This window comes from Nyctibius grandis, chromosome 1 (genome assembly GCF_013368605.1).
Source record: "Nyctibius grandis isolate bNycGra1 chromosome 1, bNycGra1.pri, whole genome shotgun sequence".
Taxonomy (NCBI): Eukaryota; Metazoa; Chordata; class Aves; order Nyctibiiformes; family Nyctibiidae; genus Nyctibius; species Nyctibius grandis.
Genome location: NC_090658.1, coordinates 62591785 through 62880142, shown reverse-complemented (window position 1 = coordinate 62880142; position 288358 = coordinate 62591785). Strand labels below are relative to the sequence as shown.

The window sequence follows — 288358 nt, the reverse complement described above, 5'->3', positions numbered from 1 at the left end:
AATGTGTGAATGACTGGAGAGTCTAAACTTGCGACCAGGATCAAAAATGTGCTAAGTGATAAACCTGGAGTTTCCTGGGCACACAACTGAAAAATCTGGTGGGTTTCCAACTCTTAATTTTAATGACTGTGAACTTGGTGTGCATTTGTGGGAAACAACAACAACAAAAATAGAACAAACCCCAGACAGTTCTTGTTGCAAGCAGCTATGGTAAAAACCCTTTTGGTGAATGGATTGAGTTCCATCTTAAAACATTTGAAGATTTTGTTCCTCTGTACCAAAATGAAGGTCGACTCCTTTGGCAGCTAGAAACCTTCTGCTGTTTTACAACATAAACTCATTGATTTAGGCATACAAATCATCTGTTGTCTTCAGTGACATGTAGATTGGTGGTTTTGCATCCCACAATATCCAGTTACCATATTTTTCAGCAATATTTTGGTCTATTCTAATTTAGTGTCTTGTTTTATAAAGCAAGTTTAGAAGCATTGCAGCTGTGTTTTATTGATCATTATTCTTTTTTTAATCCCCATGGAAAAAGTCACGTACTAACTTTTATTCAATTTTCTATTACTCTCATGGAGGTTTGCACTTCTTCTGATTTGTTTTCCTGATGTTTGTTACTCTTTCGTGCATTAGTGTTTCTTGTATACCTGATTTTCCTCTTCTCAGGTATCAACATAAGTTCCCAACTTCTTGCTTTAATAGAACTCCCCTATAATCATGTGAGATCTAAAAGGCTCTTGTTCCAGCACTCATACAGTGTTCATCTGCCTAGGGTAGTTCCCACTGTGAACATACTCCAGTGTTAAAACACCAAAACCTCCCTCATACTCCTGATACTTAAACCATCTGATCATCCTTTAACACTTTCATTGTCCTAGACAAACTAGCTGCCCGGAGCTTGGATGGGTGGACTCTTCGATGGGTTAAAAACTGGCTGGATGGCCGAGCCCAGAGAGTGGTGGTGAATGGGGCAAAGTCCAACTGGCGGCTGGTCACTAGTGGTGTTCCCCAGGGCTCAGTTCTGGGGCCGATTCTGTGCAACATCTTTATAGATGATCTAGAAGTAGGGATCGAGTGCACCCTCAGTAAATTTGCAGATGACACCAAGCTGGGTGGGAGTGTCAATCTGCTGGAGGGTAGGAAGGCCCTACAGAGGGATCTGGACAGGTTAGATAGATCGGCTGAGGCCAACAGCATGAGGTTCAACAAGAACAAGTGCCAGGTCTTACACTTCGGCCACAACAACCCCATGCAGTGCTACAGGCTGGGGGAAGAGTGGTTAGAAAGCAGCCCAGTGGAAAGAGACCTGGGGATGCTGATCGACAGCCAGCTAAACATGAGCCAGCAGTGTGCCCAAGTGGCCAAGAAGGCCAATGGCATCCTAGCCACTATTAAGAATAGTGTAGCCAGCCGGTCTAGGGAAGTGATCGTCCCTCTCTACTCAGCACTGGTGAGGCTGCACCTTGAGTACTGTGTCCAGTTCTGGGCCCCGCGCTTAAAGAAAGATGTTGAGGTGTTGGAGCGAGTCCAGAGGAGGGCGACCAAGCTGGTGAAGGGTCTGGAGGGTCTGACCTATGAGGAATGGCTGAGGGAGCTGGGGTTGTTTAGCCTGGAGAAGAGGAGGCTCCGAGGTGACCTTATTGCAGTCTACAACTACCTGAAGGGAGGTTATAGTGGAGTGGGAGTCGGCCTCTTCTCCCAGGCAACTAGCAATAGGACAAGAGGACATAGCCTCAAGCTTCACCAAGGGAGGTTCAGGTTGGACATTAGGAAACATTTCTTCACAGAAAGGGTCATTAGACATTGGAACGGGCTGCCCAGGGAGGTGGTGGAGTCACCATCTGTGGATGTGTTTAAGAAAAGACTGGACATGGCCCTTAGTGCCATGATCTAGTTGACATGGTGGTGTCAGAGCAATGGTTGGACTCGATGATCCCAGAGGTCTCTTCCAACCTGGTTGATTCTGTGATTCTGTGATTCTGTCTGTCTTTAGCAACAAGAGAATATCACGGAAGATTACCTGAATCTCTGTCTGGGAATAGTCAGCCTGTATTTAATTGAATAGGAACCTTGAAACAAAATTTCTTGTAAGACTGATAGGAAAAAAATGTGATAGTAAGGTAAAAAAGAAAATACTAGTTAGCCCCCTGCCCTCTCCCCACCCCTGCCCCCTGCAAAAAAAAAAAAAGTCAGTGAAGCAGGCAGAGACCAGAATCCAAGAATACCATATGGAAAGTATGAAATAAAAGTAAACATTTTTTTAAACTCATACAGGAGGAAGAACGGAAAGAGCAGGACTGAAGGTTAATACCAACGTCAGGAACAGGCAGATTTATGTGAAGAACCATAGGTCTATTACCAGAGGAGGTCCAGGAAGGAAGTATTTCAGCCAGGGGCAAGAACACCTATTTCTCAAAACGAATGAAGAATTCACTCCTTATAATAAATTTCAAGACAAATTCTCTTCCAAGGCTCTTATTTAACTAGAACAAGGCTGACAATTCCCAGACAGCGATTCAGATGCTCTTCAATGATATTGTTGCATTAACCCCTCAAGGAAGTCCTGAGAGAAGTAAGAATCGGGCTTTTTGTGCCTGACTGACAATGCTAACTGGAAGCCACTTGCAATTGCCAAAATACTTTATGCAGGGAACATCTGTACCATCATTTCCTATGCAAATGTTACTATGAGAGATGATAGCTGCAGGAATCCAAATGATATATTTTTCATACTCCTCTGATATACCTTCTGTGTCGTCTTTATACTTAATAAAGCTGATGAAAATGAACGAGTTTTCTATTGGTTTTGAATTTGCACTGTGAAAAATACAAACTCATTTTCTCTCCTTTACATCAGTCACTCAAACACAATGTAACATCCCTTTCTTCTTCAGACAGAATTATCTCCAAAAATTAAATTACATTCATTTTTTACTAATTATATTTTTAGGCTTGGCACCCTAATATGACCATTATGCATCCTATTCTATTTACTCTTAACTCTGCTAATAGCAACAAGTATCAGTTCCTGTAATGTGCGACATGAACTGTTAATTAGGCTCAGATGTTCAGCTTTAGTTTTCCATTTTGAAGTTATTAGGAACATGTTAATTGTAACACAGCAGGTAAATAATAATCTGAAACTCTATTTCATAGCAACTACAAGGAAGCCAAGATAAATGTGCAAGTTACAAACAGTTTTAGAAAGCACAGTGGGTTTAATGACTGCTTATACATATTACAAAACTTGACTGTTCCTAATAGTCAAATACTTATTAATCTTAGTACAAGTTGCACAACAAAAGAGTGTGTTTAGATGAGAAGACAGAGATATCTGTAATGTTACTGCATCTTTCAGCTCCACACATACAGGACAGGGTAAGAAATTTTCTTCCTTAGTATAAGAAGGTAGAAATATCTCACTCCTGATACTCGCAGTTCTCTGGTGCCATGCAAGCACAGGTGTAACAAGAGTTGATGAGGGACCCACTGGAAGAAAGCAATCATATGCATAGGTTTGATCAGTCTGATGACAGTTCTGGACATGTGTTAGGAAATATCAAGATGACTCAATATTTGCACCTGTTGGAGTACTGACTGTTGTTGTGGCAAAGTGCTGTGGTAAGAGTGTGACGTTGATGTGGAGTACCGTTGCTTGCTACTGGCTCTAGCAAATACAGTGACCAGTTCATTCAGAAATAGCTCTGTCCTTCTTAAGACTGAGCATTGAAGTTGGTTTTTCATTAGTTGTAAACTGAAACTTACTGACTTTTTTTTCACTTTGCCATCTGACTTCTTCCCAAGCCCCCAGTTTTTTCCCAAGAGATTGTTTTAAGGGAAAGAGACACAGCTGTGACGGTTTGGGTAACTGCAATAATTCGAACTATCTTTTATTACAAACCAGCCTTGACCCTGAACCTACATCCTTACAAGATAAACTGTTATCACTACAGATGAGGATATTTATATCTCACCATACCTGAACAATATGTCCTGCAGAAAAAAAAAAAAAAGGCGAATCTGTAGCATGCAGACATTCCCTCAGGTCCATTACAAACAGAGGATGGTAAATCAGAGGAAATATTAAAAACAAACAAAGAAACAAACACACTCCCCCAAACTAAGATATGTTTTATAAGAGACATTACGTGAACTAAACACCAGCTTTTCCCGAAGGATTCATTTTTGGCTAGCTTGGACCCTTTGTGCTATCTTCTGATAGTTTATGATACATTTCTGACTATTTCCTGTAGCTACCAATTTTTCATCATTCCCACTAAATTTTATGATGTCTTTGGTGAATATAAATGTCATTGGCCAGATAGTCCAGGCATGATAAGAAAAAATCTCAGTACTGGACCATCTTTAAATATATAGTGGGTTGGCTGAGGTCTGGCAGGGCCAGGAGGTAAATATTCAGAAACATGTGACCAAGGGGTATAAAGTCCTTCGTAGAGGTGGATCTCAATATACCAAAATTAAGAGCCACATCTCTGACATTACACACATCCCAGAGTGAAATATCACTCAACACATCAAGAAAATTTACAGGAATTACTTTTCATTTGTAATTTCTGACCTCTGAAAGTAGAGCTGGAACAGGTTTTGAGTTTTTTTTATTTCCTGAATATTTTAGAGTGTAACATTTGCAAATGCTACTTATTTATTCCTTATTTACTTCTCTATATGAGGTCAGTGTTAACACACTTTCTCTGATTGTCTATATTTAAATGTGCTTTTGAATTTCTCTGAAACTACAGTTGATTCTCAGTTTTCCTTGGGATGTGGATCTTTCAGAGACAGCTCCTTTGAGTCAGTATCCCTAATGTGCCTCTTGCCTTGCAATACCCAGCAAAGCAAAACTTCTCATGTGCACTCAGAATTTTTTCTCTGCTAACAGATACAAAGTGAAACATTTTCCTTATCAGTCAAATTCAGTAAAGATAATTTCTTTCTGGTTCTTGAAAAGATTTCTTGATAAATAGAGAGTTGTAGTTCACATAACTGCAATGTAGAGCAACACACAAACTACTCACAGTTACATATGCTTGTCAATATTATCAAATGCTGTTGACATGGTTGAATCGAAACCAGATACTCTGACCTCATCCTTGATGACTTGACACATTTTCCCATGTGTAAGCATTTAAAATGCAACCGGAGGCCTGGTACAAGCCCTTTCCGTGTCTGCTCGGTGTCACCCAGTGCTGTGCACATCAGTACCTCCAGTGAGGATTCTTGACTTAATTTAACCCCTATTCCCATCACTTTTCTGAAGATCAGCTCCAGGGCACCTCTGTAGCAGAAACTGGGAATGGGTAAGTAGAAATACATTAAACTATCCCTCCCCTTCCCATTCATTTGCAATAGTATCGGTAGTGAGATGCAAGTGCAGGTGAACATTACGGTTTTCCCTAGAGGATGTTGCCCTCAGTCTAATCCTTTCATTAGAAAATATGTTTGAAGATTAGATCCTGTTTATTAAATCTGTTACTTCACTAGTAAAATAAACTTGTTTTAAGAAAAAAATATTGAAAAGACACTCTTAAAATTCATATCAATGAAATTCTGAGAAAAAATAGCATGAAACAGGTGAGACAGGAGTTGCACAAATGTAACAGGGCAGAGATAATGGAAGAGAAGTATATAATAAAAAGAGGCAGCTTTTTTCCCCTCTCCCCTGCAAATGGTACAGCAACTAAAAGGAAGCAACAGAGCCTGAAAATCACAGACCAAGCATATGAAAAATGGAAACAGAGGAAATTATTAATTTCCTGTACAACCAGAACAGCGTTTTCAAGATACACCATAGGTTTACAAATGAAAACAACAAAGGGAGAAAAAGTTTCTAGAGACCATTCTTCTTCTTGAAATATCAAACAGCACAAAATCTCTGTATGTTCTGAAAGAAAACAATTTGAGAAAAAGCTTTGTGATAGGGCTAAATTTAGCAAATATATTTCCTTCTTCTTTTTTTGTACAGTTAAGTGGCTCTGAAATGTATAACAACATTTAACCCAGACAATATACCATAGTAACAGCTTTTCATGTGGATACTAAGAATAGACAGCTATAATGCTCTGCATAAAATTATGTGTGCTTCTTTATGATAGTTATGTTATTTGCATTAAATAGCAAGTTAAGGATGGATACATTATATTAAATTATCTGGGACATTATTAATACATGAATAAAACATTCTTTCAGTAATGTAGTGTATAGCAACACTTTTGCGGGGTGAGAGTCCCTAAAATTTAATGTAGAGAAAAATACACTCTGAGGAGCAGAACACAGCATGGGCCAGCATACACTGCTACAGCTCTACTCACATAAGCAACACCGATTTACATCAAGTGAGGGTTTGGAATGAAACACTCGCTTTTCGCATTAATAGCCACCAAGTAAAGCAGATGTAGTTATGATTTAGGGCAACTAAGTGATATGGTGCAAGACTGCTGATCTGTGGCCCTTTAATTTCCTGCAGCTTGTGAGCAGCTCCAGAGCAGTTCCCACTCCAGGGCACAGTCACACAATTAGCAATGAAATTTTGGAGTCTAAAGATTGCCAAGCAGTACAAATTCTCAGCTTTGGGAGCAGCTGAGCCAAGCACATGCTAACGTGTCTGATACCAGTGACTGCCTTGATGCCCAAAGGGACCTCTAGGCATGCTCTGAAGAACCCATGAAAAACATGTCTTGCAGTTCTTGGCTTTGATTTTAGGGTCACAGTAAATAGCCAGCACAGTGTAATAGACAGAACTCAAGTCAGTCGACAGAGACTCGAGGCAATTTGTTCAGGTTTCAGATTTTGATTCTCTAGCACCACTGGAAAACTGACAAAAGATTCTCCAAGCTTGATATTCAAGAATTGAGCACTCAGTATCAGCTAAAACCAGTATTTCTCCTTGCTAGGACTGCATCAGAGATAAGACTGCAACTAGTGCGTAAGAGGATAGGAAATGTAGGGTGTTCTTTCTATTTCATTGCACTTCAGTATTTCTGAATGTTAAGTTATTTTGATGAACAGTAAAAATTTTAAGAGTAGTTGAAAATTAATTTCCTGGCCAGAGCAAAATGGTGAATAATTCATATATACTATAGTACCTCCTTCTAGTCATGCTTGACAAACAAGACATGATGAGTTTCTTTTGCTTCATTTCCCCTACTATTTTGACATGAAAATGAGGGAAGGATGTGATGTGATTGCAATGTGTAAGCAAGAAAAGAAGGGAAGGGGTTGGAATTTTTCTACTTAATTACAAACCATAGACTGACATAATACTGAATTTTTGTCTATTGTCGATTTTCTTTTTAAAAATAAATTGAAAGTAATTTCTGTTTAAAGGGAATAAAGAACATAGAAATAAAGAACATATAGATGACAATTTTCTGTTTCCTTAGGATATAAGGGATATCATCTACCCCTTATGCTGATTACACTGTAATTACACTGAATCCTCATCTCCAAAGTATGTGTTGGCCCTAAACTCACCCTTTCTGGAGTACTTTAGTCTTAACATGCATGTAATACTACAATAAGTTTATAATAGGGCCAATCTGTCCCAAAGAATATTGTGGATTTTAAGCTAGAACACCACTCAGTCCCAGCAGCTGCCTGAGTTTACTTCGTAAAGATAACAAGATATGAAGTTCAAGTATTAGTGTTTTTCTGTGGAATACCTTAGCTACTAAAGGTTTTTACTGATGCAACTGCAAAAAGTTTCTAGGTTTTTGCGTTATTTATTTAACTACAATCTCTGAGTCTTTGAACATCATCAGTGGTGAAAGCCATTGGAAGTCGATGAGATACTTCAGGGGTTCATTAAACTGATAATTCTATTTAGCACAGTTATGTAATGGAAAGATGACACGAATACTTCGCTCAAACAGAACAATGTGTAGGAATTACAATTATTTGGCTTCCTAATTAAACTTCCCATTTGACCTCTTTCCTACAGGTTTAATTTTATAAACTCATCATGCATGTCATTCCATGAGTCATGTAGTAGTTAAACTGGTACACTGAATATAAATTTCATCTCCTAATGGAGAACCTTACTGGGATTTTCCTGTATGTTTGGTGGTTTGGTTTTGGTTGCTGAAAATGCTCTGAAACAGTGGTAGTTAATCAAATTCAAAGCCAGTAGAACTCTGGGGGTTTGATTCAACGGTCATTAAAATCAGTAGAAAGTTTTGATGGGTGTCATTGTTTAAGACCAAGTGACAGTATGAAGGTTAAATGGATTTGGATACCAAACCACCAAATATATGCATTTATTTGAATTCTCCAACTTCCCTGTTTGATGGGAGAGTCAGTGCCATCCAGGAAGGAAGTCAAGGGGAGTTAGTGTCGTGGACCCCACCATGCCACGGGCTGAAAGAGACTAGAGCTAGCCTTTGATCCAAATGTGTTCAGGTTTAGGGACATAAAACACATTAATAGAAATATGAGTGTTAAAAATCTGATCTCTCTGATGGGTTCAATCAAATATTTTCCTAGGATTGAAAACTTTAATCACAGTGTTCAACCCCATTCCTGCTGTTAGTTTTAAATGCATAACTTTTAGATCTTCCATTCTTAAATTTGAAAAAGTATATTTTGGAAATAATCAAATTAGTTTTCAGTCCTGTGCAGACACGAATATCTGTTGCACAAGTGATTTTTTTAGAAACCTTCCTTTTCTCCCTCTTTTCATGCTAAGTATATTTGTAAAGGCTGTAAAAAACAATATCTTGGCAAGTGTGTCTGAACTCAGTACTACATTTTGATTAAGGTTCATGTCTTTTTTAATAGACAGAGACTCACTAAAGATTAAATTCTATCTGTTCATGCTCCATTATGATCTATTCATGATGAACTTACTTTGGCTGTGTAGTTAAGCTGTGCTCATGATGTCTGGAATTGCTGAAGAATTGTGATCAATCCAAGAATTGCTTTTTAAAAATTCTGTTATTAATACTTTTAGCTGAATATCAGACATGAAACTTCAGATGTGCACCTGAATGTGCTATGCCTGATGACATTTCATAAAAAGCTTTAACTGTTACTTATTAAATATTGTTCTCTATAAAAAAAATAGACCTCTGACATCATCTAAGTAAGCAGATTAAATCTGAAGATATATACAACTGCTTTACGAGTTTTAAAAACTGTATATTAAGTCTGGACTTGACATCTGCTTCTTGATATTGAATATATGCTTACTGTAAACAGAAAGGTGACACCATTTTTCACATACAGAAAAGCTATTCACATGAGAAAGATAAGTATAATTTACAAGACTTGACTTTAAAGTTTGTGATGTAAAAAAGATTCTTCTTATGACCAGTAAGGAATAGATAAAAGTATTGTGTCTTACAAATTTGAAAAATGATTCTTATAAATCTGTTTTATGTGGTTAAAGTTGTATAATATCTTACCCATGTAATAAAATGGAAAATAAAAAATAAATTACCAATATATGTCCTCACAGTATTATCTACATTGATCTTGTAGAAAATTTCTAACTACTGAATCATAACTTGAAAGCATTAATTTACACACAGGTGTTTTACATTTAAAAAGCAAAATTGAACCTCTTGTTACTTGGATCACAGAGACTGTCTGAAACCACAGAATTTAAATCTTTAACACACAATTTGTTCAGCAGCATTAACACTCAATAAGAGCCCGGTGGTACTTTCCTGAAAGAGAGTACTCTTTGGTCTACACAGTGGTTTAAATCACAACTCTCCCTTAGGTGCAATGCTACAGTTAGAGAATAAAAGTGAGAGATGTCAGAATAAAATTAAATAAAGTAAGATTTGATAACTTGATGAAGTAATTTTTGTTGTGGGAAAAAGCTTAATAAAACTGTATTTATTGTTCTAAATGATAACTCCTAATATTCCTTGAGTATGAAAAAACTGAAAACTCTCTCTTTTTTCTCTTTGCAGAACTTCAATAAGATGAAGACTTCAAGAAAAAGTAGAGCTCATATTGTTTCTCCTCCAGAAAATAAATATACACCACTCTGATAGAAACCCGATAAAAACAGAGGATGCCACAAGGGGGGCTCATGTTTAACGTCTATATTATACAGTTGCTGTTAACAACTGCCAAGGATGAATTACTCTTTTCACACACCAAATGCAAAATTCTTTTCATTTTGTTTTTATTTTCAGTCATAGCATCTCCATACTTTTTGGTTAGGCATTACTGGAATAAGTGCTATGAATCCACAAAAAAAAATGAAATTCCCTGGAGTGAGGAAGTTGTAGGACACTTTATATCACAATACAAAGAAAGATATGAGTCATTACAGGGTTTCCCTTAAAAAAGTGCTTACAGGAAAATTAGCACCATGAAAGTTGTCCTTTAATTTACCAAACAAAGTGTGAAAGTAGAACCAGGAGAAGACTAAGGTAAATAGAACACAAATATTTTTTCAAAGTCTGTATTTGCATTCCCACAATCAACATCTTTTTTGAAATGCACAAGTATCTGAAGAGGTCATATAGTGGCAGTAATGAGAATAAAATAGATTTTCATTAGATTTGGCAGAAAAAGTAGCTTCATAGGTGATTCTGAATAAAGGTAGGAAACAATAGAAGAAAGAAGAAAGCAGTCAATAAACTTAGGAAATCTTAAAAATATTCATGGCCTAGTGCTTTGTTCATAATATTATAGATGGGTATATTTATATTTTTATATATTATACATATTATGTTTTTATACACAAAGTGTACACATAACATACACAAACATGCAAATGTTTATACACACATATGCATATAATTTTATTATATTACATGATGTATAACAAACCACAAATAAATAATATTCTATAATGTAATATGGGGGCGGAGATGGGGGGAAGAGACTCATATATGTATGTCCTGCATTTGTAACATCTGACATCTTGGCCTTCATTTTGGTTTGAGTGTCTATGAAATTTTGATCAAAGGCTTTTCTTTGGAAAAGACTTGCCGCTGTATAGAATCCCTATTTCTGGGGATTTTATAACATTGGGAGAGACCTTTTTATTTTCATAACATGTATGCACATTCTCTTTGTCAAATGAGGCATATTTTTGGCATAGTTTTAAAGAATAATTTTAATTAACATTATCACTGGTGATAATCTATAGTTACCACACACAAGCAAGGATTAAACTGTTGTGCACTTTGAAAGTGCCAAGACCAAAGTGAGAGGCACCAGGCGATTATTGGCATCAAAAGGTTTCCAAATTAAGAGCACTTACAGTAATTTTAACTGTTTCCAAGAGACTAAAATTATAGTAGCTGAATCCAGAATAACGAGCTTCCGCTGAGCCTTAATGCTTTGGCATCAGAGTCCTTTGATTTATTAAAATGCACGTAAAGTGAGGGGGAAAAAAGGAAGTTTTAAAAATATTGCAATAATTCAAAAGCTTTCTGTGTGTTCAGATAGATGCATATATACTTCACTCCCAAGTCTCTGTGCCAAATTTCTACCAGTAGCAGCCTGTTGCCATAGAGAGAACACAACACACGAGAAGTTGGTGAACCAGGTGACAGAGTAAACTATGCACATCTGTTCATCTCTGGAGACTGGATTGCCTGTATCAACTGGGGACAAATGAAGCTGAATATAGTCATCCAATGTTAGTGTCTGCCAAAACCCAACACAATTTGGCTAATTCTTTCCTCCTGATATAATTATCTGTTTAGCTCAAGAGTTACCATATTCATTATAATTCTGAACATCTCCTCAATCTATATTAATTATATGGATAATGTTATTTAAAACACAGAGCTCACAGAGTCACATCGCCAGTCAGGGAAGCACATTAGCCTCAGGCTAATTGCTCAAGCAAATTGTTGTGCTTCTGTATATCATTTAGATCCTAATTCTGTTCAAAATATAAATAATCACTAACTTGGCCTAAACTATCCTTTCAGTAGAAGTTCCTATGCATGCTTAAAAGAGGGAAGTTTCTCCTGTCTGGATAAAGAAAAAGGTTTTATTTATCTCCAGTTACCTGTAATTGCAATGGTCATTCCCCCAGCAGGGTCTGTGCCTTTTTATCATGAGATGGAGGCATGATAAGAATGAAAGAGGAAACCAGTATGCACACAGATTTAATGGGACCTTGCTTCATAAACCACTTGCAAATCTAAGCAGCAAATATGTTCTACTGCATAAGACGGGATAAATGGCAAGTGCTGAGGCAGTTACAATGCAAAAAGTGTAAAGCTAATTATATCAGTCATAATCGATAGGACAATAAGCACAGAAATATATGGATATGTTTAGTTGGTTTTGTTGACAATCAACCAAAGACACTAAGTTCATTAATTTTAGCCTTGCAGGGAGGGTTAATCTAGACATGTTTTGCAGAGCAGACTGATAGAGCATTTTCCCTTGCACAAGAAGAAAACAGCTGATATATCTGGATACTCTAGCAAAACATAAAGCAAACAGGCATAAGTAGCCATCACTCCTGGTACGGTAAATTAAAAAAAAAACAAAACTAAACCTGGTTTGGCAGTGATTCCTTCCATTCCAGATGCGGCAATCAGAACCTCTGCTTAGTAAAAGTTTCACGTTGTTTAAGACATCATGACCTTTAAGACATCATGACCAAGTTGAGCTGGCTTATAAAATAGGTCAGTGGTAAAGAGAAATGTATTATGTCTGCTTTAAAATTGATCAGGCCATATGGGGGAAGTGTGGGACTCCGGAATAGGCAAATTAACACTAGCAGATTTGCTGAAATCAAATCAAACCAGATTTAGTTCAGGATACATTTTCAGTGCAAAGATGTGTTAGGAACAAGATGTATAGCCATTTCCACCAGCCAATTTTTAATTCTATAAACTGTTCTTGCCTTGTCACCAGTCACAAATGAAAACGGTTTCTGTCTTCTTAGACTACTCAATACCATCCTAAACATACCTCCCCAAACATGACAGGTAACCTGCACAAATGAGCTGCTCTGCTTGGAAGAACTATCCTTTTCTATGGAGTAGGACAGAGCCTGGTACTGTGTCTGCTTACACTTCACATCCCCTCAGTTAAATGATCCTTCAGCACAGAAGGCTTATTCTAAATATTCTTAAAAAAAAACATTCCAGTTCCCTTGAAGTCTGTAGTAGTCTTTCTGCTGACTTCAAACAGCTTGGGATTGGCTCTCTTATGGATAAACAGGGAGGAAAAATAAGGTGAGAAAGGAAAATTAGCTTACAAAAATAATGTTGTTACTGATCTAAAAAGAAAAAAACATATATATTACACAGCATGTGATAAAGACAAGGCGTTCTCATGTAAAAGCTGCATCATAAACAATCCATTTATGTGCACAGGCATTTAAGAGGGAAATTTCAGCATAATTATCAAGATTGTACGTTGTGTATTACTGAAGCTAATGCTTCAATATGGTACACTCCTGAGGTAAAATTTTCTGGAAGACTTTCATGCCAACAGACCCCTCAAACTACTGCTACCATTGCTCAATCCACCAAAGCTAATCCTGGAAGCTGTGTTCACCTAAGACTGCCTCCAAGCTAACACACCCTGCCTAGAGACAGCACCTCCTGACCATGCCTGGATCTGACCTGCTACACCTGCAAGCCATTTCTGCCGCACTGTGTGAACTTGTGTTCAATGTTAAATTAGGGAGACTCTGCCTTGGTCTCTATTTTTACTACGAGCATGCTCTCAGGCATCCCAAGCATTAATATTCCATGGTATCTGCTGCTTCTGAAGATGTTAAATTAGTCAAGAGGTTTCGTCACAACCACACAAACATGCCAGGTGTCCCTGACTGCTCCCAGTCTGCTGAGACTTGCCCATTGCAAAATGACTGCCCTCCTCCTTGTACAAAACCTTTAGTAACTAAAGGAATTATGTAACCTTCTGCATGAAGCAATATTTGATTGACTAGGATTGTTTTCTAATCCTAGGCTGTTGATTTGAAAATCAGCACCTTAGAATGCTGCAATTTTTCTTTAAAAAAAAAAAAATTAAAAAAAAGAATTGCCAAGGCTGATCCAAAAGCATTATCTGAGGCAATAAAGGCTAACTCTGCATTGCAAATATTTTGATTAGCAAGCCATGACCATAGAATTCCAGTGTTATAAGCAAGGTCCTGATGTCAGCTACAGTGTTGTTCTGACTGTCCATCTGCTCAGTTTTTGGTTCTAAAAATTACATTTTAATGCATTTTGGAGCAGAAATTAGGAACAGCGGGGTTTATTACCACTCTCCAGATTATATTAGATATCACAGCTGGTTTTGAATGGATATGTGAAACAGCTTCACCCCATCTCCTCAAATACATTTTATGAATTTATCAGTTGAAGTGCTATTTGTAGTTCAGACATAAAAGCATTTTGCTAAGTATTATCTCCATAGAGCTTTCTTATCCTTCTAAGATGAATCCTTCTCTATGCAAGTTTACTGTTAGGAAACTGCCCTGAGAGTTTCCGAGAAAGAGAGGAAAGGAGAGAGAAAAGTATTTCACACATACAGAAGTAGATTTCCCCTTTCCACCACTGCTCCTTTCCACACACACATCCCTTATGTCTGTTTCATATATTGCTACTATACACACAGTATATTGTTTTAAAAGATAGGCCTGGAAATGCTGATACAAAACCTGAAAGCTGGGAAGAACTAGCAATTTCTTTGACTTCTAATGTATCTCGAATTTCTTTCAGTTATTCTCATGTTAACCTCAGTAATTTGAATTTGGCCAACATGTTTTCATAGAAATAATTCAAACTTCATTTGAAGACCTTAACCAATAACAACTGTGATAATAAAAATACTGTTCCTGTTAATATTTACTCCTTATCTTGGTAGTTTGTATAATTGAGTAATTATGGCTTTTGTAAAAATGTACTTAATTTCTCATGTAAAGTATTCAGCTTTGATTCCAGGTCATCGAGTTTCACCACATTTTATTTTTTAGTGAGCTGAAAACAATTTTGATAAACCTAGTCTTTTCTCCTCTTGAAGATACTTTTACAACTGTATCACATCGCCTCTCACTCTTCCTTTCAACATAGTAAACAAAGTGAACCCTTCTATTCTTTAAAAGAAAGCCATGTGTTACAGACCTTTCATCATTTCTATACTTTGCACCTCCCTATGTGCAATTTTTCATCATCCTTCTAAAAATGTGGATAGTGATGGGATTCAGTATGGTACTTCTGCAGGAAAAAAAAAAGCCATTTACAGAGGTAAAGCCATGTTTCTATTTGCTAATTCCCTCCCTCTGTAAAGAAGGGTAACACTAGACTTTTTGCTCCAATGTAACATTGTGATTTTATTCTTAGTTACTTACCTTTTTGGAAAACGCATTTTGCCATTACAGGAGTGTAGCAGAAACTTCTGTATTTGGGTCTGGTAACATTTATGCATCTTTTTCTTTGGAAATTATTTAACAAAACTTGTAAGTGTGACTATCTGGCCTTCATTATTTGCCACTCAGTGGCATCTTTGTGTAATGTGTACATTGGTATTAATATTTTTTTTTAATCTGGTTCTTGATTACTAATGAAAATACTGAGTCATGCTACACTGAGAATGGGTCCTTGAAAACTCCAGAACTAGAAACTCCATTCATCTGTTATTTCCTCTTAATGACAAGGTTTGAGAGCTCCAGGTCAGCTCTCATCTCATTATCATGTACATAAATGCCAGTTTTCAATCTGAAGGTCATAAAGTACAAATCAAACTACTAATCAAAGGCTTTATGTTTTACAGAGCCTTTACCAGCCAAACTCATCATCTCAATTTAAAATGATGACATATATTGTAAAACAGCTGTGCTCAGTGTTGGGTGTTTTTTTTTTTTTTCAATTGCTGAGGGGTGTGGTTTGTTTTTGTTTTTTTTTTTTCCTTCACAGGAAGCTACTATGGCTGTCATTAATAATATTCTATTACTTTATGGATTTAATCCAGTCTGATTTTTTCTGTTATTACTCCCAAGCAGACTGTGACTCTCCAAGCAAAATGATGTCTGGTCTGCAGGAGGAGTAAAACAGCATTTGATGCTGATGTCATGACAGGCTGTCTATAGAAAAAGATCAGGATTATTGATCTGTGTAATGTAAGCAATAATAACTAGCATGGCAGATTATCTTTCCGATTCATTGAACCTCCAGGAACTGGGAAAGTTACCACCAGACATCCTACATACCGTACAGAGCTTTGCGTTTCTCAGGGCAGCCTTCTAGTTACTAGTTTGTTATATTAGTAGAAACACAACCTACAGATTTCAAATCTACTTATGTGATCTTTATCCCTGAATTTGTACAAACTCTAAATCCAAACACAAAACTTGAAGTATCATCACATCGTTGCTTGCAAACTTTGAACACTAGTGATTTTGCTGTTTAATTTCTCTCAACCCTATCAGTCAATTACAGCATTTGAATGCATATGCTTACTTACGTTGCTATGGTTTCTTTTGTTACGCTGAGCAAAATTCCATGAAAGAATTTGCATTTTGCTGAGAGAAATCTGTCTTTTATTTCTTCTCACCAGGAGATTATTCTTTGTGATATTTCAGTCTCTTGCTGAGAGCTCTGTCTTAAAATCTCAGAGAATTATGGCCTTATATGAAATGGCAATAAGAAAAAAATACATTTGATTATTCTTAAAACAGACACTATTTGTTATCAAAATGTGTTGAAATTTAGCAAAGATTTCATCAAGTTAACATAAACAAGAAGAATCAAATAGAACTCAGGACATTGTACTTAACAACAGTTTATTATAAAGGTGCATGTCTTCATTTAGCCCACACCTGGGGCTAAACAATAGCAGTTTTTCTATCACCCAATATCCCTTCCCCAACCAAGGAAGGAAATTGAGAAAAAGAGAGAGACTCATGGGTTAAAATTAAACAGATTTAATAAAATAAAAAAAAAAAAAAACACACAATACAAATGCTAACACAAAAGTATACTTAGCTACAGGGTTGCAGCAGGTTGTCCAGAAATACCAATCATCAGCAATAAGGAAAGAGAAGCTTTAAAAAAAAAAAAAAAAAGCCCCACCTATTCCCAGCAAGCCCTCCCTTTTATAGTGAACTTGATGTTAATGACATAGAATACACCTGTGGGCCAGCCTGGGTCAGCTGCCCTGGATTTAGCTGTTAATGGCCCTGATCGCCATGGCTGGCCACAAACTAAAACCAAATCCCGATGAAACCAGGACAGTGCATTAAAAAAACACCTCAAACTTAGTTTTGTCCTTTTTTTTTCCTTTACAGATAGAAACAAGAAAAAAAGAACTAAGGTATTGGAATATGTGCAATGAAATACAGAAACTTTTAAATTGCTTTTATTTTCATATTTCACTATTAGAAAATAATCAGTCAGATGTCAAAGAAAACCTTCAAATATTTTAGGTTTTTACCCCAAAATTGCACAAAAAGCAAAAATAGGCTATAGTTTTTATACAAATTTTGTAAACCAACATTTTGTGTTACTGTTTGATGTACTTAATACTGATAGATAAAGCACTTAATTCATGGATTAGGTAATAACACTTGCAAAATGTCTATATCTCCTGAACTGATTGCATTTATAGAGAAAAACAGAACTGATATTGTAATTGCAAAAAGACTTGGTGCTTTGTGGCACTATTGAAAATACAGGGACACAGTTTTGCTACAGAACACTGCATCAGCCTGGAATGAAAAGGCTGCACCCCAGGAGTCTAAATTATGCTCACTGCCAGGTGAGGATGCAAAGGCATCTATATATGTTGAGGATATACCACTTGTTCCTCCTCTCAGCAGGCAGACAGATGACCAAATTTAGAACTGGAGTCCACAGGACACTGGGTTTTCTGTTCATACAGCCACACATATTGGAGTGCTTGTTGCTAGCTTAACTTAAAGCAATTTACAGGCAAAAAGACATGGCAAATATCAGCTTGACACGCTAATAATTCCAGTAATGGTAGAGATGCAAATACGACTAAACCTCTGTCTTTGAGCTGGACCAAGGCTGAGCTTCACATTGTTAAGGCTTCACAGAATCACAGAATGTTAGGGATTGGAAGGGACCTCGAAAGATCATCTAGTCCAATCCCCCTGCCAGAGCAGGATTACCTAGACCATATCACACAGGAACGCGTCCAGGCGGGTTTTGAATGTCTCCAGAGAAGGAGACTCCACAACCTCTCTGGGCAGCCTGTTCCAGTGTTTGGTCACCCTCACCGTAAAGAAGTTTTTCCTCATATTTATGTGGAACCTTGTTGCCGCTTGTCTGCAGCAAGCTCCGTTCGGTTGCTGGCTGGCCTGAGGCTATCCGCACCCCAGGGCCATTGAGCACTGACACCAATGTGAGGATGCAACAAATGGCGTTTATTTAACTGCGCAACAGCCTTATATAGTCGTCTTGTCCCGTACGAACTCGCACGATAATGACACATCCTGCTCCTTTCGTCACGCCTACCTTCCGTTACAGCCCGAGATTTTCCGGTCGCCGTACCCTAATCTACCTACATTTCCCCCTCCCCATGCTTCAAGTCATGCAAAGTAAAGCGTATCGCTGATTCTGGAGCCTTGCATCAAAGCGTAAGCGTAGCTGGCGGATACAACATCCCGAGCCCAGGTTCTCCAGTAAGATTCCCCTGCAACTCCTGAGATGCAAAGCAAAAGCAAGCTAATCATAAGCGCATTGTTTAAAGCTTTTGTTTCACTCAGCAACGGCCGCCGTTCCTCATCTTTCTTGGCACCCCGCCGCTTTACCAGACTCTCTGTACTGTCATGACTCCTCACGTCTGAAGGTCGAGGCTGGTGCTGTTTCGGCTTCCCCCACAGGTACTCCTGCAAAACATAAAGCTCGGACAGCGTACATATTACTTCGGGTTAGGATTTTGTTTTAAATCAGGGCGCAAACAGCGTGTAGGGACCAACTGTATAACATCATCCCGTTTGATGGCGGCATACCCCCTCCCGTGATGTAGCAGCTCCCAACCTGTTTCCCACTCCGCTGTCCCAGGGAACCGAACCTTGACTGGGGGGCCCACTTCTGGCACCCCTGGACCCCAATGTCGCTCAACTGGGGCACGCTCTTGGTCTCCCCGGGCAAAATGATTTAAAGAATAAAGAGGGCGATGTAAAATGTGAGATTGGTAGTTGACAGGAATTACGTCTGGGAATCCTTCCCCCTCCCCAAGAATCTTAATTCTGTGGTTTTGTTTCTTACTTAAACCTGGTTCCCTGTGTCTCGCAGAGCCCAGTCAGAGAATCCCAGCCTTGGTTACCCATAAATCCTGCTCTCTGTTGTTGAGCCACAAAGGTTGTGTTGACCATTCGTTGCACAGTTTTCTGCAAACATGCAAACAAACAGGGTAACACAAGTAGGATAATGCCTATTATAAACATTCCCATAAGCAGACTCTATCTACAAAACATGCAGTTTACTTCAGAACATACTGTTATTCTCTGTTATTCTAGCTGAAAGGAAAACTACTGACAGGAAAGCTGATTCTGTTTAAAGGTAACACAGATCAGGCCTTTTAGAGCCTACTCTGAGGCCTACTCTTGCTAAACCGTTGCTAAACTATCCGGTATCAATTTCCCCCTTTGGAAGTAGTTAGATTTATTATCTCACTACTTCCATATACTATTCTCAATGATTGCCTCAACACAACCCACGCAGATCCCTATGATAATTATAATCACAACTATATAAACTATTCCCTCTAATAATGTGGCTAACCATCCTTTTAGAAACAATCCACCGTACTCCTGCGCCTGTAGAGACAGAAACATAACCTCGACCCATTAGTAATAGTTCCCCTGGTCCCAACCACTCATTAGTACCTGGTTCCCTATACCACACTTTGCCTTTGTTTTGCACATAGCTTGCTCCCTGTCGAACTGCCTCCCAATGTATTACAATTGGGGGCCGCTCCTTATCTCCTGCTAAAGTTAAATGGTTAAGTACATAAACAGCTTTTGCAAGTCTCTCAGAAGGTTCAGTTTCCTCTCCCCCTTTTTGTTTTTGCAGAAGCTGTTTCAATGTACTATGAGCACGTTCCACAATCGCCTGACCCGTAGGCGAATGAGGAATCCCGGTGACATGGGTAATACCCCATAGTTGACAAAATTGACGAAAAATTTATGAACAGTATGCTGGTCCATTATCAGTCTTAAGTTGTTGTGGAACCCCAAGACTTGTAAAGCAAGCAAGTAAATGTCATTTGACATGACGACCTGTTTCCCCAGTTTGTGCTGTTGCCCATATTATATGTGAAAACGTATCAACAGATACATGAACATATTTGAGCCTTCCAAATTCTGCAATGTGAGTAACGTCCATTTGCCACAGTTGCAACGCACTCAACTCTTGAGGATTTACCCCTATTCCAATTCCCATGCCAATTTTCTGACAACTAGGACAAACACTAACTAATTCACGTGCTTGTGCCATGGTGAGTTGAAATTGTTTCGCTAGCATTTTCGCTGATTGATGAAAGAATTGATGGGATAGGTGTATTTGTTCAAATAAATTTGGTGATATTTGCGTATAGGATACAAGTGTGTCTGCTTTATTATTTCCAATGCTCAAATTTTGATCAAATTGATGACTACGAATGTGGGTGACAAAATAAGGTATCTCTCTGAGGTTTATTGCTTGATGCAACTGTAGCAAAATAGTGTAAAGTCGCATATTTCTTATTGGTCCATTTTACAAAAACCTGATATATCGCAAAAAATTCAAGTGTCTGCAATGAGTCCTCAGTTTGTCCTGAGAATTTACAATGTTTCTATTGTCCATCCTCTTGCCAGGTAATAACTGCTGAATGTGATCGCTTTCCTGCATCAGTAAAAACAGTTAGTCCAGTCATAGGTATCTCTGATCTGATAGGTTTTTCTTCCCAGTCCTGTTTGCAAATAAACTGTAGCTTTTTATCTTTTGGCAAATGTGTTAACAATTGTCCAGTAAAGTCCTGTAAGGCCATTTGAAAAAGAGTTGACTGATTTGTTAACCACTGTAGATATTCCTTTCTGATAGGTAAATAGATAGCATCTGAGTCTAGTCCGGTAATGTCTGTAATCCTTTTATGCACTTTGACAAGCAATTGTGCTATTGCTTCCACTCTGGTACAAATTGTTGTTTTAGGATGAAAAACCAAAGAGTCCACTTGAGCATTGCCTTCTGCAATAAACCCAGGCAAATTAGTATGATTTCTTACATGTAAAACATAAAACAATGCAGTTCGGATTTGAATTTCTTGCCACAGAGCTCGCAGCAATTCAAAAACACACTGATTACATATATGCTCTATAACAGATCTATCCAATTGCTTTATAATGCCAGCTACATATGCTGAATCAGCAATCAAATTAAAGGGAATGGGAAAATTCTGAAATATTTTTAATACAGCTCGTAATTCTACCACCTGAGGTGAACCCTTTTGTTGTATTACCATAGATTCCCACTTGCCATCTGAATACCAGACAAGGCCCGCCTTGCCTCTGTTCCCAGATCCATCCGTAAAAATGGTAGTTCCATCCACAGGAGTGTCTGCGCACCACACTCCTGTGGCAATTGGAAGTTCCGCACTCAATTTTATAACAGGATGGGAGGGCAAGTGGTAAACAACCTGTCCCGAGAAATTCTCCATAGCTGTTTGCAAAGCAAAGCTATTAGCCATACACCACTCAAAATATTGAGCTGCAAAATAGGAACGGTTAGTGATGCAGGGATCTCTGGCCACAAGCTCCCGACATCGCATCCGTCCTTTGATGAATAATCTGTGCCAATAGCTCTGTAACGAATCTGATCATTCTGAATTCCATTGACCAATTATTGCATACGGAATTTGCCTATCAAACAAAGTGATAATTTGTATTTCCTGATTCAAATCAATACGATGTACAAATTTGGAATGTAGCCTGCTTTCTATTTCTGTAATCAGTTGCTGTATCTCTGAAGTAGTGTGTCGTGGCGCTGTTAAAGTTGTGTCCCCTGCTAACAATTGGAATAGAGACTGCAATTGTGACCACGTAAGCCCCAAGTACGGCCGCAGCCATAACTTGAGCCTTATGTTCCACAGTACCCACTTTTGCACATGCCTTTATCATAGCATTCAAATCTGTTTTTCCAGGTAAAGCTTCAATGATCTTTTGACAATCAGCATTAGCATTATCCCTGTTTGCCACAGGTCCAAGGCTTGGCAGCCGCACAGGTTAACCCCGTGTGGAAACACCAGTCCTGCGCTCCCTGCGGTTTGGGCTGCGAGTTAACTGCATAGGCCTGGAACTGGTTGGGAAGATTCATTTGTGTCAGCATACGGTTGCCCCCCCGCGTTTTTTCTCCATTTTCCCTGTACTCTGCAGCTGGTTGTTATCAGCTGACCTTGAGCATTATACTGAGACCTGCACAGCTTCACAAAATGCCCTAGCTTCCCACAGCAATGACACATCAAAACAGAGTTATGTCTCCCACTCAGCTTCAACTTCTTAAGGCAGTTTTTCTTAAAGTGACCTTCCTGTTCGCATGTATAACAACGATGAACTACCTTAATTGCCGCCGCAAAAGTTTTTGCTAAATGCTCCATCTGAAATGTGGTGGTTCCTACTTTCTCACAAGCATCCATTAGCTCAGTTAAGGTGGCATTACTATTTGCCATCCCTGCAACAACTTTTCTGCAGTCCTCACCTGTGTTGTCTTTCGCTAACTATAGTGGTAATGCTTCTTTTACAATTTTCCAATCTAACAGTTGCCAAATATTTCTTCCCTCAGGACCCGCACCCACAATCACCGGATATGCCCGTGGAATCACAACTCCTTCTAATAACACATCTCGAATGACCCCTTTCCATTTCACTCCTCCCTCACCTCCCCCCCCTTCCCCTGTATACACGGGCGGGAGCTGACCCTCTCCCTCACCTCCCACATTACCAGATGGATGCAAACCTCCCCCCCCGCCCTGATCTAAAGGTGGAGTAGGGAGTTGTAAACGAGGTTGAGGTGGCCCTAATACTTGTCTCGAACACAGAGGGGGGTTTTTGGGGGAGACATAGTCACGTGTCCCGAGGCGTTGGCTGAACAATGCTGCTGCAATTCCGTCTTTAATTCTTCCAGTCGTCTACCAAGCTCTGTCATGTCAAGATCGTGTCCATTTCATGATGGTAACAGTCCTTTAAGTCCTTGTGACTCTGGTACTGCTGACTCTGTAAATGGCGAATCCGGTAAAGGTGGGTACAAAGCATGTTTACCCTCCTTCTTGTCCTCCTGCTCAGCCTCATCCGTAGAGAGATCAGTGAGAGGGAGGGGGTTTCGGAGGGGGTTTCTGCCAAGTCTCCTGTTCAGCGTCTGAATCAATTAGTTCAAATCGAGTTCGTGTTTTAGGGCGCACTACCGGTTCTGATGGATCTGTATCTATTTTTCTCACTCCCCGCTCCTCAGCTTTTTTCGGAGCCGTCCGTACCCACGGTGATAAAGGAGCTGCCACCGGTACAGCCACCGGGGCCATGGGAGGTGTTGGTCCCGCAAACAGTGAGGGGGTAGTAGGCGCCTGTGGTCCTAAAGCCATAAAAGCTGTATGTGTGACTTCTCTCTCTGTTTTTATTCCTTTTAACGCTTCACTAACCAGCCTCCATGTAGCAGACAATTTAAAGGCTTCCTTATCACCACTTGACACCGCATTCCAGAGAGAGTCACCAATCTTCTCCCATAAAGGCACTTCAAAGACATCATTAAAGATTGTAAAATGTCCTTTATCTTTTGCCCAAAACAGTAACTGCTTTAACGCAGCTTCGTCATATTTAATTCCTCTCTCAGAGAGTATATGTTGGAGGAGTTTCACCACTGTCACTTCTGTCTTGGTCAGGGTAGACCCCATGTAAACACGTCCGAGCCGCATCCCATGTCGCCCAGTCCTCCCGCGCAGTCCGTAGCAGCCACAAGATAACTCCCCATGTTTTTAATTCTTTGGCAGAACCCGCTGCCATAGTTCGCTTAGCGAGCTGCATCGAGAACCGCTCCCAGGTATTCGGCTGTAAACAATCAGCCGGTCCTGCCACCGCCCCCCCCTTTAACGAGACGGTCCACACACTGGGCTACGTCTTTCGATTTCACAGAAATCTTAAATTCCCCGCCCAGAAACGAAATCACCTTTATCAAGGTTTCCATGGTTCGCGAACCCACTCCGACCGCCTGCGGTCCGCCAGCCCAGCAATCACGTCGGGGTCACCACTTGTTGCCGCTTGTCTGCAGCAACCTCCGTTCAGTTGCTGGCTGGCCTGAGGCTATCCGCGCCCCAGGGCCATTGAGCACTGACACCAATGTGAGGATGCAACAAATGGCGTTTATTTAACTGCGCAACAGCCTTATATAGTCGTCTTGTCCCGTACGAACTCGCACGATAATGACACATCCTGCTCCTTTCGCCACGCCTACCTTCCGTTACAGCCCGAGATTTTCCGGTCGCCGTACCCTAATCTACCTACAGAACCTCCTGTGTTCCAGCTTGCACCCATTGCCCCTTGTCCTGTCAAGGGATGTCACTGAGAAGAGCCTGGCTCCATCCTCATGACACTTGCCCTTTACATATTTAGAAACATTAATGAGGTCACCCCTCAGTCTCCTCTTCTCTAAGCTAAAGAGGCCCAGCTCCCTCAGCCTCTCCTCATAAGGGAGATGTTCCACCCCCTTAATCATCTTCGTGGCTCTGCGCTGGACTCTCTCTAGCAGTTCCCTGTCCTTCTTGAACTGAGGGGCCCAGAACTGGACACAATATTCCAGATGCGGCCTCACCAGGGCAGAGGAGAGGGGGAGGAGAACCTCTCTTGACCTGCTAACCACACCCCTTCTAATACACCCCAGGATGCCATTGGCCTTCTTGGCTACAAGGGCACACTGCTGGCTCATGGTCATCCTGTTGTCCACTAGGACCCCCAGGTCCCTTTCCCCTATGCTGCTCTCCAACAGGGCTGCCCCCAACTTGTACTCATACATGGGGTTGTTCTTGCCCAGATGCAGGACTCTACACTTGCCCTTGTTATGTTTCATTAAATTTCTCCCTGCCCAACTCTCCAGCCTGTCTAGGTCTCTCTGAATGGCTGCGCAGCCTTCCGGCATCTCAGCCACTCCTCCCAGTTTTGTGTCATCAGCGAACTTGCTGACAGTGCACTCTATTCCCTCATCCAAGTCATTAATGAATATATTGAATAGAACTGGTCCCAGTACCGACCCTTGAGGGACTCCGCTAGACACAGACCTCCAACTGGACTCTGTCCCATTGACCACCACTCTCTGGCTTCTTTCCTTCAGCCAGTTCACAATCCACCTCACTACCTGATCATCCAGACCACACTTCCTCAGTTTAGCTGCGAGGATGCTGTGGGAGACCGTGTCAGACGTTTTACTGAAATCGAGATAGACCACATCCACAGCTTTACCATCATCTATCCACCGGGTTACTTCCTCATAAAAGGCTATCAAGTTGGTTAAGCATGACTTCCCCTTGGTGAAGCCATGCTGAGTGCCCCTAATGATCCCCCTATCCTTGATGTGCCTAGAGACAGCACCAAGGACAAATTGTTCCATCACCTTTCCGGGGATAGAGGTGAGGCTGACCGGTCTATAGTTACCTGGGTCCTCCTTCTTGCCCTTTTTGAAGACTGGAGTGACATTCGCTTTCCTCCAGTCCTCAGGCACCTCTCCCATTGCCCACGACTTAGCAAAGATGATGGAGAGTGGCCTAGCAATGACTTCCGCCAGCTCCCTCAGCACCCGCGGGTGCATCCCATCAGGGCCCATGGATTTATGGACGTCCAGATTGCTTAATTGGTCCCTGACCCAGCCCTCATCTACCAAGACAGATTCCTCCTCTATCCTGACTTCTTCTGGGGCCTCAGGTGTCTGGGGCTCCTCAGGACAGCCTCCAGCAGTATAGACAGAGGCAAAGAAGGCATTCAGTAACCCCGCCTTCTTTTTATCCTCTGTCTTCAGGGCCCCCACCTCATTCATCAGTGGGCCTACATTGCCTCTAGTGTTGGTTTTACCTGCAATGTATTTGAAGAAGCCCTTTCTGTTGTCCTTGACCTCTCTTGCAAGGTTTAATTCCAAGGAGGCCTTAGCTTTCCTAGTTGCCTCCCTACATCCTCTGACAACAGACTTATATTCCTCCCAAGTGGCCAGCCCCTCCTTCCACGATCTGTACACCCTCTTCTTCCACTTGAGTTTGCCCAGCAGTTCCCTGTTTAACCATGCAGGTCTCCTGGTACCCTTCCTTGACTTCCTACCTGCTGGGATGCTCTGATCTTGAGCTCGGAAGAAGCAGTCCTTGAATGCTAACCAACTATCTTGAGCCCCCTTACCTTCTAGTACCCTGTCCCATGGGATTTCCCCTAGCAATTGCTTGAAAAGGCCAAAGTTGGCCCTACTGAAGTCCAGTTAATCAATGGATGTACCATTATTTACTTGCAGTAATGATTGCGTCGTTCTTTTTTCACTTCAAGGGCTTTTATTATTTATTGTTTTACAGTGTATGGGAACTTAGTCATAAATAGGAAATAACTGTGGCTATGTGCATATGTTGAACAAAAGGACGGCTTCTCCTTTTTATGCCATCTAAGACAGAAGGCAGCTATAGACATATAGATATTCAGACATGGAAGTAAAAGAATTGACTGACACACTCTAAGGAGTTGCATTCACTTTTTAATGTTTAATCTTATTTTGACTGTGTGAATTAATATGCCTGCCCTCCAGCAAATATTAGGTTTAGTTTGTAATAAGATACTTTCAGAAAAGGAATTATATTTGTCAGAAACAATACTGTAGGGAAAATTTTGCTAGTATGTTTCATATATATAGAGCTCCACTACTGTATTAGCCCAGAATACTGCCCCACAAATGAGGCACTTTTTTACAACTAGAGATTTCAAGCCATGTGTAGCCACACCTTTACCATTCACACTTTAATCCCTTAAATGCTCTAGCACATACTGCAGTTGCACCTAAAAGTGGTGAGAGTAAGAGTAGGTGGAAGAAAACATGAGATAACCATTCTCTTTTGCTCTTCAAAGCAGAAAGGAAGAGTTCAAACTCCCTGCTTTAATGAAACATGGACTTTGGACTGACAGGAGCCCAATTCCACTGCACTCCCTTTCATTCATCCTTCCTCCTCTGGGGTGAGTGAGGCAAGGATCAGGTAGTCACAAGGTAAAATTGGCGCTGGTCCTGGTGTTAAGAGGTCCTAATGTTAGCATGTGGAGCTGTAACTTTTGTCAGAAGGGGAGAGAAAAGTTATTTCCTAAGGCCGTCATTCAGAAGAAAGTGGACAGGAAGCCACAGGGATCTCCAGAAAGGAAGGGCTGTATTACTAAATGGTACTTTTTAACAGTAGGGAGAAAAGAACCAAATCTAAACATAATTTGGGAGATATTAGTGCATTCAAAAATGTTTACAATGTTTAAAACTATTCTTTATAGTATCTGCCTAGTAGCTTGTGAAGCTGTTTATTATTCCAGGCCTAGCTATCAGAAGATAGTGCTGTCTTCAGATCAAAATGAGAAAATTTGGTAACTAAATCAGCCATGTGAGGTATTGAAATTAATTTCCAATGCTAGACTTAGACTCATAACATCTGCAAGCCCTATAGCATTAGAAAGCATTGCTAGAGTAGTTGTGCCTAAGACCAATTCTCTGCTCAGAAAGCAAATCAGAGGGCACATGTTCATGAGCTGATCTTTACACAAGCATCAATAAGAGCAAATATCCACTTTAGCTTCATGTAAAAGGGCATTCTTCTTCAAAAGCTCAGTCAGCTGCCTGATCACAGCCAGCAATTATTCAAGCAGATAAGTCAAGATTTTGTCGTTAGTAGAGAAAGTAATAGAACTGCACTGATTAATGTAATTAAGTGTAATCCAGCATTCAGACTTGCAATCTGAGTTGGCATTAGGTATTATTCACAGTTTTGTTTGTAAGAAGCTCCACACAAACATATTCTCTAAAAAAGTTTAGAAGGTGTTTTGCTGCTGGAGGTACTGACTGCTAGTGAGATAAAAAATATAGTTGTTTTCATTATAGAGACAAACACAAATGCTGAATGTATTGGTGTAAGGAAAGTTAGAGATAACTCTATTTTCTTTGGTGTCCCTGCCATATTCTAGCATAAGTGTCTTAGAAAGTCACGGCTTTTAAGAGCAGAGCAGGAAGAGTATCCAAATAATTTGTTCTGTCTTCATATTTAACATAGTGATATGAGCAAAGCCTGCTTTTTAAAAGACAACAAAACTTGAGAACCAAAGAAGATAAGCCATACGCCTTAAAAAATCATGGCAAACTATTTTCCCTCTTTCCTACGGTAAGCGGAAAGGAATCTTTATATTTTATTTGAATATAATCTAAGTACGAGTACAGAGACCTTCATTTCCCATGTCAGTTAGGTGGCATTAGATGTGTGCCATTATGAAACCAACTGGAAACTGCCTGGTCTGGGTCATGAACACCACAGGATGCAGTGTTTCCCTGTGCAGTTACCATTTGGATCCTCAAAAATGTTGTTTAGGTTTAATGTGAGATGACAAATGTATGTTAAATCCATGATGACTTCCCTTTTACTGTCCAAGAGACAGAAAATAATGATTAATTTAGGTAACTTCCTGTGCCTTAATATTCTTTTCTCCTGAACATGTAGCTCCTCAGAATCCCATTTTGATGATCTTGTATTCATTGTGCAAATAGCCAGCAGCAGTTTTGTACAAGGGGATATAAGGTTTTACAGGATATAAGTGTACCTGAACTACAGTGAAAGAAGCCCTGGGACATGGAAGGACATTTAACAGTCCACTCCTCTGTCAGCATAGTGAGGTGTTTCCAGTTTAAAGCTTTTTTTCTTTGTAAAGGTATATCTCTTCTGGGAGACCTGGATGAGGCGACGGCACAGGGTGACACATTTTACATGGCATATAAAAATGTTTAATGGCTTAGACTGTGCTTCTAGAAGCACTTCAGCTACTCATAAGAGTGACTTCTAAGAAATCAAAATGAAAACCACTTTGGGATCTTCCAGTGTGAAAACCAAACTATATCATGATAAGATTATTTTTTTAATTTCCTCTGAACTGCCTTCTTTTTTTTCCGTTAAATTCAAGAAGATAGGAGTCTAAGCCAACATTTTAATGAATATCATTCAGAAGGCTAAAAATAATTTCCTAGGGAGTGACAAAGGGATCAGAGGGCTTTTTTAGTGATACTTCTCTGACTTAATGCTTTATTAGAGAAAAAAGGAATGGGAGACAATTCTGACAAAGGTAATGTAAATCAGTGCTTTAGAACAGGAACCAGCTACTCTACTTACTTCAGAGGAGAAAAGAAGTTACTGTCCTCTTAATATACAAAAGAAATAGTCAGGTTAAATATCAGAAGGAAAGCTCAATAACGCCAGTCTATCAAACATCAAGTCAATTGTACTCATTGGTAAAGCAGATTATGGAATCACAATGACTGGAATTATCCTTTTATTTTAAGCTAGACTTCATACCTCTTTATCCAAGACAAAATACCAGTGGTTAAACTTGCTGTTATAGAGAACTGACTGAGAAGGCCTTCAAAGTTCTTTTCAATTCATGTTATTTTAGGCTTCTCCTGTACATCTCTCCTTTCACCCTGAGAGAGAAACAGTATTTTTTCAGCCTAGAAAAAACCTGCGTTTGAGTTTTCCTGACAATAGAAAACATTTTGGAAGTTAGGAAAGTTCCTTAAATGTATTTAAGCAAATCATTCTTCCTTGTGATTTAACCTTATGCCTGAATTCCCATAGAACGATATAAGTCCATTACCTGTGAAGGAGCTATGATGAATAGATAAAACAGATAAAACTGATTTTTAAAACTGATTTTATTTTCCTTTCACTATGATGATTCTCTATTTTATTCTCTATCCTTTTCCTGCTATTCTTCCCCTTTCTTTCTTCTTTTTCTCTTCACTCTTGGCTACAACAATTTTAGTAATAGTAACTCACGTTCTTTCAAAAACCTCATGGTGTCCATGTGATGAATAAGATGATTAAGAAAGTGGTTGCAGCAACTGTTTTTGAGCATTTGTAGAATAAAATAACGTACCTTCTAGAAGACTGTGTTGTGTTAGCAATGCATATAAATGACTAGACCTGCAGAAATGTTGTTGTACTAATATGTGGGAGATTAAACAGAGAAAGGGATTAGACCAGTATTTACAGTGCCTGTGATTAGGATTGGCTTTCTTCCCAGTCAAAGAAATCAAATGTCTTTAATATTATTAAGAACTAATATTGTGCTGAAAAGGCAATACATTTTGTTAACTCATCAAAGCAGATCTACATATTCAGATCTAAATGAGAGATATTTCATTCATAATCATCCCCTCTTTTCTCTAATTGCATATCCATTAATTTAGCTCTTTCTTATCACATTACTGAAAATGAGTTTGCCCATCTTTGTATCATCATTTGCAAGTAATTTGGTGAGGAATGAACACCTAAACTCTCTTGTTTAACTTACTGGTCCATTGGGCCTTGTTTTCATCAGGCAAAAAAGGCATTTTTGCAGTGTGGCAGCTGAAATACAGCAACTAACCCTAGTGAAGGAAAAGCAGTCTTGTAGCTGTCATATGAGTTAGCAGGCTGTAGAAAAGAATGATAGGAAACCAAGCATATACCCTGAGCTGATATCCTGGTAAGAACTACTCACATTACATCTATGTTATTACATGTTTTTCAGTGGCCATCATTAACAATTGGAGGTTTTGCATTAGGTCACAACTAAGTGTCCACCATAGTAAATAAATAAAATAGCTAGAGTGAAATATAAAGCAAGAAAATATATTTTCTCTGTAACTAGAAGATGAAGTCCATCTCTCATGAAGACAAAAAGACTTCCTTGCAAAATCATTAATACACCTCTGGGATAAGTAAATAAGTGGCCTTAGTTCTGTCAACCAGCTACCTATCTTCTCTCCAGATTGGTTCTCTAAAGTTTGATACTGTGATTTTTTTTTCATTTGAACCTTTGTATGAAGTGTTAAAATTTCAAAACAAATTATGAAGTCTGAGATATCAGCATCAATGCATTGACAATTAAAGTAACTTGTTATATCATTTTGCACACACGTATTAACTTTATGAGACTGTCATGGTCACAGATGACACCACCCATCAGCTTTGGACTGAATGATTTCAACACAGTGGATGCACAGAAAACAATCTCCTATCAACACTTAGGAACTTGGTAGCTAGAAATTTTCATTGTCACAGTATTTATACCATCATTTGTATAATCTGTAATTTAATTAGTCAACTGAATTTTACTGAACCTTAAAAATAGTTCTGTCTGTATCGTAGTCAGCTTAAGCAATAGGAGACAACAGTTGCTGGGTTGTTGCTAGTACATGCTACATATTTTAGTAATAATCATTTCCTGACACTTATGTTTAGCACAATTTTTTCCTCTTGCACAGAAATGTGTTTTTTCAGGGAAGGATGACTAGAAACTATAAGGTATCATTTATGGCTTCCTGCTGCTGTGAGCTGATTTCAGTTGGCCTTAGGGCTACACCAGGTAAGAACTGGAAGGACACAACTACACTGCCTTTCTGTGCCACTCTTCCTTCACTGCAACTGGCAGTGACAGGGATGCTACCTAGAATAGTTTTAACTAGTTTTTCATTTGAAGCAGCTTTCTGCTAATTTGTACTGCCTCAAAAAATGAGCTGAAATAGAAAAGAGTCCCTGCAACACACTGTCCAAGGATTATTACATAGCAATTAGGTAGCTGCCTGGCAGGTGTTTTTAAGGCAGACACATGTACAAGGCCAACAAATTTGTTCTATCTAAACAACTAGTGACTTTGCAACTTGCAGTGATAGTGAGCAGCTGCCAGTGAGCCAGGATCTGGAGCTTTCAGCAAAGGCACACAAGGCTTCTGTCCAATTCATTATTTGAATTTGCCTCTCCAAGGAGTATTCTCAGCATACTTTCCTCTGCGCCATGGAAGCTGTTGCGGAAAATACCTGGATGTTCCCTGGAGCATGGATCCTGGAGGATTTGGGCTGGCTAGTTTTCATTGGCCATGTACTGACAGAAGCCCATATCCCGAATGCTAGAATCAACATTCTTAATAACCTTAATGTAATTAAGGAATCATGTGATTTGGGCTCAATCTGCAAATTTCCTCCCTTCTCTCTGGTTCCTTAACGAACAAGACCTTTTCTCCAGCAAATTCCATCATTTCCCTCTGATCCATTGAATTTCTTTCTCTTTGACACTTAGGTGTCTGCTTTCTACCATAAGAGCTCCCCTCACTCCTTCCAGGAGTTTCTTTTTAACTGCAGGCTGCTTGCTTAACCCATCCTGCCATGCAGAAGATTTTATTTTCTGGCCTCACCCAGTTGCTTTCAGGAGAGGAAGCCTCCAGAGAGTGCCGCAGGAGCCAGGCAGCATCACCCAGAAACAAGCAACCTTATTCCTTGCTTCCCAGCTAGACCTTTTTCACAGAAAACAATATACAGTAAATCGAAAACAAATCAAGACGTTACAGCAGCTGCCAGAAGTCCCACAGGTGCTGCACAGTTTTATCACTGAGCCATCATCTCTTAATGCAGCTGTCTTCCTTGAAGCTACGAGAGCTTCTGCATGGCCAGAAGGCATGTGTGACAGCAGCCTACTGACACAAACACCGAGTATCTTCAGCTTCTCCTAACCCAGCTCCCTGCTTCCCAATTCCCTGCTGTCTTTTCCCCCTGCGGTGCCTTATCTCCAACCTGACCAATCCCAAGTAACTGCTTGGTCTTGTCTGCCTACCCCAGCATTTCCTGTGTGTCTTCTCACATCCCCATTACCATATGGCAGCTTCTTGGCATCTCCCTACTCTCCACACCTACTCTGTCTTCTAACACCTACTCCACTCCACTCTAGATAATACTGGCAAGCAAATTATTCACTTTCTCCCTCTCCTTCCCCTCCCATTTGGTCTCATCATTTATTCAAAGGCAAAGATGGTCATGAGCAGATTGTCACCTTTATTCTAGTGGATAAGTCATTTCAGATTCAGGATTCACCACTCAGTACAGTATGTGGAAACTGCTGGTGGTCCACTCTCTGCTAGGATTACTGGCTTCCCTGGCAGGCTTAGTGGAACACACGCCTTAGAAAAGGGACTCAGATGGAAGATAGGATGGGAGCGTATCCTGTGCATGTTAATCAGAAACCTAACTGGAGAATTAACTGGAGACTTAAACTCATTGTGAATCCCCAGAGAAAATGGTGGGTCAGTAGGGTATGCCAGTGAATAAGATTTAGATGTTGAAACTCACCTCACAGGTTTCAACTCCTTGTCTACTTACCTCATCAGTACCTATTCTGATGCTTTCCTGACTTTTAAAACCCCAAACATGGCACACATGGAATATTTCTTCTCAAGTAAGACCATAATTTTGTGTATGGCTTGCAGAGTTGCAGCCACTTCATGAGTGGTGGACCCAGCCATTGCTACTTACAGTCAGTCAAATTGCTGTAGACACACCAAAAGAGTACCCCTTTGCCCAAGGAAAAGAATTTTTCTCTTTTTACAAGGTTGACTCTTCAACTTCATTTTTGCTTCCCAAGAAGCTTAAGACTTCTCTCTGTTTATACTGATGAAACATCACCAGCATAACAAAATAGTTGGCTTTAAGCAAACAGCTAGAGGATTAATTATTTGACAGAGAAATATGTATTTGGATACTTATTTAGTCAGTTCTGAGTACACGAATCCTTTGGAAATCCTGCATCAAAACAGATTATCTATTCTGCAGAGACAGAATATTTGCCAAGAACTAGTACAAAGTAACAACTCTGCTTAAAAGTACTACGTTGAAAACTTCTGAAAAAAATGAGATTTGAGGTTGCATATTATGAAATTCTATTCTGGGGAAGCGAACTGGCAAAAGTTTGAGGGGCCAGTTGTTAGGGGATTAAGTAACCTCAAATTCCATTCAGCTGTGTCAACAAAGTGTCTAATCCATTGTGGCTTACTACCAAAATGTGAAATTCACAACCTTTGAGAGAAAAACCTTAATTAGAAAAGCTACCACAGTATGTACTAATCAACCCTCTTCTTGGCAGTCATTACAGATATGCCAGCAGCTGAATGAACATGAAGTCTGGGAAACACACAGCTGCCGACAGTTTTTGGAAACAGGAGGTCCACCTGAGAAAAATTATTTATTATATGTTCCAGTTATTGAATATTGTCATTAGGGGAGAGGTATAGTATTGGACTAAGATTAGTGATTAAGCTTCTGATTTTTCCCTTTCTTTTTCACATAATAATCATCACCTTTGTGCATATTGTTCTTACTTTTTTTTAACAGCTGGATGAAACAGTTTTAGAGAGAGGGAATGAGGAATCAAGCAACACACTTTTTGTCAGCTTTATCAAAAATACTTCCAAATGAGAGCTAAGATGCATAGTTCAGACCAACATTGTACGTTCTAAGTGAGATTGTATTTATCATGCCGAGATAGGGAAAAGAAAAAAAAGGAAAATATTTCACACTAGAAAAGTAAACTAATGTCTATATAATATAATGATACATCTACTTGTCTGCTGAGTACAGGAGACAGTAAGTCTGAGTTTATAAATAGTTCTTTTAGAAATAAACCATAAGACCCGTAAAATTCAGGCTTTCTAACCTCATAGTATTTTTGTCCTGAATGGTAAAACACTGAGTGTCTCAGAGTATACAAAATGCAAGCATTTTATACATCAGCATTTACAGACAAGAATAAGAGTTATGAAGTACATATTTTGAGTAAGAATGTAATGAAAACATTTGTTTCACATTACACCCGGACTATCAGAAATAGATAACATGACATTATTTTTATCAGCATTGGTTTCATTGTGCTAATGCTTAAAACACCAATAAAGAGTGGGCACCTTAAAAGGTACTGCATATACATATATTTACGTAATAAATAGATAAGCCAGTGAAAGAAGAGGAAATGAAATGGAAGACCACTTATCTTAAAACACATTGTGGCCAGGAAAAGACTGCACCACTGTGATTGCCATGTCTGTGTTCATCATGCTGGACCAGTGGAACATCTTAGCAACGACCTGCACTGTAACACACCTAAACCTGCCTGAGACTGGATACACGACTAGGAGAGTGTAGTTACACAAGCACATAGAGCCAAAGCATAAATATTTTAAATTAACATCTCTTATTAGATTTACTGCCGATCATAATTTTCACCAGGACAATCCGTTTAGTATTAATTCTTATCAGTACTTGTGTGTGTTTGTGTTAACGGCATGTTTGGACTCTTGTCATGGGCCATGATTCTGTTTTCCTGCACTGTACCCAGAGATAGGAAAGGAAGCCCATTACTGTCAGGCGTACATACATGAGGGTGTTAAGGGAGGTGTAGGATATCCATCAGCAGTTTCCAATCTGTGCATAAGACAAGATATAGAAGATGATTGTAGGGAGTGCAAAGTCTACTGAGCCTGCCCACACAGCCCCAGGAGGGCCCAGAGAACCAGCACATTGCTGCCTTCATATCTTGTGTGCCTGAGTGCCCTGGGCACAAACTGCCCCTCATGCCAGAGTGCTCAGCGGGTGTCCACGATGGGGCATGTACTGTGGTCACCAGTGCTCCCAAGGCTGGTTTTTTTGGAGCAAGGTCAGGCTAGCTTGGTCAGCACAAAAGGCACATTCACACAGCAGGAGCGTGATGCTTCTCAGTCTTTTGTGGGGCCTCAGTACCAGGCAGTTTTTGAATGTAAAGACTGGAAAGAAGATATTGAGATAGCTTTTGCTCTCCACAACAGTTTGAGAATTATTCCAGATGTGATCTGCTCTTGAAATTTCCTTTATCTGCTCAGGGTGAGGTAGCAGTGTCCTATTTCAGTAAGGCTTTTAAAACAAATATAAGATCTCTTCTGTCGATACAGGATGCTGGGATTTACTTTTAAAAGTAAATAATAGTCATTTTACCTACCTTCTCAGCTACTTTTCTCTCTCTCTGCCATACTTCTAATAAAGTGCTCATCCAAATCACAGTAAGGATCCTACCACAAAGACCTACCATTCTTCTTTAAGATAATCACAAAGAAAAGTTTCGCTTTTAATAAAACCTCATATATGTGGTAGTTGTTACAGAGACGAGCCTCAATGATGCTGTATTTTTTCTTCCTGAAAGGCATACTGGTGCTGTCAGGATATGTCTGTATTACTAGACACTTTCAAACTTTCAGGTCTGGGTGAGTGCCCTACCTATATCCCAGCTTCATATCAGCACAAGACCCTGGCACATGCTACATTCTCCAGTGTATCACAGAGAGTAGTCTGTAGACAGCTTAAATAATTTGCCTTCCTAAGCACTGTAAACTTTCTGTAGGTAAAGTTAGTACTGCATAGTCTGTGAAGTCTCATATATTGCCTCTTAAGATTTAAAGGCTGGTCTCAGATGTCTCCTTTCCACACTCCATAAAACTACAATCTTATGAGGACTATTGATTTTTCAAGTCAGTGTTCTATCTTCAACTCCCACCACGGAGAAAGTGGTTTTATCTTGTTATTTGCACCATGGAGTTTTTCCAGCAGGAAGAGCACTAATACTGCCACAGGAATAGGGAAGGAAAAAAAAGCAAAATGTTATTTATCACCATAGCCTGAGGGTGTAAAAACAGACTGAGAATATCATATTCCTCCTTTTTTCTTTTAAGGCATTTCTATCATGATATTACTATATGAAAGATTAATTTCTGGCTTTGGGGTTTTTTTCTTTCTCTTGTGGAGCTGAAAAACTCAGTGAATTTAAATATGAAGAGAAAAAATACCTCTCCTAACTGCTGTAGCACAAACTGCAGCATGTGAAATTGTCCAGATGTTTCTCATGGTGCAAACTATCAGAATACCTGATAGAATGGAAAATCCTTCTGTATGCACAACATTTGTCCTGGTTTCATTGGGATTTGGTTTCGGTTTGTGGCCAGCCATGGTGATCAGGGCCATTAGCAGCTAAATCCAGGGCAGCTGACCCAGGCTGGCCCACAGGTGTATCCTATACCATTAACAATCAAGTTCACTATAAAAGGGAGGGCTTGGGAGAAGAGAGGTGGGCTTGGTTTTGTTCTCCTCTTTTTTGGCTTTTTTTTTTTTCTTCTTCTTCTTTCTTCTCTCTTTCTTTCCTTTCCCCCCTGATTGATGATGGTTGGTATTTATGGACAACCTGCTGCAACTCTGTAGCTAAGTACACTTTTGCGTGTTTTGTGTTAGCATTTATAATGGGTTTTTTATTTTATTAAATCTGTCTAATTTTAACCCATGAGTCTCCCTCTTTTTCCCAGTTTCCTTCCTCAGTTGGGGAAGGGACATTAGGTGGGAGAAAAACGCTGTTGTTTAGCCCCAGGTGCGGGATAAATGAAGACAACATTGTAATACACAATTAGAAGTGCCCACTGAAAGGGAGCATGAGAAGCTCCATCTCTGGCCAAAATCCCTGATGAGGGTTGAATTGCCAGATTCCTCCTCTTTGTTCATGCCATACTGTACCCATGCATCTTCCTATAGAAAGCATTCCCCTAACAGGAAGATGTAAGAATACCTATATGGCATTGACCTGTTCTAGTTCCCCATACCTTGAGAAAATGTAATGTGGTCCTTGAAGTACATGTCCACTTCCTCCTCGACTGTAAGTCCCAGAATGAAACCAAGTCACGTTTCCAGAGTAACGTCTCCTGTTTTGGGAAACCTTAGGAGTTTTCTCTTTAGTACCTCCCTGTTGTCTTCTTGCCTGTTATTTCCCTGTCTCATGTCAGAGGAACTCCTCCTTCAGGGTGAACATGCCACTGTAGCGCCCAGGTAAGAGCATGTGTAATGCCCAACTTGTGCATGCTGAGTAGGTATTGTATTGTGCAATTGTCCTATTGCATTTATCTAAAGACTGATGCTGGTCTGGTTTTGTGGGGTTTTGTCAAGTCCATTTTCATGATAAGTCCTGTGCTGTTAGCTGTCCCCACTTCTGACCAATGCCATAAGGCAACATGCTCTCTGAAGGGTACAGAAGCCGTCAGCAAGCCTACGTGACTGTATACTCACCAGTATCAGCTATGTGAACTATTCTGCTTCTCTGCTATGTGTTTATGGTCCGTGAGGGTTTTGTATCTTTCTAAACCTATTTGCCTCTTAGCAAAGAAAGCACAAAACAGATGCACTGCAAAATCAGCGTTCTCCCATTGTTTATACCACCCATAGTATTTTCTGCTCCCTTGTCAATTTTATTTGCCATATTTTTGAAAACACAGAATTAAAGTCACAGACTTGACAGACTTTTCTCTTGTTCTTTATGAGGATTGTGCAGTCATTAATCCAACAAGATTTCATGAAAGTTTACAAAAAAGGAAAGATTTTAATTTATTTGACATGACTCAAGGGTGTACCCAAGGGCTATATCTGCTGTGTACATTTTTGCTTCAGTAAGAAGAGTAACTGCTTTTGTATTAAAACTTTCTCTTGGTTCTGCCATTGTGCAAGCTCTGGGAATGTGCTGAAGTGCTCTGATGTGCCATGGCTTCACTTGTGCAGTGTCTGATACAAGATTTTGTCAGGAAATATCTTTATTTTCACCTGACAGACTGATGGAATAAGCATTTTTACTTTCTGCCTTTCAGTCAAATTACTGTATTCTGCTTGTTCATATCAATCTCTTTCACATTAAATAAAAGTCTTATGTAATTTAGTTAAATATAAAGGGGGTTCTCTAGTAAAAATTCTCTGTACACAGGACAGATCCTTTAAAACTTGACCTTTTGTGCATATCACTGTTGCAAGGGGACTGTGAAACAGTTCCCTAGATTTAAAACTAATGCCAGAAAGTTTGAATTGGGCATTTTGGGTTCTTTTGTGCCTCAAAACGAGAAAATCTCTGGCATTAAGTATAAAATCTGATTTTTCTCTGCTTTTCGCTTAGATTCAAACAGGACTATCATTTTTCTTAATAGATTCAAAATTACTTTTTCACATAAAATGTGACATTCTGAAGAAAAAATTTTTTGAGATTTTTTGTATAACTTATTTTCTTGGAAAGAATATCCATTTTTCAGAGAATCCTAGTGAAAACCATCACTCAGGACACCTGAGTTTTGTTTTCAGTTGTTCTTTGTTCATTTTGTGCATCCATGGGAATTATAGAGGCTAAATGAGACAAAAAAATGATTTTTAACAGGCTTATTACAATGAACACTTGCCAATATGTTCTCAGATAGAAAAATAAAACTTTAATATTTAATTTTTAGCAGCCTTTCTCCAAAAGTAAAATTTAATTAGAACCCAATTATACTGAAATTGAAGTAATTGCACTACCTCAGCAGTGAATACTCAGTCCCTTATGGTCTGATTTATAATCCACAAGCACTTTGAAGAACTATCTTAGTGTCCTCTCTATACTCACATGCATTTCCTATTAATAAGAATTGTACAGCTGCTTTGCATATATTTGAGAAAAAATTTAAATAAAGTCATATAAGAATCTCTATTTCACTATATATTTACTATGGCTTTACACTGCCAAGAATAAACATGCATAAATTCACGTTAAATTTCAGAACCTTAAAGTTTCTATTGGAAAGGTAAAGAGGAAAGTAAGTGCATCTTTTAGAAACAATCAGTATCACCTTAATTCTTTAGTACTGAAGACCCTTCCTAGAAAACAGAGTAAGGTTTCCTATCTTGTACTTTTTCCCACTTACACCAATGTGAGCCCAAAATAATCATAGAATACCAGGTTGGAAGGGACCTCAAGGATCATTTGGTCCAATCTTTCTTGGCAAAAGCACAGTCTAGACAAGACAGCCCAGCACCCTGTCCAGCTGAATCTTAGAAGTGTCCAATGTTGGGAAATCCACCCTGGGGAGGTTATTCCAATGGCTAATTTTTCTCATTGTGCAAAATTTTCCCCTTGTGTCCAATCTTGTTCCAGTCAGAATATCCCTAGCTACTCATTGCCCCTCATTTTTTCCATGTGACTCCTTGTAAAAATGGAGTCTCCATCTTCTTTGTAGCCACCCTTTAAATACTGGAAGATGGTGATGAGGTCTCCCCTAAGCCTTCTTTTCTCAAGGCTGAACAAACCCAATTCTCTCAGCCTTTCCTCATGTGACAGGCTTCCCAGTCCTTTAATCATATTTGTGGCCCTTCTCTGGACCCTCTCCAGCCTGTCCACATCTTTTTTTATAGTGGAGACCAGAACTGAACACAGTATTCCAGGTGTGGCCTGACAAGTGCTGAGTAGAGTGGGCTGATGACTTCCTTATCTCTGCTGGTGATGCCCTCATTGATGCAACCCAGCATCCTGTTGGCTTTCTTTGCCACAGCAGCACACTGTTCATTTATATGGAGCTTGTTGTCCACTAGGACCTCCAGGTCCCTTTCCAGAGCTGCTCCCCAGCCAGCTAGATCCCAGCCTGTGCTGCACTCCTGGATTATGTTTTCCCAGGTGCAAGACCTTACACTTGTCCTCATTGAACTTCATAAAGTTCTTGTTAGCCCACTCTTCCAGCCTATACAGGTCTTCTTGCAGCATGACTCTCCTTTCCGAAGTGTCCGCTTACCCACGCAGTTTGGTATCATCAGCAAACTTCATCAGCGTACACTTGATCCCATCATCCAGATCACTTATGAAGATACTAAACAGCTTTTAATAATGTTTCTGAACTCATGATTTCTAGTTATTCCAGACTTAAAACGAGGTCTAACAAACATCTCTAAGCTATATGGCAAGCCATAAAACAAAAACTTAAAAAAAAAAAGACCCACACAGAGATATTTTGCCAGAATATTTTCTTACGCTCCATCATTTTTCTCCTAGGGAATTCCTCACACTTTTAAAGTGCGTATGTCTGAGATTACTAGTTAATTACATGACCAGAACTTAGAGCAGAAAGCACCTTCATGCTCTCTCTATATAAGGAACAACATAAGGTACAAGACAATGGAGAATCAGCAGGGTAAAAAACAGTGAAGGAACAGCTGGGCTGCAGAAATGGCCATTCTTGACTCATGCTCTAAATAATTTTTGGTCAAATTTCAAGTCAGAAATAGCTGCAATTGCTTATCTTTTAATGTCTAACGGGAAATGTTAATGATTAAATGGCAATTGGTTACTTACACAATTAGCACTTCCCACAAAATAATTTTTATGTGGACTTAGGCTAGCTTCCTAAGATGAAGCTATTTTCTCCAGAGATCATTTTGTATTTTCAAAATGGTTTCTGTAAGATATCAACCTACATTTTAAAAAACAATTTTCTCTATGAGCAGCACTATGATCAGGTTTTGTAGGCTAGCCAAATGGTAGTAAGATGCCAAGTTAGTGCACTAAATAAGTGTTTTGTTAAGACCTAAAAAACCTTTTCATTTTTGTAACAGAAAGCTTCTCTTACTTCCTCCCATTTTCTTACGTACAAGAGGCTTAAAAACACTTTTATTGTACCCGCTTTCTCCAGTTACACAGTCTGATTGCAGATCTGACAATACCATGAGAATTGCCAACAGTTCTGCTTGTTGGCAGCTAAATGCCATTGAATGCAACGTAACTTCTCAGATCACACTTGCACCCGCAATCCAAGCACTGCCACAGAAAGCTAATGGCTGTTCCTATGAGGAGGCAGGACTCTACTACGTCACACACTACCTCCACTATTACCTCCCAGGTCATTGATCTGCATCATTCAGTGCGTGATTGCACACTGTTGAAAGGTAGAAAAATCTATAGCAATGTGCTCTTTTTTTTTTTAACCCAATTCAGGCTGCTACTGTCATTATAAAATCATCATAAAACATCTTTACATCTTTAAAAAGGAGTTGAGAAGTTGGTTAACTTCCAAGCACGTACTTGCTCATTTGGGAATCTCACAGGGTGTGATCATCAGCAGACTGGCCCTCCTGTACATACCGTGTAAAAGGACCATTTCCTCTCCTCCGCACGTAGCCTCTGTTCTCTATTGCATTTGTGGGCAAAAGGGCCAAATCATGAATTTGTATCTGCTCAGGCTTTAATAATATTATTTAGAAATATGTCTTTATTAGTTGCTTTTCTGGTCAGGCACTGCTAAATTCTGTCCAGGTATAAGCTGATTTGAAGCTTTGATGTTTAATTGAAATGTGTTCTTGAGCCTGTTGTTGCTATTGGCCAGTATGCTGGAAAATGCAGCCTGACTTCTTGTGATACAAGCTGCCAGGGTGACCCAGCCACTTTGTTTCTGTAAGCATCACACAGAATATTCAAGAAAATCATAGTAAAAGTTCATTATTTAGGTAGTAAAGCTCTCCAAAATCAGGAAATGCTGTATTTACAGTGACCCTTGCTATCTTTAGCTCCTGCCCTGTGCAATGAATAAAGGGAAGTCCTGAGGGAGTGGAAGTTTGTGGTCCTAGAAGTAACAACAACATCAATGATGTCTCACTCAAAAGACAAGTGAGAGGCACCAGTGATTTTAGCTTTTCCTTCTTTGTCAGTGTTCAGGTCCAGCAGCTGAGCCAGGCTATTAGAGCCACCACAGATATAATGCTAACTGAGACACAGGAGCCCATAAGGCTCCTGGGGGTACAAAGGTGGTTTAGAACAGTGTCCTGGTTTGGCACAAACCAGGCCAATTAGTCTTAGAGAAACCAAGGTCACTGCTAAATTCCTCACTGCTTATGAGTGAAGAGCCGAAGGGGGGTCGCACCTGCAGGGAGGAGCAGACAGGGCAGGTGACCCAAGATTGACCAACGAGGTATTCCATCCCATACACGTCATTCTCACTTTCCTATTTATCACTAACCCACTGCCTCCTGGAGGTGGGGCCCAGGAGGGAGGGGCCCTCCTGTCTCCCACTGATTGGTACCAGCTTTGCCAATTCTCCAGTTAAAAGCCTGCAGGTGTGATGGCAGGGGGAGCTACTGCATTTTCCCCTCTGCCTGTGCTGGGGGAGCAACTCTGCCTGAGGAGGATTTCCAAGCTCTTGATCTTGGTTTTGTATATATTTGTATATATTTGTTTATTTCTATTATTCTTATTATACTCTTTTTCATTACTATAGTTTATTAAAACTGTTTTAACTTTCCAGCCCATAAGTCTCTCTCCCTTTTCCCTTTCCCTTAGGGTGGGGGGGGAGGATTAACAGAGAGCGTCTGCCACAGGTTTAATAGCCGGCCCAGCTTTAAACCGTGACAGTGTCGTTCCTTCCTTGAGTGGAGCACTGCTACAGTCCCTGGGTTTTCATCACTGAATCTGTAGGAAAGTGGTAATGATGAAAAATGGCGAATACATCTGTCTTTGCCTAGAGACGAAACGAAAGCAAACAGTGTCTAAACATGGAAGAAGCATTTAACTGAGGCTGCAGCACAGTAAAAGCTGTAATATTTGCCACTGCTGTCATTCTCTCCTGTGGATTCTTCCTCTGCTGCTGACAGCTCCATTCTCTGCAGCTAAAGGATCAGACCACAGAAGCTGCTGTAGACTCACAAGCCCACCCAAAGATGTGTTGTGCTTTTCTGAAATGGCTGTGCTGTTACAGAAATTAGGTAACTCTGCTCTCAGACCAGCAAAGCTGATGGGGGCTTGGCAGCATTTAGTTTCAGGCATTGGGATGCTTGAAGGTAAGGGTACTTTGTCATTTTAGAACTGACAGCGCTTTTAGATTATATTGATTTTATTTCTTTGTCTTGAGATCATCTACCCTTAGCTCTCCATATAACTCCAGACTCTCACAACCCTTGAAATATATACAGTCGCAGACTATGCGTAACAAGGCTGGAATGCACTTCCCAGCTCAGCCCAGGCAAAAGGCTGTGCAGAGCTCTGCAAAAAGGCTGCGAGAACTATGTGCTGCTGGGAATAGGGGTGCCCTGACAGCAACAGTCATGGCACTCAGGCATGGGCTAGTTGTCCAGGCCAGGTGCTGCAAAGAGTTACAGCAACAGGAGACAAATCTTGGGATGTGCTTATAGGTTTCATGTAAGTCTGGGGTTTGCAGTGAGAGGAGTGACAGTCGCAATGCATGGAGAGAAGCCACAAGAGCAATCAGGCACTCGCCTTTTATACCTAAAATATATACGACATTTTTGTTAGTAGTTCAGATGGACCACAGTCAGCTACATCAAGCACAGCTAGCTTTCCAAAGGTGTTCACCTGTGGTGGAGCTGATTTCCCATTATGCATATGGGGAGGGGATAAACATGTATAGGATACATCTGAAACACCTCCTTCTCATCCTTTTCCTTTTCTCCCTTTCCAATCCCTAGCTTCTGTGAGAAGCTGACTGCTCCATGCCTTGGGCATGAAATGAGAAGATGCTGAAAGGACTGAAATGAGAAGGACCTTATGTGACAGGCAGGTAAGTACATTGTACAAATGCTGGAGGGGCTGACTGCTATAGAGCAAGGTGTTGCAAAATTGCTAATGTCAACAAGGATATCTTGTCTCAGATGCCATGTAGAAGGGACCCCCCAGCTTTACAGGAGCTAAGGCAGAAAGTTGTAGCCCACCCCCAAACAGTGGGTCTGCTGGAGGTAGACTGCTGGAGAGACATGGGAAACACAGTCTGTAGGCACTGGGCAGCAATAACACAGCCTGGTTCTTGGAGCAGCTCAGAATTGGGAAGGGTTAAAAACAGCTATGCTACGGTACCATCCCTCTTGGGAGAGAGAGAGTTCACTTGACAGAAGTGTCTTTTCTGAATCAAACATGCACTACAAGGTGAATCCATAGTTCACCGAGCCAGTAATGACACAGAGCTTCTGACTCACAAATTACTCCCCTTGTTTAAAGAATGAAGTAACAAAATCCCGCTCCTGATAGATTCGAAACAGTTCACCAGATTAATTAAGTATGGCCACATCTTGTAACTTTTCTGTTCAAAATCAATGCTATAGGAATTTACTAACTGTATCATGTTGTAATACAAAATCTGAACTTTTTTAATTTACCTTGTATACTGACAATACTCAACTAAAAGAAAAATTAACATATTCATCTCCAGTATATTGCCATTTTTCTGTTGACTTGGGTCATAAAAGACATTAATGGATGCTTGTTGAAAGCAAATGCAATTCTTTTACATTGTTGCTAGTCACTAAGATAGCAGTAGCACTGGGAGTCAGAAATAAGTCAGAAACAATCAGAAATTAAGGCAACTTTTCAAAACTGAATCAGACAATTGCCTAAATTAAATGAGAATCCAAAAGCAGAAGTTCTTCAGTCACTTACCCTTTCCCTCCGCTGGGCCAGGACCAACCCCAGAAGTGTCTGAATGTACTTGGTTCTACCTTTGTTGTGTATTTCTATTGCTCGAAATATAAAACTTCTTCGGGAAGTTACACCTCTAGAGCAATAGCATGCACATTTTCAGATGTCTTTCTCTCTCATCCAGATCCCAAGGGACCTCTAGCCTATTAGAACATTTATGTTTTCAGACTGTGTTTGCCAAAATGCAGTCATGCTGGCAACCTCTGAGCCAGCAAAGACAGTTTGAAGACATATCTTTTTGGTCTATCCTTGTTCATATTCTTCCTTTGCCCATACCCCCTTCTGGCACAGTGGATGGGGCCCCTCTAGCCTTACGCAGGCAGGGGAACGAGAAGACTCATTGTGGTACCAGAAAGAAGGAAAAAGCCAGTAGCAGTTAACACCAAGCATCTGTGTAGAGCTCTGTGATTGTTACAAGTACTACAAATATGCAGTTGGATTTTCAAAGGCATCCAGTGATTTTGTAAGGCTGAGTTGTGATTCCATTGCAAGGCTGACTATCGTGCAACAGACTCATTTTAGAAATAAGTGATGAAAGAAATGATACTGGAAAACAATGCTGCAAATCTTCAACTTAATATGAATCTGTTTAAATTATGAGAAGGCATTTTTATCTCCTACTCCCAAATTGACTCTTCCTGTGCTTTTATTTCTGTGAATCTGTTTTGACTGAGTTAAGAAAAACATCCATGGGGCAGGTGTGTTGTGAAAAGTAAAGACATCATTGTTCTGTATTGTAACCAAAGTGGCTTTGTTGAAGACAACTATCACTTCACAGTGTAACACTAAACGAGGTACCTCAAGTCTGTTGAGAATTCAACCATACTGACAATTCAGGATTCAGCATTGTAATGTTTCTATTATGTGCAGAGTGAGGTGACAAGATGCTGTCAGACTTATTTTGTGCTAGTTCTAGTCTAGAAAAAAATGAGTCTTACACAGAGGAAGCAGTAATTATTTTTATTCCCTCATTTTTCAGAAACTGTGAGGAGGAATGGTAGTTTTCTCAATCATTGCAAAAATATTACTGAAAGAAACAAACTCAAAATGCAGGAGAGAAAGATAGAAAAGAACTGATGTTTCTGAAAAAAAATGTTTTCACAGCAGAAAAAACAGAATCAAATTGTATTTTAACAACTGTTTTGGCATAGATCTCAATGGTACATGAAAAGTTGACATGATCTCATTTACAGATTCCCTTTGTTTCGTTGACTACAGAGTTAGAAGAAAATATTTCATATAATGCATTCTACAATCATTTTTTTAATTGTTAGCAAGCAGTCTTGTCTGTAAATAGCATCACACATACAGCTGTACTTGTATACAATGTGTACAAAAGCACAGTAAAAGACACTTCCAAAATGTGCACATAGGGTTAGCAATACACCTAGTAAAGCTCCAGACAGATTACTAGTTCCCCCATACCACGCTACAAGAATTTGAGAGGAGGCATACACAATTTAGGTTACTTACTCAAAACAGGCTTTGAGTATTAGACCTGGAAAATAATGAACCAAAATTGTGCTGATTTCCTGACAAGAAGGAGTTATAGTTTAACTGGGAATACCTTCCCTGCACAACAAAAAAGAGCAGGCTGTAGTTTGCAGTTCTGCCAGAATGCAGACTCATGCTGTCCATACCACACATAGCAATTTAAGACTCTGAGTGAAGAGTGTAAATCAAACACAAGCATCAAATCTACTATAAATTAGATTATTATTTTTCTGGTAGGGTACCTGTATCATCTGGTAATGTCCACATCAGACAAATGCCTTCATGAAACAAAAAACACAATGGATTTAGAAGACCTATGAAATGTTATGCTGTGTAGAGAGATTGTCAAACGAAATGAGAAGCAAGGAACCAGAAAAAAAAAATGCAGAAATAAAAGGGAAACTTGATCACAGTCAATGATCACCACTGAGAATTGAGAAAGGGAGACTTTAAGCTTTTGTGTTTTGTGTGTGTAAAATATCCAGGAGTAAAAATTATTCAAGACTGATCAGAGCAGAGGAATACAAAACTCTGGCTGACATCCAGGAAGAATTACTGGCTTAAAATTAAAGAGGAGTTCTGAGAACATATGGGCTTACACAGAATTAAAGCATGAAGAGAGAGAAGAAGAGGCAAAATGGAGAAAAATGAGGATGAGGCAGTGTTAGGCAGTTATGGATGACAACTTCTTAGACTGTTACAGACAGCAAGATCATGTCAATCTGCTCCTTCATGTAAAGTCTTCCAAGAAGCCACTGAAGCCACAGGGCCACTGCAGTCAGCTAAGGCAGGCAGTACAGAACTGGTCCACATTGAACTTCATAAATATTGTCATTTGAATGCTGCACATACCTTTAACTACATTACATACTATAGGTCTCCCCAGCTGGACCACACTGGTTGACATTCAGACCTCCAATCTATTACTTTCTCTGTTGAGTGCTAACAACTGGGGATTTTTTTCAAGTAATTAGCTAAAATCATGTACAGATTACATCAATGTAACTTCTTGTTGCTTTAAAAATTGTGGTAGGGGGATAAGTAGCCTTGAAGGTGCGGGAACTGGGAAAGAAATTTTGAACTTCAGCTGGTTCCACAGAGTTACAAATAGAAATAAATTAACAGCAAGTGCATTCATAAGGACAAAAGAAACTATAAGCTGCTACACTGTATTAGCATTTCAGCTTTTGAAATTATAAGACTAGCAACTAATTCTGAAATCCAGACTAAATTTCCAGTGTACTTTCTATTGTTCATCTTAGAGAAGTCACTGCAGAAGTACAGGCTACAGTGTTGTGACAGAGACAAATCTGTGCTGGAATAGTTCCACCCAATTTGAAAGAAAGAGCTATTTAAAACTACATTTGGCTCACGAACTGGCCGCAAAAAACTACTTCCACAAGATGACATTGTCTGCCACTACTGCCCCTTCTCCTAAGAAGGACATTGGAGAAGTATTTCTTCTCTGGAGCTCGGACCCAGAACAGACCCTGACCCAGCTAACCTCTCACCTGGTTTGGGGAATTAGCCTGATGGTGTGCAGCTGTGTAAGGGAAGAATCAGCTCTGACCCCATCAGCTCTTCAGTAAAAACTGGTGCAGCCCTGGGACAGATTAGAAACTTTTATATGGGTGGCCTGACATGAGTTTTTGCAGCAACAAGCTTCAGTCATTGTGTCTATTTGACTACCTGTGTTGACATGTGAACTGATTTTTTAAAAGATTAAAAAAAAAGAACAGAAAAAAGACAAAAAAAGGCATTTTAAAGCTGAACTGCTTCCTTTCTTGCTGTCTGAAGGGCAGCTTTGCAAGCCTTGTGTAAGGTATCCCCAGCAGAAAGGTGTGAATGAAAAGAGAGAGCAGTAAGCCCACCTAGTAAATTTATTCTGGACAAGAAAAAGCCACTCAGAACTTCACCTCTTTGAATGTTCAGCCATTCTATTACACTTAGTGTCCTTCTTAGCTGTGTACTGATATCAGCAAGATCAGTTAGCAGCAGCAAATATAAACCATGTAGACACTCTAAACCAATGATGTCGCAGACTTAACAAAACAGAGAAATGAGCTTTCAGACACTAAGTTCTAGAAAATCTACATGTTGTACACAACATCTGTCTTTTGAGATGTTAATCACAAAAAAGATGTAACTTCAGCAGATAAACTTCCGACCTCAACAGCAAACAGAACGCCCAAAAAAGTAAATTCTCATCTGTATGTCTGCCAAAGTGAAAAAAACAGGCAGATTTAAATGAGGGAAAGATTTCGTGCTCGATACTTGAATACCTTTTTTATCTGAAACTAGAATATACGCATTGCAATGGCCCCTTAACTGGTTTGAAAAATGCCTACCAGTCTTAATGAACAATGCTTGTACACACAGCACAGCTAAAATCATGCAAAGTCTATGACAGTAAGACATAAGCCTGGATCAATATTCAGTTAGAAATACATATTTTTCAGATCAGAAAATCTATACTTTTAAAAGCAATGTTAGATCAGCTGCACTAATATTCACACCATTATTTTGCTTTCTTATATGTTAAACACATATTAACATCTCCTTTAAAGTACAATATGAAGTCAGTCAATTTTGTTTTCTCAACAAAATGTACTCTTCACTTCTATCTAAAAGTAAGACTAGACGTGAAAGACCCTCAGATTGGCCAGACTTTAACAGATCCTCTGTTCTGAGGACTCAGATGGTCTAAGTATATGAGAGCCAAAAAGTAAGTTAAAAACTGCAAAGAAAAAGTTCAAATTTGTTCCACAGTCAAAAATCACACCTATTAAATCATAACGACATTTCTTGTTTCAAGTTGTGCCCATTCAGTTGTGTCATGCTAGTCACTGTGTTCCTGGTATTGCTTTTCAGGGAAGTCATTTGAATGGCAGAAGAGTTGCGCAAGTAGCTGGCAGATCTCTCTTGCTGATCTTTCCTCCTGCAGCAAAGCTGGTTGTTGAAATGTCTTCTAAAACTCTCACTGAGAAAATACAGTGCAAATGGGTTGACACAAGAGTTGCAGAAGCTTAGCACTCGGGCCACTAAGGTAACAACCATATGTCCTGTCGATGGATCAATCTTATTGTAATTAAACGATCGGTACATGTATAGCACATGGTTAGGAAACCAGCAGATAGCAAAGAAGCCAACAAAAACTAGAACAATTTTTGCCAGACGTTTCCGAGTTTCCATCTAAAAAGATTAAGAGAATCCAAATGAACAACAACGAATAGAACAAGTCCACATAACAGAATTAAAACATGTAGCATTTTGCTTTGTATAATCATAGAATTGTGTTGGTAGGAAAGGACCTTTAAGATCATCGAGTCACATCAGCTTTAACAACTGTCATAAGTAAGGCCAGTAAAAATGTTTCCTTCAGGGGATGAATTACTTTTTCTATCTCATTTCCTTTCCCACTTTCAGTTTACTTTCAGTGAAAGATCCTAGCTGTTTGCAGTTTCAGAAGGTTGCTCCTTCTGTATGATATACACAGGAAGAGTGATTCATGACCCAAGTAAACATTGGCTTTTAGCCTGACAGCACGCACCAAAGGATGCCATGAAACATAACCTTTTCTGGTGAAATCTCAGTGCGTGGCTTGAAAGTTAGCTTTAGTTAGAAAGCTATTTAGAAACAACTGGCTTTGAAATGTAGACACATTGTGAATGACACGTAGAGGCATTGCTAGGGTGTTAGCTATACAATGGTACTTACATCCCATTAGTTTGCCTGATATGCCTCAGCTTGCACCTCCTAGACAAACCACCAAAACTGCATTGCATAGTCTGAAGCACCTTAATTCCAGCGTAAGGTGAAAGGTTCAGTTAATCATCTTCAACAATGGCATTAAAGAAATGTACCTTAATTGCAGTGCTAAAGTATAATTGGATTACAATGTAGATACTGAGAGTGGATGAAAAGTTGACAGGAAGTGAGCCTACACAGTGATTCCAAACTGAGAAAGGGAGAGAAACGAGAAAGCACCAAAAAGGAGGCAGAAACTTTCCACATATTCCTCCCAAAAGATTTATTATGTATGTCAAGTACTGAAGTTTTGCAGAGGCAGGAAATTTTTCTGGCTTTGCTCAATTTTCTATCAATATTAACCTGAAAAATTCAAGCGGATTTATTCTAACAGGGTTTCAAAATTTGTGAAATAAATCTGGAAGTAGTTTTCTTGGCTCTGTCTAAACCAAAACCAGTGGAGAATTCACAAAAGATGGGAAAATTCTACCATTCCAGTTTGGTAGGATTTGCACTCAGATTGCAAAGGCAGACTAAAAGGTACAGAGGTATAGGATGAATATTACACTTCTGTGCTATGGCCTAAAGAAACACGAGTTGATAGCAATAGTCTGAATTTACTTCATCTTGCTGGGAGATATGTAAGTACACTAGAATTTTCTATTCTTCTGAGCCTAATAGATTAACAAAAATAAAAAAACTAAGTAGAATGAAAAAATATGTTCTTACTTTCAAAATACATGTGGGTTCAGAAACATGATATAAATTAAATATTGTTTCCATCCTGAGAGTTCAGCCAAAAGGCGCTCTCTATATTTCACAGGAAAATAAAATAATACATGAAGTGCTAATATGCATACATTTTTGACAAGAAACAGGCTAGAGTAGAAATGAAATGCTGAGCAAAAAGCACATGAGGGAATGTGGTCTTTCTTTTTAAAAGAATATGTACATGCTATATATGCAAAGAGATTTCAGTAAGTATAAAGGTATTTTCTAAAATATTGGCAGAGGAAACCATTCCATTTTGTTTTAATGGGCATAAGTATTTTTCTCTATTGATACTAATGCTTTTGTAAAGCAGTTGAGGCACTTTCACTGAAAAAGCTGTTGTTTGTATATATAAATGTTCCTGCTAATGAACAGCCTGTTGTTATCTTATTGCTTCCTGTGCCTTACAGGGAAGCTGGCTTTTTCCAGTGTTGTAAAATGCTTTGTCTCTAAGGTATATGGAACCTATACCGAAGGTTTTATAGCATCTGTAATAGAAAGGATATTAGAAAAGTGCGAGTTCATGATTGTATCCAAGAAAGATCTAGTGAGAAAGCCAAAAAAGAATCGGTTCATGATCCGTGTTCTTATTTTCAGCACTCGTTGGTCTGAGAACCTTAGATCCCCTAAGAAAAAATTTCCCTGCCTATGTCAGCTTTTTCCTTTCCAAGCACAAATAAAACAGGGAGAATTCTCAAAAAGTTAATGTAAGATTTCTTCCCAAAATGGCTGCCTACAGAGACAGGTGAAGCCACTAGCATTAACTACAAAAACATTGATCCTCAATAAGAACACAAGTAATGGTTACACTAACAACACATATAAATGCATATACCAATCCTATTTCTTGTAGGAATATGCATGGATGGCATTGAGTTTACATTTTTCCTTGCTCATATTAATTTACATACTGGGCTTAATACTGAGTAACTGAAAAATAAAGGAAATTTTTCAGATAATCCTCAGCTTAGTTCATGCATGTGGAAACTGAACTAATCCTCTGCGAAATCCAACAATGTGGATGTTACAGTTCCTGTGCTTTCATTTATAAGTGTACATAGCACACATCTTTCATTGGGATGTAAAAAGCAAATTGCTTACCTGTCTTTTGGAATGCTCATTGTATTCTCCAGGGATGTTGTGAGCACTTTTTATTAAACTCTTTGCAATATGATAGTAGTAGATACTAATAATGGCAAGAGGGATAAGGAAATACACAAGGAAAATCAGCACAGAATGGATCTTTGGGTGCATATCATCCGTCATGGGGTATGGTATGCATGCTGTGAAAGAGGCATTATTAGTTTCGTTGATATGGGCCAGTTCAGAGAACACCACTTCAGGAACTGCTAGGAGCATGGAGATTACCCAGATGGCAATGGCTTTAACACAGGTCCATAGCACTGCACTGGAGGTCTGGATGTCCATGGGATTTACAATTGCTTTGTACCTGAAATTGATCAAAATGCAGGTGCAAATTAAAAGGTATCATTTCAAATTCTACATGTGATTCATAAGGCCACTTCATACCTTTGATGAAAATAACGTGGTATTTTATTCTTATTTGAAATGTCAACGAGTTTGTAATCTTTCTTAAATTTGCATTCTCTAAATCTTAGAATAATCTTAGTTGGAAAGGACCTTTAAGATCATCAAGTCCAACCATTAACATAGCACTGCCAAATCCACCACTAAATCTCTATCTTCATCTGTGTACCCACCAGAGGTGGCAAAAGGAGCCCTGGATACAACCTGCAGCTGCAGGTGTCTATTCTGTGCCAGCCTGGTGAAAGCACAGAAGGAGCCATGCCTCCACTCTTTCTTTCCCCAAACCCTCCCAGCAAATCCACAAATGCACGTCCTACCTCTGTACTTCCACCTCACTCTCATACCGGCACATGCACACTAGAGTTTGTTTCCTTCCTCGGCTCCCACAGCCCAGGACTCCCTCCTGCCCACCACCACGGATTTCCCACTGTCAGGCTCCACCAGCTCCCTGGGAGCGCAGGGCATTAATCAGCTTTAACCACCTCTTTCCAGATCAGCAACAACCACTGCTGTGGAGGCTCTTGCCTTTCCACCCCAGCGCCTTTCTGCACACAGATATACTGCCCTGTAATGCCTGGAATATAATCACCTTCATAAAGTCAGGCAGGAATGACTCCCAATGGCCTGTGCAGAAGTATTAAACTCTTACAGAAAGTAAACATTTCCGCATAAACAATTGGAGGCTGGTGCTCTATACTGCATTTTGGGAAACTGCCTCATAATATATGTTTACACGTAAACCTTTGCAGAATTGAAAATTTCGTAACCACTACAATGAAAACAGGAAGTATTGCAGCAAATGGAAATATCACACTACAGCAAAGCAAAATAAATGAATAGAAGTAGGCTCTGGCCAGGAATTCTTTTACTAAAAAAAAATTGTTTCAGAAGATGACACAAAGTGGAACTTATCACAAGAAAAGGTGGTTTAGAAGGCCAAATATACTTTGAGAAAAATGTTTCAAGGATACCTTAATGTTTTGCTTAGATTTTTAATTTATTTTGAAAATGTTTATTTTCAAAATGTAAGTAAATTATAGAATCATAGAGGCATTCAGGTTGGAAAAGACCTTTAAGATCACCAAGTCCAACCATTAACCTAATACTGACAGGTCCACCACTAAACCATGTCCCTAAGCACCACATTTAAATGTTTTTATTAAAAACTGAACATTGAACAAAACATTTCAGTTTGTCAAAGCTGTGGTAATTTGGAAGGTTGCTTTATCTGATATTCTTTTTTTTTTACTTCAATTTTTTGTTTCTAGTTTTGATATGATTTGGGATGGGGGGGGTTGAAATTGCAGAAGTTTTGACAAATGGCAAAATTATTTTTCTTTAACATCTAAAGAAAAGTTTAACAAGAAGAGGAGAGTCAGGAGAAATTCATATTCCAGGTACATAACTTTATTCATGTTAAGGTCTTTCTGGTCAGTGGAGATGTACTTTCAAAGGATGAATCAGGTTTTAGGTGTATTAAATCACCCTCTGAGGTGCTTATTTTTCTCTGTTAGCTATACAATGAGCTTAGAGTGAGAACTGTAACTTAAATGTCTCTACTTGGTGATAAAACTCCTTCCTAGTGCATATAGATACATATACATGCATATACATATATAAACATGTATGGGTATGAAAAGGTGTCTAAATACTTACCCAGGCTTAGGTTATGGCTAAATATAACATAGTTGCTGAAGGGAATGCTGAGATATTGAGTTGTGATCCCAAATACTCTTTATGGCTGATTTGCAGGTTCTGACAGGTATGTCATAACCCCTCAAAACCTTGAACAGATGTTTGAGGAACTGCAGATAAAAGCTTTATCCCCATACAGCAAGTTGTGAGTTAGCTGGAAACCAACAGTGGAAATGGCCATGCCATGAAAATGTCTGGAGCGGAGCACTGTCTTTGTGCCCTAGCAAACCTTTTCTGCAGAGAACATTTCAGTTAAAATGTGCCTTGGAGACCTCTTTCTCAAATTGTCTTATCACTAAATAGTTAAAAATAATAGCTATTTCTGTTCGTATCCCCTCTGAATTCCAAGAGAGGATTTTTATTGTGTCTTCACCCTTACTACAGAGTAGAAAACTAAACTCAGTAAACTGTCTCTCTTAATTTATGTTTACCATTTCTTCTAACACACAACGAGAAACTCCCTGGACACCAAGGTGTAAAGAAATCCTTTATACTGCCATGGGAAGGATAGAAGCTTCTGCACAAAGCATGAATGCTCCCCAGCACAAACTGTGACCTTATTATTCAATAATTTGCTTCCTATTGCTGTCTGTCTCGATTTCATTACACAAAGACAGACCTTTTATTTCATTTCATTCAACTGAGGTGACGTCAAGTCCTTACATCTGCTCATTTCTTTAAAACTTTATATTGCTGGGGAAGAGCTGGTTTGAGGACTTTGTGGGGCAGGGGAGAGGGCATTGGGTAAAAATTACATTTTGTACTACAGACTTTTTTTCCTCTCTTTTCCTGTTGCAGTGCTTCAAAATATTTTGACCACAGCCCTATCACCCAAGACAGCAATTGTGTCACAATTCATTGTTTTAGCAGCACTTGGTCTGGTTAATATCTAAATGGGAGAACTTTTCAGAAGCTTTTATATCAGCAGAAAATGTGGCATATATTTGTGCCTTGGCATGTATTGCTCTTTCAGCAAATAGCATGCTTTCCCCTGAACTACAGCTGACTCCAAGTTGGAAGACATTGGAGCAGAGTGCCCTTTTCCACAAAAAGAGCTGGGTTCAGCCCAAAAAACTTCTTTAATCCTATCAAAATTTTACTTGCTATTTCAGCTGACTACAAGATTGCACTCGTCCTCCTAGGACTCAGCTTTGCACAGTACTCAGTGTCAATGGAAAGGAAAAGGCACTAAAAGTGCTTTACAAAATCTGTCATCTTGTTTATATCTCTGAAAAGATACAGAGAAAGAGACAGGTAAGCTGAGTGAAATTAGAAGTGTTCCCAAAATGAACACCCAGTCTCTTCCTTTGTATAAAACCAGTGTAAGGCTAAAACATACCACTAACCATTCAAATTACAAAGTGCATATTTTCTATCAACAAAACAACAATGGTAAATCAAAGTAAAGGGGCAAATTATTTAGTCAAATTAGTAAGCAAAATTCATCTTTTCCTTCACTGATGACAAAGAAAATTATAGGTTGCCATGAAGATCAGGAAATAATTATAAATATGCATTTGGTTTTAATTAAAAGCCTTCATGTGAATTCTGTCTTCCTACATCCTCTATGATTATCACTGCTGACAAAGGCGCCCCAGCTGAGGAAATACTTTTATAATAAGTTTCCTTTCTTTGGAGCTGTGGCTTCTCCCAACAGACGCAAGCACAAACTTGTCCATTCTGCAGATACTGGTTTTATTTGTATAGTGTATTTTCATTATAAAGCGATCTCCTCCCTTCCATACAACCCAAAAATCTGATGAAAGAAAGATTATCCTCTTCCTCCAGAGTTATTTTACTACCTTATAAACTGCAGTATAGTTTATCTAGTCCTCCCCATCTTTGTTTTCAAAAAAAAACAAAGGTATTTCTCAGCTCCTCATTAGTATGGGAAGCTTTACTCTTGTCTCTGCTGAGTCCACAATGCTATTCTCCTCCCACACACTTGATCTCAAAAGCAGCTGCTTCACAATTAGTCCTAAGCTGTCCCTCCATTGCAGTGCTACCTCTTTTTCTAGAGTACTTTGTTGTAATGCCCTTCAAAAACAAATTAAAAAGAAAAAACAAAACAACTAGACAAGACTTAGGCAGCCAGTGGACTATGATTACAGCCTACCATTCCAAGTAGAATTGCCTCAATATTTCCTTGCCCTTTTGTTTCTGTATCTTGTATTGTCCATACTTAGAAACCCTTCAGCTCAGGGACTTCCTTCTTGTTCCTTTTCATATAGCACCTACCACAAACAGGACCCTAATTTATCATCCAGTTTCCTACATGCCATCACAATTTAAATAAATAAATATAACAATGAAGTGTCATAAAACAAGCAGAGACCTAATTCAGGCAGGGTAGATCCATACTACTTGATTTAATTTGCATTTTATTCCTGAAGTTGGAGGTGTTGGTATCATTGGCTTTATTACAAAGCTTCTGTTTTAAGTGATGTTGCTGTGTCATAGTACTGCATTTCCTGCAAACTGAAGTTGTTTATCAAAACCATTTATATGTTATCATTGTATCATGTCATTGCATGAGGATTTCAAACACAAAAAGACAGCATTTAGCCTCACAATATAAAAGGATCAAAATATATCTGAATAGGAAACATGGCTGTATGGTCAACATTTGTTAAAAACATTAATATCATGTCCAGTTGTAGTCCACTCCACTAAAGTAGAATGAAATTTTGGGTGGGGCCAAATCCCTTTTCCTTTATGGGCAGTTCTGTTGACTCCGCACCAGTTGTATCATTAAGAGGAGAACAATTTATCTAGCTGAGAACAATGTGGAATCATTTGATGTCCAGTGTTGTGGGAACTTCTTTCACAACACACAGTCTGAGATTTGTATTTATTCTATTTCATTCTTTTAAATTCTTGCCATTTAAAGTAGATTTCTTCTTTTTTTTTTAGTGACAACATTTTTGTTTTGTGCTTATGTCTTAACTGCAGAAAACTGCTTTCACCAGGAATGAGCATTTCAGAGGTCTGATAGCTGAATATAATGAACAGTATTTGAAATGAAGACTAGCAGACCATGTGTAAACACAACTAAACTGAATGTCAATGGCATGTGTTCTGTGTTTTTCAGGGGGAAAATCCTAAGATTTTCCTAAGTAGAAAAAGTTTTCTACTCTATAGAAATATGCTCTGTTGAGCCAAAAACAATCAATAAACCTTCAACAACAAAGTCTGATTTAGTCTTCTGGATGATGATTTCTCCACCCTAAAAAGAGTCAAACCAAAATTTTCCCAGGATGGGGTTTTTTTTGCATTAAATATATTACTTGTCCTGTCTACCCAGCATTTCAGAGGAGAAATATTCTTTTTCCTTTTCATTTTTTCTTCTCTTGCTACTTCTTTCTCTTGCTATTCACCTCACATTAGCTAACTGTATTTCTTACAAGCTAGTAGAAATCTTGCAATGCTAGCTCACTGCCTGCAATCTGGCTTTTTAGTTCTGCTTACCTAAGCCCATTTATTTGTAACTGCACTAGTTTGAAGTACCATCATTAATTTGTTCAGTTCTCCTCTTGAGACCAATAATAGCAAATTGTTTCACTGACTATAATTGAGAAGCACTCGTATATGTCAGTATTCCCAGTAGATTTATATTTAAGTTGGATAATGCCAAGAGTTGCTGATAAACATATTTTTCCATATTTTAAGATAGACAAATCCATCTGTACTGTTGCAGTTTCTATAAGTTTCTACTGTGAAAATGAAGAGAAGATAAAAGAGAAAAGGGAAGAGGAAGGGGGAAGGGGAAAAGGGAAAGGGACCAGGAGCTAAATTTAACAAAAAACTTATGCTACATCTATATTAGCAAACTAAGCAGTGCCAGGGTCTATTCTTCAACGTGGAGGCCAGGTGGCATTGGCTGGACACACATGACCATCTCACTAAACACTTTAATCTCCCAGTACTAGACCATCATATCAAAACAAAATAGGCAGTTTACACTTCTGTTGGTACTGGCCCCTGGGCTTGTGTTTAATCCTGAATCATGCATAGAAATTGTTTAGGAGAATATTGATTGACCCAGGTCAAAACCACACCACGGGCTGCTCTAGTAACAGTTTGACAAGTGGTTGACTTCCAGTGATCAGGCCTATGTTATGCACTATTGAATATGTTTTTGTGCATATATATATTTCCAACCCAAACCATTCTATGATTCTATGATATATAAAAATATATACACACATATACATGTGCATATGAACATATGTGCATACCAAAAAACACACACTTCCAGGTGCCTGGTCCCAAGAACACCACCCAGAAGCCTCATGCAATGACTGACCTACCCCAGCTCGCTGTGCCTCTTCTCTCTTGACTTTTAAATTATGCAAGTAACTGTATTTCCCCTGTTGTGCATGCCTGGAGCTCCCCTGACCAGACCTACTCAGTTTGCATCTAAGCTTCATTAGGATCCTGAAACTAAGCACAGCAAAGATGAGGAGCCTGATCTCAAAGTTGTGTTTAAGTAACGGTTGGAGCACATTGAAGTCATTAGCCTTCACAAAACAGCTGTGGCAAAGGCAGCTCTGGTATCTGCCTCTCCAAGAACAAAATGGAGCATTTGTTCAGAGAGGTTGTCCAGGCATCATTGCCCAGGCCTGCTAGACAGTGGCTCAAAATTAACGTTTCATCAATGAGGAGAGAACATTGTTCTTACCCAGCTGCGTCATACAAACCCCTGGATACAGCGTTTTCCACTGGGAAGTACAAGGCAGCTCAGCATGTGTATTCTCTTTGCTTTTATTGCCTTTCTGGAACATTTACCTCATTCCAGCACTAATTTGGAATTCTGGATTTTGGATTCTGCTCAGGAGGGGTGAACAGGAGGAGGGAAAAGTGAACACCTAGGTTAGAGGGCAGGCATTGCAATATGCAGCCTGGATAAGCTTGCGTACTGTTTGGCTTTGTCCCCTAGTGCTCTACTCTACATTTAGTCATATTACTTCTCCCTCACTATAATCCTTGTTAACCTTGTCTTATTCTTTCAGAGTTTATACTTTGAATCCTGAAGGGCCAAAGGAGTTTGAGGAAAGAGAAACATTGCCCCAAACGGGCTTGATCCAAATCCTGTTGATACCTCTGCCTTTAGACTGATGACACAGAAATGCATGCTTATCTGCATATCCACCATATATTTACTGCACATCTGCCAGCAATGATATCCATACCTACCTGAATGAAGAAGATCTCACAAAATCATCACTGCTGGAGTAGAAGGTCAACAAAAATATCAGTTACAGAAACTAAAGTGCCTGGAAACAGAAATCCCAAGTGTAAAATGCTCAGTGCCAGTTTACCTTTATAAAATTGTTCCTGTTACAAAATCATTCCTCTCATTTCCTTTATGAATTCAGCAATAGTCCATGCCATGGCGGACAACATTGAGGAGAACAGTACATGGTCAGATGATTTTCGGAAATGTTACAAGCCAGGAAGAATCAAATAACCAAACCTCTATTAATGTATCTGGCACAGACTTAGATTTTACCATTTGAAAATCTAGACCCAAAATCTCTAATTTCTAAATTCAAAACTTCTTTTATTTTCTCCAGAAGGCTTCACTCTGTCACTTTTAAACTTGTTTCCAGTTCAATTTCAATTGCAACTTCTGCTGTAATTTTGCATTTAAATCAATGTAGATGGAAAAAAACAAGTACACGTTATGGCAAAAAAAGGAATATTAAAAAATCACAGAGAAAAAATTTAATATAGAAATCCTTAAAATACAAACAATCAAATAAACTTGTAGCCAAAGCACAAACATGACACTGTTAAAAAAAATACTGTGAAAATTAGTTGGAAAAAAAATGAAGCAATATTTGGGATAGTCAGGTGAAGGACAAAAGAGAATCATGCGAGATAGAATGAGACCATATCAGAATAATCCATTTCTCTCATATTCATACACACACCACAATTTTATTTGTGCATAAGCTCACACAAAGCTGGAAATACACAATTAAATCTACATGCAGCAGAACTAATTACACCAAGGTTCGTGTGGATTGTTTGTCTCTTGATTATTTTCTCTGACATCTGACAAGTTATGTTAAGTTAATTACAAAACACACTTCACTTCAATGGACAACAAAGTAGGTTTCCTCTTACCTTCCACAAACTTCATGGACTTGTAAGAACTTATTTGCGACTTGTAATCACACTGTCAAATTGGGCTGAATCTTGGCATGGATTTAGAAGTTACTAGTGGAAGTACAGAGGGATTGTGACTGCATATGCCTTGTTTCATTAGTAGGTACAAAAAAACACAAAAATAATTTAGAACTAGGAATATATAATCTGGAAGAATGGTCTTGCAGCAAAACTAGTATGAGAAATACACCAGTTCTTCTATAATTAAACTATTTAAAATCAGGATTCAATGAAACCGTCATTGAATTTTATCATCACAGAAAACTTGTGAAATCTCTTCCCTGGAGAGAGCATTGGTAGAACAGATTTGGTCTTTGACATTATTTCTGAGCACCTGCTGAATGCAGACTTGAGGATTCCAACAGTCCAATTTGGATAAACCAAACACAAGGTAGTATATAAGCGAATTGTGTACCACGTTATGGGGAGAGACAAACAAAATAAACGTATGAAGATTTATGTTCAGGCCTGCTTGGTAAGAATTCAGCTGGATCTGCTGTTTAGCAGCTATTTTGTCTGCCACAGGCACAGGCCTTTACTGAACTGATCAAAGAAACAGGAGGAATGGTTTCGTAACAGTTTCTCAGGGTTTAGGTTGCAACGTACAACAGGCTGTCGGACACCGGCATTTGCATTAATCAAAGCAAAGTTGGCTGCTGCCAGCACGACACTGGCATTGCATTGATTGCACCGATCACTGGCTAGGATAAGCACCACAGCCGTTTCTCACTTTGCCATCCTCAGGATTAAGCTTTTTCCATACGAGTTCAAGAGCACACACAGGACACAGGCACAAAGGCAGGAGTTTAACAGATGCATATGTCTGTGTGAAGCTTGAGAAAAAATTGCCTAACTCGGGAGGCAAACATTATTTGCTGAGAGATCATATTAAGCTGTGTAAAGATGGCCACAAGAGGAATTTCTTCAACAGCTGATTTGACTTGCCTGACTTGGGCAAACTTATCCTAAAAGAGGTAATTCCTTAATCTGCTCCAGACATAAAATTCCTCCTGCATTGTTGTGTGGGGGTATTTTCCCATCCTTTTTTTTTTTTTTTCTGTCATATTTTCCATCATATTCCTTTTAGCTGTATGGAATGGTTACAAACAAACTAGAACATTTTGGGGTGGGGAGAAGTGAGGACAGGATTCACTGGTTAATTTGACGACAAGGATTGCTCCTGACAAAATATGTTAGAGTTTCATCAAAGGTGTTCTGGCAAGCTTTATTTTGTGAGTCAAGTTTGCACATATAAACTAAAGGGCAAGCTGAAAAAAATGTGAGAGACAAAACTTGCCCAATCTGTCTTAAACTTCTTTTACTTTGCCTGTTATCGCATAATTATAACCACACTGCTACAGCTTAGAGTGAGAGAAACATCTGGACCATTATTTTTTTAATGTACTTCACTAAGTCATTCATTCAATGCACTTACCTCAACTGTTAGGGTTTCTAACATATATACTTACAGATTTCTTAGTTCTATTGGTTCCATATAATTTTATTTTCCAATCTACTATATACAGTCAAGGCATTGTTTTTCTCTTATACAGACAGTCTTCCATTTTACATTTGATTACTTTTTCTTTATTCTTTGGTTAATTATAAGTAATATTCAGGATGTCATTTATTACCACTTTCCTTGTCACAGCTTTTAACTGCCTGAATGTCAGCTATTAGAGCTCAAAAGGAAATCATACCTACTTTCCTGCTTCACCTGCTCCACTACATGTAATAAGAAATGAGGATTTTAGAGGTCTCCAATCACTGTATTTCAGCCTGAATCAGCACCTGACACACCAAAAGAAAAAGCTTTATATAAATTCTGAAGAAGAGTAAAAAGAAATTTTTATTAAGGGTGATTTTACTAATGAAAAATCCTAAAGTAGTTACTAGGGCACCTTTTCACACTTCTGAATGTCTTCAAAATATTTCCTGAGTTGCCCAAAAAGTAGGAGACAGTAGACATGCAAACTGAGCCAGAATGGTTTTTGTTATCAGTTGTAGTCAGAAGTCAGCACATAGATATTACACTTGCACAAAACATTTTTGAGACTTTTTGCACTTTTAAAAATACAGATTGCAATCTTCCAAAATTAAAGCATATAAATAAAGAAATAAACAAACAAAAAGAGGATCAAATAGTTAGCTATGCAAATCTATAGAATACATTTTAAGCATCTCAGGCACTGTATTTAGTTATTTAAGTAATAATTTAAATTTTCAAACTCCTTTGTTATTAAGATCTAGGAAAGGAGTCATGGCACTAATGAAAATACCTTTGCTACCTGGTTAATCAAGTATTTGTCTCATCAATGGTGTCTTTCTGTCATGTTTTTTAGGAAAAATACAAAGAGGATGCTATTTCAATTGCAGCAGGGCTGGTTGCTCCACTGCTCATCTTCACTATCTTCATTAGAGTGCAGCAGAACTGTATGTAAGCTAACACATTTAAACCCTTCATTAGAAAGAAAATTCAATCTCAAAACAGTAGCAGAATTAAATTTAATCCTATTTCTACAGATCACATAAAAAATGAGGCATGAATGTCAGCCAAAGAGAAAAGGAGAGACTATGTGGGACATAGGACTCCAGCTGTTTTAAGGGGCTGCCATTTATTCCTTCAAAGTCTACTCACCCCAGGTCTCTTGGCATTTTGCGGGTACAATTGCTTTTCATCAGCATACACAATAATGCAGTGCTGGCCAGAGGTGAACACTGTAGCACTCATTCTTAACCCACTGCCCACTGAGTTGCTCCAGCCACCTCTCCACACCATAGTTTATTCATCCCTCTAGCTCTGAAAGGCATCTTGGAAACATGTTTCTGTACTTGTGCTTCACTTCCTTACCCTAGAGTCCTTCCCAGGCACAAGACGGCAAGAACTTTCACCCTGAGAAGAGGGTGAGGAGCCCCATGGGCCCAGTTTTCACTCTGGGCAAACTGCGTGGCCCACTGTGGATGTAAATTGGGAGAACACTCCCTGGAGCAGTGAACAAGTTCATGGGATGGCTCGTCAGGCATAGTTCAAGTCAGGTTCATCCCTGGCTTCTGTCCTTTTTGCAGTGAGGAGATGCTGGCACACCTTTTCTTCATGTGTGCCATGTTGCAATTTCTCTCACTACACTTCTCCTCTCACCTCTTTATTTTTACCCTCCTTATCCAAGACCACACCAAGTCCTGGGACTTTCTCATCAACATCCATTAGCCCTGGCCAAAACTGCAGTCCACAGCCAGTGGAGGAGCAAGCTTGACAGGGGACCCATTTTTAATTCCTTGTCCCGCCACACCTTTAGGAAGTGCACCCCTGGCCATCACACACCAGCTCTGTGGGCACTTTCAGGGTGTGCTGAGTGCTGTTGGGGGTGTTCTTCCCTATGTTCCCCTTGGTTCCCTATATTATTTTGGTTTGCACATTTTTGTCTCTCAGTCCCCTTCCTTTTTTCCATTTGTCATCCACTGTAATTATTAGGTTTTCTCCTTCTGTAATCCACCCTCTGTTTTTTTCTTGTTTTTTTTTTTTTAAACCAGAGAAATATTAAGGTTTCTAGAGGTCGTCTGGTTTCTCCATAACAGAGGAAAATCAATAGGAGCAGTGGCCATGAGGGGCAGGGGTGCTGTCCCTGCACGTCTCCTGTGTGGCAGTAAGAGGGGACAGGTGGCTCAGCAGCACTGCTCCTGTGCTGCCTTCTGCACCCCAGAGGAGAAGGAGATCACATCCTCCTCTGATGCCAACACACTGCACCACCAGTGCCACCACTTCATCATCTCTGCTGCCACCATCCCCATCACTGTCGCTGACTTCCCACTCCCCTCTGCCCCAAAATGCATGGGGCTGCAGCAGGGCACCACTGCCCACCCTTGGCAGTGAGACCCTCAGGAGCTCAAGGGCGGGAAGGGCTGTTTGATGGGACCAGCTGCTATTCCTGGTATGGGGATGGGCAACCTTTGGCAGATCTGCTGTGTGGTGCCAATTTCAATCTGCAAGTGTGTTCTAGGGAAGTCTGGGAAGCACTGTTACCAATTACGTATCATGTTTGCACACAAAAAAAAATCTCCCACCAAAACCCAGATAATCTCAGTACTAGATAATGAAGCTTCCAGACAGAAGGTGGACATTTGTCACACTGAAAGCACTAGTGATGCTGAGAGAGATTTCTGTGACAAAAAGCCATATGAAATCAAGCACCTTTAGAAAAGATATATATGCAATGAATACTACTTTTTCTTCCTTATAGCTTCAGTTTGTAAGTAATAATCATTCAGAGTTTATTGCTTCTGTAGCCGTTGTTGTTAAATGTATCATATACATGTAATTTGCCATGCAGAATTCCACATAAACAATAAATGCTAATTACACTGTGGAAACCAACACAACCTCCCTTATCCTAATTCACAAAGGCACACTGTAAAGAACTCTAAATATTTATAAATCTGTTCCTTAGTGTAATCAATGTCTAGAGTTCTATACAGTCCTGTGGTAACAGGGAGTAAAAAGCAGGAAAGGCTTTAATGATCGTATATTAAAACGTACTTCGAGCATTACCTGTGAAAGAAGGGGTCACTGAGAAGACATTGTATGCCAGGCCAAATATGTACTGGATTGAGCCTTTTTAGCAATATTACTGCTTCCAAACTGCTAACATCCCATGTTAGATTTGCTTATCTGGAGATAACCCTGCCCCCAGCCAGACCTTGTCTCCTTATCACCTCTTAGGTGCAGGATGCTTCCACCAATTCTGATCTGCCAACATAATTACCCATACAGTTTCCCCATAACCAAATGTAGTCAAGACGACAGACATTAGGATCTAGCTACAAATGATTGACAAAAACCCCTCCACACCAGGGCCTCCCCTTTAGTTCAACACAAGTGTCTGTCGTACAAAAAAGTAGACCTGAGTTCAACCCAAACTCCACTGAGTCCAGCCAGTTTCACTCAGAGATGATTAGGAGACAAGACACAGGTCTATGAAGTCAGTGGCTGCTCTTCTGACTGAAAAAAAAATGGTTTTTATTCTCAGTAACTGAAAATGTAACTGCAGAGGTTAAAGAAATAGAGTTGTTAAATTCTTAGTATAACCATTTCTGATATTTTTATATACTGTGGACTCCAAAATGCTGGAGGAACATATTTATTATGAGCTTATATGGTCACAGCACACCATCTGTAGCTGTTTTCTAGGATGTGTAATTCTAAATGCATTCAGTGTAAACAGATTCAGCATTATTACTTCTTGAATATTTACTGATATTAAAAGAAGGATATAAAATTATATGGAAAAAGCAAACAATGAATGCTCCAAAGCTATATAAAAAGTAAATGAATGAATCCTTAAGCATTAATCCACTAGCATTCCCTCACATTACATTTCACTAAAGATCTCTTCTGCAAAAAACTTCTTCCCTTTTCAAACAAGATACCACAATCTTACTTTTAAACAGTGGAAATAGAGCAGAAAGAAAACTGCAAGGTTTCCTTGACTCTCCAAGGACAGTTTTTGACATACTCTTTAACTGAGGTAATCAGAGAGTTAGAGGTGTTCTCTTTAAGGCATATTTTGCAAGCTCTCCTTCAAAAATATAATCCATTTTCATAAGTTACAAAGTCTTTATACACAAGTATTTTAGGTCCTGATTCAAACACCACTGAAATTGATGGCCACTGAAGACTACCCTCAGGTGGAATCAAACAATTTACTGAATTGGCTAAAAAAAAAGAAATAAATTACAGTTATACTGTATAAAAAAAGGATTACAAGTTTTAAAGAAACATTACTGTAAGTATGAAGATACATTAGTAAACTCAAGCCTTTACAGCATGCACCAATGTAATGCATTGGTTCAGCTTAAAATGCAACAAAAGAAAATCGGGTAATTCCTATGGAGAAGGAATTAAACATTTTCATTTCTGGCTAAAAAAAATGCTTACATAAGGGAAGAAAAATAATTTTGTTTAATTTAAGGTTAAAAAGTACACAGCAAGATTTTGTCTTTCAGAGCCTGAAGCACAGTTTAACAGCCATGCAGCTGCTATAAATCCCTTAAGTAACCATTTATAGTAATTGGGAGGAAAAACTTGGGGTCCAGCTCTTTGTTTCTTCCTGATCTGACAAGTACTGGAGATGGAAGTGTTACTTTCTAGTTTGCTTGGGGGGATATTATTTTTTTCTTTTTTTTCCCTTTTCTATAAGTTCAGAAAAAGCCAAAATGAATAGTTTGAACAAAAGTTTAAGACTGACAATGACAACAGAACAGTTTGGTGCTTCTGAATTCCCAGAGGCTGCACTAGTTCTGGCAGTCATCTCTGGCAACCTGCTCTTCTACTAGGGCACAAGCACACACACACACACTCTCTTTCTTGGCAGAAAGAAACAAATCAATTAAAAATAACTTTGCGCTTGACTTGGTTTAAGCTGCTAACTGCCTGTTGACATATCACTGTGGCTTGGCATGGGTCATATTTAGCGTCTAAAACCTTCCTCTAATGAATAAGATTTCAATACATGGGCTGTTACAGGACCATCCCAGAGCTGCAGAAGACAGGACTAAACCCAGTTCTTGCAGCTGGCACCTTGGAAATTGGAGACGCAGGTGCACCCATTTCCAGAAACCCTTTAACTTTAGTACCAGACTTGCCATCAGTCAGTGAGGGAAGGAGAAGCATGGGCACCTCAGAAGTTGGAATGAGAGGACTGCAAACCAGGGATACCTTATCAAAGGGGTGCTTTACCTTTCATGCTAGCTCTGCTTAGCTTTAGCCCAAGATGCAGAGAGCTGAGGAGCAGCCCAGCTTTCCTACCTGTCGGCACTGAGGGCAGTGAGGGTGAAGACAGAGACACCAACAGAGGTGAGCTGGATGGCAGGGATGAGCTTGCAGCCCACCTCTCCAAAGAGCCACTCCTCAGAGAAATACCGGGAGGCATCCACGGGCACACAGGTCACTAGCAGCAGCAGATCGCCAGCAGCGAGGCTGGAGATGAAGATGTTGGGCACGCTCTTCATGGCGCTGTTGGAGATGAAGATCTTCATGAGGGTGACATTGCCCAGCAGGCCCACAGTGATGATGAGCAGGTAAAGTGAAGGGATCACGCAGCGGACGATAAGCATGGCCGTGCCCTGTGCCAGGGGCAGCGGGGCTGCGTCTGGCACCAGCTGGGTACTGTCATTCCCCCCGAGGGGCATTGCTGCGAGCTCGGGGGGCAGCTCTGCCTCCATCCTCCAGCTTCAGGAAGACTGGGGGTCTCCAGTGCAAAGTGCTGTGGGAACCACTGGAAAGCTTCTTTGCAAGTCAACCAACTTTCTCCCCTTTCCCTCCTGCCTTTCTTTCTCCCCCTTTTTCTCTGCCGAATTTTGTCCCCTCAGAAATGCAGAGGAAGCACTGTCCACCGACGCGGGGGAGGGAATAGAAAATCCCGTGCCGCTCCCTTTCAGCTCTTCCGACAAGCCCTCTCCCGGGGGGCAGGAGGGCGAGATCCTGAGCCTCGGGGGCAGCAGCTGCCATCAGGACAGCAGCCTGCCCTCGCCCTCGGGAGCGCCCTCGGGTACCCGCCGCCGCGGAGGCGCGGTCCGGCCGCCTCCCCGCGCCCGCCGGAGCCGCAGCGGACGCCCGGCGGGTGCCGGGGCCGGGGTCGCGCTGCCGCGGAGCCGCCGGCGCTGTCCAGCGGCGCCGGTGCTGCTCGCCCCGCGGCTGCGTGAGGCGCCGGAGCCGGCGCCGGGGGCGAGGCGCAGACCAAGCCCGCTCCGTACTCCGCAGTCCCGCTTTATACCTGGTGCTGGGAGGAGCCGCCCCGCCTCTCCTCCTGCAAGCGATGGTGCCCCGAGACGCCGAGGCGGATCTTGCGCGGAAGGGAGAAGGGAAGCGCGGAGCCGCCGCCGTGCCGGGGTGTCCCAGATGCTGAGCGCGATGGGGATGGTTGGGGGAGGAGGGGCGAGGGGGGGCGTCTCCTCCCGCCGCTGCCCTCCGCAAGCAGCAGCCCCCGAGAGGCGCTGCTCGGCAGACCGGAGAGCTGTCCGCCACGTCGGGCCGAGGGCGGGATCGCCGCCGGGAAACCCGTCTTCCAGCATCTGACCCAGGTGAAACCACAGCGCTTTGAAAGGCAGGGTGACGGGGAGCCAGGGACTTGGAGATGATAAGATTTTATTCCTGTCATCCAGTTGCAGGTTCTGAATAGATCCTACTCAAAGACATCAACTGCCTTCAAAGTTTTAGGGTTTGATTTGTGAAGTTGCGTTTCACATTAGTCTCAACTATGGCAATGGGGACAGGTGATGTGTTTTATCCATGACCTATTATGCAAATGGTATAACACAGTGGAGAATAAATGTTGTTTGCCTCTTCAAAGTGTATCATTTGTCCCTACTGTTTCTTGCTTTTCAGTGAGGTACTATCTTCCACTTCCTAGTGTCTGCACATGTATAGGCTTTCCAAACAGCTCCATCTGTTTCCAGAAGAAGCCGTGAATGTAGGTAGCAGTGCAAACATGCTGAAAGAGAGGCAGATCTACCAGACTGAAATTTTCAAGATAAGGAGCTAAGGCAGAGGAATAACTGCATTTGCCAGTAACATTCTCTGCAGACTGATTCTTTTCCTTCCTCTTCTCAAAAAGGAGGATGTATGAGCTTGCAGTGAACTTGCTTGTTCATATTATTAAAACAGTTCCCTTGAAGCCCTATAGGTTTATCACAGGTGTATGGCGAAAGCAAATGAATGACTTGCTGAAGTGGAAGAAAGAGTTTGACCACTGAAACACCAGAAGCAAAGCATGTCACATGTGCAGTAACACATGGCCTGTCCATAGCATGCTGTTCAGTGTCGGAATTAAATTTAAAAGACATCAGCGATTTATCTTAAATAACCTTGTCCTAAGATTATCAAACAAAAAGTATTATTGCTTCTTAAAAGTTGCACCTCTCTGTATCTATTGATTGACCTTTGTGACTCTTCTCACTTCCCTGAATATATAAATGTGTTACAGTTGTGTAAATTACTGATTCATATAATGCTGATTAGTTTATTAGAAAACCCAGCCAGCGTTAGTCCTCAGAAATAAATGATCAGGCTAGAGACTTCACCTTTACCATGAGGCAGCTGATAGGAATTGTCCCAGAGCTCCTCTGGAATTGATTCTTGCTACTGATCAAGTTTCCTCCACACAGTGTTAAATTCCACCACACTCCCTCCGAGGCAGCCCTATGGTCAGTTGGATATTTATCACAATTGCTGGTACCTTCTACTTTGCTGAGTGTACATCAACTTTTCTAAGACCATCAATACTCATGTTTCTGCAAACAGTCCAAATCAGTCTTTTTGTTTGGATCCAGTATGTGTCTTTAACACTGTGACCTCAGAGTATGGTCCTTTCACTAATTTATTCGAAAATGGGTTTATACGTGAACAATCAATATGATTCCCATTGGGAGAGTAGTTTAAAGTCAATGTCTTTAATATTGATTTGCCTGAGACATCAAGAACCTGAGTCTTCTCACATTAATATCAACAGAAGAACACTTTAAAAGCTTCTATTAGCATGAACGTCTTGCAGTTTGCATGGAGAACGGTAAGACCACTTGCTTTTTGTTGCATAAGAATTTTTACCTGTCCTTTAGGCCAAAGGATGGAATTCCTAAGGTTGAGGAATTAGGAACATATTCAGTGGGAGATTATGTTCCTGATTTTTGTCATTACTTGATTTTATCTATTCTATATTTTCAGAACTCTGAACAGCAAGGAAATAAGCTTTGGAGACTGTGAGTGTCTCCAGCTCAAAGGAAGCAGAAAGTTAGATTATGCTTCTAATGTCATTCTACAGATGTCTGTGTAAAGACAAGAGAACATACTCAAACAGCATGAATACAATTTCCTGCAGAGGCAAAAAGGAGAGGGAAAAGATCCACAGACCCTGACATAAGCCAGCCGGAATTCAGATCCCCACATGCACACTGTTCATCGTTCTCTTTCCAAACAAAAGAATCCATCAAATTCTTTGGACGTTATTTCAGATTACAGTCTAGAGACAATCTCATTGTGCAGCTGTGACACAGTACTTAGCACAAGAGCAAAGGAGAGAGTGCCACAGGTAAGTCTCCTTAGTGGGAAAGAAACTGTGCATAGGCTGAAATCAGCTGGCACAGATGGAGCATACCTGGGAGTGCAACACTACAGAGCAGGGACTGCAATAACTTGGAAACTTGGGAGGCAAATACGCTTCATCAGTAATCCCCAAATGTAGGGATACAAAATCACTCCATGCAGGAATGAGGAACTCCACACATCTCACAAACACCCTCTACTGAGAACTGCTTCTAACAGGGAAAAAGGGTCCTTTCATGTGTTTGTGCAGCTCAAGGCGCTTGATAATTCCAGGACTAATTCCAGATTTGCACATCACAACAGACTTTGTGTAGTCCCATGAAGAGCCAAGCATATCTGCCACCAAAACTACCTGCAGTAAGAAGCCTTTAATTTAGTATGCGTGCTTGCAAACTAAATGAGAACTGTGTTCAAATGCAGCCCTGGAAGTGATCATGTTTGAAGGCATGATAATCAGTCATGCATTAAAAAGAAACAAGGCAACAAACAAGGAACAAATACTATTTGATTTTAAAACACTGAGCATTAGGAACCAAACCTTAGAGAAATTTTTGTAGTATCATGCATTAGACCAGCAGATGCAGTTGGAAAAAGTGGACATGCATTGTAGCAGAGAGTGACTTCTCCCGGACAGTTAGATGAACAATAACCTTAAGTAAGTCACGTCTTCTTTCTTGTTACTTGAATACAGGCTTTCTTAATTTGGTGGAGGTTGTTGGTTTTTTTTTTTTGGCAAAGGCTTCCATTACCTTTCAGCTTCTTGAGTCAGAGGCTTTATTTGAAGGACAAGACAATACAGAAATCGTCTAGGGTTGGAACTAGATGATCTTTAAGGTTGCTTCCAACCCAAACCATTCTATGATTCTATGAAATAGATCACTTCCCCTATCCCCAGGTTTCAGAATAGATAACAGGGTTTGCTACTGCTACTATGTGTGTGTAGCTTGAAGTGGGCCCAAGAAGTGGCTCAGAACAGTAGCCAGAGCTGGAAAAAGGAGAGGATGGAGACAAAGGCTCTCTAACTGGGTATGATACACTCCATGCTGTGGAGCCTCAAAGGAGGACAAACTTTGGGCTTCTAAGGCTACATCTCCAAGGCCAGACCTCAAACTCTAAGTTTAGACACCTCAACATCAAACCTCTATGACTCTTTCACTAGTAAAATAGTGCTGAAAGTTAATCATCTCACAGGCAATGGCAGTGCATTCCCTGGGAGAAAGAGATGTGAAAAAAATTACTCTAAAAATTGTTGTGGACTTGTGTAGAGAATGTCACAAATGGCATAAGCTAGCAAACTAGATACGTTCAAAAGAGAAATTCTGAGTTCAACTACGGCTGCTCAGGGATAAGCTCTAAGAAGCAGCTAACAAATAGAAAAGGTGTCAGATGTGTTTCCGTGCCTATGAGCATACCTCACAGAGGGGGCAACACTTTTTGTTACATCAGCTTGAAGTCACTCTGCAACCAGTTACGAGGGAGGCTCTCTCATGAGTTTAGAGGCAAAAGAGTAAATGTCCCTCTTGGATTTGGTGGCTGGGTTTCACTTTCCTGTGCATCCTCAGAACGCCGAATAAGCTATTGTGCACTAGCGACTGAACGACGAGCTACCTCTTCCTCTCCTCGTTTCCCATCTCCATCCCTTCTCTCTCCACCTTCTCATAAAACTCCCACTAGGTTCAACCTAACGTGTTGAAGTACATCCCTGTGTTTCACTGTGTGGCTGTTCAGCACCAGGAGTGTCTGGCGCATGCACTGCTCTTCTGGAGTTCTTTCAACTGCGCACATGGAGTAGGCTGATAAATTATTAAAAGCAATTATTGCCATTAAGTTATTTGTAGCAATATTGGAGCGGTTAAAGTATTACTTGTTTTGTTGTTATTTCTTTGAATTCAGAATCTTGTACCTACAGCTTCGAAGTTCGGCTGCATCCTTACTTTTTATTTGACTTAGTTAAAAAACAAGTTATTAAGCTCTAGATGGTGCAAATCGAACCTGTCAGCAGCCCAGGCCGCTGCCGCTGCGCCCCGATTCACGGGTCCCGGCTCCTCCCGCTGGCGGCAGCCCCGAGAGCACCGTGCCGGGGCTGCGGCTGCTGCGTAGCCCCAGGCTGGGCCGGAACCGGGACCGTGACCCGGGCGGGAGAGAGGCAGCGCGGTGGAGCCCCGCTGCCGAGGCCGGGCTGGGGGGACGGTTGGTGTGCGGCGGTTCTCCGAGGCGGGGGTGAAAGGCTGGCGCAGGGTAGCGGGGCAGGGGCAGGGGAGCACCCGGCCGCGGCGTGGCGCTGGCGGCCGGCGCTGCTGACGGTGCTGGCCGGGGATTACCGCCCGGCGCCGGCGGGCCCCGCTTTTGCTGCGCCCGCTGCCTGCCCGAGGGCCGGGGCCCGCCCGGGGGCAAAGGGCGGAGCGAGCCGGGGCGGGGGCTGGCTCCGGCCGCCGCCGCCCGCCCGGGGCGCCTTCCCCAGACATGTCCCCCAACTACATGCGGAGCTTCTCGGAGGGATGTGTGAGTACGCGGGGGCGGACCCGGGGCCGGAGCCGGGAGCCGGCAGCGAGGGGTCCTGCCCCAAACCGCGCGGGAGCCGCGCCGCGTTCCCCAGTCCCCGAGTAGTGAGCAGCAGTGCTGGGTGCCCGCCTTCGCGGAGCCCAGCAGCAGGGCTTCGCGAGCGGGACGCGGCGCCCACCGAGACAGGCCTGCCTGGGTGCCAGACGTGCCCCGTTGGGGAAGCTGAAATTTGATTTGCAAGAGTTAAGTATCGCTAGGGTTGATGATGGCACGGCGGTCCTTACTGTGCCGTCACCTGACATCGTGTAAATCGGTACAATAGCAGAGCGAACGCGCTGTCGGCCGAAGCGTTCAGCTCCGTCTGGTGCATTCTGCAACAGCAGAATACAGATAAAGGCAGTGAAACAAATTAACTGATAAGTGCTAGACAAATGAATCTTTATATAAAATTAGTAGCAACAATAAAGTGTCCTAAGCCGGTATTTTGTTAGAAAGCTACTGCAGCCTTCATAGGCAAGCTCTCTCCTTTTAAAACAAGTAGAATAAAATAAATGTTTTGGATAATGAAAAAGAGCAAGTAGGCCTCCAACAATAATGCTGTTCACTTTTGTTTTAATGTTGAATAACCCTGTGATTTGCAGCTCAGGCCACCAACGGTAATTGGCCAATTCCACACTCTTTTCTTTGGCTCAGTCCGTATGTTTTTCCTTGGCGTTTTGGGCTTTGCTGTTTATGGAAATGAGGCCTTGCACTTCAGCTGTGACCCAGACAAGAGAGAGGTTAATCTTTTCTGTTACAACCAGTTCAGGCCTATAACTCCTCAGGTAATTATCTTTTTTTTATTGTAGAAATCCAATGTTAAGAAAATAAACTGCAAAAATTAAATGTAGTTGTTCCATACAAGAAGTGGTAACTGATTGGGCTAATTATCACTTAGCTTTTTCATGAGTATTTTCTTTTTAACAGACTTTCATCTGTAACTAAATATGGAGTTGTGCTTTCTGTCCTTCATAACAACCCTTATGTTTCAGAAACCAACTGAACTTTTCAAACTAAAACGTAACAGTGATTTTTACCTTTATTGTCATCTAAGTGTTTATACATTTGATATGTATATATAAACAGACTTGCAAAATGTTCCAATATGTGTGCATTTTAGCTGTCCCAATGCAGTTGTACATGACCTTACAACTGCGTTTCTGCTACATTTTAGGTATTCTGGGCATTACAGCTGGTGATTGTACTGGTACCCGGAGCATTTTTTCACCTTTATGCTGCATGTAAAAGCATCAAACAAGAAGATATCCTCCAAAAGTCATTCTACAGTGGTTTTTATGTCTTCTCTGTTTTCTTAAGGATTACCCTTGAAGCTGTGGCTTTTTGGCTTCAGATTCAGCTCTTTGGTTTCAAAGTGAACGCAATATACATGTGTGATGTGGGAGCACTTGAAAAAAAGTTTAACATTACCCGGTGCATGGTGCCAGAACACTTTGAAAAGACAATTTTTCTTATTGCAATGTATACTTTTACTGTGATTACAGTGGTCTTGTGTGTTGCCGAAATTTTTGAGATCTCATGTAGGAGGCTAGGTTTCTTAAAACCTCAGTGATGTCAATCACTCCTAGTCATTTACCACCCTGTCCACCTGCAGTTTTATAACAATGGTTTCAAGCTATAACAAAAAACATCTCCTGTCCTCTATGCCGTGTTGCAGAAAAGAACGACAGTCATGATTACTGCTGCAGAGTAGTCATCTGACACTTACTCCTCATCTAAAAACCACCACATTACATGAATAATCTGCGTTTCCATGTCAAGACCAAAGGCAATAAGATTTACAAGAATAATATGTTTTCAGGACCTACCACATACAATAGTTTTGCCTCCAGAGGAGTGTCTGTGTGTGAGGAGGAGGTTATTTATAAATGTATTTTTATTCACAGCTTTTCTGAACACATGCAACTGGAGCTAATAAGGTTATTGACCTTCCAGGGAAAACTATTCCAAATTTTCTACATGTTGTTATGGCTTGAGAATTAAGCAGTAATAGTGGATAAACGCTGAGTACCAGAAAGCATTCAAACATTTTCCCAAGCAGTGCCACTGTTGCAACCCACATCTCAGACCCCAGGGCCAGAGACTCCTGGTTAGGCTGCAGTAACAACATCATCTCCATTGATATCAGCTTACTTTGCAGCAGCCCAGCCAGTGTCATCTGCTAGCTGTGAATCTCCTTTTAAATGTGAAAGACCAGCATGATATTATTTGTGCTGACTGGAATGCCTTACCCTCATTATGTTTTGGCTTATGGTGTAGAAGATTATTACCAATTTTGTATGAACACATTTTGAAGGAGTAAAGGGGCTTTATGACTTAGTTTTGCATAAGAGGCTTAAAAGTGTCAAAAGAAAGTCTCAGAGAAAAGCCTTTTCTGGGTCCAGTCATACCTTGATTTCAGTGAGAGTTTTGCTTGTGTGTGACTGCAGAATTGGGCCCACATAATTTTTTGCTGTGTGTCACATCTAACTTCTTATTGCTCTGACTAAAGTTATTAGAATAGCAGTTAAAAAGAAGTCTGCATACTAAAATTATTCTATGCAATAAGTGCATTTGGATAGGTTAGGTCTTGAAATTTATATAGGTATCAGATGTTTTTGAATGCAACAGTTTCTTCTTAGGGACTAACAGACATCTTAAACTTAGAAGTGATTTCATTTCTTGTGCTGAAGTGAGGTTATGGAAAAAAAAACAGATTTCAGAACTGGAAAGGAAGGAGGAGGTAGTTTCCTGTACAAAATATGTACAAATAGCAGTCATAACAATTAGCTATTTTCTGTTTGTTTTTCAAAAATCCTCAATTTCTAGGAAAAAATTGAAGGTTTCTTCCTCTTTCATCATTTCTTATGGCTACTAAATTGAACAATTTCTATTCTGAATCTCAGTGAAACCAGAGACTTAGACTCATCACTAATTAATAGTGATCCAGGAACCAGCAAAGTCAAAAGGACTCCGTCAGCATCTTTGAACACAGTCTGAGGCCTGTAACACTGAAGGGAAGAACATCTTTGCTTCTTAATTTAAGTTTAACTTATGTGAAAAAACATTCATCATAAAAGCACAAAAAGTCGAGATCCCAGTGACAGAATTTGCGTTCTTTCAGCAATATTTGGAAAACTCTGGAAAAATTACTAAAAAATCTTTTAGCACCAGCTGTTAGTTAAGCAGTCCCAAACAAGGCTGGGTTATAAGAGCCTTGTAATCCTCACCCACAAAAGTAGTCCTCGTTACATAAATGGAATTTCATGATTTAAGTGTCTTGGATTTAATTGAGTCTGGGGCATTTAAATCAAAGTGGGTCACAACTAAATGTGTCATTTTTTTTTAATATGCTGATCAAGAACAAGATGATAAATTTCAGTGCATTCACTGTATTAAACCATTAATGTTGTGTTATTTTTTCCCTACAGAAATAAGTTATATGTTATCTTAAATACATGTCCAGTCAACACTATCAGACTATCAATATTAAACTAGTTATTTGCAAGCATTACAAGTGGAATAAGAATCCCTGTGCTAACTTCTTGTTTGCATAATATGCCATGTGCTTTGGTCGATACATGCTTAATTTTTTGTTGTATAAATCAGTATCCATCTGGAATCATTCTTTGCAATTTAAACTTGTAATCTCAGGTAAAAAAATCTTTTTGTTTATAAATAAAATACAATATCTATATTACTGTTAAAAAGAAGAATTTACTTCCATGTGCTAGGTACAGTTGTGACAAACTGTACTCAAATCACACTTAATCAGATGTTTGTATAACAATAAAATAATTTCATCACAACTTTGTCAGTATTTTCCCTGGTGCTTAAATCTTTCTGTTGCTTGTTGTTGTTCTGTAGATTTCAAAACACTTCAGAAAGGTCAGTGGAGTGCCAAAACCCCAGCCCCTCAGGGGAATTCCCTGTTACCCTCAAGAGCCTTGCAGAGCCAGGACTGGCACAGGACTGCCTGAGGAGCCCTGGTGGGGGGCTTTAGGAGCTGGATTACCCACAACCACGCCCTTTCCCGTGGTGGTCAAAATCTGGAACATATGAAAAGATGTTCTTCCAAATCAGATACAACACAGATTTTTCTGCATTTCCTGTGAAATTAAAATTGTTGAATTCCTTAGTTTCAGTTTTTCATTTAAAACCAAAATGTGCATTATTGCCTTTTAGCGCAAGTGCTTTTCTGTGGCTGATTCCATCATTAGTTTCCGGAACACATTGATGGAGATATTATGTCCATATAAAGAAACCGTTTCCCCTTGGTTGTCAACACTTCTCTTTCCTATATTTGCCATTTGTTTTCCTGGCACTCACTGTATTCTCAAGTGTCTCTAAACTTTTCTTTCTCCTAGTCTTCCAAACTGCCACGACTTTTATCCTCATTTACTTTGCTTTCTATCAGCTTCCTTCCACCCTTACTCCTTCTGAGATTTAGAACATGCTTGCATGCGTTTCTCAGTGTTGCGCTGATTTTAGCTCAAATGCTTAGCAAATATTTGAGATGATCCTGAAGGCTTTTTTTGCCATTATGAAAGGAATTATATAATACCCGTGGGAATTCTTTGATTCAATTCTATTTCTTTACACAGCGAGCATGAAGTTCTGCCTCCCAGAACACAGTACGAAGTATTTTTGCTGCTTACATCGGGGTCAGACAATAAGTGCTTCTTTGACTTTTTCACTGTTTTCCACCTCTAGCCGCCTCATTTTCACAGACAGCACTCAAAGCAATCCCCAACTCATGCGTTTGCAGGCAGTTTTGTCTCTAGCCAGACATCATGCCCATTTCAGTTCTCACTTAACAAAGAGCCGTAATTGTTTCCTCCATCATCTTCAATGAAACGAGTTAAATACACCCAGTAAGTTCCGCGATTGCCTTTACATCAAAGGTATAGTTGCTCTGGGCCAGCCAACATCCACCACAACATCCCAGTCCTATAACCTCTCCTTGTTCTGTTCCTTTCTTGTCTTCTGTTCAGCCATCATTTTGCTTCCGTTCTCTTTTCAGCACTCTCTCATGATAGCAATGAGACAATGCAGCCACCTCTCCTACTCCATGCCTCCCTCCAACACACATCTTTCTTTATGCCCTGGAGCACTGACATTCTCCTGCCTTGCAGACAGCCATTTTGAGACCAGGAGCAAGTTCGGCAACAGAGCCATTTAAAAGAAATTAAAAAATCATTTAACTATGCTGTCAGAATAGGAAGATGACAGGCAATAAAATAATTTCTATTGCAATTTGTGAGATCTATTTGAAACCATTTCGCTTCAACTGTTCCCATTTCTTCTGCTGTTCTTATCCCCTCTCAGCAAAAAGATAAATCCCTGGAGGTTCCTCTGAGAAAAAGTTATCTGGCAAGCGGTGATCCTGTGAGATGTGCTTTCCAGGGCTGGCGGACTTGCCAACAGCTGCTGGGAAGCAGCCCAGTCCAGTGAAGTGCTATTAACCAGGCCACAGGTGGCACAAGGCTTCTCCACTGAGCCTTGGTGAGAGGAAGGGCAGAGGCCCGGGAGCAGAGGTGCAGTTCAGCACCCGAGGGCCTCCCAGACCTCCGGTGAGCCTCGGGGCAGCCTAAGGGAAGGTTTTCAAACCTGAAAATGAATTTTACTTGCAGCTCTACCTCCAGGGGAAGGTCTGCACGGCTCTTGGGACTGACATGCCAAAAGGGGGCAGAGAAGGGCTGGGGAAGCCGTCACTGCTCGGCCCCAGAGAGCCGGGGCCAGGCCGCCATTACCCTCGCTGGGCCAGGGGAAGCCCCGGCCACCCCGGGGTCCCTAGGCCCCTCCGCACGGCGGCTGTAGGACGCGTTTCAAACACTAACGAGGCACGCAGGAGACGCGTGAGGCTGTAGGGCCTCGCAGGCGGGCGGGCCAACCTGCCCGGCTACGGCGGGCCGAAGCAGCCCCGCCGCCCGCTCCCTCCCCCGTCCCTCCCGCTCAGCAGGGGGCGCCCTGCCCAGGCGCACGGCCACGGGCGGCAGGCAGCCCTCCCACGCGCACGCGCCCCGGCGCCCCGTGCCGGAAGCGGAAGCGGCCGGCGCCAGGCTCGGGACCTGGAGCCGCTGTCGGCCGCCCGTTGTTGCTGCTTCGCGTCGCTGCCCGCTCGATGGCGGCCACGGCGCTTCCCCCGCTGCCGCCGCAGTTCAAGAGCATCCAGCACCATCTGCGAACCGCGCAGGAGCTGGACAAGCGCGAGCCGGTGGTGGCGTACTACTGTGAGTGAGGCGGCCGCAGCGCCGCCCCGCCCCGCCGGCCCCCGGGCCGGGCCCGGTCCGTTGCGTCCCGTCCCGCCGTCGCCCCCCGCGGCTGGGGCTGCCACCGCCCCCCGGCCACCGGTCGCTGCACCAGGCGAAGCGCCCCCCTCCCTGGGCCCGCGTGGCCTGTTGGGTTGCGCGGAGAAGTGGGGGCGGGGGGGAAGCCCCACCTCTTGGGGCCGTACGGGGTGTTCGCGGTCTTCCTTATCTGCCGCCTCCGCTGCAAGCCCCGGCCCGCCTTTCATGTGGTCTATTTTTGTAGAGTTAAGCCTCTTTGCAGTCGTAGTGGATATGCCAGCAGCCTAAATCCGTGCTTGTACGCACGTGTGTAGAGTCAAGTCTTCTGTGTCGGGATAGTTCTTCTAATAAGTATAGCAAAAAGTCTTTTCAGAGTTTTGCTGAAAAGACTTCTTTTCTGTCCTGTACCTGAGTAAGCAGTTTGGGTTTGAGAGTCTTTAATTCTTTTAATACTGTTCGTTTTCTTTTCTGTGAGGCTTTATCGCTTCTTTAGGGTTCTCTAAGGGGGAGAGTGGGTGGCTCTTTTTTTGTTTGTTTTATTGAAATGAACAGAGCAAAAATAATTTTATCTTCCTGTAAATCTTTTAAATTAATATGTACATTTTTTAAAGCTAACTTCTGAGGCTTCTGAGCTAATGGTCATCAGAGTGGTCCGTGAGCCCTTCTAAAAGGCTTTCCACAGTTAATTAAGAAATGCAAGCCTGTTGTTAGTAGTCTTAAATTCCTGTCACAGTTAATCACCATACTGGGAAAATTTCTAAGACTAGCAGATCACCAGAAATGTATGTTTATGTTGTTTGGTTTTCTATTGAGATGGGAGAAGGTCATTTGGGGGGTTTACTTGCCAATAGCTTGTCTTCAAAAAGAGTTAAATAAAAACTAGAAGTACAACCAGTACTTTAATTTGTAAGTCAATCTTAAGTTTAGAAGGATGACCTCATGAAATTCAGGCTTCAGAAAGCTCTGAAAAAAATGTCAGCTCAGTGTCAGAAGGATAATTTTAATTTTTATGTTTTATGCAGGAATACTGTGCTTATGTGGAAAAGTGCCACCAGAAAAGCAAGATAGCCACATATTAGAACACTGGATGTTCTCAATAGTACACGCTCTTTTTTACTGGAAAAACATAGGACAAGTCATACTTTTTGTGGCAGGAGGCACCAGCTAGGTCAAGTTGCACTTTTTTTTTGTTTTTCTTTATTTCTTTGGGTTTTTTTTTATCAGATGTAACACCCTGTCTGGCTATACAATAAAAATACTAGTATTTAGTGTAGGTGACAGAATACAAGTCTTTATTTTAGAACAGAAATGTTTTGGTGGCTGATGTCTATTTTTCTTAATGTCTTTTTCGTTCTGAAACTGTTTTAGCGTACAGGAAGAAAATAGCTCTGTTGAATAATTAGAATTTTCTGTAAAGTTCTTTGCATTGTCTGTCCTAAGTAGCCTGAAAATTTGCACATTTTATTTTTTCATTTGAGTACTTGAGCACATCTAATTCGTTGCTGAGTATAGTGAAGACTATATTCTAGAGATATCTTTCTTATTACATTATTACATAAAGTAAAAAGGAGTGGCACCTCTTTTTCAAGACGGGTCTTGCTTGGATCCTTTGTTCTTTTAAATACACAAAGTTGTAGAATTAATTTTCACTAGTGTTCCACTGATGACACTTATTTTTTCCCACGGTTGATGAGTTTGTCTGGATTGACTAAAATGCAGAATTCCCATTTCACAGGAATTTTTTTGTCATTTTAATTCTGTCTTTGAACTAAAAATAAGGTTTGTGATCCATTAATTTTGAACATTGTGGGTTTGGAACAATTATGCGGAATCCCAAAGTATTAATTATTAATATTGCTACTGTCAAAAAAATGTATATACTTTTAGCACGCTATGAATAGTAAAAGCTTTCCTAAAAAGACAGGGTTTTTTTGGAGTTTAAGTCTGGGTATACAAAAAATTTTCAGGATAATTTTCAGATAAAGTTTTGAAAGCGACACATTTTTTGTGGAGTTAAAGCGACATTTCTCATTAGATGCTTCACTGAAAAAAACTGAACATCTCTTTGTTGAGCCTTTGGAATGTGTTTCGGAGGAGCTCTATACGTTTGCTGTAATGTATTGTGTGGAAGGAATAGCGAGAGAAAAGCTTGGTGTGTGCTGGAACATGTGGTGTTCTCTGGGCTGGTGCTCCTCTGCCAGCCTCTTCTACAGGCGTGTGCCTGGCACCATGCGTGTTGTGGGACCAGGAGGGTGATGTGGCACAGCAGCCAGCCAAGGGGACACTGCAGTGAAAGGTCGTGTGATGGGACAGTGCTGCGTGTTCCATTACAAGGCTACTTGCACAGCCACTGCGTGAGGGGGAACATTTGAATTTTGGTCACATGATGGATGCAACTATCAATCTCAAGAAAAGACTAAGGCGTTTATAGCTTTGGAATGTTGCCAGGAGTGGTACATCCCAAGACAAAGGCTTTGGTCCTAATATTAGTTTTCCACAGCACAGTAGTTTTCAGTATAGACATGTGTTTGCTAGATTTTGATTTATTGCATTTTAGTTCAATTTCACTTGTATATTTCTGATAATAAGAGCTGCTACACTAACTAATTTGAATATCAGAAGCAAGCAAACTTCAGTAAGATGTGTTTGCAATCTAAAATTACTTTCTGTAGCTCAGCAATAAAATTGTCAGGGGCAACTATTTACTGCTCATCTTACCATTTTTGTCTCTCCTCAGCATCCACTGGTGCCAGAGGTGTGCTCTCAAAGCTGGGAATTTGAATGGCAGTTACACATACACCATTTTAAATTTTTTCATCCTATGTTTTCGAGTATAGTTCATTTGAAGCATTAAACTAGCATAACAGCACTGCCACCTAAAAAGGATATTGTAGTCCTTCTCTGGCATCTCATTCCCAAACCTAACATGCTTCAGAAGCAAACATTGATGTAATTGTGTGATGAAAAACAACAACAATAAACTGTTTTTCAGCCAGACCAGTTCACTACCGCTTAAACAGCTGTACTTCCACACAGACAAAGACAAGGAACAAGACACAGTGGCATGGGGTGAAGACAGGACTCCTGCTTTTTTAATATTGCTGGCATACATTGATTTAAAGAAACTGTAATTTGATGAACATTAATCTCTGTTTTACACAATATGAATAGCTGCAGCAGGGATGATTTGTGTTTTTCAACTGCCACATAATGTTCCACATGAAAAATAAAATGTTGAACAATATTGATGCTCTTGTGCACCATAACACATCACAAATGCTTTTTGTGTGGTACTTGACAGAAAGACTGCAAAAATTAAAAAATAGTTTTATTTCTGGTAGTCCTGTGTATTCCTTACAAAGCCTTCATGTTTAACTCCATTTTTAGGTATTCAAATTCAGAGCAGCATATGATTAGTAGCTTTATATGTTGTTTGTAAACTGTTACTTTTTTTAGCCCTAGCCACTGTTAGTAGATGGACATAATTGAAGCAATAAAAATATGTTTGCTTCCTGACAGTATATACTGTAAATTTGTAAAATTTGTTCTACTTGGAACATAGATTGTAGAGAAATAAAGAAACCAAGCTAATTTTTTTAAGTTGTACAGGACATTATCTCACAAAATAATTCTTCTTGTACAGAGATTAGACGCTTTATGGTTAGTGTAAGTATTCGACACTGTGGTAATCTACCACCTTTTAAAATGCTTGCCTCCCCATATGATAGTTTTTCTCACATTTCATATTATTTTGTTAATCATTGTCAGTAAGTATGTAGCTATTTCAGGTTCAGTAAAGGTCAGCTGATTCGATAGGTATAAGGGAATACCAGTAAAGGATGCTACATTGATTGCCTAGAAAAAGGAAAATAAAATAACTTTCTTACGTTAAAAACTTAGATAAGTCTGACTGTTTGACTACTTTGAGATGTTATTCTGCGAACAGAAGGAGGCAGACTTCAATAAAAAAAATCTCTGGCCTGTGTAATAACTAAAGAAATTATATCTCTAACTGTGCTTTAGGCAGTTTGACTCAGAAGTTATTTTTTTGAAAAATTGCAAGATTTGAGAGGTAGTTTTGTCTTCTGCAAACTTATGTTTTAGTGTTTAAAGCAAGATTTTCCTTAATAGCTGTTGTTGTAGCCTTTCAGTAGTGTTGTTAAGCTCTTTTTCAAAGAGGATTGGTAGTTTATACTTCGTTACTTACTGGCCACTGATGTTCTAATTCAAAAGTATTGAGAAGTTGCCCGTGAGTTGCCAGAAAAACATCGATGTTTTGTGATATATAATATCCTAACACACAACAGTGTTTGCATAGCCAGTGGATGCAACATGAAAAAATGTTCTCGTAACTTCAGAAAAGCAGGGCTGTGATGTTTTTTGCTTTACAGTCTGGTAAACATCAGAAAGCATTCATGTGAGATCAGTAGGCTTGATCTGTTTAAAAAAGACGTGAAGAAAATCTCCTACAATTTTCAAATACTTGAGATAGAAAAGCACCAGAGAAATCCTTCTGAAGGATCTTACTATGGTGTTGACATTTCTGGTTTTGTGGGATCAAGCAGAAGAGAAAAGCAAGAGAGCATTTTTTTTCCACAACTAGTTGACAACCTCTTGAATCAAGTCATTCAGCTTTTAACGGAAATACCCATCTGTTAAATGTGACTGGCTTTTTACTTTGAAGTTTAGTCAGACATCCATGAAACAAGTTTCTCACTGCATACCAGTTATAAGACTCTTTTTTTTTAATTAAAAAAAAAAAGACAAAAAATAAAGTTCATGGCCTGACTCAGAACTTGGGAAATATAGTTACTGTGTAATTTTGCATTTGAAATACTGTTAATTTTTTACTGATCCTTCCTCAAAGCAGAGGACTAATAACAGACAAATATTTTAATTGAGTTTTTAGTTTATTCAACTTTTTATTGTATTGATGCATTTTGAATGACTAATTTAGAAGATGCGTGTAATTCAGAAGTATTAATGGAAATAAAAGTACTGGTATTTGATGTGTTTCAGTGCAGAGGTTCTGCACGTACTTACTGACTTCATTTAACTGGGGCATTGTAGAATTGAAATGCATAAAGTAGTGTTCTTATAACATTCCTTATCTAATAAGATCAAATTTCCGAGCTTTCCAGTTTAGATATTCATTTTTTGTATTAGTTTTATATAATCCATTTGTAAAAGTACATTTTCCGTATTTTTATATTGCTGGTTGCAGAAAACTTTTGTGTGCTACTAATACTACAAATGATTTAAAGCCTGTTATTAGAGATTACATACTGAAGAATAGATTTAATCTGTTCTTTACTCAGGATAAGTTCATCGAAATGGTCAAATATTTAAGAAGTAGATATCCGTTTCGTAGTGTACTGTGAGACTTGTTTTGGTTGTGCTATGAGTATAAATTAAAAATATTTATCAATTTCTTTTTTTTCCTTGTGCTTTCTGTTTTTCCTGTCTTCAGTCTTAGCTTGTTTGTTCTGATTTGTTTCAAAGATTTTTAAGTGGAAAACTCTGGTTTGTCTTTGGAGACAGAAAAACAATGAGAAGTGATTGAAATAACAAAGATAAATACATAAAACCCATAGTCCTTGAAGCAAACTGTGGGCAGAAGCAAAAATCAAAGATGATGTTAATTATTGTGTATTATTTCTGGCACTTGCTTTGATTACATAGGTAATACTTAAAAATAATCTGCTCTGACAGAGATAGGAATGAGAACATAAAATAGAACAAGTGTACTTCAGAGACTGAAACTTTATTTCTGAGGTATGTGTATTTGTATAAAACTCTTAAATTTTAATTGTACCGTGTAAATATACTAACATGCATTTTTACACCATATAATTAACAGTTTTTTTGGTAGATCTTTATTCAACTTGAACCTCCGGAAGTAGAATTAAGAACTGTCATTTCCTCCCTGAGGTTTGCGCTGTTTCTGAAGAAGGGATGCATCAACTTCAACATTCTAATTTGCAGAATCACAGCATCATTGAGGTTGAAGGGCACTTTGTATGTCACCTAGTCCAATCCCCTGCTCAAAGCATGATCGCTTGTGCAGGTTGGTCAGGACTGTGTCCAGGCAGGTTTTGAATATCCTCAGAGATGGAGACTCCACAGCTCCACCCTACTAGAGGGTGTTCCACAGGAGTGCTTCAAATTTGTTCTCTAATCACTACAAGCTGTTTTATCTGCATGACTTGACCATAACTAATCCAGAGTAGCTGCCTTCTCCTGCTTTTGCCTTCTTGAGATCTCAATTACTATAAATCCTACAGTTAATGTAGTTTTTCTGGTTTAATTAGAAATATTTAATTTTCTTTATTAGGCTATAGGGACAAGCTTTGAAAAATACTCATAGTTTAAATATTGTACAAAATCTTAGAAAGCTATGAATTCCACATATAGATCTCTTACTCAAATTTTACAAGACTAAAATTGGTCCTTAAACCACGCTGAAGAATGGCAGTGTAGAATACTGAGTGATTTCCTAGGATTCATAGCAGTCATTATTAGATTACTTCTTTTGTCATCTAACCTTAATAATTAGCGCTCTTGTTTGTAATTGCGAGTTTTGTTTCACCTATTTAGTTTGTTCACAAGTTGCTATTCTTTAAATAACAATGAATTCTAATGTAGTTTACTATAACTTTCAGTAAGTTTAGGTAAGAGACATTTTACTTGAGATAGTTTTGACTTGACAAATTTTGTCTAGCATGTAACATAGCCTTGAAATATACTGTTCTCAATGCATTTTCCTCCGCAGGATTTAGAATACTATGAAAGAATCTGAGGGGAGGAGGGGGTCATGATACTACCCTTTAATTGTTTTGAGTTTCTTAATTAAATTTGTGTGTAGTCTTCCTTCCCCCCACTTTGGTCTCAGAATTTTTTTTTTTCCTTGCATTTCTCCTTAAACTAATTTTACTTGAAAATAAATATTTAAAAGTAATTTGTTTCCTCTGGAGTGTTTCAGATTTTGAATTGATGCTGCCTTGTCTTTTGCAAGTTTCCTTCAGCATCATATAATGAAGAGGAGGTATCGGGCCCTTCCAAGTCTGTTTGCCAGTGCTATTAAATCTGTTTTTAAAAGTCTTTGAATTCAGACAAATTTGACTTAGCCATGTAGAAATAGCATATATTTATAATCTGCATGCAGGAATTACATGAATGAAGTATGATACATTGATGTTCACAAAAGCAAGAGTAATTCATTTTTTTTTTTCTTTGCAGGTGCATTCTTTATGAAAATACATTTGCAGTAGTTGGAGTACAATCCAATTTAATGTTTTTGTCCCTTGCTTCCCACACTTGTATTCCAACTGTTGTCTTCCTATACCAAGCAGTTAACAAACATTTTTCTGTAAGTGGTTTGACAAAGGGAAGAGGAAGATGTAGAACATGAATGAGTAATAAATTACAGCCCGAAAAAGCTTTCATCTCTTAATCAGAATCAAAATATGGCTAAAGTTTATGGCAGTGTTTTTTGTTACTGTTTGATGTCAATTTGTTACTATTAAATGTCAAAAATATTCCAGTTCCTAGTAATTTTTTTTGTATATAAGAGAATTAAATACAAGTGGGGAAAAAGAACTGTAATCTTTTGATCCTGTTAGATGAGGAAAAAGAAAGATGGATAGTAGGACAGAATTTAGAAGATAGAATCAACCTATTGTGCATGCTTGCTGGCTGGAACTTTTGTTCTCCAGTATTTTTACTTGGCACAGAGTTAGTTTAAAATGCGAGTGAGGGGAGTTTCAGTTGTTATCCAAACATAAATCTGGAATAACTTACTGTGTATTAGGGATGAATGCCTGGCATGTACTAAAGACAAAATACTCGCTCTGAAATTGTGCTGGTATTACGTGACATAAATAAAAGCAGAGAATTTTCTGTAAAGCTCCGTGTATAATTCCTTCCAGCACACCCACACTTAATATTTGCTGAACAAAGATTAAGGGCAGCAAATCAAGACATAAATTTTGTAGTTGTCTTGGCTAAACGTTTTTCTGAGAATGATTACTTACCAAGTCTTTATGAATTTGAAGATAAATGTCCTGTCTGCAAACTGAGTGCAAACCCTCTTTTAGTTAATAATTGGCAAAAGAGTTCTGTCTTCATGCATAAAAGGTTACAAATGACTTTAAATCTACTTATAATATTTAGACATTAGCTCTATGTAGCCTCCTTTACCTCGTTAGTGCTTTACTTTATGAATATACTACTGTTGTTGGTCACACAAAAATCTTTTCTGCTATTTGATTTGGATAAAGGGGGCAAAAAACTTGTATCTGTTATGAAGCCAAGTGCATAAAACGAGCTTAAAAAGAACCAATAGTTGCATTCATTTATTTGTTTCCAGCTATTCCAGATCTTCATCACAAATAGTGAAGAGAGGTGAGAATTACAGGTCACATTTCCAAGATTGTCTGCATTCTTCAAATATTTCATTTAGGCTTTAAAACTTGAAAACTTTTGCAGCTACAATGTATGGTTTTAGTGTCTTTTTATATCAGAATTTTCAGCAGCTCAGTTTTTCATAGAGGAAATTTTTTATCAAAAGTTACCAAGCAAATGGCTCCTGTAAGTCTAGTTGTTTAGTTTTACAGTATATTACTGTGGTCATTAGGGACATGCACTTTAAACATTTTTCCATGTATAGAGAGAAGTTCTGAAGAGAACTCTGAAATAATTTTGATGTAAAATAGCATCTCAAGTGCAGTGTTTTTAAAAGGTGAAATAATGCAATTGTAATACAGAACACTAAGAGGATTTCTTTCTGGAGGATTTCTTTCTGTGGTGGTGTCCATACCATTCAGGAGATAAACTTCTAATTATTAGAAATTGAATGACCTGCATTAAAGCAAAATTTTTGTGACTTAGCAAGCACAGTAATAATACATTCTACTGCTTTTGCAATATTACAGAAACCAGAACAGCTGTATTAAAGGAATGTAAATAATTACTCTGTTTTCTTTCAGATGGGGGGTGTGGACAGGACTGAACTCACGTTACATTGGGCTTTCTCAGCAGAGATGATGGAGGCAGTAAACTTTTGGCCTCTTGCTTGTCAGTTCTTTGCTACTGAGATTACCTGTCAACATAGACATGGAGGACAGTTCTTTGACCATTAATTACCAGTTTAAAATTTCACTGATTATATTGACACTGGAAAACTATGTTTTGCTCATTGCTGCTGAAAATTCAGTTACAAAGTGAGTTTGCCCATTTGCTGCAAGTTAAACAGAAAAAGGATATAATAGATTTCCTTCACTAGACCAAAGCATATCTTTCAGTTACTATCATGTATGCTTACCATAAGTAATATTTGTGTGATAAACTACACACAAATGTAAAAGATATGTAAGAGTCTTCTGACACCTTAATTGGGAAAGGTAGCAGTATCATCAAAACCAACACGATCTTACAGATAGCCTTCATATAGAATACTTGGGACATTTCAAAATTAGAGAGAACAGAGAGAAGAATGACAAAAGATGCAGACATGGAAAAACTACTGTTTGGAAATAAATTAAGATTCTTTGCCTTAGGAATAAGATGTAATAATAATACACAAAAATGCAAAGAGTAGAACTAGTAGACACTTTTTCCTGTTGTCTGTAATAAAGCAAGGGATTACTTATTACTTTCGGATTCACTTCCATACTGCTCTTCATATAGATAATTTCAAAAGCAAAATTTCAAAACATTAAAAGAATATGATTTTTGTTTCAGCAGTGTCTGTAGAGGCAAATACCAAATTATTTCTCTTTGTCCTATTCTGTTTCTATCAGAGGAATTCATAGTTCTTTCAGTTTTTGAAGTACTTCACTTACTGTCTGCTTGATAAGTTTAATGATTATTGATAGAGGTTTTGAGCCCCCAAGCCCCACTTTTGACTAGACCAGCACTGAGTAAAACAGTAAGTGCGCCTAAATGTATTTAACAACATTTTTTGTCACTGGTGAGTTTCAAACACTGGAGAATATACTTTCCTTCTGTATCTTCAGTTCATCAATCGAAACTGATATTCCAGGAGATTTTGAGTGGTAGGGTATGGTTTGCATTTTCTGACCTGCAGGTTGCCTAGTTGTTCATTACAATCAGGTTGTTTTATCAAAGGTATTTGAGTCAAGACTCCCTTTCAGTAGTGAATGCTGTTAGGTAATGATGCTCTGTCAATGGTAGTTTTCACAAACATCATACTCTTTCTTGGTCACCACTTAATTGAGAAAGAACAAATAGCTTTTGCCCTTACCTCAGTGTTTGCCTCATCAGAGGCCTGTCTCTGGGCAGGTTTTGTTATGCAGTAAGTCTTTTGAACATATTACTGTATGTGAAGAAGTGAGTATGCACAAATTCTGAACTTTGAAAGTTCTTAAAGATTGCAGTAGACTCTCTTGTTAGGGTAACTTGTGTGCTTTGACCTTTTCCCAGTTAAGATCATGCAGGAAATCTCCTTTCCAATTTATATAGACATTGGTACAAATTGAGGTGTGATGGCTAGATGTCGTAACTGTCTGGTGTAGTCAGTTGCGTGGTACAGAGATGTAATTGCGGTGACAGGTGCAACACATTTAATATTAGTTCAGGTGACATTAATTGTCTGTAGGATGTCTCTGTTCTTAATATCTGTAGAGCTGCTGCTAGAGCACCCTCATGTTTTCTTGACAATGTATGTACGCTTTGGATAATAGTCCTTCAGTCTTGAATGACCTGAGGACTCTTGGGCGCCTTGGTCCCAGAGTCTTTTGTTAGCAGGAAAGTGGTGCTGGTATGGAACATTGCTTGATGTCACCCGCAGTGTAAATTTATATATAGACAGGAAAAACATGTTTCTTATCTGTAACTATTGTTCTTTGACCTGTGTTCTCTCTGTGTTCAAGATTCAATCTTCTGCATTTGTTCATTGGAATGCCTGAAGGAGTCTTTGAGTTTTTCTCGAGTCTCTGAAATCCTAAGAGGGGAGAGGGCTGGCTTTTTAGGGCTGTCTGCAAAGCATATAAATGTCATCCCTTTGGATATTATTGAGGAAAAAAATTATGTTGCTTTCACCATTTAAATGGATGTATTTGCAATGAATGTGAAAAAAATCCACACGTAGGTAACAGAAGAGTAACAGTTAAGCAGATAACAGATAAGCAGATCTTTTAATGATTAAACTGATCCTCAAGACTAGACATTTGCAAGATTTCCATTTATATGGAAACAGAGTTCTTTTTATGTAGTGAATTTTGGGAGAAATATGAAGGTGTGTACTTCAGCAAGTAAGATAAATCTATATCCAGTAACAACCAAGGGTATTCTGAATTTATGCCGCCCTAACTTATATCAGTCTAAAATTAATTTACTTTCCTCTGACAATGTCAGATATTTGCATCTGTCAGAAAGAAGTAACTGATCTAGATGGCCCATAGGTCTAGCATCCATTGTGTTAATTCCTAAGTTTTACAGTATTAAATCATACCATGAAATGTGTTCAGGGGAGCTTACAGTCAAGTATGTACTTAAAAATTAGTTTAATTGAAGACTGTAAGTATTAACTCCTCATCATGTGATTGTGGTACTTTAATTGCCAGTAAACTTAAATTGAGTGCCTTAGGTACACACCTCTGTATCTTTCTGTGTTTGGTTTTCTTTGAAATGTAACTTCAACTTTACATGTGCTGCTTTCATAATATTTAATATTAACGTATGAGCATCCTGAAGATAAATAAGGTGGGCTTAAGAGTACGTATGAGTAATTAGCTTAGTATTACTGTTGTCACTTGATGAAACCTACATAGCATAGGACCTACATAGCAATTTTTGTTAAAATTGCCATCTTTCATTTGTCATGGTCAATTGTTGTAGTTGTTTATAGCCTTTATTCATTTCTGAAGTTTTGCTCAGAGTAGACTTTTACGTGTTTGTTCTTTACTGACAACTTGAATACGAAAGTGCTAGGTTGTTTTATAAATTGTAAATGTAGAAGTAGAGAGGCACTGGAGGGCACAAGTACTTTATTTATTATTTTGGGGAGGTCTTTAAATGGTTGGGCAGCCCGACAGCTGTAACATTCAAAAATTTGTCAGATTTGCAGTCCCAGATAAGGAAGGTACACTTTGTCTGGTTTGAATAATCAATTGTATGTGAAACTTGAGATAATACTTTTAAAATCCAGAAAGATGAGTTAAATTATGATGCTCACCAGCAGAATCTAGTTAAGTTTTGTAGAGAGAGATCTGATTTTATTAGGCTGATAATAGGTGGAAAAGGTAGACAAACTTTTGAGCATATAATGCTTTCTTGTGCAGGAAACATCAGGATAAGTGCAGTTTGAAAAAAACTGTGTTATATTCGTGTTTACTGAGATAATTTGAAGGGAAAAGGCTATCTCTAGTGCATGGAGAGATGCTTGGAAGGAGAGAGATGGTAAAGCTGTGAAGCAAGTAAGGATCACTTGCAGAACTCTGTGCCCTGCAGGAAGAAAGACATTAAAGTATGCCATAATAACTAGCTCATGATAATATTTGGTAGAGTTATGGCTTTTAGTTTGTAAACTCTGCCTTTGAAGGTGTTTTGTGGGACTCCCTTGAGGGTCAGGAGTGAGTTAGTGGAAATTTTTTTTGTGAAAAATATTTTGCATTTGGTTACTGAATGTTTCTGTCCATTTTCCCTTCTCTGTGTGTTAATGCTAGTAAATAATTGTGGTTTGGTTTTACCCAGAATTTCACAAAGCATGTAAAATTCTGCCAAGTGCAGAATTCATAGATTTTTGGTAGTAAAAAAGATCATTTTTAATCAGATGTTAATCATTCATTTTCAAGATCATATGAAAAACTGGCAACTTTATTTGCAGGGAAAGTTTAATAAAGTCTGTCTTGTCTGATTTAAAGATCAGATTTGTGTATTCTGTCTTTCGATGATATGTATGCATATGCATGGATATAATAGATGCTTAATTCCATTTGTTAAAGTGGAGTTTTAAAGCTAGCTAGTTCCTGCTACATGAAGTTCCATTTTTGAGATATATCCATAAACTCTGTACATATATGTAAGTCATATGAAAATTATTCATTTATAATTAGAGATAAAAATCGACTTGAAGTTCCTGTTTGAGAGAGTTGCAAACGAGGATGGTGATTATTTACAAAGGCACTTAATATTGCATCATAGCGATATAAGCATCAATCTGAAATCAGCAGAAATACTCATTGAGAAAAATAAAGCATAAATCTTAGAAAAATATCTACTAGTATCTCTGCAAGACTGAACGTATCTAGATTTCACTGTCATTGCTCACTAGTACTGTAGTAGTACATTGTTAAAAACCACAAGATGAGTTTGTCTTTCAGAGGTGGTGTGTGGGGGGCGCATTGCTTTGTTTGCTTATGGGTTTTGCCTTAGATAATTACTTCTGATTTTTTTGTATGTTTTGTCTCCTTTAAAGGTCGTTTGTATGCAATGCAAACAGGGATGAAGATTGATAGTAAAACCCCAGAATGCCGTAAATTTTTATCCAAACTTATGGATCAGTTGGAAGCTGTAAGTAGAATTTATTACTCTTCTCTAAAATGATTCATGATAGTATTACTTTAATTTTTATTTAAGCTTCTGTAAATACCATCCTTCCTCTGTCATCAGTCATTGGAGCAACTATTCTGTATGAAGGCATACTGTATGAATTTAAGGTGCGTGTAATAAATTGGCAGAAGGATTGAAAGGAGATAAAGCTATATGTGTATGTGTCTTTATATGTATGTGTGCATGCATAAACATAACTGAAATTTCATACAGTGGACATTTGCCATAAGGTTTTGTCTAGACAACATGAATTACAATACTTCATTCATACATATTCTCATGAGAAATCATAATTCATTAAGAAATAAATGTGGGAGTTCTAGAAGACTTTTTTTATTGATTTGTCTTTGATTCCTTGAAGTCTCTGAGAGTTACTTTCACTGCTATAGGACTGTCTAGCCTGGTCCTTGGTGCTTTTAAAACATTCTCTAAAATATAGATATACTTTTGATCATATACTCTGTTAGCAATTGGGGATCTTATACTATGAATCACAGTCTATCTGTGTGGGTAAGAGATAGCTATGCTACTCTCTTTTGAGTGGACCTGATAGTATTAAAAAGCAAACAACCTTAAACAGAACAGAGTTAAACAAAGAAAGGTAAAGTCATTGTACAGATGGTCAGCTTAAGTTTCAGGAGCTGTTTATGTTCATATGCTGTAGTTTTCAATAGTCTCAAAGGAAGTAGTGTATGGATTTTAAGGTTTAAGTGCTTGTGTGGAAGCATTGAAAAATGAAGCAGAGGTTATTTTTGTGTTCGGTATTAATGATTCCATCCAAAATCTAGTCATAGCAATGCCTGAAGAATGTGTGAAACTACTGCAACAGCCTTCAATTCTTCAGAAAAAAAATGAAACGTGAACCATTTGTCTTTTATGCATACCTTAGGCTTCTTGCTATGTTTTACCTCTGATTTTTTAGCAATGGAAAATCCAGTGCACAGTGACTTCTTGGTGTGTTATTTCATCAAATTTTAACATTTCTAATGGGTCTAGTTTTCATGCTCAAAAGGGAAGAGAGGTGGCCAGAGAGACGAGTTTAAAACTCCAAAAGATTTTCCTCTTCATTCCCTAAGAATTGTTAAAATTTATTCTGTCCCTTGTTGTACTGCAGCAACTAATCTGTCTGCAGTGTTCAGTTACGCCTTTTGTTTCAAATTTGGGAAGACTAGAAAACCAGCAAAAATCCATGGTTTCATCTTTCAGTTGCTGGTAAGATTGTCTGTGTGACAACTGATGCTCAGGTATTGAAGTTCGTTCTAGGTAGCCAAGTGTGGAAGGGTGGAGAGAGCACTTCTAAACAGATCTAATACAGCATTTTTGGGGCTAGGAAGCTTGGATATATTGAGAAGTTGGACCTCTGCAGTAATTCAATAGCAGCCATTTTCAGTCTGCCCTTAACCAGCAGGGGACACAGAGGGGTGCTGCAGGTCTGTGCTAAATGTTTCTCACATCTTTCTGTGTGTTGCCACAACTGATTATTTTAGAGGTTAAGACAGAAACTTACAAGCAATCCTGAACTTCATAGTAGCAAAGAATAAAGCAGTGTAGACATATCTGGAAATTACCAGGTGTGTTCTTTGCAAGAAACTTCTTAATATTCCAAATATGTGAATTAATTAAATACAGTGATTTTGTATCCAAAATGCATGTTTGTCAGAAATATTTTAAACATATGATTGTGTTGGTTTGCCTTTCCAATAGGTAAATGTTTCATTTAATTGTTTTTAGTAAAATTAAACCAAATTTGCTTGATTTTACGTTCAAATTATGAATCATTATTCAAAACATCAGTACTGCTGTACTGAATCACAGATTGTGTGAAGGGTAATTTCAAAAGTAAACAACTTGGTTAACTTTAATATTTTTAGAAGCATATGTAACTGAGTGTCATTTGTGCATTTGAAATCATCTCCACTGAACATCAGATCACGTATAGTAATAAATTATTTTCTGAGTGTAAGGTGTATATATAGGCTGGTGAAATATATATATAAAACCAAATAATTTTCTTCCTCAGTTAACTTCAATATTTCATTTCAGTTACATATCTTGCAACTTACAAATTGTGATACACTCACAAAAAAACAATTACACTTTGTAAAACACAAATACTTCTTGAAAACTATAGAAAGTATGAGTTTGACAAAAGTCTTCAAATTTGAAGTTCTGTTTGGAAAGTTTATATTTCACTGCTAAAATCAAGTAACTTCTGGCAACATTCTATGTATTGAAAAGTTGGGAGCAATCTAAAAAATATAGAAATGCAGCCCGCATGATTAAATTTTCTTCACACGCACAGTGAAAAATAACTGCCATCCAGAGATTGTTTTTAAATCTTTTGGCAAAATAAAGGCTGCAGGTTAGTATCATGCAGTGTTCCTGGTTTTGTTCTCTAAGGATAACCTGAGATTTACTTATGTGCGAACAGTGAGCCTATTCAGAAGCTGTAAATCCACCTGTTGTAACTGTTAGAGGGTTATTTGCTTTACTGATTTTTATTAGGAAACCTGAGGATTCTTGTACTCTAACATCTTTGAAAAGAGGTCTTTGAATTGCAGTACACTGCTTACACTGAAAATTCTAGTAAGTCCATAAGTCACTTGACCAGTCAAGGTAGGGCTCAGACACTTTGAAAGATGTAATGAACTGCAGTGAAATAACCTTACAAGAGAGGAGACACATGATCACTCTGACCTACAGTACCTTTATAAAGCATACATTACTTTATCAATTGAACTGTGTTGAATCTGACACAGGCTTCAGAGTGCTTGGTCTTTCGGCTAGTAAGGGAAAAAAATATCTGTAGCTATTCCTTCACAATATTGTAGTTGTGTTTATTTTTAACTTTTTTGTTTGGTTTGGGGTTTTTTTTTAAGTATTTTGTGATTGAAGATGGTATTCAAAGCTACTTATTCATAGTATTTCTTCCTCTTCAAGAATGTGCTTTCTCTTTAGCATGCTACTTTTAGCATTTGTTATGTTAGAAGTTGGGGATTTGTAAAATAATTAAAGTGTGTGTTGGGTTTTTTTTTTTTTTTTAATTGTACTTGGCTTTGTCTAAATCAGCGGCCTCTTATTGTGTTTGAATTAGAGTGCAGAATTGCTAGGGTTTAATAAGGTAATGAATGTATTTTTTTCAACTTTTTTCAGATGAAAAAGCAATTTGGTGATAATGAAGCAGTTACTCAGGAAATTGTTGGTTCTGCTCATGTGGAGAATTATGCTTTGAAAATGTTTTTGTATGCAGATAATGAAGACCGAGCTGGGCAATTTCATAAGTAGGTGAAAATCTTTGGTTTTGTTATTCGAATTCAGATACCAGTCAGGAAATTTGAGTATCCAAACTCTTGTTAATTTGACTTGAAACAAGAATTGTGCTTTAATGCATTCATTTCTCTTTCAGAAAACTTGATTTGTTGCTACTTGTATGTCTCTGACTTCACACATTAACTGGTGTCCTCCTTCTGTTCTTTAGGAGGTTGATCACCTGCTGGCAAGCCTTCTAAAACCCCAGGCTAATATTGGGCTTGGAGTCAAGCATGTTATAGTTTTTACTGTCCAGTGATATTAAAATAGTTATGATGATACATTATGTGGTGTGATTTACAGCAATTACTACAGCATGTTGATGACTTTGCTAGGCTTTTTCTAAAATAAAGTAGGATGTCCTGTGTCCTGTATTGAACTCTGCAAACTAGAAACTAAGTGCAGAACAGATGACCAGCTTCAAAAAATACTGAAAACTTCCTGCATAGTAGTCAGGAGTCTAGCTAATATATTGCTAAATTTAAACATTGTGAAGTAAGTTCTGTAACATCAGACTAAAAGAAAAAAAAATAGTGATGATTGGCTTGAAGTAAGCCAGTATGATGTAAAATGCCAACTTCTAAAATGTAATTCCGAAAGACTGACATTACCAAGTTAGTGAAATGTTTTCTTTTTTACAGAAACATGATAAAGTCCTTTTATACTGCAAGTCTCCTGATAGACGTTCTAACAGTATTTGGGGAGCTCTCTGAAGAGGTAAGTGTTAGGGATATCAGCGTATTATCTGATTGCTTTTCCTAGCACAGGTGCAAATTACTGTTTGCATTCTGTAAAGTTGTTTTTATAATTTGTGAATATGAACTTCAAAGAACATAGGTTCTAATTGTATAGTCAAATACATGTTAGTAAATCATAAGGAATTGTGCTAAGCATTTCAAATAAATTAGATGTGAGACATTAGGTAACTGTTACCTGTTAGAAGATGCTTCATGACTTAAGTGTCAATTAGAAATGCAAAGTCTGATTATTACTGTGGGACACATAGCATTACATTGAGCAAGTAGGAATGATTATAGGGGGAAATGATGCAAGGTTCCTGGCTTTTTCCACCTTCAGTTTTTTCACCCTGCAAGCAAGAACTTTAGTGCTAGTAACTGAGGTGGAATTGTGTACAATTTTAGTTAGAACAGGTATTTTTGGTTTTGCAACAAACCCCACTTTTGAAAGGTGATATGTTAAGTTGGAAGTGTATGAATTTACGTCATAAAAAATGGCTTGCTATCTGGCCATTAGGACATGAATATTTTAATTCAAAAAATTATCTACTGAAGTAACTAACACAGTGCTCTTTATGGCAGGTAATTTTTTAATCAAACTGGCATTCCAGAGTTGGCTGAACAAGGTCATGATTACCTTTATTAAGGCACACCAGAATAGTCTCTGGGTCTGTTTTAAAACAAACTTTTCTATTAGGTGCATAGTCAGCTGCTCTCTGTTACTCATGTCCCACAGAAGAATTAATCTCAGATACAGAAGGAGCAGGTACTCTTACTAAGTATTCCTTGTTCTGAAAATTAAAAGTCAGGTTTCCTTGCTAAATTAACTGAATGAAAAGCTCATTTTGAAAATGTCATGGTATAGTTGATAACTTCTGGAAAAGAAAAAAAAAAAATGCTGCTACTGACTCATGAAGACAAGTTTCAAAGATTGTTAAAGGAAGGTTGAAATACCTGGAAAAAGAAATAAGAAACAGCAATGACGCTAAACAATTTGAGACAAAATCAGCAAGTGCTGATCACGTAAGTGCTGAATATGTCTTAGGACACCTAAATCCACACAGGTAATCTGCAAATATTTTTTTCTCTCACGTGCTTGAGTGTTATAGGCTTCCATGCTTACACTAGTACAAGTGCCTTAGAAACCAAAAGTTCTGCTGCTTTGCAGACCTGTAACAAGCCCCTGGTTGTGTTGGTACCAAACTATTCCATGCCCTGCTTGGAATTCACAGACTTGACATCCTGTATGTAAATTGGCGATCTGATAAACGTGCCTAACGTGCAGCCATATTTGTTCAGTTTAAAATGCAGTTGCCGTGGCTACTTTCATTTGTAGATACTGGAAGGAAGGTAAAAGAATGGTTTTGATAGTGGTGCACTTCTTGTATACCATGACATATAGGAACGTAACTGCAGCTAGGTCTTGCCCAAGAAGACTACTTGGCAAGTGTTCTTGCATGATTCTACATCTTCCATAGCCTGACACTATACCAATCTACGATTTTCATCTATCAAGAGGTGTAAGTAAGATTGCTCTTTCATGTGTTCTCTTAAAACTGGCTACTATGCACCCTGACATCTTTATGATATCAAATAATAACGGTTCCTAGAGCCAGAGAGTTGAATGCACGTTGAATTGGACTGAAAAGACAATCATCTTAGACTGTAGGAATCCAGTGCACAGAACAGTGCACTGGCTCGATGACTGCTCAGAGGTCCTGAAGCAATCCTTCTTGTAGACAGAAAAAAATTGTTATAAATGTCAATGTGGAATGCTAGCAGTGGTATGTTTACTGCTGAATATGGGGTTTTCTGTTGATGCTGAAAAGGCAGAAGCACTTCGTAATTGGAAAGAAGCAGAATTATCTCATTTTGATTGTTTAATCAGTGAAGATGTTTTTAAAAGAGAGTGTACAAGAAATACAGTAAAAGGTTTGCACTTCTGGCTAGCATCATTACATTTCAACAGTTTCCTTAACCAGTGTCACATGAAGGAATGATGGGACAAGTATGACATGTGACAGACTTTTGCAGAAGCTTTTGTTAGCCTGAAGTAAGCTCAGCCTGACACCTGGTTATATAGTAAGACATCTAAATTTTCTGTCTGTTCATGTTATTCAGACCATCTGTGTGTCTTTTCAGTATGTAATTGCCTTCATGTGTATGGAATATCAACTATTAGATGTCAGATCAGTAAGCAGCTGTGTGATAGTAGTGTTATTTTCATTTACCTTAGTAGTAACATTCGTACAGTAGGGCAGCCTTCCAAAAAGGGACAGCAGTGCACATTAAAAACAAACTAAAAGCAACAAAATTTAGGTTCTCAGTTCTGGAATGATAAGCCTTGTGGTTGGGATGCATAATGACACACATCAAACACACTTTGTTCCCTTCTCCTCTCTTCGTCCAGCCCTTTGGTGGGGCTTTTTTTGGCCCATTCTTAAATACGCATGCCCAGAGGCAGCAGGAGCCTGGCTGAGGGGCTCAGCTGTGTCCTGCAGTGGGTCCGCTGGAGCTGTCTGTGGCTGGCAGAGGGCAGCCCTGGCCTCTCCTCGCAGGTGCCACCCCTGCCACCACAAGTTGCCAGCATCTGGGCACGGACATCCGATACAACAACATCTTCACACTTTATCAAGGAATAATTGCGATATTAGAACAGAGGGGAGATGTGTGGGCTGTTAAATCTTGCGTAATGTTCTTTTCTAAAAGTACCAGACTCTGGATGTGTATTTCTGCGTTTTGTGGCTTCTAGTGTATTTGTGAATGATAAAAGAATTCATCTGTAACACTACCTGGCCAGGAAAGATCATTAAAAGAAAGTATTTTAACAGAAAGCATGTTTTCCAATTGTACTTTTTCTTTCTGCAGTATAGTGAATGCACTTTAATAAATCTGTCATTAGGATAGGCTTTTTTCTGGAGGACATTTTATTTGCCAAAACAAGGACCATATCTTTCTTCTAGGCTGTGTGAAGCATCCTGGTGTATCACAATGTATTAAATATGAGCAAGGGAGCTTGCTGGAGATACCCATTATACTGTTGCTCTCTACCCTGTTCTAGAGGACCGTGCAATAGACTTTGTGAAGTACAATTTTGAATTTGATTTTATTGATTCTCAGAAACTTTGGATGTAATTTCAGTCAGGACTTTTAAAGAGAGATTATTCTATCTACCACAGTTTCCAAACCACTTTACCTGTGACACTTATAACTGTCAGAACTGGTTATTTCTCTTACAACTTTTGATAAAGTAGATTATTTGCATAATCACTGTAAGATTTCTCAGAACAATGGAGAACTCATCCTGGATTTAAAAAACACTATTGTAACAGTCCCAGGAGATATAAAGTGGCCAATCTTCATTTCATGTTTTGACATACTGAAGTTGTACCTAAGAACAGTAAAGCATATTTTAAAAAACAAAATTAAAAATACCAAAATAGTTGAGATACTAAGATTTATTTCAGTCACTCATGTTTTGTAAATTTATGAAGACCCAGGTGAAATTCTTTTCCTCAATTCCTTTTTCCCAGAAACTGAAAATAGTGAAAAATCATGTTGATTTTCTTTAAATACTGAAGTTACTACCACCTTTTTTCAATTTCAAGCTGTTACCATGGAAATGGAATCAGAAGAACAAGCAGCAGATTCTTTTCTCACTACTGTTGTTTCATATGGATACCATTTCAAATGAGGGTTGCCAAAAAATTATCTTGATTGTCAATATAGTAATTAATTTTGTTGAAGTATTAATATTTTTTCTAATAACTGAACTATTAAACTTGTCATTAACAGTTTATTTAATGTTGTTATTATCATAACCCCTTGCTCTGCAGGTGGTTTATGTATTGCTGAAGTCCTTCATCTGATTTTTAGCTATGTTGTGAAGATATTAAATCAAAATATTGTATATCCTAGAATATCCCACACATACCACATTAATCTGCAACTACAGCAGCCGTTCTTTACTCATGCTTTTAAATACATTTTTAAAATGTACAATAATGTAATTAGAAAAGATTTTATATTGATCAGGAGGAGCAGCATTTTTAGTTTCAGATATTTGAATTAAGTATTCATCTAACTTTATGGAGATAGGAAGTTTTCTTTATTATTTCACAGCAGTAATTACTACACAGTGCTCCATCTTTCACACTAGATGGTTCTGGTATAATTTATTTCCTTCTGATTTGCTATACTAATTAAAGTTCTCCACATTCTCCTTTCATGCTGAGGTCCTGTTAGAGCTGGTCTTGTTATTTTTTTTTTTTTAATTCACCGATTAATTTCACATGTGTGAAATGCAAGCAGAGAAAACATTTTAGTTTTGTAATCTCTTAGGGTGGAAAACCTGCTTATATTTCTGTTTTGAATGCATTAATCCACAGAAGTGAGTGGTTAAAATGGCTGTCCTTTTCCCTTCCCAGAACATCCAGCACAGGAAGTACGCCAGGTGGAAGGCAGCGTACATTCATAACTGCTTGAAGAACGGAGAGACTCCTCAGCCTGGGCCTATTGGAATGGAAGGAGAGAGCTTCGGTATGTGTTTCCCTTTTCTTTTAAAAAGAGCAGAGGCCTGGGCCAAGACTGAAATGGTGGTATGCACAGTTTTTCAGGGAGCGCCCCACAGGATGCACAGCTTCCCCATTTAATGTTCCATTCACAATGGGCAGCCTTCTGCTTTTTCTTCTCTGCTTCTCCTACTGGTTTTTTTTATTGGACTTTACTATTTTATTGACTTTTTTTTTAATAAAATATTTTTTTTTCTTTCCTCTGTAGTGGAGATTATTATTTTGGATACAGCTACTCTCTAAGAAGGCATTGTCACCTTTGGGCCAGAATCATGCATTTCTTTTAATGCTACCCACAGTCCTTCTTTTAAATCTGTTCTGTAAAGTTACGATCCCTTTGCCAGTTTATCCTCTCTCAGGAGTTAAATAGGAATAGAAAATGGATTGATTGTAGATGAATTCAGCTTCAGAGCAAACACCTGATTGTGAGACAACCCCTTCCTCCCCATATGATAATGTGGTTTTCAAAATAGGTTTATGGTCTGCTTTTTTTAGATAGGATTTCCTGCCGCTTTCTCACTCATCCCTCTTTGCCTTGTGCTTTTAGTTACTTCTTGTGTTCTTCTGGCTACCTGACTTTCCTATACAGGATTCCTCGAAGTTACCGACCTCCTTAACTGTTAGATAAAAAGTGGTGATTTCCAAGGCCACCCACTTACTAAAATGAATGTTTATCAGAACAGGTTGTTTAAAACCTCCCAGACTGTAGTTTTGCTGTCTTCTACTTAATGCATTCAGAACTGTCTAAACTCTGGTGCTAATTTAAGTCTTAGCTCCTCAGTAAGAAACGTTAGGAGCATCCAAACCTTTCTCATTTAAGAGCTTTTTTAAGATAGACACCACCACTGTGAGCACACAAGCTAGCCTCTCCATGAAGTAACAGAACACAAACTAAGCAGATTCTGTCTTACAAGAGCACATTGATCACATCCTAACCTATTGTGAGAAAGACAGCTCTGTTCTCTTATGTCATTATGTGTATTTTTACTAAAAATAACTAAACATTCAAAACAGAGCTGCCATATTATTTCTCAACTTTATAATGTCAGCCTATTTCTAAAGTATAGATCCAGAAGCTTCACAGATATACATGAGAATGAAATAACTTACAAAACTTTTTTGGTTAAACTACTGAAGCAGATAATAGTATTACTGTTCTATAAACTGACTATGCTTTTCAGTTATTGATAAAAGCAAAATATATGCAAAAAATGATGCATTTCTGAAATATATAAAAATAAAATCAGTATGTAATTGTTGAAATAACTTTCAAAATATTTTCACCATTTACTTTTTCATTGTTTGTAGTTTTTCTATGCTTAATGCTTTATGAATGTTTAATTCTCTTTGCATTTCACCAGTTGCTTTTGATAGCAATCAGCTTCATTAGTAAGGGGTGTCTTCGTTTTCTTCCCCAGTCAGCACCGGAGCTTGAAATACAAATTTTAAATGTGAATCTCTTATGGAAATAGGATGTCTTTGGAATGGATATTTTCATTACACAAATTAAATCAGACTAATTCTGCGCAGTGACAATAACCTCTATGTATAATTCTTCACATGACTAATGAAACAAGTAAGAACATTAAATGATTTGAAATTTTCCTCTGAGCTAGTACAGAAGACTTTGTGGCTTGAATAAATGTCACTTAAGTTGACGCTCATTTATCTCTTAAGCTTGAATTTAGTAATACAAATTTTTCTAATAAAAAAGATCAATAAACAAAACTACAATGTAAAAGAGATAAATCTAACTTGTTAGGTAGTTGTAGAGGTGGCTACATAAAGTTATATGTTCATATGTCTTAATACATATGATCCGTATATTTACACATGCGTGCACACACACATATATACACACACACACACAAGTGTGTGTTTGTTTGTTTGTTTCCATTCATTCATGTTTGGGGTCTGTATCTGGGTCTTAGGTGGATTTTGAAGTTTGAACCTGTAATTTCAAATATGTTGTGAATAGATTTGTAATTTTCTGCACATTGGTTTTATTTTAAACATGTCAAAACACTAGAAAAGTGGTTTCTCTTCTGCTTCTGAATCTTTTCATCATGCAATCTCATATTTTGAAGTTTCTTTCCTGTTCGTCTGTGAAGAAAGAGGAGCATGGGCATGGCCTGCTGTTTATAGAAAGATGAAACTGGTGGTCCTTCCAGTAAGGTATAGCATCCTATTCTACTTGGCAGCCACTAGCTGATTCTTTAGCAGAAGGCAAATGTGCAGCAGAAGATAAAGGGTGACAAAGTAGCATGAATAAAAACTGTCTAGCTTACCACCTTTATCAAACAGTGAGCAAAAGTATAAGGAAGTAGAAGGCAGGCAATCTTACTCACTCCTTCCAAGCCCACCTTTGTTAGAAAGTAGTACATTGCTTGAAGTATGAGAGTTTTCTATTGTCTTCCAAATGTGAACTGGAGAACATGGCATACCAGATGAAGTTAAGTGAGTCTAAGGAGAGTTCTTATTGCTGTCTTAAACTATACCTAATGGGAGAGTGTAAAGAAGATCTAAGTCAGACTCTTCCTGGACATGCATAGTGAAAGGACAACAGGCAATGGACACAGGTTGCAACAAGGAAAATGTGAATTAATTATTAGGAAAATAATTTTCATCATGAATGTGGTCAGATATGGAAAAGAGAGTCCAAGAGAGATTAATCTCCATCCTTGGAAATATTCAAAACCTGACTGCATAGTCTTGGGCAACTGGCTCTAGCTAACCATGCTTGAACAGGGGGTTGGACTAAGTAATCTCAAGAGGTCTCTTCCAAGCTCAGCCATTCTGTGCCCAGAGCAGCATGATCTGTGTTAGCACTGCTATAAGTGAGGAATTGGACCTGGTAACCTGCAAAGAATCCTTCAGCCCTTTTATGATTATTCAAAAAATCATTCAGTTGTATATGGAAAAGAGAATCCATGGGTGCAACGGGGAGAGGGCCAGATAAGTGTGCTTCTGAGGTTCAAATTTAACCAAAAAAGTCTGAAAAGTGTCTCTCCACAGTGTAATCTCTTATCATTTATATCTCCTGACCACCATTACATTAAAAAAATTTAAAAGTTACAAAATTCTAAAATACATCATCACCGTTTTTTTAATGAGAATGTGTACCAAACACCTGTCCCTGTTTATTGTTAGCCTTTATTTTGTTAAAATTTGTTGTGGCCCGAAAGGAGCCGTTTAGCATGACCTCCTTCCCGTTGGGACCAACGACCAAGTTCGTAATACCCTTGGACTGAATTAAGGTGAAACAACACCAGCCATTCAGTTTAGCGATTTATTAATACAAAATTCAAGGCATGTGGTTAGATGCAATAACTCAGTGGCAACTACTTAATTGGATAACTTAACTTGATAAATAAGTCCCGTGCTATATGTTTTCACTTAGATCTAGTCATAATTCGATAAAAAAGAAAGAAAGGAGGAGAGAGAGAGACAGAGAAAGAATATCACCACCCGTGGATCCAGCAGCATCCCATTGGTCCTCTTGATTCTGGGTGTCTTGGTGGTGGGGGTCCCCCCCTACCTTCTGGTGGTACCATTTTTGTACAGTCCAAGTCCCTAAATCTCCACCCGGTTCCAAGAAACTTCATGCACATGCATGGTGGGCATGATACCATGCGAGGGTAGGTGTGGTGTGTTTCGGCGCAGGCTCGGTGTATCCCAGGTGGTCGCAGGGAGACTGTCTTAAAAAAAGACTGGACATGGCACTTAGTGCCATGGTCTAGTTGACATGGTGGTGTCAGGGCAATGGTTGGACTTGATGATCCCAGGGGTCTGTTCCAGCCTGCTTGATTCTGTGATTCTGTGATTTTGCAGATCTCATTAGACAAGACCCCCCCCAAGGTCGATGACTAGCACCGTGCACACTTGTAGTCAGATGTTGATAGGCATCAAAACCACAGGAAGTATTGACAGTGGAAAAATGGCATCTGAGTCCTGCCTCCGCAGGGCTGGAAACCAGTGTCTGGTTCTTGCTTGTGGTTATAACACCTGCTACACGCACGAGTCTCTTCAAAGTCTGCAATGTGTGCAGCAAAGCTTGCATCTTACACACCAAGAAATGTTAAAGTCAAATGTCCACTCATCTGTCCGCCACAAAAATAAACACAAGTGTCTAAAAGCCTGAGTGCCAATTATAATTTCTTCACAGTTCCCTGGGTGAAATACTGTTTGGGTATTAATACTCTAGAAACACTACAACATAAGTAAATTCAAATATTTGTGAACAAATAATGAGAGTGATGCAGTTTGGTTTCCAGCCTACTGGTTTCACAGAATCACAGAATGTTAGGGATTGGAAGGGACCTCGAAAGATCATCTAGTCCAATCCCCCTGCCGGAGCAGGATTGCCTAGACCATATCACACAGGAACGCGTCCAGGCGGGTTTTGAATGTCTCCAGAGAAGGAGACTCCACAACCTCTCTGGGCAGCCTGTTCCAGTGTTTGGTCACCCTCACCGTAAAGAAGTTTTTCCTCATATTTATGTGGAACCTCCTGTGTTCCAGCTTGCACCCATTGCCCCTTGTCCTGTCAAGGGATGTCACTGAGAAGAACCTGGCTCCATCCTCATGACACTTGCCCTTCACATATTTATAAACATTAATGAGGTCACCCCTCAGTCTCCTCTTCTCTAAGCTAAAGAGGCCCAGCTCCCTCAGCCTCTCCTCATAAGGGAGATGTTCCACCCCCTTAATCATCTTCGTGCCTCTGAGCTGGACTCTCTCTAGCAGTTCCCTGTCCTTCTTGAACTGAGGGGCATAGAACTGGACACAATATTCCAGATGCGGCCTCACCAGGGCAGAGTAGAGGGGGAGGAGAACCTCTCTCGACCTGCTAACCACACCCCTTCTAATACACCCCAGGATGCCATTGGCCTTCTTGGCCACAAGGGCACACTGCTGGCTCATGGTCATCCTGCTGTCCACTAGGACCCCCAGGTCCCTTTCCCCTACACTGCTCTCCAACAGGTCTGTCCCCAACTTGTACTCATACATGGGGTTGTTCTTGCCCAGATGCAGGACTCTACACTTGCCCTTGTTATATTTCATTAAATTTCTCCCCGCCCAACTCTCCAGCCTGTCTAGGTCCCTCTGAATGGCTGCGCAGCCTTCCGTTGTGACAGCCACTCCTCCCAGTTTTGTGTCATCAGTGAACTTGCTGACAGTGCACTCTATTCCCTCATCCAAGTCATTAATGAATATATTGAATAGAACTGGTCCCAGTACTGACCCTTGAGGAACTCCGCTAGACACAGGCCTCCAACTGGACTCTGGTTTATTCTTGCTATCATGCTTCCCTTACCTAAAGATGCCCCACAGTCTTAAAACTGGACTCTCTATCTTACCCACTGAAATATGCTCCGATCTAGGCACAGCTATATTTCAAGTGAAGCATTGGCAGACTAATTTGTTCTTCAACATACAGTCATTTTCAAGGCAGTGTTCTTAACTGCTGGTACAGCTGTGGCGAGAGACACTTATGATGAGTGAGCCAAAATTTCAACATCCTTATTGATAGGAAGCCTGCAATATCTATAATTTGGCAATATCTTTTTATTTGTTGAATTGTATTTCCTGTAGTAAGAGAATTTCTCACACTTTATTTTCTGAGCAATGAAACAAAAAATACTTTTTGACATTTATTTTTGGAAATTAACTCTGTAGTGTATGTGTCCATAATGCTTTACACAACAAAGACAAACATTTTATGCAAATTACTTTTATTAGAAGAATCAGTTAAAAAAAGTGTGAATTCTTGCTTTGTGCATTATAAGAAGAAAAGCAGCATTGTTTGAATGTATGGCGGAACCTTCCCCATTCCTTTCTGCTTGCTCATTTTCTTCCTTCCCTTGCAAGTGGAAAAAGTCTGTTTAAACAGAGTGAAACTAGGTCTTTGTAGCTTGAGAAATTACCATTTTTTTTCAAAGTGTTATTTTCTTTGTGATTCTTGAAAACCATACTGTAACTCTTGGAGATGTTTTTACAGTAACATAGGCATGCTTTATGCAGTTCTGCTGTTGGATTTATGGATGCTTTTGTCAGAATGCCACCATGGAAACCTTGTAATGATATGCTTGATTTATTAATGCAGTTGGAATACAAGTTCTAGAGTACACATAAAGGTCACTTAGCAGTAGCCCTAGGTCATCCAACAAGATTTTATACTAATGGGAAAAAATTTAAAATGTAATTTCAAATATGAAAAAGTTCCTAAATGGTCATGGTATAGCCATAATAAAATACATTGAATGTCACCACTTTCATTGCAATATATAATATGTATTCTATATTTATATTGCAGAATTACAGGAAACCTTTGTAGTCCCAACTAGTAGAAAGAACAGCGTATTACAAAGTTGATGGATTTTTGAGTCCATTTCTCAATGTTGTGGAAAAAAACTTACATATATATTTTTTTAAAAAAGCAGTGTTCCAACAGAACCTTACATTGTGCATCTTTTAACAACATCTCAAGCAGAAGAGAAGCAGTGCAGCAGAATAATAAGAAGAAAATGTTTTTAAATTAAAATGAATAGATTACCTTTTTAATTCTCTGGACTCCTTAAAAATAGGAGTCCAGAGAACAGGAGGAGTCTGGACTACTTAAAAAAAATTTTTTTCTAGTTTTAAATTTAGTGCTCTGGACTGCTGAAGTGAAGTCATAATTGGTGCTTCCTTACACTAGACAAGGGCATGCCATTAAGCCTTGAGAATCTTCTGTTTATGTGGAAGTATCTTTGGGCAGTTAGTTATGGGGCCAGGGGTATCAGCCTTATTCCACAAAGTCTTGCCTTCAAGATAGTCTGGGTATACTGTAGCTCTGAGGAAAATGTGAAGAGCACATGGATTCATTGTGCTGGGATCCAAGCACAAAGGCTGATGAGGTTCCAAGAGAAGAAACTCAGCTGGAGCTGAAACTGAAGGTGAAACAATTGTGTCACTGTTTCACAGGCTAGTATTTCAGCATCCTTGAGCAAATTGCAAGGAACTTTAAATTCTTGGTTATTACTGCTTTATGAGAAATTAATTCTTTAGTTTTTCTAGCGTTCATTCCCATTCCCTGGAAAAGATTTGATTTTCAATAATCTGAAATGTTCTAACCACAGAACTTAAAAAGTTTGTTGACTTAAATGTCATTTTCCAGCAACCTGAAATCCTTCTATTTAGCAGTACCTTTAAAATTCTTCACGAATACTGCAAGCATGTATCTCAAAATGGTTCTAATACTTTAATCTTTGATAAAGAATATTTTAAATATTTACTTTGCAGAAAGAGTAGTTACAGTGCTTTGATGACATTTGGGCACTGTAAACACCTAAGAAGAGTTAATTTAAACAAAGCTACTTTTATGTTTAATACAGTTTAACATTTGCCAATTGCATAATGAGCAAATCAAACAGTTGAGCTTAATCTCTTGATACATATGCCTGATTAAAAAGTATGTTGCACTTTTGTGAATTTACCTCTTACAGGCACTGTTATTACGGGTGGTCGGCACTCCTAACACTTTTTTTCATTGCTTTTTTTGTTTATAACATTGCTAGACTTTAACCATTTGAGTTCATATCTTCCATGACTGGTGCTGCCTACAGCACTGTGCTTTTACAGGAGTGACTAGAGACTGTGAACTATGCAGTGAGGAGGTTTGAAGCTGAAACTGTGAATGTCTTGTAGAAAAGATTGTGAGGTAGTGCAAGACAGACACAAGTATGGGGCAAGGGGTTGCAGATATGGCATGTGAAGTCCTGGTGCAGAGAGAGAGAAATCAGAATGGGACAGAAGAGCCAGATAAGGGCAACAGGAAGGTGCAGGGGGCAGAATACAGGAATAAATGCATTAACGGAAGTTCCAGGTAATTTCTCTTAATTGAGATACTAAGTGCAATGAAAGCATGTTTTCTCCCACTCCCTCATTCTCAAAAGTGGCTTAGTAATTTTTACAACAGCTTTTCCAAAATGCTAGCTTCAGGCAGACACCCAACATGGAAAATCCAACTTTATGGCTACAATTTGACCAAGCTATAAACAATAAATGACAATTGAGAAAAAGTAAACTTGGACGGCCTTCAGACAGCATGATGAGTGATGTGTGTAACTATTTCCTTAATCTGATGTACAATTCATCTCTGGAATTTTGTTAAACTAGATTTTATTTTCTGAAACTGTTTTAAAATAATTTTCTTAGTTAACACCAAAACCACTGAAAAATATAGCGTTCAAGCAATGCCTTATTCCTATCATTACAGTATTGTTTAAAAGGTAGCATATCCAGTGTTTACTTTTGAATCTCATTTTTTACCCGTTTTAACACATTTAATTTTACTTCCATGCATGTTAACCACCTGATATCACAGTATAAGTTACTAGCAAAAAATACAGCAGAGGAAAAATCTGGCACCTTAAGATATCCTTTGCCTTACAGAAATCTGCCAGATGTTTGTTTGCATTTGTCAGAAATAGCTTCATAAAACCACAGCCTGAATTACTGGTTGCAGCAAGTAAAAGTAATTTTTACAAGAGTAACATACAAAAATTTTACCATGTTCTGTATTTTCATACTAAATTTTGCTATCAGTGTTTGACACTCCTGACAGAACTTTGCTTCTCGGTTTCTTTGCTTTTTAATACTTTTAAGTAAAGATTCTTGGTAATAGACTGTGAAGTTGAGGGATTTGTGAATTTGTTTATTAGTTCTTGGATGTTCTGAATGAAAGTAAACTACTACAACTTTGCAATATAAAACAAAAATATATTCTTTAACTGTGTAATTATTAAAGTCCAATAAAAATACCTAATGACAATACTGTTGATTTTACTCTGCATTATAGCCTTTTGTTGTAGTAAATAGTATTGTGAATTAGTTGTTTAGTCATTTTTAGTAAAGGTAGTACCTGAACTTTTTCTGGGAGGAAGAGAACCTTACATGGGAAAAAATTCTGATATTTGTAATGGTAATATTTGTAATAGTAGACTGTTTAATTATCAAGCAGTAGAGGTGTTTGCATAACACTTAATCTTGTATAGTTGAAGATCAGTGTGGATTTCATAAAGAAAAAACATCTCCTTTGCCAGCTCTAGACACATACAAGTTTTGTGCTCCCATATTAATTTTGCTCCCTTTCAAGAACTGGCTGTTAACAAAGCCATTCCCAAAACTGTGCTCGTTCCACCTGATATTATTGGTGAACACATACATAGTAAATGAAGATTAGCTTTTTAAAACTGAACTGCAAATTAAGTAGCAGAAATCAACCATATTCTAAATTAACTGGGTCATTAGCATAATAAAATTGGACCATTAGCCTTCAAAGCAGCACTGAATAAAGTAGACCAGAACCTTAAGAACATGGCTAGATTGAAAAATAATATGTATGTTCTTTGTACATGCTATGGGTATATTGAACCTCATTATTCTTATAGTGCACTGTATGCTCTAACTGTTCTAGATACAGTTATGACTCAGCTAAGCTGCATTTCATTTTCTTGTTTGGTATTACTTTCCCAAGCTTCCCCTTTTTTGTTATGTATTTGTGATTTGTTTAATAGATATGCGTTGGAAGGATTGTGTTTCTTTTTACAAAGAGTTTGTAAGGCAAATACAGTTTTCCATATTCTGGTTCATGAATATATTAAAATATAGATCACTGCATATTTGTAGTACCTTGTTCAACTACTGTGTATGCAGTGCATGGAAGTATAACAGATTGTACTAATGAGACAAATTGCTTATATTCAGACCAGTAATGAGATGATCCTTCAATTTAAACAGAAGAGATCTTTGAAAGTTTGTGACTTTCTAGATCTTTATCCTGTGGTATGTTGCTTTTTTACTTTGTCAAAACAGCCAGCGGTGATTTGGGTTGATAAATGTTTTATGTTACACTGTGGTGGCATTTTTTCTATTAACAAAAATTTGAAAGGAGATTTTAAAAGAAAGCCTAAGTTTTCAAGTGTTTGTACAGAAGAGTAATTGCAGTAATTTCTGGTTTCTGTCATCTTAGCAGATGTTGAAAGGGAAGAAGCAGGGTCATCTTCACTCCATAGTGGAACAACTCAACCAGCATCATCATCTACGCATGAAGCTAACAACACACCAACTAGTAATTACACTGGCATACATATACCCCCAGGTGCCCATGCACCAGCTAACACTCCAGCTGAAGTACCTCATAACACAGGTATGTCCGAATCACACACAAAAAGTTCATGCCTTTATTGAGAGGCGAATTCTAGCCCTCTTTCCATGATATATAAAGTAAAATAATATAGGTATTCTATGGCAGAAGAAACTTCATAAATTAACATCGTAAAAATGCCATCAGAAATATTTTTTATGTTTTTATGGTTTTTAAAATACGTAATTCATATTTTGGAGCATTTTACCAGAAGAGATATATGGACTGAAAGAGTGAGTGTTCCTGCAGACAGAATGGGTTTTTTCTTCTCTAGAAACATACATTGCAACATCTACGCTGTAAAGCACCATTTGAATCTTTCACTTGATAGATGATATTATATTACTTCATTTCATATTTAGCTTTCCCTGTGCGGATAGACTGCTGTTCTTTATGTGGGAACATATCCAACATGGTGTTGAAACTGCTACATCACTGTGACAGTCATGCCTGATGTACCATTCATATCTTCCTCCTATTTGGTTTATGCTCCTTTTCCCACACTTTAGTATGATTGACCTCAAATAATATTATTAATGGAAATTTTGTCCCTACTACTAAACATATTGGCTCCTACATCCTCCTTCTTATTCTGTGTCATTTTTGGACCAAAACTAAGTTCTTAAAAATCCAAAGTTTTTCCCAGTTGCTGTATTTAAAAAAAAAAAAAATTGTATTAAATGATTAGTGAATACAACTTTTTCACCTCACGTTACCTTTTTATAATGATGTTTAATAACACTAAAAAATTAAAAGCTCTTTATTTCAATCCTGATGATCATTTGATTGTTCAGATACATTTTTATATTATAGAACATAAGAGATGTTTTTGTCACACAGCCCCTCCTTTTCTTTTACTTTCTCATTTTAAAAGTGCTTCACCCTATGAAAAGTTCAGGATGCTCTTTTTTGCAGCTTTATCAAAGGGAAATCCTTCAGATAGGTGGGGGTTTTTGAATCTGGGAGGGGGAGAGTGTTGTTTTTTACATTCAGCCTAGGTAAATATTTAGCTCTTTATTTTTACCAGATCTGAAAATTATGGAATATGTACCTTGTTGGAATACATGAATACTTTGCATTACTTAGTTTTTACCCCATCAGTCATTCCATGAAATAACAGATGATTTAGAAAAGTGATTATACCATCTTCCTACACAGCAGATATTGTAGAAGTAACTTTTTGTTAGGTTGGTATGTTCTGGACATACTGCAAAAATATAGTTTTGAATCAGTGCAAATGAGAGCCTCTAATATGCGAACGCAGATACAAGAATGCCTCACAGAGTAAAGTGCTGTTTCTTCTTCTAGTATCACCATTTCCCTTTTAAATCTAGCTAGCTTTTTTATGCTCACCAATTGTTTTCGAAGGAATTAGGAAGGAGATAGTTTGCAAGTCTGAGATGTCAGGCATGGGTCTTTCAAAATACAATAATGGAGACTCTCTCTTATATTAAAAGGCAGAATTTAAACTTAAAATATAAAAGTTTACTCCTACTCTTTAGCAGGTTTTCCTCAATACTCTAATCAGTGTCTTTTAGACTAGTATTTGCTTTTTTTTTTTGATGTTTGAAATTAAATTTCTGTGAAATACTGTACTGATAAAATGAATGACAGCCTGTAAATTCTGCTGTATTATTTTATAAAACATTCATAGGCTGAAGTGAGGGTTTTAAAATTATTTACCACAAACTCAGAATTGGGAAGCTATCAGCTGCTTAATTTAAAAATAATTAAGTCATTAGGTTTACCTGTTCTGTTTTCTTATTTTGTCTGCCTACTTTGTCTGCCTAAAGTCTATAAATAAAAATAACCCAAGTCCAATTTTTTGCATTGATTTCCAGGAGAGACAAGTAACACCATTCAGCCTGCTCCTCAGAATATTCCTCTAGTCGATCCTTCCCTTTACAGTGCTCAGTCTGCAGGTAAGGTAGTGGCATTTATATTGTCTGTACATGGGCATGCTGTGTCCTGTGTGTCTCCTCTGCACTGAATGAAGAAGGTTGAGAAATGATGTCATCCTTATCTGCTACTAATTCAGAAATTTTAAAAAGAATGGACATCAACTAAACATCGTGTTGCTAAGAGTTTAATAGTTTCTAAAAGCTTTGCTACAGCGTATGATCAGTGTTGTCTATCTGACTTTTTCAAACCAATGAGCTAGCATTGTGTTAGGTTTTTTATGTTGTTGCTTCTCAGGTGAGGTTCTGATATACTTGGCAAAGCCTGTATTGCTGATGGCCTTGCTAAATTGTATTTTTGGTAATAAATACACATCCCCTTTACTTAAAATTTCTTCTTCGGGGTCAGTATGTAAGTTATTTATTCACTTCATTAAATTATCACGACATTCCAGTGGTGTTTTCTGTTGCAGCATAATTTTTATGTGTGCTTGTTGATTATAAGTGGTGCCTATATTAAATGAAATCATTTATAAGGTACTGCTAATGAGGTCATTTTGATGTACCATTTAATCAAGGCTTTTATGTTTTAAAATGCCATCTGTCTTTGATGTTAAAATCACTGATAACCTATATTACGTATATTTTATGTTTACTTGCATATATCATGCTTTGAAGTGTACATGTAAATGCCAGCCTTAGGGAAACCTTGGCCTGTGAAAGAGTAGTGACTGACAATAAAGCTGGAATCATCGTAGATTCTAATTTGAATACTGATGTGCATTTGGACAAATTATTAACTGTTTTCTAGGAATTTTTCTCTGTGGAATAGAGATAATAAAAAGATAAGTTACATCTCTCTCTAATAATCAGATTTTTGTTGGCAATGAAACATGGTTGTTGAGTGAGGAGGAGGTCTAGAAGTCCTGGCATGAAATCTGTTCACATTCTACCCTACAGTTTATCCTCACCAGGGAAAGCTGATAGTAATCGTAATTGATGTTTTAGATTCCAGTGCTAGATACAGTCAAATGTTGCCTGTTATGACTACCGAGTTTAGACAGGTATATCTCGTATATTGTAACTTATAAATATTTAGTTAGATATTTTAGTTTATTATGTTGTTGAAGAGGGTTTCTATGATAAAATACCAGCTTTACTGAAAACACATTTTTGATTCAATGGAATGCTATAAGAAGAATTCACTGTTTAGCTTGATTTTAGTCTGCTGTCATAAGAACACCAAAGGATATGCCCATCTTAATATATAGGAAGCCATTTTTGTAGAAAATGTCTTAAAAAGATAAAAATAACAAAATTCACCTTTGACAGCGACACATCAACCTTTAGTATTCTCTTGAAGAACAAAAGGCACATCCTATTGTTTGTCTGTCATATTACTGTAATGTCACATGTGACAGTTAAATCATTTTATTGAAAACAATACCTCAAACCTATAGCTGAACCATTTAAACTTGGTGATAGTTTTGGGGGCTGTTGTAGGGGTTTCGATAGCTCCTTAACCAAAACAGCTGAAGGCTTTACTTAAGCTTTACCGTAGTAACTGCTAGCTGGAAAGCAAATTTTGTGTTGTTTGGCAGCAAAGCTTTCATATTTAACCAGCTTATCATGATCCTCTAGACAGTCATTCTAATAGGTTTTTGGATAACTACTCTGAAAATTTTAGTCATCATTGTTTTTTGGTTTGAATGTTTAATTCAAGTTGTCAAAAATGTCATAATTTTGATTTAAACTTGAATTCTTCATTAAGTATTAGAAGTTTCATTATTCAGTATCTGGATAGTATCAGTGCATTGCTCCCTCTAGCCACTTACCTGTGATAACCTGATTTAACAAGTACATAAATATAAATAAAAAGGAATTGAGTTAATTAAGATACCCTGTGTGAGAATTCATAACTACTATCCTGTAACTAAGAGATTAAGACCCTTGCTAAGCACCGTGATAAATCTCTAACTTGATCTAACTCGAGTATTTGCGTGCCTGCATTCCTCCTCTGCACATCTGTTGTGTCACTACAAGTTTGGGTCTTGTAGCAGCCTGAAGTGTTACATTCTTATGAGGGAGTTTTGCAAAAGTGCACCCAAAGAGGTGATACAGCTCACACAGATCCTCAGTTCTGAAAGCTTAGAAAATACGCTGTCAGTTATGCAGGACTTTGAGAGGGCATAAGGGATGGATATGTCAATCAGCAAAGATACGGTAGCAGTTTTGTTTGCATGCATGGAATTAAAAAGATTGAGAGCAATGGAAAGTGTGTGTCCTTGCCTGTCACCATCCTGTCATGCATGCCTTGTCATTTCCGAGAGCATCCTCCCTTCAGCTATAATGGCAGATATCGTTCTTCTCCTCATGCTGCTGAGGAGTCCTTTTTATGCCAGCAATACCCTGTTCCACAGTAGCCTTGTTCCCTGACCTGTAAGTAGATTTAGAAATATCTGTATCTTGCAACAGATGGACTGAACTGTGGGACCGGGGAGCCCTCCTCAGTTCCTGAGTTGCAATATATGTATTCATGCTAGATCCTGGCTGCATATTGAGGTTAGACTTTGGTATGCACCATTCCTATGGAACTGAAGTTTCCTTTGGACGGGAAGGAGGGATCAGTGTTGCCCTCTACTAGATTCATAGAGCTAGCACAGAGCAAAGTACACTTACTCCACGATTTAGACGTGATGTCTGTGTCTATACTAATAAATTAAACATGCCTGTAAATATTTGACACTGAGAACAGCTGGCACAGAACCACTCACATCCATACTATTAAACTTTTAAACCTGAACAAGGTAGTTTGTGAAAGCTGCCAATACTGAATGGTCTCTAGCCTGCTGTAACCACAAGTTGTGCCCAGGAATTGTTTGGGAAAGTGCTAGCTTGCATGGGCCGAAACCATACTGGAGTCTGTTCCAGCAGTTTGACAGTGTAGACAGTCAAGTTTGAGTGCTGAGACACATTCCCTGGCACTGTTGAATGTACTAGTATAGGCAAAGCCAAACAGGATATTCCACATATTCCTGCAAGACTCTTTATGTTAGTAAGAGTAAATGTATATTTTTTTTTAAATAAATTATATATTTTCTTTCCTTCCCATAACATGGCAGAAGCAATTTGATTAATGCTGTGATGGGAGAGAAACTTTTGGTGGAGAAGAGTGAAATATTTTATGAAAAGAAAATTAAGTTAAAGTAACAGTATTCCTTTTATTTTAGTCAACGTGAATCCTTCAATAATTGTCCTGTCCTGTGGGAACAGGTTTCAGTGTTTAACATTGGCTTTTGAAAGTGTCAAAGCTTCTGCAATTAGCCATTGGTTAATGTCTCTGACAACAGAACGTAGAGCTACACAGCAACTTTGCATAATGCGTACGTGCACTTCTCTGGTGTAGTTTGCTTAAAAAATTTATTACCTCTAGATTTTGCTAACAGTAAATGCGTTCATAGTTGTACTACACAGAGCTTCTATAAAATCTTTGTACCTTACTACGTGCTCCCTTCCTCCACAGGTGGCATAGTATAGAGAAACCATTTGTCCATTCTAGTTGTGTGTGTAATAATGTTTGATTTTCTACATACAAAGTAGAAATAATAATTTGACATCTCACATGTTTTCATGATCTTAAGAAGAAATCTTTGAGGATTTATATTTCAAATATCTTAAGTGCTTTAATGGGAAAAAAAAGAACATCTTGTTTCAAAAATCATTTCAGTTACCTTTGTTGTCACTGTTCTTATACACCAAGTTGCATTATTAAAATATTCTTAAATCAGCTGCCTTGTATTTGGGCAACTTCATAAAAAGGAAAAATATCTGATGGATAGAAAAGTATACCAGGGAGAAGCAGATACATCATGTAAAATACACATTATTTTCATTCTAAAACTGCTTTTTTTCCCCAACATGATTTTCAGCATTTCTAGTCAAATTGCCTTTTGGTTTTCACTTTGTGTTCCTCTTAAACTAAAAGAATCATGCTTGTTGACATTAGTTATGGATTCCATGTGTCTGTTACGTTTCAGTAATAAGTGTAACTACTGTGCTAATAATTTCAGATTAACACAGAAGCAGGTTTATCTCCCCATCTCAAGCAAGGGTCCTGTAAAATGGGTTGCTCAGGACCATGTCCTTTGTGTCTCCCACTGCCCCTGCACTCTCTCCATGGTTTAATTTGCAGCACTGAAGGAAGAAGTTTGAGAAAAAATGTCACTGTTAATTCAAAAGACAGCTTTTGAATCTCTCCAAGGATGGAGACTCCTCAGCCTCTCGGGGCAACCTGTTCCAGTGCTCAGTCACCCTCTCAATAAAAAGTGTTTCCTGATCTTCAGACAGTACCCTTCTGTGTTTCAGTTCGTGCACATCGCCTCTAGTCCTGACACTATATGCACCCTCCCTTCAGGTATTTAGAAACATTGATAAGATCCCCCTGAGCCTTCTCTTCCCCAGGCTGAACAGTCCCAGCTCTCTCAGCCTCTCCCCATATGAGACATGCTCCAGTTCCTTCATCATCTTTGTGGCCATTCGCTGGACTCTCTAGAATGTCAGTCTCTCTCTTGTACTGAGGAACCCAGAACTGGACACAGTACTCCAGGTGTGGCCTCACTAGAACTGAATAAAGGGGAAGGATCACTCCCTCCATCTGCTGCCAACATTCCTCCTAATGCAGCCCAGGTTGCCATTAGCCTTCTTTGCAGCAAGGGCAGATTGTTGGCTCATGGACAAATTAGTGTCCACCAGGACCCCCAGGGCCTCTTCTGCAAAGCTGCTTTCCTTTTCTCCAAAGCTGCTTAACTCTTAGAATATGTAAATTGAAGTCAGTTACTAACTTTTGTGGTTATACCTTTGATGTAAGTACAGACATTATAGTTAAGTTTCACATTATTTTGAAAGCTTAAGAACACAGAGCTGTTTTATTTCTATTCTTCTTGTCCATTGTGAAGTGCTGACTTCAGTAGGAGCTAAGGCCACAGAGCACATCAAAAGATCAACACCCTTACTATGTAAACTTTGGTTTATAAATTTAAAATTGTTAACTTTTTTCCCTCAAGTTATGTCATAATACCATCTGAAGTAGATTTCATAATAAAAAAGGCTTTATGCCAGCAAAACATTAATAGAGCTCATACTGTAAAAATAAGATTAGACTGGTGAATTTAGGCTTCCTTCCAATAAATTAGTTGAATACTGGACTGATGCCTTGGCCAGTTTTTAAAGAATGATTTTGTAGTTTCTTTTGGCATTATAGCATAAAACCACTTTGAGGGGAATCTGGTCTTTTTAATTTCTTAAAGATGTTCAATAATGTGGTTGCAGATTGACCCCAGCTGCTTTTAGTCTGTGACTTTATTTAGGTTACAAAATAACCTAAGTGTGCACCTGTGTTTATACACTCCCTCACACATATTTACTCACATGTGTTTTAAGAGATTTAATGTGGCTTCACTTATTCGGCAGTAAACTAATGTACGTTGCAATGATAATGAGCCCACCAAGTTGTCATGTGCCTCAATAGTCAACAGTTATTTTGTGGTTATATTTATTTATTGAATGGAAAATAAGTAGACTTCTAGAGTATATTTTAAAAATTGATAAAATTTATCTTAAGAGCACTTACCCTTCTTATTTTTATTGGGGTAGGGTTGTTTTGAAAACCAGGAGACCAGTCTAGTTTTTAATATTCCCAGGTTTTCCGTTTTATTTGTTCAAAAGCTGTTCTTAAATAATAAGACTGGGGAAAGGAAAAGCAAATATAATAGATGTTTTCTGATAAGAACTGAGATTCTTTAGTAAACGTTCTCACAGGATTGCTAACAACAGTTTTATTTTGAAAGAAAAGGATCCAGCTAACTGAAATTGTACCATAAAAAATGCATTTAAGTATATTCATGTCCTTGCTTAAAATTAGAAAGCTGTACTTAGCTAAATCTTTGTTTAACTAATTTTATATAAAATCTGTGGTGCATTTTAAAATGCATCTTTTCGTAATTTGTGAAATCTGTTCATTGCTTAGAAGATGCTGTGTGGGAAACCTATTAAGTAAATACATAATTCTTTAGTATTGCATATAATTATTTATCAGTGTCCATAAAAATCAGTCTTTTACAAGTTAAGTTGTTCTGAAAGAACATGAGTAAAGGTTTTATAGTTTATCCATGTTATTGGAGTGGCATGGGATTAGCCTTAAAACTCCCAGTGAATTTGTGGGTGGAAGGAGGGACAGTAATGTAACTGTGCTTTATTTTATGCACACATCAGTGATGCTATTCACATATTAAATCTTCTGCCAGTTTAGGGCATAAGTCCCTACTGTGCTTTCTAGAAGACTGAATGCATGTGTGTGAGCATTACAGAATTCCCAGTGTTTTAACTTATGTCAGGAAAATATTCTAATTAATAAATAACAGTTAATTGTTTTATGCTATGTTATCAGAATATTTTTTGCTAGTGTTCTCCCGTATTACAAAAATGGGCACATTTAATGAGTTCAATCTTGTTTTCAGTCATCTTACATAAAACTGGAAACATAAACATTGGATAAAACAGAAATATAAAATGTGCAAAAACATGCCAGTGAGAAATGCTTCTACATTTGGAAAAGTTATTCCAGTTGAGAAGGAACAGTTTCTAACAATGTATGATTCCTGAAGAAGAGAGCAAAGTAGTCATACTGTAAACACAAAAAACACTGTCCTTGTTTCTTGCAGGTTGTAATATGATGACAGCTAACTTAGTGTTGCTAAACAGCTCTCTTTTGCTGCCTTAGATGAAGAGCAGATCTTTCTCAAAGGTATTGACTTACTTTTGAAAGGCACTGGGTCATATAATTACCAGTGTTTAGAAAGGTCCTCTTGTATTTTTCAAATGCCAGCAGCAAAGAAGTTAAGCATTATATGAATGGAAAGAAAAACGAACAGAAGAAACACCGTAGCCTGGTTTTCATAATGTTACCACAAATATCAGTAAAACACAGAAATCACATGAAAGGAAGCCTCAGTCAGATTTCTATTATAGTAACTTTGTAATACTTGTGTTTTTTGCAGGGGAAGTCCGTTTGACTCCAGAGGACTTTGCCAGAGCTCAAAAATATTGCAAATATGCTGGCAGTGCTTTGCAATATGAAGATGTGAGCACTGCTGTGCAGTATCTGCAGAAGGCCCTCAAGTTACTGATTACGGGCAGAGAATGAAGCCTTTATCCAACAGATTCGCGTCTTTTGCCTAAAGAACTAACACCTTATTACTGTACCTGTTAGGGGAGTGGAGTTCTCAATCCCATCACCCATGACAACGAAATCACTTGTTTCAGTGTCAGATTAGCAATTAATGGTACAGTAGGAATCTCTGTTTTCATTTTACAAAGTGGAGCTAGAAACATATGAATGCAGTGGCTTCATGTAAGCAAAATACTGAAGAAACTACTATGAACACTGCTCAAGAGTTAGAATTCATCTTGCAATATTTAGATTATCAGAATGGGAAAATGCTGAATCTGTAAAAAACTTGAGCATAAGATGTTCTGCTAAAATTCTTCCTCTGATTTTATTATTTCAAACAATTATTTAATAAGTATAATAGCTTTAAAATGGTAACTAAGATGAGCGCTTTCCTGCTGAAATGAGAGCATGTGAGAAGGCTGACAGATCGATCCACAATGGGAAGGACTTATTTCTATACAGAAATTATTTGGGTATTATCTGAGACATAAGTCAAAATTGAGGAAGACTTGAGGATGTTTGTATTTCATTTGAAAACATGTTGGAAAAAACATCTCTTGATATTCAGAGAGAGTCATTTGATGGTGTTCCAACCCAGTCCCACACAACTGTACAGACTGCTACCTGTATTCTTAATTATTGGTTCTTGCTCCTTTTGTGTGAACACTTACAATTTTGTATATGTATGGGTAATTAAATACTAATATTTATCAGAGATGATCCTGAAACCGGAGGCAGAGATTCTAAACAGCATGAACTTTTAGGGAGATTTATTTTGTAGCTGTTCCATCTTTTTAAGATGCTGAAAAAAAGGCCTGTTCTTCAGCCATTAAAGCAGTATAGGTTCATCTCTGGTATTAGTGTCATAGAGCTTCATATTTCCAGCTAATATTCTTCCTGTCTGCTTTGTTGTGGAGACTTTTTGGACTTGGGATTTAATTAAAATATCTTGGAAACTGAATTTTGAGTCTTTATGAGGTCTGCCCTTGCAATTATAGAGCTCTTGATTGTTAAAAATCCATCCATGCTGTTTAAAAGAAACAGTAAGTAGTCTTTTAACTGACGTGACGTAATAATTGAGTACACCATAAAGCATGTCTGACTTATGTAATAATTTTAATGACATATTATCTGACTTGTCTTTTCTTTCCAAGCTGCCGGATCAAATCCATGTATTCTTTATGCTGCACTGTTTTGCAGTGACTAAAATAAGTCTGATATTCAAAGCAAAAAGGTGAGGAAAAGAAAATCAAACATAAGCATGCATTAAAGTTTAGCTGGTCATATCCTTTTAAGAGTGTAGAGTCTTTGACAGCAGGTTTGGAAAGGGTAGTATGAAACTTGTACATGTATGCTTAAGCATGTTAGTTGACTGAGATTTAATAGGTAAAACGTCTGGTATTGTGTTGCTTTCTGATATGGGACAGCATGCTAATCTGGACAGTGATTTGGATTAAATTTTAATTGTTTTGGGAAGTTTAGAATAAATCAGTCTGAAACTTTTTTGACAGTAATGCTGTACAGACCTGAGCAATAAGCCCGTGTTTTGTACAGTGCTTCATGCAAGACAGATCCCTCGCTTCAGTATCAAACTGAGTTCCTGTAGATTATTCCATGTATATTATTGTGGTGTTACACTGTGATTGGAAAAGCTGCTTTTCAGTTGAAATAAGGATGCAGAACATTGATCCATGTAGAAATATATATATTGCATTGCTACAAAAAATCAGACGTTGTTTTCATTTGGGGATCATGCCACTATTTACTAATACCAGCTTCAGTCCCCAGCACTTGAAGGAGGAAAGTCGATTTTCCTGTTTCTATTTATAAAATAATTAAAAGAACTTTGGGGCTTTTGTATGACATGGAAAAATAAGCAAGCTATGATGTAACACTTTATTAATTTGAGGCTTTTCAATTAAAATTGATATTCTTATTTTTTTGGTGATTGAATGGTATGAAGTGGAAGTACATAACTAAGAAGGTTGCAAATGAAAATTTAAGTATTTCTTAAAGTGTATAAAAGATTGTCTGTTGCCCATGATTATGTTGAACCTCCTCTGGAAAACCAGGGAATCATCAGTGAAAAAGTGATAAGCGATGAAAAAGCCATAAGCAATTTTTTTGAGTGATCATTTACAAATATGTAACCACCTTCTGCCTAGAAAGAAAATAAGTGTCTCTGAGGGGAATGGAGATGAAAATGCTAACACAAAAGTTTAAGAATTTCTTAAAGAAGCTATCAGGACATTCTTTCTGAAAATAAAATAGTGTTTAGAAGACTTATACAAAATTCTCATGAATACTGTAAAATTAAACATATCCTAATGCTGAACTTCAGACCACAATATCTGAATTAGCATATTGAGTTTTATTAGGCATAAGGTTATTTTGCTCTGATGAAGTATTTTTTGAGAAGTTTTGTAACAGCCCATCAAACTGTGTTTGAAGCCACATCTTTAAGCTGCTAACATTTGATGCAACAGACTCTGAGTATTTATCATCCAAACTGATGCTTAAAGTAAATTATAACAAAACATTTCCATTCCATTAAGTATAGCCTCTGGGACTGCCTTAAATGTGGCAGATAGCCCAAAAGTACAAACCAGTGTTGCAGAACAGTTCAAAAAGTGTACATATTTGAAAATGTCAGGAGAATGTAGGTAGATAGCCTGTAATTATTCCAACTTGGAATTTGTGGTAGGCACTGGAATTTATGGCCCCATTGTTAAATATTCTGTGAGCTTTAAGTGTTGACTGATTCATTTTACAGCCGCTCTGAATGATCAAGTACCAACCCATAGCTCCTCTTAAACCAATTCCCAGCACGTACAAGTATAGTATTAAATAAAGGAGTGCCGGTTTTGTTGCATGCTAAAGCCGACAACTCTCACTTCTTCAGTATGATTGCCACCTACATGCTTGTTGGCCTTTCTCCTTGAGATTGTGAGTTCCCAATCTTCTCAGTCTTGCTTAAGAAAGGAGAAAGAAGCTTTTTCTGTCAGATATTCCATGTTGAGTTTTGCTCCTTATGTAAGCTAGAATTTCAGTAAATCTGTTCAATGTTTGTTACTTAAAAGGCTTTTGGTATTACTGAATGGTTTTTGCAGTTCTTTATGCTTTCGCTTCTCTGCAGAAAAGGTTCCATATTATACTTCAGGATTCCTACAAAAGTCTTTGAAAAGTGTCTTGTAGAGCAGGGTCAGTGTTTATGAAATGGTGGAGATTTTTTCAAATATGCACTAATTGGATTTGCTAATACTGGAGGTGTTCTTTTCAAATAGTTGCAGTCATTTCAGGTGGAGTTTTTAATTATGTCCTTTGTAAGTGAAGTGTCAGAAGCACAGACTTAAGTATGATCATATTCCAGAATGTGATTGTAATTGTAATATTTCATGCTATATAATACCTACAAGAAATAACAGAGAAACTTAACTGTCTGAGGTAGGATTGGAGAGCATGGTGGTGGTGGTGTGTGTGCCCGCACGTGTCTGTGCATTTATAATACAATGTGTGTAAATTCAGTGGTGGGCTAGAAGAATGTCTTCCAAAATCATGAGTACCTTATTTACAAATATTGGGAAAATGTCAGATACAAATATATAAATACTGCTGACAAATGTTCTTAATGCTAAACTGTAAATGTACTAGTATAGTGCCAAAAGTTAGCTTTTAATTATGCAGTATTCCAAATGAGTGATCTTTGATTTTCTCCTTTTTCATGTCAGCAGTAAAATAGGAGCCTGGTACAAAAAGAATGAGAACACAAATTTAGAGGAAGTTAGATTTACAAAAGATCAAAGATAGTTTCTGTTATTGTAAAGTCTTTGTGGTAATGTTCTGATTGAGACTGGAAAGTGCCCTTGCTTATAAAGTATGGTTCTTGCTTTCCTTTAAAATGTCCTTTGTTGTGCGGTTTAGGGAATTAGAGCCTGAGCCTGGATATCTGGATTAGGAAAACCTGAAGTTTGATGCTAAGTTTCTAAACCACTAGTGCATCCTGATACTGACAGCAACTGTTCTTCATGATCACCTCAGAGTACCTATGTTTAAATGTTGAAATTTTAAGCATTTGTTGGGAAAAGGAGCAATGCTTTTTTCTTATTGCATCACCACCTTTCAGCACACAGCTGAAACAAGAGAACTGGAGAAAACATGAATTTGCATTAGATACTTCACTATGGGCAAGAAAAGAATATTATGTTGCCAGCAGAGCTCTTTTTGGCTTAACAAGAGTATTGGAACAGTCTGATCATAGAAGTTGTTCTGAATGAAATGCCCTAAATGATCTCAGAATAGGAACTTTGTAAATAAGAGCATTGAAAACGAACTTGAAAGAGAGTGAAGACAGATGCCAGGGAGAAAAAGAAATCACACTCTCCACAGAATGGGAGGGAGCACAGAAATGGTTGCAGAAGAAAATAAAAGAAATACAATCCCACGTGGCATGGGAGCAGGGCAGTGACTAGAATGAGTTTAGAATTGTTGGCTGATTTCTTTAGAACCTTGAAAGAGATGAGAAAAAAGCTTAAGCTTAAAGCAAAAGATTACAGGAAGACAGGAGAGGTAGGAACGAGCACTAGAATGACAAAAAAAAAACCACTTTTTTTTTACTGCACACTGGGAAAAATGTGAGTTATAGCACAGGAGAAGGTTAACCTAGTTGAGGAAATGATAGCAGAGACTAAGTCTAGCTCTAAAATGGAAGGAAAAAAATATAAGTTGACAGCATTCTGAAAATGGAGAGGAGCAGATCTTCTCATCCTTGGAACCTTTGTGCTCACTAAATGTATCATATTTATTAAATAATTAAAATTTATTTGATATAGCTCTTTTGAGAAAAATAGGAGACTGCGTAAATAAGTACATGGTATCTGAAGAGAACTACAGAGATCCATGTTTGTCCTTAAAATGCTATCTCCTGATTTTGTGCTTTCCTTCCTGTTTTGATTTGCCTCCCCTTTTTCACTGTGTATTTATTCTGTGGTGTTCCCGTAGCTAGAGGGAAGGTTGTTGTGGTTGAATACAATGCTAAGTGTGAGTGATAGCCCACATGTTTAGACATTCTTGGGTGATTTGGGAAGATTAACAGGTCTGGGTTTTACCTTGAATGTGCTATGGCGAAAAATGTAGCGATTGTACTTCCCTCTTGAGCTTCAGCGGCTCTTTGGCAGCAGTGTGACTACGATATTTAAACAAGGATATGTGGAAATTAACTCTACTCAGAAGCATATTCCCAAGCGGAGCCCAACAAACTGGTCGCTGGGATTTTGGAGACCTCCAACTAAGCAGCTGGTGAAGTTGTCATTTTTTCCTTTCCTCAGTTAACCAATCTGTCAAATGGGCTTCTTTAGATTTAACACTTCTTAATATAGTCAGGATTTTTGTAATCCTGACAAGTAATGACAAGACAACAGTTGATTACGGTAACAAGTTCACAAAATAGAGTTTTTAGGAGAGGCAGAGAAGGCATTAATATGTAATGAGAAGATCTATAATGATAACAGAAGAAATGGAAAAAAACTTGATAGGATAATTTAGGGGACAATGGGCAGGAATGAAGAGTTCTGAGATATGGAGACAGTGTAGTTTTAAGTCGTGGGCAGCAATTTATATAGAGTAGCAATATGCAAACTTAAAATGTTGGATTTATCAGAGGACCAACATAACCTCCATTGTACAATACTGAAATAAGTCTAAATCCAGTAATATGAACTTCTAATGGATCTATAAATTCACAGCGTTTTACAGCAGAAGAACAGCAAATAAAGCAATTGTATTGAAAAAAAAACAGTTGTGATCAACTTCAGACCTGTTAGTTTAACCACAAGATTAAGCAAAAGCTTACTTCAGATTGTGAACGAAAGACTTGAATTTCAAACATGGGTATGATAGCATATAGTATGTTTTCTCCTAGCCCTTTCATTCTGCCCCTTGCTCGGGGTGGTTTGGGACACTTAATCTTTAGAAAATGAATACAATGAATTTAATTTACTTAAAATGAAGTAATGCTTGACATAAGGCTCTAAAAATACTTAGGTGGAAATAGGTTAACATGAGAATTGAAAGATGGATTAAAGCTGGTGGAAAAAGTTTGCAGTAAATTCTAAATTATTTTCAGGATGGAAACAGAGAGATTAGCCTAGGGACACATCCTGTTTCATATATCAGTGACACAGGTTGAGGTCATCATCTAAGTCACGTGTAATTTGTGTATGAGATGAAGTTGGGAGGTATTGCAAGTACTGCAGAGAACCGGGAAAAATTCTGTGACTTTGACTGAACGACTAGAATGGAGTGAAACTGAAAGCACGACATACAAAGTCACTCACTTGGGTTCTAACAAGAATATTTTAAAATAAAAATTAGGGTACTGGAAGCTGAAGTAATTCTGATCAGCCTCACCTAGTTAAGTGGGCTAATGCGAATTTAGGATGTATTGGATGAGATTGTTTCAATACAGAGAATAAGTAAACTGTCACTCACAATACCGGGTGTGATTCTGATCATTCTTTATGAAAATTGTTAACTAGTAAGAGATGCAAAGATGGGCTGCTGAGATGATTGCAATCTTATCTGTCAAAAATGATTACGGAATGGCTTTCTTAAGGCATTAGGGACAAAGCATTAATTTATTTTAAGATATCTTGGTAAATTTCTGAATTAGATTGGATTGCAAGATTGAAGTAGTTCTAGAGTTAAAATTTCAGTTTGTCAGTCACTGAGCTTTTGAGAAGGTTTTTCTGGCTTCTGCTCAACCTTAAGTAGTGGTCCATCTCTCAAAATACCTGGAAATGTTACTGTGAAAAAAGTTACTGCAGAACTGGAGACATTGTGATGACCTGGTTTCTCCCAGTGACGCATCATTTTGTCTTGATCAGGCCTAATGTTTGTTATGATGCGTTGTAAGCATTTTGTGAATGATAGCGAGTGTGGGGCAGAACGAAGAGATTTTTATGCATTGTATGAATTCAATACCTAGTGTATGTTTGCTTGTGACTGTGGAAGAATATCCACAGTCTGCATGTTCCTGACTGCAGACACCTTTCAAGCTTGCAATATGAAAAGCTTATCAAAGATTTAGTTGTACAGTATATTGTCAAGATATGGCACTGCTCAAAACAGAGGCCGTATCTGTTGGTGTGAATACAGCTTTGCAGGAACTAGCCCATACTGAAATCCCTGTAAGCTGTTGTAAAAAGCAGCAAATGCACTTGATTACCTTCAGCAAAAAAGAAGTATCAGGATAGTCTTGCGAAAAATACTTCATTCAGTGTAGATATTAAATCTGTATTTGTAAAACAAGCATGCAGGTACTTGTGACTGCTGCACTTCAGCTCAGCAGACCTTTGATAATAGAAGCTTTACACACATGTGGCCTTCATCGTACACTTACTTGCCTGAGTAACTTCACCTATGTGAATGGTCCTATTGAGGCAATAAGAGTACTCATGTACATAAGGTGTTTGCTGTGTTCAGTAAAATATAGCTAAAACAATGGCAATGGCTTTAATGGATCCAAGTGTGGTATGCTGCTGGTTCTCCAGTGTGGGGGTTCTAATTTCATAGTCTTTATACTCAGATTTTGAGACAGAAGTCTTGACTTTTTTCCATTTATGTTTTCTGTTGGGAAATGCTGAGGTTTTATTTGTACTTTATACAAAATAATAATGATAAATCTTATTGAAACTAATTGCACTAGACTTGCAGAAAAGGACAGTACTCCTCTGAAGACTTTCTCAGTATATTTTATGGTACAGATAGATCTAAACACAGCTCCTATTAGCTAAGAAATTTTTATTCTCAGCAACACCTGCAGGAACATGCATAAGCCCCATAGTACAGGCCCTGCCATGTATACTGCAGGTGGTCATGGAAGAGGGCAACTTCTGTTCTTGTTCACTCTCAACCATCTACCTAAGCAGAACATTCAGCTCTCATTCAAAGAGAGCGCTGTGAACACTGTTGAAGCGTTCTTCCCCTTACCACGTAGCTTTAGATGACATATTTCACCCGCAGACTCTTTCAAGTACTTAGCAGCTGTCCCTGCTGAAGCTCAAGTGAGATATGAGCAGCTTAAAATGTGAGTTTCTTTCTACAGCCACTTCTGATAGCAACTGTGTAATACTTGTTGGTACTGTTCAGTCAGCTTTTCTGTGAAGTAATCTGTTTTTAAATGTTTCTGCCTGTATATGTCAGGTTTACAGATCCATGTGTATTTGGTCAAATCACTAAACTCTCTGAACCTAAGCACATTAGAGTATGCTAAACACCTTGCTACTGCATTTCTAGCACCTGCAATTTCTTCAGTTTCTGACAGTGGAAATACCTATCAAGATTACTGTCTGAAATCTAAGTCCTAATTCCACAACTTCTTCCTCTGACACAGTTCATTTTTTCAGAGATCTTCTTGCCTCTTTTGACTGATTTGATCAGTCTTTCAGTCACTGTAGACACAGATGCTGCCACAAACATCTGTGCACGGTGCAAATCTTAAGGACAAGTCTCAGGACAGCCCACTTATTTTTTCCCATGGTTCACACAGCTCCAGTTGACTTTCTACCAGCATTCACTCTCAGTGACTAGTGTTCTGTTAGTCTCCTGTCTAGAAATTTCTTGATCTTCAGTCAACTTCTTTTGTCTTTTTAGTCTTCAGCTATGTAAAATATAAGGACTCAAGAGCTCCCAAGAGAAAACATCTGTTTATACTCCCAACTTAAAAGCTCTTTCACATCCCAGCCTTTAGAAAAGGGAAATGCAAAACACAGGGTGGGAACCTTGAGTTTTCCAGACATAATGTTTTTAGAGTCTGAAGAGACTTTCTCTTTGTAGGGCACTCTAGAGAAGATCTGAGAGTATCAGCCATTTTTCTGAAAGTCTTTGTCTATTAAGACTTTGATTTAAAGTAGTTTCTTGAGATTTTGGCGAGCAACTGGCAGAAGTACTTTGCAAGGATAATATGTTGAATCGGTCTGCATCTTGGTAGGTTCCTCCATCATCACTCCAAAACAAAGGTCTTGCTGACTGGCACTCACTGGATGGGTAAGTTCAAATACTTGACATTATACTCAAATATCTAGGAACTTTGATGAAGAGTGCAAAGGACTGCAGAAGAGGCTTGTTTTGTTCATGTGACCAAATACAGTAGCCACCATGTCTACTGCAGACTTTAAAGAGTGAACAAACAAGAACTGAGTGGCTTTGCTTATAGTAGAAGACTGTCAACCACTTGACAATTTGATAACATTTGAAGACTCACTGTATAATTTCTTCTTGGATTCGGCTATGTTAGTAGCACAAAGGTATTGTCATACGACTCTCTGGAACTCCCAGGAGGACAGCAGAGCACATGCATTACTGCCTGCTATGTGTCCCTTGATTCCTGCAATGAGAAATCATCCTTTGAAGGAAACCATGTTTAGCACCTGTACAGTGAGGTTGTCATTTTTATATGGATAGCTACTTGATACTTTCTGTCTCTAAGGGACTTCCCTTCACTCTATGAAATAGGAATTTATTGTATATGCTATGCTCTTGCCCTCAGTCTCCCAAATCCCACACAGTCAACTTCCTGTAGAGTCCATATAGGAACCTCTATGGAGGTACTGATATGAACTCTGATGTTACACATTCTAGCTACAAAAGAATTGTTTTGAGGCCTTTTTGTAGAATACAATCCGAATTGTTCATCCCCTGTGTATTGTGACTGTGTCTTTGACCTAATGTCATTTTACATGCCAGTTATTTCCAGTGTTTGACAGCTGGTAACCTCAAACATGCTCAAAACTATGAAACAGTTTTTCTTCACTACATTTGAACTCTTGTTCTTTTTTTTTTTGTCTTCTAGAACTCCTCCCATGAAATTCCCATTACCTCATTAGACTTGCTAATAGAATCAGGCTCAGAATATGCCTAGGAGAAAGGGAATTTAGATTATTTCTTGTCATCAAAAATTAATATATCATTGTCCAGTCTTAAAAACATGAATACATTTTTGAGTTTAAGTGAAGAATATCACAGATGTTATCTTCAGTGGTTCAGATTTCTCTATTAAATCAGACCTGATCAGACTCCCCTTTGTAGTCCCAGAGGGTGGTCCTTTTCACTTTCCTCGGAGTCAGTCAATGGATCAAGTGCCTCAAGCATTGAATACAGAAGCCGAGGTACAACTTGTGGTTGTAGCTGCTGGTTTCTGAATATTCTCACCGTGTTTGAAGCATTTAGTGATGGCTTCTCCTTTTATTGAAAGGCAGGATCTTTACTGTGACTTAATCTTGTCTTTGTATTTTTTTATTTACCTGCCTTTTGACCAAGGGCTATAGTGTCTCCTGTAAAAAAATGCTTTTTCCACTAGCTCTCCATCTGGAGAGTAGGAAAGAGTCAGTTTCTAGGGTACAAACCTGATGTTCTACAACCTTTGAGGAGCAGGTTACTTCGAGGTTTTACCGTAAGATTTTTCTGAAGATGAGTATCAGAGTTTCACTTGAAGCCATTGTCTGTCCTCATCCTTAAGCCTATTCACAGGACTGAGGCTAGGTGAATGCTGTATTTGCTTCATCTTTTTCTGTTCATAGGAGAGATTTATTCAGGTTATCTTCTTGTCTGTGTCTACAAGCAACTGGCAGTTTTGGTGTGGAGGTCCTCTCCTTGACTGACAAGGTGACATGGGAAGAGATAGAACCATGGGTGACAACGGTGCAGATGCTGCTGAAATTGTGCCATTGTAAAGGAGTGGATGCAGATGGTTGAAAACAGAAATTCACTAGCTAACGCTGCTGTATCTGTAGGTAATACATCTTAGAGGGGATTAGGTATAGGTAACTAATCTCTTTCAGTCAAGTTTTTAAGACACCTGTTCATCACTAAAATGACCGTAGCAGATGTTGTTGATGAAGATGCAATGTAAATTATAAAGTTAATGCACATGCAAAATATAAATTAATAGAAAATTTAGAGTGGACATTCATATTTATCCTTCTTTCCAGCTATGCTCTGGGCAGTGCCCAGTAAAAGGACTTTATTTGGAAAGCACATTTCACACAAAAATTTCCAGACAGAAGTGAATGCAAGAAAGAAAAATGAACCCAGATTCTAAAATAAAAGGAATGTTGAAAACAGAACTGCCTACATCTTTATTGCAGTGAGCGTCTGGGGGGATGTGTATGCTAGCCTTCAGCTGTCAAATGCAAATAATGATTTCTTCAGTGGTTCCTTTCCCTGCATCACAAACTTTGATTAGTGTCATCAAAATAGGCAGGGAGAGAAATGACCTGGTCAGATTCTATGTGAAAAGAAAGCTAATAAAATTCAGCATATGAACATTGGTCTCCAGCTTAGTAATGTCCGATTCTATCATATCTAACTGACTGTCTAGATGCCCACTTTTCTGCTTATGGGCGGGGAAATCTAGAGCAATAGAGCTCTCTCACTAAAATGATGAAATTAGCACTTTCCTGGGGACAAAATCAGAACTTTCAATAAGTGTATGGAATACTCTGCAGAGAGGATTATGCAATATGAATATCCGTGTGCAAGAAAAATTATTCTTTTTATTCTGTTTACCTCTGACTGCTTTCAATTACTGTTTCATGTATGCAGCCAGCTTGTTGGTTCCTGGAGTTGCCATGAGTCATGAACAAATCACGTAAACAGTTTAAAAGAAACCCAATCCCACCCCTGCAATGTGGCAACAGTAATGACAGGTACTTTAGACTTGTCAGTAGCTTTTTTTTATTAACATCATGTTGTAAAAATTACATGAGTTGCTTGCTTTGTTCTCCTGAGATGGAGCATGCTTATACACATGTATGCTCTTTTACGCATTGCTGCAAGCATGATTTCCATGAATCTGTATAATTGCGACAGGAACGGTGGGTTCTTGGCGAAGGGACAGATATTTTTTGGTAACAAGTGATTGCAGAGCATGTAAAGGAGAAGTGGGGAAAACTTCCAGGGATGCGGGGGCGGGGGGGAAATAATTTGAGGATAGTGGAGAACTTAATCCAGATTGCCCTAAATGGAAGCAAAGTTGATTAAACCAGAAAAATACTCCTAAGAATCAGTTCACAGGATTCACTTCTGCATCTTGCCAACTCTCCTAAAATTCAGCAGACTAACCAAAGATTACTTTTCTTTACTTACAGATATTCTTGAATGTATTTTTCTTGAGCATCTTATGCAAGACAAACAATTTGTAACTTGGAAGGAGAAAATTACATTACTTTGTGATTTTTTGTATATAGCCTTATTGCACATTGGCAAATACTGTTTTTTTCAGTTGTTCTTGCCATTACAATTTTGAGCATATTATTTCTTAACAGTATACATCTCTGTTTATTTTCTCTAATTACAGTTTTGGATGTGAAACTTAACTAGATTTGCCAAAATTGCAATGCAGTGAACCAAGGCTAGTTTAGGGGGGAAAAGGCGTGAGTTAGTTTTTTGCAGTGCAGGCTCCATTTTGATCAAGTTTCGCTTTGTCTTTTGGAAGATTCTTGGATGACAAAACCTTAGGGTGCAAACCCAGATGAACCCAGGCAGGAAAGTGGGAAGCAGGCTGCTGTGTCAAACAGCGTCACTCAGCTTCGCATCACTGGCTGTCATTACCCTGCATAATGGCTGTCAGTTTTCTGTATGGGGGATTTATCTATTCAACAGGTGTGCTGCTTTTCTTTCCTTTAGTTCTAACTAATTTTTTTCAAATAGGAGTACCGTTCTGAAAACAAAATAAGATTTTAGTATGTATCAATTTTGTCTTGGAAGCTGCTCTGATGGGTGTCCAAGAGCAGTACTTCTGACCACAGTATGATGTATGACGAAAGAAACAGGACGTAAGCATGCCGGAGTTTTACAAAGCACCCTTCTTCTTTTAAAAATGGGAGTGTATTAATGTGTTGAAGTATATCCAGTGTCAATTAGACTACAAAGGAATAACCATCTCTTTGCAGACTAACTAGACTTCTTACTCTTGCTTATTTGGAGTCAACAGATATTGTGTACTGCTTCCTTGGCAAAACTAGGAGCCACGCGAAGAGGAGGATCAGACAGAGCTTTGACTTTCCTACCTTCCTAATGGATCTGAACTTCTAAAGGGAGAGCTGTGCATTTTTATACTTAAACTTTGATTACTTACTTTATGAACCATCCCTAACATGGGACAGGCACCGAAGCAAAAAAAAAAAAATCTGGCCTTTACTTTGATTCAGTGATGGATTTTTAATTTTTATTTTATTTTACTAGTAAATTCTTATAAGTCTCATTCAACTAGTGGCCCTTCTTGTATTAAGTATGTTTTCTATTTTCTGAGGCACAAGCTTAATAAAACCAATAAATTTTAAGAAAAGTTGCTATTGACAGGAACCAAAATCATAAAATGTTCAACAGTCAAGTGCTTCTTACTTCACCTGATACAATTCATTAATCATAGAATTTATTAATGATAAAGTTCTAATATATTTTTCTGTCTTCCCAAAGGAGCTTGCCATTGGTGTACAAAATATTAAATTAATTCATCCCCAGAAAAGAGAGATCACCACTCTGGCTGTTCCTCGATCATCCATAAAGAACATACATGTTGGAGGGGTTCTGACTTCCCCAACCAATCTCTCTGCTTTTCTGCAAAGATAGCTGGCAGTAAAAGTAAAAGCTATTCATAATTTTTTGAACAACAACCCTGAAATGCACAATGAGAATGTGCTCTTGCAAACAGTATTTTCAGCACCAATTCTGTTCTTCAGCGCTATGTTTCCTCAGGATCCCTTCTGGCATGCTTGCTGCAGGCATGAGAGAGGCAGTGGCTGGGGCAGAGACTGTCACATGCTGCTCAGACTGTTCCCTCTGTGTTTAACGAGATTTCTGGTTTTAACAAAGCAGTGACTGCGCCCATTTTCCCTGCCTGGTCGGAGCTGGTATCCCGCGCTGTGCTAGACGACTCCAGTGAACGATCTAATCTGCCTTCGCTATTTAAATCCCCTCTTCCAGTGTTTTTCTGCCTTTTTTCCTGTAGTTCTGCCAAACTTGAAGAAACATTCATGTTCTAATATGTATTTTGTATAAATGCAGGACCTTTGATCCTGAAGTGTGCTAATGCAATACTTTAGATATCAGTGACGTCAGTGGTAAAGAAGGGAAACAAACTGTGAAACAATGCATTCTGTACAAGCAATTTCAGGAGAGGATATCTCGGTAAATTCTGCTTTCAATAACACATCACAGGCTCTAAATCTTACAGAAGAAGATCTGAGCACTCAGCATCATTAAGGAACTACAACAGGAGACCCAGAGCTGGTTCCACGCAGCACTCAAGTTATCCAAATACTAGAAAGACAAAATAAATCATGCCTGGACTTCAATGAGTGTGGTGGTTCTGGAAAGTCTGAACCAACCCTTTCTTTTCATTAGTGCTCACACTTCCCAATTGCATACTCCAGTTCTGCTGATATTTGAGTTTCAGCTGTGCTTTTGGCCTGGCAATCACAACTCCTAGACTGAGAACAACTAAACAAAGTGTTACAAATAAAGGCTCCGTACTACCACGCACTGTGGAAATTCTCACAATGAAAAACAGACAAATGGTATGTAAGCAAGTAAATGAGTGTAACAGGAACGATTGTGTTGTCCAAGTGAAGTAAGGAATTTCTGAATATATCTTTTTAACGCTTTAGACTGTCAGTATTAAAATTGCATCTTTTTAACACACCAATTCTGGACAGATACACAGAATCATAATCTGAGAATGACCACAGGTAGTGTTACTGTTATTTTCAAACACACCAAATAAGTGGGAGCTTTAATTGCACTTCAGTTTCTCTCTTTAATGACTAAAGACCTTACTGGGGAGAAGTAGCATGGTGAAATACATAGTGACATGTCATAAGGCTGAACTGTATTAAACTTGCTGCATGTACAAGAAAAGGATAAATTGTAAGGACATAGTGTGAATCCTGCTGAAGAAGCACAGTATGGGGCTGTGTGGAATTTACGGCACGTTTTCACCGATCAGGAATTAAAGTTTAATTTTTGTCACTGTTCCTATTTCCACCTCTTCTTATATCCAAGTAGACAGGGTTAATAATTCCATGTATGACAATATGATACAGTATAGAATAAAACTTTGGAACCATCATATCCCATTCTAAAATGCCCATAGAGATGCAAAACCTTTGCATTTTGTTGATTCGTACTATTTAAAGCTTCTCTGTTTTCAAAATGCCAGACAGATGCCAGTTCGGTTTAAATTACCTATCTGCCTGGGTGGAGAGCTGTTCCAGGCAGCAACTTCTATATACCCCTACGGTTCTCGGAACAAGGTGAGGAAGCTTCAGATATGTGTGGTCAATGAGAAATATAGTTGTAAGTGTAGGAAGTTTGGGGAAAGTGATACATTTATGAACTCTGGTGTCTTCTTAGTTACTAGTCCAACATTGTCCATTCCGAAGGCAGCCTCCTGGTTTTATACTAATATTCCTCATCTCAGTGATAGTTTTGATGGCACTGATAGCTTTCTGCAGATAAATTCTTTATCTGCAGATAAAGAAAGCCAAGTGGTATTCTCTGACGTCTCTCTTCAGTTGTTATTTCACCAGAACTGTTGATGTTGTTGTCTTACATCATAATCTTGCATAAGTGTGTGTGGAGGAAAAAAATCAACAAAGTAGATGAGAACCTGGTCCTTAAAGTATTGCGCTGTAGGTGAGTTGAAGTAGATGAATGGCTCTGTACACACAAACACATTTTGCCTGTTTGATATCTAATATAATAGCGCTATCATTTATGAAAAATGATTAGCTGAGTACCTGTCATGTGAATTTAAATCCTGTTTCCTTGCTGCTTATCAGAAGGCTAGAGGTGATACGCCGTTTCTGGTGTTCTATTCCCAGGGGAGACAGAAGTGCTATAGCTGCGGCAAATGTAAACCTGCGGACACTGGAGACAAGGAGGGGGAAGGAAGTACGTTAAGTGCTTAAAGTTGGGTAGTGTAAATATCCTTTTCCCACTCCCCATGCTGTTGAAATCCCGAATATTTAGACCAACTGATAAAGCCAGAAGGGAGCTCTTTGTTTCCATGCGCAAAGCAAGGACATATTTTTGAAGGCTGTTAACTTCAGGTGGGGAGCGTTACTGCAGCAAAAGTACCAGTATCTAAGTTATCTTAAATGTTGCTAACAGCAAAATCGTGGCAGCTTGGCTTTCATCCATTTGCTAGTTATCCCTGTTGGCCTGAGGTTCGGAGTGCTAGTACAGCCACTGAAGCCTGTGTCGGGGTGTTTCACTGCCATCAGTACTGTGGATGGTTGCAACAAGTGGTTTATGGTGCTTTCTGGACCTGGGTGTATTAAAATGTTGGTGTCTGTACATTACTGTTTAAGTAGTCAGGTTATGCTTAAGTCATTCTTAGGCTGTTCAACAGGTTCCTCTGAATGGTGAAGTGTCCTCCATTACTCCTTTGTCTGTCAAATTAAGGATTTTGGTGATGCCCTTTACTGGAGAAGAGCTTGCTTTAGGAATATTATTTCTAATGCATTAAATCTGCATTTTCTAGTAATGCAGAAACTTTATCCACTGATTATGCTGTCTCGGATCAAAATGCCTTTGAAGACCTTTTTCGCTGCTATACAATAATTGTTCGATTTTGAAACTGACATGCACTGAAACACCTTTGGAACCATACCAAATACAATTTGATTTGCACAAATGTTTTCTGTTTTTCAAAAGATACATGCAAAAACCCTACTAACAAACCAGACGTAGAGAAGTATTTGGCATCAGCTATACTTCAGTAGGATATCCCTTTAACAGAAATGGAAAAAGCATTTCCTTTTTATATTTAGCTACTTTTAAAGTGAAGTTTTGACATGAATTGCCTACACTTCAGGTAAGGTACTTTTAAAAGAACTGTGTCTTGGGGGAAGAAGATAGACTTTATGAGCTTTCATACTTCAATACCATTATAATAAATGTAATTTCCTGATCATATAGATACACTACAGCTAAATGCGGTTTTCAAACACATCAGCTGAAATTCCACAGAAATTCACCAAAGCCAAGTGAGCCATTATAGCAAAATGCATGCAACGTATTCCCACGACAAGCCGCGCTATGTTTTCCTCACTGGCTTCTAGTTTGCATCTCTATATACAGGTCGAAACGGTTATCCACCAAAGCTAACTTTATCCTAGGGAGGTGAACTTTCCTACATTTCTAGTCTTCAGTTCTAGGTAGTAATTTTTCACCATCAGCAGTTAAGCTTGATTCTGGAAACTTTGCTGAAGCTGTATCCAGTCTGCAGGAGGTACCTGAATACTTGTTAGGTGTAGAAAGCAGTTGATTCTAGTGCAAAAGATTTTTTTTTTTCAGTGAGAAAAGATGAATTGTAATCATAATTTGACTGTTACCTGAAGAAGTGAGGAAGATAGAGGATTTTATCACCAAAAATTGAAGGAACTTCCTACATCTCTGCTAGGTGTTGCAGTTTTCAGCTGCACTTAGGTCACCTCCTGTTAAGGCTGTGTAAACATGTGCTTTCCTTTGCAATGGAGCCTAACTTTCTTAGTTGTGCAGTGTTGCACTGGTAGCATTTATTTGGTGTCCTTTGAACCAAAGTTGAATTTAACTGTCTTTGCACTGTAGCTTGCTCTTTATAACTAGTATATTACTATTGTAAGTATTAATTCTAGAGAAATAACATATCAGTTTTCAGGGGACCTGTAAAAAGCAGCAAACAAATAGTTTCATTAATGGCAGTGCTCTGACATGAAAGAATTGTAAACAGTAACTGGAAACAGTAGATGAGGCATGAAAAATAAGTCCTTCCTTAAAATTGACTCTATGCTGCTCCTTAAGTCTCTTCCTCCTGTGGGACTGCTTGTTTGAATCTGTTTAATTAAATCTTGGTGCTGAGGGCTGTAACAATTACAGCCTTGTTAATGACAGACAATAGCAAAGCTTTCTCTTTCAGTATCCTCATTTTATATACAGTTTCCCAGACTTCAATATTGGGAGGAACAGTGTATGTCTGTTGTCCTGGCTCTGGTTTTTATTGAATAGTTGTTACATCAAACCTGGTAATGCTGTAGCTGATTTGGGTAATTTAGATAGTATTTGGTGATAGCTTTCAGTGACACCTTAGGGCTGGATCTGTATGGTTTCTGTTTTGGTAGAACTATGTAGGGAGTTACATCAATACAATGCCTTTTGAGAGCATCAATATACTTTTTTACTAGCATAGTTTAGTCTTCCCTCCAGATGGATGTAAATTATTTCAGTATTAACAGGTCAGTGCTAGGGTATGTTCACACCAATTGTCTCAGCTGATGAAGTGCAACAGAAGGCCTAGATCCTTTTTTTATTTTTTTTTAGGGAGTATTCTTTACTTCTGGAATTATATTTAGTCTATTTTTTTATCAAATCTTAATGAATAATACTATGTAGCATTTTTAATTCGAAACTGCCAAATTAATAAACAGATATAGACTGATAGTTGCATCTAGCCAGAATAAATGTCTTTTACAACAAAGCAAAGAAGTAAATGAAAAACAAGATGTGCACAGGGATCCTATGTGTCCAGTGGAGTGCAATGAAATCAACAAAATAATTAAAGCATTGTGCTGTCCTCTATAAAATATTTTTCTAATGGAAGCAGGCAGTACATGCCCATATGAAATAGACTGCACCAGGCATTCTCGAATAGTGGAAAAATCTGCAAATCACTTGCAAATTGGCAAGCAGTTTCAGTAAACAAAAAAAGTCTGAAATAGTATAGCCCACTAGTGAGCACTGCAGCCACCTGCAAGCTCTTCCAAAGGAAATTCCAATTCTTAAAAAGAGTTCCAGCAAAAGGAGGGACAGCATGAGTCAAGATGAATTAATGAAAAGGAGCGCTGTGTGCACTCTCCCTGCCCCTTTCCACCTACTGTCAAAAACATGGTTATGCCTACATATGCTAATTGTTAAGTTCCTTTCCCGTGTCTTAAAATGTGCTCCACAAACTACTAAACCATGTATAAAAATATTTTGGATTGGAAGCCTCAGCTTTGAAATTCTCATCTGCAATAGGGAAAGGAACAGAGATGTTAGAAGCTTTGACTTGGAGCAATTAGGAGCAAAACAGCCAAGGAAGCCTTCAAATGTGGACAGGAGAATGATAGCTACTTACAGGACAGAAGTTGTATTTGGCATAGCATCTATTGAAAAGTGAAATACTGTCACCTTCAAGAACTTGTTGCCTGAGTGATGAAATGCACTTTATAAATTGTTTCATATGGCTCTGTAATGTCCATAAATGAAAACTGGCCCATCACCTAGGGCCATTTTAGGGAAGAATTAAAATCTTAAATTCTAATTCTGAACACTGACATATTGGCAAAGAAATTTTTTTTTAGTTTTATGAACAGAGGGGTAAATAGTTTTTTGGAAAGGTGGCCTTTTCTAGTTGTGGACTGTAATGCAGCCTGACAAACAACCATTTGCTACCCTATTCACAAGCTGAAAAGTTAGCTTAACCGATGAGAGTTCTGATGTAACTGCCAAGTGCCACTATTGGTGATTCTCACCCTGACTTGCTCTGACAAGTTCAGCATTCAGTACCTATCAAGAAAAAAATCAAATTTATTCTGGCATGTTCTCCCAGCATCTTTCAACTTCAGTGGTGGTTACATTTCCTGCAGAGAGAACTATTTGTTTTACAAGGACATAGTCCTCAAAAGGCCACAAAGCGAAGGCTCCCTATCTTGTCCTTGCAATATTCCACTTATTTCATTAGATGTATGTCCGCTCAGTGGACAAATGTGCACGTGCGGTCTCTAAAGCGTTTGCGTGTTGATCCTACCATCCTTCAGCTGGAACCCTGCTTCTGCTTTGCATAATGGCAACCAGAAATTCTCAGCTATATAATTAATGTATTTCCAGTTAAAGTTGGAGAGAGGTTTCTTGCTGATGTGGCTGGTAAAAGACAAGACAGAAATGTTCATCGATACAGCACTCAAAGGTATTCTGCAGCTCATACCAAGGGGAGGGTTGTGTTGTAAACATTGGGTCCTGCTGACAAATACATGCAGAGAGCATCCAGATAGAAGGCAGAATCTTATCTCGCAACAGAGTAAATAGGAGCAGAATTTCCTACAGTGACAAGACAAAGTCAAGTAAATTTTCCGTTACCATTTACTAATTTATTTGTCATTCTGACAAAATACAAAAGGACTTTGGAAGGAAGTCTAAAAGTTTTAGAAGCTCTCTTGTGGGTAAACTAGCCTGAAGCGAAAGACAAATTAATCTCAAGAGAAAGACAATACCAAAGGTTTAACCTAGAAAGAAGGGTAATACAGACTTTCCTTCAAAAGCCATAGCTCTAATCTCTTAAACCATGTGGTGGAAGATTATCTGCACATGGCTGTCATCCTATTTCCTCTGGAAAGACCTGCAGAGAGTAAGGACAGTGTCACATTGATGCTTTCAGATCTTGAAAAAAAAATCGTTTCTGAGCTGTTGGATCATACAGACATGTGCACATAAGAAAGGTGTTCTGATTTCCAAAAAGTGCTTAGTGCTCTGTTTTCTTGAGGGGACTGTGGCTGGAAGGCAGAAAAGGACGCAGCTTACCTTCTTGTCTTGTCAAGGCGGTCCCAGCCCAGAAAAAACTGCAAAAGGAAGAGAAGATTGCACCATTGCTAAAAGCAAGCAAGCTTAGCAAGGGAGAAGTTCACAACGCAAGAGTGAAAGAGAGCACAACTGGGATACTGGGAGCACTGTGAGGAAAGCAGGGACTAGGCAAATAATAAAAAGAAAGTAACTTTCATAGACACCCAAGGGGAACAGTGCAGTGCTCAGTGCTGTGCAGAAAGCTGTTGGAAATTGCTGGACTAGAAATCAGGCCTTAAGTAAAGGTTTTGCCAAAGACAAGAGCAGGCAACAGAGAAAAACTCTTTTGAAATGCTTTGGTTTTTTTCTGATTTATCTAGCAGATCTAAAGACCTCTCTTTCCAGTCATCTGGTTCTAGTTCGTGTTCTGAGTATGCCAGTATAGGTAGAAGGTCTTGTTGGGGTGTTCAATACACTCACTTCCAGGAAGAAGTGCAGGCAGATCCACCACAAAAGTTTGGGCTGCCTTGAGAACCCATCAGAGAGTTCAACAGCCAAAATCTTAAAAGGCCTTATGCAGCTTTCAGTAAATATGGCAGGATTATCGCACGCAGTTAAAAACCTAAAAACAGCATGTTACAAAGGTGCTTGGTAGAGAGAATGATTAAGCGGTATTCATTCCAACTGAAGGAGGAACTCAGATTCACTATCAGAAGGAGAGGTAAGGTGAAAATTTAAGACCTGTCACAGCCCCTGCCTGATGGCATTGCAGCAGCAGATGTTAGCCAGGGAGGTGGATGAAATCCCATGGAGGATGGGATGGGATCTCACGTGGCATCTAGTGAGCTGGTGCTGTGCTAAGGCTAAAACAACTGGGTATGATCGTGAGAGGACAACTCAGGAAACCATTCAGATTCCTAGGAGCAGTGTGGGGAAAAGAGGCAGAATAGCCCAGTCTGGGCTATGCATTACTTCTTTTAGGGAATAACCTTTGTGAAGGCTGAGATTTCATTCACCATAAGCAATGGGAGGGCAGAGGGGAAGGGAGATTGGACCAGGTGGAGAGAGTATTTGTACCTTGAGTTCTGACACTGTGTAACGGAAAAATGAGACCAAAGGATGACTGCCAAAGCCATTGCGGAGATGGATATGTTATTGATTGTCTCCATAAACATGTTGTTGGCTTATTGTTATACTTTCCAAAAATGAAAGCCAGATTCCTTCTCTTCAAATTTTCTTTGTTTAGATGCCAGTATCATTCTTAAGAGAGAAAGGAAATACAGCAATTGTGTGGGGTCTGTTTCCATCCTTTGCTTGCTGTGATTGAATTAAATTGTGGTCTATTCTCTTCTTTAGTAGTTCTGGAAGGGAAAGAGCAGAAGTGGATAACAAACTAACAAATATTATAAATAGTCATGGCAACAATTACAAAAATGTTTTCCTTCACTCGTTTGATGGCCATTTGAGGAAAATCTCATCACTTTATTTCTGTGCACACAGCATAAACCGCTCTCGGCTACTGAAAGGATCTTCTGAAGAAATACTGGCAATCTTTTGGCTATCAGCTAAGCTGACATGCAAAATGGGAAATCATCTTAGAATAGTTTCTTCTGGAGTAAAGGAACTCTGTGACTCTAAGAACAAACTCTGCTGGAGTTTACTGAAGTCTCCCCTTGTAGATGTGTAACCTCGTACTCTTTTCTGAAGTATGGTTATGTGTATATGATAATAAGGGTGTCCGCATAAAACTTGTGAATCATTGGTTTGCAGTCACTCTGATTAGGCTAAGCCTAAAATACGTTTGCACTGGGAATTGCAATTTCCTATCTATCTTAAAGCTTATAACAGCACATATCAAGAGTTGTATATTAAGTTCTTTGGTACTGAATTTAATTATTCACTTCACATCTCACCATCTTATATTTAAAGTACCATACCAGTTGAAAATGCTTCTCATTATTTTGAAAACAGACAATCAACATGATATTGCCTGTTGCATAATAGGAATTTGTTTTTATATATTTATATATATATGTATGTATATATAAATGTAACTGGCTTTTCATGAAAATAAGCCTCAGTTTGCGGGGAGAAAGATTTCACCTGTGTTGTCTCAGTATGTCTCAATGTGTTTATCAATGGCATTCACACAGTTAGCAAAATCAGCAGTGAGTTAGCCTGTCCTGGAATTTCTATTTGATAGTGTTCGTTAAGGTCACAATGGTACCTGAAACTTTTTGAAAAACGCTTAGGCTTATTTTGAAACAAGAAGGAACATTCTTGCATGTGAGAAGTAGCTACAGCCTGCCATGACACAGTAATACTAGAGGCACAGCCAGGGTAAGAGGGAAGAAATTATTTGCAATGGCTTATAAATACCAGAAGGGGGTCTCCAAAACTGTTGTGGGCAAAACAGTGTCAAATTTATTTTATTCGTTGCTAGTTAACATAAACTTCTAATCATTGATTCAGAAAAAGAAAACAAACAATTAAACAAACACCAAAGGAAACATCTTTCCTCCCCCTTTCCAGGGCCCAACTTCAGCCAAATATTTCTCCTCTGCTCTTCCTGGTCTCAACTCCCCTCATTTTCATCATGTGTTACACTGAGAATGTCCCAGTGCCTTTACAACAGGGCACTGCATGCGACTGGAGTTGGTACATAATGGTTACTTTCTGACACTCCTTGCTTACTCTTTTTCGTCTGCTGCTCTTCACTTCTTACTCATTGTCCTCTGCCCCAGCGTGGGTCACTCACAGGCCACAGTCCCTCTCGGGTGTTCCTGCCCTGACATGGGTCATCCATAACTGAAGTTCCTCAAAGCCATAACTCCTTCATTGTGGAGCACCTCCTTCCAAGAGTGTGTCTCCAGCCGCGTCCCAGGCAATGTCCCCTTCTACTTTCCTCCTCTGTTCCTCCTGCCCCTAGCAATGTTCAAGCACGGGTGCTGGGTGCTCCCCTGCAGTGGTGTGCAATAGGTTACCCACACAAGTTTCAGAGCCAGTATGATGGGTTGCCCATGTGGGTTTCAGAGCCAGGTGGACCCAGCTGTAGCCACCACAGAGCAGCTCATAGCCTCCTCCTACACAGGTCTTCCCTGCTGCCACCTGTCCCCAAACCCTGCCAGTTATACATTAGCCATGATGATTTTGAACATACCATACCTCTTCTATAGAGAAATAATATGAAATATCATAATTAATAGGTCTGTAAGTTACAGGAGAGTATATGATAGTTGACTGGATGATTCTAAAGAGTTGGTGAGATAAAAGGGAAAGGAGAACATGATGAATTTGCAGAGGAAGTATGGGATTCATCTCATTTGACATTCGTCAAGTTCATTAGGCATCCACAGTAAGCTGATTGTCTTCACTCCTGTGGTCATTGCATCCTTCAGCAAACAAGTTCTCCCATCTGATTATAGGTGTCCAAAAGACATGGAATGACTCTACTACATCTCTCTCCCCTGATGAATGAGGTAGCATAGATGTCTGTATTAGACTATACACCTGTCTTCTAGATAGCTTCATTTTTATCTGCTCAATTAATCCCACTGTATGCTTTCAGTTATCAGTTATAAAAGGAATTATAAAGTCCACACTGCTTCCACAGACCAAATATCCATTAGCATTGTGAGAAAAGTGTATAATTTAATGGCACAAAACTTTTCTCTTGGTGTTAGCTTGTTTGTTTTTCTTCTGTGTTTCTGTTGAGAATAGCCGCAGAGCTGTTCTCAAAGTTTTACGTAAATGAATGTTTCCATAATGGCTCAGACATCTTTTCCACTTCCACAGAAGTGAATTCAGTCTTCTTTAAGAACAGCCCACAGATTAGTTAAGTTCTGCTTTACCTTTCTTTCATCTGGCTCGTGCCAGCTTGCCTCTCTCATTTAACAGGTCTTCTTCCAGAGCCTGAGGATGCCATGAGGTAGGCTGCGGTGGAGGGAGTGTGAAGGGAAAGGGATCTAGGTAAAAGGCTGTGGTTTGGAAAAAGACAGTACAGGAAATTATTTGCTTTATGTACACAACAGGGAAGAAAGCAAACTGGGAAAAGGATTCAAGGTTGGTATCCTCTCGCCTTGCCCTGAGCACCACAGGGAACAGTGCTGAGGTTAGTTGGGATGTGATGGAGGCTGCAGGGCAGGGGTCTCCAGGGCACAGTGAGGTTCAGGAGAGGAAGGGTCTTTTGTGAAGAGGTGGGCAGTATGTGGGTTGGAGGGAAGACCATACTGTAGGTACCAAAATTTTCCCAGGCACCTGCTTTCTATTGTTAGGGTATCAATACCATGGGGAGCCAGTTCAGCATCCGTCAAGCTGAAGGCAATTTTGGAATTTTAGTGCATCATGGCTGTAAGAGGAGTGACTAAAAGGCTGCATTTGCCATGGTTTAAGCAGCTTGAAATACAAGCAGAAATACATGGATAAAGCATTAGATGAGGAAACATAGATTTTTGTTTTGACATCATTTGGATTCTGTATCTTAACTGCTGTCTTGGTGATTTTACTCACTGGGCTGTGCAAGACTTGTTTTTATTACATCAGTAATTTAAATTAGGAATTCTAGCATAAGCTAGAGCTAAAATAATAAACTAGAATATGTTTACATCTATATAGACACAAGTGGGTTTTTAGCTCCTTTATTAAAGTAAGATTTTACTTGAGCAATACGCACATTAGCAAGCTGATTGTTTTTCCATGTTATTTTCTGAATACAGCACTTCTTTGTCAGTGTGCAAACGCAATTGAATTAAATTCTGGTGGTCTATTCTCTTCTTTAGTGATTCTGAAAGAGTAATTCTGAAAGAATTTCAGTTTCTTTCAGTCCCCATGCAGACAATAAATTAATTAGTTATTAGTCAACACATACATATGTGTGTGTGTGTATATAGGATATATATGAATATATCTTGATCAAGACGCACGACATTTTCTCTGAAGAGGAAGTCTTTTGTACTAACTACTCACACTGTCCTGATGTTTCTTATGCAAAGCAAGTAGAAAAGGCATGGTGAGTTGCCAAGGAACTATTACCTCAAGGGAAAATAAAACCAAAACCTCAGGTATTTGGACCTATTGTTCATTTGAAGTAAATACCTATTACAGGCTAAAAGAGACCCGTGACAGAGGACCTACAATCTCATCAAGGCTCAGTCATATACCTGTTTCATCAGCCTACAAAAGTAGAATAAAAAATATTGCATCCAACTTGCCTGCGACAACTTTTTCATCGTTAAGTAAAATTGCAGTGAATTAGGCCCCATGCTTTTACAATCTAGTTGTCAAGATGACTTTTTTTAGTCATGCCGTGGTAAGGCAACCCAAATGTATCACTGTATTATTTTCCTGCTAAGTTTGGGCTTGGAAGCGTGGTGAATAGGTTACAGTCAAGGGATTTTTTAATTTTGCTTCCCAACTGCTTTTACGTGATTCCCACCAAAAAAAAAAGTTAGTGGGAAGCTTAACTTTGTATTTTCTAAAGAAGAAAGCCTCAAGGGTGACATTTTTTCAGAAGCATAGACAATAATATGTAAATTGCACATACTTGCACTGCTGACACTGGGAAAGATGAATGTGCTTTCTGGCTCAGAAAAGGACAAATGCTTTCCTCTGTACTGGAAGCTCAGAGTCTTTATGAACTTGCTTCCCTACACCAGTCTTTGTTCAAACCTGGTTTTGTGGTAAAAATTATCTATTTGTTATATCTTGAAAACGCCAGTGTGCCACAATAAATTTAACACATTACTCACATTTGCTGCTTTTGTCCTTATGTCTGCTTGAGCAGAAAGTGCTTGAAAACAAAAATAGTGATTAATCCATTGATGATCTAAAGAATACAATGTTTAACCACTTGCAGTGCCTAATACGGTAATTTTAATACCTGTTCAGCCTATGACATGAAAATGAATCAATGTATTTAATTCTGGTCTGGTATATAAATTATTTATTTTCAAGTCCCCCTCTTTGTAATAATTTTTAAATGTAATTCAGAAGGCATTAACACTTAACTAATTTCCAAGCATGAAAACCAATGGAAAATCAAGAGAAACGTTACTAAATATAAATTAGAATTTTTTCAATGTCCACACAAAATATATGTCTATATCCACACAAAATCGACTTTTAGAGAGATGTTTTGCTATAATCTCAATAAAAAGAGCATTCAATAAAAGGGATATTTCTTGGCTCTTAATATTGCCCAATTCGATAAAAAGAGAAGTGCTGTTATATCAAAAAGAACACCCCAATATTAATCCTCAGACTATTTCCGAACAAGCATGAAATAGATGCTGACAGGGAATGGAATTCTTCAGTGTACATTCTGACATTTAACCTGAAACCTTATTTAGAAGAATTGTCCATGGGTTCTAACACCATTGACTGTTTTCCTAGACCATACCTTCCTATATTTTGGTTGCTGTCACTGTTAGTAAAGACTATTTAAAACAGATTGGTTTCTCATGAATGTACTCACATTCTGTTGAAGATTTGAGAGTGAAAGAAAAATTCAGTCTTTACTCCTGTTTCTTCCCTTCTGACCTTTTTTGCATGGGGAATAATTAGAGCTAAAAAACAAAGGATAGAAAGTCTCATCTCTTCCAGGAATGAAGCATTCTGAAATTCCCTGTTTCTCTTTCTGTGTTTAGCTGGCAGAGCCCCAGATTCTGTCACCAGTATTTACGCTGCGCAGCTCCTTACTCACAACTTAATCCAAAGCCTGTTGAAGTCAGTGGGAACCTTTCCCTTAACCTCAGGGCGAATCGGCTCAGCTTGTGTAGGCAGAGCAGTTTCAAATTATTTCCACTGCTGATTACAGTATAAGTACTGGTTGAAATCAGTAACATGTCCTGAGATACAACACTACAGCTAAGTTGATGATGTCTTAAGTTACTATTACACTCCTTTAGTTGTGCTTTAAGAAGCTTAAGTAGTAACAGCTGCCAGAAAAACAACAGATAAATGACTTTTTTCTTCTCTACTGAGAATAAAGAAGTTAAGAACAACTGTACAGCTTCTAAAGACCCTATCATTAATAACCATCACTGGAGACATCATAATGATGATTCTTGTCTTTTGAAATGTTTATGTCAATAATACAAGTAATTTAGTCATTATAACTCAGGGAAAAAAACTTAGGTTTTGTCTGGAAATTGTTTTTAATGGTAGAGGAGGTTCTGATGAAAGATAAAGGGACAAAATTTGGAGAGCAGCTTAATAGATATTGTTCTTACTGACTTCAGCAGGAATATGGGGTATTTGGACCTTTCTGAATCTGAGCTGGTTATTTATGGAAACTCTACAAAAAGTCAGATTTAAATCTTACTGACTATTGAACCAAGCAGCATTGGGAGCCATTCCAGACAGGCTAGAGCAAATTCAGCTCCATTTTCCTCATTAGTTTAATGGATGTCTGCATTCAAGTTCATTAAAAGGATGGGGAATAAAGGAAGAACCTAATGATAGTAAATTCGTGGCTTTTAATGATTTAGACTGTTCATCCTTATAATATTTAGTATAGTGGGCATTATTTCTACACACACATTATCACATAATATGTGTGATACCTAAAAACAGTGCTCTGAAAGTCCGTTTCCAGTTAAATTCTTAAAATGTTTACAAAAATACTTGTTTGCAGCGTTTGAACTCCAGGTCCAAGTTTTTGCATCGTCTTCTCCACACCCATTTCCTTTTGATGTAATAATTTTAATTTTAATAAACTTAATGCTTATTTTATATTTTTCACATTTTCCAATTTATTTTGTTGCTTTCCTTCTGTAACTCCTTCTACCTTCTTCTAGTCTTTCCCTTTCTCACTACCATGACTTCTCTTGCCATTTTTTCACTCCATAGCAGTATTTCTGTTTCTCTTCTCTACGTTATGTAGTCCTGTCTCTACCTCTTCAGCACCTCTTTGGTTTACCCAGCCAGCATTCTTCCACCAATCCATCTTCAACACTTCTACCATTTTCCCAGCCTCTTCCTTCTGAACTTTCCACCTCCTGAGATTTCCTGTATCTTCTTAATCACCCCACAGATGTCTGTCTTCTGCCACCTCATACATTCACCCTTCCTGTCAATAGTGGTTAGGTTTTTGCACTCCTTTGTTTACATGGGCCTTATTATTTCCTAAGATGATGTGTGAAATTCCAGTGCAGGGTGGACCCAGTTGCCTATTATTGAGCAAGGGTAGGTGGAGGGGAAGTGCTGCGTGCCTGGGGGGCAGAAGTATGACTAGGGAGCCGTTGTTGTGGTCTGTGGACACGGTGCTGTTTCCTTTTTCATCGGCCTCCAAAAATGCATGAGGCAATAAGGGCAGAGAGGAGACCGGGAGGAAGCATGTTTCGCAAGAAGAGAGAAAGGACAGTACCCATAGGAACGCCCACTCTGAATATCTAAATGCAGCCTTTTATAGCAGGATTATTTAATGATACACAAAATAACTCTACTAATACGTTAATATTTCTAGCATACTACTTTAAATGCCCTAAGGCTGTTATTTATAATTGGGACTCTAGTGCTACAGACTTCCTTCTCATAGGAGGAGTTTGGAGTAGACGTTGCTGCCTTCCCAGGTCATTCAGCTAACATGTCTTGTCCATAAGTTGAATAGTATATACCTACTGTAAGAGAGAGGTTGGCCCTCACCGCGGTTCCATTCACTTCTCCACTGAGACTTTAAATAAGGATCCCAAGGCAGATGTTTAAAGTTATGATGTGATGATGGTAAAACCAAGTCACTGAGAACTGGACTCCAATAACTTAGGACATACAAGAACCTGTATATTAGATCATTGCTTTAGGGACATATTTGAGCTGCTGAGTCATTAACTGGTCCGCCAAATACCTCTAGTTTGATAAATTACTGACAATATTAATGTTGTGAAATTAATAAGCAGCACTAACATTTGACTGTCTGAATTTCCTTTTCTATTTGAAAAAATAAATAAGTATGTTCAGGATAGATTAGACAAAAGTTAGCTGCAGGAAGACGTTTCAACATCGTAATGAAAATGGTCAACTTCAAAAGAGTTAGTATATTTTTTTAATTAGTCTTTGTAGATTATCAAAAAATGTCATTAAACGAAGTTCAGATGTTTTCTTACAAGGGGTTTATTTGGAATTTGTTCTTTAACCCTCTGCATTCTCATGGTTGCCCATTTCTGATGAAAATAATTTAAAATAGCAAAATAAGATAGTTGAATGGGAATGATACTCAAACATTGGGAATCTTGAATATTTATACTTGCATCTATATTTACATTCTTCGTAATGGTTTCTCTCACTGCTTATTGTAACAGATTACAGAGAGTGTACATAAGTAGGCAGTAATTAGTATGATTAATAAGAACAGCAGATTTTGCTTATTTCTTTTACCTTAGAAGCACAGTAACCCTAATATATGCTCTAATGTAACGCTTAGAGCATGTAAGTAGTAGCAGCTCTCGTGATTAGCTAGACCTTAAGGCTGAAATACGAAGCAAGCCACAGGAACACAAGAGCAGCTACAATTCCTGTGCTGTGGGATATGTCCTCTCCTACCGTGTCCTGGTCCGCAGGCAAAGCTTGCTCCTCGCTTCTGTAAGTAATGGGTGATTTCTCCTCATGGGCTGGAATTTGCTGTGGGTAAGCCACGGGCTCTTGCTGCAGTCGTTCCACTGGGAAACGCTGTCCCGTGCTTTTTTAACCAGAGCCCTGGGGAGAGGGCTGTGGTATCGGGGGGATCACGCTAACAACAGCTGTATCTGCACTTAAACTCCTCCTGGCAGTCAGGGGTACAGTCCGCAGGATTATTTTGTATATCCACCTATAATGTAATGCTTAGGGAAGTAAAATAAATGGTCTCCGTGTCCTAGCAAAAGAGTACAGGAGACTCCTCTGCGGAGGGTAGGACTGGTCCATACTTTCCAAACAGAAATGAAAAATAGTGCTTAAAAATTATGAAAAAGTTAGAGGTAGGATTGTTTTCTTTCTTGTTTTTTTTTTTTTTTTAAGGAAGAGGTTTTGACTTACTTTGTTCTGTAATACAGTTGGTTCTTTTTATGATGTTTTGAAAATTTTAATACAATTCAGGGAAATGACTGAATATATCTAAGTAATACAAGCTTGGAGTTTGTGGTTTTGGGTTTTTTTCCAGAAGCATATAATAATCTCACTATTTTTCAAAATACATGCAAAATATAGGTTTTGAATACTTTAAAATATATGTCATAATTTTTCATGTAAATAGGTCTTAATATAGAGTTAAGCTGATTAACATTGAATTTAGAATCTCTAATTAAAACAATTTTACCATCAAATATTTGTAAGGGAGGGAGGTGAGGGGAGAAGGGACAGGGAAAGGAGGGGAAGCAGGCCAGGAAGGAAAGAAGGGAGAAAGGAGGGTAGGAAAAATTTTATAATAGTAAGAACGGAACACCAAAGTTTCACACAGGGTTAAATGGAAAATATTTTCTTTTCTGCTTGCATAGTTTTCTGTGATTTGTCAAGCCCTGATTTCGAGTTAGGGAAGTAGACATTCCTTGTTTCTCTCCCCTTTCCCACAAAATTTTCCATATCTTATTTATTCATCATGAAGAAATACAGCCTCAGCTGTTTTTCTTATGCACTCTCTCTTAAATTAAGGAAAAAAGCCTAGATATAACCATCCAACGCATGCCTCATAGAAGTAACACTAAAAGATTAAGTGAATTCAATTCCTGAGGCTATGTTTTAGCATGTTTTACTATGTCTTATTCTAAAAAACTGAAGAAAAGGCATAAACTTTCACAAAGGATCTAAAAGATTTTAAAAAAACTAAGTTTGACTTGGGCTATGACAAGTTCTATGCACATCCTAAAAACATAGTCTTAATTACCCCTCACTAAATGGGAAATTCATGGGACTGCACATTCACGTTGCAGTACAAGTAGGTGCAGTCTTGCTTCTATGATGAGAGTCATAGCAGTGTTTAAAAACAAAATAAAATGAATTGAAAACATATGCATTTAGCTCAGCTTTCACAATGAATTAAGCATGTTCAGATGGTGGACTAGGTATTCTATTACAATTCTGAATTAAAGCTGTCTATAAAGCTTCGGTCTGTTTCTCCACTGATGTCTTCCTTCCCGTGCTCTGCAGCTGGTCTTTGGAAAATGACCACTGATACCTCTCCTCATCCCCCGCAATCAGAAAAAGATATTCTTGTTCCAGTACAATTCTTTTAATGGGCCTCTGCCTTTGCTTTTCAGGGTTTTTTTGCTGCATTTTTTTAAAAATTATATTCTGCCTGTGAAAGGAAAAGAGAAGATACAAAGAAGTAGCCAGGAGGTCTGCAGAGGCGTGGGTTCCTAAATCATCTTCTGGAAAGGTCCAGGTTTGGGTGAGGCAAAAACACATTAATCTATTGATTCTGAACTCATTTTGGCTCATCTAGAAGTATTCCTTTGAGTAAATAAATTATAACCTCTTTCAGATAAGCTGTTTTCCCTCACAGCTTTTTCTTCTTTAGTTGCAGGTCCTAACAAGGATGTTGTATCAGTGTCAGGTCAAGTAGGAGTAAAATATGGTGGCTTAATTGGAGGTTCTGGAGTTAGATGATCCAGTTTCAAGAGGAGCTCAGTGAGCTGGACATGGTTAGAAAGTAGCCACATAACAATATATATATTATGATATAACCTTTAATTTCTCACCACACCCTTGTCAAGGTCCCAAGTTCATTCACTGCTGGGAGTCTATACATATTCCTGCAAGAATCGGGATTATTTATAAAATTTGAGATGCTTCTTCACTGTGCACAATACCTGCAACCAGCGAGAAACGGGGAACAACACATGGGAAACACAGTTGAAGGCAGACAAAAACTAGTTTAAGGAAGCTATGAGGAACTGCTCCCTGCCACTGCCATAGAGTTTTTTAAATTGAAAAAATCATTACTAGCTGCTGTATTTCCACTTCCTTATTAGTTTTTACTACAAGGAAGCCTGACCTCAACAGAAGTGTTATAAATGTAGCACAAAAAATAACAAGGGAAAATAATATCCTAAGAATTCCAGGCTGGACCCTTAGTATGTGAGCACTTTTCTGTAATTTTGCCGTTAGTCTTTCTTTCTGTCAGTTCCCTATTTGGAAAATAAGGGTTAAGTCCATGTATTCCCTCAAGGGTGCTGTGTTATCAAGCATTCAGATATTATGGTGAGGGTAATTTAAAATGTATTTTGAAAAGTTCAGGTTTTGGATTTTTTTCTCAGATCATACTCTTAATGGAAAGCACTTTTTGTTTTAATTAACTGTTCTTGTACTGGCTGAAGCATGAGTTTAATCGTTGTTCTGAGTTCACACCAGAGTCTGTCCTATTTAATTCAGCTTTTAAAGCATTCCTAGACATTCGGTTTTGGGAGCTGAAGGCTGCCAGACTAAATGTTACCTGTATCACTCCATCATGTGCTTCAGGCTCAAGAAACTGTCATGTTTCTTGCTTGTCTTGTGGAAGAGATAGTATATGCTTGTGTAATTTATAATAATGCATATGCACAGGAAATGGAATTTAAGTTATAAAGGCAGGTCAAATTTTCACGTACTTTTGAACCCATATTGTTATTTGTTGGATAATTTATTGAAAAGTGGAATTGCAAGAACTTTTTCTCATACATTCCAAATAATACTTTACAGTACTGGCTTAAAACGCTGCTATGTAACTCCTGTGGTTCCAGCCTGAATACAGTGAAAAGTTTTAGAAGAGCAGTTGATAGCTAGTTAATCTCAAACACGGCACTATGTCATTTTTTTCTTTCATTCTCTGAAAAGTCAGAAAGGGTTTATACATCTGTATGTTTACTGCTTTCACCCTACAACTGCAACTCTGCTCTTTGAAAACTTTTTTTGATTTAATGTTGCACTTGTGTTTAACATCTAATTTCCATTCTGCATGAGAAGTATATTAATTTTTATGACATGGGGAAAAGGCAATTGATTATGATTAATGTGAAGTTATTTCTGTTTCTATGTGATCCTGTGATTTTGTTACCACTTGTGTGGCTTTTACAAAGAATGATGAATGAACTTCATAATGTTCACTTGGGTTTCAGTTCTGATAAGCATCCAAATATTTTGATGCTTACTCAAAACTTATCCAAAGTTTCCTAACGACTTGAGTCTGCAGAACTAGTCTGAACACTTAGACAGAGAAGGGCTTTCCTCATAAGGTTTCCAGTTGTTCCACTAGTGGAACCTGATGGAAATACCATGAGGTCAGCTTTTCTTCCCGTTGTTCCAAATCTTTAGCATCTGGACAGAAACCGGAAGTGATAAATCCTGCCCAGAGGCTGTATTATAGGAAAAATTGGGTTCTAAATACAAGTGAAGAATGACTGTTTTTTTAACTCCTCCAAACTGATTAATCCATGACTGAAAAAAATCAAGAATCCAGAATTAGAGATGAATCAGGTTAACTGGTACCAGGAAGTATAGCCTACTCAGCTGAAACCTTTTGCTCCTTAGAATTTGATTTATTTGCAAAGTAACATATGCAGAGCAAAATTCAAATTTGATGACATTTTAGAAGCTTTCAGGGATGAGTATTTGTTCTCATTCCAGCCAAGTACTTATTCATTCATGAGAGCGTAGTACACAGACCCCGGTGGGAAAAGGTTATCTTGGTTTCGTACAAAAAATATCTGTGTGTTTCCTCCCAGTTTTAACACTCTGGGGGAGACCCTAGCTATCAGTGTTATCTTCTTTAAATAGCTCTAATTTCAGAGTTAGAAGGTGGGGGAGTTTAGCTGGTGCTGAACTTAGCGTTGAAATGACTTGGAGCCAGAGACACGTTTTTAGACAAAAGAATTGGATAGCTTAATAAATTCTACTCGGTTGGTATGTAATAAGTCAAAGTATACTTTGCAGAAATGAATGATCTCTTTGATGAAGCCCCTATTTTCACTACCCATGATCTTCTGTTTACTGTGCTTCTTCCCCTGTGCTTTGAATCACATCAAGAATGACTAGCTCTCCCTGCATATCCTCTGATTTTACAAGCTCTTGCTTACAGGTTTATCTTCCTGTTCAAATACCAGACACCAGCTCAGATCAGGCTGCTGATAATTGTTCATTGCTGATATCAGCATCATCCTACAGGTTCTTTATAGCAATAGAGTGCATCACCACGTAACGCGAGCACTGCTCCCAAGTTCATTCATCTGAAGCTGGGAAAAAGTTCGGAGGTTCCTCTTCCCCTTGATAGAAATGAAAGTTCAGAAAGCCTTTCTAAGTGGGCAAACAAGGACCTCCAGCATCCTCCCAACCCCACAGATCAGAAATGTGTGCAAGAACACCAGTGGCAGCATGCTCCAGCAGGCTAAGGTTTGGGAACCCCAGAGTGCTTGATCAAGAGTAAGGAATTGAAATGGACTCAAAAAAAAAGACAGCGATTAAAAGCCTGAAGTGTTTTGTGAAAACCATCCAAATTAGTTTGCTGCCCAATCTGTCTCTTGCTTTGCTGGAGGTCACCGACTTTACTGAATTTTATGGAGTGCAATGTGTGCAGGCACTGTATATGCCATGTTCTCAGCACTTCATCAAAGACATTTCATATGGCACAAAGCACGGCATTTTAGCCATTGGTAACCTCCCTGACAGGAAATATTTCATAACCTAAATGCTATGCACGTGAAAGCACACAAAGTACCAATGAGGCAAACATATGAGTGTGTGTTAGCCCCTGAACTTCTGCACATGCATTGTAAAAATATGTTAGAGTTACAATTCACTTTATGCTTGTTTTAAGGAGACAAAAAAATAAAATTCAAGAACATATATGTCAGTGCAATCGTTTATAGGCAGTACCACCAATTACTAACTTTAGTCAATATGGTCCTTTCAATTCCCTTGCCTCCTAAGTCCTTGGAAGCCCATGCTTGTTTGGTACTTGATCAGGCAGAGAAACTGGGTGCCATTTCCCCCTATCTACTGGATCAGCAGCCTCTAAGAAACATTCACTCACCCAGCATTCAGCCATCCCTGCCCAGCACTGGGCTTGCCACCTCTGCAGTCTCTTAGTGTGGGAACCAGCCCTGTCCGGATGGCATCTCAAATCTTAAGAGCCTTACCTGAAACAGAAAGGTAAGGCTCTTAATCTCTCAAGGGAAAATAAGGAAAGAGGAGCCGGTTAGAGACCTTCTGGCAGACTCAGTAGAAAAGCCAGGAAGTTCAGGAAGATTGTCCTCTGGACTGTGAAAGATGGCTTCTGCTGTGACCCAGCTAGGGGCAAACAAGGCTGACTGGGGCTGGGAAGTCTGGGAGCTGATTAAATAGTCTTCAGAGAGACAGAAGACCCCAAAGAGGAAGAACTGCAGGACTGTAAAGATTACTTTATGTAAAAGCATAGTGAAACAGAGTCCTTGTCTGCTATATCTCAACAGTCTGAAGTAATTCTTGAATTACAAGTATCGGGAGCAGCAGCTCACATCAACTCTGATACTTCACCTTTTAGATCAACGCCCAGCCTTTGATCCTCAAAACCATCTTCTGGGAGCTCACCTTTGAACTTTGAGACTCAGCTGGGGGTATCTATCTTGTTTTCTCCAAGATAAGAGAATGACCAGGCAGAAAGCCAGGAATGGTTGTAGAGTGCAAAGCCATTTTTTTTTTGCCCTTGGACTTTTTGAGAATGCATATGATCTTGAATTTTCTTCATAAGTTTATAGCATTGCACTATTTATTTTAAGCTTCCTTTTTATTGTTGTGCAATAAGAGTTTTCTCTTTTGCACTTACAGGCAATAAAGTTTCAGTATTTGCACTTCTTTGGAAAATAAACACAGGTTTTCCTAGATGTAATTGGTATAATAAGGAGGAAAGTTTCAAAACAAATGCTCCGCAAATGTTAAAATGAAGTATCCAGACATAAAATACGATATTTCATATTATTATTTAATGAAATATTCTTTAACATTCTTATAAAATATTTTCAGAGCTCCATGCAATGTTGCACAAAACATAAGGAAACGATCCTAACCATAAGTTTAAAAAAGTATGTGAACAAAGTCATAAAAATCGTGGCCTATGCAATTCATACAAAATATTTCACTGATCATCTCAGAATATTCATGAAACACTCTGGGATATTCATAGAATATGCTATGCCTGTAGCTAACAATATTTAGGCACCATTGCTTGTAGTGTTTTATTAGTGTAGTGTTTTATTGTAGTGTTTTATTACACATAAGCGTAAAGCAACATTGCCACCACAGACACAGTAAGAAAATAATAAAAAGATCTGCTCGCCTTGATGTTGGTATCGCTCACTAGATGTTCATATAAAGAACCTTTCGCTGGTTGATTATATCACTGTTTCCCAGACTTTGGTAATTTTTTTCCTCTTACTCACATTGTGCAAAACACAGCCTGCAATGTTAACCTGAGACGGGTGTTGTGAGGTAGCCTGCAGTCTCTCACTCTGAGATGGAGACCTTAAAATTAGTGTAATACACACACACAAACTCTCACTCTTGCTGAGCAGCAGTGTGACACATGTCAGATAGCAGGCTTCCGCAGCTGTGACAGTGGTAGTAGATTAATTCTCTCAAAATTACAAAAGGGACATTAACATCATTCATGTCCATATTGGTTTTGAAAGCAAATATTCCTTTTCTTCATTACATGTAAGTGGTGAATTCCCAGGGGCTTGAACCTTTCAGTATCATCCCATGTTAACATGGGTTAACATGTCATGATGATTAACCACATTATGGAAGTTAGTAAGAAATATCTATGTCTGTTAAAGAGATCATTGTCTTTACAAAGAATTTGTTTCAACGACGGTGTTAGGCCAAAACGTCTTCTTTCGAAAAGTAGCCCCTCTCCAACTACCCATCCCATACCAAGTTGTTTCACTATTGATTAAAGGCAGATGTGGCACAGTGAGCTGCTGCCAGATAATGACGGGCATTTTCTTGTGAGCAGTTAGGCTTTTCTTCACTGCTCTGCAGCTCTGAGAGAGTCTCCAGCAACGTGCTACTTCATCAGCCAGAAAATCTGCACTGCACATTATCCCCACTGGACAGCACAGGCATTTCTCACCAGGCAGTGTTCAGTTTAGGGATCCAGAAGCCGCAGTGCTCCTGCTGTGAAGGGGAAGGCAGACTGATGATTGAGCAAGTACATGACAGCAAATTTAGAACAAGAGAATTAACCAAGAAACAGCTCAACAAAAGCATGACAGGAGAAAAATCCCATGATTTCTTTTTTTCCTTTTTTTTTGCTTGACTCTCAGGTTCTGGAACTGCAGTCCCCTCTAATGCCTTCCAAGTAGGGAAGGAAGATGTAAGTTTCCAGCAGAGCCGGCAGATACGCACTACACACGTATCACTAATCTCTGCATGAGCAGCGGATTGACTTCTTCCAGATGCTCTTGACTTGCTGTCTACATCACATACACAGTGGGTACAATATGCCCAGGAGATATCGAGCTTAATCTTCAATTGATCTGCACACGTACAGCAAGTTCAATGCATTCTAGATGCACAAACTTTGCTGTGCATATGAGGTAAATACAATCAGCGTGTGTACAATAAACCCAGGCTGCGAGAACTTGTAGGTTTATTGCCCCAGCCCAAACTGACTTTGCGTAGCAGAGTAAGTCTTATGTGCATTGATACATTGGACTCATTGCAAATGCAATATAAACTTGATCTACACAGACTTTATCCAGAAATAGAGCAGATTGCTACAGAAAGCAATAGGGCAGTTGACTATAAGTCTTGGAGGAAAGCCGGCACGTACCCCTCTGTGTGCCTCCCAAGTCCCCTGGGGGATGCCCCCATGTGACAGCAGACCCAGAAACAGGGTGGAAAGCAGTGCAATACCCACGCAAAATACAGAGCTCCTAACGTGGAGAAAAGGCCGACCATGTACTAAGTCGTTTGTACTGTCTTCGAGTCGCAGCTGGCCATGTAGATTTGGCTAACCCGGCCACAGCGGTTCCTACACCTGTGTTCAGGGCCAGCAAATTACAATGAAAGCAAGCCTACAGCTTATTGGTTTTAAAGACAGATAATAAAAATTGACCAGAATGAGTGAACATTAATGTTCAGTATAAAGTTCATGAAAAATTTAGTGATGTTTTCTTTATTTTTTTAAATACAAACTCTGCTTTTAACTGCCATTGCATGCTGATAACTTCACTGAATGATTCACTATGCCAAGTCTTCTCTTCCTCCATCCTTCCTAATCCTGCCAGCTCAGATCCAAGCAGTACTGTGAAAATTTTGAACTTCTTTTGTGACCTTGTGTTTTGCTGTGTTTCCCTTTCTATCATTTCAATGTTTTCCTACCTAGCTGTAGTGCTGTACCACGTTCTACAGATCTTAATTGAACAAAGCAACTCAGCAAATGGTGCAAACTACCATCCTCCAAAAATGCTACCCAGGAAGTGAGGTGTGGGCCAGGACTGTACGTGCAAGCCGCATACAACCTTGTATGCTTCAGAAAATGGGTCAGAGATGCGTCACCTCCACCTACCTATCTTCTGTCCCAAGTGTAGCGCATTGTGTGCATCAGAGAGAAGTGGCGCACTTTAAGTGCCTTGGGGTCTGTGTCAGCAACTTTAGGGAACAGTGGGGTGGTTTGTTTCGCGGAGGCGTGCCGGCAGGCCTGCGTGTGCTCACCTCTGCTGTGTACAGTGTGGTGGGCGTGCAGCGTGCGTTTGCCCCCAGGGACCTGCTGCCACTGGGATGTTGTGAGGTGCTGCGTGCTCAGGATGTTGTGACCACTAAGGGTAGCGTCCCTGGTATGGGATCTCCTCAGAGGTGGCCTGTGTCCTTCATGGGTGTCTTTGGGCCTGTGGCTACCATCTCCTGGGGGGTGTAAATGTGCTTGGGGATTGTGTACCCCTGGGCTAGCCCCTAACCAGTGGGCTGGGGCGCTGTGTGACCGTGACAGCGTGAGAGGTGGCGTGCGGTGCCGCCCGGGGAGCACCCCTACCGGGGGTTGCAGGCGGCGGGTTCCCGGTAACCACCCCTCTCCCCAGAGTGGCGCACTGGTCCCGAGGAGCGGGTCCGCGGAGGGGAGCGCGGGGCCCCCCGGTGGCCGCGGCGACGGCTCGGCGGGTCCCGTCCTGCCCCCCGCGCGGCGGGTGGGACCGGGCCACCCCGCAGGCCCGCACCGGAGCCGTCACCTCAGCCCCCGGCGCGGCGGGCGGGGGGATCGGCGGGCGCGGCGGCCCCTGCCCTCCCCGGGGGAGGCTTCCCTCGGCACCGCAGTTTCCCCGACTTGTCCCGAGAGAGGCAGCTCCCGGCGCGGGGCGGGGGGGCGCATCGCGGCGGAGGAGGAGCGGATCGGCGCGGTCCCGGCCGCCGCGGGCGGCGTATGCGGGGGCGGGCGTGGAAGAGAGGTGGGCGAGCAGCGATGACCTTTGCGAGGAGCCCGCGAGGGAGCGGGCCAGAGGCAGAGCGAGCGGCAGCGCGGGAGGATGGTTGCTGAGACCCGGAGGAGAGCCGCCCCGTAATGTCACCATGTAAGTCTCTTCTCCGGACTCTGGGGCGAGGGCTGCGGCTTGCCGCCCGCGGCCTTCGGGGGGCGCGGATAAGCCCCACGGGCTCCTTCGTAGGGCAAGAAACGCCGGCCAGATAGGCAGGGCTTTACCCCCCCCGCCCCGTAGTAGGTGATGAGTAATGTCAAGTTTGAGCCGTGGAGATAGGTAGGGCTGAAGGAATGGGGAAACGAGGGAGTTTCACGTCGGGAGCTCAGAGGGCAGGGCGGGCAGGGCTCTGCTCCGCCTGGGCTCCGCGGCGGCCGCCCTGTAGGGTCCCGGGCGGCCGCTGCCTTTCTCAGAGCACTGTAATCCCGTCCTTAGGACTGCTCTAGTGAGTTCCCCAGTGCTTGGAGGCAAGTAGCGAAACCCTCGGCCCCGCTCGCCGCCCGCTGTGAACGCCGGTGCCCCGGCACCCGCCCGACCCGGCCTCGGCTCGGGGCCGTGCCCACTCACGTCGAGGAGCTCCGTCCACCACAGGCACCATTCCCAGCCCTCCAGGTGCGGTGCCAGAACAAGTAGGGAAAAAGGGAGAGGGAGGGCCGGGCGGGCTCCATAAAACCTTCTCAGCCCCACCGCTCCTCCCTGCAGCGCACGGCAGAGAGGAGGCAGCGCGGGGCTCCGCCGCCGTCGGGGGGCGAGGAGCCGTCGGGAACGCCGCGGGCGGGTCGGTGGCTCTCCCGCCCTCCCTCCTTCGCTCCCGTCCGTACGCCGCCTGGCCCCAGGCGGGCCACTGCCGTGGCGTCTGGGCGTCTTCCCCGATGCTTTGCCGTTACTGGCAGGCTCTCGCCGAAGGTAAGGCAAGGTACTAAGGTTTGGAATTAGGCGTTTGGCCGGTGCGTCCACAGAGAGGGGACCTGTGGCTGGACCTAAGGGAATCAGTGCAAGGGGAAAAGGGTAGGGTTTTCTAACAGTGCACGGTGAAGTTCAGGCAGAAATGCGAAGGATTTCCTAAAGATCTGGTGTTGCAGTGCTACAGAGTTGCAAACATCCAGCAGATTAGTTACCTGCAGCCGGGAAAAGTTCATTTTGAAAGGAAAGCCAGGGGACTAAGACGGATCTGATACAGCTGGCACTGTTTAAATTAAAAGTCAGTGTCTTATTTTTTTCATCTCTTTCGATGAGTGTGAGGGTGTTTTCAAGGCTGACTGTAGGAATAATTAGAAACAAGTAATGCTTAACAAAATGAAAGTTTTAAGTGGCATTGTGTAATTAATCTTTCAAGACATTCATGTACTACAGTTTAAAGCAAGGGTTTCGGTTAAAATCGACTCCTCTTAACTTACGGGAACTAAACTGTGAGTTGTACTCACCTTTCACTTGTTGTAGTTCCACTTGAGAGTGATTAAGCTTAAAATCTTTTTGTTTACAACCTATATGAGAAAAAAATTGTGAAATTGATGTTATCTTTCTTTTAATTTTCAAGTGTCGGCAACATTTTTCCTTAATAGCTTTAGACATGTCAAAGACCAAAGAAAGTCATGTCAGTCTGCCTGAGGCAGAATTCACATCCTACTCCAGGGAACTTCGCTGAAGCTTTGAACAAGGAAGATGGTGTATTCAAATATGTATTGCATGTTTTGAGACCATACAGTATACAAATGAAATGCTCCAGGATTATTCACATTGTGTGTGTATTTTCTTGCAGAGCTGAATACTCACTAAAAGCTGGTGATATTGTATTAGCCAGCTGCTGGCATGTAGACTAAAAGGTTTAGTAGTTAGATAGATGTAGCAAGACTCCCACTAATTTCATCTTGAACTGTGTCAAGTTAACATCCATTTATGGTTTAGATAAATTACATGTCTATTTTGCTCTTCTGGAATGAATTGTGAATAAGCTCATTGTCTCCCTATGTTATAGGAAATGAAAGTAGCTGCGGACTGGACTGTATTGAATTGGTAGCTAGAGTGCATAGCTGGGCATGTCACACAGTGTCTACAATGGAGTAATGCAAGTCCATAGAAAAAAATACTAGTTCTTCTATCAGACTCCATAAAAGATTGCTTTCTAATTTTTCTACTTTTTTTTTTTTTAAAAAAAAAAAACATTAAGAGGCATTGCTGTTGTGAGACTATATCCAACTGTAATGGATGTACCCCTACCATAGGTGTCCTAATAGACCCCAAATATATTGGGTAAAATGTTGTTTTGGTTCTGTGTCTGACAATCTGCAATGATTTGTTCAGAGCTGCTGGTGTGTTACCAGCTGGGGACAGAACAGGGCTTTTTCATTTAAATTGAAACAAAATAGGGAAGAAAACCCAAGGTGAAGAGTGTTCAGCAATTTTACAGTATCCAGGGTTAAAGACTGAAATAATCTGTATATGTCCTGAGATCTTTGTTATGGACTGCTTTGCTTATTTAAACTCTTGGTGTGTTTTAGTACATTGCTGTGCTGATACCCATTCTCTGTGCTACTGATGCATATTAAATGACACAACGCATCCTTTTAATACTATTTAAAATAGGAACACAAGACCAAAGGTGTCTCTTGGGCTATCAAGTCAGTGCTGTTGTAGCAGGGGACCATATCATGCCTTGATAAGCTATAAACTAGCCCAGAACTGTTAGCTGATTTTTCTGTTGAATTATTCATATGCCATTTGGATTCAATTCTAGATGTTAATGAACATAATCAAGAAAATGAAACCTTAAAATAAATATAAACATAGTAGGTATTAACAGATGAATAATATCTGCAACTGAGTTGGTTATTTTTAATGCCTGGAAAGTATTTACCCATTGCTCTGGCTCCTTTTCATAATTGTCTGCCAATTGGGATGTCACATTGTAAAAATATCAGGGATGGATTTTGTTATGGAAGAAGCCTTTTTGTTGGCAACGTGTTAGCTGACTTCCATCCCTGACAACTTGTTATGTGAAATTAAATAGCGCTCTCAGACTAACGCAGAATCTCAGATTCTTTAAGAAAGGCACTAAAGGCAATGTGACTGTGTAGGTTCACTCCAGGCTTAGGCAGTAGAAACTTCATGTTATTTTTCTTTGAGTATCTCAAACGTTGTGTCTTGGATTCTCCAGCTATTCAATGAGCGAAAACTTCAGCTGAGCTCACAGAGACATCAAAAGTGATGACTGCTGTAACACACAGAATATGTATCAATACAATGAAAACCAACACAGATTTCTTCTGAAGTAATAAATAATTGTTTGCAACTCTCTCCTAGTCTGATAACTTTAACTGTGCTTGCTCAAAACAAACCAAGAAGCAAAAAACAGTAATGCAACCACTTCCACAGGTTTGCATTGGTAGATTATGCATCAGGCTGACATGTATCTCATCAGTAGCTGCAAACTCTTTCTTCTGTAGAAACAGCAATATTCTTCTGTGTCTCTGGTATGTCATGCTGTTATCCTCAACATTTCCATTTCACCACTTTGTGAGTGTATATGCATGCTGTATGTGTTTGCATGTGCATATAACTGTTTTTATGTCTTACAAGGACTTCTGTTCAAAGTCCATTTTCTAAATTAATATTAAGGGTATTGTGGATTTATAAATTATATACATTGAACAGTAACTGTTCCGAAACCTCAGCATTCTGTTGTCTGAGATTTTAATAGGGATTTTTGGGTCATTAAGTTGAAGGACAATAATTCTATTGTTTGATAATCTGGTTATTTTGTGTGTCTGGCTTCATCAAAGAGATTCTTGTATTTCAGAGCCCAGCATTTTCTGTGCTTCTCTTCAACACTTGTTAAGTTTGACTTTTCAATATCTCGGAAAAATAAATCAGCTTCAAATTTCTCATTTGATACAACTACCCATAAAGAACTGGGCTTCTTTTGTAATCAGATACTTGTGCTATGTAACACTGCACTGAAGGGATGCCTAACTGATTGCAGCAGCCTGTTGAAGTGCCATTTACCTGGGCCCACTGGCATCTAGCCCACAGGAGTGGTTTCATGAACTACTACTTTTAAAGCTGAAACATTAGTTGTTCCTTTACAATGGTTTAACTTGCTGCATTAAGTTTGGCTTGTCTACGTTACAGAACTCCACTTTGGGAAGAAACAGAAGCTGATACTGGTAAAGGATTTACATTTGCTCCCAGGTTTCACTGGCGGGTTCACACCAATGTCTGTGGAGCAGAAGGAAGATTATTTTCCTAAGTTTAAAAAAATTATTTTTTCTTGCCACTGAGTATGAACTCTGTACTTTCTTTCACCTACCTCTTTCACGTTTCTGTCCTGATAAAACGTACCGATAGCCATTCCAAATACCTTTCTTTTTTCTGTATTTAATATGCACTAACCTGGAAGACGTTTGTGTTCATTGATGTTTGTTCATGACTATTCATTTGTGGTTCTTCTTCACATACTGTTGCTGGGAATAGACTTGTGAAATATTCTGGGGATTCTGTTAGAGATTTTCTCCCAGTACAAGTAGATAATATCTTACTGAACAAAAGCCAGTTATCATCGCCAAATAGGAGCGGAAGGAGTTGGTCAAAATAATGTGTGTTGTGTTTCATTACTTGATGCTTGCTTTTGCTTGTTGCTAACTTGTTGAATAAAATGAGTCGGGAATGTAATGGAGCACCATTCATTTGGGATACATGGTTAAAAGTCTGACCAAATTTATTAAGAATTTTTCTTGCTTTCTCTTCTGCCCACTATGGAGGAAACATTTTGGTTTAGCCATTAGATGTCCTGTACGCTTCAAGTCAAAGGAAACTTTAACTTCAAGCTGTAACTGATAAAGATTTTTGTATAGTTGCATTTGTTTTATTAAACAATAAAGATGTCCCTGACTTCACTGTCAGGGCAGATGAGCCCCTAGATTTTGGCAAGGAAAGTTTCAGGATTTTCACTGAAGTTGTCAGCAGAAAATGTTATAACTATCAAAATATTAGCACTGAAAAATATGGAAAGACTGGTTAAAGGCAGAGGCAAATTCGCATCTACCATCTTTATATAGTTAAAAACAAAGATGTATGTATTATATATATATATTTAAACAGCATAAATGTATTTGTATATGTAAATTATGTAAAATAAAACTTCGCAATCTCCAAAAAAACTCTACGCCTTAACTCTTTCAGACTGCCACCGTATGGGCTGCTTGTTTCTTTTACTGAAATACCACCCACACCTATATGCATAGAAGCCCAGCACTGACCAGTCTTCCGCTTTGTTGTCTGCAAAGAACCAGACAACATCATTTCTGACCCTTTTTAGCAAGTGTAGAGACTTCTGTCTCTGTTTAAGCAACACTAGGGCCATCCATAATTTTCAAGTGCTACTTTAGTTACTGCTAGTTACTAGTTTGATTAACAACAGTGTTTTCTCATTTTCTTGGCTTGTAAAGCTCCCTGAATTCTTGCTTGCTTTTTTTCCCACAGGATGTCTCATGTGAGTGAAATGTGGTGCTGTCACTGGAAATGGAAGCTGCAGCACTGTCTTTGCTTGTTTACCACATACATTATATGCATGCAGCAAGCAGGTAAGTCAGCAAACTATCTTCTTGCTTAAATAAATGGTCTAGGAGCCAAAGTTGTGATGACAACGGATTATGCTTACGTGTGACTGAATTATGTACAATATAACATTTTGATGAAAGTGATGCATTATTAGTTGTGATTTGATAGGTTGGGTCATATTTTCTGCTACTGCTGAATTTTCTTTTTGTTGTTTTATATCATTTTGCTGTTATTGTTATTTTTTTTTCTTTCACTTTGAATTCTTTCATTTTACTCTTTCTTTGATTTTGCCTTGTTAATACCTACCTCTCTTTTGAATTTCTTCTGGTTGTTGGAATACTGCGAGTAATCATGTAGTTCTTCCATTTTCCACAGTACTGTTTGTGCCTGTAGATTATGTATTCAGAAACCCTTCACTCCAGTTCAAAGCTGTAAAATAACTGTAGTTTGCGTATTATTTTTAAATGCTTTTATGATTCAAATAATAGAAACATTCCTCAGCAAGCTATATGTACAGAAGATAATCATACACTGTAAAGAGCAATCAGTTTAAACTTTACATCACCTTGGTCTGTAGTGACACTTAAGTATTGAGTAATGTAACACATTCTGACTGTTTTCTTTAAACATATGAATGAGAGATTTCATTTGCTAAATGTCTTTTCCTAACCACTAGAGTGCAAAATATTTTGGGAGCTCCAGATGCTTTACTGGAAAAAAAACTCTGGAGTTTTTTCTGGAGCATATGAAAATTTTGGAGCAGCTTGTAGTGCTCAGCTAATTCTATATCAGACGGGTAGTTTTGCTGCTACAGACTTTCCACTGCAAAAAGGATGGTTTATATATAGAAAGAGTTTCTAACTTCTTTGATGTTGTTTTTTCTCTAAGTAAAAAGCGCAGGGTTTTTTTACTTAGAGAAAAAAATGCAGTAGCTGTGCAGTAGCAGTTTCCAGCTCCATGTCACTTTAATAGGTGTTTTCCATTTCCATCAAATTGTGTAGCCAGAAATGTTCTTAGGACCGGACTCTCACCCATGGCCCTGTTGGTTGATGGCCTTTGCGTCCCTGTGATCCTGGACCATATGTGATCCTGGGCCATGCAGCTGCCATCCTCCACATAAAGTAAATCAGCAAAAACTGCTCTAACTTAGAGCTGCTGTGGGCTGTTATCTGGTCACTGGAACATTAAGACCCACACACCATTAGTCTTTGCTAATTCCTCTTGATAAAAGTTTAGTTACTGAAAGTGCAGGTGACACAGCAAGAGTAAGTCCCATGAGCCAGAAGGTCCTTGCCAGTATGCTGTGAGGACAGAGAAAGCCAACTGCAAGCTCATCTGTGCATTCAGCTAATTGAAGCGTACCGTTACTACCTGTGCTGGTACTGAACAAGTAGATGGGTCAAAAGCCCTACGCCAAACTCCAAGATAGGCTTCCACAAAGTCATATATGCCCCTGGCTAACTACTTCTGCAGCAAAGTGGCTAGTGCCATTGGTTTGGTAAAAGCAGCCAAAGTGGCTCCTTTGGTCTCCTCTATTACAGTTGCTGTGTGTGCTCCTTTCTCAGGAGGTACTGGTTTGGCAAGTAGGAGACTCAGAACCAGGTCTCTGATGGAAATCAGAGCAGAGACCTGAACCTGAGTCTTATATCTCAAGAGCGTGCCCCTGAGGACTTTTTCTTTCTTGCTTCAACTGGAAAAGTTTTGAAATCTAAAAAATTTGAATAAATGGAAAAGACATTTCCCTATCTGCCTGAATGATGAGTAGTTAAACAAGGTACACTGGAAACACCCAGGTTCAATGGACAAATGTTTGCTGTTCAGCAGTGAAAGAGATCATAGATAATCTGCTGTTGATACTCGACTGAAAAGAAAATGTGACATTTACCTTTACAGCAACCTGTCATTTGGCAGTACTTGCCTGGAGACCCTCAAGGTTCACGTTTCTTTTTATGTTGATGTAAAAGCATAGGTTATGCTGCAAAACAGAGTCTTTTCATCTGTTCTTTTTAATAGAGCAAGGCAGACAAGGTGGGAAACGCTGCTGCTTCTGCAGTTTTTATTTTGTGTTCTTAAAAGGTATTGGTCACTTTGGCTGTGGATTCATTTGGTATCCATAATCTCTCTGGCAGCTTAAGCTTTACTGAAGTTACAGTAGAAATATCATAAAACCTGACATTAATCCAACTTCATTAGTGAGCTGTAAGCTTAGAAAGCAATTGGAACTTATTAAGCTTTGCTTAGAGGAGGTTAAATACAAGTGAGGGATTAAGATCATCAGGTACAGTTTTTGTGGATTATTTAAGGGGCTATTCATAAGGATAAAAATATCAGTCATGCTGTGACATGGGAAAAATGCAAAAGTAATAATTTTATAGTTTAACTTGAGAAGACCTATAGAACTTGGCCTGCTATCAGAAACAAAACTTAGGAGAAGGATTACACAGCAGAAAACTTAGAAGAGGAGTGGGATGGTCTGTGAAATGAATGTTTAGCCTCAAATTGATCAGTAAGGTATTGATAAGCAGGTGCAGCAGTGGAGTGTAATCCCAAAATCTAGGTCTAATGCCACAGAGGGATCAATGGATGGACTCTGACACTTAGAAAGATAGAAATAAATTATAAAAATAAAAAATAAATTATAAAATTATAACATGTACTTTAGTTAAAATCTCAACTGCCGTAACTGTTCTGGCATACTGGCTTCAGGTCATGTGTTGTGACATGGGGTGTCAGAGCAGCTGAGTAAGCAACTTGACAGGTTTCCATTCCTGTCTGGGGTAGATGTCCCTGATGGCCCTGAGTGAGTCATTTAGCTGTGCCTCAGTTTCCCTGCCTGTAACAATGAGTGTATGTCTTGCCTCCCTTGTAAAAAGCTTGCTTATCTTCCAGTGAAACGACTATATAGAAGCTGAGATGTTAGAATGGTGGTGTTTTAAACAGAATTAGTTAAATACACTTTTATCAGAGATTCATACATTCCTAATTTTTTGTTTCTATTGTACATTTTGTTGGTTTCAGAGAGCCCAAAAGAGAATAAAAAAAGTGAACAGAATTCTGGAAAACATAACTAATGAGGGCAGACAGAAAGAACTAAGTTTTTTTGGTGTAGAGTAGGCAGAAGGGGGAATGCATAAGAACTGAGAATATTTAAAGAGATAGCTGCAGTGGGAAGGGATAGACTGATCTTTCAGGGCAGCTGAAAGGGCAAAAAGAATGGGCTTAAATTACAGCAAGGTAAATGAGGGGAGGATATCTCATTGAAAGATATAGATAGCAGTGGAATAGATTGCCAAGGAATACCAGGGAATCTCAGTCCTTGGGCATGTATAGTAATATCTGCCAGAAATGGTTTAAATCTGTAGTCCTCTTTCCTTGGGGCTGAGAAATACATTAGATGATTTTCCAACTTCCCTAATTTCTATTGTGCTTCCTTAATCTTTGCCCTATAGAATCTATTTTGGTTCAAAACCTGGGAAATGAGGAGATCCATTGGAAACTGCGCTTCTCAGAATATGACAGCGCTTTTGCTGTGCCTACAAAATTGTGTTGGTGTTTGTCGTGTTGCAATGGCCTCATTTTTATCTGACATAAGGAAGCAGCAGTTCAGTATGGGAAGTAAAAATCAGTTGCTTCAGGTGTGTGTAACCTCACAAAAAGTGTTCGGTTTAGTCTCCTCTTGCTTTTTGACTTTTCTGCTCTCTTAGCAAAATGTCTAAAGTTTCAATATTGTAGTGGCTCTTGGTTTTTACTGTGCTCTCTATGGTAACCCAGGAGCAGAACTGGAGTTTTTTCAGTGACCTTAAAAGCAGATTCCAGTTTGCATGATTACTTTACAATCTAGTTTTCAAGTGTCTTGTCAGTACTGGACTTCCAAGGCTTTGAACACTTGCACATTTTGAGGAGATTGCAAAGTCCTCATAAGAGTTTTTACCTTCTTCTGTCATCAATAGATACATAATTACATAAGAGTCAATAGCTGTTTTGGAGCTATTGGAGCAAGTCCAGAGGAGGGCCACGAAGATGAGAGGGCTGGAGCACCTCTCCTATGAAGACAGGCTGAGAGAGTTGGGGCTTTTCAGCCTGGAGAATAGAAGGCTCCAGGGAGACCTTATACCAGCCTTCCAGTATCTGGAGGGGGCCTGCAGGAGAGCGGGAGAGGGACTTTTTACAAGGGCATGTAGTTGTAGGACAAGGGGTAATGGTTTTAAACTGAAAGAGGATAGATTTAGATTAGATATAAGGAAGAAATTCTTTACTGTGGGGGTGGTGATGCTCTGGAACAGGTTGCCCAGAGAAGTTGTGGATGCCCCCTCCCTGGCAGTGTTCAAGGCCAGATTGGATGGGACTTTGAGCAACCTGATCTAGTGGAAGGAGTCCCTGCCCGTGGCAGGAGGGTTAGAACTAGATGATCTTTAAGGTCCCTTCCAACCCAAACCATTCTATGATTCTATGATTTTAAATTTTGACTACCATGCAACCATATTTAGTTTTATTCAGGATGAGGAAAATATGTACTTTAATAAAGCCATGAGTACATCTACAATTCTTATTACACTATTTCTGCATTATGCCCCACACTGCTGTTATCACAGAATTACTATGACTGTACCTAATGCCAAAGTGAGCATTTGTCCTTTGTCAGTAAAGTGCATTGGTGTCTGTAGTCACATTTTCATGTCCTCAAAGGGCTTTACTCTATACCCAGGAGCTCACAGAAGAGTAAGTTTCAATTCTATTACCGTCCCTGAAATTTTAATTTCATTTTTTTAGTGGTGATTCAAAGCAAAAATTTGTGCTGTTTTGAATTCGTCAAGAAAAAGAGAGGCGACACAAATGAATATAACTGAAAGCAGGTCCTTCACCCACGTGGCTGATAACGATCTCCAATATAGGATCATCTCTGTCCGTCATGCTCCTTAATTGGGCCTGTCTAGATAAAGGAGGGATTAAAGTCCTCCCTGTTTATGGGAGAGTTTCAGAGTGACCCTGTGGGCTCAGGAGCCTAATGAGAGATGGGAAGGGAGTGTGGTGGGAAGTATTGCTAATGCCCCCCGCGCTAGCAGCAAGAGTTAGTCACATTGCCATCTGTGAAAATGGATCAGGTTTTATCTTGAACAGCCCAGCTCAGGAAGTGTGTTTTTTTTCACCAAAGATCTGAAACTGCCTACCCCAGACAAACGCCAAAGATCCTGTCTCAGAGCAAATGATTAAATGGTTGTCAGCATATTCCCTTATCTTCCTCTCTCTTACCATGTGCACAGCAAGAACCAAAGTGCCAAGATGTTAACCCAGTCAGTCAGCACTATCCTCGCCTACAGTGGGGAGGCAGGGGATGATTTTATAACATTATTACTGACACTTTGTGAAACTTGTCCTGTGGCATCCCCAGGTGTGAATGGGTATGCATATATTGCTGAGCAGGGTAAATGTGACTGAGAGTGCTGTCCCTGACTCAGGCATGGAAATTCACATTTTTGAAAGTTATGAAAAAACTCAGAAAAACTAAAAAGTTTGAAGAAAGTATTCAGTCTGGCAGTCTCTTTCCTCACACAGATATACATACATACATCATGTGTAATTGAGAGATTAGTCAGAAGGAATCTGGATATTTAATGAATAGCTTCAAAGTATTTTTGTTCTTTCTCCTTTCTCTGTCAGTTGTCTTTTATATTTTAATGTAGCTTAAGCAAAACAAATCAAAACCAATCCTTTATGTTCTGTTCAGTATCTAAATTTCTGCTAGCTTGAGGCATGTGTTTGGAATTTCTGTTCATATAAATCTTTCAGAGAAAAACTTACTAGCTGGTTTTCTTGTATTTCCCTTAATTGACAGTTCATTGATGTAAAATTAAATCACTGTTGGAATGAATTTCACAGGAAGCTGCCTCTCATTACCTCTGTTTACTTTTTTAGCTGTAATTTTTTGATGGCGCTGATAATTCTTTTCCCTAATGTTTTTGAAACTCATTGCATTAACCATAACAATATTGCCTTAAAAGCACAGTGATTTTTTTTTCCCTTCCTCTGATATGCACCTGTAGCCAAACCCAAATGGAATATCATGAAACATCACAGAAATTCAAAGCTGACTAGGACCTCATCTTACAGGGTCTCTGCACTCCTTTGTTAGAAAATAGGCTAAATAATGTACTTTTCTCTAAAGAATATACCTTTAAAAGAAAGAATATACCTTTCACTGAAGGTCCTATCTTTATGAACTGTAGATTTTCGAATCCGTTTATAATTTATTTTTGCCTCGTTTTTTCTGTTCACTGTTAAAAATTAAAAACATAAGCAAATGACAATTTGTCAGTTTGTCAATATTGTCTATGACAACAGAAAATAAAAGTATCTAGCTCAGTGGTATATCTAACACTAGTCCCAAAATGACTTGTGGCCAACTGGACTGTGCTTTACAAAAAGCTGCCTCTGATAGAGGTTATTATTACGTAAAGGAATTCATTCTTTATGGTATTTGTCAGTTGCTCTCAATAAAGTGAATGAACATTTTAGAACAAAAAGAGCTTCTGTCTCATTAAAAGACTGAAGTCTTTGCGAATGTCACTTTTTTCTCTTGTGGTTTAGTAATGTGAGAAATATTGCATCATGAAGTAAAGGTCTTAACTAGGAATAGAACAGTTTTCCAGATAAAAGTTCCTTATGTAAGTCTAGTAATCCTGTGCCATGTATTTTAGTATGTATGACAATTAATACAGAGTAAATAAAAAGGTTAATTTCATATACCAGTGGACCTTTTAGAAGTGAGTGATTACCACTGTAAAGTCAGCACTTGTCAATTAATGAGAAGGGCTGATCATGCAGATTTTGGATACATATTGTTATGTCCATGATTGTTTTGCTAGAATATTGGATTTGCATACTTAATAGGATTGCTTAAGTGATTTGCTTAAGGTGTAACAGGTAATGTTCACTAGATGAAGGCCTCAGTTATCACTGTCTGATAATTGAAATGTTAAAATTTGCATTTTTATTACAACCACATAACAGAGATGTCTGAGATAGATATACTTACCCCATGTATTATGTATGGACAATACTAAAATGAAGAAAAACATATATGACTTTTATTTTACAAGCATTTGAAAAAAATGGAGTGAAGGAATTTTAGCTACAATTTAGTAAGGTACTAAGAAATAAGAAGACCCACACAGAAAATTACATTCCTTGTTAACATTGTGTGTAGAAATACCTCTGATTAAATAATTCACCTATACTGTTTCAGAATTTCTTCCTCTCATCGTGGAAGAGAAAAATCTCTTGCCCATGAGAGGAAAATAAAGTATTTCAGCTATAGACTGTAAACATTTTCTATAAAGTTAACTAAAATATTAGTGTAATAATAATGTTACATCAGAAAAGTACATCCCTTACTGTGATACATTGAACCAAAACTACTTTTCCTGCCCTAATTATGATAATATAGGTACTCATATCAAGGGAAGGCAGGGCTTCCAGGAACACCTCTTGTTTTGTCTAGATTCGGTGCTTGCTGGTCTGTCTGGTTCCTGTAAATGACAGACTAAGCTCTAACTCTTGCTGCAGTACAGGAAAATTAAGTGCATAATTCATAGTTAGAGTTCTGCTTATGTAGTCTGGCCTCCAGGTATCCTTCACATTAATTCATTTTATTGGCCTTCTCTTGAAGAAACAAGCCACTTTCCACTCTAAACCCAAGTCCAGTCCATGCCAGTTTCCACTCTAAACCCAACTCCAGTCATAATTTTTTGGTACCAGTATGAACTTGTACTCCTTTTTTCTTATCTTTCATGTTGTCGTTTTTACCCTGTTGTCTGGGACAGCAGCAGCTTGAGCAGTATGTTGACTGTTTTCAGTTTGTTAGTTGGAAACAGTTTTGAGAATTGTCCTCAAGATTTCAGCCCCCAAACATGCTCACCAAATCCCATTCTGTGAATTCTCCCTTTGGTAATCTGTTAACATCTTTTCCATTGTTTACTAGTTTGTCCAAATTCCAGTGTAGCAGATAGATAGTCACTTTTGACAAGAGGGTCCATCACAGTGGTAACTCAGATGGTTTAATACTCCCAAAACTACAGCTATATCAATTAAGATGTAAGATGCTTAGTATTCTGACATAGCAGTGTCAGCAGGGCATATTCTCAGAGAACATATTTTTTTTGAAAGTCCTTGTAGACTGAAAAAGTGTGTGTTGGAAAATATTTTGCTCTTTTAAAGAGTGACAAAAATTTAGTTCCCATTCTTGAAACCACTTTTTTTCTGGATATCCCCAAAGTAGTCCAACTGTCTTCCAGTACATTGTAAAACAACTGCTTTTTTCAGGGATAAATAGCTGTAAGAGTTATCTCTTGCAGAACACAGGGTAGATCCATGAAAAGATCATCACACAGCTAACCTAATTTTTGAAAGGATACAATGTGATCAGAGTTTTTCCAATTCCAGCTTTTTCCCTCATGAATATGCTTCTTAATGGGTGTCAGAAAACTGCAACTCCCTATCTTGAACAGAGTTTGTTTTGTTCAGATGCATGCTCTGGCTTCTCACAGCTCTTCTCATTAAGAGCTGTGCAGTGACAAATCCATACTATGAAGCTGAAGTCATTTTTTTATCAGAACTTGCTTTTTAGGTGGAGAAAAAGACCTCATGGTTGAAGTTATGACAGAGGCATTTGTATAAGTCCCAGTCCTCTGTGACTTTTGTTTTGTGGTGTGAGAAGTGGGGCGAAGTGTGTTTGGTTTTTTTTTTCCCCTCATTGCCTTGATTTAACAGGAAAGGCTTATAAGCAGGTTTAAATTTTAAATCTTTTACTGTTTTTTCTTCAAATTCTGTGTCTAAATATTTTCCAGTTCCAAAGTATGTTAGTCATATATCATACTGCATTTTACAGAAACTGGAAGTATACAGGGAATGCTGAAATCCCCTTGCCTGCTGAGTCATTAAACATATGCAAAGGAACACCAAATATTGTGTCTTTTGTACTGAAATCTAAAATAACAAAGAGATTTCATGCTGGGAATGGGTGTTCACCTATCCAATACCAATATTTTGAATAACAAATCACCCAAATTTGTTCAGCTCGACTTGGATTTTAACTTTGATTTAGGGAATTGTTGTATTTCAAGAAATCATATCTGTAATATGCATACAAACATAAAAGGGTGGAACGTTGGTGTTGAACAAAGGCATCGTTCATACATCAAGTTAGAAGTTGTGGGGTTTTTAAAAAACAAAATATTGTTTGACTGATAAAAATATTTAAAGAAAGGGTAACTATAAAAACAATGAGCCCACTCCCTTTCATGTGTAAGCCTGGTACATCAAATGTGCTGTGTGCACCAGCTGCTCTTGTTGCAGTTTATTATGTAGCTAGTTTATAAAATGGAGGCTTTTTTCTTTGACCTGTCAGATTTTGTCAGTATATTGTTTCCCTGATGTCCGGTATTTTGATCTTATTTTGAATGGGGTATGCTTCTGCTCAAATCTTGCCACTGGAACTGGCAAAGACATTGTATAGCAACAATCCCACTGGCTGGGGCTTCCCTCTCTCTGTCTCTGCTTATGGGTAATTACTTTTCTGTTAAGTGATTATTTCACTGTGTTAGGAATGAATTGCATTTAACCCTTCCATGTTCTCAGAAAGGTCTCAGTGAGAGTCAAAACGGTAGAAGCAGCATTGATGTAATAACGAATTTCTCTCTCTGGTGGCACACGGCAATCAGAAGATAGTACTGAGGATTAAAAAGGCAAATCTCTCTCTCTGCCTACACTCTCTTGTCTAATAAAATCTGTGCATATTTTTCACATGTGTGTAATACCAAATGAGTGGTTTCTAAATCCCTTGCCAAACACTAGTAACTTAGAAGTTACCTGCAAATAACATATGTCTGGCTTAGTCAGTTGTCTTTAGTTTTGGGTGGTTTTCTTCCCCCTGTTGTCAGCAGTGTTGATGTACACGACCCAGCTGTTCTCTTCTAGACAACTCTTGTAGTTACTGACTCTTTTGATTACTATTCTCAACAAAAGTATCTGAAGTTCTTCTATATCGTTTATAGCACATCAGAATTGAGTAAATAGCAATTTAATTATATAATCAATAGCTGAACTCAAGATCTTAGGAAAAAAAATTGCCTATTTTTTTGTGCTTGGCTGTATAAATCTTTTCTGAATAGCACATCATAGCAATGGAATGTATCAGATGCCAGAAATGTAGCTGACAAGAGTCCAGTTTTTAAAGCTATTGTTTTCAAAACATTTATCTTGCTTTATCATCTTAATCAGTTTTCTGATGTAACAAATATTCTGAATTTGAAGGAGAAGATTACAATGTTCATATTAAAATGTCATCATATTTTCCAATTTCTAAAAAGAATTGTTTCTTAAATAAAAAGAGGTGTTTTCAAGAAAGTAAAGACAAATAACTCTTACTAATAACGTAACTGAAAAAAATAGTAAAATAAATTCATAGCAAGAATGCCATTTGCTTTTTTATGCTTAGGAATGTTGAAATTGAGACAGATCTGCATTAACCGTGAAATAGTTTTGCCCGGCTTTTGGAATAAGTTATAAGGAAACTCTTCAGTAAATGTTCAGCTATATATAGTCATCTAGTGGTTCCTCCATTTTAACTGGATTGCATAACATTGATTTTATTTGGTCCCACCAAAGTCAGGGTAAGTTTTACTGCCCCCTTGAATAAGAGCCAAGATACATCACTGTTGAGCACTTTAGAAAATCCCTCTCCAAATGTCCAAATAAAAACTATTTGGAAGTTGGTGTCTTGGCCCAACAATGTTGTTGTGTCAGAGGAAGCCAGAGTTCTGCCCCATGCCTTTAAAAAATTTAACTTGCATGGTGCTGCAGCATCACTGTTCAGTGCTCAGAAAGGAAAAAGGCTTGAAGAACAAAAGAAGAGTTGCTGTGTACACTTGGCAGCGGTTATATGTTGTAACTTGTGGTTTTTGCCTGTAGATTACTGTGATCTCACCCAGTAATGCTTGAAATGGAGGAGGGTTTTGTGTTCTGCTTTTTGTCTGTGTAATCCCCATGTCATGTGAATCCTGACTTGGTACTTAAAAATTGACTTGAGCTCCAGCAAAAAAACTCAAACGCACAAGTTCTCCCCTTAAAGTTATAATTTAAATGTTATATAGTAATAATGGTGGTATTTTATTATTTTTCTCCATGTAGCATGATCTTTCATAAGTAAACTAATACTAGTTAGCATCATCATATCTCACTGGAGATATATTGTCTGGATGTAGGATCGGCGATTACCCTGTGCTTGTGTACTGCCTTAAGTAAAGTTACTTGCCTTGTTCTTTGGCACTACTTTAAAAATACAATTCATATAAATCATATGTGATAAAAATGACTGATAAAAATGTCTATAAAACATCATAAAACTCAAACTTTAATACAGGAAAGTGTTGAGCTAAACTTTTGGAACAGTTTGAGGACAAATATCCATACGGAAACAGGTTAATGTGTATGTTTGGATTGTGCAGGTGGATCTCCTGTACTGTCTGTGAGCACTGACAGATTTATAAGTCTAGCCCAGTAACACAGAGCCTTTATCCACACTTTAAGTAAATTATGTTCTTGAGTATGGGCTGCTTTGGTCATGGAAAAATTCATCTGTATGAGACTTGAATGAATAATGTTTTCCATTGTGAGCACCTTTTTATCACCAACAATATGAGAGGTTTGAGTCAATATCCAGTCTCCCAATTACATATGGATATTGCCATTTCCCTGTAATTTATCTTTTCTAATTATGCCACAGAACGTTTATTTCTGAAATTTCACGTGCTATTAAATGTTTCTTACTTGTCTGTTACTGCTTTAAAGTATCACAACCCTTAATTCCTACCAGTTCTGACAGAGAGTGAGACATTTACTTTTTTTTACTTTTTAATAATTTCCTGTCCTATGAGGAGGTGAGGAAAAGATTGGGATTCAGCTAGTGAACGGAAATAGAGAACGATAATCTAGAATCAGCACTTGCTAATTCGGTTGAAATGTCGGAGACCTGTGTGGTGGAACTAAAGGCATAAACCAGTGGGGTAGGTTTCCTTGATTGTCATACAATGGCAGTTTTCAAAGTCTGACTTATTTTAAATAACAGAAGAAAGCTTTGGCAAGAAAATATTATAAAGAAAATACTAAGGCTGGAAAGCTGACAATTCAATAAACTGTAAATAACAGAACTGAAGAATTCAGGTTGCCTATGGAATTTTTCATTTTCACATCCACTGTGATGATGCAGGTTTTAATGACAAAGTCACCTGCATTTCATCATCGACCTCCAGCTTTATACAGAGCAGATATGCTATTAGGCTGAAAACAAACATGGTTTTTAAGGCCTTTGCTTAATGTGTGGCCAGAGATAGAATATGTACACTAAAGGAGGCATTGGATTGCAAGTTCTCATGGCTAGAGTGGTTGAAGGCTGTGCTAGAAAACTGAATACTGTCTCTGACTTTCGTCTGCTAAGGGTGGCTGAACAAATGAATTTCATGGCTATCTTTACTGTGTCTCATTTTCTGTGCCTAATTTAAAGCTATAGAGTGATTTGCGTCTATAATTGCAGTTGAAGTGAACAGGAACTGTGTTTGACTATATTAATCCCTATGTAATGCTGCAAATAATGAATAAGCTAGGTCATGTGTGTCTGAAATTAGACACCTAATGTCGGAGGATTCTTCCGATCTTGATATGCCCCAACTACCCTTCTATAAAATGAATTTAAGAATACTTCTTACCTCACAGTCATATTGTAAGTTTTAATTAATCACTGTTGGAGAAATGTTCAAATGTTATACTAATGAACACCACAGAAGAGCTAACGAGGAAATCAGTGATTCTGTCTCAGGAGAGGACTGGAATTGCTGCAACGCTGAGGGTCACACATCGAAGAATGGAGGTAAAGCAGGGTACTGAAAAGTTGCTTATTTCATGGGATTTGTCCTTCCTGTGCACTGAATGAGGTCCTGCAAAAATGGGAGTGATTATGTAGTTGAAGATTTTTTTTTCAATTATCTATGCACAAAGGCCAAAGGAAGGCTACCTCTAGCATTTCCTAACTTCATTAGTCCTTGATTGTGCAATCCTAATGGTGTCTGCATGTTTCTGGGAGGGGTTTCTAATGTTGGTGTGTGTGTGTATATGCAGATAAAGTTATGATTGCTGATAGAGATGCTTACTTAGAATTTTAATTTAACCCATATGCAGAGCAGAAAGTCTTGTAACAAAATGTTATTTACTTATTTTTCTTGTTTCATTCATTCTTAATCAGGATTTTCTCAACCATATTTTTGAGACAGTTTAAGGAAGCTGAGATTGACAGTGATTGGAGTAATCAAGCTGCTTCACTGTGAAGCAATTCGCTTAGGAGTAGAAGAACTTTCCTTTTAATTTCATTATTTATTGTGGCCTTTGAATGACCCAGCAGTTAGAACAATAGCAACCTGGTTCTGTATGACCTGTGTAACACCAGAACATAGTATTTCATAAGGAAAAAGAAAAAAGGAACAGAGAGGTATTCTGTTGTAGTACTTCCTACATGCTACTATCACTTGTAAGATTTTTTTTTTTTCTTTCAATTTTTTATTCCATCCATAACTTCAAGGGGATTTCTGGTTACACATTTGAAATATATCCTTTCTCCATCTTCTCCAATATTCTTTCCAGGACGATATTGTGCATGGGGGCTTGGGGATTTTTTTTTGGCTTTTTTTATTTAAGGCACTGTAATTCTTAGTTTATTGATGATTGATTTGTGTCGTCCTGTTCAAAAAAGAAAACAAAACACTTTGCATTTGGAACAGAGAATTCAACATTACACTTTGCAAAAGAGAGACAAGAAAACATCTATCTAGAGAAGAGATGTTAAGACTTCTACTTCTTCAGTGTTAGTTTCTGGAGGAGCATTTGGGGAATGTTAAAAGTCCGGATGAGTAGGTCCTGTGTGGACTGAGGTTTGAATGAAGGTGGCATTTTTCTAGGAAGTGAGGTTCTCTGAAATGCATAAAACCTTTCTGTGTATCTGAAGTAATGGCAGGGTGCCCAGAGCTTTGTGGAAAGGTGCCTAGTTCTTCAGCAATAAATAAAATAAGTAAGTAAATAAATATATTCAGTCAAGGGTAGGTTATCTTTGATGTGAAGATCTTCTGCTAGATGAAAGACTGCAATGGGCATGCAGTGCCAAGCATCCCCCTGCTTCCTTAGCGCCTTTGGTGCCAACATCCTCAAAAAGAACAAGGACTGTAATCCTTAAGACATCAGACTTGAAAAAGGATTTCCTTTAGAGCTAAGGTTGTTTTTGTTACTCTCCAGACATGTAGCTAGTGGTAGGACAAATGAGTCTTCCAGAAATTAAGAAATGTTTAACAACTGTGGCAGTTTTCAGATTGCAAGTCATCCTACCCAGCAGGTAGAAAGTCAAGAAAGGGTACCAGGAAACCTGCATGGTTAAACAGGGAACTGCTGGGCAAACTCAAGTGGAAGAAGAGAGTGTTCAGATCATGGAAGGAGGGGCTGGCCACTTGGGAGGAATATAAGTCTGTTGTCAGAGGATGTAGGGAGGCAACTAGGAAAGCTAAGGCCTCCTTGGAATTAAACCTTGCAAGAGAGGTCAAGGACAACAGAAAGGGCTTCTTCAAATACATTGCAGGTAAAACCAACACTAGAGGCAATGTAGGCCCACTGATGAATGAGGTGGGGGCCCTGGAGACAGAGGATAAAAAGAAGGCGGAGTTACTGAATGCCTTCTTTGCCTCTGTCTATACTGCTGGAGGCTGTCCTGAGGAGCCCCGGACCCCTGCGGCCCCAGAAGAAGTCAGGATAGAGGAGGAATCTGTCTTGGTTGATGAGGGCTGGGTCAGGGACCAATTAAGCAATCTGGACGTCCATAAATCCATGGGCCCTGATGGAATGCACCCGCGGGTGCTGAGGGAGCTGGCGGAAGTCATTGCTAAGCCACTCTCCATCATCTTTGCTAAGTCGTGGGCAACGGGAGAGGTGCCTGAGGACTGAAGGAAAGCAAATGTCACTCCAGTCTTCAAAAAGGGCAAGAAGGAGGACCCGGGTAACTCTAGACCGGTCAGCCTCACCTCCATCCCCGGAAAGGTAATGGAGCAACTTGTCCTTGGTGCTGTCTCTAGGCACATCAAGGATAGGGGGATCATTAGGGGCAGTCAACATGGCTTCACCAAGGGGAAGTCATGCTTAACCAACTTGATAGCCTTTTATGAGGACATAACCCGGTGGATAGATGATGGTAAAGCTGTGAATGTGGTCTATCTCGATTTCAGTAAAGCGTTTGACACGGTCTCCCACAGCATCCTCGCAGCTAAACTGAGGAAGTGTGGTCTGAATGATCGGGTAGTGAGGTGGATTGTGAAGTGGCTGAAGGAAAGAAGCCAGAGAGTGGTGGTCAATGGGACAGAGTCCAGCTGGAGTTCTGTGTCTAGCGGAGTCCCTCAAGGGTCGGTACTGGGACCAGTTCTATTCAATATATTCATTAATGACTTGGATGAGGGAATAGAGTGCACTGTCAGCAAGTTCGCTGATGACACAAAACTGGGAGGAGTGGCTGACGCACCGGAAGGCTGCGCAGCCATTCAGAGAGACCTGGACAGGCTGGAGAGTTGGGCGGGGAGAAATTTAATGAAATATAACAAGGGCAAGTGTAGAGTCCTGCATCTGGGCAAGGACAACCCCATGTATGAGTACAAGTTGGGGACAGACCTGTTGGAGAGCAGCGTAGGGGAAAGGGACCTGGGGGTCCTAGTGGACAACAGGATGACCATGAGCCAGCAGTGTGCCCTTGTGGCCAAGAAGGCCAATGGCATCCTGGGGTGTGTTAGAAGGGGTTCCTGTGTGATATGGTCTAGGTAATCCTGCTCTGGCAGGGGGATTGGACTAGATGATCTTTCAAGGTCCCTTCCAATCCCTAACATTCTGTGATTCTGTGTTACTGGTTTAAGCCAGAGGTCCAAGCAGCCCAGTATTCACAGATGGACACTGGGAACAGAAGAGTTAAAATAAGGCCTACATACATGATGCTTCCCCTCAAAACTCTCCCAGTCTTCAACTGTTTCCATTTTGGGAATGAAAATCTTACTGAGACTGGTGTGGCTTGCCTGTTTAGTAGTCTGCAATGGATTTCTGCCAACTAGTTGCCCACTCTCCCTTTGAACTTGCACATCCACAGTTGTTCTCAGGCAGGGAGTGCCACGTGTCCACTTCCTGCTGCATGAAGAACCACCTTGTTCTTCTTACTTTGAACCTGGCTTCTATAACAAGGGGCCACCAAGTAAAGACAGTGAGAAAATACTCCCTCTCTCCCTTTTCCCTGTCACCCACAGACCTTTTGTAGACCATTGTCAGATCTCCATTACATCATCGCTTTCCCAGCTTGAAGAGTACTTGACTACTCCCTCACTTGCCCTGACCATCCCCACCCAGACAGCCTCTGCGTATGGCTCGAGGGCTTTCATTTAAGCCCATAGTGGGATACCCACACATGCCCTGGGCTGTCAGCTAGCTGGGAGCAGCAGGAGCTATGTGGCCCTTGATGAGGGAGGATCTAGGAAACAGGGTGACCACAGGGCAGAGAAGGCCCTCGCTGACTGGGCACAGTCCCACAATGTCTGAGCCGGGTTAGCAGACAGGGTGAGGCAATGAACCGGGTCCAGGGTCCATGCAGGGAGTTGGATCGGGAGCAGACAGAGACAAGGCCAGAGACAGATACACCTACAGCATATGTCCAGCAAGAACTGAAAGCCAATTAAGGGCTTTTGGTGTACTCAGGACACTGTCATTTTATTGCCTAGTCACTCTCTCTTATGAGAGACTCATTTTTCAGTTCTGTACAGTTTGCCTTCAAGGTATCTACTATCTGGAGTAGCTTTCTATCAGCAGCAAACTTTGTCTGTACTCTTCTACTGCTTTTCCAGATACTTTCTGGATATGTTAAGTAACATGGATCCCAGCAAAGGCACCTGTGGGACTCTGCTGGTGACTTTCTTGCCTTTTTACACTGTCACCTACCTCTTATGCTCCTACCTCTTAACAAGTTGTTTATCCATGCCAGAACCTTCCTTATTATGGAATGGCTGCTTAGTTTTCTTTAAAGCCTTTGGCAAAGTCTTTGCCAGAAACTTTCTGGATATTCAAGTGAACTATGTCAACTGGGTCACATTTACCTGCATAGCACAACTGAACCTGGCAGAGAACTCCAAGAGGTTTGTAAGACAAAATTTCACTTTACAGAAGTCATGTTGACTCTCCCAAATAGATTTTATTTATCCAGGTGTCCACTAATTCTAACATTTCTTATACCACAGATCCCTTATGGTAGCCAAGGCACTGGTCTACTCAGTGACAAAAGTAAAATTGGAGTAAACCAGTTTTACCTGACTGCCAATTACTGGCAACCTTTACAGGTGTTAGCATTATTAGCAAATCTCCAGGATGTATGACTTGCAATTACACTGCTGCTCCGGTGCTCTAGACTAAGACTGCATCTTGCAGAAATGGGCTCGAAAATAATACTATGTGTTTGATCGTGTTGATAAGCAGTGGAAAAGACTGAGTGGTACTTCCAGTACGTTATTAAAATGTAATGAAAGGTCTGAGCAGTTCACTTGAGTGGTAGTTCCTCATTATAATTTTGTCCTAGAGCCACTCTTGTGGCTCACAGCTGTGAGCATTAGCAGAATAACCTTTTCAGTCGCAGCAAATAGCTAGACCACAGTTTGATCATCTTGAGGAAGGGATCAAATGTCTGTTGTTCATATGATGGTCCCTCAGACTTTAAAGGGGAGAAAAAAACTATCATGGTGGGAGTCTGCTATAGACCACCCGGCTAGGATGAAGAGGTAGATGAAATATTCTATAAGCAGCTGGGAGAAGTCTCACAATCGGTAGCCCTTGTTCTTGTGGGGGACTTTACCAGATGTCTGCTGGACATGCAATACAGCAGTGTCATGGTTTAAAGCTGGGCTGGCTATTAAACCAGTGGCAGATGCTCTCTATTAACCCTCCCCCCCGCCCAGAAGGGAAAGGGAAAAGGGAAAGAGACTTACAGGCTGGAAAGATAGAACAGTTTTAATATAGTATAATAATGAAAAAGAGAATAATAATAATAGAAATAATCAAATATATACAAATATATACAAAACCAATATCGAGCTCCCCAGATGTCAGCCACATCACCACCAGCACTGCAGGGCAGGCTCCAGGAAGGCCCAGGCTGGGCCCAGTGGCAGACGGGAACTGGATTCAAGGATGCACGGATCGGGATTGGGGACAGCAGGAAAATGGACAGAGTCCTCTTCGGACACTGGCCATAGCAGAAGAGGTGAGAAGGGAGAAGGCCTGAGACCCTCATGATCCCCCCACTTTATACTGAGAATGACGTGTATGGGATGGAATACCTTCATTGGTCAATTTTGGGTCACCTGTGCTGTCCGCTCCTCCCTGCAGGTGCGACCCTCCTGCGGCTCTTCACTTGTAATCAGTGAGGAATTTAGCAGTGACCTTGGTTTCTCTAAGAATAAGCACAGCAAGAGCCTTTCTGCATAACATCCCTACCGGTACCTCAGTGAGAACTATAAACTTTGAGTGTTATCAGTCCTGGAAGCAGACACTGTCTGCAAAACATGCAGTTAGTTTCAGAAAGTGCAGTTACTTAGTAGAGACTTAGCTGAAAGTAAAAATTACTGAAAGGAAAATTGGCCTGGTTTAGGCCAAATCAGGACAAGCAGAGAGGAAAGTCTCGGAGGTTCCTGAAGTGTGTGGAAGATAATTTCCTGACACAGCTGGTGAATGAGACAACTAGGGAAGATGCCCCACTGGACACAGAATCACAGAATCACAGAATGTTAGGGATTGGAAGGGACCTCGAAAGATCATCTAGTCCAATCCCCCTGCCGGGGCAGGATTGCCTAGACCATATCACACAGGAACGCGTCCAGGCGGTTTTTGAATGTCTCCAGAGAAGGAGACTCCACAACCTCTCTGGGCAGCCTGTTCCAGTGTTCAGTCACCCTCACCGTAAAGAAGTTTTTCCTCATATTTAAGTGGAACCTCCTGTGTTCCAGCTTGCACCCATTGCCCCTTGTCCTGTCAACGGATGTCACTGAGAAGAGCCTGGCTCCATCCTCTTGACACTTGCCCTTTACATATTTAGAAACATTAATGAGGTCACCCCTCAGTCTCCTCTTCTCCAAGCTAAAGAGACCCAGCTCCCTCAGCCTCTCCTCATAAGGGAGATGTTCCACTCCCTTAATCATCTTCGTGGCTCTGCGCTGGACTCTCTCTAGCAGTTCCCTGTCCTTCTTGAACTGAGGGGCCCAGAACTGGACACAATACTCCAGATGCGGCCTCACCAGGGCAGAGTAGAAGGGGAGGAGAACCTCTCTCGACCTGCTGACCACACCCCTTCTAATACACCCCAGGATGCCATTGGCCTTCTTGGCCACAAGGGCACATTGCTGGCTCATGGTCATCCTGTTGTCCACTAGGACCCCCAGGTCCCTTTCCCCTATGCTGCTCTCCAACAGCTCTGCCCCCAACTTGTACTGGTACATGGGGTTGTTCTTGCCCAGATGCAGGACTCTACACTTGCCCTTGTTATATTTCATTAAATTTCTCCCCGCCCAACTCTCCAGCCTGTCCAGGTCTCTTGAATGGCTGCGCAGCCTTCCGGCGCGTCAGCCACTCCTCCCAGTTTTGTGTCATCAGCGAACTTGCTGACAGCGCACTCTAATCCCTCATCCAAGTCATTAATGAATATATTGAATAGAACTGGTCCCAGAACCGATCCCTGCGGAACTCCGCTAGACACAGACCTCCAACTGGACTCTGTCCCACTGACCACCACTCTCTGGCTTCTTTCCTTCAGCCAGTTCACAATCCACCTCACTACCCGATCATCCAGACCACACTTCCCCAGTTTAGCTGCGAGGATGCTGTGGGAGACCGTGTCAAACGCCTTACTGAAATCGAGATAGACCACATCCACAGCTTTACCATCATCTATCCACCGGGTAACATCCTCATAAAAGGCTATCAAGTTGGTTGAGCAAGACTTCCCGTTGGTGAAGCCATGCTGAGTGCCCCTAATGATCCCCCTGTCCTTGATGTGCCTAGAGACAGCACCAAGAACAAGTTGCTCCATCACCTTTCCGGGGATGGAGGTGATGGACCTCTTGTTTGCGAACAGAGAAGGACTTGTGGGTGATGTGATGATTGGAGGCTGTCTTGGGCATAGCATGAAATGGTAGAGTTTTCAGTTCTTGGAGAAGTAAGGAGGGGTGTCAGCAGAACTGCTACCTTGGACTTCCGGAGGGTAGACTTCAGCCTGTTTAGGAGCCTGGTTGACAGAGTCCCTTGGGAAGCAGCCCTGAAGGGCAAAGTTGTTTAGGAAGGCTGGACACTCTTCAAGAAAGAAATCTTAAAGGCGCAGGAGCAGGTCATCCCCATGTGCCAAAAGACAAGCTGGCAGGGAAGAAGACTGGCCTGGCTGAACAGAGAGCTTTGGCTGGAACTCAGGAAAAAAAGGAGAGTTTATGAGCTCTGCAAGAAGGGGCAGGCCACTCAGGAGGACTATAAGGATGTTGTGAGGCTATGCAGGGAGAAAATCAGAAGGGCCAAAGCCCAGCTAGAACTTAATCTGGCCACTGCCATAAAAGGCAATAAAAAATGTTTCTATAAATATATCAACAACAAGAGGAGGGCCAAGGAGAATCTCCATCCTTTATTGGATGGGGGGGGAAGCATGGTGACAAAAGATGAGGAAAAGGCTGAGGTGCTTAATGCCTTCCTTGCCTCATTCTTTAGTAGTAAGACCAGCTGTTCTCTGGGTACCCAGCCGCTGAGCTGGAAGGCCGGGACGGGGAGCAGAATGAAGCCCCCATAATGCAAGGGGAAATGGTTAGCAACCTGCTATGCCACTTAGGCACATACAAGTCTATGGGACTGGATGGGATCCACCCAAGGGTACTGAGGGACTGGCAGAAGTGCTCACCAAGCCACTTTCCATCATTTATCAGCAGTCCTGGCTAATCAGGGAGGTCCCAGTTGACTGGAAGTTAGCAAATGTGACACCCATCTACAGGAAGGGCTGGAAGGAGGATCCCGGGAACTACAGGCCTGTCAGCCTGACCTCGGTGCCAGGGAAGGTTATGGAGCAGTTCATCTTGAGTGCCATCAAGCGGCACATCATACAGGACAACCAGGTGATCAGGCCCAGTCAGCATGGGTTTATTAAAGACAGGTCCTGCTTGACTAACATGATCTCCTTCTATGACAAGACAACCCACTTAGTGGATGAAGGGAAGGCTGTGGATGTTGTCTGTCTAGACTTTAGTAAAGTCTTTAACACAGTCTCCCACGACATTCTCCTGGAGAAACTGACTGCTCGTGGCTTGGACGGGCGTATGCTTTGCTGGGTAAAAAAACTGGATATCTGGTCGAGCCCAAAGAGTTGTGGTGAATGGAGTTAAATCCAGTTGGCGGCCAGTCACAAGTGGTGTTCCCCAGGACTCGGTAGTGGGGCCAGTTCTCTTTAATATTTTTATCAATGATTTGGATGAGGGGATCGAGTGCGCCCTCAATAAGTTCGCAGACGACACCAAGTTGAGCGGGAGTGTTGATCTGCTTGAGGGTAGGAAAGCTCAGCAAAAGGATCTCAACAGGTTGGATCAATGGGCCAAGGCCAACTGTATGAGGTTCAACAAGGCTAAGTATCGGGTCCTGCACTTGGGTCACAACAACCCTATGCAATGCTACAGGCTTGGGGAAGAGTGGCCAGAAAGCTGCCTGACAGAAAAGGACCGGGGGGTGTTGGTCAACAGCCAGCTGAATATGAGCCAGTGGTGTGCCCAGGTGGCCAAGAAGGCCAACAGCATCCTGGCTTGTATCAGAAATAGTGTGGCCAGCAGGACTGGGGAAGTGATTGTCCCCCTGTACTTGGCGCTGGTGAGGCCTCACCTCAAATACTATGTTCAGTTTTGGGCCCCTCACTACAAGAAAGACATTGAGGTGCTGGAGAGAGTCCGAAGAAGGGCAACGAAGCTGGTGAAGGGTCTGGAGAACAAGTCTTACGAGCAGCTGAGGGAACTGGGGTTGTTTAGTCTGGAGAAAAGGAGGCTGAGGGGAGACCTTATTGCTCTCTACAACTACATGAAAGGAGGTTGTAGAGAGGTGGGGGTCGGTCTCTTCTCCCAAGCAACAAATGATAGGACAAGAGGAAACAGCCTCAAGTTGTGTCAGGGGAGGTTTAGATTGGATATCAGGAAGAATTTCTTCACCAAAAAGGTTGTCAAGCATTGGAACAGGCTGCCCGAGGAAGTGGTTGAGTCACCATCCCTGAACGTATTTAAAAGACGTGTAGATGTGGTTTCGTGGTGGCCTTGGCAGTGCTAGGTTAATGGTTGGACTTAATGATCTTAAAGGTCCTTTCCAACCAAAATGATTCTGTGATTCTGTGATCATTGGAAAAAGAAATCATTAATTTCTGCTTTCTTCTGAAATGCAGAAGAGACAGGCATAAACTAAAATGCAGAAGGAACCAAGATAGTCTGAAATTCATCATGTATGCTATATGTTCTATCTCACAAATGTAGAGACAAACCTGTTACTCTGCACAGTGCAGATCTGGTAATCATGGGGCTAACAGTCCTACCTCTCCCTAAAAGGATGGATCACTTCTGCGTATCCTCATATTGACTCAGATATGGTCACATAAATAGAATAGATTATTTCTTATTGATGGGCAGTTCAGAAATCAGTTTTTTATACCTTTCTGTTTGAAAGACCATGTAGAAGTCAGTTCTAAGTGGGAGATAGCACTGTTGTGCTAGTTTTATTTTTTTAGTAAACCCAAATGCCAAGAAACTTCTGATACTATTACTTCCTGGAAAGTAATTGTTTTCTCAGAACAGGAAGGCTTGTAACTTGTAAACGAAATAGCAAGGTTTGCATTTGCAGGGAATAACAAAATTGGTTTCAAGCAGATTTCAGCATGAGACAAAATAGTGTGAACGAGAATACCCAAATTATTTTAAGTATTTAAATTATTAGGCTTTTAAATTATTTTGGGCTATCAGCATTACAACTGGAACAGTAGCTTTTCATACATTCAGCTTAACAAAATAAATATTATATATATATCTATATACATAAAGATAGTGGGCATGGTTCATAGCTAGAACTTCTTAGAATTCTTTTAAAATTAATGGCGTTACTGGTGTGCAAGGGTAGTCTCATGGGCAAGAAGTCAGTAGAAGTATGTCTATTTATACCTGCCTAATATCTTTTCTATAATGTTTTTTCCACATTTCTATTCTAAAGTTATATTTTACTACTTTAAGTAAGTGCCAAAAAAAAGGCAAATCATGTACTTCTGATTATTGTACTACATTTCTATTATACCTGTTTTCCATAGTATCTTGGTCCTCTACAATGTTTGCCATCACTTTGACTTCTTTAGGTTAAGAAATTTCTACACTGGAACTACTGTTTTCTTATTGTCACTGTCATATGCCATGATATGTTTCACATTGCGTCTGTGCTAAGAATCATGGATTACAACAAGAACAAGATGATTTCCCATTATAGCTCCTGCTTTCGCTTTGAAATGAAACTGGGCCTTTAGTTAGTCTTAGAGACACAGTCTTGGAAGGAGGACCAACTTCAGGCAGAGCAGAGTTGCTTTGAGCAGAAGTCTGCTATAGGCAACAGAGCAGCTGTAGTCCTGCTACATATGGCCCAAGGTGGCCTCGCTGCCATTAAGGAAGGGATGTGAACATGTGGGTCATGCTGGAGGAGGTGTGATCACCCCTGCAAGTGGCAGCAGTGACACCTCATACTGATAAAAGCAGTAGGTGCTGCACAGTTGGTTTTACAGCCCTCTTGTGACAACTCTTCATCACACCTGTATCACTTAACCCACTGTGTCCTTTATACTTTGCTGGAGCTGCTTCATCACAGCCTTTTCTCCACAGACAGGCAAAATAAGATCATTCTTACTCTACTGAGAAGATTTGAATGTAAACATGGTGGAGTTTATTTTTGTTGATTTGTCCCATTTGGAAAGTTGGTATGATCAGCTGTTTTAGGTTACGGTATTCATGTTTTGTCTCTGTTATCATTTTGCATTTGTTTTGTCGGTAGAGTCAGCCTTGGAGGTAGCACTTGTGAACAGCCAAGAAATTTGAAAATAAAAGGTGCAATTGTCTGTCTAGTCAAAAATGAAAGAAGACGCTGCTGTCAAACATTTGCAAGTCATACCTGGTGATAAATCTAGGAGCTGCCTGATTACTTACAAACAGCCCTCTGCCATTTCCCTAACTGAAAACTGCTTAAAGTTGCTGCTGGCACTTCATTTTAATTAAGTTTAGAGTTCAGGCTGGAGCAGATTTACCAGATGAGCCAAAAAAATGTTTAGGCTGCCACCGTTACTAGCACGTAGTGCAGCATGTGATTCAGTACTGGAAGATGTGGTGACAGCTTCATGGCCATTTAGATCAGGCTTACATCAACCTTTTGTTTTCATGACATTGCATAGATACGAGTGGGTACCTGAATGGGTCTGTCTGGCATTGTAGGCCTTCCTCATCTGGAAGGTAGGCATTTCACCCAACTGTGTCCTCGGCTGACCATCAAGCAGTGCTCTGCCATTTTCATAACTGATTCAAACCCGACTAAAGAAAATATGCAAGCAGTTACCATCTGAGCTATTATGAGAATTTTCCTTCTTGTAGTTGTTGCAGCCTGATAATAATGACTCAGTTATCACATGCTATAAAATACTATAATTGCTGTTAGTACTAGTTACTGTCAGAGCCTGTTTTGGCTGTTTGGCTGAGTAATCTTGAGACTGAATACAGGAGGGGATGGGAACTGCCTGAATGGAGAAACCCCTGCAGTCATGAGAGTCACAGGAGAGCTGTCTAGCACACTTGAAGGCTTTTCAGACTACACATGAATCTTCAGCACTCTGTCTCACTGCAGAGTTTACTGCACAATAACAAAACTACAAAGAGGAAAGAAAATACCAGAATTCCTGGAAAGCTGTTTGGATGAGGAATGGAGTTGTAATTAAATCAGACTTTTTTTTTTTCCCCTCCAAATATATTGGTTTTGTTGAAACTGAAAAGTATACAAATTTTAAGTTGATGACAGGATAAAGTGACAGGATAAGTGACAGGATAAAAATTCTAGCTGAAATGTTTTGATGATGGAGAAAAAATACTGCTTTGAAAATTCAAAGCAAAGTTTTGAGTCGTTTTGAATTGACTTCAATATTTAAAAAAGATTTCGTCAAAGTTTTAAAAGCAATAGCAAATGTTGATTCACTTGAAGTGACTTATTTGATATTATTTTGCCAAGTATTTTTTTGAAGGAGACTTCTTAATTTTTCCTTTTTTTGTAAATAAGATTTCCTGTCTAGTTATTCCTATGCTACTTATTTCCAAGAGGTCCAATTAGCAGCTGTCACGTTTTTAATTTTCCAGTTACTTCTTTGCTACACCAAATTAACGTGTCTGGATCAGCTAACGAGGTATTAGGTTCGTATTAGATGTAGTATTTGCAGGTATTAAAAGATTTCTCAACTTTCCCGTGGATGCTGAGGGAGAGCTATACTGAAGCTATCCTGAACCATATTGAAGACTTCCCTTTTGGTTTGCATACACTGCTCAGTAACTTTCACTGAAAAACTTGAAATGATTGGTGCTAGTGCCAGCCATACAGTTATTAAAATAGATTTAATAGATTTAATTTCATAAAAACTAGGAGATCTGGAATAGCCTGTCTCTCAAGAAAGGAGGTACAATAATTCTTTAACTTGGGCAGCAGCTGTTTTGCAGACCTTGACACTAGAATCAACTGGAGTAGTTAGAATGAGAAGGAATACTTTCCCAAAGGAAAGTAATGACTCTTTATACTGACTGTATCTTAGTTGAGCTACTAGCTGAGAGTCCTCTATAGAAAAATCAAGAAGAAAGGAAACATGAAGTCACTAAGTTTTATTGGCTGAACTCTTGACCAAAGACCTAGTCTTACCAAAGTGGATCTGTTATAAATCAAAATAAAACTCAGATGATCTGCCTAAGAACTCTGCCATTCCTGCTCTGGGAGTCTACCATAGTTCTAGGCTTAGTCACTGACTTGTGTTGAAGAAATAATGCTGTCACAGGACTGTAGCGAGGTGGATATAGGTCTACATGACAGCATGCGGAATACAATGACTACTTGGTTGTGCACGTAGGTAGTGTGAAAGGAATTGTTTAATTTTTCTTATCCATGGCAATTAGACACTGTGGTCAGGGTGAAATGCAAGACTTCCTTTATTTCCTGTTTACACAGACTCTATCCTCTTTACTCTGTGCTTCTTGATGGTTTTGGACTCTTTCTCCTTGTTCCGCAGTGCTCTGACAGCCTGTCCAGCTTAGTCCTCCCACAGCCATGATGATGGACTAATTTCTGCAGAGCTGTTATGAAATCATTCATGACTCATTCTTCTCTTGCTTGCATGAGTGAAATATGCCCACTAAAAAAATCTCACCATGGCACGGCAAGGAACACTTACCAACTTGTTAAGTATGCTGAGCTGTGTGTTAGCAGGTCTGTACAGCGGATTCTCACCTTTTCATTGCAGCATTAATATACCTCTTCCTAATTCCTACCCGTAGGATGGCCTGATGGACATTTTTGGAATATCCGTGCTCTCAGGATACAGTATAACAAATTCAGAAGGAGATATTATTAGGGGAAAGGGAGGGTCAGATATAGCCCTCACTGTTTTTTCACCAGGCTTTGTCTGCCTTTTTCTGTTCCACCCTTGTGTAAGTACAATGATATGATCATTTAGCAAGCAAAGTGGTGTTATGGTGTGGCTTACCTTATTTCCTTATTTTCCATGTCTGTAGCTTTCCTGTTGTGACTCTGTGTTACAGCTAGGACTCACCAAAAAGCAGTTAGTTCTCTGGTTTTAGGTCACTTCTTGCCTTTTCTGACACTACCTCTATGAAGGTTATATATTGCCCAGATTAGGCCTTGCATTTATATTTTTCTTTCCCTGTGGAAATGTTCTGTGATGTGCTTCGTTATTTTGTAGTTTTTATTACTTTCTGCATTCAGACAGATATTAGGGGGACCTAGGGTGACATTGTTGAAACAATTTGCCAGATTACTTTTACTTTTTGTTCGTGCAGATTTTCTCTTTGTTCTGTATACCTGGTCTAACCACCTTGAAAAATTATTCAAAGCTAACGCCGCAGATTTATGACGTAATAAGAACTTTCTCCACTCTGTTGCCTGCTATTTTCTGATCAGATATTATCACCAGTCATAGGTAGTATGCTTTCCATATAAAAAAATTGGCACACTTAAGGTGTTCACCTTAAGCAACTTTTTTATTTCTATTTAACTTTCTGTGTGAAGGTAGTAAAGTAGGTCATTTGTTTCTATTTCAGAAGCTGTACATGACCAGGAGCAGATCACCCTCTGAGGTTCCGTTATTGACAACTATGGTTTTTCATGTTTCAGTCTATAGGGTTTGATCCAAATCCCACTGCAAATAGTGAGAACATTTCTTTGAGTTAAGAGCTTTGGATGAAGACAAAACTAGATGGTCTGGCCAAGGACCATAAAAGGAGAAAAACTTCTACTAAGCATAGAATCTCAAACTAAAATAAAAAGAATTAGATACATTGTATGTATGTTATTTGTTTGATATGGTTATACATATCTTCTTCTTCAAAACTTGAAATTTATTACCCTGAATTCCTGTTTTTAAGTATTTATTTGGATTTCTGAAAAATATCTAGAACATCTGGGTGGATAACAGTGAATAGAGTTCACCCTAACTTTGCATTTGACAGGATGATAGGATGCGGGTGTGGGAGACTCAGACACTGTTCACACCAGTCTCCTCAGAATACTTTTGAATACTTTACTGATATGCTTCATTAGCCCCTGAAATGAATTTTCAATGCAGGGAAATGATCATTGAGATAAGTCCTAAAAGAGCTGAGATAAAAGTCATTGATGGGTTCATTTATTTACAGTTTGCAGTTTAATGGTTTACACAGCACGTGTGAAGAAGTTAGGTGAAAACAAAGAGAACCCCAAGAACACTGCTTTATTCTATTTATTGTATGAGGTAAGTTTAAATACCTTGCTGCTCTACTTAGTAATTATGTAGGGTCATACTGGTAACATAATGGCGTGTGCCATCACAATTGGCATATGCTTTATATTTTGTTGCTGTTTTATTAATTGTCACACGTGGCAAATTGCTTTTCTGTCAATCATTCTATGTCATGACACATGACTTCTCTTGCCTTCTCCCTCTGAACTTTGCAGTTAACTCTGCATAATCACAAACCTGTAGTCATGGGTAAAAATACACTGTCTTTTAACTGTGTGCTTCTAACTTGTTATTGACTGTTACCACAAAGTAAATCTACATTCAGGAGGCAAAATACCCCTCCCTCTTTTTGAGAAGTATGCTTATGCTCTCTGTGCTGGTGTGTTTACATCTCTGTGTTTGCACCATTGCTTGTTCAAATGATAGCTCAAAAGTTACAGTATTGTGAACTTTAAGATTTTGAGTATATACAGAATCAGAGTAATTGCGAATAAAAACTGTAATCGAGGTAAGTAATATGAAAGCAGGGGGAATTGTAAGCACTCGTGGCACTTCAAAGTTTGGTCAGGTGTTCAATATTAGTATTTGATTAGCATCTCTTCCGTATTTGCTCTTTTTGTTAAGCCTGTTTTATTTTAGGTGTCAGTGAAGCTCCATCACTGGAAAGCCCAGAACTGACTATCTTGAAGGATTCAGTCTTTGAGGCTTTGAAAATTTCAACAGTAGTAAACCTGCAGTCAAACTGGGGTTTGATTCTCAGAGGGGTCCAGATATTCTGTCTAGATATTCAGTGCTGATGGCAGATCATAAACAGATACTTTCATGTTAGTTCATATTTCAGGTGCCAAGACAGAGAAAATTGATGAGTGGACTCCAACTCTAAACAAGAATATGTGTTTTTAACTGTGCTTTGAAATAGGCTTTCCTTGAGAACAGCTGAAATGTTCAAATGGTGTTGGAAGTGGTGTTGGAAACGGTGTTAAGAAGGGAGAGCACCACTGTCATTGGTGTTCTCCAATGGTGGGTTTTGCTAGAAACATTAGCTGAAAAATTGGAAGGTGAGGATGTTAAGTTTTGAGATGATGACACATGTTGGCTTAATTGAACTTCAAAGCTTTGTTGGATACAAAACAACTGCAGAGTTTAATATTTCAGGAAAAGATTTTAAAAAATAATCTCAGACAGAAGGAATATGGGAGCAACCCGGGGCTTGGCTGTCGTTAATTGAATAGTTAAGGCAATTAATGCAGTACAATGTGTTAAAGGTCAAGTAAAGGTACAATACTTGGTTGTAAATGTTAGTGTATAGTCATTATTAAGAGAGAACAGTTTGTCCATTTAGTTTTATAGAAGGATGATGCCATAAAGTTCTGTCTCGTACTCACTTCCCGTCTCATTTCAAGGAACACTGTGCACCTGTCATTATGCTTCCTAATCTTTTAAAACCGCCTTAAACTGTGTCTCCAGAGCTAACAAAATACCCTTTTCCTGTCTGCTTTATATGTAAATAACAGATTCATGAAAGAGGTTTCCTTTGGCTGATTGGCTTGGTCTGGTTTCAGAAACTACAGAGCAAGTCAGTTGTAAAACTCTGCAGTTTCCATTAAGTGGCAAGTGTTTTAGATGTCGTTTCCCAATAGTGGTGATGACTGCAGAACCATCACAGAAAATAGAGTAAGTTCCTTCACATGAAGCAAGCTCTGTTAAGACTAAGAAAGTGGTTTTGTTCTTATAATAAGCTGAATAACTTGCTGATTCTGATTTGGGGAAACAAGAAGTTGTAAGTCTATTTTCAGAATTCCTCTTTCAGTAAAGAATTGAATTCTCCTGGTATCTGAAAGCTGAAGCAGCCCAGTATTGCATAATTAAATGCAATACATGTTCTGAACACAGAGACCAGTTTAGCTTTGTAGCAGACATGTTAAAAACATCACATCAACATCTGGAAACCTGTTCATTAAGCTGTAGAGTAGGCGAATAATAAAAATAAGACATAAAGCATTTTGAAACCTAACAGAGAGGTTTTCAAGCCAAACTTAGTCAAATCTATCATAGTTTCCTTGCTAAAGAGAGAATATTTTGGGGGTTTTATGTGTTAGGCAGTCATAGTTGATGAGAAAGACACAGTTAGATTGGTTATTTATTTCTGATTTGATCATTGTGAATGTTTTCTTGCTTTGAGTGATTCTTCTTTGCAATATGCAAAAGAGAAGTGGGGTACACACTGTGCATCCTCAAGAAGTTAAATACGTGTAGTCTGATCAGAATCAAATTCCTAACTTGGAAGTCCATTCATCCATGGAATATTCTTCTCTAGGGAACTGGTAGAAAAAGCTGATGGAGTTGGAAAAAAGCACTGGAATGTGTAGGGAGACTTCTTGATTGTTTGCAGTGGGAGTTCAGTGGCTGGAGCTGTTGGAGAACTGGATGGAGGTTAGAAAAATAAATCACATAGCCCAGAGTGGCAAAAATAAAAGGTTCTGGTGTAGTCACACAAAGATCGGTCGTTGTAAGCTTAATGGAAGCAGTAGGGAGACATTTGACTGTTTAATACAAGACTTTGCTGTGTGCATTCATAATGTTTTGTTTTCTGCTGTTTTGTGAAGGAGAAATACACCAACAAACCAGGGGTGGAAATTAGTAATATTGCAGTGAAGGAATAACTGTTTTGAGCTAGACATGCCATTCCCTTCCATCTTTACATCTGATAGAAACACCACGATAAGAAAGCGGTTCTAGATGCTGTATCACTGAAATTATTCAAATTATAATGAATGACATGTTTGAGAATATAGAGCAAAACACAGCACTAGAGATGTCATAGTAATACTCTCTGTCAAAAATGTACACACTTCCCCCCCCCGCAATAGATATTAGTTTGCCATATCATACGTAGCATTACACTGTTCTTAGCAATGCAAACTATTGAGAAGTAATTTCTGATTTCACTTTTACTTGTATAGCTTCACTGTTTCCAGCAAGTCCCTAAATGAAGTATTAGAGGTGAAAGCTTCAATTAGCAAAGAGACTCTAACCCTTTTCCAGTCGCCTGGCCCCTCCATTAATAGTGTACAAGAAAATACCTGATATCATTATTCAGAACATCTTTTCAGTTCGCTCTGGGCAGAACTGATTGAATGATAAGTGTTAACACTCAATATGTTATTGCTTTGGAAGGTGAAAGCATGACTAATTTTCTATGATGGGATAGAAGAGAATAATTCTGTGTGTAATAGAAAAACTCTTTTATTTTTTTGTGATGTTAAAAATTCATGAATATTTTGACTTAGGTTGCTCCTTCTTGCAGATCAGATGAGACAGATACATTACAGAAAGCATCTATTTTTTAATACCTTACTGAAAGTACACAGAAAATACTAAAGTACTGAAATACAAGTAGCCCAAATCATATTGAAATGAAATCTTTGAAAGCTAGTAGAAAAGACAGGTTATAAAACCCTAAAAACAATTCAAAGGCTCGGCATGAAATTGCTTTTGAGTCAGTGTTTCCCAGTACATGTAGAATTCCTTGGTATTGTATTGTAATAGTGAATTCCAGTGTAAAGTAATTGTGTATAATTTCTGTATCTTGTTAAACACCAGCAAACTGTAGTTTCAACCTCTGCTGCAAGACATCCACGTCGTTAATAGCAGGTTTTCTGGGATAGCTAAAAAATTCTAAAAAAAATTCTAGACCCAAAATTTGGCCTATAAACACACAAAGCTTGAAGAATATCACTGACTAGCAGTACAATAACCCACCTACCTTGTGTTTTCTAGAGGCCTTCATAAGAGTTAAGAATTATGCTTATTCTGAGTACTGATAGTAGCAGCCAGAAAAGGCATTCCAACATTGCAGCCTGGGAAAGAAAACTCTGCAACTCAACTGTCCTCTTATAAGCAGTAAAAGATGTTGAATGCATCATGGGTCAAATGGAAACTGCTTTGGATATTGGGTGTGTCTTGGATTTGCTGGGTAAAGCACCCAGTGAAGAGGCAGTATTTTCTACTATCACTGCACAAAATATTCTGTTACCCAGAAATTTCATCCTAACTATTTCTTTAGTCTGTGTCCAATGTATATGTAGAGGAAATGTATTTCTTGTATGGATCTGTATGACTGAGTTTTACTAAGAACATGACCTGTGCCCAGATATAACATTATTTTAACCAGTGTCTGTGCAGTTTGGTGGAATCTCAAATTCTTACAAACCACACCTCACTAAAAGATGGGCAGCTGTTTTCCCATTAATTTTTTGAACAGCCTCCAAGGCAAGCATGATACTTGCTTGCACAAATGATACCTGAGAAATTATTTAGCCATATAGCTCCTCAGCTTGTACAACCTGGTATAGTTGTGTGGAAGCTAACTGTGCTCATGGATTTACTCCAGCTGAGGATGTGATCCTCTTTGTAACAATGCAGCAACTGAACAGGTAGGAGCCAGCAGCCAGAACTTTTTGCTGGAGTGGACAAAAACAGACATTCCTCTTGTAAATCTCTGCATGATTTTTGATGGAGTGTGATATGTAGATCTCAGTTTGAAACCATTATGTTACACGTAGCAACCTCAAAACAACCTCACCTGTTCCCACCCTATCCCTTTCCTAAGAGTCTTCTCTTTACTGACATGTATGTTAGCTTATGCGTTTATTGTACTAGCCCGTGTACTTAGTAGTTAATACTTTTTTTAACCAGCATATCTCAACTGAACTGTCAATACCACTCTTTGTCCCAAACTGCTGCTACTTTGTGGAAAAAAATTCCAACTCAGGCCAAAACTAGCGAGTCAATTCTGTTATTTTTATAAGATTATCACAGGAATGCCAATGAAAATATTCTTAAGTTACAATGGGTGTAACACAGGATTTTCACATTACCCCCTCCCTCTGGGGGAAATCCATAACTTTGTCTACAGTATGAGCTCCACTCATATGGGTCAGGGTAGATTTACCTAGTCAGTGTGTTTGTTTCCACTTCCATTTTCATTGGCACAAAACCAAACAACTAAGGGGAAACAGGCAGTGCAGGGCCCCCACCCTGGCTCTGAACATATTTTCTTCTATTGTAGCTGGTTCCCTCAATTTCCCAGATCAATCAAAAGCTGCTGGACTCACTGCTGTGATAAAGTCGGTTGCTGTCAGGAGGTAGGATATTTGTGCTAGAGCGATCAGGAGGGGTCAGAGCTTTTAGTGGCAATGGTAAACCAACAGAAATAAAAACCTACTGAATTCTGATGTAAAATGGGGCCTGGGGGTGGTATGGGATATCTGGAAACACGCTGAATTTCTAATGGTCTCTGTATCGTGCTACCATCCCACTCTGAGAGAGTGAAAAGCATCAGCTCTGATCTTTCCAGGGTTATCATAAAGTTTTGGAGATCTGGCATATAATAAATGCCAATAATGTCAATACATGGATGACTCCCTTTGAGGGATGGTTAGGATGCTAGTCTTGAGAAGTCAAGTCTGTTCCCTGAAATGTCCTGTCCAAAGTCTTAACAGCTTGCATATGAACTGTACACCCTAAATTGGTGGAAAGTTCCAGTCCATCTATGTCTCTTACAAAAAGGATTAAGAATCATGCTGTGGTTTGTATATTTATTTATGAGAAAATAAATAACAAAATCTCTCTTGGTGTAGGATCATGTTATACAGTTCTGTCATGAGGAAGTGCAGATCAGCTTCTGCTGTCTTGGTTTAGTGAAAAGTCTGCTGCTGGGTTTAGTAGTAGCTGGTTACTGCCTGTGTTCATGGTAGATGCTTCCGGAGTCAGTAATTTACTATTCTCACTTCTGCTTTTCTAATCTTAACCTCAGATTTGAAAACTAAGTTTCACTCTTCCTGATTTTTTTTTTTTTGGTACATTATTACTGTTACTGACCTCAAGTGTATCCTGAAAGATAATTTTGATTATTTTGTTAGGAACAGGATGTACTACCACCTGTTTCTCCTGCATTTATGTGTAGTGTTTGAACCACCAAAACCAGCGAGAACTGCTGCATTGGCTCCTAAGTAAGACCACAAGACAGGGCCTCGTGCGCTGCCTGGCATGGCTGCTTTCCCTTTCCTACACATGAACTGGCCACCTCTATTCCAGTAAATGAGACGTACCCAGGGCTGTTCTTTGCCTCAGAGGCCAGCTCATGCCGTGTCCCAAATGCACATGGTTATAAAAACTAGGGTAACTGTAGTCAGGTTGCATGTTGGGCATGGTCCCTGACCTGTGCTGGCTGCTGGGCCGTGCCCAGGAAGGGTTTGGAGAAGAGCTGGCTGGGCTGGCCTGAGCAGTGCCAAGGTCAGCCTCGAGCTACGGCCATACGGGCAGAGTGCCAGAGCCTGGGATTGTGCCTGCCATCAAGGTGGAACTATTAATACTGTTCCTGATCAGTTGGTTGAGATTAATTTCAATTATAAGCCATGAGGTTTGCAATTCCTTACAGTTATGTCCCTTCTTATCAATTATTACATATCTGGAGGGATTCAGAGGTCTTATTAGATACTTGGAAAAATGTCTGCTGGCTTTCTGAATTTTATGTTCCTTGCTTTGATACTTTTCAGGTCAGAGTTCCACAGGCTGACCATGTAACATAAGAGAAAATATTGTCTTTTATCAGTTTTCAATTTGCCACATATAATTTCATTAATTAAGTGCCTTGTTCTTGTCTTACAAAAGAGAGAAAATAACCAGTTCTAATTCCACATGATGAAAAATGTAATTTGTTTATAATCTGATAAGCAATAAAGGTTAGAGCAACAGGAAGCAGGAATAATAAGTGACTTCACAGACAACAGTTACACTTTCATATATGCCTATGTATTAGCCTGTGAGGAGATTTTTTTTCTACCATTTTATTATTCTTAGGTGCACCAACCGGTTCAGCCTTTTAAAGTGTATGCTGCAGGACATAATGCATCAGCAAAAGAAGAAGCGAGGCAAGCTGGTATGGCTGGCCAGGGCATAGTACTCGCTTTGTCTCCTGGCTTCAGTGGCCAAAACCCAATTGTTGAATTATTTTGTGAGAGCACAATCTTGTCTTTCATTGAATTATAAAAGGCTCTGCCAGGGTTATGTGCTATTTCCAGTCAGGAATATGGAGGCTTTAAATTCTTGTTGGGTACAAGGAGTACTATGCAGATGATGCAATGGGAATGATGTAGAATGAGAGTCTGGACTGAATTTTTAATAGTGCTTAAATTAGTGTTTTCTTACAAATCAACAAAAAAAGTCACATCTGCAAACTAAGAATAACATAGAGATGAAAGATTCTTCCTAATTACATCTTTGTTATACTCATGCTGTGCAAAATGCATTTGATTGTGTTGCACCTTTCAGTGGGATAATGTAAAGTTTCACTCGTATAAAGCTTATAAGAATTTTCTTTTTTGAATTATGCTGGTTGTATTACTGATGAGTCTATGCAGGTGGTTTCACATAAAAACTAGTAATGTTTATCCTGTTGCGGATTCTATATGTTCCACACATTAATATCAGGAAGTATTTTAGGAATGTTTTAGAGAATTATGTAAATTGTACTGGGTTTCACTTTTCAATCATCTACACTGCCAGGTATTTTAGTGGCCAACAGTTTAACTGTTCAGTGTTTGGAATAATTTAAAACCCCCCAAAGGTGAGCTGAAACATGTTTCTCCACACACAAGTTGTCCAGCATCAAAGCCTGCTACTGATGCCTTTGCAGAGCTGGAAGTTAATATAACATCCTACTAACAGCAGGTGATGGGATGGGTTTGAACCCTACCCAGAGGAATGATGCTTCTATTTTTAAGTGGGGAGGGCAGGGAATAAGAGACTTTGACACGGTGACATTTTTAGAAAGTTCATGACTGAATTAGAATTAAACCTTGCCTTTCCTGGTCTTTAGGCAGAAAGTAATTTGGGAAGGAAATGCAAAGACTGGAAGGAACTATTTCTGTGGCAGTTTGATATAAAAGATCAACCTCTCGCTCCCACCAAATTTAATGAGCAACTTGGGTATCTAGAATATGCCCAGTGGGTTGGCAAGGAAAGGAGGGAAGAGTATGGATTGCCATGTGGACTTTAGGCCAGGTGTAAAATGGTTCATGTTAATTATTTAATCACACGGTTACCAGCTTTTCATATGCAACCTGTGGGTTTGAGGGTGGATCTCTCTCCCTGAATGGGTGTTGGTGTATGTTGGTCCAGCTATTACTCCTTTTCTTAAAAGGAAAAGAAAATGATCAGAACTAGAGAGGATAGCACAGCCTTCCTCACTGCTCGGGTCCATGCAGTGCCTCCCCTCTTATTTTCATACGGCAGCAGTTACGGAGTCATGCCCTCCCGTTCTGCCTTGAGGGGGCTGCAAGACCTAAGATGGGACTGTAAAGCTTCAAATACAGGACTCAAAGGCATCATCGTGCAGGAAAGGACTTTGAACAGTTGCTGAATTTTAAGTCCATGCTTAAATCCAAATCATATCAGCGAGATTTTAGGATTTGCTCAAGATTTTTGTGAATTTAGGGCTGTGCACACTGTAGAAATGCTGAAGTAGAAATGGTTCTATATAGTCATTCCAAATCAGGGGACATTTACATTTATACACAATCACCATAATATTTCCAACCAGTACACCTCAGCCCTGTAACATCATATGTGTAGGGACAAACACATCAGGATGAGAGTCTTACTTCCTTCGTATTTATTGCAGAGATAATCTTTTTTTTTGTTGTTTTTGTCCTTTTTTTTTAATTTGGATGTTTAAACAGTTAGAATTAGGATTGTCTGTTTAATTTAAGGTTTACAATGCATGCCAACATTAAATTATGTATTGGGTATAGTCATTTTTATCAGGGCCAGCATACTGTAGCAAAATAAGAATCTTTTTCGGAGATCAAACAGCTTCTACAATTTGGAAAGTAAATAAAATAGCAAAAATAAACCTTCCCCATGTCATCATCTGCACCTTCTCAGACAGAACTCGATCAAACTGTGGGTTGCACAGAGAGCAGACAATATGGTTTGGTGTGCAGAGGCTCTGGAAGAGTGCTATGCTTAATGTTTTGCATAAAAATTTGTATATGTCTTATCTTATAACTAACTTGTGAGTAAGCATAGCATTACTTTATGTCCAGAATGAATGACGTGACATTTCTTTGCAATTAATATATTCACATTTTGTGTATAGGTATTCCTGTAGAACTGCAGATCCCCTTTACATCCAAAATGATTTTTTAAAGTAAAGATAAGCTACTGTTGAAGCCTTTGCCATGTGATAGCTGCTCTGGGTTTGGTGTTTGTGTCTCGTTGGAATAACACAGGTTTGTTTGTTCTGTAGCCATTCCAGCCCACCCACATCTTGGTGGTTTGGCCCTTCCTCTTGCTTGTCTGCAGGTGTGCCCATTGCTGACCTCATTCACCCATCTATTTGGAGTCATAAATACATTTAACCTAATGTTTGGCCATATCTCTGTTATGGCATCCTTGAAATAGAAAAAAACCCCCAACAATTAATTGCTTATTATAAAGCAAGACTTTTTCCTGCCTAATGTTTGTCAAAATAGATATTTTTTTCATGCTGTCCCAGTAAATGATTGTTAGGTTGCAGTTCTATTTTGGGCTTTGTCACATGCTTGCAAGTGCCTACATCATGTTACCTCCCTGTGCTTCTCTCTTACTTAGTTCAAAATGACCATCCTTGTAAGTGCTACCTTTTCAAATGTATGCAGAGTGCTTAAAGGTTCTCAGGTTTATACAGAAAAGCAAATTATAATTAATTCTGTACTGCTTTTTTATGTCTAAAGTGCTAGGTACTGTAGATAAAATTTTCCATGGTTTAGGATTGGCCTAATTCTGTCAGTCAGGGGAGATTTTATTGTTCACTTGAATAAGACTAGCGTTAACATAAACTGTTTTGTCTTGTTTTCTGAAGATTCGATCCCAGAGCTACATAGATTTATTTCAGGATATTTTCATATGAAAGTTGTGTCCTCTACAGGGAGAAGTAGAGTTAATTTTCATGCCAAAATGGAATCTAACAGCATGCTATCTTACTTTTATGAGGGAGCTTTTTAATGGATTTAAAAAAAATACCAGTAGTGTTAATTCAACCCACACCAGCTATCATTGGTATCCTATGCCACTGCCTACGCATCTGTAGTCATTTACACTTCTGTCGGGTAGAAAATGCTGTACAGAAGGCCAGCTACATGCTACAGCTGGAAAAAGAAAAACCCAGTTCAAGGTTTCGTGTGAAAATAAACTGGATAATGCACAAATTGCCAGCACAGACATTTTTCCCCAGAGACCCTGTTTTCTTTTGATCCTAACCTTCACAAATTTTAAGTCTTTAGGGCTGAAACAGGCAGTGTCCCAAGCTGGATTGCTTTTACCCTTAAAAAAAAAAATCTTGACCAAATGAAATTTGTTGTCCAGCATTTCTCCACGGTTGAGTAAATGCAGAAATAAAGGCAGGTGGAGAGACAGAAGTCAAAACTCACGCCTGAGAAAGAAGTGTGGGGTATAACAGGGCAAAAGATGAGGTTTTTGGGGAAAATGATGACAATGGAGAGTAGAGAAGTGTGAAGAGATAGAGGAAAATACAAATATTAGCACAGATTTTGGAGGCAAGTGCTGGAATATGTTAGTCATGGAAGAAGAAATCAAAAAAAGAGAATTACAAACATATGGGGTGAGGTTATATACAGAATGTTTCCTTCCCAAATCTGCAGTTCAACATTGTAGCTCTGGGTCTGACTGTGGCTTCAGCTGCCCACAAATGGCTTGTGAAAGTCACTTTCAGATTGCGTATCTCAGTGCCTACAGGTGTTCTCAGAAGTTCAAATGGTGAAATTCTGTGCTGGGGCTCTAAAGAGACAAAATCAGTAGATGGGACAAGCTGGATGATTAATTTTGTTCCATAGGATATGAGGTTTGCGTGTGCGCGTGTCTGTGCATATGGTGCAATCTTTAATGAGTCACATACTGTTTCCCTTAGCCCCTTAGTTTTAGGACAGTCTTCAGATGATTCAGCATGGTGTAGGAAAGACTAGTATAGGGTACTTTCCTCTTCATAGAAATTAGAAGGTGTATATGTGAAATAGTCAGGAGACTCATAGAAGAGAGGGAATGGTCTCATGGTTAGGAAAATTGGCAACCATGAGAATGGGATTCTATCCCTGCCTTTACTGATAAGTTCCTATTAAAGATGGCCAAATTGCTTTGACCAAAATTTTCCATTGGCCACTAAGTACTCATTTTTGGATTTTCTACAGTGGGCCAGCTTGGCAGACTGCTCTCCCAGCTGCAGTTTAAAGTCAGTGTGCAGTGTGCTTTGGACATATAAAACCCCGCACAAATACTAAGTAGTTAAGGAAAATCAATACTCTCATTTCTTAGATTAGGAACCCAAAATCCATGGAAACTTTTGCCATTTTTGCCCATTATCTCTACGCCTAACTTTATACTTATAAAATGGGCATGATAGGAGGGAAAAAGCTATTTCCCGCTCCAGTCAATTCCCCTTCTGAAGTCAATTAACATTTGTGAATCACTTAGATAACTTTGGTGAAAGCTCTAACATAGTCCAGAGGAATTTATTAATTTTCCTTTTTAGTATAGTGTTGAAGTGTCATACTAAATACTTAATTATTCTTTATTATAGGAAGTATGAGTCCTGCAGAAAAAAAAAAAGTGATTATGAAATGAAAACCATACTCCCGGGTATTCTTATGACGGAGACAAATGAATTTCCCAGTGAAACTTTCAATTTAGGAAATGCTGAAATTAAGTGCTTAATTTCACTATATAGGGAGGTTGTTCATTTTGGTTAGGGGAAGAAAAGAGGAGGAGAAAAGATGGCTTTTATTGGGTAAAATATATTTAGAGAGTGAATTTCCTGTGGTCTCGGGTGATAAAAAATACTTGACAGGCAGATTCTGCGTATGTGGGGTTCCTGACCAAGAATATCATACCTAAATTTGTTCCCATTAAAATCAGTAAAACATCTCAGATTGCTTGTAGAAATGTTTGTGGTGTGTATTGCAACAAGTATTCAGTATCCACAGTTCAGAACTGCTCTGGGCCAATGGGATTGCAAAATATCTGTCAGCTTTGGCTGACAGCCTAAGGTTGCCACAGCAATTTTTCTCTTTAATGAGTAAAATAGGTGGTGTTTATAGAAAAATAACTGTCTCATGAGAAGCTGTGCAAAAAGTTCCATTCAAAACCATTTTATTTATATATAGTTTTGTTGTTTGTTTTCTTTTCTTTTTACTTACTACTGTGGACATTTGCATGAAAACAGGATATTTCTCCTTCAAATTGCAGTCATGGACAGAATAGCTACTATGCCAAAGTGGAGCCAACCCACTTCAAAAACAGTAAACTATTTTGCTCACCAAATCTGTTTCTTCTGTGTATGTAAAGTTTTGAGCACTTATTTTCCTACCTAAATTTAGGGGCTGTTTTTTTGCATTAGTTCTGTAAAACCGACAAAACAATATGGATATAATAAAATGAGAATATGTTAGTGAAAAGATTAAATGAGTAAAAAAACCAGTAACATAAATAACATTTATATTTCAGTATTTACAGTGTCAACAGGGATAACGGTGTTTTTGTTACACATACTGACGAGTTTTTTTACACAGCTTAGAAGCAATGATAAATACTCAAGAGAGAGATAAATAGAAGAGTTGAGTCCTGTTTTGTCTGATGGTGATCAATGGAATTAATAAAGGCAGGCTTCTCTTAAGAATGTCTGTGTACTTTTTGATGGACAAGTTTGACTTTTCCAGTGTCAGGTTGAATGTAATATTCTACCAATTTGAGAGGTACACTTTTACTGACAAGTGGCGTATTTTTTCTGGTTCAGCAATGTTTTATAACGCCCTTAAGATTTACGTTAGAGGTCCAAGGCTGAATGAGTGTACATTAACACCCATATTCCTATATGTATTTACATCACTTAACAGCTTAGTCCCTGGCTTCAGGTTCTTCTGGGTGCACAGGGAAAGCTCTCAACTGCCCAAATAGCTCCGTGTCATTTATTTCTCTGGCAGAAATGAGTAGGAGAGTGGGTGCAGCGTGCTGCCAAATCCTCAGCCCCTGTGGCCCTCATCCTAGCAATAACGAAGGCAGAAGCGGGAATCACTGAGCCTTCCAGCTGGAGGCAGCTCCAACCAGAGCCGTCTTAGAGGTGCTCTGCCCTGTAGTGGCTCACTCGCCCTGGACTAGGAGACCACAGTGGCTTGTGGCTTAGAGTGTGCTTTTCCTGTTCCTCCTCCTCTCAATCTAGGGTGGTTCTCTGAAAAATCATACCTATCTGTGCAAAATCCACCGGACAAAGCCGTCATCTGTTTGTACAACTGCAGGATTTATAGTCACCATAATAATAAGTAAATATTCCCTCTCTGGTTAATAAATGGAACAACAGGGTTTCAGGGCAGGAGAGCATTGTCCTCTGACTGTAAAGATTTGCAGAGAAATTAAAAGTGGGCAGGCTCCTGTTTGTATTACACAGATCAAGTTTTCCAGTGTCATGATCGCCACTTTTTCCCAGAGCTACCTGCAAATCTTTCAGACAACATTTTTTTTTCTCATTTGAACAAATTAGTGTCCCACTGATCTTTTCTAATGTAACCAGTCTGTATTTGGCTCTGAGAGCCCAATTAATTAATAGTTTCTTTACCTCTTTGGGTCCATATGAATTCTTGATTTGCAAATAAAAATTGTTAAAACTCGGTAAAATTCACCTCACAATTACCCCTGCAGATGTAAACTGCTTCTTTTTTTGCCATGCCACTTCACAGAGTTAGGGTCCATTTGCTTAGGCCAATCACCATTTGAATGTGACTGAACAATATCAGGACCCAAGCAGTGGAAAGAAACATCAAGGGCTCTTTGGAGAAGTTTGTTGCATTTATTCCTATTTTATCACTGCTTCATATGTAGTTTACACGTGACAACTTTTTTAGTTGCTTTTAGCTTGGGCAACTAGTAATGCATGTTCACATTGTCCTTTTTTTTTCATACTTGTAGTACTTCTTGCAGGATTGTGGCCTAATGAAATATTTACAGAGTAATTCATCATAAATGTGCTTGTTAGTTTCTTTGGTTATCTATTGGTGATATTTGGTTCCCACCTATTTTGTGCAGTGCTGCTTTCGCAAGCCATTACAGATTTTAGTAGCAGGCAGTTCACGGTAATTATATCATACAACACACTAAGTAAATATATGATAAATGAGCAAATATAAACCAAACAATAAATGCAGCCCTGGGGACTAACTGGGCCTGAAATTCTCGTGGATAAGCACAGCAGGTGAGTATGAGAATAGGATAAGAATTTCTTGGAGCCTGACTGACACAAATATGTCAATGGAACTGAGTCAGCATGGGAAGAGTGCAGTAATTTGCTGTTGATTCAAAAGCCAGTAGCTCACTGCTACCCTTCTGGGTGATGTGGAGAGCATTTGCTGGAAACACTGGTGACTAACCTTCAAGAGCTCTGCAGAGCTGCTGCTTCTGCTGCTCTTCAACCCATCTCTTGTGCTGCTGCATTCCAGGGACATTCCATTGGAAACAATAGCATGGCACAGAGCTGCTGGAATAGCCACCAGTCAGCATCAGACCAGCAGCCAAAAAAACACAAATGATACCAGTCATCTTTTTAGAAGTTGCAGTTTGAATATTCATTTGCCTTTCTGATTTCAAAAATGTTGCTTTCGCTTCGCCTTTGTCAGGTCAATATACACAGGAGACATATATTGTGTGCACAAATGAATATTTAGCAGTATAATTCGTATTTCTTTTGTGTAGGATTTCTTACATAAAATAATTCTTTTGCTGTGCTATTCCTCCAGCATTTTGCTCACTGGAAACTAGGCCTTTTTCTGCCTTTCTTCTTTCCGTCTCTGTTTATGTTTTTCTGTATAGAAATACATTAGTTATTGTGTTGATGATTACTTTCCTGTTAAGTTATCTCTCTTCCTGACCTCCAGCCTTTCTCTGTTTTTATTGCAAGCCCACGGATGCTACAACTGTAGGACCGTGTTAACTGACCCCTCTGGAGTGTTCACTTCTCCGTGCTTCCCCAGTGATTATCCCAACAGCCAAGCCTGCAAGTGGATCATCCGAGCACCTCATGGATTCATCATACAGCTAACATTTATCGATTTTGACATTGAAGAAGCTCCAGGCTGCATTTATGATTCACTGACATTAGACAATGGAGAAAGCCCAATGAACCTTTGTGGCATCACTGCCAAAGGATTATCCTATAACTCTACGGGAAATGAAATGATCGTGTCATTTAAAAGTGACTTCAGTATCCAAAAGAAAGGTTTTAATGCCAGCTACGTACGAAGTAAGTAAACCCAAAGCATTTCATCCCTTTCATAGATGTTAGAATGAAATGTCCTATAAGCATTAGAATGACACTTCCTGAAGGAATCAAGTCCTCCATGAGAAGGGAAAGGATGGGAAGGCTGCAGGCTAAAACTACAGAGTTCTTTTGTATGTTTTATTTTTACCTAATTTATTTTTCTTTGGATGAAAATAAATTATTTTATTCTGGGACATGACATCAAGCATATTAGAAAAACTTCTCACTTGCAAAGATTTTAGGCCTAACAGTGCCTCTCCCTGCAGATTTATGCTGGAGGGTTTGGAAGTAGGACACCTGTCCTTCAGGTCAGCGTACCTGCAGAGGGACATAGAAACCTAAAGGAGAGCATGAGAGGGAGCTTAGATGAGCCATAAACAAGGCCAGCCTGGACCTCTGGCCCAGTAAAAGGCCCAACAGTGGGGAGGAGATTGTGCAGAATGCAAAACTGCTCAGGGTTCTTCTGGCCTCTAGAACAAACCCCCAGGGATGAACTGGCAGAGCAAAATGGCTACCTTTCATTCCATTTCCCTGACCTTCCTTTCCCTTCCTTAAATACATAGCAATGCTTAGATTTTTAAAAGGCCTAACAACTGCAAAAAAAAAGACACTCATGCTTTTTTCCCCAGAAGATAAGGGTACAAATAACATGTAATTGATGTTTGTTTTGTTTAAAGCATTAATTAGAAGTTGCTCTTACATGACAGTAAAGGACAGTGAGGTAATGCAGGGTATTAGGATGATCACTTACAGGCCCCATATGCTCACCATTCATGAATGAATACTCACCATTCATTCCACTTCAGGGTTATAGTTTACAGTTGCACACTCTTGTAGGCTTTCTTTTTGTTGAACTCACACACCTTAGACTCAATACTAGTATTGCATTGAGCACTTATATTATTATAGCACATTTATGTTCTGTTAGTTGGCTGACTGCTGTAGAAACACAGAGCAGGGAGGTTTGCAGTTATGTCTTCAGTCACAAGCACATCTTCCTCATGACTTTTTTTTTAATATTTATTACACATGTCATATATTTTAAAATAGTTAAGATAGTAACCCCCAGGAATCATAAGACAAAAGTAGTATTGATTATGCCAGCAAAATTTGTGTGCGGTTCTGAAAAGAAAAAAAGTAACATCATGTCAGAGAAGCTAAAGATACTTCTTTCTACTGAGGTCCTTTCATGCTGATGAAATGAATGTAGTACTAATTCTAGGAGCACCTGTTCTCTTCTGAAAGCGGAAGCAAATTTTCTAAAAGGTTTCTATTTGAAAACAGCAGCTCATGCTGTATTGTAAGAAGTTGTAAAATCAAGTGGATCATAAAAAATTATATGAAATCAAATATGCAAAATAATTTATTTCTTTATTCCTCTTTAATATTTTAATGTTTAACTATAAGGGATAAGATGACTTACAATTGAAATTGAAAGACGCAATGTTGCCCTCAGATGTGTTCAATGAGGAGGAGAGAAAAGGTCCACAGACATAGTCAGAGAACCATTTGTGTATATATACCTACAGGTAATGTATTTTTATGAAAGCAAAAATATTACCTCCATGCCAAATTGAATAATACCTTATGTTCATGGATAGCACCATTAAAGTTAAACAGTCTTAGAAGATATCCTTTCATTTTGAATAAGAAGACTACTCCCCAGTGTGAGTAAAGGTATCAGTGACCTTCACCAGTGACTTATATTTTAATGTTTCACATATATATTAGTTCAGAAGCTCTATGTTAAGGTTTACTGTTAAACATCTAGACTAAGGCTGCTGAATTTTCTTTCATTACTCCAAATCTGTAACTCTCACCTGATATCTTGATTTTGACCATGGATGCCAGGAGAGCTGGCTGCATGCATCCAGGGCAAATTACAGCTATATTCTGCTTATTGCCCCCAGTTGTGCAATTACATTGGGTTCAGAAGAGAGTGACAGACAAAGATCATGGCAATGTTTAACCTGGCAATGGATACAGAAAAGGGGCTAGGTAAAGGGATGATAACATACTGCTTTCCTTTCAAGTTATGAAAGTATGTGGACAATAGGACATCAATACACACACACACACTGACATGGCAGATGTCAGTGCTAAGCTCTCCTGTCCTTGCAAAGAGTTCCTAAAGACATCGGAGAGATTGCATACCCCCTCACTTCAGATCCCCGATGGAGTTTCAAAGCTCCTTTGTCAAGCTACTACGAACATGATACTGGGGAAAAATCATTCATTTCTCCCAGAGTGAGGGGAACAGTGTTATATTCATATTTTCTTTCATTTCTCAGAAATGGTCACAAGTAAATAATAAAATTGAGTCGTTTGTTCAATTTTGAGTTTCACAAAGTAATGCAAAGTTGGAAAGTGTTCAAAGACACAGCAATTTGCTATCTAGAAATGGCATTTAAAAAGACTTTAATGGTACGTCTTAATATACTATATATACACAAGACAAAATATATGTGGGGAAAGACAAATATAAAAGAGTGAGTTTTGGGAGGGAATTAGCCAAGAACAGAACAGCTTTTGTGTGACTGCTCAATTTTATGTCAGAGTGGTTTCAAACTGAGTTTCTCAGAGCACGTCCTGTTATCCATAACAGGGTGGCCACCCACACAAATGCTGGTTTTCCTGGTTGTCACCTCCTGCAACACACCAGCAGCAGATGGATGGGCCATATCCTCAGCTTCAGTAAATGAGTGCAGCTTTGATAGTCTTAGGGGAATTATGTCAATTTACAGCAGCTGAGGGGCTGGCTTGTTAAATAATTTTCTAGTAATAGTTAGCTGCATAAGTAATAGCTCCACCGGTGAGTAGAAGTTGCTCAATCACCAAAAGGAGAGACAGGAGAGCCAATAGACCTCTGTTAGTACAGAAATTCTTGAGATAATATGTCATGTAAAATTAGCACACAGTTGAGTAGTACTGCAGTAGCCCAGATTAAAAGCACAATTCAATGCGGTAGTAACAAAAAACTCTCGAACAGGTATTTGTTATGTAGACACTCACAAACCTCATTAAAGTTGATGCATTTCTTCCAGCATCAGTGAAAGGGCAGATGAAAGCAGTGAAGCTAGGAACAGCAGAAGCCACCACTCAAGCACCGAACCATGCTGAAAAGTCCATCAACTGGCAGGAAAGCAGTTTTCCCTGTGAGGAATTGTAAAATACAATCTAGGGACTCCTGGCTTGCTTATGTGTAAAGGGGTGTATGAGACAGTGAACTGCAAGGAAGCTAGGGCTCTAAAAAGCAGCAGAGGCAGGCTTCGTGTCGTCCCAGCGCTCCCATAAAAGCAGATGTGGATCTCGGAACAGTGAGCTGCCTGTTGCTGGTTGCTCCTGCTGTGTCTGGGCTGCCAAGACTTTTGTACATTCTTCATGAGTAAATAGAAATGTGTCCAAAAAAAAGCCCTTCTTGTTATCTTCCTAATAGAAACAATTTAACATCATTCTGAAAGTAGTCTAAACACTTGGATGAATATTCCAAGAATATATGTATATTTTTCCTCGGAGAATAATCAGTTTCTCCAATACTAACATCTGAAATTCATCAGTATGATGACTGGCTGTGCAACAGTAATCAGGAAAGAGATCTGCACTTAATGTTGATGGCAGGATTCTGTTTTCTCCACATGGACAAAATACTTGTCAGCTTTGTCCTTTCACTGTATGGGGAAGGTGCCAGGGGTTAAATCTGTCAGATGAGTACAGCAAAGTTGAGTAGACTTGTTCAGTACTGGAGCAACGTCCTCCCTGTTTATTTCTCTTTCTGTACTGTTTAAATGTGACCAGGTGTTCCATAACTCTCCTGACTACCTTAACACAGGCTGGACAGTGCTCATATGAATGAGCTTTCTTCTTTTTCAAGTCTTGAATCCTTATACTTCTTCTGGAACACTTTCCATGTTACGTAAAGGAGCTTACAGTATAATTAACCCATGAAAAAAATACCTCTGTTTTCGATGGAGAGTTGAACACATTTTCTATCTATAAAATTGTTACAACATACTTTTGCCTTTGGGAAGAAAAAAAAATCTACGAAGTAAATCCAGTAACTACAAAAGCCCAGTATTTTTCTCTCTTCCCTCCAGTTGCTGGGTTGACGGATAATGTGCAGTGCTTTATGTTATTTTACAATATAATATATTGGTCAAATTATGTCCTTGTGTATATCCAAATATGGTAGCTTGGAGCTCAGAGTCTTCGCAAGCAGTTGGCAAAGGGAAATTGCAATACCACAGGCTACACAGAATCCTTATACCCCATATATCTGTCTCTTCTCCTGAGTGTGGCGTGACAGTCACCCTTCCCTAACACATCTCACCCTCTCATATTGAAAGGTTTTGATTTTGTTCTGAGAAGGGAACAGGTGTAGTAATTAACATATGTGTTGTGGCATAACTTAAAAATCCCAGGGGAGACTAGGGATTAACTACTGTGGCAGTCATTCTTCAGGTCTATCAAAAAACAGTTTCACTTCCAGTATATACATTGTGAAAATGTGTAAAACAGGTAGCAGACGTTTGCTGGAGATGTGATCTGCAGCAGCACTGCAGAGCCAGATGTAAAACCGAGGGCTGCTGCAATCTGGTCTTGTTGACCTCTGTGCCTTTGCATGACTGATAACCTGAAACTTCTTTCTGTGGAATTTACTAGAAGAACTTTGCTGCCATAAATGTGCGAATAAAACTGAGCATATTGACACTTTTAAAAAATAATGTTCTCCAAAGCAGAGTGAACAGAATTGTCATTAATATACTCATGGAGAAAAAGCAGACGTTGTGTGGTACTGTTTTTCACATCTGGTGACTGCCATTTTGCCAGTGCAAATGAGAATACTTAATAACGATTAGAGACAGAGTAATTCTGCCTGTGCGTAAATATCCTTACTGCAGTGCATATTTGCAAGAGGACTAGCCATTTCCAGATACTTGTGCAAAATACAAAACTGCTGACCCAAATCCCAAATATTAGCAAATAGTGAACAGATTGGGTATAAATATTCATGAACACGATTGCAGTATTCAGCCAGAAGGCTGCTGGGGACAAAATGAGAAGATGCCTAATGCTTTGCAGAAACCCATTAGCCCAATTCAGGAACAAAAGGCTTCAGTTTGCCACGGAATGTAATGGGGACTTTCTTCTATTGCGATATTTAAAAGAAGCAAGGCCTGAACTTCATTGGTGTAATGCAGTCATGCAGACAAGTAATTAAAATAGTATATTTTAAAAGCAAGTCATACTGTGTTTTTCAAATAACTGGTTTATTCCATTGCCTAATGCATCCTTACTAGATGTATGAGTAGTAATTTATATAAAGTGAGCTGAGGCATAGTTGGAAGTTAGTAGGTAATGTGTCCTAGTAGTGCTCTTAATGGAACTTGAGGGATTGTTAACTGTGTGTAGCACAGCATTCTCCGTGATGTTGAAAATGAGCTCTACATATTTTCAGCTGAGTGCACTCCCAAGCCAAATTCCCTTTCATGTGTGCTATTCATATATTACAGTGATAAAAAGCACCTGATGAATGTGTGATTTAATTAATGTTACTTTAACCCCCGCTGCCAGTCTCCCTTTATTTCTATGTGATTAATTTTTTTTTATTAATTTATTTATCTGCCTGTGGTTCTAGTCGCCGTGTCTCTGAGGAATCAGAAAGTCATCATTCCCCAGGTTCCTGACGTCGATGCTGTGTCCGTGGCAGAGACTGTTTCAGTGCCAGAGCTTAGCCAGTTTACACTGTGCTTTGAAGCAACCAAGGGCAGCAGCGATGACAACGATGACTGGAAGGTTTTCTCCTACACCAATGCATTGTCGACAGAATTCTTCAGCTTTGGAAAGACCATAAAAGGCCATTTTCTCTCCATCTCAGGCACACAGTGCATCCTTGAGAATGCATTGCCCCGAAATGCAGAGTTTTTCACGGGAACCTTTCAACAGCTCTGTGTCGTAGGGGATAGCTTCTCAGGCAGTATAGGTGTGTACGCCAAAAGCACCTATCATATAGTATACTGTCCGGGTATCTTTGGCAAAGTTATCCCTGGAAATGGGAGGCTGGTGCTGGGCTCTAACAGCAATGAAGTGAGCTCTCTAAACGGGGACATTTACAACTTCCGCCTCTGGAATTTCACCATGAATGCGCAAACACTGGCCAACCTCAGCTGTGATGTGAAAGGAAACATTGTAGACTGGGAAAATGAATTCTGGAGTATTCCAACTTCAGCACTGAAAGCAGAAAACAATTTGAGTTGTGGTGAGTATGCCTTGCCAAATCTTTTTTGCTTATTTTCCCCCCTACACTTCTGCATTGTGCTGAACGTATCATATGCCAGCATGGGGAAAAAAAAAAAAGAGAGTTCCTTTTAAAGAAAAACAGCTAGGTCTTACCTTTCTTCGACTTTAGCTCAACTCTTACCATACACAGAGGCTTTGAAAGGGTATAGAGCTGATTCCCTAAAGGAAAAGAACGAGTCCCTAAGTATATTGAGTTGCTGCTTGAAATGATCGGCAGGTCAAAATATTTCCTAAACACGTTGTTTATTGGCTTTCTAATCATGAAATGGGTATAACAGGCAAGTACCTGCTAGCCTCAGGTAAGATTACAGTGGTCTCTGGGGAAAAAAATGTGTGTCAACTACCCATTTAGTAAATGTTTCTGTGCCTGCCCTTTGGCCGTTTGATTAGCCACAAGGAGCACTTGCTAGCCTTGTGCTGTGTGTGCACAGCTGGCAAAAGCAGTGACAAAACAATGCATATGAGACAGAAAAGTATGAGAAAAGACTAAATTAGAGGAGGCAGACAGGAAGGAAGTCTTTTAGATCAAAATCATGGTGTTTCATCTTCCTGATATTATCAGTCCTTCTTTGAAGAGGTAATTGCTGAAGGTCTTTCTTGCTGTAGATTACTCCAGAAGATAAATTTCAGTACATTGTCCAACGTATTCTCATTTCATGGCTCAGACACTTGATTGTCATAAGTGTCCAGGTGTAATTTTTATACATGTATATGTTATTACATCTGGTTGACAATTTTCTACTGGATCATTTTATTCCAGATGAAAAAAAATCAAAACTGAAAAATCTTTGTCACTTTGGACCAGTATTTTTTGTTAAAGAGTGTTTTGGTTAGTAACAACAACTTCAGAGATATTTGGGTAATTATAAAATGCATAGGGGAAAATGTGAATCATGGCCAGCAGTAGCCTATACAAACACATATGATGCTTGTGAAAACTAACTGCTATCAAACTCCATGTCCACAGAGTTTGAGCCCTCCTATTGTAGCAAATACACATTTGTTAAAAAAATCCAAAAAAGTCAAACAGTTACAAATATTGGTTCTTTCTGAACCACATGGTGTCTCTTCTTATCTAATGTTGTCCTCTCCAATTTTGCCTTCTTGTTCCTCTGATGCCTTACTACTTATTATTTTAAACATAATTTAAATAGTGTCAATATAAGCGTCTCCTGACAGAGCATCTATCAGCGCTCTGGCAATCCCTTATCTTAAAACAAGCTGGCATCATTAAGGTGTTCTAGTTTCTGTATCTAATAGTTCATGAGGAATTAAGGTGGCTTTAAAAAAACATCTATCTTGCTTTAGTTTACTCAAACCAAAATGTGAGGTACTCATTCACAGCTAGACTCACTGGGACAGCTCTCAGTATGCCTTTGCTAAAAAAATTTAAACAACACCTCTATAAAAACATTAGCAACTAGGTGCCTTCACCCCTCTACCAGAACAAAGAAAAAGCTGATCTAAACATTGACCATGACTGATGAAGGCATTCTGGATAAAAAGTTGTTGCTTTTCCATCGGTACAAACTGATCTGATGATAGAAAATAACTTACCAGAAAGTCTTACTCATCTTACACTGTTACACCGTGAAGACTACCACAATGCTTTTACTAAACAACCTACCGAGACCTCTGTAAATGTTGTGTCTCATTTAATTTTGACTGGAGTACAGGTCTTGTCCTTCTTTCTGTTAAAGACTGTACAGTCCTGTGACACAAATGTAATATCACAGCTGTGGTCATAAAAACAATACACTTGTTTTCATGCCACAGCTTTATTACTTGGGATGTCATTGTTCAATGGTTTCCTTACAGCAGAAAATTGTTTTAGAAAACATATATTAGCGTTTGTATGTTAGGCCCAGGTGTCTATACAAGCCACTTCAAATGTATCTATATATAAGCATTATTTCCTCTAACTAAGCCTATGAGAAAACTAACTCACTAGTCAATCTTTTTCTGCCAAAGATGTTAAATCACCTCTATGGTACAGACTTTCCTGAACCAGAGTATTTCCTAAAAGAAAATACTGAGTGCAGTGCATTTCAAAAATGGTTACTAATCCCAGAGATGGAATTGTTAGAATTTTCCTCCCTTCATCTTCTTGAATAAAAGCCTTCATTGTAAAACCAGACTTCAACAGGAGAGTTGATGAGTCAGGCTATCAACCATGTATAAACCACTGACAGGGGGAGATGGCTCTGATTAGGCTTCTTTTAGCAGCAATGGAAGGATTTATGCAGAAAAGAAGTTTTCACGCAGCTCCAATAATACTTCCACAGGAAGCAGCATGTAACTTAGAAAAAAACAAACCAAGCATTTAGCAGTGTGATCTCAACATATATGTGCCTGAACAGTGCTTACATTTTTCAAGGGGTATTATTTTCATGGTTTTTCAGACAAAGATTTTATAAGTAGATTTACGGAGCATAAAAACAGTGGCAAATTGTTCCAGATAATCTTTTCATAGTTTTACCTTCTCCTGGTTTATTCCTTAGACTAATGTTTTCACAGCTGTGCAGTCGTGGTGGGGTGTTTCTGGAAGACTTGACGGAATTCTGTTTTTACTGCCGTACCTTCGCAGATCTTGCATTTAAATACACAGCCTGGGTATCTGGACTAATTTTAAAACAAGTAGCCTAGGTAACGATAGTGGTGTAACAACACCAGTTCAGAGCTCAGTGCAGGCAAACTGAGGAGCATTTAATCAGCTTCTGGTACCGATTTCGGTGCCTGCACTGGCTACACCTATAGCAGGATATGATCTGCTCAGTTTCAGGGTAATGTGGCCACACGTCTGTCCGTGCCTGCAGTTGCATTTGCTTCATGTACACTTTGTATGAGTCCTACATTCCCAAAGGCCAGAGGAATTTCGCTGTCAGATTTAACTCAGGGTGGGATCTGTCTACCTTAGGCAGCTGAATGATGTTTCAGGCTGAGCTAATTGCCCTCAGTGCTGTTTATGACTACTGGAATGAAAAAGACTGTTCCAAAGGTCAGTGCATCTCATACTGGAGAAGGTGTCTCAGTGAAGTCAGAAATTTTTTTGCTGTAGGAGTGCCTGTTCCTCTCCACTGATTATAAAGAAAGTCTAGTGCGATGAGCAGATACGGATGTCTGAGTTTTAGACATTTGAAGTGAGTGAGATATATCACACAAAGTGTGAGTAATACAGGTCCATATCTGCTGTTCACATTACTGACCATGCCACTTGGCTTCATAAAGTAGCTTATGCCAAGTACCTGTTTGCATCCAAATCATTATATTTTCTTTATTAGACACTGAGGGAAAGTCTAGTCTGGCCAGAATTCAACCCAATTAAAACTTTAAAAAGCCTATTGAATATATTCACTGAAAATATTCCCCTTTAAAGTATACAGTCTTCTGACTTAAGTGTTTTGTAAAGTTGGATTGGATTTTTTTTAGTTTCACCAAATGAAATCACGATATTTTTTTAAATATTCACTGAAGAAAATATGAAGGTCCACAGATTTTCCAAGCCAACTTTCAGGTGATCTTTCCATGATACAGAACCAAGAGGAGATAACTTTCAGCAGATTTTGATATTGGCTATTTAATATTAGCAAATATATTTTTGGGGAAAAAAAAAATCTCACACAGGAGGTAGTACATTCACTTAGAACATCCTCCTTGCAGTTCATAGGAAGCGTACCAAGGAAGAGAATTTGCTTGTATCTCTTAGTCCATTTAAAAAAAAAATAAAATGCTGAGCTTTAATATTTGTTGAGGATCACGTTTTAAATTCTGCCCTATTTTTTTTGGCAATACATGTAATGGTATCTGTGGCGTGACATGATTTCTGTGTCTAGGCCCCATGCTTCAGCTGTTCTTGCACCACAGGAAATATTTTCCTAGCTATCTTTATGAGCTGATGGGTGGTGGCCCTTTAATTTTATGGAAGGATACAATGTTTCATGAGAGAACCTCATTGAGTCAGTATAATTCTGAAGTGGTAAAGCAAAAGCCAAAAGGGCACCACTCCCAGTGGGTTCAGATTATGCCATGCTCTGTGGCCCCATTATTTTCAACACAATGTGCAAAAGCAGCTGTGTGTGCAGCTGAACTGCTGGGGTACACAAAGTGTAATTAGTGTAGTTTCACCAGTTCTTTTTCTGTAGCCATTCTTATATGCCCTGGTTTTGTCTCCAGATCATCAAAGTGTGTGCATGTTGTTATGAATAATTCAGTAGATATACAGACTTATAACATTATCTGCTTATAAATCATGCATACCAGAATATTAATCACGCCCACACCCTGGGCAGAGGAACAAGTTTAAGCACCTTTTATCTGGTTGGTGTCTGTCAGAGGCAGATTACTCAGAAGTGTGTGGTGAGTAACCTGTGCTACAGCAGCGGAGCGTGGTTGCTTCCCCAAGGCATGCGTTATTACTCATGAAGACTGCATAAGTCCTATGGCCATACTGGCCCCTCTGCTTACAGCCGTTTCTCAGAGTACATGCAAGCTGCATTTGTTTAATGTGATGTTATTTAGCAAAAGCTAAGAAAACCAGGGGAGGTGGAATAAGTGACTGTAACTTGCAAGTCAGTGGGGTTTTCATGGATCCATCAGCCACAACAGAAAATGAAAACACGTAAGTCTTATAGGCAAATGGCAATATCAGTTTTGCCACTGAGAGAAACTAGGAAGTGTGTCACTGCGAGAAATAACGTATTTGAGACATGGTAGTTTTACGCTTAGTAGCCAAACTTTTCTAATTATTTTACTTCCTTTTTCTAAAGGCTCATACTTAATTCCCTCTTCTACAATTGAACCAACCAGTTGTGCAAACCTGGGAAGCCTCTGCCAAGGTAAGAAGCCCAGGTCATTTTCACAGTTTCATCTTTGTTAGATCTTTATTGTCCTTGATTATTTAATTCCATTTCTTTTTTATTATTGTTTCTAAAAGGGTGAACTGTAATAAAAAATAGCAAGGAAAAGAATTCCTTAGTCTCTTCAAGTGTGTGGGTGTCCTGTACGTACAATAAGTGGAAAAAATGTGATCACTCCCTTGATAATACATTTTCCAAATAGTCTCCATTATATCAAAACTGAATTAATCGACTGCTTTCATTTCATTCTCCACCTCTTTTCCTCCTGCACATTTTGACAGTAAAATATTAACCAAGATAAGAAGTGGGTATATCTGTAAACAAAAAATGAACAGATGTAAATAAAGGCACTGACTATTATTCATTTTTTCCAATAAGTGATTTTGAGGCTAGATACTTTGAGATTAGCAGGGAAAAAATTAACATCAAACTGCAAATTCCAGCAGCTATTAGTTAATGAAACACTTGTTACAGCACTTAGTGATAGTTTAATACTGTAAAAATCATCACATATAAGAATTCATAAGATCTCTTGAAAGATCAGCTCAGTTGAATGCAAGGAATAGGTGAACCCTAAAGATTTTCGTGCCATGTGAATCATCAGACATGCAAGGACAGTTAATTCCTTCCACTCTGTTTAGATGCTGAAGTTCTATAAAAATGCTTGACATGAACAACATCAGCCCATTTCCACAATATGAACACAGACCTGCTAAAGAGGTGGCATCCTATGTTAAACTTTAATCATAGCAGCAGCTGCACCAAAAAAAAGTCTAGCTCTGTAACCCTTTTCAGGCTGAATGGTGGAGGATGGAGACAGGAGAGAATAAAATACAAAAGGGGAGGAGGAAGTCTCAGACCTCTTTCAAAACTGACATTTACAAGTAAATCAGATTTACCTTAAAAATAAAAAGGAAAATGCACTCTGTTTGGGAAGCCAGTAAGAGATGTATGTCAGCCTTCAGTGTACTTCTTCCAGATTTTCCTAAGGTAAATTTGGTTCAGGGTCTTGGAGCGTATTGTACTGGTCTCCACAGGGAAAGTGAAATGCCAGTTACATCCGTAATCAGATTTCAAACAGTAATTTTCAAACATTGTATTTACAAAGCACAATATGATCTAAATACTACTACATGAATACCTTAGGTAAATGTGACAGCAACAATTATTCATTATTAGTCTTTTTATACATAATGGGTAATACAGCCACCATATAAAGATCTTTCTGTATTCTTTTGGTAGAACTCTGAGAGTTTTCCCCCTATCACAATGGCATTGTGTGAAAGGAAAGAGAATATCTTTCATTAGGTCAGCTAAAATGGCCGCAGAAATGGACACACTTTCAGTGAAACAAGCCTGCATTTCTAAAAGCCTCATCCTTTTTTTCCAGCTTTATTAACTTGTCTGGTAGAAGATATTGCCTCTAATAAAAGATGCTACCTTTCAAACTTGCCTCTTTTAACTTCTTAGACCATCACATCCTCAATAAACACTATGAGTACTTTCACGAAGGTAATATTCTTTCCTACTCTAAAAAGCGTTTGGTAAAGTGTCACTGGTGTTCTGTGTTTGACACTTTGGAACTGGCAGATCAGATTTACCCTGTTCCTCATCATCGTCATTATTGCCATAATAATATTTCTGTCTATTTTAAACTGAGAGGCCAGTTTTTGGATTATTTGTTTGTTTGTTTGTTGTGTGTTGTGCAATAGCACCAGTAACAAAGTTTGTGGATGCCAGATTATGTCAGCTACAGTCTGCTGAAAGAGCCATTTTCTCCATTATGCTTAGCAAATATTTTCATTCATTGGAAGATACCTCCTTTAACAGCATTGGCTGGAAGATGCAATCAGTAGGAAGCCTTAAAACTTGTCTCTCAGACAGTATAGCCCTGAAGTTACACGGAAGAAGAGCTTTTTTGTATTATAGGGTGTCACATTATATGTTCACTTTCCCAGTTAGAACCTGTTTGATGCAGTCTCCAACTCTTCCTTCTCATTCCCTAAGTTTCTCGTTTCACCGAATCCTGAACAAGAACCTGCTCCCTGAGCTGAGACCTGAGTTTATGACTTTCAGACTCAAAATGTTAGCTAAAACAACCTCACAAAAAAACAAAAGTGTAATTTCTTGACTAAAATACAATTGCTTAACCTTTCCAGGTTGGTTCTTGGTCAAAATCTGCAAACGATATGTAATGCTGTGAGATTATACTGCACCAACCTTCACATTTTAAAAAGAGTTTTCAGGAAAAAAAAATCTGTCAGTGAGTGGATTTGCATTCCCTGGGAGTTAGAGATAAAATTAAATTATTTTCCAAACTATTCTTTGAAAATTTAATAGCATGATCTTTGAATTTCTCTAGCATATATACCCTCCCAGTCTGCTGTGGGGGAAGTGTGCAGTTTTGGCTCCTCACTCTGAATTTGAAAAGCGTTCCAGCTGGGAAACATTTGCCAGAGTTTGTGTGGGATGACTCCTGTTAGTGTCAGTGGGAACAGTACAGATAAGATACTACATGAAGCTTTCAAAATATATATTCCACTCCAATTATTCCAAGTCTGATTTCAGTTCTCTTCATTGTATGGAGTTCAGTGGAGTTAATTGAATCCTTACATGGGCATTTTAGTTTCACATTTGTTCATCATCTTCAGTCCCTGAGTAGGGACAATTATTCTTTTCACAAGCAATATTCTAAGTGCATGCATCTTAGAACTTTAAAGATCTATTTTCTGGTCTTTGCACAGCTGTTTGGATCTGAAGCTCTCATAAGAGGATTTTGAGTTTATGAAAACAGTATAGGACTGATCTTGCAACCCTTTACACTAGCAAAACTCCCACTGAAGTCAGTGAAAGTGAAGAGTGCAGGATTGGGACCTCAGTTCATACCCATTCATCACCTTGTGCAGAAAAAATGATGTGTTTATTTAACATTTATGACATTGTGTGTAGATGGTTTCATTTTACATTGTCGTGCATTGTTCCCATTTTGTCTTACCTCATTAACATTCACGTTTCATTCAAGTTCACCTCTTTCTCATCTTTATTACCAGCTACTGTAAATGCTACTACTCCTACACCACCCACTGTCACCACTAACATGCCCGATACTAATAGAAACGATAAGCCAAACAATGGTAAGAAATCCTGTGTTACATTTTTCCTTGCACTGTTTCTAGAGCAAATTTATTGTATTTTAAGGTGTGTTTTTCATACTAGCATAATGTCAAGGCTCATGTCTCAGTTCTGATCTCATTTACACTGAAATAAATCAGGAGTAACTTCACTGGTCCGTGTAAGAATGGTGCAAATGAGAACAGAACCAAACTCGATGTTTATTCGTATCATGTTTACTTGGCTCTTGTGCAAAAGGGACTCGCTTTGTGTCACCTGTTGTATTTACCCTGTGCAAGAATGAAGGGAAGGGAGAGGGATTTATAATAAGGGTCTGAAAAGAACCATGCTACTGAAATGTTTTAAGGTTGCAGATTATGAGGCACTGTGTAGCTCCCGCTTGTGCAGCCAGGGTGGTAGTATGCTGGGATTGTCCGTTCCTCACTAGTCAGGCGCAGGAGCCAAGTGGAATTGTTCCTATGGAGCAAAGCCACTTCCACTGAGTCAACAGGAATCTTTCCACTGACTTCAAGAAGAGCTGGATCAGACTTTACTAGGGAAAATGTTGACAGTATCAGATATCGTTTACTTTTCATTTAGAAAGATTAAGGGAAAAAATAAGGTAGTAAATGAGCCTATTATTAGCACAGGAAAAAAACAGGGATTTCTTTTGAGGTTTTCTCAAATTCTATGATATCACTGTCTCCTAGAGATTGAGCATCATTTTGTGAGGTGCTGCTAAAAAGCTAGTTTGCTAAAGATAGTTGTTAAAACTAGTTGTAAACATTATTAACAGCCCAGAGATATATTTCTTCAATTTTCATCTGAGGTTCAAAGATATTTTTGTTAAAGATTTATTTTTTCAGTGTACTCTACAGAAATAAGTTAGAATCTGGGGGATTTTTTGTGTTGTGTTTTTTGTTGTTTTTTTTTTTATTTTCCAAATGCATCAGTTCTTACTGTAGGATTTTAAATTCTTGGAGTATTTTTTCTCCTGGCAGATTTCTTGTACATTGACAATCAGGCAGTACAGTAGACAATATGAAGGAATTTATCTGAATTCAGCCTGTTTGGATTTACTAAGCTGCAGAAGTAAGAGAAAATATAGAAAATTTCTTTTCAATTGTGCTTTTTTTTTGTGTGGAGCCACTCACTCTATGTTGACATGAGCAGTTACTCTGATTTTTGTACTGCACAAGGAACTGAATCGCCTTATAATGTAAGTAAGATAAAAACTGGACAATTAAATCCTGTCTTTGGCTTTGAAACCCCCAAGAGAAAGTAGAAAGACTAAGAAAAATAAGCCAAATTCTTTTACAGTAGAAGCAAATTAAACTTTCACTCAGCTAACTGGCATCATTTTCCACTCTTGATAAATTGATTTTTAGACCCAAGAGCAGACAGCCAAGAACACACAGTTAAGTGCATATATTTTCTTTAATCCATTAACTATGTGGCTTACTACACACAGACCTGCAGGAATTCCGACTTCCTGCTCCGGTTATCTTCAGAATGAAGAGAAATTCACCTGAATCCTCCCATTCGCAACCACAGAGGCAGCAGGAGTTCTAAGATAGAAGGGTGAAAAACATAGGAATTATCTCAACCCCAATTATTTGGCCAGTGAAACAAAGGCCTCTCCGTTTCAGTAAAAACTCAGCATATGAGAACCCAGAGAGAAAAAACATGTACAGCTTATTTCTTCCAACTACGTCCACATCAGCTGGTTCTGAGGAGACCAGTAACGATACCTTGGCTGCTTTTACAGAAGAAATCAACCTAGATAATACTGTGATGAATCAGTTACCAAATGAAAATATTTTGAATTATTCTAGAAGTTCATTTCATGGCACTCCTGGTGCAGCAGATGCTGTTACAGAGCCTTCTGTGAATGCAGCAGTTCCTCTTCTTCAAAGCAGAAGTCCTAATGCAGATCTAGCACGGACTTTGGCAGATGGGCTGGATCATTCTGACTCTGAGTCAGTGTTCCGCTCTCCTGTTAGCAGCAGCAGCACTGCTTACGAACACAAAAAAGAAACTCTGTGGATTTCGTCCTCCAACAGCGGCACAACCAGTTTCATGCACATAAGTGATGCCTTGGAGCCTGTGAGTTGGTGGAGTGAGACTTTATTTCATCAACATATCACCTCTGACATTCAAAAAGACAGACATCATTCTCTTTCTAGCTTATCTATATCACCTACAGAGGAGAAATCCTCATTCAAAAAAAGTAGGCTAGATTTGCTAGACTTCGCACCTGAAAATTTTTACCTGGAAATGACAGAAGGCAATGCTGATAGGAAAACTTTTTCTATGTTAGCAGCAAACAGTGAATTTCAGTTTAGAAAATCTATGCACATTAAGGAACATCACTCAGAAGGCATTACAAATTTAACTTCTGTGGAGACTCCACATGCAAACCAAACAACTTTTTTTCAAAACATGAAAAAACATACACAAAATTTATGCCTGACATCCAACAGACAAATTCAATCCTAGGACACAGTAGAGAACTGCTAACATTTTCAGCACTTCTGGTAGGAACAGACTGGACAAGCTCAGCATTTCAGCATGTTGTAACGACCCTGCCTGTTTATCAACAATCGTTGACTGACATATATTTGGAAAGTGGCAGCATATTTATATCTAATCACAATTACTGGTCTCATTATTTAAAACATTCAGTATATTTTCAAAAACCAAGTGAGACCCTCAGAAATGGAGTACTGGAGAACAGTTTAGATGCATTTCATGATAGTAATGAAAATGAAGAGTCAGCTTTTTCCATATTAGAGCCAGAGAATATGAATAGAGTTGGCAGCTCCTGAGACTCAGGTTACTCGGATTTTCCAACAAAATATAGAGATATTTCACCTTCTTTAACAGCAAGTTTCTGGACTCTTTCTTATCATTTGAAAGAAGTATCTCAAGTGTTTTCTGGGGAGCCATCAGAAAATTGGTGGCTCTCGTTTAATAAACTGCTTTCTTCCCCAACAGAGAGATTGCCATCCATTAGTTCACTTGCTAAGTCTGACAGTATCCCTGAACAAACATCTGCCATTAGATCATTAGGTCACAGGCTGAAGAAATTAACTTCTCTAGTCATGCATCAGCTTTGGAAGCACAGATCTTTGGTTCATTTATTCCAGGCCTTTCAAAGAGGGTTTCAGAAATTAGTGGCAGGACAATATCACAGTCGCAGTCAACAATGAACTTTGCAAACCTAACCGTGTCTTCCAACAGTGAATTTTATTTTGATTTTCCTTCCCTTCCCTGGAAGCATCTTTGAATCAACCCTCTGTATGGGTATGGGTAAGTCCCTTTGATAAGGTACTTGAAAACTCCACAGAAAAAATAATAGTACTTGATAGTTTGCGCGTGCAAATTGGACCTGACATAGTAAGTGGTCAAACCAACATGACCTTCCTGAACAATAGGCAGCAGCTTGTTTCTATCCTTCCAACGCATTTAGGAACCCAGCCTTCATATTCAAGGGATAGCCAAGCTGCTTTCTTGATCAATACACCTGTTAAGAGTTTGGTAAACATTACAAGAACACATGGATCGCTGCAGTCTCAAAGTCTCTTCAGCAATGATGCTGTAACAAATACTATCAATAAGCAAGAAGTAAAGTTTCAAATAGATGCAGGTGTTTTTTTAAAAAACGTCAGTTCAATGAGTTCTGACTTCCTACCAATGACATTGCCTTTGAATTAAGGCACCCTTTCTTCATTCAGACTCAAAATTCAGAGTCAGTGTACCTCCTAACAGCCACTCCACCACCTCCACTCCTACAAAGTTTTCAGAACCATCTTGATACAATTTCTCCAAGCCTGATCTCTCCATGGGATATAGCTAGAGTTAAGCTTGCCAACAACAGTAACACTGAGAAGTCATCTAACTGTTTTAGGACAAAACTCCATTGAAAATCAAGGAGACAGTCTGAGATACTCTCTATGGGCAGTAGAACAAGAAGTCAGTGGTGATAACGAATACGTAACGAATTCTGCTGTTCTGGACATCAACACACATATCAAGACTTTCTGAATGGGATTCAGAAGGGAAGTGTATGGATCTTTTAGCAAGCACAGAAGAAGGAATGTCTTCTCTGAATATTGTTAGTACTCATGTGTTGGATTTTGAAAATGCTGATTATGGACGTTTTGCAAGTCTGTCTTCTATTTGGAGTCAAGAACTGCAATAATGAATGATGCAAGACCTTGCCATCTTCAGACAGTGGAGTTACTACTCAGCACAAAGAGATCATCTTGAAGGGCACTCTGGCAACACCTGCAGCAGCAATCCATCATTCTTTCATGCAGTCCCCAAATGCCAGTTCCTTCCGTACCATACCACCAGCCAGTCAGTTTTGACACATGCTCATTCTTTGGCCAACTTTACCATCTGGGACAAACCAAAATACCACTCTTTACCCACAACTGAATCAACTTACTAGCTCTCCCGCAGTCGTTTTATCATGTTTATGTTACTCCCCCTCTGAGATGGGCTGCTTGTGTCGACCTGAGGTCAACTCCAGTATGTCAAGCTGTTAAGTTAGATGTAGAAAAAAACATATAATCTTGTCTATTAGATAGTTCAGTTGGTAGGCTGAACTAGGAAGTAGCTGGCTTTCATCCTTTATGACGTAGATCCAATTTAGTATACGAAAAGATTTTGGAATAGTAATTTAATTACAGTAGAAGGGAATTTGTAACATATCTAGTGGATAGTAATGTCATTAACGTGTGATTTCTAATTTTTGTGTACTTCTCTAAGACAGCTCTCATGAGCCTGTGAGGATAATATATTGTGTTGCCATGTATTTTATACATTTTTATGCCATTTTATTGTTTGAGATTGTATGAATGTTTTGTCACCTTACAGTATTCATACATTTTTGAGGATTTAACATTTCAAAAATCAAAGATTTTCCAAAATCAAACTTTTGGATAATTTGCCTAATAATTAAAAAACAAACAATCCTAGTATTTCATTGATCATTATAATTTTGTAGTTGTGTGGGTAGGTGTGGGAAGAATTGTTTTTTCCAGGTTCTTTTTTCCTCTTTTTTCGAATTATCTTTGGCTACATTTCATCAATTTTCTGCCTATAAAAATATTTTTTTTCATTCAGCATTTTGAGGTGGGTTTTCCACTGTTAATTGGAGGGTGACAAATAATTTTTAGTTTTCACTATCTGCCACTGCAGTCTCCTGAGAGTGTTTAAAAATGCAGATTAGTTCTTTGTTCTTGTTCTTTTTTCACCTCTTTAAAACATGCTTTGGGTCACCATCTGGTGGAGATCTCTTAAAGCTGTGACTAGTTTGTAGTTACTATGTTTGATTTTAAAATACTTGCATATTCCTATATTAAGTGTGATTTTGTCCATATACATAATTATATAAATAAGGTTCTAATTATATATATGATTATATATGAATGTGCAAGAATATATGTAATGCATGCTTTCTGTATGTATCTGTATAGCACATATAAAAGGTACATTATACATATAAAATTGAATATATGTATATACAGAGATATATACGTATAAATAAGATCCAAGTCTTACAAGTGTTTTTCAACTTGCCCAAAGTCCAATTTTCTACTTCCAAAGACTTATTTTTTTCTTTTTCTATTTGAAACTATCACAGTAATAATAACAAACTGAAATACATTTTCAGATTAAACTGTACACCAAATTTGTGTGTCTGCTAAGTTAAGGGAGGAAAAAAAAGACAATAAATCAAAAAGCAAGCAAGTTTATTCTACTCCTATCTAATATTTAATCATAGCTTACCAAAGAAGGTAACTGGTAAACCATCTTCCTGCAATAAATTTATTCTTTAGTATTTTATCATAGAGGAATTTTCTTACTAATCTCAGTGATCATATGATCAATTCCATAATGAAAAGAGCAAGCAATACTCAAGCCAGCTCATGAATGACCAGTAACCAGTATGCACAATTAAACTGGAAAATACTGACTTCAAATTTTTTTCCATATACTTCCATTTCAAGGTCTGGCAAAATTATTATCTGTGAAGTTGTAAAATGATGAAATTTGCTCCACCTAGAATAAAAGGTCTTTTATTTAGACTCAGAAAGATAGAGTAGTTCCTTTACAATCAAGAGACAAGAAAGGGATTCCTGTATAATTGTTGCGATGTCCTGTTCTGTCCTATGTAGTGTCTCCGTAAGATTTACATAAGATTTATATAAATACACGTATCTGTGATCAAGACCCACAACTTCATTTGGTAACAGCCTTGAACGAAGCAACACCACACGTGCGAATACATGCAAGTGAAGTGATCTAGAAGCTCTTTTAAACCTCCCCCACATACTGGGAAATTTTATCTAACTAGAGCGTACATAATTTTTAGTAGCTTAATTAAAAAAATTTGATTCGTGAGAAGTATAGACTTTTAACACAGAGCATAACTATGAGATGATTTGATGTTATTTATTAGATGTGAAATCTTGTAACGCTGTCTACCAACTCATGAGCTGAAAGAGAATTTGTATTTACCCAGTGCCATTTCAAAACAATTTTACTGAATATAAAATTGCTCTGAGCCAAGTGTTACACATTTTGTGACTGAAAGATGGTTTGTTCAGCTGCCGGTTTTGTAAAGCTAATGTATGTTCTTCTACTATCTGGCCATTGCCAGGCCTGAGAGCAAAAACTGTGTTGTGAAAACAAGAGCTGGATATCTCTTCTCTCACCTAATTCTGTGCTCAGTTGTCTGTTACTTTCAATTGATGAGCCTTATCTGCTCTCACAAAGTTTTAAGTCTAATCTGCAGTGGTTGAATTCTGAATTATAACAATATGACTGAGAGCAGAATTTATCTGTGTTACGGACTTCAGTAATTATGATTAGTTTTTAAATTCATGACACTTTCATGATCTTGCTTTTACACACCACATTAAAGGCATATGCAAATACTATTTTATATGTACATTGTTTGTGAGTTTTCATGTCACATTTCAAGTGTCTCTAAAAATATGGAGGGGGAGGGAAGTCTTGTCTCATTTGACTGGACTAGTGATAATGGGCCCAAGCCTGCAGGGCTTGTTCACTCCAAACGTGTATAATGCCAACAAGAGCTTGAGGTGTCTTTGTATCTGGGGTTCAGCCCAATCTTTATATTCATCACGAGACTAAAGTCTCATTATTAAAAAGGTAAATTTGCTCAGTTTTTAAAATTATAATGCTGTTTTTAATGGACAGGTGGGCTATTTCTACAGATATCTATAACTGTCTTTAGTTCCAACTCCAACGCAGTGTCGAACGTACGTGATGTGGTTGCAGAATGGGTAAGTTAAATTTTCTTTCCTGTGTAGTTACATATATGAATCTACCCTACTGATGTTATCAATCTGAAAAGGAAAAAAAAGAGAGAATACCAAATAAATTCTTAAATTAATACGTGTTCTCTGAAGATCTTTCTTTTATTGATTTGTGCAGTAATGAATTCAGGTCTAGCTGGGGCTATTAGGCACTGTGAATAAAATTTGGAAATGTCTCCACTATACTAGCCAGCTTCTTAAGAAATGTAGATACTACTTGAGATTTTGGAAAGTATGGAGAAATCAGAATTGTCCACTGGAAGAGAGAGATGTCTAAGTTCCAACATCACTATACAGAACAAAATTTTTCTCCCCAAATACTAATATGGTTTTGAAGTTATATTGTGATACAAATAATAAAAAACCAGGCAGTGTTCATTTGTGTGAGGCAGTACACTTTTCCAAGTTTACCCTAAATATTCTCTGCTCAGAAGAGAATCTGCCATAGGTCAGTTGTGGGGGTTTCTGGTCAGCCCCTGTTTTTCAGCTGCATTTTAGCAGGCATAAACTCCTTTCTGGGCCCTCTGTGGTGGAGGATTCTTGAAGCTCCTGCCTCTGAAAGATCCTCCTGTCTGAATACAGATATTCTTTGTCCTTTTTGACAATTCACATAGTTGTACTAACACAATCTGTAAGTAGTCTTTATACCAGCTTCTTACATGAAAATAAAAAATATGATATCATAAATATATGGCAATTATTCTTTATTTCTCTTTTAATAAACCTGGAGGCTTTCAGCTTTCAGAAGCTAAGGAAACCACCTGTAGTCATTTACAAACCAGAAATGCAGCCATCCACACCTGCAAGGTTGTTCTCTTAGCAGCAGTAGCCAGGCAAAGCACGTAGGTGCTGAGCCAAAGACTCTAAAAAGGTGTCACTCAGCCCTAGCTGAGTATGCAAAAGTGTCTCCCAGGGCGAAAACGGAGCAGCCATTGCCCACTCAGAATAAATAGTACAAATAAATAGTCTGAAAAAAAAGATCATCATAAGGTTGTAAACTTTTAAGTGAAACTTGATCCTGTAGTTTTGTCAGTAAATATGTTCTAATTGAAGTGTTTCTGAGAATTTAAGATGAGGAAGAGAGAGAGAAAAGGAAAAGTTAGCATCCTGTGCACTCACCTATTCACTGTCATCATGACCTTATAGAGATTTCCTTCTGTCAGTAAAAAGCCCACATCTGTCACTGCCTAATCTGTACATCTAATATAACAATCACCTCACTGAAATGGAGTGTTTTTGCTTTGAAAAGCTGAAGGGGATTTCTCAAGGGGGAGAAGGGTGAAATTTTAACTCGGTCTTAAGCAACAAAGAGCCCCATTAACATCTCACCATTCAGGTGATCAATGTCTTCCTGTTTTTCAGCTAAACCGTACTTCCAGAACTGGAAATTACACTGTATATGTGGGTCAATATCAGGTAAATGAAGGGTGAAATGTTTATGCTACGTTCCTTTTGAGAATTGGCCCACCCTAATTAATGTTTATTTCTTTTATAGCATCCACCCTGGCTCCATAAAAGAGGGAGTAAGAGAAAAAAGAAGTATTAAAAGGTGACATCTTTAAAGACATGTTCTTGATAGAGACTACGGCTTCTATTACAAGTGACTTTACAACAGGCTTCCTTGTCTATTATTGGGCATACGTTCCTAGTCTGTAAATATATGACTGCTGGAGAGCTGAGTGCTCTGGATGTGCTCAGAAACCTAATACCGGTTATCATGTTTGTTTTGGTTTAAACCTACTGAGCTTTAAACCGTAACAGATAATTTTTTCCGAGCTCAGGTTTCATCTGTCACAAAACTGAATAGACATATCATATATACATGGTATGGCACACAGCTTTCTTTAGGAACACTGCTAATAGATACACTGGTATCTGTCCACTGTCACTGCATTTATTCTCTTGAACCAGGGCCTTTTGAGTTAACAGACATCTTACTAGATGCAAAACACTGAAAGATCATGCTAGAATTGAAAGCCAAACCAGTGTGAGTTAAACTATTTACCATATGCTCTCATTTCCTGACTTCTGCTGGGCTCAGAGGCCCTGGAGGTGGGACAGCCTCAAAGGCAGCCAAAGAAAGTTAGATGGGTCACACCCTCTGAAAATTGGGCCTCAGGGGATTTCTTTGAGAACAGCAGGCTGATTTCTGAGCAATATATGGGGAGGGAGTGAATCTTAGGACCAAATTAAGGAGAGGAAACCAAAACATAATTAGTCTTGTGAGGAAGGGGGAACAAATGGGTTAGGGACGTATCTGTTTGCAGTGTAGGCAAAAGTCCCATAGGAAAGGACTTTAACTGCTGACTCCTGAGAATTGCCATGATAACAGCTTTTTAATTTCAGAGATAGGCCAGTATTCCCAATTTACCATCAGGAAGTAGTTACTGATGCTTCCAGTTTTCTAGAGAGTTTAACTAGACGTGAAAAGATTTATAAAAGGTACTATCTCCTTCCCACACACCCACAGCAGAAAGACAGCTTTTATTGGCAAAACCATTTAACTGGTATAGTGTAAACTCGGTCTCTGAATGGGCTATTTTGCTGCTTGGCCTACATTTACAGTAGGGTGTAGTGATGTGGGTGGGATTTGTTTTCACACTTCTAAATGATATGGTTATGCCAGCAAAGCCTTTTAAGTGGAGACCGTGCCTGAGGTCTTACCAACAATCCAGGACTGCTGAGGAATGTAAAGCTTTCTCCATCCTTATTCCTGCATCTTTTACGAGACTAGCAACCCAGCTTGTCAGCAGCTGTTCTCCCCTAGGCTGCACACCTCATTGCTTCCCATCTCACCTTCCCACCATCCTGTCCTCTGGATATTGTTTATTCTTCCTGGTCTATAAAAAAAAAAGTGAGGTGAAGAGGGAAAAATTATTCTAGTAATTCCCTTTCCTTTTCCCTTTCTCTTTCCTTTTCCTTTTCCCCTTCCCTCCCTTTCTGACATACAGTGAATATGGCACTAAATTATTTCTAATAATGTATCACCGTTATGGGGAAGTAACCCCATTCCTATTTACTTTACTCATTATATGTAATTTCAGAGGCAATGGAATTACATGTTCATAATATGTCATAAAGTTTTTCAAGGGAGGCCTGGTCTAATGAGAAACTAGTCTTCTCATGGGCTCTAGTGCACTTTGTGTCAAGGCCAAATGGCATTTTTTCATCAGTCTGAATAATTTAGTATAAATGCTAATCATGTCACTCAAAATATTACTGTTCTCCAAATAGTCAGAATTGTTATGCTGTGCATGTTTTCTTAGAAAAGAAAAAAACAAGAGAAGTCAAGATTCTGACCAACCTAGCAACCTGGTTGGGATAACACAGGGATAATGAAAAATTTAGTTGAGCTACATGATACGTGACTAACAAAAATTACACTTTTTACACATTATATATGCACATATACATATATAGAACTATATATACACGGGATTTTTTGCTGTTTTTTCATGTATTTTTCATGTCTTTCATATATTTTCATGCGTCTTACAGGAGAAACATTTGGGAAAAGTTGGTGTTCTCCCAGCTTTATGCCTTCTGAGTATATGTCTATCGTTGTACATTGCTTCCCTTCTGAAACAAAAGAAGGATCAGCTTCCCAGTAGTCTTCAGTGTTCCTGGGTTTAGTCACCAGGTTTCCAGTTCTTTGAGGTTCACACATCTGTTTCTAGATTTTTCATGGAAGAAATCTGTTGAATTTATGAAGATCCAGAAAGCAAACTCCTTTTTTTCTACTACTTTCTGATCATTGCTTTCAAGATACTTTGTAAGGTTTTCCACTTGCTTGGATTTGTCCTGGGTAGGATTTCAAGGAAATCCCATGAGACACCAGAGTAAAATTTTGGGGTATAAAAAATTAGCAGGTTACAGGATGAAGTTTTTAATCCCTGATGGAAGTAATGTTAATTTCTCACTACTCAGGTGATCCACTGGAACGTTATGTCTGAGTTCTTGCAACTTGCTCACAGTGTGATTTAATACAGTTTCTATTAATTAAGTATTCCTATAAATTATTTCTGTGAATAGTTGTCCAAAGATTTTCTTATTTCTCCATTTTGGATAGTCAAGAATAGCTCTCTTGCAGTTTTAGACATTCCACTATTTCCCTTAGTTTTTAAGTAGTTCGTGTTCCATTTACCTTCATGTTCATCTGAACAGAATTTCACTCCACAGTTAAAATTTAAGACCTAACCGACAAGTATCATGGCCTTAACTTTATCTTTTACAGAAGTGAACGTGTTAGTCTTACTCTAGCTCACTAAACCTTATGTCTCTTTTCTGAATTTTCCATAAGATCATAGCCTTCTTATTTCTAAGGCAATATCATAATTCTTTAAATTGCTCTTTGAGAAGTTTTCCCTCTCTTTATATGCATTCATATTCTTATCATTCAGATCACATATTTTTCCCTTACCTTTTGGAGTAGTGTTTCATATAACAGTTTAAAAAAAAACCCCAAGCAACAAAACAAAAGGAAAACAACGTTTCCCAACCTTTCCTGTGCATTTTGCTTTGCTTCCACCCTTATTTACCACACTGCTACCTTATCAAGGAAATTCTGTTATCAGTCTCCCCACCTTGTCTTCTTGCAAGTGAAAGAGGAATAATCATTAGAGAGAGAAGGATTCACAGAAGAAATAGAAGCTGGAAGTGGGAGGTAGGAAGCTTGCTTTTTTTGGCGCGTTAAAAATAGATGTTTTCCAAATAAATATTTTAAACTGTACTGCATTCTGGAGAAGAGCAAAACAAAACAAAAATATGGAAGTGGATTGTTATTCTTTCATTGCTGCGTTCTATGAGCTGCAGAAATCTAAAGTACACTGTGCTTATTGTGCGTTTATGTACATGGTGATGAGAGACAGAGTGCCAAGTCCAAAAGCGCATACTATTATCATCACCTTTAATACAGTGAGATCTCTGGATGACAGAATTTTATCACAGACTTTGTGTCTGTGTTTAACTTTTCCCTCTGTTCTTACTGTTTCCATCTCATAATGAGAAGGCAGCTGTTCAAAATAAAGTAGACAGGAGTTCAGAATGGGCTACGGACATAGCTTTTTCATTGTCCCCATTGTTTTTTCACAAACCTTTGAAAGTGAAGCCGATTTGTGTTCCTTATGTAGATAAATTACAAATGTGTTTCTTTCTTTCATTTATTCTTTGCCTTTTAAGACACTGCAGCATTGTCATAACTTTCTGTGGCTGCTGCTGCTGCTTTTCTCAAAAGGGTCCTACTGATCCTAGGTCTTGTCCGAAGACTAATATAGGACTGCCTCAGTAGAGGAATTGGTCTTTAATAAGCAGTTCAGCTCCACTGCTTCTCCTTTCTTCTTTTCTTTTTCAAGCTATTTTGAGAATTCAGGCCCCGATTAATTTGTCACCTTTTCTCCACTTAATATACAAATAAGATTATGCTTGCTTCAACTTCCACTACCTGATTGTCATAATTTTGGCCTGTGTTCAATTGCTTCTACTATGTGAAACAACATTAATGTTAGTGCTGTTGAACAACTCATCCAAATTAAAAACCACAGTGGTAGCAATCTGTGCAAAGGCCACTAAACTTAAACAGAAATCCCTTCTCTTAGGAATGAAAATAGAGAGGAAAGCAGGAGATCAGAGCTGCCCATGTCTAGCCCTGATTTTTTGAAGTCCATAGGAGTTTTGCCACCAGTGTCAGTGAGGCAGATTCAGGCTCCTGCATGCTGTGTTCTTGGGTGCTGTGTTGCTTAATGGAAACTTTAATGCACTTGGATAAAACTTAAGCTAATCAGATTGTGTAATAGTTTTAGACAGGAGTTAGCAACATCAGAGCAGCATAATTTTGCTTTTATAGTCCTAAGTATCTTTACCAAGTAAAGTATTAGGCTTTTGCATTCTTTGTAGATTACTTCAAATTATTCATTATGAAACAATAATGCTGTTCTTAAATGAACTCATCTGGTGCCTATTCTTCTTTTAAAAAATTTCCTGGTTTCTACTGGTGAGGTTTTAGGAACAACTGGGACCTGAAACACCTCTACTCCCCCTGACTTCAACTTCAGTGTTACCAAAGGCAGTAAGGGACAGCCTTGATCAGTTCTGAGCAACATTTCAAAATGCCACATAGTGTGTACATTATGTGTAATACTTCTGCTTGAAAAGCTGACCAACAAAGACCCAAGCAGAAATCCACAGGTTTCTCCACAGTGCCCTGCTGGCATCTTATGTCTGTGACCTGTAAAGAAAGCCTTCATCACAGATGGAGGAATTTGTGAATTTCTCCCGAGTGATTGAAGGATGATCCCTTCTTAGTCTCCTGCTGAAGCTACCTGCTCTTGATCCAGCTTCCAACGACTTCCTTTGTCTTTCCACTGACTTTAGCTGGATTTAGGGCGGACCTGACATTGTTAGATGCCATTTTTAGGAAAGTAATGTATCGGGGAATGGGGGTTTTCTTTGTTGTTTTGAAACGTAGTTCAAGCGTAACCGAAAACTCATTTCAGCAAAGATCAGCTGTTGAAATGTGAGGGATTCCAGCCCTTTCTGTTTTGCCTTTCTGCTACATTGTCTAATAACGAATAGTCTTCATACCAAATCATCACATAGTATAAGTGCTTTCTGTTGAAAAGCCATAGTTGTTTGTATTCCCACACCAGATCTGCAAGGAGGAGCAAGGCCCGGAGACACATGGACAGGCACAGAGGCGTGAGTGACTATGCTGCTTGCAGCACTGTTCTGGTACAATGGCCATTAACTTAAAAGGAAGGCGTAGGATGCTCTTTTTTTTCAGTAGTCCAAAAAGTAGTTGCAATTTTTAGTTTTGTGTCCTGAAGTCTTAGATTTTATATGTTTTTTATAACATCACCTTCTGCTGAGAAAGGAACCTCTTCGTGTTGGCATTACTTTGAATGTAACTATTATGCTCAGTGCTATTTTTTGCTCTTTGTTCTGAACATTTTAATGGTTATCACAGTCAAAATCACCTCAAGTAAAAGTTTATTCACAACTCAAAAGCTTTTGTGGAATGCTTTTAATTCCCTCTACTTTTGTATTTCTTTCTGTCTCATTCTATGTGTTTTCCGACATTTTGTCTGCTGTTTGTGTTACATCTTCACTGAGTGACTTATGCAATAGTCAGCTCTTCTTTTGTCTGTCCAGTTAATGTGAAGAAGTTAGTAGTGTTTACAGGTGACTATGTGGGCCTACCTGTGCTGCCAGTCTTGAGTATATGCTACCCATTGCTGTTTATCTTCAAAGCCAACATAACAGCAAGGTTGGTAAAGAATTTAATCCTGACATCTTAAAACTTTTTAAAATATGCCAGGGTAGTTAGGAATGAAATTCCCAGTGACTTTTAGTGGAAATTTAGATTCCCTGAGTACTTAGATGCTTTAAAAATTATTCTTTATATACTTAAATCAACATTAACTACAAAAGAAATTAATAGTGATTTGTTATACAGTTTGACAGCCACAATAATTCAGTATCAGTTCAGCCTGTCTAGTACAACTGAAATGAGAGGAGAAATATGCATTGCTAATTATCAGCCACATATCTTCAGGTATGAGACAGTCTGTGCTGTATGGTTCGCATGGTTTGTTAATCCTTCCTTCAGGCTCCTCGCATCACGTAGCAGTGAGACCAGAACCCGTGTGTAGGCACACTGTCCTGGAATAGCTCTGACTCACACTGCCGGAGAAGAAAGCCGGCTTTGTGGTACGCACCATGGCAGCGCAGGCAACCCCACCGCCTCCTGTGCCTCTGATGAGGACGCGGCTTCGTAAACTCCTCTCTCTGAGCCAGCTTAGCTCAACGGACCAGGACAACATGGGATATATGCCAGTCTTCCCCTGCTTTCCTGCTTGCTCCAGCTGTCACCATTTCAGTCAAAGAGAAGAGAGGCATAAATACTTATCCCCATTGTGTTTGCCTACATCACAGTCCATTTTTTTATATTGACAGCAGTAATACTAACAGTGCAGGTTACTGTAGGTGATATGTAATTTGTAATTGATTACTTCTGCGAGAATCTATCTGCTTTTATATGGCATTCAATAAAAGATGTAAGGTTGGGTGTAGCAAAGCTGGTGACACCAGCAGAGCACGGCAGTGTTGCCATTTATTTGAGTGTAGGCCTACTGTTTCCCAAATCGAGAATTTTATTCTTCACCATTAAAATGTTTTCCTTCTGGGATCTGAGTGTGACAAAAGTGGAGGGAAGCACTCAGCTTCATATTGCGTCAGCTGTCAAGTTAAAAGGTATTTATTTACTTTGGGAAGATAGCATGAGTCATTCTGAAAAGTTTATGGAAATTGGTTTCATCATAATATGGAATAGGCTGTTATTACACAGTATACACGACTTGTGCTCTAAGAGTTTCTCAGAAAACAAATAACAAAGTAGTTTCACAGATTATTTTTATCAGTGCTTCATAATCAATACTTTTCTCTATAATTGTTAAGATAACTGTAACCATTTCTATCTCATCTATCATTATGCCTTCTGTTTTGTTGCCGTTATCCCCACACACAGTTATGGGTACTAAATATCATTTTGGTTAGTTGGGAGTCCTGCAATAGGCAGCATAGTAGTAGCAGTGACTGTTCACTTATGACTTCTGTTTTGCAGCCAAAGTGCTGAGGTAGGGAGTGGCATCAGTATATTAAGTTTTCCTCTTCTGAAGTAAAGGGAATAGATCAGTGAAGCCAGAATCTTTTAGGAAAGATGGTTAAGTGCCAGGAGGCTCTGGAGCTGAAGTACTGGAGGACTGAAGGAATTGGCAATCCCGTAGGCAATTTCCATGCTTCTGCTAAAAATAAATGCCATAATAAACTTGTGCTTTGTAATATATCCGAGGTACACAGCAAAAGCCTGCTAATGCACATCCACCCTACTGAGGCTGTTGCCATATGTTAAACACTCCACAAAGACCAAAGGAATGTTAGGGGGAACTCAGTATCTGTGGGAGCAGGGCAGGAGCGACCTGGCCAGGGATAGATGGAATTTCTCTGCTAAAATACATCCATTGGGGAAAAAACAAGCCAAGCCAGCAGGTAGGCACATTTTTATTTTCTTCTCCAGCAACATGTTACCAGTAAAACAGCAGATATGACACGAAAAAAGAAAAGCATACTGGTATTCCACAACAACAACAAAAAAAAAAACACAATAAAAACCCCACCAACCAGAGACCATGTATAGTGCTTTACTTATTTCTTTATATCTGCAACAGTGAAATGTCTGGAGTATTTAGTTCACATTCATAATTTCTTTATGAGGTTTGGACTTTGCTTTTCTTTTTTTTATTCTTTTCCTAGACTGAGAGATTGTTTTCTAATGCCAGCTCTTTTAATGCAAATTCACTAATGAGAATACTTCAGAATTATTGGTTGGAGTTTTCAGAATTATTTCAGACAGAAAGAGGATTAAATCTGCCATCTAAGAGAAACATCTGTACACTAAGCTGTAGTGTTATACTGTACCAGACTAGGCACCTCTGGAAAGTCCAACACCGAGCTGTCATCTTGGGGGTGTCTTTCTGGAAGATTTTTGGAAATGAAGCCCTGGTCTGACTAGGAAGGGGTACCTGAAAACCCTACGAGCCCTCTCCCATACAGCGCCACTACAGATTTTTCTCCTACTCTTCTTCAAGTAGACAGAAAGACCCTTTGGCTTACTGCTGCTTTCTTGCACTGGGGGCCACCAGGAAAAGCAGCTCGGTTTGGTGTGTGCCCTGCTCACTGCATGTGTGCTGGCAGTGCTGCCACTTCACAGGCTGCCAGGAACTGCTCACACACTACGAAGGTCTGTCTTTATTCAGGCTGACGGGTATCCAAGGGCAAAGCTAAGATGAAGAGAGCCCAAAGCAGGCTTGCTTTTTCCTTTTTTCCACATTTTGGCTCCCATGGAGATGCAATGTTCCATGCTTCAGTGGCGTCATCTCCTACTAGCCAGAGCCAAGCAATGCTCTTGGGTACTAACATACTCTCTTCTCCAATATGTGTTCTCTATGTCCCAAGAGGAAATTTTTGAGCCTTCTACTCTAGGCTTCTTTCCTGTGTCCTGCTAGAACTGCTTTTCTGTTCATTATTTCCCTTCCAGAAAAGCTATGTTTTTGGGCAAGGGTAGGGACTGTTTTATTTCTCTCACAGGAAAGAGACTTGGGCACTTTGAACTACTTCTTATGCCCAAGAAAGTAGCAGTGGGCTACAGCACAAAACAGCTATTACTGCTGGAACTTGAATTACTCATCTGAGCAACTAGACTTTCCTAATTAGGACTAAAAGTTTCAGAAGTGTGTCAGACTGTTTTTCACTCCATCAAAATTCAGACATCTAAATGTTAGGCATCTGTTCTTCATTAATCTTCTAGTCTTCCTCTGTAGTCAGTGGAGAGGCATACCCTCTGGAAGATGACTTGTCCCGTCTTGATAAGTTTTGTAAGGCGGGATGAATCGGCTCTTAAGTTCCTAAGCCATCAGCAACCAGATTTTTTAATTTAATTTGGGCCCATTTAGAACTCACAACTTTATGCTTTCATCTTTTAATATCTTTTAAAATAATCTAAATCATCTGAAAACATTCTTAGCTCTTTTGATGAGATGCTTCTTTAATGGTAACTAGAGAATGAAATTTCCCAACCGTACTTTCTTGTCACGGCCCTATATATACAAAAATAATAATTTATAGATAATGAGCAACATTGTCTTGGTGACACTATTCCATACTCAGAAAACCAGAGTTTGTCAGATATTTTTATTTCCACACATTTGGCCTCTGCTATTCTGACTCAAACACTCGGATAATTTTCCTTGCAGTTTTGGGGTTTTGGCTCTTCTGGTTTATAATTCTACCAACAACATCAATTTAGAAGAGGAAGACATCCGACAGAAGCTCATAAATAATAATGGGACCATGGAAGGAGGATATAAGCTTCATACTGTGGATGTTGATCCAGTGGGTAAGTAGTTCTTGGCTTTGTTACACAACAGATTTTGTTTGCATGTCCATAAATAAGCATCTTCTGTGTTAAAATAATCACACATTTTCAAACGGTATGACTGTTTCAATTTTAAATTGTCCCTTTAACCCTCATTGTTCTACTAATCTCAGAGAGCTGTGCTCAAGATATCTCTTTCAGCACGAACACAGTTGTCCAGATTGCTTTAGTCAGTGTTATGCTGTCTGGTTCAAAGAGGCTGGGACAATTCGTGACAGCTCCCCTGGTAGTTTGAGGATAAGGAAGTATGATTTACAGCCAGAGCTATAATGAGACATTTTGGACCTCCAAGGCCCCTCATGCCCACTCCTCAACCCTGTTGTTTGTGCTCCCACCAGCTGCTGCCCTTAATCAATCTCCTTTTAGCTCTCATCTTTTCCCATTCAACTTCTTCCAGTCAGAGATTGCCTTTCTCTTGGGAGGGAGGAGGTGAGGGCTGGTGGAGTGCAAGTGGATGCAGCAAGTACATTCAATCCTTTCCCTAGAGCAGCAGCAGTGTATGTTGTCCCCTCTTGTGCACCCCTCCATTGCTGCTACTCTATAGATAACAACCAAGCATTTCATTTGAAGACAGCTTTGTGCTGTAGACTGGGTGATGAGCTGAGGACAAGAAATGGAAGATGATTATATGAAGAAATTTACCATTAACACTGATATATTTTTATTTTTATAGAAAAATGTTTAGCTGAAGAAAACCCTCCAAACTATTTTTGGCCAGATACCAGACCAACTGTGACCAACTTCACGTTTTGCCATGGGAGTTCAGTTCAGACTGCATCAAGAACCTGGTAGGTGTTCAAATATCTGAGAAGCTGAAAGCTTCAAATGCGACTTTCTGGTTCTATAGTTAAACTGCATCCTCCATAATGTTTGCCTTTGGCTGGTATTGTATTTCAGGAAAATTGTTTCTATACCGTGAGAGATTATGTGTGTGCAGTAAGAGATGTACTTCATTGGTAAGAAAAAAAAAGCTCATCTACCACTTCTGTAGGGCATATTGAGGCCCACAATTAATACATGTTCAAAGTGGTTTAATCCAGAACCTCTCATCTCATTAAGGGAAAGTAAAAGCAATCCTGTTAAACAAGCATTTTGCCAGTAGTTAGTCGTAATTGAAGGTGGGATAATCTTACGCTTAAAGACTTGAACTTGTGTTTTTAAGATTCAGGATAAATTTTCCCTAATATAGGCTTTCTCTGTGAACATCTACAACAGATTTAGACACTGTATCTCTATTTCCCATTTGTAAAAGGGGAATGTTATTACTTCCTTTGATATTTACCAAAACAATATGGCTTTGACCTCCTTTGAGTGCCTTGAACATGGCTATGATGATGAAATATTAATTAATTTCTTCAGTATTTAAGATGATCAGCATAAAATGCAATGCAGTAGTCTTATCCACCCACATTGCATCTGGAACATGTTCTGAGAAGACCAGATCCTTTACTTTTTGAAAACAGTATGGCAACATGGATATGAATTAGCTTTGAGGTTTTGTGCCAAACAGGAAAGAAACCAGCATTATATTTAACTAACTCACTTCCTCAGACTCTTAATCTTGTACAAGAACTGCCGGATTCTTGTTGACCAACTTTTGTTGTAGAGTGAGTAGTGCAGAAGTCAAATTGTTTTCATGTCGGAGCCTCAGAATCATTAAAAATTAAGGCTTCTGGCCTTTGCTGCCCCCGTATTGCTTATCTTTATTGTTCATTTGTGGTCTACACAATACCATTGATTGCCCATGTGCAGCACTCCTCATAAAAGAAGTTACTGTGTTCTGCACTGTGCTATGCTTTCCTTGCCTCTGCCTCCACTAGTTTTTGCCAGTATGGAGAACAGGTGGGATGTGTTTTGAGAGAAGAGGAAGCTCTTCTAATGGTCACTTCTAGTCTTGTGCATCCCACAGTAGAATGTTACCTGCTAGTGTACTGTTACAATAAAAGTGATCAAATGAGGAATAATTTTATTCTATCGTGTGCTGAGTGAAAGGATAACTTTTTCCCATTCTCCATCCTGCCTTTGCCATGTGATGATAACATGATTGTCTTCAAGAAACTAAAGAAAAATTGTGTTTAATTTTGGAGCCATATCTGAGTATTTTGCTATGGTAAGGCTTTTTAAAAAAGCATTTTGAAAAAAAAAATTTATGTCGGCCCCTCACCTTGGACCCTGGATCTGATGGTGACCTGCCCTAGTTTTTATGGGTGGCGTAAGTTTATATCTCTGCATAGCTCCTGTGCATGTTCTTCTGAGAGGTATTACAGCTTGCTATTGACTTGATCAGAGCCGTTTACATCAAAGGGAAATTATAGAAACCAGGCATCTCATTAGGCCATAATAGGGACACAATAGTTTATGTCAACGTTTGGATCTTTCCTGAAATACAAGGCCAGAATTTCCACTGATACAGTTTTATCAAATCAGTGTAGGAATCCGCTGGGAATTTGTCCAAAAGAACTACGGTTTCACTCAGCACTCTCACTTAATTGATCACATATTTCCACAGTCAAGCATACCTATGTCATTTCACTAGGGTCCATGTTGCTAGGAAAAATTGTGAATTGAGAAGAGTGGACCACTGTGACACCTACAAAAGAATTATGGAACATTTACATAATTTTGCTATTGTATTTCACATGAACTTTGTCATTTTTCCTCTTTAGCTATTTGGGTCTGCAGAATTATACATCATACTGGGGGCCAGCCTGATCTTAGAAACTGCACTGGTGGGTATATTGATATTGGTCTTTGGCTAAAGGAATAGTTTTTGTAGACTTTGGTTACTGCTTACCATAAGGAAGTTACATTAAAGGAAGAATATCTAAAAGTTGTTTAAAAATCTTTCTAAAAAATCAGAGCAAAGGAAATATTTGAACTCTGGGGAAATGCACCAAGCTGAATTCAGCCCACCCTTGAAAAGCTCTTGGATACCAATTAAATGAAATAAGTCAAACTCTTCAGGTAATTTAAGCAAGAATAGAGGCAGGTGTTAGCTTGCTTCAATTTGATATTCAGGTTCAGACAAATTTTTAAATGTTTCCAACGCCTGTAGGTGCCAGTGGAAAGACCTCCCACTCTCTTTCCTGGGCTTACGATCAGACATTTCAGCTTTATTCTCTGTTTGCAAAATACTCCTTTATGTCATTCTGGCCTTAAAGGAGTAATAAAATAAATAAACAACAATTTTATGGCCCCTTTTTTTAGTGACAGAGCTAGTGAAGAGAATGATGCTCCCAGAAGTCATTCAAAGCACCTACAGTAAGCTCCTGTTCTGAATTGCTTTCTTAGAGAAGCCTCTTTTCTTTCTCCACTGATAGAGGGGTCCTAGGGAGCCTGGCTACCTGACTTAGTTGATTGAGTACTTGCAGTCAGGCTATATGAAAACATCATTTCATGTAAAATGAACATTCTACAGTAAACATAGCAAAAGCTATATTATAAAACACAACATTAAAAAAACACAGCCAGTTGCAGACTAAAGAAGTCTAATCTTTCAAAATCTTTTTTTGCGAATTCCAATAAATCTCAAATATTTTGGTATTGTAAAATGTTAGTGTTTACATTAGTTTTCTATCCAAGTGGCATCAAACTTACAGTTTAACATGTAATTTACAAAACGTTCTTCCATTGGACACACTATCAAACTTTCCTTACCAGGAAGATTCTTCTCACAAAATTTTCTTTTGTGTTGTGCTTGCCAACCCTCTGAGTAAGAGTACAGTCCCCTGAAGGAACTGAAACCTTTACAATGAGGTCAGACTTTCTCCCCAAAGCTTAAAAGTGTGAGTATTTTGTCAGTAATAGTGGCTTTGGACGCATTTGTTTCACTTCAAGAGTGAAACTTTTTCCCAGTGAAAAAAAAGGATAGCATAAGGAGGAAAAAAGAGAGAAAATATGCTTTTTATTTTCTTACTTCTCCTTTTTTTGTTTCAATCAGCCCTTTCAATAATAGTTCTGATGTACAAAAACTCAAATCAAATTAAGGAAAAGAAAGGCACAGCCAATGAGGACAGTGTATAATAATCAGCAGGTTCTATACACTTTTTCATAAAATTATAAATTTGATAAAATGATAAAATCCTATGTTCATTACAAGTACCACAGAACATGCTCTAGCTTCAACAATGAAGATAAGAAGTTGTATTTCTGAATTACTTCAGGACTGATATGCACTATTTTATCTTTCTACTTCATTTTACATGTACACTTACAGAAAATGCAGCTGATATAGCCAATCAGCTTCTGAATCTCACTGGTGAAGGGCAGCAGCTAACCTCAGCCAAAGTAAATGATGTTGTGCAGAAGCTCAAAAAAATTGTGAACGATGAAGAAATTGATGAATCTCTGGGTTCTACTGTGGTGACAATTTTTTCCAATATTCTGACCAGTTCAGACAGTGTATTGGCAGCATCATCTTCAGAGTAAGTATTTCTGCATTTGAGATAAGCTTTTGAGAGCAACCTGCAAGGTTGGAAGGATTCACCCTTCCATATATAGACAAATAATTACAGTACAAAAAATCAAACTAGTTCTATTTCCATCAAAAAGAATTTTCCAAATTAGATATACAATATTTCTTCTTGTACTAAAATTAACGTGCATGACAAAGATAAAGTATTTAGATGAAAAGAAGTCTCCTGATACATTGACACAGCATAGCTCTAAATATTGTTGGAAATTATTTCAGGACTAGTGACATGTATCAAATAGTTTCTGTCACTCAAAAGCTTTTCTTTTCAGCAGAGATGCGTGAATTTACAGCCTGACGGTCTCCTTGTGAATTACACAGATGGGTGATAGAAACATAGTCAATAATAAGAGGATAATCTTAAACATGGAGAGGATACAGAGCATAATATTTTTTTTCTGTATTCAGTTTTTGGAATAATTTTATTCCTGTTTTTAGAGCTCTAAAAACTATTGATGCCTTGGCTTTAAAGATCCAGTTCACTGGCCCATCCATGAGTATTTCCACACGAAACCTCGCACTTGGAGTGTCTTTTATAAACTCAACTTCATTCAAAGGTGGTTCTTTCAGTGTCAGTCCGCAGAATAATGCGTCTGATTTCCAGGTACGGAACAAGCAGTGGGTATTTGAACATGAAAATGTGCCTGTTGTTCCAAGTATGTTACCGTGGTTCCTATAAAACCGCTTACAACTCCCAATTGTCCCCCTACTTTCTATTTCCTTTTTCCTGCAATCATCCAGATTAATGTAGCATTTCCTCGAGTGTCAGGAAACCCAGATAAATTTACATGTTCCATACGGATGAAAAGTAATTTGCTTACAAATCCGGACCAGACTTTATCCTTTTTAGTTTGTTTTTTTTTTTTTTTACTAATGAAAAGGGAAAATAATCTTTAACAGTATGCTGTACTAACCATTGTACACTAGCTAACAACTGGATTGATGCATTTCAGCTTTAGAATAAGACACCTAAATGTAGGTATCTACATGTAGATTTCTGCAGATACAATATGTCTTCAACCTTCCATTATGGTTTAAACACCTACTGCTAACAGACACCTAAGGCTGATCCTGTTGTCTACAGGTAGGTTGATAGGCTTGTGCTGTTTGGGATGTCCAAGGCAGTTCAAGACATTCATGTGGAGCTTGACCAGCCTAGACACGAAAAATGAAAGAAACACAGATCACTCAAAATACAGAATGGTCTCCAGTGCTACAGTATCTAGCCAGGCTGCTATAGTTAAGATATTTGTCATCACCTCAAAAATATTTTTTCTTCTTTCTTCACAAATAGAAAAGCTCAGACATCTAAAGCTATGAAATAACATTTGAGATACACAGGAGCACCTATTGGGATATTCCAAAGGTTCTGTTTGAAATCAGTAGCAATGAGGTGCCTAGACTTTTAAATTTCACTATGTGCCTGTCTGCATCTTATGGCACCTAAATGCTTTCAAAAATGTAGTGCAGTGTATTTTTTTCACAGTTATATAAGAAGTCTATGACAGAAATAATGTAATCTCAGCTTCCTAGGAGTCTAACCATTCAAATAGGGTGAGCCTTACTTGGAGAAACACACAGAAAAGATTAAACAGAAAAAATAATAAAAAAACCCCCCTACCATTGATTGGGCCCAGAGAACCAAATCTGAATCCAAACAAAACATGGCATTATGAAAACGATTAAAAACTAATCACTAAGTATAGCATCTTATGGAACCAAATTAATTCCCGCTGCAAATTGGCAAGACAACAATCATAATAAATGTCTGGTCATTTTATAAAGTACTATGTACTGTAAAAATAGAAAACAGTAATGGAGACAGTGCTATAAGAAGTACTAGTAATATAATAGGATACCGGCCTTTTACACGCTGTGTATATAAACTTTGTATCAAACTCAAATGCTGGTTTAAATAGATACAAATTGAATTAATGTAAATGAGTTTCACAATTTATATTCATAGACGTTTTGGCTAAAATGTCTTCGAATCTATTTATTAGAAATTTTTTATATGATTGTGAATCTACTTTGTTTAGCACTCTTATTAATGAAGCTCAGTAGCTGATTGTTCTTTGATTGTTATCTCAGGAATGTTTCTCCTGCAGTTTTCATCCTGTATTTATGGAAAAAGGAAAGGAAAAATTCTGAAGTCAGATTTGGGATGTTCGCATGTATAATAAGAATTACCATCTGTGGCTTGAGGACATCCAGGAATTTTCTTGCCCTGGAATCATTTATTACAGCACTGTCTAAATAATCATAAAATCCAAACTCCGTCAAATTATTTATAATGTTCCTATTGGAACATGAGTTTGTTCTCAGACTTTGCATTTCCAACAGCTGATTGAGAATTCTTAGCATCCTTCCTACTAGAAAAGTCTGCAGCAGCTGTGGTCACTTTATATTTTCCATGCCTATCAGGAAAGATACTTGCTATCCTGCTGGAGGGAGATTCCTTGTGAAAGCACCAGGTTTTTCACCAGTGATGTGATGATCTATCCCAGGCTCATCAGGGAGCATTAAACTCTTCAAGCTGTATGTCAGAATGTTTCCAGATTTTGTTACATATTTTTTTCTTAAAGTAGATATCAAGCAAATGTATCCATGGCAATCTGGAAAGATTCTGTTTCAGTCCCCTGTGTCTTTATATTTCTTGCCAAACCTTTGACTAAGTTAACTTTTGGTGATTCATATTATTAAATTGTTCCTGTAATATATCCATACTTCTTCATAGAAGCCTCTTCCACTCCATTTGCAGACAATACCTAATGGGACATCTTTATCATACACACACTTTCTGTTTAATGTGGCAGAATTATCCTTTGAAAACATTTTATTCAACTGCATTTAAACCTGTCAGGATATATCTATGAACCACTTCTTACTAATTTCCAAGGGTGCCTGTTATTCACAGTAAATCAGTGTAAATTTAGAAGTTAAATAAATCTATCGGTAGCCTATGGCTTTTAACTTTCTATTAGTTGATGGTGCTTTTAGGATCATACAACTGATCATGAGAGGCATAAATACATGACCAAGTTGCCTCTGGAGAAGTCAGGAGTGTATTTCCTTATCTCACAGTAAAATTCTTGAATGCTTTACTATAGAGCCACTGTGAGATGGCTTGCTCCCCTTCCTTTGATGAGTAGGGTGGCACACCTTGAGTATGCCATAGTGGGAGAGCGTGCAGTCATAGAATTGCTGCCTGGTAGCTCATGAAATGCAGGTTTGCATCTTCATTTATTTCCTGCTCACTTGTTACATCCCTGTGCCATAGAGGGCTTTCAGCTGTCTGACACATTGCCAGTATAGATTAAGCTTATATTGATGGCAGAAAGTGTCTTTTTTATGCTACATATCACGACAAATATAGAGGGGTGACAATAATCATCATTTTCATTATTTTCAAATCTCCCTGTAACAGAGAAACTAGAAAAGCTCTTAAGAGAATTAATTCAAATGTGCAGATCAAGCCAAATAATACAACTCAAGAAAGAAGGATTCAGCATATTTTTCGGTTCTCAACATTGTTTGGTATGAGAAAAAGTATCTTGAAGGCTACTGAAAATTATGATGACTGCCATTATTGCCATCTCATTATTTCCAAATCATCGCTATAGCAGTGGAGGCGTTTGTTTGTTTGTTTGTTTGTTTTGTCTAATACCTTCCTGTAGTAGAAGGTTGATCTTGTGCTGGAAGGATGGGAAAACCTCCTAAGCCTTTTTAAAATTTATTTATTGCATCAACTCTCACATAGGTACAGGTCATATTAGTGTTAATTGGTGTGAGTCCAGTGTTTAGATATCTTTGTGTAAGGGTGTGAACCCAGTTGTGGACAATGTATGGTTTGGTTTTTGTTTGAACGTGTTCTGTTTATTTAACAGATAGATTTTGACAAGGATCAGACGAATGCCCTCGCTTCTGTTGTTCTGCCACCAAGTTTACTGCAGAATTTAAGTCAAGATGAATTTGAAGTTATATCCAGGGCTCAATTTACTTTCTTCAATAAAAATGGTCTTTTTCAGGTAAACTCTAAAGCGTTTTAAGTCATTTCAGATAGGGTGAGTCAAAGGCAGCTGCTAAAAGTTTCCTGTAGTGTAATCATTTCACAGCATCTCATGAGTTATAGGAATGAGAAGATGATAGCAGATGTAGGCATTACAGTGTTATATTCAGAGTGACAAAATAGCCAAAGTGCCCCAGTTGAATTCAAGTCAGTGATTTGACTGCAAATTCCTGTCACACGTGAGATAAACATTTTCCTCAGGGTAATCTATGGAAAACTGGATCCCAGCTGCTTATAATCAGAGAAAGGTAGTGAGGCCTCTTAAAGGGCATAACTTCTGTTAAAATTCATTAATATAGGTCCTTGATGTTCGGTGGAGTCAGGTTCTTTTCTATCAGAAGGGAATTTGGCCTATAACACTGCCAAGTACTCTTTCTTTCTCTTTTCCTTAAAAGTTGGTTGGTACTCATATGCAGTCTTATGACTACTTATATTCAGTTGGAAACTGGGCTGATGGTCATCAGGCAGAGAACATTTGTTTCTATACATACTATTCTTCTTTTCATATATGTGTTATCATAAGCACACTGTATTTTAATATGGAGTAAGGATAACAATACTTGTACCTGAAAACTAAAGGGACTCAGGTAGTTTTGATTTTTTCTCCTTTGGGTCCCATCATATGGTAATTATAAATAGTCCCTGCATGGTAGATGCCAAAAAATTAGGAAGAGTTTCCAGCTTGGAAGAAAACAAGCAAAAACATACCTATTTTGCAAAAAATGAGTTAATTAAGAAGGAAATATTGTTTGATAATGAACTGTAGACTGAGCCTCAGAAGAGTTGAGTTTGTTTTCCCATTGGTATTTCAAGTGACCTTTGGCTTTTGTGCATCCGCAGAACTCTGTAGTATTGTATTGTCCCTATATTATCATTTTTATTGGCAGTGTATCCAGATTCTTCAGATAATCTAAGCAAGAAAATACCCATGACCCTCAGTTGCCTTCTGAAATACACCCCAAAGTATCTTTAACTATTTAAAATAATATTCATTTTAAGCTCGCTTTTGAGAAAAACAGGATGGATATATTTAATAAAAAACACAGAAGAATACAGATGTAGGCTTGTTGTACTGACATAAAATCATATAAAGTCAGAATGTGTCCTTTAATGGTGCTAGGATGTGTTTTTAAGGGATACTTAATAAGTCATTGAAAAGGAAAAAACAGGAAAATTTGCATCTAAATTTGCAACTAAAATTCCATTTTTTGTGTGTTTTTCAAACTATTCATGGGTGACATGTTCAACACAATTAATTTAAAATGTGTAAAACTCACATTTTAGTAAGTCTAAAAGAGAGTCTTTTAAAAATAAATAAATAAAGGCTAAAAATAAAGCCTAAAAATAAGTTGATCCACATGCCATCTTACACCCAATAAATTTATCCATTAGTATAAAAGTATTTCATAAATATATTTACTCTAATTACAATTTTTGAAATCCCAGTGTTATTAGCTGTATTTCTTATAAGTGTTCAACATAACAGTGCAACATCATACTTTACAGCACTGGAGGGTTTTTTTTGATTGCAACTGAGAGAATGCTGGTAAGTTTTATTTTGTTATTCATTAAAATCTGATGGTTACATTACTTAGAAGACTATATGAGAAACTGATGTAAGCTATTCAGGGTGGGATTCATTTCACCAAAGGCAGGTGTGTTCAGTGTACATACCTGTGCCTGAACTGTTGTCCATAAGTTGCCTTCAAAGCAGTGCAGTTCCCCAGGTGTCAGTTCCACAAAGGAGCATAGTGCAATTTGAGACACCCCAAGGTACAAAGGTACTGCTGGCCAACAGATGTGATGATGAACCTTTAAGAAATGAGAAATCTGCAGTAGCAGCTGGAGACTGGGCAGGATACCTTAAAGCCTCTAAAATGGACACTTATTTTTAGGCAACCCATATTTGACCTAGATGTATAGAACAGGTAAGATGGATTATGCCCTGGATGTGCCAGTTTCCTTTCATTGACTATGTTAAGAAACCCTAGAATGGCTACTTCAGTTCTAGACATCATCTTTTTAGGTGCCTAAAGTTAGATTGGAAGGATCATCCTCATGCGTTCAGAGGCCATTAAAATAATGTGCAAATATGATAAATATGTGAAATGTAATGATTGTCTAGACTAGACCAGATTTCTGCTAGCCTCAGGATTGCTTTACTTTGTACCTCGGTATATTTTATTGGCTAAAAGCTTACCCCTAACTTTAGCTGAGCACAGCCTTATAGCTAAATAAGCATTTATCTGTATTTTACTTTAATGCACACATTATTTCTATTCCTTTCTAAGAACAAGTGAGAATATATTAAATTGCCTTCCCTAAAGAGATCATCTGATATTTATTTCTAGTTTTTGTTATCTGCTAGAGACAGAATCCACTGAAACCTGTAGAAGTCTGTCCAAAGGCTTTCATAGGGTTTGTCAGATGTTGAAATTTAGGTGGTAGCCAAGAAGTTTTCTTCTGTCTGAATGCTCAAGAACTGTCTAGAAAACTGCATTTTCATTCCTCTGCAATTTTTAAGTTTTGTAGGAAATTATGTCACAAAGCTCCAGTATAATCTGAAACACTGTGTTTGAAAATTCTTGGATATGGTTCTTAAGAAATGAAATATTCTTCTCAGGATAATGTGCACTTAATAACTGAAGCTATTCTGTCTCTCATGAGTGATGGGATCTCATGAGCTCAGTGCTGAGCTGATAACTGACATCTTGTCAGGCTAACAAAAGCCCTAACCTGAAGGAATCAGGGGGCTTCAGGAGTTTGGCAGCCCAGATTTTTGGAGGGAAAGTGAGTGGCAATAGACTTCATTTGACCTACAAATCTGCTGCAGGCAGTGACCAAGCTTCCCAGCTTCCCATAAAGCCAGCCAGGCATGTAACTATGCAGGTTTCAGTGGAAGCTCATCAAAAGAAAACAGTATTTCCAAAGCACTTCCATTTTAATAAATCATCAGTTTCCAAGGAAAACTTATCTTTTGGAAAATTCTCAATCTGGTACTTTTTCACTACAGACTAGAAATGGCATTGCTCAGTGATACCGTCTGTCTTCTATTTAAATTCCTGTCAAATAAGACCTTGCAGAAAATATTATCTCCTACAGTATGTAACATTGCTTTGAATTTGCTTACTACTTAGTCATTCACTGTAAGATGGAGGATGATTTAGCAACTATACATAGAAAACAGGTTATTCTCCAAAAACTTTGCATCTACTAAAAAGGATAGCATTGACAATAAGATAAGAAAGCTAGCTCATTCTTGTTTAGGGAAATGAGCTAATCATATCATGGGTTGTTATCTGCTACATTGTTTGAGTTATAATTTTGTTGGCATCAGATATAATGATTAAAAGGGGAATTTATGCCTTCTAACCTCTCTCTATAATTGTGCCTATATCTGTTTATGACTATAAGGAAAACAGGGAAACTTCCATGAGGCAAACCCATAATTTGATTTTATAAACATAATGTTCTTATATTGCGTGATCAAAAGTGGAGAAATGCTGACAATGTATTTATTCTGGCACGCTGCAAAAATGAAACTGTGTACTCTGGCTTTTATGTTATGTGCTGTGTAAGCATTTATTATATTTTTCTGAATCTTTCAAAGGATGCAGAAAATCCTGCCAATTTAACCAGTTTTGTAGTGGCGTGCAGTATTGGAAACATAACCATTCAGGATCTTCCGGATTATGTGAAGGTTACAATTAAGCATACCAAAATTCAGGTAAGACAAGACTGATTATTCAGAGGAACAGCAATGCAGATTATATATAGTAAAAGCTGAACATATAGACTGAGGGATTTGAATGGATTTTGAGTAAAAACATAAACTCAAATGGAAATAAAAACTCTAGAACAAAAGCAAGTAAGCAAAAAGTAAGAACAAATAACCTCTTTCATCCTCACACATCACTACTCCATCCATGATCTAACATTTATCTGAAAGACTCTTGATTCTGCCACTCAGAGGCAATTTCTGTGCCAATAACTGTAGGCAAAACCTCTGTTCATGACCGTGTTCCTAATCAGTGACCAGGGACACGATTTATTACACTGGAACTCTAGAATGACTTAAATTCTTTGATCAAACATGAATTGTTTCGTTAATAGTTCCCCAAGTTATTTTGTTGTTATGTGGTTTTCAGCAAAGGAAGAATGGACAGAACCATGTTGTTAAAAGATGACCACAATTCATTTAGAGAAATACAGACCAAATGCAACCTTTTGGCACATAGTTTCAGTTAAAAAACGTGTGAGCTTGACTCTGTTCTCAGACATGTTGTCAGTAGCTACTCCAAAAGAGACGATAGCACTAGAGAAGTTAAGAAAGAAGATGTTAAAAAGCAATACCTAAGTAAATTGTTTAAGTAATGACAACCTGGTTCATAAATTTCACAATACAATTAACTTTACCTTACATTTCAATATAATGATTATTTTAAAGTCACACAAAACAACCTCCACTTTAGACTCCGTAAAGACATCATACTCATGGATAACTTAAGTGAGACAATAAAACTTCATTATTCTGAGGATGTGGAAAAGGAACAGTGCAGAGGAACAGTGCTCTAGATTTTATAATCTGGGTGGATCTGTCATTCTAGCAGAGTAAGTACTAGTTTGACACTAGACAAAATGTCAACAATCCAAACAATATTTATTTTTCTGCTTATTAAGTGAAAAGATTTGTAGTAAAACATCTGTTGTAAATGTATATGTTGATGAGATTTATGTCTAAAGAGGTATAAAAAGTCTACTTTTAATGTGTTCTTAGGAAGATCCTAAGCCTACCTGTGTCTTCTGGGATATGAATAAAAATGGTAAGTTTAAAAATACTGTCATTTCTTTTATGTGGGAAAGAAAGGTGTCTAAGTTTTAAAATTGGTCACAGTCTTGGCTCTTTTTGCTTCTTAATCAGTCCTTGCAGGATTAGGTGAAATCTTTAAATTGTATCATTTCTAGGTAACAGCAGATGTTAAATATTCTTACTAAAAGTTTTGTTTGTAAATTTGATTAACATTTTAAATTTGTAAATAAAGTTTCTCTACTTTTCTGTATCTGATATCAGTTTTTCACTGGTCTGTCTGCATGTGCAAATTAAATAGTAATTCTAATCAGACGCATGAATGGTTCTTAGCCATACTTTTAACTGGCCATTTTAAAAATGTCGGGTTATTTAATTGTGGGATTGTGCCTGTTACAAATCTTAAGCTGTTTTTTCTTCCATGGAAGGGTTAGGAACTACATTACACAAGCTTCGTTTATAAAGAGACTCAACATGCACCTTGTAGATAGATAACAGTCCCATATGGAGACACACATTATCAAGGCATCATTTTAGCTCATTCTTCATTGCTACTGCCTAAACCATGTGTGATGTTAAACTCAAGCTCTTCATCCTTTGCACAGACAAAGCCATTCTCTGGGATGACTTTCCAGATCCTTCTGTTTTAGATATCACTACTGAGATGTTACTACTCCTTACTGTGAAACAGAGATAGAGCAAAGAAGTAACTGTCCTTAGCAGTAGGATTTGAGGTGGAAAGGTTTAGTACAGAGTGTCTTGCAAGAAATAAAATTTACTTTCCAAAGTTGTAGCAGAGCGCAGGAAATTCAGACAGAATAACTGAGAAGAATGCAGAAGGATTTAAAAAAGAAGAAAAAAAAAAGAACCTAGTTAGGAAGCTAAACTTAAGAAGCACATCAAAGGAGAAACACACAGGGAGGAAACTATTCTCAGTGGCTGCTCTAGTAGGGGAGAGTTTTAAGTGGTTTTGGAACATCTTCACAATCTTTTAAGGGATTCTGTCTTGAATTTGAGGTAAAGTTATAGGGCCAGTCAGATAATTTGCTGGATTTTGCCTGGAGTTATGCAAAAATGTTTTTAAGAGTTCAGAGAATATAAACTATTTCACAATATTAGTTCATATTTTAGCAGGAAAAAATGAAATGAGAAGTAATCAGAAATACCAATTTTACTTTTTAACATTCGGCTTTTTTAAATTAAATCTTTCTACTTATTTTTCAGAATGGCCATTTCAGGTGGGGTGGGTAGGGAATCGTTCACTTCATGTTTTTTCGTAAGGCCACAAAGGATAACTGGGATTATCCACTCTGACCTTCTGCATTACATACTGCAGAGAGGAAGGGCGGGACCCTCTGCTCCTGGGCCATTAATGCTTTCATGTGCCTGGGGATATATGAGTAGGAGGGAGGCAGGTGCAGACATCACATCAGTGTGGTAAATGGGAATTCTGAAACCATCTTATTGTTAGGCAAAACTAAGGTGTGTCTTAATGCAAGATCCACCATTGCTTACGCGCAGCAGTCCATTACTGGGATGCTCATCTGGTGTGATTCTCCACAGAAACCACGAAATCTGACACTTGCTTCTTTCCTGATTGGTTTTAATGTTCACTCATTCAAATTGAGAAAGCACTTCTGCATTTGCACAAGATGACATGAGAAATCTGTTAAAAGAGAGGGTGCCATGAGTTTGTTGGAAAGTACAGTTTCTCCTATTTCATTTCCACAGGTGGCAGTGGTGGCTGGAACCCTGCAGGCTGCCAAGTGGACGCAGAGTCCAATGAAAATGAGACGATTTGCTTGTGCAACCACCTCACACACTTCGGAGTACTAATGGTAGGCAAACTCACTGTTCACCCAGTTATCTTTCCTAGGAACTGCAATGTGGTTTTTGTCTTGGGTCAAGACAACTTTTTTCTTACTTGGTTTATTCTTTTTGCACATGATTTTTAATAATAATATATAATTTTCCCCCTTATTGTCATAAAATTATCTTTTTGTAAAAAAATAGCTAGTGATAAGGATTCAGGAATGAGGTAATTAATAAGATTAGTAATGAAAGTATTATTATTATGTTCTTTACAAGTGGATAAATATTACAAAATAAAAAGTAAAATATGTCCAAAAGAGTATGCTAAATTTTGAAAATAGTGTGCCACAAAAGACCCGGGGTTGAGACTTCTGAGCAATACCAAAATACAAATAGCACATTATAACATCCATCTTCAAGACTGGGACATGGCTGGGTGAAAAAGAAAGTCAGGGAGTGGAAAACCAAGGCCCGGTACTAACACTTCCACTAGTGAAACAGAAAAAATTGATCTTATTGAGTCTTAAAGTGCAGGATGTCCCTGTCATTTCCTTTAACAATATAATCTGACAAAAATGACCTGCAGCTGAGACAGGGGAGTGTAACAAGAGGGAAGTGAATGAGAAATAAGTATAGGTAGATTCGAAATTTCAAGATCAGTAAAATGGGAAGTTGTTTGCAGAAAAAAAAAAAGAAAAGTAGGAGAAAAAGTTGAGGTGCTGTTTTCAGGACAAAGAAAGGGACTCATATTGTCAGGGAAAACAGTCAGGGAAAGAAAAATGTCCTGCAGTCAGTAAAACTGCTAATGAGGATGAAAAGTCAAGGAAGCACAATAATTTCCTTTCATCCTGAGATACAAGGAGCTAAATTGCCCCTTGCAAATTTAGGTTGCAAATCTGACAAGATTTATATTTATCTAACATCAAAAAGTATAAAGCAATACCTTCTTTCATGAAATGTGTAAAACCCGTATTTTCTGTTTTCTTATAAATGGCTTTAATCAGCTTTGGGGTTGCCTTGCAGTACAGGCCTTCTCTTGGAAAAAGTCTGCCCACTGAGGGCTGTACAAAGCGTGTAACTCCTACTCTATCAGAGCCTTGAGCAAAGTCTCCAGTCTGGGTGGCTGAGATAGGTAGAGCACGGCGCATCGGGGGATGAAAGAGGGAACCATATAGAAAACTTCAGCCTCAGTAGCATAATTCCTCTAGCATTCAGATGCCTCCAGCAATTTGCACGTGAAGTGTTTTTGAGAGAAAAAAATCCCAACATTAAAAAAAATTGAATACTGCTATCTTTTCTTAACATGTGGTGATTTTTTGTGCTCAGTAATGGGCTGAAATGTTTCTTTCTATCTGAAATTAACATTCTTTGGCCTCTAAAACATACCTGAAGAAAAGATGTTTGCTCCTGATCACAGCATGCTGTGCAAGTATTTGGGTTTTGATTTAACTTATTGCAGTGACACATAGGACTTAACCACACAAGGGAGCCGCATGCACTGACTTTTTCAGCTTTGGCCTTCCAAAGCCTTCTTAATAGAGCAGCTCTCTTCACATCATGCTCAGATGTAGATATGAAAAAGCCACAAGCTTTTTGTCTTTTTGCAAGCTAAATTATGGTCTTGTTTCACTTTTCATCATCGAAGGGAGAAAAAAAGGGCTTTCTTTGGGATATATTCAATGAGTCCCTTCTCTTCCCCAAATGCTTTTGTGGCAGGAGGAAATAAGGCAGAAGTTCTTTGAATTTGGGCTGTGTTCCAATAGATTTTTACACAGTTTTGACCCTTTTAATTGCTTTTCCATTTGAATAATCTTTTCTGACTTTAATTTAGCTATTAAATTATTTTCAAATAGCACTCTCCTTATATATACAAACTGTCATATAAGGTTGGGGCAGGGTGTAAAAAAACTACATATAGCTCCTTCCTTTTCCTATGAAGAACGGCAAGTTTTGTAGCATTTTGTTGGTTTCTTTTTGCTAGATGGTTTTGCTAGGGACAACAGTTACATTGACTGTAGAATGGACACCGTTATATGTTAGTATTTGTGCACATTTACTCCACAGTGATATAGATCCAAACATTCTCATTTTTTCTTGTCCTTAAAAAAGGAAATAACACTGACATTTATTCTCAGACAGTACTATGTGGCAATTACAGTTGGACAGAAAACTGGAAAAAAAATCCTCAGAATGTTCCTGCTTTATTTCCAGGTTTTTTTAAAATGTTGTCTTTGTCACTCTTTTTCTGACCAATTCTATTTATAACTGTAGTTTGCATGTCAAAACAGACCATAAAACCAAAATGCAATATCTTGCCCTTGGTTTCACCCATAGATGATTAGCTACATTGACTCTCATTTACTTTTAATAACAAGAAGTGATGCCAGAAACTCCCCAGAACAGTGCACATTTCAGTATGAATACTTTAAAATTAGATTTTCTTAAATCTTACATTTTCTTAAAGAGAGTTGTCTATAAGCAAGGGAACTAAAAAGTTTGAAAAGGGGAGATATTTCCAGAGAAGGACATTTGAATTCCTGGTACTGAATTATAAGGATCAGTATCAGGCCCTGTCTATCTGCTGATCCCAGCAGTTATAGTACTTAAAGCACAATGTTTTCAAGAGCTATGGGAAGGAAGTGAAAGGTGTAACGACTGTAGCCTAAGTATACTCAGTAAACATGAACCCTAATGTCAGGGTTATAGTGTTACTGCCAAAGTACTTTTGAGTTTTACTTGAGTGATTACCAAGACAGTGTGATGCTCACGGAAAAGGTGTTTGCTATAACTGATGCCTCTTCCTCCTCTCTTATGTAGGACCTTCAGAGAACCGTTACACAAATAGACTCACAGAATACCAAGGTCCTCACCTTTATCACTTACATAGGCTGTGGGATATCTGCTATATTTTCAGCTGCAACTCTTCTGACATATGTTGCATTTGAGTAAGTATTAGTTCTGTGAAAAACATCACAAAGGAAGTACCTGTATGTGATGAATAAAATAAATTAGTTATAATGGTTGGTGTGGGAAGGGAAATCTATGTTTAAAAAAAAACCTGCAAAATCATGGTCACAATGTTCTTAAGCGGAAATTTTTTTCAAGAGTACATAAGTTCAGACTCTTTCCTTCTGTTTCCAATGCATTGTGCTGCTCAAGCTGGGCAACAAGGCTAATGTGTCTCAAAATTTTCCCATTTGGGAGTACAGTATCCTCTAGATTCTGAACAGATACTTATTATTTTAAAATCCACAACCAGGGTTTTTGTAAAAACAAAAAAAACCTTGCCTGTGTGAGCATAACAAGTCCTAAGTATAAAAAGAGAAATTTCCAACTAGAACAATTACATTCTAGAGCCTGACACAAAGAAGTGGGAAGAGAAATAAAATGAAGATAAATTGTGAAGTTTTACAACAATTTCAACAGCAGTCCTACTGAAATGTGACAGTGACTCAAGGGAATGCAAAAGTTTTGAAGTCATACAGTTCTGTGAACAGTGAAAAGAGAAAATGAAGTCATATCAACACAAAGGAACCATTCTGTCTGTAACAGGACAGGACAGAGTAGCTGCTAAAGAAGGATAGTTTGCTGGTGAGGGTGGGCAGGGGGTTTTCGAGTTCTAAATATCTCTAATGATTGCATTCCTATTGCATTACCTATGGTATAATGTTCTGGTCTGAGATGGTAGAAGTTGTTGGTTTGCCCCTCAGTTCATACATTTCAATGTGTATCAGTTAAAAAAGAAAATTGACTTGATCTTCAGTCTTTCTAAGATCCTACTGAAAAAAAAAAAAACTGCCCCCCCCGGCCCCAGCCCAAAAAAAAAAAAAAAAAAAGCCAGAAAACAACAGCAAGCACTGGACAGTATATTCCAAATATTAAGCAAAGATTAACATATGAAATGATCAGAGATGTACTTCTGGCCAGCTGTGTTTTGAAAGTTTTCATTTTCTTCAATTTTCATTTAAAGTACAAACCACATTGTATTATATTTCAGTTGGAAGGTTTGTAATAATAAATCAGTCACTAAAATATTGTGACTGTGGATTAGCTCAATAAGGGCCCAAAGAAGTGCTGTCTTTCTCCCACCACATACAACAGAAGCCTTCAGTGGTATCATGCAGAAGTTCACATCACTATGCCTTATTGCCACAAAAGCTCATGGCTAAGAGGAGATCCCTGTGCTTTTATTTAATTTGTAAACTGATAAATCCAGCTGCTGTAAGCAACTTGGGTGGTTGAAGCCAATTAATCATATGCACCTGTATTTCTCTCATTAGGAAGTTGCGAAGAGATTATCCATCCAAAATCCTGATGAATTTGAGCACAGCCCTGCTCTTTCTTAACCTGATCTTCTTGCTTGATGGCTGGATTGCATCATTTGACATAGATGGCCTCTGCATAGCCGTAGCTGCACTTTTGCACTTTTTTCTTCTGGCCACCTTTACATGGATGGGACTAGAAGCCGTTCATATGTACATTGCTCTAGTGAAAGTGTTCAACACCTATATACGGCGATACATACTGAAGTTCTGCATCATTGGCTGGGGTGAGTTCAGTAGATGCAGTATTTACATAGCATGTGTTTTGAAATGATGCTATATAAAACTCTCTATCACAAATGCAAAGCAGAATGAAAATTAGTGTGGCATTTCCTTCCCCCGCCCCGTGGCAGTGCTGGTGTGCAGCCAGCCCTCTCTGTCACTGAGTTCCCCTGTATAATTCTGTGCAAATACACCATAACTGGCACTCTCTACTCAGAGCAGCTCACAGCCTGAGCAACTGCAGAGAGACCAGATAGACTGGTCTTACTTTCCAGAGAGGCCAGAATGGGAGAGGGGAAATGTTAGTGTCATATCAGAGGTGGAGAACCATGGCACACAATGAATTCAGAAACTCTCACAGTTACTGCAAAGCCTATGGGGATCTTTGCATTGACTTTCAAAAAGGTTTCAATCCAGCTTAAAGTTTCTTGCCAACAAGTACAAAGCCTATGGCAGAATCAGAAACAAACAAAATTTCCTGAGCTTCAGCAGTGTTTAAACCACAGAGAGATCCTGCCTGCCCAAAGCAGTGTACACTGCAGGACTGAAATGGAAAATGTAATACTGAAAAATGACTGCAAGGCTCAGGCAGCAAGGCTTTTATTCTTCATTTTTTTCTATATCAGGAATCTGTGCCTTCTGCCTGAATGCACATATTGTGTTTGAAATAATACAACACAATACAAAGCCATTAACCTCATGACTAGAGCACTGACCTCAGTCCAGCTGATAACTGATGTCTTTCCATTGGCAACTAGCATCCTCTTTGGCAACCTCAGCACAGGACAAGGACTGAGTGGTCGGAAAAGCAAATTAACCTCCTCCCCTTTGAATCTATTTTGTCATAGCAAGGATAAGACATGTAAATAAGGCATGTCAGGAAACGTACGTTTCTTTTGTGCGAGCTGTAACTCTCTGCACAGAGTTCTCTTCCGCATAGTTGTCTGTTGTTTTCCAAAAATATTCCCTTTACCTTATTATTAAAAAAAAATAGTTTATTTCATTTTTTTGGACACATTTAAATAAAGGATATATAATGCTGTAGAAAAAAAATATGACATTGACAGCTTAGAGAAGCAGTGGAGAAATTACAGGTTCAAGTTCCCCGGTCTAATCAAGTGACATTAGCATCTCTGAGGAAAAAAAAACTCAAAAAAAATCTCAATGCCATCCCACTATTAGATCTTATTTTTTTAATAGTTTGATACTCTTCTTCTCACTTTATTATGAAAGCTTGTGTGCAATTGCAAATTTAACTTTGAGTAATTAAGGGAGATGATTATTCTACTTCAGTTTCCATACCAAATACTAAAATAACATTTTCTATCTTACAGAACACTATAAGGCTTATTCATTAATGCCCATTAAGTACTTTGAAAGTTTTATACATTTGTATTGTTTGAAAAATTGTTTCCTTCTACTTCTCTGTACAGTTTTCTGACATAGAACTACCTCAGGATACTCTGCATTAAAGCAATAGGGATTGAGACACCAATAATTCTGCTTTGCCTGGTGATTTTGAAGGTTTAGGAGATTTGAAAGCAAACTACGAGTTTTCTTGTGTTACAGGTTTGCCAGGTCTGGTGATAGCAATTGTTTTAGCAAGTGCTAATACAAATGCAAGTCATGTTTATGGCAAAGACTTATACGGCAAAGATGCTAATGGGCAAGGAGGAGACGACTTGTGAGTATTTCTTTTAATCTCTTACAGTTTAGCATTTGCAGTCTGCAAAAAAAAATAGCATTGGTCAGATTGCTTTGGAAAAGTTAGAGGTGCATTAAACAAGCAAAGTGGGCAAAATTGTCTTCTAAATGACTTGAATCTGAAGTGTGAAGAAGGCTGTAAGAAAAACTGGAGGGAAATCTGCATTACGCAATGCCAGGAACAAATACTCCTCTGATAAAAGAATAGTTCATAAGTTTTGTCATGAAAATAAAATAAAAATACCTGTTTTGGTTTATCTTAAATGAAAGCTATACCCTCTAGGTAAGAGCAAAGAAAGTAGTATAAAAATAGTCTATTTTGTAAATAAATCAGCCTTTTGTCAATGTAGTTCATTAGCTTTCTGTGTTCTTCTCTTGATGCCCAGATAATAATCTCCAAATGCCAAAATTTTTATGTGACTGTTTGTTATTTCATTTTCTGTTCCTTGCCTGGCAAAGCTTCATCATGATAAATAAAAATGTCATTCTGTATCTTTATTAAAGTATCATGTTAAGCATTCTGTCCATTTGCTGCTAGAGGAATAAACTAGAGCTCTCACGTGGCTGACTGTCAAATGGCTGCCTCAAAGGACTACCCATCCTGCTTCTTCTCCAGAGCTGTATGAGTTCTCCTTTAGCTCAGGTGGCACAAACTTGAGGTTTTGGCACTGAAGATCCAAGTTTGCCCATTCTGTTACTAAAGCATCCTATGCATCACACAGACGAAAGTTGTGAAGCTACTCATGCTGAGTCTAAACTTTCCATGATGGGATTACAGTTCCCACAGCTTGTATCTGAGGTCAGATTTCCTTTTTAAACAGTTTTAACTAAAATGTGGTATAACCCTCAAATTTCTGCCATGTGCCATAGTCACACTGAAGATTCCACTGGGCTTCATCCTATTTAAAAGCAGAAAATGGACAAAGGTTTCATTTAAAAGTATAGCTCTGCATCAGTGGAATCAGACATACACTGATTTGCCTTGTAGTCATATAGATAATTGGAGGACAGTTTCCTTTATCTAAAAATGATCATATTTTTGTATTTTTTTTTCAGCTGCTGGATCAAGAATGAAATTGTCTTTTATGTGACTTGTGCAGGCTACTTTGGAATCATGTTTCTGATGAATGTTGCCATGTTTATTGTGGTGATGGTGCAGATCTGTGGGAGGAATGGGAAAAGAACTAATCGGAGCCTGAAGGAAGAGATCCTGAGGAACCTCCGTAGCGTGGTCAGCCTGACCTTCCTCTTGGGCATGACATGGGGCTTTGCCTTTTTTGCCTGGGGTCCCTTAACTCTTCCTTTCCTGTACCTCTTCTCCATTTTCAATTCATTGCAAGGTAAGCTGAATTTCTGTTCCATGAACAAATAATATTTGAGCTGTTGCTGTTCGGGACATATTAATTCCAGTGATTTGACTAGGTAACTGGGATCCAAGCTCTCTGGACCTTTCCTTGATACTAAAACATCATTAGTATCATGTGTGGATACTTATGTGGAATAAGGATACCAACTACACATGGGTTGAATATCTTAGTTAAATTAATTAGTTTCAGATCTTTTCAATAAAATGCACTTTAATGTAAATAGTACTATTCCTCACTAGCAGTCTGCAGCAGTCTCTGTTGAGATAGATGCTGTATGACCTTCAACATTTCCTTTCACTGATTATTACAAATATAGGAAGCCTCTTTCCTTAATTTATTCCTGTAGGGAATCTGTAAAGCTCATAACTATTTTATTAAGGCATGAGAAGGTCATAAAACAAAATTCAGTCCTGTTTCAGTGAGGAGAGATAGCACAGAGATATGGGACATTCTTTGGTTCTTTAAGGAAAATCCAGTGACTTTTGTAGTTAGCTTTTGCCTCCTTTACTGAAGTTTTTAATATTTTACTTTTCCAATGTAGTTCATCCTTCTGAAAAATGCTATAAATTGTAATCAAATGGTTATAAATTACAGCAGTATATAGCTAACACTTAAAAGAATTTCATCTCAGAGCTGAAATTTGCGTATCTACCAAACGACATAAGAATCTCCACCTCCGCTGGCCCTACACACTAATACAGAACGACTAAAAACATAACAAAAAGAAAAAGCCAAGGTCATTGGAGAGGCATGTGTTATACCATACATATACTGAGATAAAAAATAAATTTGCCCCCAAAAAAGCATAACGAAAAACAAACCCAAGAATGTCATTGGAGGAGCATGTGTTATGCCACATAAATATTGAGATAAAATGTAAATTTTCCCAGGGTCAGCAAAATGTCCTCCCTTTATGGAAAAAGTACTTAATGTTACGCTGTGTGGATTTTATCTGTTACAGTTGAGACGTATTTACTGCGCTAAAAGTTTTATTGAGCTTTCGTGGAAAGAGGATAATGTTGTGGTTTTTGATTTGGTTTAGTTTCAACCTCAAATGCTAGGCCAAATGCAAAAATTGTTTGGATGCGGTGTCTTTCTAAAGACTTTTTTACCAAAGGACAGATTCTGATACTCCCCTAGCAGCATAATGAAGTATTTGCTGCAGTGTGTCTGCCTTAGAAATTCAGAAAAGCCTAGAGAGATTAGAAGTATGGGAAGAATATGAAAAAAGATTAAAACTCTGAAAAGCATGCCAAGGATCAAATTAAACAAGTTCTCTGTAACCAGAATTTCCAGTGCAATCAATTAAGCTTGTACGTGCAGAGTGCACACAAGGTTGACCACCACTGCTTAAGTCTCTGTGGGGTAATAGCACTGCTCAATGGAAAATGAATATTTGGAAGGCAGTTAAGTCAGAAGATGAAAATGAAAAACCTGAGGAATAAATGCAAAAAGAATAAGAGTGATGAGCTTTTCACAGATTATGGTAGCAAAGATGGCACAGTATACGTTCTGCTCTGTCATATCAAGCACAGGAAGATAACAGTCCCGTATCTGAAAACGCTTATTGCTGTGTCAGAAAGAGCTAGGCAAAACTAAAGAAACAAGAAAGAGGATGTTTCAAATCACATACAGCTGGTGTAGTGCACATGTAGCAGTAAGGGGATGGAATGGAGCAAACTAAAATTTAGGATTTGTGTCAGGAAGCATTTCCTAGCAGCAAAAAGGAGTTCAGTATGGTAAGTCTTTCATCAGTATTGGCATGAGCTTAATTATTGAGCCCTCAGTAAATATGTTTATTCTCTCTCACAAGTTTTTGAAAACTGCACTAGTATTTTAAGGTATACCAGCAGGCTCCATCAACTTAGTTTTCTGTGCACTGGCAGTGAAAAAGTAAATTGCAGCAACTACTGGTGTTACTGTACTTTGCTATTTCATCTACATAGGAAATTATTTTTCTCCCTTTGATGCTCAGAGTAAAAAAATCTGGGAACATCTCTTTTTTGGCTGCTCATTTTATATATATGTCTGGGCAAGCCAAATACTTTCAAGTCAGAGCCAAGCTAGATCCAAGCCTAGGGTCTGATTTGGCTCTGGGAAACAAAACCAAAGCTGTATTACTAAAGCACATTGTAAACTTAATGAACAATGAAATACAGAGAAAAAAAATTCAGAGACCAAGCCCAGACAGGGCAAAGGCAAAGTACTTAATGCAGTACATTTGTTTTGTAGTACTATAGACGTACACATTTTATTTTTTAACCATTCAGAATGTTCCAGACATTCACCACAATTTAATTAAGCACCAATTTACTAAGTTTATAGCTGTACAGAAATCCTGAGAGGTACTTTGGGCCACAAACAGCAGCATAACTCTAAGCCTGTAAGAGCTGCTAGTGACTGCATTGGAATTTGTGCTTAAAACAAATCACACAGAGAAATGTTTTACTAAACACAAACACAGTAACCATAAACAGAGCTTGCACATGGGATGCATTAAGGTATGTTTGCCTTCCTTAAATTGTGCTTCTCCTTTTTTTCCCCATCAATTCTTGAAAAATTTTGCAAAAAATGTGTTTCATGACACAACCTTTACCTAAATTTAACAGATCTAGTGGTTGCAGCCTGACCTGACAGCTATAAGCAAATATAAGTCCAGTTCAATGACAAGTATTCATGCAAAATTAGATCTCAGCACTTTGGAGGAGAGAGGATAATTTTATGCTCCAGAGCAGTTTTTTCCAAGCTATACCCTGCCATTGTGTCCTACCAGCTAAAACATAGTAGGCATTAGTACACGGAGCTATTCATGATGATCATAAAAGAACAGTCTTAGAGGATGGCACTTAACGCTGTTTGCCCACATTACGTAGCATTTATTAATATTCAAGATATAATCATGAGGGATTTGGCAGTAACATTTTGCCATCAGGTGTTCAGCCCCAGGCTGGCTCTCTCCCAGTGAATAAGAGTGAAACAAGAACAGGCCAAGCCAGAGAACAACAGAAGATTCCACAGCCAGTGCCTGCCTGGGAAGCACCAGGAGCATATGAGATTTCCAACTTCTACATTTAGCTTCAAAATATCTCTGTAGAATGATGAAATCATACCATACACCCAGTTAAGACCTTCTTTACCACGTGGTAGATGCTTATCTTCTGTCTTGACAATAAAGATTATACAATTGCATGAGAAATATGAACTCTACAAAAACATTCTTAAACACATTTGTTGCAATTGCATGCACAAACCAGGTAATTTTCTTCAGAAGTAAGTAGATGGACACCTAATTAGTACTCGTGAACATATTCTTAACATTTTCATAGTCATTTCAAGTACAAGCACGTGATGCACATACATCCAAGTGTGTGTTTTCAGGGCACTCTTTAGTGTCTATTACAAGACTTCTGGTTTTAAAAGAATACAGCCCACAGCTCTGTAGATATGGAACAGGAGGAGATAAAATATCTTCTTGCTAATATAATAGTGTCTGTATTTACTTTGCAATCTGGCTCTTGCTGTTGCAAAATATTCATTTGGTTCAAAGAGAAGACCTTTCAATTATTTTCCTCTAAGCCAAAAACAAAATCAAAAGATCCACACTGAGCTGGATCTAAATCAACAGTGTCAATAAAAGGGCTCCTATTCTCTCTCTTCTGATATCCCAAGCACTTATATAGCAGCTAGAGGATGGGAAAGTTTTAATTAATTTCTGTACCTCTTAAATGAGGCATAGATGACAATTAGAAAACTTTAAGAAGATTTTCCTTTGCTTGTACTTCATAGTCTTTTGTTAGTAGATTTTAGTTCATCTATTTGTTTATAAATACATGCTTCATTTGCTGTTTATTTGCTTTTGTCGCAGGTTTATTTATATTTGTATTCCATTGTGCTATGAAAGAAAATGTACAGAAACAATGGAGGAGACATCTCTGTTGTGGCAGATTCCGACTGGCAGACAATTCAGGTAAGAGCAATTCACAGCTCCCCTCCTTAGATGTTGCAGTAGTCCATAAAAGTCCAGGTGAACAGCTTGCTATGCTATTTTTAATATAATACAATGTAAGCCAGAGATGTGGAAAAATAGATTAATCATAGGCTGTCACTTCACTTCAGTACTAACAATTGCCAAGGGACTTTTCAGATATCACTTCATAAAAATTCTCAAGTCTTCTCTTTCAGTTTCCACTGAAGGCAGCTGGTAAATTTTGTGGTGCTATAAGCATGGTTTTGGAAGGCTCTTTGGGCCTACAAAAAAAAAAACCCAACTAAATAAAGATCCAGAGATTCAAACTCTGTCATTCAAAAGCCAGTCTTATTCCTTTCCTCCTACATTACAGTTTGTTGACTGAATTGTGTGGACTGTTAGGTTGACATAGGAGCAATTCTTAAAAGGCAGATAGAAATACTCTGACGTCTTTTGCTTTTATCTTTCCCTTTTCAAACTGTTCTGCGCTTCACCATATAATTCATCATATAAAACATAGAAAATTCCTTTAGCAGAAGCCAGATTAGATTCCAGAATTGAAGTTCATCTTTATCTGCAGATTTATCTCAGAGAGAAAGGAGAGCAGCTGGTTTAGACACTTCAAAGTGCAACACTTGGGACACTGCGTTTATAGTCTCCTGCACCTTTGGCCATCTGAGATGGCATTTGACTCCTGTGTTTAGTCAACTGGATCTTGCTTTGCTCTCTGGTGCAATGATTTTGGACCATATAATTCTTGCTTATGTGGTTGTTGCACAATGACCAGGGTTGAAATCTACAGTTGATGTAAGGTGGCATAAGCTCATTGTCTAGTAAGGTAAGCCAGTCTATCCCGGATAATAACAGTGCACCAAATATCCTTGTGTCCTCTCTCTCTCAGTATCCAAGGTTTGTTTCATGGTTTTAAGTAACTGCTTTGCCATCAAGACTTTTGCTTTGTCTTGCTCTCTTTTGGTTAGGGAATGCATTCTCATTGTACACTCTAAAACATTTATGCTTTCACTTTGTAGTAAGAAAACCTGATTTGTGATTTCAAAGAGTTAATACAAATTAGGAAAACCATATTCATTCAGATCAGGCATCCAGATTGTTTCATATATTCAGTTTCCATGTGGTTCATCCTGTAACTTGTGAACCGGAAAACGCAGATGGACCAAATTATTTCCAGATTTTTATGCTGCTGTGGAGCAGCTTGTGGGTATAGAAATAAAAACCTGAAGGATTTGAGTACTTCAGTGATGTAGTTAATGTGCTGTCATTACACCTAGCATTAACCAGTCCATCACCACTGGCTGGTTTTATTCTTCATGAACCTGACAAAGTTTGCAGGCAGAAGAGTGAAACAGAAGCCAAATGTGAACTTGCATACCCATCTGGTTAAAGTGTACTTTAGGGCATGCTGTGATAAAGCAAAGAAACAAACAAGCCAAAGCCTTGCCACACTGTCATAGCTAGATCAGAGAAATAGTAACCTATACCCTATAACAATGATTTAGGATAAAATATTTGTCTTGACTTAAATCAAGGCTAAATTGGCCCATGTGTCTTTAATTTGGACTTTTCTTCCATTTTGTGAATTTCATTGCAATGCAGTGAATAATGGCAACAAGACTAAAGTGTGAAACTACCTGTACTTACCTGCAAGTATATGATATATAAGTAGTCAGATATACTTATTCTACTGGTATTGGGACACTTGTGATGAGTTTTTAGGTGTCAGTGTTCCTCAATAAGTTTATTGGTATTAGTTATTTAATTTAATTTTGGAAGTTGTTCCGGTGTAAGGGCCTATTGTGTTACTGGTTTGGACAAAACTCTTCAAATGTGAACTACGGAATAACCGTTATTATTCATTGTTATTAATAGTGCACCAATATGCTAAACCCTATAACAACAAGTGCAAATCCACTACTATGTAATATCCATCTCAGCAGATCAAACCCTCAAATGACAAGACCTCTGTAAATGCTCCTATCCAGCCCTTTCCTATCTATCCCTTTGGATTTCTCTGTTCAGGTGATGAAACTTTGGCATCCTTATACTGCTACAGATCTTCACTGCTGTCCTACATCCTGGAAAGACAGATCTTACAGTTCTGCCATCCAGCCAAATGATTGTTAGAGTGTTACAGCCACCAATTTTAACTACTGTGGTGATCAGCAAAGTAAATCAAGTTAGAATAATTCTTGTGTTTCTTAAGAACCAGAGGCTACCTGACAGGGAAAGGATAGGCTGTTTGTTGTAAGCAACATTAAGAAATGCATCTGATACTTGAAATGTTCATAACTGAGTAAATTAGGCATTAGTACCTACAGTGATTATTTATGTAAAACTTTTCAATCGTTTTTAGATTGGAGCAAAACAGCAACCAATATTATAAAGAAGAGTTCTGATAATCTCGGGAAATCCTTGTCCTCTAGTTCCATTGGCTCCAATTCAACCTACTTAACATCCAAATCAAAATCTACAATGAATACATACTGCAAACGGAACAGCCATACAGGTGAGGTCTTGCACTGTAACACAGTGCATCTGTAAATAAGTAGTCTCATGTTAAAGGTACAGTTAAGTTAAGGTACAGTTAAGGTACTGGATTTCTACCCAGTTAGTGTGAGAAAATTTCACCAATTTATATAGTTTCAATGTTTTTAAAATATATGTTACTGTTCAATAAGAATCTTAACCTAATATACAATACATCCAATATATAATTGTGATCTGGGTATGTTCCCATACTAAACAAAGTAGGCATGATGAAAGCAAACCTTACTTTTTTATAGCATTTTCACCTCCTTGTCTAAAAGAAGGTAAGTCTCATTATCCCATTGTAGACACAGAGCAACCAAAGTACAGGGAGATGATGTTCATCACCCAAGGTAACATGAAAGCTAGCAGCACAGCTGGAAATAGGAATCAAGTCTTCCAAAACCAAGCCCACAGCCGATTCACTTGGTCAAACTGCTTCCATTTAACTGTAATACATGTATGGGTAAAGAGACAAATGGAGGCTACATGGAAATTGATACTGTGTTCCCAGAGTATGCATTGTCTTTCTCTTATACAAATAGCATGCCATATCTACTGCTTATTTATTTAGATGTCAATGGTATATGTAATAAAAGGCATCATCTGTATTCCACTCATGCCATAAAAATGTGCTCATTTTAAGAACACTTTAAAAGAGGAAAAAAAGAGAGGAACTGGAATGATTTGCAAGTCTGTTTGCTTATGTCTGAGATAAATTTTCAGAAAATCACTTAAATAGTTGAGATTTTTTTCTTACTGGGTCTTTGTGAACTCATGTTTTTGTCCTGTACAAATTCACTTAATATTATCACAGATTCCTATTCTAAAACATAGTGGAAATAAAATCTGCACACATATTTATCCCAAAGATGTGTTTACTTGATTTAAAATATTTGTTAGAAGCAATGTTTAGATATGAAAGATACGGTTTTAATGGAAGGAAAGTTATGTTTTTTCTTAAGTATAAATTATTTTCAGAAGTCCCCAATGTCTCATTTATGATGGTACAGTCTCTTTTCTTGATATGTGGCATAGTTTCCAGGAAATACCTTCCTTTTTTTTTATTGGCGATCATTACCATGTTCAGTTAGGCACACAATTTTTGTCTAGAAATCCCCTTTTTTAAGAATTACATAGTTATTTTCTCACTAACCACTATTCAGTGCATCCATTAGCAGGAGGTGTTGTGCATCAGGTATTGTAAGAGTGTAAATCTTTTTTGGTTATCGAGAATATGCATGAAGTACATTTGTTTTGAATACAGTAAAAATGAGTGGTATCTTAGAAATTCCCCAGTGTACCTGAGCTTGCTCTCAGGACTGCCATCCACAGCCGTGCTGGGAGCACACAGCTGGCACGGGCCTCACCGTGTGCCTGTCCCTGCTGCCATCTCAGGTTTGATGTGCCACGTACCCAGCTGCCCTGAGCAAGCTGTCTTCAGCTCTCTCTCCTATGAAGTGCCACTTCTGTCAGCAGTCTTCCATGAACAGCGACAGTAACATCCACCGATCATGGTGCCACTATTAATCTAAAAGTAGAGGAGGAGAGCATCGTGCCCTTTCCGCTGCAGAGCACTCTCTGTTCTGCAGACAGAGACTTCCCATTTGTACTCACGGCAGATCAACCTTTAGACCCTTGGTATTGGGATTAATGATAAAAATATGCTTATGTTTCGTTGGACTCAGGGCTTTTTACCAGTCTGACAATTAAAGACACTTAGTGCTGGAGTTTTTGCAATGCATTCTTGAAGCAAAACAATAACACACTTCCAGATAAGAAGTAAGATAAAAGAAACTTGCAGTTAGAACATGCTCATGTTCTTTCTTCAGAAGTGGTGAGCTTAATCCCATGCATGAATTATTTCCTAAAAGGGACTGCAGTTGGTAATGTAATCGTAGTTTGTAATGTGATTGTTTATTGGATGTTAACAGAATACCACAGTTTTCTCTATATTTTTAAAATTTTAGTACATTTTGCTTTGACCTCTGCAAATACACATTTTATTATGATACTCTAAAGGAATTTTTGCTACTGTTAGGTTTTTAAATACTGACATATCTTCTACTTGTTAAAATAGTAGAAAATAACATTAAGATTCTGATTTTTAATACAGCTAAACTTCTCAGTTTGATGTCTTAGTTAAATTGCAGGCAAATAATGCAATAGCTACTTGTCTTGGCAACTCTTGTTAATACGGTTATAATGTGCTCCCTGGAATTGACACAAGCATTCATGTGTTTGTGGTATAGATAATGTCTTCTAAGGCCCTTTCCTCATCAGTGGTGGAGCATTACAGGTAAAGTGAGAATTGCTTTTGTTGAATGCATGGTTTGAACAGGGTGGAGGGATGCCACTTGCATGATGTCTTCATTGACCTAAAGGACTTTGCTAATCAGAAATGCTGCTTGTTTCTCACTATTACATCTTGTGCCATTGATGCTGAATCAAAGGATAAGCGTGCTTCAGACTCTGGGATTCTGCACTCTGCATGGGGCGTGAAGTATTCGGAAGATACCATTTCAGAAAACAGACCATGTCCTGACATTAATGCCTGTGTACAGTAGTCTAAGGAAACGAGATTAAATTGGAACACCCATACACAAGCATACATTAAAAAGCAAAACCAATCTGATTGAGTCTTGGAAAATTTTTTAATATTTTTAGAAGTTATTAGAGGAATTTTAAGATAATGTGTTTCTATTTGGTCTATAGCCATTATGGAATTAGTCTTCCAGCCATTGTTTTTTCATATCCAGTCACACCCGAAGTAAGTCTGAATGATAAACTATATATGACTGAAAGCTGTGCTGTGAACTGCTGGTTGAATGCAGAATGCACTGATTGGGACACAAATATTGGGTGGACCCTACTGGGTGGATGAAAGAAATCACTTTGGCATCTTGTGGCCCTGCTGTCTACGAGTCTGACACAAACTTGTGGACAGTACTTAAATACCATATATAACACTTCTATGAATTAGAAGTTAAAATTATTTCTGCAGTGAATTTGGTGGTACAACTCCCATCTACTTGAGTAATACATGATTTTAACCCTGTACTTAGGCGTGAAGTCCATTGGGCTAAAAAAAAAGAGGGCCCTACTGGTTTCAAAGGACTTACATAATTCCTGTGCGTGCAAATTTCATGAGGAAATAGCTGGTATTTAACAATGTAATGATGCCTAGTGGAAAAAAGTGTACATGTTTGCAAGGAATTTCAAAAGACTACTCTAAAGACTAAGATCTAACTTTTCATCTACGTAATAAGATGTTCCATATGTAGAAAAACTTCAAAATGTAGTACCATTGGCTAATAAATGCGTGTGTTTGAAAGGCACACAGTACCCAACAGTTTGCTATTGGACATGGAGTTATTTGCTGTGATTCATGGACATTCTTGCGTGCTTTGAAAAAATGTTTCTGGTATGCCTGTTTCTTTTTTCATGAGTACAACTGTTTTGATTTCTCACTCTGCAATCCATTTCTTCTTCATGCAACACTTCATACTCTTTTATGGCTTGATATCATGATTTCTGCAGGGGTGGTTACTTCTCTGTTTATTTTTTAATAATTATTTATTTCTATAAGAAACAAGTTTTATATGAAATCATAGTTTAAATAATATGAAAAAATGTTAAATTATCCTGTACCAAGAAATTTTTAAAGGTGATTTCACCAAGGTCTTGTAAGCAGCCATCAAAAATGTCGCTTGTAGAAAACATTGCTTCACAGAATACTCCATCTTACTGTCAGCTTGCAATGATCCAAACTTTACCTTGTTTAAGAGAATTAATTTCAGCTTTATTCACTATAGTGGAAGAGATAGGAAAACTCATTAGGACAACGTACTTGAGAAAATGAGATACAGGCTCCCTCCTTCTCATTGCTCACTACATGAGCTCTACCTACTGACTGTTCTCTGAACAGCAATAGCGTTAGCTACTGAAGCAGACTTTCCAAGCCCAGGTGGGAATTGCCTCACTCCTTTTTCTCTTTAGCTTCATCTTTGGCTTACAGCATGTGAACTCTGAAGGGATGCCAGTTTTCTGCATCTTTTCCTCCCCACAGTTGTTCAGTCTGTACCCTCCACATTATGGAAAAGACAAAGTGATGCTAGGCAAGTGCAAAGTTTGAGCAACTTTTGGCTCTGTTTATCTGATTTAAGATGCAAGTCATCTTCTGCTGCATTCTGCACAGAAAACATTATTTCTGTGCATAGCTTAAAACCTCCACTGTTGAAATAATTAAATTTCAAGAGAGACCTGAGAGGTCTGCCTACAAAACCAGGCATTTGAAAAGAATTTAGAAGAAGCAATGCCAAGCCAAAAAGTTGTTTGCAGGCATTTAGGGCAGCAGTAATTTCGTTCAGCAGTAGTGGCAATTGAAGGCATATCTATGTGGGAGTGACATGCCTCTTAAACTATGAGTTTACTTAATAAGCCCTAACTTCTTTTTGCTTTTTCCTCTTCCTAGAGAATGTTTTTCTTGACAAGCCATCTTCAAAATTTGCCCAAGAGGATGGAGAACAGACATCAATCATCCCTGTCCACCAGGTTATTGACAAAGTCAAGGGATACTGCAATCCTCACTCCGACAACTTCTATAAAAATATCATCATGTCCGACACATTTAGTCACAGCACAAAGTTCTAACTGGGCTTCTGATTTTTTTGAACCAAAGGAAGACAAAAGTCTGCCTAGAGTTGAGCATACTGGATGTTGTAGAATGTGACCTGTTCAGTTATTTTTTCCCAGTTTATAATGTTCTCCTCTTAACAGCTTCCACTCGAGGACCAATTTCTCTACCTTTTTACTGTTGTGGAAAAAGGCAATTTTCCACCATGGTATTGAACTGTTTTTAAATGTGTGCCAGCCAACATGATGCCTGGACAGCTAGTTGTAATCCTGTGTAAATATTTTTTAAGACTGAAGAGCCACAAGCCTAACTCTAAATTACATAGTCCAAACAGAAGGAAGTCTTGACTCCTGGAGAAAACAGCAGACATGTCACGCAGTACAGGCAAGCTCTTATTGAACAGTTTACTGATGGTCTTTTCTTTTGAAGAATATGGACTTCCCCTACGACACTTGTTAGATTCTTGCTTCTTGACCGTCTAGTGCTGTCTGTTCTTTATTTGTAAGTGAATAAAACCCTAACACCAGTGTTAAAGGGTTATTTTAAACCATTTTTGACTAAATAGACCTAATCATGCAAATCTTGCTTACCAAAACAGTATGTGCTGTAAATTCAGGCTATTTTGTATTCATGTACATAGAAACACACTTATTGCATAGATGTGCTGGCAGGGAGGGCAATGCAGGTTGCTAGTAACTCTTGCAAATTTTAAGCCCATTGATGTGTATGGAAACAGACAGTTTACAAAGTCATGTTTCAACATTTGTTGATTGGTATGTATGAAATGCAGCATCTCCCATCACAATTCTGTGTTTAATGTTCTTTTTCACTAAACAAAATATAAAACATTCAACTATATATAGATATATACATATATAGCTAGGTCTCTCTCCACACATATTTTTATAATAATGCACACAGAAAATATGACAGAGGAAACCACAATGTGTACCACAGACAATCTAAGAACAATGAACGGTGCTAAAACGTAAGTATTTAAATACAAGACGTTACTTTGTAAGCCCATGGGTTTATTTGTCAATCTCTGTACTTCAGATATGCTGTATGTGTAGACACCTCCATCAGATGGCATTGCAGCATTAGAATAACCTGGAATACATTTAGCAGTAATAAATAAATAACATCTTTCCAGGCACATAATGTTATCAGTATCCCCCTCCTGCCCCCCTGTTTGTTGACTTGATTGAGGTTGTTGGAGGCACAGAGTTTAAACAGTGTTCAGGCAACATTAGGGAATTTCACATTGCTATTCTGTGTGCATAATGACACTGAGTTGTGTGTGTGTGTAGAGAAGAGACAAGAGCATAAAATGCTTACTTGTTCTAATCTCTATAAATGTGTGACACATTAGCATGCAGCCATGACTGCCAAAAGTGCATCTCCTCGTGAAGCACATCTTGCCCCATGACAGGTTTTGTAAAAATTGTAACTGCGCGTGTCACTGAAAGCAGGAGCCAAAACATCAAAGCTATTTTCAAATAATGTTTTCAGAGGAGAATGTCTCCTAACAGGAATTTTAATTTTTAAAAAGGCTTTTTTTTACCAAAATATTTTTAACCAAATATTTAATTAACTTTATTCAAAAGGTGACCAGAAAGTTGTGCTGTGAGATTTTTCAGTTGCCAAGCAGGTGGATGTTCAGTGATTAGGGAGGAGGATTTGTGCCTTTCTCTGCTCTTTGCATGCGCTTTTGCGTGCAGAGATCATTTAATGCTGTGACCGCACAAATGACGTGTTTTCCCTGGCTGCGAACACCTGGTGGGAGAAGGACGTCCTGATGGTTTTCCGTCCAGAAACACTGCTGTCACTACACAGACCTTAATGAAACCTCAGTCTCCTAACTGCAGATACTTAGGTGGTGGTATGAATGAAAGTCAACCTGATTTACTTAAAATGTAATTATTCACAGGGATGAGTGTTGTCATGTATCTTTAATAAGGGAAATAATTTAGGGAGAGATTATTTACAAGCATTTACTGAACTTATATTTTGTCATCCCACTTGCTTAACTACTGTAGATAATAGTGTTCACATAGCAGCTTACTGTGAGGTTTCTACCTGATTAAGGTGTTCAGAAGTGAAGAGAAGGAAAACTAAACATTCTTGAAAAAAATGAGGAATCAATAAAACATAATAGATTAGTAAAATATAAATAAAAAGCAAACACAGTATCCTGACTGAAGCTGAGCTGTAACCTATCAGTTTAATGTACAGCTACTTATGTTTTTGCTGATTTAAGATTTTTTTCTCTTTTGTTACTACCATGTAGTAATCTTAAACTGTCTGTGTCAGTTAGATGCTCTTGAATGCTCTCAGTTCTACAATGTAAAGCTTCTACATTGTAGTTGACATGCTGTAACCTCCCTTGTATATATTTATTTATTTGTGAGGTTAAATATGTCAAATATATTTAGCTCCATAATGACTGTTCATGTTACTTTAAAACTAAGAGTCATCATAGAAGAAGAGGGAAAGAATAACTTCTCATACATGTTTTTTCCAAACACCTTGTGAAACAATTTACTGTAGTTCTATCTTTTACAATATAAGGAAACATGTCAGTGCAATTTGTAATACTAGTCAGTGGAATATAGTATAATAGGTTTGAAGGTGGACTAAAGTGGAAAGAAACAATATCAAGTAAACATTCTTGGTGTTAGTGTTCCAAATAATTAAAGTCTTTTAATAGTGAATGGTTGATTTTTATTTTTTTCCTTTTTTAGTGTTTATTGGCAAAAATTACTCAGTGGAAATCTTGTGTCTGTTAAGTATGCGAGACAGGTACATGCCTAGCCAAAATGTTGGAAATAAACGTGCAAGACTAACTGTCTCATCAGAGGAACGCATTTTGCAAAATATGCTTTTCCCTTTTGTGATTTACTCAATTCTATATCCAGTGAATGATCTGGAAGTTATGCAAGTTCATTTGTTTATGGTAGCAGTCGTGTCATAGAAATGAAAGGAAAATCAAGGCAACAGACAATATGCTGGGATGGTCTTTTAGAAGTAATAGAAATGAATAATCTAAAACTCAGGAGTTATTTCTATTCACATGTCTCTTTCCAGCTGAGTGTAGTCCCTCATTATCAATAACTTGATTTAACTTGTAATCATACTTTGACTGATCACCATTGAAATATTCTAGTCAGCCAATCACTTGATTAATACACAGCAATGTGTAAACATTAAATGTAACACACTGATCGCCTACCTTTAAATGTTTACCTTCAAAGAACATGGAAGCCTGCTGAAATGTGTCAGATCTGCTCCCCTGTATTTAAGTCATCATAGAAAATGCACAGAATATGAAGATTTAGCGGTAATATTTTTAGAAAGCCATCAAAAAGACCCCCATGTCCTAAGTGGCATTTATTAATGAGGATGCTGGGTGTGCCTGTGGATGGTCTGTCCATGTGTTTGTGTGGACAGTGAACACTACCCTTGAGCTTTATGCCTTGAACAGTGCAAGAAGACCCTCTGAGGGAAGGAACCCAGGTTTTTTTATCATGTAGGATCCTGGCAGGTGCCAAACGTGTAAGGAGTGATTTGCAGCATTTGGGGGTGGATTTATTTTTCACATTTCATCACTTTTTAAATATCAAGAACAATTTTATTTTAATCCTCTACTGTTAACAGCTTCCTACTGTAACCCATTGAGTTACATAAAATGCCACTTCATTTTTTTACTTATGAAAGGCTGATCAATAATCAGACACATCTATGTAACCACAGGGATGGGTACCAAGTTACAGGGTAGCAGTGTGTCATTCATAGAGCCATTATAAAAAGTTGTTATGCATTTACTATGTATAAAGACACAAAACCATATATGGGTCAGCAGATGAGGCAAAGGGCTTAGAAGTTAATGTCAGGGAAACCAATCATGCAAACCAGGCAGTAGAGCAGCCATTTCATGTCCGGTGCTCCAGCTGCTGCTATGCTAAGGAAGCTTTGCCCTTCACCCTCCACTTAGCTGGTCTTTGGCTACTCAGTCTTTAATTTTCAGAGCTCCTGGCCCCATCACAGCACTCCCATCCTCAGGACAATCATTTGCTGCAGTACTAGGGAAAGGGAAAGGGAAAAAGAAAGAAAAGGAAACTGAAAGATAAAGAAGGGGAAGGAAAAGGGTAGTTGCCAAGGCCTGCTCTGAATCTTCTTACACTTTCCATGTGATTTCATGACCCTTCCCCACGATATGTTACCCTGACCAGTGATGGAGGCAGGCCACTGGGGTAGGTAGAACACACCACCATGGCTACTCCAGTTCCAAGTGCAGTAAATGCTGTAATATTACGCATTTATAAAATGCCACTCTGGTTTTCTTTTCCACTTGCCCAGCATGACTTCTTGTGCTTTTCCAGGAGAGGGCAGTGGCACATCGCTAGTTGTAATGCTGTTAAAAGCAAGTGAAAAATGCAACAAGATTCTTCCACGTGTAAGCACCGGCACAGAGATAAGTAGGAGAGTTCATATCAGGTTTGTCTGTTATTTAGCAATATCTGTTACATCACCGGATAAAGCAAACACTCTGCGCTCAGGGAAGTGAGGGGAGAGAGCTGTCTGCCTGCATTTGGGCATATTTAGTGGAAAGAGGAATACAGAGTCTCTCTGTATTTTCTCTTGATGGTTGCTACATTTTCTGCTTTTTTGTTCTGAGGGGATGCAATGGAATTAGCAACTGCTATGCTGCTGTCAGCTGAGCAAACAGAGCCAGCTCACCATTTCAGGCTTGTGCACCATCTTATTCCAGTACTGGACAAATGCTTTGATCTGCTGCGCTGCTGTCCTGTAACTCAGAAATTCACTGTATGCATAATTATCCATGGAGGAAACAAAAACCAGCAGCCCTCTGTTGACAGTGGCACACAAACCCATACCTACCTACCACTTTTTCCCTCAACAGCAAAGGGACAGAGCTGCACCCTCGCCTCCACATGCTCTTTCCCCGTGGCACGTATTACCAGCTCAGCTCAAGCAAGATGCAGAACTGCTCAGCTACATGTTCAGCTGTACAGCTACCCCAAAGGCTGCTCGGTCATGGGGCAAGGCTGACCAGAAAGCTGCTCCATTGGAAAATGGCACCGTGTTGAAATTAAAATGTCTCATCTGCAATTCTGGGAAGATCTTCAGGGAAAAAATTCTGAAACAGTTTGAATCCCCCCATCTGTGCTTGACCCAGGAGTTTCACTGGCATGTCCCTCTCACCCCACACCTGCATCAGCACCAAGCTGGCACCAAGCTAAGGGGAGAAGGGTGGTCTGGGGCAGATGGGGTGGGGAAGGCAGGGAGGGACGTGACCTGCTTTAGCCTCTCCTACTTTTTTTGGAGAGAGCCCATAGGCTTGGCTGCCCTGGCCATGGGAAGAAGGAGCAGTGGGAAGGGAGGCCCAGGAACAGTCAGGACTTGGTTTACAGAGTGGGGCACAAGACTAGCATGACAGACATCATGACACCATTGCTTCTGCAAAATACTTGTGGTGTTGGTGTTGCACAAGTTCAGTCACGGCACAGCTGCGTTACTGGCACATCGCCTCTCGGTGAACTTACACAAGCACAGCTCTGCACAAGGCAGGAGCCAGCGTGAGTTCCCCACCACTTTGTGCTCCCTACAACCAATGCTCACTTCCCAGGAAAGCAGGTGTGCCAGCATGGCTTTCAGTCTGGCTGCAAATGTCTCATTGCTCAGACGTGGTCATTTTCTAGAACTACCTAAGGTACAGAGTGAGCTGGGCATTATGCAGATGCTGACAACACTACCCAGATCACGGAGCTACAATCGACAGATTAGGACAGTGAGGGTGCTCGAGAAATGAGGGCAAGCATGGGAAACCAGCACTTACAAAGCTTTGCAGGGGCACTGGATGACAGGGGCTGAAAAACTGTGGTTTCCCATGCAGAGCGCAACTCAAAGAGCTTTCAGAGGAGTTTTGTGAGTGTGTGCAACAACTCAATGTGGGATGGGCCCAGGCTGAGCTCTGCAGGGAGGGCAGCTCGGGGGGATGCAGCTCCAGCAGCCTGGCTGGACCTCAGCCCATGGATGGCTTCTTCACCATTTCTTTGGTATAGCCTAGAGACAATGGTAACTGTGGAGCAAGATTTGAAGCAGCCAGGCTAATGCTTCTGGCAGGTTCGCAGGATGTATTTAGACAGACTGAGCCTTGAAATGGTTGTCCAAACCCTGGTCTGGGTAGGTGGCAGCTCTTACCAGAGTTGAGGAACTTAGATTTATTTTAGCTACATTAGATGGAAGAGAAGCTGGGGTCAAACCTGCGAGTTCCTAGTAGGTGACTCTAAGGATTACACTGTGGAGGTACTTCACTGGGTTTTCAAAGAAAAGGTGAGCTTGTCAAGCCTCACACCGCACACCTCCAGATTTTTGTACCAGCTTCAGATAGAGACATGGTGAAGTGAGTCTGTCATGGTACTTCTGAGGTGGCTGGGCAGAACTGAGATAAAAGCCGAATGCACATTTCATTGCAGAAAAGATTAACCCGAAAAAGATCAGCATAGGCAGAAGCAGCCTGTCCCCAAGAGTATGACTATCAGATACTGTTGCTGGGTAACAGCCAGCTGACTTCAACACATCCCTCTCTTTTATTCTCATTGATTTTTAATTCCTCCCAAAGATGGGTCTTTTCACTTTGCCTGTTGTTCTTACTCAAACTGATGTGTGCTCTCGTTCAGCAAATAAGCAATCCTCTGACCATACTTTATCCCACCAGATGCTGTGTATGATAGTTCCTACATTCAAGTAAAGAGATCCTCTCACTGAAATCAGACTGGACATCAATTGGAGACTAGTGTAAGGACAGTCTATAAATTGCCTCCTGAACAAGGCAAAGGTGAAGGACACGTCCTAGTGAAGTACCGGAAGACTTTCAGGACAGAGGAGACCCTCTGTCACGGGAGGTGTCTAAGAACAGGCTGAACCTGGGCTTCCTAAACCCACTCATGTGGGTGCCACCATCTACACCGACAGCAGTATCAGATGACACACAGAGACAGCCTCCTGCCCTGTTATCCTTTTTAATTTCATGTAACTATTTTTACTAACACAGTACACTACATGAGGAGGAAGGTGCTCCCACAATAAATTCATATCAGTACCCTATCTCCACATCTTATCTTCTTCTCCCCCCCCCAATTTCTCAGCTGTAAACCCTTTGCCCATAACAGCTGCCTGATCTACCATATAGCTTCACCCTCCCAAACAAGGACCCCACACCCATCACACTTCCATGTTACCATTAACCACCCCAGTCACCAGCCTCCCCCATTGAGGCAACAGCCCCCATCCCTTCACTTACCGAAGCCTCTGCTGTAGATTTAAAGCAGAAATGGCTGCAACAGCAGCGGCTCCCAGCTCTTGAGCAGCCTGGTGCTGACGGAGTGCTGCAGCACAGCCCATCAGCACTAACCTGCTGTGTGCTGGCAACACATGCTGGAGGAGCAGTCGCAGGTGCTGTGCCACCACCACCTCTCAGCCCTGGTCCCTTTTAGAGGCAGGTTGCAAACCTCTGGGTTAGGCATATGTATCTCAGGGCTGATTTTGACAGAGGTAAGTTTGCCTTAAAGCAGGAGGAAAATAAGACACCCTCCTGAGAACCTTTATGGTTCCATTTTCCTTTTCTATCATTTTACTCAGATTAACATCCGTGTAGGACTGCTGCCATCTCCATTAGGCTTGTGTGGGCTATTTACACTAGAAACCAGGGCTTCTGAGGGGTACCTTTATGAACCAGGTCAAGTCTGTGCCAGAGATTCATGTATTTGTTTCACTCCTTAACCTTTGTGCTAAATTTGTGCAGTTGCCTGTGTGAGCTGCTACCATGAGCATGGTGGCCTGCACCTCCCTTGACTCTGCCAGCTAAAATTGGCAGGCCCTTAATCTCCCAGTTAAAACAAATCCATCCATTACTGAAGATGCTGCAAAAGACATTTCAGTGTTTTCTTTCAGTGAGGCTGAAAAAAGAATGTGAGAAAGATGCTTCAGGGATAGTGTTAACATGAAGAAGTTTGACTCAAAGCGTTGACATTTGCCAGGGACAGCAAGCATTAGCTTCTCAAATGCTCGGGTGTGCAGACGCAGAAGCTGCTGCAGTGCTCCCTGTTTAAGCAGCCATTTCAGCAGGTACCCAGCAGGCACCCAGCAGGCAGTGGGGTGGGAGGGATGTAAGGAACAACGCATATTGGTACCACATGTGGAGGGAGGAATATCCCGACACACATACACACATCCCAGCTATGTCTGAAAAACAGGCCATGTGTTTCTTGTCTTCTTTTTTTTTTTCTAAACTGCTGCCTATGCAATCCAGCGCAAAAGCAAAACACTAGCTGCGATTGTCCCAAAGTCCAGGATACAGAAACTAACAGATAGTTTTCCAGGATATTTGCAAGTAAATGGATCAACCCAGTTCCACATTTAGGCATTTAATTAAATGGCTTGTTTTTTGTTATTTTTTCATACCACAGGAAAAAAATTCTCCCTTTGGCAGAGAGTCCTTCCTCCTTAGATCTCAATCTCTGCCTAACAGGGTTTCTATGTGCACAAACCTTGAATTGTCTTGGTGCATACAAATCACGAGGTTTTGGCAGCCTGGTGATAGGAGCTGCAGTGGCTTATTCCTGTAAACCAGACATTTCAACGTGTGTATAGCAGCCCTATGATTGTGATTGGCATGTGGTTACTTTCAACCAGCTTGTTTCTCCCATGACTGGCACAATGCCAAGAGAAGCACTTTAATATTAAGGGGGTTGTGGAAAAGCAGCAGATGCAATAGCTGAGGAACAAAAAAAAAAATATTGCTTTATGAAGTGTTTTGGCTCTTTTACCCATTCTAAATAATTACCAATGACTAAGTGCCTGAGTTCAGAAAACAAAGGTTGTTTGTCTGGCACAACTTCATTTGTCCAGTTTGGGATGGATAGGGTCCACTGAACCAACACCCTCATGTAACACAGGCAGCTCTTGCAGAAATAGTTTTCTTTGTATCAGCTAAAATAGGATCAGTTTGCTTTAACTCTTTTGCCATACACTTGTGATTTATTTATTAAGCCACACTATTGAAGGAGGATGAGGAGCATCAACTTCACTCAGGCTGAACGGAGCCCTCCTCTTTCTCTCCCTAGATGGAGGGCTCAGCCTGAGCCTACTATTGTGCATAGCCTCCCTATGTATTTTTTTACTTTCTGGCATGGATGTCCGTTCAGTGGAGCGTTAGTCCAGTGGTTCTCCGGGCCTTGCTCACATATTGTAACAAAAATGTGCAAGCAACCCCTATGGGTTATTCACTTTTCCATTTTATCAGGATCCATTTAGCTGCACAGCAATAGCTTTTAAATTCAGGTAGTTATGTGACGTCTATTCTCACTGTAAAGGTAGCAGAAGCTTAAAGCCACAGGGCTGATGCTTGACCGCATGTAATCTCCTTGGCTGGCCTCTCACATCCACAAAGCTTGGAGTCTTTTCTCAAGCACTCAGCTTTCCCTTTCCATAAATCTTGGGTCTCAGACATACAATAAAGTTATTGCCATTTTAAAAGTTTGCCCAGTCCTCCTGAGTCATTAAGATTGCCAGGGTGAAGGTTCTTCATCCACCTCTTTTTCTCTCTAGTGTGTTTTACCTTACACTTGCCACAAGTTAAGAATCGAGCTAGCTGCTGCCAGTCCTTACTCAGCTGATGCACACTGAATTGCTGTAATAGAACCGCATGCCCAAGACCTGAATGCACTGATTTATCAAGTGAGACATGCTACTGATGTCTTCTTCTTGTGCACATGAAGCAGAGTGTATCTAGCTCTATAAAAAATGATGAATGATTGCTTGTCTTTGCAATGATTTTGATCATAAAAATAAATTATTTCAGAGTGGATGGATGAGGCAATTCTATTTGTAGCCTTTATAGCTGAATCATTTCTATATATAAGTGAAATTATCATTTTTTAAAGGCAGGAACATCAACATACAAGACCATTGGATAACACATATGTAGTGTTTAAAAATATCAGTAGTTTTATAGTAGTACGCATTATAACATGGGGGGACATAAAATAGATTCTCTGTCATACTGGATTTACCATACTTTTGCTGGTAGAAGGAAAGCTGCTTACAAGTTTATGGCAGTGGAGTTTTAGATGAAAACAGATTTCAACCTCCTGAGTAAGGAAAAGGGAATTGCAGCTGGTCAGTCACTGCATGAGAGTGAATGAACAGCACATCTTGCACTTCTCTGTCTGTGAGGACAAAAAAACATTTGCAAGCACGCTTACTGAAATGTAAATTGACTGTCTCCACTTGCCCTGATAAATCTATCAATCAACTACAAGAAACTGTCAGATAGCTTTAACCAAAAGCGAATTTATAGTTAAGATTCAGGAATGAGTCAAAGCTGAAAATCAAGGCAAAGGGCAGCCTTAAATTGTGTCATTTGTCTCTTGCAGCCATGATGCTCTGGGGTAAAAGTCGTCCTGAGTCTGGCCCATGAGACTGTCCCCAGGATGGGTGGTGGGTGACCCCTGTGACACTGTGCACCAGGCAAACAGACCCCTGGGTCACTCTGCTGGAAGACTAACAGACCTACAACAAGGGGTCCAGGCTTGAGTGTGGTCCTGGTGGGAGAATTTGTATTTACTGCTCGGCGGGGGGCTTGGCATCTGGCCTGACCAGAAGGAAGGGACGGGATGGGGCACCCACCTGAGCTGCCCTTCCCCTGTAAAGCAGGGAGTGAGGGAGGAGAAGGGGGTCGAGCATTCAGCCTGTAGCCTGACATGTGAGCACCATGTGTGTCCTTACTGGGGATCTGGGAAAGCTGCTGCACTCTGCACTGAGAAAAAACAGAGCCGGACATGAGACAGGCATCAAAGCATTGTGAGGGCAATGGAGCACTAACAAATCCCGAGTCCTGTGAGCCCAGTTCGCTCTGCTCAGTGGGATTCTTTCTAGAGCACCACAGGATGAGAAGCATTTCCCCCACCAGGAAACTGCATTACAGAGTGAGACACCATCTCACCTTTCCCTCTCAATCCTGGCCCTTTTCATCTTGCAGTTGCTATGCTGCTGAATCAAGACCTTCCCCCTGACAGCAGTGTTAGGCAAAGCTCAGTTTCTGCGAGTTCATTAATCTGACTGTCGTCTTGTCCTCAAACTCCCCATGGATCTCCTGGTGAGCACTCTGGCACTCGGAACACACTGACGCTCAGAGGTAGACACAAGGGCAGAAAGAAGATAGTGCTTTCAAAGCGCCCAAAGAGCCTCGTGCTCTTTACCTTAGCCCTAGGCTTCCTTTGTGACCTGCAGCAGTACTGAGTTTTTCGCTATCTGTTTTCCTTCATCAGCAGTTTGGAGATAACCCCAGCTAATGGGGCACTATTTTTAGCCGGCGGCCCGGCGGCAGGTGCAGCCGTGGGCACAAGGCCGCGCGTGGGAAGGCGGCAGAGCCACAGCGATACCACCCTGCCGCACAGCCCCGGGGCTCCAGGCAAGGCAGGAGCGCTCAGGGATGGGTGGATGATTAAAAATAAGCTAAATCAGGCCCAGGGTACTGAACAATTAGAGAAAATCCCATCTAGAAAACTCGAGGAATAATCAGGAATGATCGGCAATAAGTAGTCACGGAACAAGTTGCGATAAGCCGTGTGGAAATCTTT

General features: G+C 39.0%; 4 protein-coding genes across 6 annotated transcripts; 3 read left to right on the top strand and 1 right to left on the bottom strand.

Moving 5' to 3' along the window:
* Positions 1-49557: 49557 nt before the first annotated feature.
* Positions 49558-67920, bottom strand: NMBR (neuromedin B receptor). The gene is made up of 3 exons (XM_068411258.1): positions 67505-67920; positions 52387-52735; positions 49558-49959 (listed from the first exon to the last, which is right to left on the bottom strand). The coding sequence occupies exons 1-3, from the start codon at positions 67918-67920 to the stop codon at positions 49558-49560; spliced, it is 1167 nt and encodes a 388-aa protein (XP_068267359.1).
* A 5338-nt stretch (positions 67921-73258) lies between these two features.
* Positions 73259-74906, top strand: GJE1 (gap junction protein epsilon 1). The gene is made up of 3 exons (XM_068396113.1): positions 73259-73297; positions 73939-74121; positions 74511-74906. The coding sequence occupies exons 1-3, from the start codon at positions 73259-73261 to the stop codon at positions 74904-74906; spliced, it is 618 nt and encodes a 205-aa protein (XP_068252214.1).
* A 4471-nt stretch (positions 74907-79377) lies between these two features.
* Positions 79378-123063, top strand: VTA1 (vesicle trafficking 1). 3 transcript variants are annotated; one of them, XM_068398957.1, is made up of 9 exons: positions 79487-79566; positions 86863-86992; positions 93062-93156; positions 96349-96476; positions 97146-97221; positions 101669-101780; positions 111828-112004; positions 113843-113923; positions 120955-123063. In XM_068398957.1, the coding sequence occupies exons 3-9, from the start codon at positions 93076-93078 to the stop codon at positions 121098-121100; spliced, it is 801 nt and encodes a 266-aa protein (XP_068255058.1). In that variant the 5' UTR covers positions 79487-79566; positions 86863-86992; positions 93062-93075; the 3' UTR covers positions 121101-123063. The 3 variants fall into 3 exon arrangements, with proteins under 3 accessions (XP_068255050.1, XP_068255042.1, XP_068255058.1); XM_068398949.1 differs by lacking the exon at positions 86863-86992 and having other exon boundaries at positions 79378-79566; positions 111831-112004; XM_068398941.1 differs by lacking the exon at positions 86863-86992 and having other exon boundaries at positions 79378-79566.
* A 38850-nt stretch (positions 123064-161913) lies between these two features.
* ADGRG6 (adhesion G protein-coupled receptor G6) lies at positions 161914-277618 on the top strand. Its single transcript, XM_068404566.1, is given in 26 exon segments — positions 161914-161992; positions 166565-166665; positions 209806-210147; positions 215801-216421; positions 221229-221297; positions 224369-224452; positions 231666-231751; positions 233147-233211; positions 233280-233333; positions 242590-242732; positions 243445-243559; positions 245438-245471; positions 245473-245500; positions 246988-247195; positions 247681-247846; positions 251130-251270; positions 254922-255038; positions 256089-256134; positions 257850-257956; positions 260748-260875; positions 262211-262479; positions 264044-264158; positions 265235-265518; positions 269411-269512; positions 271884-272036; positions 276531-277618. Coding segments are annotated over 25 exon segments (3756 nt in total). The 5' UTR covers positions 161914-161992; position 166565; the 3' UTR covers positions 276710-277618.
* The last annotated feature ends 10740 nt before the right edge of the window (positions 277619-288358 follow it).

Excerpts from the sequence above, each read along its gene's own strand:
- GJE1 (XM_068396113.1), top strand. The coding sequence starts at position 73,259 with ATGTCCCCCAACTACATGCGGAGCTTCTCGGAGGGATGT. Across the intron at positions 73,298-73,938 it reads GGAGCTTCTCGGAGGGATGT|CTCAGGCCACCAACGGTAAT; the intron begins GTGAGTACGCGG and ends TGTGATTTGCAG. Across the intron at positions 74,122-74,510 it reads TCAGGCCTATAACTCCTCAG|GTATTCTGGGCATTACAGCT; the intron begins GTAATTATCTTT and ends GCTACATTTTAG.
- NMBR (XM_068411258.1), bottom strand. The coding sequence starts at position 67,920 with ATGGAGGCAGAGCTGCCCCCCGAGCTCGCAGCAATGCCCCTCGGGGGG. Across the intron at positions 52,736-67,504 it reads ACTGCCCTCAGTGCCGACAG|GTACAAAGCAATTGTAAATC; the intron begins GTAGGAAAGCTG and ends GATCAATTTCAG. Across the intron at positions 49,960-52,386 it reads ATGAGCATTCCAAAAGACAG|ATGGAAACTCGGAAACGTCT; the intron begins GTAAGCAATTTG and ends TAATCTTTTTAG.
- VTA1 (XM_068398941.1), top strand. The coding sequence starts at position 79,458 with ATGGCGGCCACGGCGCTTCCCCCGCTGCCGCCGCAGTTCAAGAGCATC. Across the intron at positions 79,567-93,061 it reads GCCGGTGGTGGCGTACTACT|GTCGTTTGTATGCAATGCAA; the intron begins GTGAGTGAGGCG and ends TCTCCTTTAAAG. Across the intron at positions 112,005-113,842 it reads TGAAGTACCTCATAACACAG|GAGAGACAAGTAACACCATT; the intron begins GTATGTCCGAAT and ends ATTGATTTCCAG.